The 288,358-nt window shown below is 41.9% G+C and overlaps 2 protein-coding genes across 7 annotated transcripts in view; both read right to left on the bottom strand.

Annotated features, from left to right (window-relative positions):
* Nucleotides 1–50,119: 50,119 nt before the first annotated feature.
* NFATC1 (nuclear factor of activated T cells 1) lies at nucleotides 50,120–196,947 on the bottom strand. 4 transcript variants are annotated; one of them, XM_054020262.1, is made up of 10 exons: nucleotides 196,447–196,947; nucleotides 183,454–184,555; nucleotides 169,935–170,094; nucleotides 135,191–135,393; nucleotides 132,115–132,287; nucleotides 129,585–129,725; nucleotides 110,894–110,949; nucleotides 109,286–109,418; nucleotides 86,951–87,637; nucleotides 50,120–52,620 (listed from the first exon to the last, which is right to left on the bottom strand). In XM_054020262.1, exons 1-10 carry the CDS (start codon nucleotides 196,586–196,588, stop codon nucleotides 52,553–52,555), a joined length of 2,865 nt encoding a protein of 954 aa, XP_053876237.1. In that variant the 5' UTR covers nucleotides 196,589–196,947; the 3' UTR covers nucleotides 50,120–52,552. The 4 variants fall into 4 exon arrangements, with proteins under 4 accessions (XP_053876237.1, XP_053876239.1, XP_053876240.1 ...); XM_054020264.1 differs by lacking the exon at nucleotides 196,447–196,947 and adding an exon at nucleotides 190,468–190,850; XM_054020265.1 differs by having other exon boundaries at nucleotides 52,536–52,620; nucleotides 87,258–87,637.
* A 50,149-nt stretch (nucleotides 196,948–247,096) lies between these two features.
* The window catches only part of ATP9B (ATPase phospholipid transporting 9B (putative)), a 291,535-nt gene continuing 250,273 nt past the window's right edge, over nucleotides 247,097–288,358 (bottom strand). For 2 of the 3 annotated variants that reach the window (XM_054019115.1, XM_054019116.1), the window contains exons 16-30: nucleotides 287,646–287,807; nucleotides 280,623–280,715; nucleotides 274,377–274,460; nucleotides 270,474–270,644; nucleotides 265,927–266,025; nucleotides 263,081–263,170; nucleotides 262,433–262,577; nucleotides 262,042–262,106; nucleotides 261,044–261,199; nucleotides 260,780–260,844; nucleotides 259,030–259,138; nucleotides 256,659–256,716; nucleotides 255,783–255,986; nucleotides 250,094–250,126; nucleotides 247,097–248,923 (exon numbers count right to left, since the gene is read on the bottom strand). In XM_054019115.1, the coding sequence (XP_053875090.1) occupies nucleotides 248,787–248,923; nucleotides 250,094–250,126; nucleotides 255,783–255,986; nucleotides 256,659–256,716; nucleotides 259,030–259,138; nucleotides 260,780–260,844; nucleotides 261,044–261,199; nucleotides 262,042–262,106; nucleotides 262,433–262,577; nucleotides 263,081–263,170; nucleotides 265,927–266,025; nucleotides 270,474–270,644; nucleotides 274,377–274,460; nucleotides 280,623–280,715; nucleotides 287,646–287,807 (1,671 nt within the window). In that variant the 3' untranslated portion in view covers nucleotides 247,097–248,786. The remainder of the gene's footprint in view (nucleotides 248,924–250,093; nucleotides 250,127–255,782; nucleotides 255,987–256,658; nucleotides 256,717–259,029; nucleotides 259,139–260,779; nucleotides 260,845–261,043; nucleotides 261,200–262,041; nucleotides 262,107–262,432; nucleotides 262,578–263,080; nucleotides 263,171–265,926; nucleotides 266,026–270,473; nucleotides 270,645–274,376; nucleotides 274,461–280,622; nucleotides 280,716–287,645; nucleotides 287,808–288,358) is intronic. The other variant, XM_054019117.1, reaches the window with a different exon arrangement.

Below are 288,358 nucleotides of genomic sequence, written 5' to 3'. Positions count from 1 at the left end.
AGAAAATAGTCTGCTGTAGCAAAATGATCTGGTTGTACTTACCATCCCAACATGTATATTAGTTGCCAGGATCAGATGACAATTTATATTCTATTGAATAATTCCAGAGAGATGAGGAATCCAGGGCAGGCATTTTAAAGTAATTATTGCATTTCTTTTACCCTTACATCACTACCCAAAGGGTGCAGTCATCATCCAGAGACATGCCTCATGGCCCTAGTTTCTGTTTTAGTATAGTAATTGTTACACCAGGTCTTACCAAGGCAACTCATACTAATATCCAGCTCTTACAAACAGAATCTCATCTGTTTTTTTTACAAATGTATTGCTGGCATTTTGTCAAAACAGAATTGCACAAACCACCATGTTTTGATGAGGACATAAAGATTAAAAATTGGTTTCTGTGGCTAAATGCAGAGTTGACATTCAGGAGGAGGGGGGGGAAAAAGAAGCCAAGCATATAATTGATGTAAACTAACCAACACTTTGTTTACTTATCCTCTAAGTAATCACGTGCCAACCCCTCTGCCCACAACTCTTTCTTAAAACAGTTCACAATAAAATCTCAAGGCACATTTACACCTGGCCACAGACATTTCAAGGAAGCTGGTGTTTTCCAGCTCCCAATAAGCCATTAGGGACATTTCCCGCCCACACCTCAATAGGCAGGTCAGCTCCGTTGACAGAAACAGCCAAAAGACCTGGGCTTTCTTACACAAGGTATTTACATGAGGCTTTTTTACTACAAATTTTCCACTGGCACTAACAATGATGGGTGAGCTACTGAAGACAGCATCCTAGGCAATTCCAACTCCATGTCATCTATTCCTGCTAAGAACATATTTGCGTGAGATGATTCTTAAATTGACAGCAGCTACCTGGCACCCTGTGTGCAATAACCTTTTGCCTCGCTGCTACCATGGATGAAGATACACAGGTTTTAGTAGTAATGGGAAATTTTAGAGAAATAAGGTAAGTGTAGGCCGGGCCCCAATGGTGGGGAGCTGGTAATCTTCAGTTTGTTTTGGCTCTGAACACAAGTCCAGCGCAGATTGAGATATTTGCATTCACCATAGCAATGAATACTCATGTGATTGTTCTTAGAACACAGTAGGCATGTTTTGGTATGACTGCTGCATATGATTTATGAGCAGCCAATCATACAGAGCTTTTTTGCCTGAGAACTTTTTTTTAGAACAGGTAGTTGTAAACGAGTGAGTGAAGAAGTGTTGTCTGGGAGCTCTCTCTGTCTGTGATCAGGGCAGGCTCCAGGCACCAGCTTAACAAGCAGGTGCTTGGGGCGGCCAAGGGAGAGGGGCGGCACCTGTGGCAATTCGGGGGCGGCAGGTCCCTCACTCCCTCTAGGAGCGAAGGACCTGCCGCTGAACTGCCGCCACCGATCACGTTTTTTTTCCCAATTGCCGCCGCCAATCGCGGCTTTTTTTTTGTTTGGGGCGGCAGAAAGGCTGGAGCCGGCCCTGTCTGTGATACTCTTGTTAATAGAGAATGAAAGTCTTCAAAATAGCTTATGGATCTGGCTGGACCATCTCTGGTTATATAACCAACATCAAAGCCTTGTCTACACTAGGGAATTTAAATGAATTTCCACTGTTGCTAACCCCAGTTTAGCTGCACCAGAGCCTGATGTTTGATGGGCTATTACTATATTAAATAATGTAGCAAGAGGCTGGGATCCTATTGGCCATGCGGTTCATCTGGTTTAGTGTTGGGAATGGCCTGATTTGAGGGGCCAGGCAGCACTTAACAAGTCACCTTTTCTCTGGTCTCATGCCCTTTGTTCTTGTGCCCCATGGAAGGGCTAAGGGAAGGTCAGGTTACCCCAGTTATGCTGATATGGATCTTAATAGCATCTGCACTCTGCAGCTTCTGCGCAGCTGCATCACCTTCTTCTCCCCCATCACTCCTGCAGAGCTGCTGTACAGCAGGTGTGAACATCCAGTTACTTAGGCTGAGTGTGAGGAGGATGAGGAACTGCTGAGCAGCTGCAGAATACAGGTGCCACTTATGGCTTGACCATCTGGGGATCATACACTCCCTGATCTCTACCTCTTACTGCAGAGATTGGGACAAACTGGGTAGGAGAAGAGGTGGACCAGGGGGTGGGGAAGAGATGGGGATGATGACTAGAAGGAAAGAGTAAGAAAGGAGGAATAAACAGAAGGAATGGGAAAGAAAGAGAATTGAATACAGGGCGATATTCAGCAAGGGGAATAATTATTTGGAGGGGAAAAAACATTGGAAAAGACCTAAGAAAGGAGGGAGCCCAACAGGGAGAAAAAAAGTTAGCCAAGAAAGATAAAGAGCATGAACAAAAGCAAGAGAGACAACGTTGATTTGTTTTTTATCTTATATAAAACTGCTGCCAGATAATATATTCATCAATAATGATATACACATATAAGCATATGTGCAATGTGAAGATGAATGGATATGTGCCAAAGAATTGTATGCCGTCCGTATGCCAGTTACCAGGGAAATGCACAGAATACACATCCAGCAGCTTTCCAGAGGGGAAAGGGAAGTCATTTAGGGCAAACTGGGTGGAAGCTTTGGAGTGAAATGGAAGCGAAGTCCCATGCTCATCAGGTGAATGGACTGAAGGGCGGAGTGTGCTGCTGAAAGGCTCAGTTGTCTTTGTGTGTGTGAGCGAATAGTGGGATCGAACGGCAGATCTGACTGCTGATGCTACAACAGGATAGAATCTCCAGTTCTCGAGATGTGTGGTGGGTAGGAGAAACCTAGTTTCTCATTTTGTTAGGAACATTGTTACCCTGTATAATTCAACATCATTTTAGTTTGAATTTCACCTTAATTTAGCTTTAGGAAGGCAGTGTGAGCCAGTGGCTAGAAACACTGGACTGGGATTCAGGAAACTTGGGTTTATTCCTAACTCTGCCACTAGCCTGCCAGTAGATAAGCTATTTCACTGCTCTGTGCCTCAGTTTCCCCATCTGTAAAATGGGGATAATGATATGATTCTTCTTGCAGAGTCTGAGCGATTACTCTACATCTTGTCCCTAGTCCAAAATATCCTGCCTGCAGCCCCGTGTACAGTGACATGTAGTTCTGGTGCTTTCTTGTCTTTTCCTCCCTGAGCAGTAGATAAGCTTCTATTTGTATTCACATTTAGAGCTAGGAATGTCGCTCATCCCAGGAGGTGGATATTGCTACATTAAATGAGATTTTTCCCTAATAGCTGGAGGCATTCTCAGGTTCACTTCAAATTGCAGATGGGAATAATGTGGAGAGTCTTTCAAAGAGATTAAAGCTAATCTTAAAAGACCAAAGAATATTTTTTTTTTAATTAAAAAGTTATAAATGACTTCCAGACATCCTACTGGAAGAAGTAATTATATATATTTGGCTTGATTTTCAAAGGTACCAAGAATTCACAGCTCCCACTGAAATCAATGGAAACTGTGGGTATTCAACATCTTTGAAAATCAAGCCAAAATTGTCTTTAGACTGTAAGCTCCTTAGGGCAGGGACCTGTTACTTGTTTGGCAAACCTATCCTTTTGCAGAGCACCTTTGCCCAGACAGCGCTATATGAGTAATAATCATAATAATAGAGAACAGATTTGTGCTGGAAGTTAGGAACATTTGATGTGGTTCTACAGTCTTTGTATTACACATTATTTTTTAACAAAAATAAACTTTCAATTTATAAGCAATATACAAAATGAAGCATGAACAAACTAACCTGTCTGAAAACAATTTGGAAACAGGAAGGTGTTTGCCTGCTCACATACAACTTGGACACTTTCCCATCATTCCCTATTTTAGTATCTTGAAATAATTTGAATCAAATGCTTCCAATTGGAAATCTCGGGGAACAAGCAGACTAAGAAGAGTGTGTTTGTTTGTAGTGGTTCTTGGAGCACTGAATCACAATGCTAAGTGATGGTGGGACATTCCTGATACATGCGTGTACACATGCGAGTGTGCATACCCTCACTCTGTCACAGATCCACAGGATCAGTGCTACGCCCACAGCTTTGGAACAATCTCTTGGAGGAACACCTTCAGTGTGCCAGACCCCAAGGGGACTCACTCTTCCTTCAGGGTGGACCATGCGGCTTCTCCGCTTCCTAAGACTGAACCTCTGGGGCAACCGCACTCCTACTTTATACCGTGAGCTCTGGTCAGAGAGTCCAATTGAGATAGACTCCTGACAGAGACTTGTACACTGTTCAGAGATTAATGCAACTCACCAAACATTTGCAGTGCCCCTCAAATGGTGTTGTCAAAACAGTAGGGTTATTAATCAGCTGCAACACAGCATAGGAAGTCCTTAGGTTAGCATAGAGAAACGAAGGTTAAAGCATAGTCCAAGTCCATTCTGGTTACCCCAGAACCACGGCCAAGCTGTAGTGAAGTCCATGTTCAGGCTCTATCTTTTTCTCAGGTTAACCTCCTTGGTCAGTTCCCAAGTGGGATCCCCAATTTCTTCCAGCAGCCAACTCTTAGCGCCCCCCCCACCTTCCCAGTCCTTTGCTCTTTAGCTGGAGGATTTTGCTCAGCTTCCTTGCTGAGGGGTCGGGAATTCCATCTCCCTCTAGGTCATTGGTTGCTACGTGTCAACATCCTGGTGACTAGATTTGCCATTGTCTTCTCAGATTCTCCACTGATATGGGGTTGGCCCTCAGCCATTCAAGCTGAGACAGCTAGGCAACATTCATACCTATGTCTCTTAGGGCTGGCCTACACTGAAAACTTACACTGGCATAACTACGTCTCCCAAGAGTGTGAAAAACGCACACCCCTGAGAGATGTAGCTATGCTGACCTAGCCCCCAGTGTTAGGAGGAAGAATTCTTCTGTTGCCCTAGCTATTGTCTCTCAGGGAGGTGCATTAACAACAGCAATGGGAGAACCCCTCCTGTCACTGGAGTGAGTGCATGGGCAGCCGGTGAACCCCCCCTTCAGGGAGGCTAGCCTGCTGGCCCCGCCCCTTTCACCCAAGGCCCCACACCCGAACTGCTCTTTCCTTCCACAGCTGGAGCCCCGAGCCCCCGTGGCCTGAGCTGTGCCAGCTAGCCCTATATTTGCATGGCCCAGCTGGCCTGCCCCCGCCGGCCGGCCCCAGCCACCCTGGGCTGTGCTGGCTGGCCTGATCCCCAAGCCACTGGCCTGACCCCTGGGCCGTGTTACTGTATTGGCTGAGGCCACGGCTGGAGCTGAGTCCCCACTGGCTTCAGGATGGGGCCACAGCCTCGGCCAGTGAAGGCTTAGTCTTCCCAGGCCTATGAAACCTGCTGCCCCTGAGTAAGTGTCTACACTGAAGTGCTACAGCTGTGCTGCTGTAGCAGTTTAAGTGTAGATATACCCTAAGCTTGCCCTCAGAGCAAAGAGTCCTTTTTCCCCTACTGGGTTTCCATGCAGAATATAGGGAAAACTAAGGCATACAGAGGAGGTCATAAAAATGTTACAGAAAATTCCTACTTCGTCACACACCCCCAGCAGAAGTCACAACACTCCTTCAAATACACATATAATCCCCCTGTCTTCCATGTAGTCTCCTTGGTGATGGCTGTAACTACAAAATGACTCACTTTGACTGGGAGGCACTGGAGTCCCCAGTATCAAATTCATAGGGTATCATCATCACTGCATTTCCTGGTCTAGTTTCAAGGATCCTGGATCAATACAGTAACATGGTGCCTTCAGTCAACCTAAACCATAACTCAGCATGGCATCTCATAGGTAGATTAACAAATCAACTTAATAATACACCATCTCAGCAGAATTATGTATCAAATATTACAGAAACAACATTCACGGTTTATGAACATCAGGAAAAAGGAAAGGAATCTGGATTAAATTGAGCATAAACCAGACATCTCTAGAGAACGACATACTCCTAACAAAGAGTACTTTTTAGGCAGCCCTCTTCCAGCAGCTATCATTAAAACCCTCCTGTTAAGTAATGCACCTTGGTCCAGTGGCTAATGCATCAGGTTGGGAGTCAAAAGACAGGGCTTCTATTCACAGACCTGCTGATAAATCCCTGGGTGACTTTGGCTAAGTTACTTACAGCTTGATTTTCAGAGGTGCTGAGTAAGCTCTGATGAAAGCCAAAGGGAGCTGCAAGTAGTCATTGTCCACTTCCTTCTCTGTGCCTCACTCTCCCCATCTGTTCCTCATCTGTAAAATGGGACTAATGATGCCCACTTTTGAAAGTTCTTTGAGATCTATTGATGTAAGGTGCTAGACAAGTACTAAGGATTATATTATTATAAAACTTGTGCAGTCCCACTGAATTAATACCACATGACTCCAGGTGCTGGCTATGTCATCCGATGGCAATGTGAAATCCCTTAGACTGTGTTATTTATTCAGAAGATTATAATTATGAAAAATGAAAAAAACCCTCAGCCTAATAAGTATCAGGCCCTTCAAGAATGGATATTAAACACCATTTTCCAGGTACCAGATTATAGGAATCACAATGTTAAGACACACACTTATTTTAATGATCCTGGTCAAAAGGGCTGTCTACAATGTTTATTTATTTATTAATTTTTAGTTAAGTAGACAATATAAATCTACCCTTGGCTTTCATAAAAAAGCCCTCTTGCTACATTCTATTTAGTTTAAATTGGCATGTATGTGATTCAACCTGGAAAGCCCAGCCAAATCCAATTAATGTCATTGAAACTCCAGGAGTACACAGATATGTTTTCAGTTTAAAAATGGAGTAAAAAAAAAATCCATAAGGCCTAAATTTGGATTTTTTCCTATTTTTCATTTGGAGGAGGGGACAGGAGGTAAGGGAGTAATCATAATAATAATAAAAATGTCATGGAAGTAGAAAAATCAGCCCATCAAGCCCATTTTGCTTGGCAGGTTGCTTTTCCTCTTTTGCTACAAAATACTTTATTCCCCAGATTTTTTTAGATTTCCAAAAAAAAAAAAAAAAAAAAAAAAGCCAGCTGGAATTCTAGTGGACTCAGTTGTTACTTGCAAAATTTGGGGTAACTCCCCCTCCCCTTTTATTCGCAAAACTTGATTTTCTATTTACAGGTAGAGATCCTGATGGCTTATTTGTTATATCCCCATCCTCGTCGTTGGGCCTATGCAAGTCACTAGCAGATGAATTGTAAATTAACTTCAGCTAGAAGCCAAAAGAAAACATGCCATTTCTATCTCTTGGCTCTTTCATCTATGGTAATTCCACATGTTTCTCCAAGTCACAGACTCCTCCCTGAGGGAATCACCTCTCCTTTCATTATGAATTAGGCATACTGGAACTCCAATAGTCTGGAGAGAGACTGGTGGAGGTAACTCCTCTCCATTTCTAAAATGGTTAGTTTGATAGCCACAGGCTGAAGGCAGTAAAGAACAGAGCTAATTTTGCTCACAAAAACTTTTGTAGCTTATTACAGGAAAAAAAAGAAAAGGTTCTTTAAAAATATTACTGAAATATGAGTGTTTTGCAGAGGTTGCCACAGAAACACGTAGAGCATATAATCCAAAATAGGATGTCTAGACAAACTCCTACTGTCTGACCTTTTATGTATTTCCTAATACAACCAATCTTGCCAAGCAAATTGGTGACTAAGCAGCAATTCACTTTACACTGTGTCATAAAGGCCTGACAAGGCCCAGGTCACAGTTATAAATTTCAGTCTGGCTACTTCAGCAACTCTCAGCTTCCTTTACCAATACAACTCCCGTGTGGTTTCTGAGCTGTGATGTGTACTCTGGATCATCATGAAGTAATTTTGGGGCTGTAAAATCCAAAAACCACAGCTCTGCTGAAAAACAGAGAGCACTTTCATCCAGTAGGACCCCAGAGTTTACATAAAACCGTAAAAGGAAGACTGGAGAAAACCTCTGGTGAAAACAAATAAAAGGCAGTGACGTTAAGGCCTAGAGCAGCCGTCTGTTTCTGGGGGGCTCATAGTTGGCATCCCTGTCACTAAACATATTAACTACTAACTCCAGTGGAGTTAATAGCACCAACACATGCTAATCACACCCTGATTCACAACCTTCTTTCTACTCTGGGCTCCCCTCGCCTCCTGCCAGGAAAAGTTTGTTTATTTATGTATTAGAAGTTGCCTTGTACAAAATTAGCTGTCTTAATTATTGTTTCACCACAAAATATTGAGACGCTGCAGTTAAATACTAAGCCATTCAGACTGCTCAGGTTCTTATGCAGAGAATCAGAAAAATGGCTAAAAAAAAAAAAAAAAGGACAAAACCCAACATTAGGGGCCCTGTGTTTAAAAGATAATATTCAAAGCCCATAAAGGTGACGAGATTTTACACAAAAAAATCTTCCAAAGTAGAAACAAAAGCTAATTTTTCTACTTTGTTCCACAAAGAAAAAAATTGGAGCTTAGTTTGGGGTCAGGCTAAAAGTGAACAGTGGATCATATACTCAGCTAGAACAAATATTATTGATCCCAGCTGCAGTGACATGGTTAGTAAAGGGAAATCGTGGAGAAGGCTCTCAGATAGTACAATGATTGGAGTGGGTGGAGTGGGGCACATGTAAGTTCCTAGATAGTGAGAAAGAGAGACAAAAGGAAGAGCGATATTGCAGAAGGGAAATGAAATGAAAGAGCAAGAATATGGAGGAAAAGAAAGGGAAGTAGTTAATATTTGTACAGCACTTTCAATGTGTAAAATATAACTCTGCTAAGTATTAACGACTGTTAATATCTGGCCACTCCATATGAATTTCATTTGCTATAGAGGCATATTGGATTTTATATATATTTTCTGTGAAATTTAATTTTCCATACTATATTCAGCCAGGAAATGGAGAGCTTCCCATGGGTGACGTGCTCATTAACATGCTAACAGAAACACTTCCAAGGAGGATGTGTGCTCTGAGGCACAGACGGAGGAGAGGACCCTGTGAAAGGCTCTAATGGGCTGACCTTTCATCTTTTGAGCTACTTGTTTTGTTTTTATGTACAAGATCTATTTCCCTCTTTAAAAATTCACCCCTTAGTTCAAAGAAATGGGAGGAAGATCTTCAAAATGCTCAGATATGAATTCATGCCAGTTAGAAGGAGGAAATTAAAATAGTGCATTTTAAAAAGTAGTGCACTGGACCTAATCAAACATATTGTGCCTTTGAAAGATAATTGTACTTTTAATTTGGGATTTTAGAGGTGTCTGTCACTTTTTTGGTGGTTATCAAATGAACATTATGCTCTATTTATATTAGTATGGTCTAGTGGATAGGGCATTGGACAAGGAACCAGGAGATCTGGATTCAATTCCCAACTCTGCCACCAACATGCTGTGGGACCTTAGGCACGTCACTTCACATCTCTCGGCTTCTGTTTCTCCTCCCAGCCTTTGTCTGTCGTGTCTATTTAATTTGTAAGCTCTTCAGAGGTATGCCCAGGGATATGGTTAGATAGATTTCACTGAGATGATTGTGGCATACATACAGTAACTCTCTAGGAGTAAAAGCAGCAGGGATATCATACTGATTCCAATCAGTTTCACCACCATGAAACACTTATGGTTGACCCTGAACATTCTCTAATGCTTGCCTATAGAGGTGTATGATGCTGTATTGCAATCTATCACCAATGGTCTTTCATCCGGTTAGAATGGCGGTGAGTGTTCTATCTTTTCCCTGATAGTTGTTCATAAAACAGTCCAATCAGTCAATAGTCATTTTGCAATATTCCTTTGGAAAATATATACAAGGGAGTGTTAAACTTGTGCGTATCTGATGACTCCAAACTTTACCAAGTACCATGAGGTCCAAAGAATCTGTGTCTTTGAGGCCATGCTGTTTTGATTTAATTTTGTTACAACAACAACAAAACAGAGAATACAATCAGGCTATATTCCTCCATATGTATTACTGCAGAAAGCATAAAAGGTACCAAAACTTATGTACAGAAAGGGTTTTCACATGTTAGCCTTTTAACATAATGGCTAGGCATGTGGCCAGCAGGAACTACTGACACCATTAACAAGATTAACAAATGATGTAGGTAGCCAGTCTATATAACCTTAGTTTCCTGTCACTGTTAACCTTGTCCTTCCTCTTCCACTCCCTCCACTTGGTTATCACACCAACATGTTGCATCATGTGTTAATTCTGATTACCAGCTCTTTGGAGGAGGTGTGTGTGTGTGAGTGTGTGTATTTATATGGCGGGGCCTTAATGTGATTGGGGCCTCTGATAACAAATATCTTCATGTACACAGCAAACCAAACCCGGTTCATATTCTGGGTTCATATTCCAGTTATTTACGTGGCAGATAACAGTCTCTCGCTGCTTGGATAATGCATTTTCCACATTCACAGACAGACAGCTCTTATGTCTCAGACTTCGTGGAGGACAAAAGACTCAACACACCCGTATTACTAAATTGCATTAATGCTGCTTTGGATTGTCATTCCATTGTGCAGTGATGGGTTCAATCTTGTTCAATCAGCCAACCCTAACTGCATCACAGAACTAAAAGCGAGCTCCAGATTGACTGGAACCCAGAATTCTTTTGAAGACATTAATGTTAACACAAAACAGATTAATAACCAAAACAGGGGCTGGAACTGTGCCCTCTGGAATTCCTCAGAACTATCTGAATGTGCAGCATCTCTGGTCTGTGTGCGCCCCTTGCCTGAGGGACAGCTAACTGAAGGCAGCAAGGGGGAAGTGAACTTCGAAGTGCGCACACATACAGAGTCACAGAAGAAAACCAGTCCCTCTGGCTATTACAGTTTAATGACTATGACTGTTCTGCATACTCAGGCCATTCAGAACTTCACAACTGTGGGGGTAAAGTCTAAGTCCCCTTTCTCCAAAGCACACGGCTCTGCCCTTTGAGTTAAAGGAGAATCTTTTTTTGTTTGTTTTTAAGCTGTTAGTAATATAGGGCCTATATAACTCGGTTGAAATGGTTCCAATTCTCTCCGATAGAGGGCAATAGTACGTATACACACATACACACATGTGTGCCAGTACCATGAAAAGGTACAGACCTGAGGGTTACACTGAAATTACTGAAGATGACAATCACAGAATACCCCCACTCTCTTTGAAATTTCAAACACAAACCACTTTGCTTTAAAAATGTGAAAATCCACCTCTCAAATCTAGGTGATCCTCATCTACATTCTACAGCCATTGCACTACCATACCAACAACACAATCATTATGTTTTACAAGTCAACTCCCAGGCAAGGAAATCTATTTGATCTCTGGCCTTTTAGTGTACATAAACTCAGGATGTTTATCATCACTTCATAATGACACTAATATCTCTTTAATCGATGCTTTGTCCAAAAACGTACTTATATTATTGCCATTTGTACTGATGCAGAGTTAAGGGGCCAATAGTTTAAACATTTCAGTTAAAGCAAGAAAATGGACAGATTTTAGCAACGGACAGATTTTGCACTTGGATAATTCCATCATGGCTTTGGTTTGAAAAGATAGAAAAGAAATGGCAACTTGGACTTATTTGCTCATGTTAGAATAGAGTTTAATCAATTTTGATCTTTAGAAACAATCCATAAATTAAATGATTTCATTAAGATGGTGAATCACATTTTTTTCCTATGCATTAGCTACTTTTTATGTTCATTTATGATTTATTGTTTGTAATACAGCAGCACCCAGAGATCTCAGACTTGGCTGGCGTTCTGTTGCGTTAGGTTCTGTACAGAGGTAAGGAAGAGCTGGACAAGCCTGCCTGCTGAGAAAACTGGGTGTTAAAAAGAGCTTATCCTTAAAACCTGTTAATGAATATATTATTCTGAAAAAAATCTCTCCAAATATAAATAAACTCCACGTGTCTAACATTTTGCCATATAGTTTCCCTCGGACCAACAGAAAAAGATAATCTGATTTTGTTTTCCCTTTAATGTTCAAAATAAGAGATTTTAAGGAGTTCAATAATTTACTTGTATGTAAAACTTAATAAAACATAGCTTAAACCCGCCCTCACCATGTTTATCAAGTGACGAGAACTCTTGTTGCATGGCAAAATCTGGGGAAGCAATGACAATAAGAAATCAATTAAAAAAAAAAAAAATCAGGAGTGAAATTCTCAGACCTGCTCTAGAACCCTGAACTCCTACCGGCATTGACACTGCAGAAGAGAGCCATAAGGAAGGCTGCCTGGCTTCTGAGATCCCACAGGAAGCCCTAGCATAAGATGCGCGCCAGGATGTGGATGGGGGCAGGAGTGGTGTGTTGCGGGAGGTCCACAACAATAATGCTGCAGCAATTCTGGGCATCACTGTGGCCCATAGCACAGCTTAGGGAGGCTGCTGGGATTTGGACAGCTCCCAGGGCTGTCTAACTTAGCCCTCAGAGCAGCTCAGGATCAGAAGATGCAAAGATGGCTTAAAGCCACCATACCCCACCTCCTCCCATCAGGCTCTGAGTTCCATCTCACTCCAGGTGAAAGAATCTAGAGGTGTCTGCGGTGAGCGCACAGACTGAGACTTATGTCTTGTACAGTGCTGAGCACACTGTCAGAACATCATAATCACCAGAAGGCTCAGACATGTAAAAGACATATAAGCCTCATTCGTATTTCACTTGCACCAGTTTTAGATGGATGTGACTCCCATTGATTTCCCCAGTGCAACCGGGAGCTGACTTGGGCACTACAGCTCAAGCCATGGCACACGTGCTTTGCAAAGCAACATAATCAATTTTTCCCTTTCCAGTTCCTTATTTTATATTTTAAACAAAGAAGCTGCCCTGGATCATTTTCACACCACCTTGCTTAGTCTCACAAAGTATGTTCCTCTTTATGGATGAGTAGTTGCTCAGACTCTGATTTCTGGAATCTCCCCAACATGTTATTTCAGAGCCGTCCAAAATGGTCACAGCAAAAACCTGAAACTCTGTGACACTTGCTTGGTTTCAGTTACAAAACTCAGATCATGCCCACTAAAAGGTTCGGTGAGGCTCAGGAACTGCAAAGGTAACTGGGCCTACACACAATTTGCTCAGATCTGGAACTCAAAGCAAACTTCAGGGAACAGGAAAGAGAGTGTATGCAGCCAAAATATAGAAAATGTTTGCCTGAACCACCGTTTACTAAAGCAAAATAGTTTCATGTTGATTTTGCTCTTTCTTCAGTTAGGCTGCCTTCAACATATTGTTTATTATGTGTCATTTTGTGCTGCTATAAATGATTCTACCCTTTTGCAGAGGCTTCATTCTCTCAATTACTGACCTGTCAAACTTTCCCTTTTGTACCCTTCTGACTCTCATCTCTGATCTGGTTTAAAGAGTTTATTTAGTCCCAGCTGATGTTTCACTGCCCTGTAGTTCTTTGGTTAAAGTCAAGGCACCCGATTCTGTGCTGTTTTATTCCTGTGAACCAACTCCATTGGCTTCAGTGAAGTTACTCCTGAATTACAGTCTTGTACGTAAGAGACCTAGGCCCAAGACATCAAAATAAAATAATAGAGCTCAAATTGCTTCATGAAATAGTATCCATATTTTACAGGTAAGGAAATTAAGGCATAAAGAAGTGAAGTGACTTGCTCAAGATAACACAGGGTTCAAAAATCCCCCATGTTATCAGGGATTCAGAACTGCCTCTGTTCGCATTTACTTCAACAGCACTTCTGCTCATTTCTTTGTTATGCCTCTTGCACTGGCATCAGACACCAGAGAAATTTCCCCAAAGTAACAGCTGTATAATTTTAGATTTAGCTTTGTAATTCTTTTCTCTTATTTCCCTCTAACTCACACTTTACCTCTTTCACTGCTTACTATTATTTCCTGTCTGTTCATTCTTTGCTTATTTTAGCTTCTTCCTTCCTCTTTGCTGGTTGTCTGCCCCCATATATGCCTACCCTACACGTTTATACTCTTTCCGGTTGTTGCCTGTTTTCTTTGTTAGTATATTGATTCTCATTCTTGGCCATTGTCAGATTCTCACAGAATGGCCTACATAATTGACATTTTCTCTGCATGATTCACTGTCCCTCATGGATGGACATGCCTTCCGTCATCTCTTATACTACAGTACCCCAGCTCTGCCTGAAGAAATCTCTTAGGGCCTCATTCTTCAGTTGGAAATCCTTACAATAAACACCCAATTCCCTCTCGGCACTTAAAGTCCCCCCTCTTAACATCTCATCTGTAGTCTTTAATTCTGCGTAGAGATGGGCAGGAAAATAAAACAAAACCCTGGATCCAAACATCCCTGAACATGAGACTCTATCTTTGAGGATCTGGCCCATCTCTAATTTTGAATTGAACCAAAATAAACTGAATTCTTGGGTTAATATGAACATCAGCTAAATAACTTCTTCAGTGTCTTGTTTTTTAAAAGGGTCGAATAGGAGGACCCTGGAGATTAAAGTTAATGGAGTCTAATATGGTTTCACTTGCATACCAAGGTGATGAGCAGGGATAGATTAGGTAGCAAGTGTGCTCAGTTTAGGTGACTGCTAAGTCCACTTTTGAAAGAATATTGCAGGTAGTTATACACATTTATGAAGGAAGAAATAAGCAGGCGTAAGCTTTCATTCTCCCGAATGTTCTTTAAAGCGGAAAGCCTCAGCAGCTTTGTTCTCCCTCAGTTCTTGATGGCACCTTTTCAAATTTTGGTCATTGTTTCCAGCCAGGAATCTAACTAGCAAGGTTTCACATCCCCATGTCATCCGAGTACTTTCCATAGTATCCGAGTGCCTTCTCCTCTAAGGTAGAACCACATCATGGAAACTTGCAAATCTTAAGATTCTGCTCCTTTTTTTGTTGTTGTTGCCCCTATTTCTCTTGATTCTCAGTTCCATGCAGCTGCTGAACAATATCAACAACAAAAACACAAAACTGGAAGAGAAATATAAACATAGCCAATCAGCTAGTAAACCTCTTTTCTTTCCACATAGTTTGCTGCTCTCCTTATATATAATCTAAATTAATTTATGAGATGAAAACACACACACACACACACACAGGTTGAGATTTTCAAAGCTGACTAGGGGATTTAGCCACACAATTAAAATCCAAATTAACTCCTCCTCCCAAAAAATAACCACTCTAAAGACCAACTCCTTCTTATAAAAATTAACATCCGCTGTAGCAAGAAAGGTGAAACAAACTTAAAATGTAGAGAGCACGGTGCCTGGAGCTCCCAGTTCATCCATCACCAGTAACTTCCAATTTCCTCCTTCTCGGCATCTCTCCCAGCAGCCCTTTAGTACAGCCCCAAAGAAACACAAGTTCCATAAGAACTTATTATTGTCCTTGAAGTTCCTAATGGGCCTGATTCTGATCAGTTTCATTCTGCTGTAACCCTACTGATCTCAGGGGAGTTACTCCTGATTTATACTGGTCCAAGTGACAGGAGAATCGGGCCCCAAATCTGAATTTTCCAAAGATTTGAGGCCCCTTTTCTCAAGAACCGTCTCAGTCAAGATCTCTCCCAGCACTAATGCGCTATTATTTAGGGGGTGTTTTTTAAGCTGTTGAGCATGCTGGAGACACTGGCCAGAGGAACAGCAGCGAGAGAGGTAGTTGGAGCACTTCCAACTCAGATTTGATTGATGAGCCAAAAAGCACCCACAGAACCTCTGAAAGCCGGGCTCGCAGGAGTAGCTGGGATAGTTCACTTACAGGACTCTTTCATTGCTTTTGTCTCTTTTTGAGCCAGCTCTTTGTAACTGGGTTGTAAGCTTACGGTAGTGGGGTAAATAAAAAAAGAGAGGAGACTTCACTCAGAGTAGAGCTGGTTGATAAAACACGACATTGTTTTTATAAGTTTTTTTTTCTTACATTTTTCAAAATTTCAGTGATTTTTTTTTTAAATAAAAAAATTCCAATTAGCTTGAGAGCGGATTGAAAAAATGGGAAAACTTTCTTACAGTTTTGCAGGATACCTCTCCCCACAAAAATTAATCAAAAATTCAAATAAAAAAATATGAGCAGCTCTAACTGAGATACAGCTCACACACAGCAAATTACATCCCCGCTAGGAATCCTATATAGAACCTGATGCTGCTGCACCAGGAATGTGCAGCTCCCCATGAAGCCAGTGGAAGCCATACAACCACAGTGGCTACAACAGCCAGCCCAGAAGGTGTGGCTGCCAAGGCAGCTATAATGTGGTTCTATGTTGTAGCTGTAATGATAAAAATGAAATTAGTACCCAACATGTCCACAACTTGCACATTCAAAAGAAACAAACTTTTTTTTTTTTTTTTAATTTTGTCTCAGCTTTGTGTTAAAGTTGCAAAGTGGCTTTGGAATTGAATGCAGATAGCTAGATATAAAGTGAAAAAAAACTGTTTATGCTTAGTGCACAGACAGCATTGTGGTCACTGCTGCCATTAAATACTCCGCTATTTGATGAAATATGCAAGTGAAAAGGACAATCAATCCTAGAAATCTCAGATGCACACTACACACACACTCACTTTTTGGGTATTTAAAAAAAAAAGTTGCCTTTTGCCCTCTCCCCTGGGAATCTTCCCCAAACAGACTGACATCTGCAGAATTTGGAAGAGAGACCTTCCACACACATGGAAATCTGCTGCTGCCAAGAAAAAAAAAATCTTGTAAAATCACTTTATAAGGTTTGCAATTTTTGGAGAGGTTTTTATTTCCTTCTCTCTCAGAGTTAACTTGTGGCTTTTCTCACAATCGCTGCATTTCAATGATGAAGTCTCTCTCTCTCTCACACACACACACACACACACACACACACACACACACACACACACACACTTACTTCTCTCTCACACATTCGCTTATGCTGTCCTACATGCTGGTAACCATAGCCACATGCGGCATGATTTGTTACCTCAAAAACTTCAGGTTCACTAGCCCACTTCCTCAGACATCACAATAAGCTAGTGCAAGGCTGGTTCTCTGGTAAGCATATAGAGACCTCGTGAAAATACATTCAACATTACATCATAGCTCTAAAGAAATCTGTTTACTGTGTACATTTGGGGAAATGCATGAAGAAGATCTTGCACCTCCAGTGTTCACAACTGAAGGGAAATCTCCTTCTGGAAGCAAATATTGTCACAATTGAGCAAGCAGCCTAGACTCCCAGGCTGATGGTTTCAGTTAGGAGTGCTCTGTATATGTGTAAATAGATAATTATTAGATAAGGTGCCAATAGAAGGCAATCAAGAATTTGTAGCATAGTTCCTGGTCTTTGTAGGACCAATAAAATGGTGGTGTGCACTGCACATGGCTTCCTCCGCCTTATCTTTACATCAGCTCTTAACAACTTCTACCCCCCTATGATGAGGCCAGTTTAATTTGCTGCCACCCTCTCAACCAGTGTGGTCTCCTGTATTAGTCTTATCACTCAGCTCAATAATTCTGTAAGTATATAAATACCTATAATTAGCTCAGCACCATTCTGTTCAAACTGCAATTAAAATGGCCAGGGTGCAAATACAGTGGGTTGCCCGGCTTGTGGCCACTATATTAATTCTCGTGGCCATCCGCAATCACTTGGCTAAATGCTACTGAAGCCAGAAGGGGCTGTTGCTACCCACCTCATGAAGGCTTTTCAGAACACTGTAATCCTGAAGGAGAGGGCTGGTTTCCCATTGCCATTAACAGGGTCTCTGCTGCACCTTGAAAACTCACAGCAACCAATGTAGGCGAAGGTACAACAGCATCTTTTACTCACTGGAAGGCAGATTCAGTAACTGCTGGATACCAGGGCAAAGAACTCCATCTTCAACAAGGGCGCTTACCACAGTGTTGTTATTATTAGTTAGCTTCCAGTGAGGTAACCCCATGGCTCAGCTGATAACATAGGCCTATCCCTCCCTGTGCGTTACACGTACATTCTCTTGCTGATTTTCACCTTCACTGTGGCATCCGTGGGTGCTAGCTTCCTGGTTATCCAACCTGGATGTCCATTTAGCAGCTATGGACACTTTTAATTTTCTGGTAGAGTTCATTCCAGTGAAGAACAACATGGTGACTAACTACCACTCTTGACATGTGGTACTGCTACCTAACTACTTAGATATCTATCTTAGGTACTTATACCTAAGGCCCCATTACCATAGTATCAGAGGACCTAATATTCTTTAATATATTCAACCGCATGATGCCCCTGAGAGGCAGGGAAGTGCTATTCCTCTTTCTTTATTATTATTATTTTTTATTTGTTAGGGTTTTTTTCATACACTTGGGGAATGAGGCACAGAGAAACAAAGTGGCTTCCCCAAGGTCACATAGGAAGTCAGTGGCAACACAGGGAATTGAATTTGGGTTTTCCAAGTCCCAGGCTAGTGCCATAACCACTGGCTCATCCTCCCTCTGACCCCATCAGTACAGGGCAGATGTTTCTAGATAATGAACTTCCCTTGCTAAGCCAGGGACCTGATAACTGTCTGTATCCAGAGAAAAACTTCAGACATCCTTCCAAGACCCACATCTGACCTCTCTCAGGGACCACTGACTTGCTTCTGACCTCACTTACTTTGGTCTTTATTTTCTAAATAGCCTGAAGTGCTATCCACATCTGTTGTCATCACCGAGGTTGTTATATCCCTGGTATTATTTGGTGTAATACTTATTACCACCATCACCATACAAACCAACTAAAATATGACAGGGAAGAAAATAAAAATAAAATGTAATTTTATACATTTAAAGTCTATGAAACGTGCATGGAATTTTCATGAAAATAGGAAAGGTTAATAGCTATGGAACAGTTAACCCATTACATACAAGGTTCCATGTTATTCTTTCATATCTAGAGGAAGGTTGAACATTTAGACTATAGTACACCCAGAGTGCTTGTCCCAGCTTGGAGCTTTTTTATATTCACCCTCCATGTATATAATTGTATGCTAGACAAACCAGTTTCTGTGGAATAAAAATTGGTCTAATCAAGTCCTCAAAATTGAGGCAGTCTGAGTAAGTGCACCATGTTGAGTAACTTTTGTTGTATTGTCCTTTTATACAGTAAGCAAGTTCAACGAGCTTAAGATAATTAGTTCAGGTTTCTGAGTGTCACACCTGGGTTTTGTATTAGATAGTCACAAATTTATGATAAGCTTTCCTGGTGTCCTTTAAATGTGTAGTTAACACATTTTACACCCATTGATGTTATCTTTGCTGATCCCCAATGTACATATGGCTGTAGTGAAAGTGATTAAAGTACCTGTCATTTCTATAGATGATTTTTGAGTATAGACCCCCAAATTATATATGATGTTGTGATAGGGCCCTCAGTGTCTGGGCAGCCTAGTGGCTAGATTGTTGGTTAGGGGGAATGTAGGGGGACCCCTCCTTCTCCCTCAGATAGTGGCCCAGGGTCCTGTGTTGCTCAACCCCTTAAAAAGGGGAGATGGATCTTTCTCCCAGCCATGAAGAGGGTGTTCAGGGCCTGTTTTCCTGACCTGCTCCCCATGCCAATCCTCTTAGTTTGGGGCATGGCCCCACTCGTCCATTTGTCCCGCAGTTGGGACTTCTCTGTAGGTTCCCCTTGGGCAGCAAAGATTTACTTGCCTCCAGTGGCTGCATTGGCAGGCCGGTTGCTGGTCTAAGCCTTCAGGCAGGCATACAGAGAGCTCCTGCCTCTTCGCTAGTCAGTCCTTGACTAAGCCAGACTCCCTTCTTTTCTCCCCCCTCCAGGCCTGGCATTGGCTGCAGGTGTAATAGGGTGGGGCTAGCTGAACCCACAGGTGTTCTTTAACCCCTGCTGTGCCTGGCTGCTGTCTCTCTGCTCCTTCACACATTTCCCCCCCTCCCCATGACTCTATTTGGGGTCTGCCCCTCCATCAACTGTTCTCCACCAACCTGTGAAAAGAAGTCTGCTTTCAGATGGGCTCTGTCAGTCTGAAGCTGGATGGGAAAGGAGAAGGGCTGGAGGAAAAGGTACCATCTCATGATTCGGGGATTTGTGTCCTTCATGGCACTGAGCCAGTGGCGGGGGGCATGGTCGGTAACTAGGGTGAAGTGCATGCCCAGAAAATAATAACGGAGCGAGTCCATGGCCCACTTTACCGCCACGGCTTCTTTCTCGATTACAGATTAGGTCTTCTCTCGTGGGAATAGCTTCCTGCTAATATACAGGATGGGTGTTTGTTGCCCCCTACCACCTGCGATAGAACTGCTCCTAGGCCATGTTTGAGGCATCTGTTTGTAAGAAAAACTCCTTGGCGAAGTCAGGGCTGTACAAGACGGGTTCCTGCAAGAGCTGGGCCTTCAGAGTTTGAAATGCCTCCTCCCAGGCTCTGGTCCACTGGATCCTTTTAGGACTCTCGTTCTTGAGATTGGAAAGGAGGGCTTCAATGGAGGAGAACTCTGGGATAAAGCAGTGGTAATATCCGGCTAGTCCTAGAAATTGGCATACATGCTTCTTTGAGGACGGGGTGGGGCACAGCTGGAGGGCCCGGATTTGCTAATCAAGGGTCGGATTATGCCCTTTCCCAATGTGTACCCGAGGTATGTGGTCTCATTCTTCCCAAGGTGACATTTGGTGGGGTTTGCCGTCAGGCCAGCCTCCTTGAGGGACTGCAGGACCAAGGTCACATGTTTCAAATGGTGCTGCCAATTGCGACTATAAATCACCACATCATCTAGGTACGCGGCTGCATATCTGCTATGGAGATGGAGAATTTGGTCCATCATCTGCTGAAACGTGTCCAGGGCCCCATGCAAACTGATGGGCATGGTCTGGAACATGAAAAGCCCAAAGGGGCGGGGGAGAAAGGAGTTTTTTCCCTAGACTCAGGTGTGAGGGGGATCTGCCAATAGTCCTTCGTTAAGTCTAAACTTGTGATGTATTCTGCCTTTCCCAGTTGGTCAAGCAATTCATCCACCCGTGGCATCAGGTAGGCATCTAACTTCGATACTGCATTGACCTTGTGGAAGTCAATGCAAAAGTGACTGCTTCCATCAGGCTTAGAGACCAGTACCATGGGGCTTTTCCAGTCACTTAATGACTCCTCAATCACCCCCAACGCTAACATCGAGCAGAGCTCCTCTTTCATGGTCTCTCTAAGCTTCTGAGGGTGGGGCCGGGGTTGCTCCCTGACCTTAATGCCCAGGTCCATCTGAATATGTTGAGTTATCCGGTGAGTCCTCCCTGGTCGGGTCGAGAAAATGGAAGAGAAGGCAGTGATCAGTTTTTGCACCTGCCCTCTCTGCTCTGGGGTAAGATTGTCCCTAGTTTTGACCACCCCTAGAGTTGAGGCCTCTGCGGCCTGTGGGCCTAGTTCAGGCTCTGGTGGGTAGGGCACTGTTAGTAAGCCTTCCTCGGCTCTCCATGGTTTTAACAGGTTCACATGGTAGATTTGTCGTTCCTTACATTTATCTGGTTGCTTGATTTCATAGTTCACCTGCCCCACATGCCAGATCACCTCATACAGTCCTTGCCAGAGAGCCAGGAGCTTTGACTCCGAAATGGGCAACAGTAGCAGCCCCCGGTCACCGGGCTGAAACTCCCGGAGACGCGCCCGGTTATTGTAGGCTGCTTCTTGGGTATCCTGGGCATGTAGGTAAATTAGCCTAGCCCTGGTAAATTAGCCTAGGCCCTCAAGCTTCTCCCACAGGTTTAAAACATACTGTACCAAGTTGCTGGCTCGGGACGGTTGCTCTTCCCACATTTCTTGCACGAGGTCTAAAATCCCCCAGGGTGCCTCCCATATAAAAGCTCAAACAGTGAGAAGCCAGTGGAAGACTGGGGTACTTCCTGGACTGCAAACAAGAGAGGCAGGAGCAGCTGGTCCCAGGCTGGACATCCATCACGATGAACCTTTGGAGCATTGTTTTTAGGGTTTGGTTAAAGCGCTCTACCTGGCTGTCCGTTTGGGGGTGGTATACCGATGTTCTTAAGGTCTTGATTTTGAGTAACCGGCAGTGCTGCTTGATCGTCTGGGACATAAAGTTTGTCCCTTGATCTGTCAGGATTTCCCAGGGCATCCCGACTCGGGTGAAGATGTTCATAAGTTCCTTAGCCACACCTTTGGTGTTCATGGAGCGCAGCGGCACTGCTTCAGAGTACTGGGGTCTCATAGTCCACTACAACAAAAATGAACTGGTATCCGGCAGCACTCTTCTCCAGCGGGCCAATTATGTTGACTCCAATTCATTCAAAGGGTACACTTACAAGTGGGAGGGGAATCAACGGGGCTTTCTCCTCTGGCCGAGGTGCAGTGAGGTGGCACTCTGGGCATGAGGCACAGAAGTCTGCCACATCTCAGTAGACCCCTGGCTAAAAGAACCAGGCTAAAATCTGGACTAGTGTCTTTTCCCTTCCAAGGTGCCCAGCTGCAGGTATGGCATGGGTGAGTCACGTAACTTCCCTCCGGTATGGTTGGGGCACCAAGAGCTGATGTCAGACCGGTCGGTAGGTCTCTCTCTATGTGGTACAGACGGTCCCCTTGAATCGCAAAGTGTGGGAAGTGTCCCACTTGGTGGGGTTTGACAGTCTTCCCATTCACCACAGCCACCTAGCCCGACTGAGGGTGTTGTCAGCCTGTTCCTCCTCCACAAAATCAGAGAGGCGAGTCAGGATGTCCCATTCAGGTAATGGGCGGGGAGGAGGAGTTCCTCTCCTGGCTGGGAGGGGGCCTGGTTGGCCTGGGTTGACTCTGGGGACTGGGAAATACCTTCATCAAGGTCAGCAAGCTCCCCCACCCCCGCAGGTGTTGCATCTTCAGGCCAGCAAGGGGCTAGAAGTAAGGGCCTTTGGCCACTGGACAGGTGTCACACCAGTTTGGCTAACAATTCCCCAGAATAGTTCCAGTCCCTGCCTAAAATAACTGGTAGGCCAGGGTCGGGGCCAGACCGACCATCAGGGGCTCCTCGCATCTCCCCACCATTAAAGTCACTTCCATGCGGGGGTAGGTCCTCACATCCCCAAGCACGTACTGTAACACGATGGTGCCCTGGGTTGGGCCAGGATTAGGTACTACTGTCCTTCATACCAGGGTCTCGGCAATCCTGAATAAACTAGTCCCATCACTTCTCTCCCATTTACCTGCAGTGGGATGGTCAATTTTGCTGGGTACCTAGGGCGTGCTCATTCTCATGGAGTCCAGATCTTCCCAAAGCTACATTCCATGTATGGACAGTCTCTGGTCCAGTGTCCAGAATGGCCACACGTGAAACACCGGTCCTGATCTTGGGTGGCATGTGGGGTTTCCTGCTGGGGTACCCGGGCGGTCTGGTCATGACAGGTCTCCCCAAGTTCTGGGCCGTGTATGGGCCTGGGCATGGCCTCCAGTGGACCTGTGGTCTCCCAAGCTGGAGTACGGATAAATGGCTTTGGACCTCTGGGTTGGGGACCCCTGGATCCTTGAGCCCTCCGAAGCTCTGATAGGGAGGGAAGAGGCGGATGTTCCTCATGATCCTGGGGTCTGTGGCTGGTTCCCTCCTATAGGGGCATAGGGCTCTTGGTTCCAGCTGACCCTGAAGAGGCGCCTCATCATGGGGGACTCGCCAGCTAGGTAGTTCTCCATGAGCTGGATGGCATCCGTCATGGTGTCAGGGTGATGTCGCAACACCCACTCTCTTCCCCCAGGGGGCAGGATCTGGACAAATTGCTCTAGTAGGACCCGCTCAGCGACCTGTGCCCCCGTCTTTGCTTCTGGTCTGAGCCATCTCCAGCATGAGTTGTGCAGCTTCAGGGTGAACAGTAGAGGCCAGTGCTCCTTAAAAGACATTTGTATTAAGAAATTAAGATTGTTTTAATGGAGACTTCCTTGCTGCCTGGGTGCTGAAAGTTTGGAGGTCAGGGGAGTATGATAGTAGGGATAATGTAGGAAAAGCAAATTGTCATTTGTTAGTTTCTGTAAAGCTCATAGTCTCCTAGCTAGGCTGGGCATCTGCCGAGGCAATGGCTAAAAGCATCCTTTCCACACTACTCCAGCTGACTACATAGAGACTAGTTTACATTAGATCAGGTTTTCATCTTCACAGACAGGTTTTCTGCATTCTGCATCAGGGTGAAGGCAATATTTGTCTATTTTCTCTGAGCAACTTGGAGGAAAAAAGCTGCAAATCTTCACTGACCATCTTACACACACACACACACACACAACCCCCTCCCAGCAAATGAATTCACCTGTAGTGCATCTCAGTTTCCTCAGCTGACTTCAGTGAGTCACACTGGTGATGATTTTACCCTGCCAGTATGTCTGCACTGCAGCTGGGAGCACACCTCCCAGCCTGGGTAGACAGACTCATGCTAGCTCAAGCCAGGCTAGTGCGCCAAAACTAGCACTGGACATTGTGGCACCTGCAGAAGCTTGCGCTAATAAGCTGAGTCCAAGCCCATCCAGCCCCCTGGGTCCAAGCTTTGGCGGCTAGCCCGAGTCTCCCCCCCCAGTGCCTCACTGTCCACGCTGCTATTTTCGGTGTGCCAGCTCAGCCGAGCTAGTGTACTTCTGTCTCCTCAAGCTGGGAGGCATCCTCCCAGCTATAGTACAGACATACCCTAAGGGCCTAATTCTCCTCTCCCTGCCACCATCTTCATCCTCAGCTTCAGCAGAGTGAAAAGAGAGTAAGTACTCCTAACTTACCCCAAAGTGACAGGAAAGTCAGCTCCCAAGTGTGCACTACAGATCTTCCATGTTCTTCAGGGAGGGTCTTTCTTTTAATCTTCAGAATTTTAAACCAAAAATAAAGTAGCCACTGCTCTGAGGGAGGGATGGGTGTGGGTGTATCCAGTCATGACTAACCTGGGGAGACCATAACCGTTTATAGGAGAAGGGGTGTTTGGTTTTATTTTGGTACAGAACAGTTGGCAGACACTCCCGGTTCCTCCATCCAAGTCTTTCGTTTGAAATAAGTTACCATTACTCAAGAGAGCTAGACACACAAACAAAAAAGGAACAATGCAGTATATAAAGCATTAAAAGTATATAGAGAGAGGACTTTGTTTCTCACAGGATTTGAACCATATGGGCATTCTCTCTCTCACACACACACACACAATCAATCAATCAATCTACATGGAAAAGAAACACACAATGAACTCCATTTGGCAGCTGGCTAATAATTGATAAAAAGCCAAATTGGGGGCTTAAAGATTTATGTGACAGATGTCTAACACTGGAGCTCTCCTTGTGTGTGCTTTGCCTTCTTTCAGCTACAGTAGCTCTTGCTGAGAGGGGGAGAGAGAGAAAAAAATCTAGCAGACTGGCATAGATCAGGCTTCCTGAGAGGCTGCCAAGTAGGCCTGGGAGGGCAGTTCAAATTGCCTGATTTAGCTAAATTTTATTTAAACAAAAAATTAGCTAGTGGGGTGACTCAACTGGCTAAGGAGCCAGTTGTGGATTCTGCTCCACTTGGGAGGCTATGGCTCATTTTCCAGCCCCTTTTGGTTAAGTCCGGAAATGTATATGTGATTGCAGCAAGTTACTGAATCTCCTTCAGCAGTCACCCCGGCAGCCTGGCATGGGATGGGTGGTTGGGGGGGTTTGGGGCGGGGAGAGGGACAAGCAAGATGGGGAGGAGATTGTTTTGCAGAACAGTTTCTCCATAAATACAGAATGGGAAAAGCAGCACCAGGAGAGATTTGAGAGTGTTGTTGCCCCATGGGATATTGTGCACTACGCATTCTGGGTCACAGGCCTATTTGCCTTGGGTGCCTGTGAAGAAGGGACGGGGGCGGGGGGGAAGCATGAGGAATACAAATGAGAAATAAATGCTGCTCTAAGAGCTAGGACTACTCTCTTTCCTCTTTTTGTGTGTGTTGCCTGAATTACAGCTCTCAACACTGTATCAGTGATATAAGCGTGGTCTGGAGTTTATTTTTCTATTTCTTTTTTTGGAGCATTTCCTACCACTTTCCAGACAATTACCAAACCAAGTTTAAAATATCTGCTGTGCTATCTTGTTTCCTGGTAGGACGGAACTGCGATGACTCCTTTTGTCCATATTTTTTGGATAGCTACTGTATAAGGTAAATGGGCAGGCAGTGCCAGGCATAGCCAGTGCCAGATACGGTCGAGACACACTCAGGGCTGCTTCATTGTGGGGTTACCTATTCCATCCTGTGAAAACTCCAGCCTCCAGAGACTGCCAACATAACATCAATGCCGACTGAGGATCCCAAACTCTATTGCCTTGCAGCTTGTGTGCAGTTATTTACACTAGTGCAAAGCGACTGTCAAATGACTACACATGGTGCAAGGTAACGGTGAGTTACGCCCTCAGTCTTCACAATCAAGAGGGGCGGACTTACTACGACAGCAGGGTTTCTGTCACGCTCAGTTCAGGAGGGATTGTGTTTTCAGGTCACACATCCAGGCTCTGTGCATAGATGGATTCAGACTTTGAATTTTGGATATACTGCTGCCAAACAGCCTGTTTTATATAGCATGGAGCCACGTAGTGTAACTCTTTGCAAAGGACAAAGCATCAGATTCACATGCCTGGTTTCTATTACCCTTTATGAGGCATTTGATGCACTGAGAAAAACAAGTACCATACTCAGTTTTATATGCCAGGATTAGATCACATTAAGAAGGTTGTGACATCCAGTGAGCATTGGGCAAAAACTCAGACACTCCTGAACGCTCACCCTGCTTTGTGGGGTCTTGGGCAAATAATTTAGCCTCTCTGTGCCTACCTCAACAGGTAGTATAAGGGATAATGACTTAATGTCCGAAGATGTAAAATCCTTGTGTAAATGCTAAATATTCTTATCTTTCCTTTTTAAAAAGAGTGCCATTGGCCTTGTGAATGTTAACATGTCTTGACAGATAATAATAAGGAAACGAGTCCTCTTCAGACAGCGTGGTGATGAGTGCAGTGTAAGAACTTAGGGCAAGACTCTGGCTGGCCCTTATGTAGATGCACAAGGGTGGTAGAGGGCACAATGAAACTCCCCTTCTGCTTTCATCATTCACATAAAGACTGAGCAGAATTGTATTCCTTGGGTTCAAAGCATTTGGCACCCCAAAAGGAGTGGGGAGAAGGAGGTAGGTCCATATCTCCACTCCTACACACCAGCTGGCTGGGCTGGTGGGCCACAGGGGGTAGTAAGCTGCTCCCCGTGAAGGGGTGTAGTGGAGACCGCACTGCCTTTGCTCACTTAGTGAAGCATTTTGATTCTCTAAAGCAGAAGACCTTCTCGTCCTCTCCCTGAGCAAGGCTGGAGTCACACCAACCTAAATGGCACAACTGAGGCCTTAGCTTAGATTAATTGCTCCTTACTAGGTGGCAGCGTCCTATTATTCTGTTCTCAAATGTCCCTTTTCACACAAATATTCTTTGCAGCTATAGTGAGATTATGAAAAAATAAAACTAAGCATTATACGAACCCCATACTGAACCTATTGAAATGATGTCCACATTGTTTGATGTTACCGATAGGCCACCGGTTTTCACTTGATCCCTTTCATTTGGCAATTCTATTCTCTCACTCTGAATGGCCAAATGTGCCACAGTTAGCTGCCTGGAGTACCTTGAGAGGCATGATGGGAACACATCTCATCTTGGTGACTCTCACATGCCACAGAGAACGTATGTGTCAGTGACTGCAGCTTGCCAAGTGCACTTGCCAACTGGAGGTGTTGTTGGCTCCAGAAGAAGATTCATCAGGCTTTCAGCTAACAAAATACCTGGGGCTTGTAGTGATCTCCTTTCTTTCCTTTAGTAAGGAGTCCAAGGCTCGGGGAGGTGGCTTTGTTTGTGCCGCTGGTCTCACAGAGCCCTAGGGAGAAAGGCAGAAGTGCAGTTTTGGATTTTCACCGACGGCGTCCTCCTTACTTTTCTCTGCCCTTTTGTGAATGGACTGCAGCTCACCCAAGGATGTGCCTCATTTTCTGATTCTGTTACAGCCTGAGCACAACATGCAGCCGCAGATGTATGCAGATTTAGGAGCACAGGTGTGCTGTATAGACCATGCTGAATAAATACGGGGAAAGAAAATCTGAGCTCAGAAAGAGAAAAGCAAAGCCTGAGCTCTCACCCGTGGCACTAGAGACATACAAGAGCAGCAGAAGCAAAGTGAAATGAAACACCACCCCTTACGTTCTATGAACAGATTGGAACCTAGCAGAGTAGATTAACGGAACAATCTTGGGATAGTCATATATTTAAAAAAAATCTTTTGGGTAGATTCTGCTCTCAGGATACGTCTACGAGCTTCCCAGCCTGGGTAGACAGACGTGTGCTAACGGGGCTTGCAATGGCACACTAAGGATAGCTCTGTGGATGTAGCAGCACTGGCAGAGGCTCGGGCTAGCCACCGAACCTCGGCCTGCCAGGATGAGGTAGGTCCAAGCCCACGTGGCCTCCAACATCCACCGGTGTTGCAACATCCACACCACTATTTTTAGCATGCTAGCAGGGGCTCTGCTACACAAATCTGTCTACCCAGGCTAGGAAGCTTGCTCTCAGCTGCAGCATAGACATACCCTCAGTTACACTGGTGTAAATACCAGATAACTGCATTAACTTCAGAGGTGTTACTCTGGATTTATACTGTTGTCATGGAGAGCAAAGGGTGACCCTATATCTGTATTACCATCTTGGCTTGTGCACTGTTCTGATGATGAGTTCCATGTGGGCTGATCACGGCACCTGCCCAGAGCCTCATTGTCTTCATTTGGGCTCTGCATAGACGCAGGATCAGCTTGCACAGAGCTCTTTGCCAGATCAGAGCCTTAGACTAGTAAAGAATAAAAAACAAAACTCCGCCTCCACACACACAAAAAGCCCCTCTGCTGATGAAGGAGGCACCATGAGGAATCTTGCAGTGACACTGCCTGAGATGCAGTTGTTCCGTGGCTATGCAGAACTTACCTTCCAGTGCACCTTTCACCAGTACTGGATTCCTTACTAAGTTAAAGTGTATGGTTTAAATCCAATTCAGAGTGCCCACAGAGGGGGTTTTGCTCCAGTTTACTAAGTTGGTTTTTAAATCACTTTAAATATGAATATCCACAAGGCCTTAGATAATGGGCCAGTTTCCCCAAAGATACAAACAGGACTCTAAAAGAGCCAAAAAAAAATGGTTGTAAAAGCAGAAGAGCAAGGTAATTTGCACCAATTTGGCTCTAAACACATGTGCAGTACAGTGGTTGCAATTGAAAGTACCACGTACTTACAGCTGCTGCACAGAGACAGCCGAGAGACAGAAATTATTTCCTATACTTAGATGTTGACATTTTAATGGTGACCTGCATAACTTACACTGATTTGGTATTCTGTGGCAAGGGAACACCGTGCTTGTCATCTGCTTGCATCAGGGGGCCAAATTGATCCCAAGGAGTGCTAAGAATGATGTAGTGTGAGTTAGAGCAGCTGGTGATAGCTTTAGTGTAGCTGCTTTCCTGCTACAAATGTGTTCCCCACATTTCCCAGCATGTAGGTTACACTCATTTTCGACACCTGGTGCAGTTTACACTGCTTGGCTACTTACATCAGATTTCAAATCAACTTGCACCATTGCAAAATTTGGCCCAGAAATCTTCATGGGTATTTCACCTGCATACTCCAAGCTATATTTGGCTAAATTTGGCTGTGTGTGTGTGTGTGTGTGGGGGGGGGGGGAACACCTTTTGGAGAAGTGCAGTAGTTACTGCACAGACACAGAAGCTGTTTTTCCAAATGAAATACACTATCTCATCTGTTTTAATATTGTTTTAAGTAAAGTCAATTTGGCCCATGATTTGCTCTAAATTTCATTTGCCAGATTTCATTTCTTATATTCAGATCTTGTTTTGGTATCTCTAACAGGAAGATGTTAACTTTATTTAAATCAGGGTAGGTAAAGCTATAAATGGTCTTGTGTTTTTCAGGCAGATTTCTGTGCTCCTGAAATAGATTTAGAAGAGGACAATTTGGCAACTCAGCATCAATGAGGAGTATAATATCAGGAAGGTTCTGTCATGGAGGGGAGAAGAGATGGGGCAGAGAAGAGTGGTTCCCAAGTTCACTCTTTAAGGAGGGGATATTGGTGGGCCACAGACTGGGGAGGTTAAAAAAGTGCATGTTGGAAAGGAGCCAGACAGGTGGGGCTTTATGCAGCAGTATTCAAATGACACATGCCTTGGGCTTGACCTAAAAATACTAAAACCAAAAGTCAAATGGCCAAAGCAATAGTGGAGTTGCCATATACAGATCAATGAAGAATGTCAAGTCGTACTAGCTGCAGGGCTGGCTCCAGGCACCAGCGAAGGAAGCAGGTGCCTGGGGCAGCCAATAGAATGGGGTGGCAGTCCGTCCGTCGTTGGGGCGGCACGTCCAGGTCTGCGGCGGCAATTCGGCGGCGGGTCCTTCACTCCCTCTCATCCTCTTGGGCGGCACTTCGGCGGCAGCTCAATCGGGTTTCTCTTCTTTTCTTTTTCTTTTTTTTCTTTGCTGCTTGGGGCGGCAAAAAAGCTGGAGCTGGCCCTGCTAGCTGAACTATTTGGGGCAAAATACTAAAGCCCTTAATCAGCTCTTACTCAACGGGAGTTTTGCCTGAGTAAGGGCTGAAGGCTTTGTCCCATTACACTCTGTCTCTTGATATTTATGATTAACACTTACTACATCTGTACTGCCTTCTTGACTCAGACCAGCTCCAGTGAAGGGACATTAATACAAAATTTCAGTCAATTAGGATGTTCAGGTACCCCTGTATTTTGTTATTAGACTACAAATCAGTGTATCACTTTGGGGATGGGAGAACCCTTCAGGATCTCCTGCTTCTATGACCCACACATCAGAGAGAGATCTGCTCTGGCACAGAGAGCAGGAAACAATTCCATCAGGAACCAGTGTTTACCACGGGTGTGGGATGAGTCCATTATTAAATGACAAGAAGCACTACCTCGTTAAGTTTACCAAACCCTAACTGGCATATGGTATACTTGCGAGGCATGCTGAGGGAGGACACCCCTAAACTTAGAACATCCCCATGTAGCACCGTGCATTGGAACTAGAGCGCTAAACCAGCTTAATGCAATTAATTCTTCATATATAAACACCATGACAAAAACACACCAGAAAAGACAGCCAACAGAAGAGAGGGGCTTAGGGCCTTCCAAGGAGAAGCAGTGACACACACAGGCACTTTGCAAGGCTTGTGTATTACGTTTGTGTATTGCCGACACATGAAAATTAATCCAGAATAAGGTAGGGTGTGATTTTAAAGCAGATTGCCTATTCCTGATTAAAGAGACAAGGTGGGAAAGGGAATATCTTTTATTGGACCAGCTTCTGTTGGTGAGAGAGAGAGAAGCTTTCGAGCTCCACAGAGCTCTTCAGGTCTGCCTGATTATGCCTGATTTACAGTAGAGATATGAATGCTCTTATTCCTGAATAAGAATGTCCACACATGGAGCTAATCAGGAACAGCTATTTCAGAAGAAATCCCTGCATAAACAAGCCCATATTCATGAGTCTCCAATAGACAGAAGGGGAAACTGATGTACAATGATGAAGTAGAGGAAAAGATGAAATGTGAAACTTGCACTGAGGCTAATTGGGTATAATAAATGTACCGACACACATGAGTGGTTATGGCATTTGTTCCCTTTGACCCATTTTTCAGGGCCCCCAAAACTGCAACAGTCAACTTTTTTGCTTCTCCTAGCCTTTCTTAATTATAATGTGAGAAAGCAAAAACACATGAAAACTGGGCACTTGGTAACAGAATAGCATTTCTCTCAAGTATAAAACTGCATTGCAGGATGACTAATTGTGGGATGAGTAATCCCTGTCTTTCCTCCAAAGCTCTTACTTCATAGTGGCCAAGAAAACATACCATCAAGATGCTGTTATATCGCTCCAGCTTTGCTCGCATTGAGAAAGACAGAGGCTTTTAGGGTGCTTATGTGATCACCAAGTGGTATTCTTCTTCCTAGCAAAAAAAAGGGGCCACTCAGTCTTCATAGTTCATCTTGTACAGTTGTGAGGGTGTTTAGTTTGATGGTTCAAGGGAGCTGTCTTTCAAGCAAAAAAAAATTATTGTTGTGGAAGGAGATGGATATTCAGGTTGACAGAAAATGAAAACCTGCCCTACTCTTGCTTTCATTAGTCTTCATTATGTGACCACGACAGCTTTAATTGCTGCCCTGCATACATAAGTAATAAAAATGTAAAATGTTTAAATGAACTGTGGCTCCCAAAAGCCATTATAAAAGATTAATGACAAGTACTCTTTGCTAACTTCAACCTCCTTAAGAAACACATCTGAGCAGCCCTTGTGGTTAAGATGATATTAGAACAATATTTGCCGGACCACTTGTCTCAAACCATTATGCACCAGGCTTTGATGGTTTTGATTATTCCATCTTTAGGTAGTCTGACTTCTAGACATATTTGATTCCAATTTACTCATATTTGACAACTTATCCCAGGCCTGCAATCTAAAGTGTCTTCAGGTATTCATGCTAATATTCTGTCTTCAAGAATTGCTGATGCTTGCGTAGAGGGTTTTTATTGCAGAGGCCGTTGTATGGAAGATCTATTAGCAGCACTCCAAACTTGTCCTGCTAATTAATACTACCAGTACATAGCTGAAGAGGAAAATAGTATCAGTCTCCTTTCTATTTAAACTGGAGACAGTGCACAACACCCACTTTCCTTTGTTGAAATGCAGATTTGAATCCTGATCCAAATGTAAGAACTGAGTCCTGTCTGTAACATAGGCCAAAGCAAAACCCCAGATCCCACCCCGCCAAACTTTAGGTAAGTTTGGCTCCATATCTAAGTCCTGAAGTATAGGCTCCTCTCTAGTTTAAACATTAAAACTGAGGTGAAGGGACCAAGCCTTCTTTTCTTGCAGCTAGTCAGTAAATCTTCCATTTGTGGATTACAAACTCACCTATCGTGGAAACTCTGGCTCAAGAATTCAGTGTGCGAGATTGAACCTGATCCTTGCTCAGGTGCCTGGTAAAGGGTGGGAAGAGAAAAGCTAGGGAGACTTCCTCATGCCTCTTTGCACCCACTGAATGGGGACTCAAGCACAAATGCACAACCTGAGTTCTCAAACTGCTGCTTGTTAGCATCTCCTGAGATGAATGTGACTCCCAAATAGGTTGGGGAGGAGGAGTCAGTCTGCCATATGGAAGATTGCATGACACACAAGGGTACTGTAAGAGTGACACTGTACCCGCTCTGAATGGGTGCATTGCTGTGCTTGGGGTTTCAAGAATAGAGTTATAGTAGTTAATGCTAGGAAATTTAGGAAGGGATATGCCACCACATGCTTCAGAGCATAAACCCATTTCTAACTATTAGGATGAGATTATACCACAGCAATCTACTTCTGGATTTTGTACACCTTCCTCTGAAGCATCTGGTGCTAGCCCTTCTTGGCAGCAAGATACTGGACTTGATGGACCATGGGTCTGATCCAGTAAGGCAATTCCTATGTTCCCTTCTTCTTCAGGGCCTGACTCGATACACTCAAATACAATGTTGAATTTAACCATAAGGTCTCCTTTCTTGATATTATTATTAATTATAATTATTATTAAACAAAATTTAGCCCTTCACCCTTGTATCCAGGCTCCCCAATACTTTTCTGCCCCTTCCTCAGGGCTTTACCAGGTCCCCCAGCAAGTCATGCTTCTGGGGTCCTGCCCCAGCTCCTTTTGCACAAGGAGCGCCACTGATCACTCCAGGCTCTTGGCCACTTCTCTTCCCAAGGCAGCTGTCCCTCTGTCAGCCTCTGGGGAAGGACCCAATCCACCATCATCATCACCACAGTTTGAACACTGAACCTTAAGTACAGCAGAACACAGTGCTACCACTTGAGGACTAACCATATTACCTGATAGCGGATGAAGGGTGTTATCCCAGGGAGAAGGGTGGCAGAGGTGGAAATAACGGAGGGTTTTGGGTTGCTAGTGTCATGTCCTTGGTGGTGTTCAAAGAGATCTCAACCCACCTCTCTCTTTACCCCTCCTGGGAAGTTGGGGGCTCCTGCACCATGTGGTGCCCCCAGAAGTGGGGTGTGTGTGTGGAAATGAGCTGTTGGGGTAATGTGTTAGGTCAGGGGATTAGTTGGAGGAGCCCATCCCAATGCTTTCTTTTTCTCCCGCTACACACTTTAGAAGTTGGGGGAGATACTGCCCCACGTTCCAGGTCCAGGAAGAAGTCAGAGTGATGAACCCGGCTTCCCTCCTCCCCCCGAAAAAAATCTCCCTGCTGCTACGATTGCTCTGGAAGCTCCATACTTTCCCAGTGAAGTGTATGCTGCTGCTCTGGTGGTGGCACTGGCACAGTTCAATTGTGTGTGTGAGAAAGAATGTCGGTGCACACTTTTTAATTTTGTCGGGCTCCCAATGTTTTCCTGAGGAATACCAAGTAGAGAAAGGAAAGGGTGATTTTTAACTGCCAAACTTGAATGGAATTTCATCAATCACACACACACACACACACAAAAGGCATTTCTCTAGCCCAAGGGCTTTCTCCCTGCCAGAGTACAAATGCCTGCTTCAAACTGTGGGAGGTGTTAGAGATTCTAATAAAAATAAAAAGGTTGCAAGAATCTTTTATAATGAAAGGTATTAGGCAACCTAAATAAAGGGGTCGCTACCTGCTGACCCTATAATAGAAACGGTCTGGAATTATAATACGCACTGAGGATGTATTTAGGAAGAGAGATGCCAGCAGTTGAATCTTTTTTCGCTATCTTCTTTCTGGCAGATCTCACATATTACAGTAAGGGTTGAATCCAAAGCCAATTAAAGTTAATGGGAGTCTTTCCATTCATTTCAATAGGCTTTGGATCAGGCTGTAGTGGGACAGGAGACCTGCAAAGAAAACCTAGTGTGATGTGGGAGGTGAGGTTGGAGAATCACTAGTAGTGATCTTCACGCAAGTCTCTACTGGATCAATTTTTATGAGTGTCAACAGTACACTAGATGCTACAGGATGGTGTGGGGACAGGGATTATGCTGCTGGAGGGGTCAGTTTTAAGATTATACCTAAAGCTGAAGTCCTAACCACATGTAGTCATTATTGATCCAACAGTGTTTCATGTAACAGTGCAGATATTCTGGCTAAATTTCAACTCTAGCACTTTATCAGCTTGGCAGTTTACCTGCTTAAGAGTCTCCCTGTATTTTTAATTGGAGAAGTTATTCTTCACTTCCCTTCTTTAAAACACAGTTGTGCACGGTATTTTTGGTGCACAAATACCTGCTGGGTTTCTACCCCAGAGGTGGCTGTGTTCAGTGGTAAGCTGAAGTGGATCATCACACATGTAGTCCATAAAATCCTTTGAGATCCCTTCGGGGTGAAAGGCAGCCCTGTATACACAAAGGTAAAAATGAGCTGGGATACAGACCCAGACAGAAACAGCAGAGACCTGAGGTGAGCCTGAAGCAGGTCTGCCACTGGCAATGAGGCATTAGAAATGTATTTAAACAAGCTGCCTGAGCCCTAAAATGTAGTTCCCGGCTAATGAAATTCTATTGTTTGGCAACGTCAGACGCAGCATTTCTTTGAGAGATTGCTTTAAGACCATTAAGGTAACTTCAGTCCTTCCCAATTTTCATTATTAAAGCTATCCTTATTTACTGTAGACCCAATCTTCAAACATGGGCATCTAAACAGAATAGGCATTTAAATCAACAACAGTAGATACAGAAATGCTATTTATTATATGCTTGTAAGCGCAGCTTAGAGCATTCAAATGGGAGATTTGGACGGACTATTTTGGTGCCCATGTTTGAAAATATTATTAAAATACTAAAAAAATATTTCTCGGAAAGTGCTATTAAAACAGATAAAGCTCTTGTGGTGATTCGAGTGAAACAAAACCCCTAGTGTGAATGTAACTGCTCTCTTTTTTATTACATGTTGGTTGAAAGCACAACTCCACAGCGAGCTGCATTTATCTTTGTTTCTTGCGTGGCATAAACACACCAGGCTAAATTCTGCCTTCAGTTACACCCATACAACTGCCACGATTTCACAGACATAATAGAGGGCAGACTTAGCCCCACTGTGCTCAAGGACATAGGGAGATTGAGTAGGAACAGAGACCACCAGGAAAGCTGAAGGCACTTCTCAGACTTGCAGTAATGTTTATGGACAACACTCACCCAATAGTGAGGAAGGGTTAAATCAAAACCTCAGAGGCAGCAATTTGGCAGTACACAGTGTATGCACTCAAGCAGTAAAGACTAGTTTTTCCATTTTCCTCATTTGAAACCCAAACATTGCTCTGAAACACACCTTCCTCTGTATGGCAGCATCTCCTGTTCTAAGTTCTAGGACAGTTCTCTTTGCCATTCAGAAACACAGTGAAAAGCATATACTGGCGGGACCACGGTATACCAATAGCCCCAACAGCAGGAGAGCCTACACTCTGAAACACACACACACACACACCTGCTTCAGGCATAAACTTCGACAAGCAGCACTGGTGTCCCATGACGAAAAATATACATATAGAAGTTAAGGAAAAATCTTTTCCTAAATTAAAAAACAAAACCCAGCGCAAGTGAAAAACACCAACCACATGTTTTTGGATTTATTTCTTTATATTCTTTTTCTTCCTTTGTCTTGGCTGGGTTACTCATTATCTTATATGGGAGTAAAGCTATCTTCAAGGGAATCATTCCAATTGTATCATTCTGTACTGTTGTAAAGAATCCCAGCTGTGCATGACACGGGCTGTAGAATTTAAGACTAGAAATAATTTTGGAAGAGAATGTCACAGGATAACCTGAGCTGAGGGGCTTTCTTACAAATTGTCAAAATGGTCCCCATGTCTGAAGAATCCAGAAGTGGGTAATATCAGATCACTCCTCTTCCCATTCCCCAAAGAACGACTCCTGCCTATTGCTTTTGCAGCCAAGCATTGGAGTGAAAGTGTGGCTGTAATACTCAGCACACCTGTTAGCCGTGACTGGAAGTTATGGGGCTCTGGACCAAACACTAATGCCCTTCAGGGATTAATGGAGCACAGGGATGGGAACATTTTCCCTGGCAGGAATTCACTGGTGTCTTTTTTTTTTTTTTAAACTGTGCCAAGTCATTTCACTGGTAACTGAAATAGTTGCAGCTGTTGCATCATCCAAGATGGGACACGGCTTTCAGAGAGTTAAAGACTCCAGGGGATTCATGATTGAAATACTGCCAGTACAACAAATCTAGTCCATGTAGGCAGAACTTAATAGATGGTCGCCTAGAGCAATACAAATATTACAGACAGCAAAACAACTCAATAACTGCATGGGTGACTATGTCTAAAGCAGAGATGGATATTTGCAGGTTTGCCTAGGGCAGCAGAACTCCCTAGAGTAGATCTTGTGTGTCCAAACATGGAGTATAGCATTCACAACCTTCCATGAACGAACAGAAGAAATGAATGATCAAGATTTATGGTATACAGTCCCCTGTCTATAGGAGTTTAGCTACTGACAGGGACATCCAGTGGTATCTAGGTAACTGCACCTATAGGCCTAGGAACTTGTGAAATACTGAATAAGATTATAGACAATATTATTTGTGCAAAATAAATTCAATACATCTCAAATCTTTAAAAACATTATTATTGTGTCTCATATGGAGTCTTCTCCCCTCCTCCCCATGTTCTTGACAGGCTGAGGTCTGGGCTGCATCCAAGGCCTCCTAAAGGCTAGGTTTACACACTACTGATGCTGAATTCAGTTGGTATAAACCAGTGCACAGAGCCTCCAGTAACTAAAAGTCCATTGTGTGGAAAGTCAGCTGTGATACAATCTCCCTTCCACTAGGGGGATCAGAGAGGGCCAGAACAAATGGAACAGTTTTGCCTCCATGTGACAGCCAGGGTGAATCCAGCTACTGCAGTGATCTTGTTATTACTGTAATCTTTGCCCTCCCTTTCCACTACACCTCTCAATATGTGTTGCCATCCCATATCATGTTGTTTTCACTTTGATTATAAGCTCTTCAAGGCAGGGACACTGGGCCAGGATGTCAAGTATCAGAGGGGTAGCCGTGTTAATCTGGATCTGTAAAAAGCAACAGAGAGTCCTGTGGCACCTTTAAGACTAACAGATGTATTGGAGCATAAGCTTTTTGTGCATGACATGCATCCGACGAAGTGGGTATTCACCCACGAAAGCTTATGCTCCAATACATCTGTTAGTCTTAAAGGTGCCACAGGACCCTCTGTTGCTTTGGACTAGGATGCTGACCTAACTGGCATAATTCCATAAGTTACTCCTTTGAAAGCAGTGAAGTCACATAGGTTTGAGATAAAAAAAAAAAAAATCAGGCCTATTCCCTTTTATCTGTGCAAATTTGTGGCACTGTAGGACTAACAAAATAATTGATAATATTAGCAATAGAGCTATTTGGAAAAATGAAAACCTTTTTCCTGTCAAAATGTCAACAGCAACAAAAATGACTAGTTCTGCAGCTAGTTGAAAAATAGTGTTGTGAAAAAATCCAACCTGGTTTTACATCAATATTTGAAATTGGGATGACAATTTTAATCAAAAAAATTCAAAATTTGGAAAACATCACCCAGCTCTAATTAGTATTGAAATTGTTCATAGCAGAGACTGATACCTCATCACAGCATAGAGAGGGAAATGTGATGCAGGGGCTTCTTCCAATTCTAGTTTCATTTGTTAGGAAGTAGTTACTATATGTTACTATCACCTGCCGGGCCGGCTCTAGGATTTTTGCCGCCCCAAGCAAAAACAATTTTGGCCCCCCCCCCCGTTTTTTTCTTACCCCACCCCCGGTCCCACCTCAACTCCGCCCCTTCCCCAAATCCCCAGCCCTGCCTCTTCCCCCCAGGCTCTCAAGCCTAGGAGGGAGGGAGGGAGAGGGAGAAGCAGCGCGTGCGCCATGGCCACTCGGGGTCTCCCCCTCCCTCCCAGGCTCTCAAACCTGGGAGGGAGGGGGAGATCCCGAGCGACCACGGCCCACGAAACAGCTGATTCGCGCGCCGCTGCTCCCCCTCCCTCCCAGGCTCTCAAACCCGGGAGGGAGGGGGAGATCCCGAGCGGCCACGGCCCACGAAACAGCTGATTCGCGCGCCGCTGCTCCCCCTCCCTCCCAGGCTCTCAAACCCGGGAGGGAGGGGGAGATCCCGAGCGGCCGCGGCACACGAATCAGCTGTTTCGCGGGCAGCAGCCGCCCGGAATCTCCCCCTCCCTCCTGGGTTTGAGAGCCTGGGAAGGGAGGGTGAGCAGTGGTGCGTGAGCGGCAGCAGCGGAGCTGAGTTAGGGCGGCCAGGGCACATTTTTAGGGGCGGCATGGCCCGCGCCAGAATGCCGCCCCTAAAAATGTGCCGCCCCAAGCACCAGCTTGTTTTGCTGGTGCCTAGAGCCGGCCCTGATCACCTGAATTGTGTCAAATGATTGTTCAGAGAACAGATAGGGTAAGAAATGTTGTTTTTTCTCAAGAGAAAGTGTTCGATCTAGTATAAAACCAGTTCTAATAAAATCATCCACTTGCAAGGAACGGAGAGCAAAGATTTCAGTGCACAAATGAGTGGGTTTAGCCCTCTGACAGCATGACTCCTATTCTGCTGGGAAACAGCAAAGAGCTGGAAAAGCATTCAGAGGACTGGCAAGGAAACAAGTACATTGTGAACATCATAAATCCTGGTCCATGTTAGAAAGCTACTTTTTATGGTCAGGGTCAACACCAGGTTTATTTGGGGCTTTATACAGAGAAGGGTGGGCAGGACTTCATCCAGCTCCCTCCCTACCTGTGGTGACCCCACCCACTAAACTCTATATACTCATGACAACTCCCCATCTGGCAGTGCGTGCAAAGGCTGCTAACACATATGCAAGCCAGCCAGGAGCATAGCAAGCAAAGCGAGGAGGAAAGCTGGCTTGGTGCCTTGCCAGCCTGCATCCTAGTGCCAGACCACAGACAGGGAAGGAACAGAGAAGATGAACAGGGAGAAGGGGACCCCAGGCCTCTGAAAGAGTGGGTGGTCAGTCAGTAACTCGGTTATTGGAATTACTTGCTGTTTGGTACAAAGCACCTGGATGTCTGGGGCTCTTTGCAACCACAGAGGTAGCATAGGCCTGAGGCCATCCATAGCCATGGCAGAATGAGGTATACAAACCTGGAGGCAAAGTGGGATACCCAGAGTTTTCATTAGCATGTTATCTAAAATGCTCAAACCCAGTAGTGCAGTTTTAGAAATAGCAATTGGGATCTGGTAAAACAAATGAGAGGCTTATGCATGCATTCAGCTCTTTGAAGTATACTTAAAAACACAGAAGAAGAAACTAGAATTGAGGTTTATAGATGTCCTTTGATAATCAAAATACCCCTAAGTGCTTTACGAAGTACCATTTCAGATACTGGGAGTGCCTTGATTCTGCAGGAAAATGTAGCAGCTCTCAGGCCCTCAGCAGTAAGTCTTACATACATGCAAAGACATTAGAAGGGTCTATTACATAGGGAGACAGACGTTGATCAGAATCCCGGGGTTGTCCTCTGCTCTTTTAAAAAATGCCCTGTAATTTCTGATATTCCCCTCGACAGCCACCAGAGAGACTACCAAATAATGAGTTTCTGTGCAAAACCTATGAAATCTGAGGTCAGGTTGACTCAGTGTCTTTTCTTTCAATCCAAACCGTTCAGATACATTACACTGATAAGGTGTTTGCACCGAAAGAAATGGCCTTTCTGTATTTTCTATCACCCGACAGCATCGGTGAGATTTATATCCTGCAGGATTGTATCGTAATCTCAGTGTTTCAGCGTGTCAGACAACAGCATAGGGCATGTTTATTATTCCTACATCTCATGATGCTGGGTGTGGAGAAGAGGAAGGGGAAACATTAGGGTTTTAGGTCATTCACCAGCCCACTGTGTAGCAGTGATAACCAATTTGCCATCCCTGCTGATGAGCACTAGTTTACAACCTTCAAGTGTCATGCACAGCATTATATTTACTACAAATGTTATATATTTCAGACATTAACATAATACATCCCTGAACTATGTTATATGAATTTTAAAAATACTTAATTTCCATTATTATTGCTGGGAACAAGCTCCATTTCTGAACTTTAACTTTGGTACATGTTTGTCTATTTTGGGTTGGGGATACGTAGGTGAAAGTTTATTACTATAGCTAAGCATCTATCTACAGGGAATGTGCCTCTCATGGTAGTACCTAGATATTGTGATTTATTTTACATCTCAGTGTATGGGAGTTCTAATGACCTACTGAAATGGAACAGATTTTCTGGCTGATTTGACATGGCTACTGCAGTTAATGGAAGAGCGAGATGTCTGAACTTGCCCTTGTTATGAGTCAGCCTGTGTTCCTTAGCGCAGTTCCCTTATGTTTTTATGTGGTTTTACATGACAATGCCTGTGCTGAGAGCCACATGTGCTTTCTCACTAATCCTCACCATGGCTACTATGGGAGGATTTTGCAGAACATTTTTTGTGTTTCATTGTTTACTGGTGAAAAAATCCTGCTATCAGTAGCAGCGGCATCTAGTAGTCACAGAGCCTAAATGTAGGTCTCCCCAATCCACTGGGAGTCTGTCCATGAATGTGCACATTCAATATCATTGCCAAGCCAATGAGCAATTACAACCACATATCTCTTTATCGTGTTATCTTTTTATTGTACAAAGGAAAACCCAGCTGTTAAAGTATGCCAACCAGCTCAATACGATGCTGTTCATGGGTGTCAGTGCATGGCGGGGGCTTTTCCAATGTTATTTTGTTTGTTTACATGAAGAATATTAGTGTAATTGGTTCAGTTCATTTGCGGTTTAATACACCATTTTTTAAAGAGGTGACTCCACCATGAGCCTGAGCTATAGGTAACTTATGTCCCACATTGTTGCCCCTTCTGCATAACTTCAATCTCAATGGCTAGCAGTAAGACAGAACCAACAATTTATAGCAGCTGTCAAGCCAAGACGCGTGCTGTCCAACATGGCCACACTGAACTTCTTGGAGTAAGACAGGCCTGAACACAGAACTTCCTTCAAAACCCCCGTTCTTATATACTTGAGTAAAGGAGATGCTTTGTTTGTTCTTCATTGTATGAAGCCATGTAGCTGAACAGTCCTGATTCCATCCAGGAGAGGGCAGCAGGATTTACATATACATACACACTCACTAATTTGGTCTATGCAGCAACTGCATTTATAATTAGGAGGAAATGAGCAAGGAGTTATCTTTATTTTAAGGCAATCACGCTGCAGTTTAACAGACATTCATAAAATTCCCCAATTCCTTTCCTTTTAGCTATTAGCACTGACGATATCTTAACTGTAAATTCAGAATTCCTAGATAGTTTATTTAAAGAAGACAAAGGCACGTCCATTATGAGTGTTAACATATGAAATATCTGCCTAATATTCTAGACTAAGAACTGCCGTTTTCTCATCTTGTGTATACACTTGAATTTGACTAGCTAAAATAATGCTGGTGCATTCTGTACAGAAAACAACAAATCAGAAATATCTACTTCAACCTATATTTTCAAAGAGCTACTCGGGCTGTCAGTTGCATGACAGGCACTGATGTTAAATGGAGTAATCTGATTAACTTCACATGAAACTGTCTGCGAACATACAGTACCTCACTGTGTCCACAAGCAAAAAAGAAGAAATAAAACGCTTTCATCTTTAAAGCACACTACAGCTCCAAAAAAAGGTAGCCGAAGAAATAGCACCATGGGGGTTCTATATTTATTGTCGCTCAGTGATTTACAGATCACCAGTGGCCAGTTTAAAAGTTAAAAAAATATATTACTCACATCTGTTCCTGCAAACTCTCCTTGGAATATGGACATCAAGCTGATTTTTTTCCTTCCCCATCATCATCATCATCAGTGATAAAGGATCTGCAGACCAAATTCTGCCTTTGATGGCACCTGCGCAAGCCAGATTGGAACATACCAAATAAGTCTGTTCACACATAAACTGAAACAGAATCCACTTCATTCCCTTTTAGTAGTGTTGATTCTGCTATGCTACCAGGTGTAAAAGCAATATGGACTTCAGTGAAGCTAGCAGATATGACAGCAGTAAATACACTGGGAGTATTATCACAGTTGTGTAAAAAGGTGTAATTTTTACATTTCAGAGTACACTTGCAACATCAGTGTCTAAGGGTTGTGATCACAACACTGCTGGCCAAGAAGGCTTCTTGGAAAGGACTCTTCAGAATCCATCAGTACAGTTCCTTAAGTAGCTCAATGTAGGCTCACTACTGAGCAACATAAGACCCTCCCTCCCTTATAGGAGACAGGTGCATTGGCTCTGCAACACAGAGGAAATTGACTGGGCTCTGCAATGAAACACAGGTCTTTCAGATGTCAGTTCAGGACAGAGCACAACTTATGCCACTGAGCTCCATGGACTGAGTGAAGGTTTGCTTAGATTATCATAATGTTGATGCTTCCACATGGTGGACTCCTAGTTATAATATGCCAACAACCTCTACTGCTAAGGAATAGGTTTGTTCTTTCATGCAATTCCAAACATGCATTTCCCACTCACCAGGCTAGGGCAGGGAATAACTAGCTTTATACCATGAGTCCTTTCTTTCTTTCTTTTAACTTTGGCTTTGTTCACTTACAGCTACTGTCTTTGCTTGGGCATAGTGCAGAGGACTTCATAAAACTAAAACTCTTCTTTACTCCCTTGCTTACACTTTCTTCATGTTTTGCTAGACTAAGCCACCAATTAGCAGCCAAGTGACTTTTCACCTCCTCTCACTCTGTGCTGCTTTTTTTCTATGCACAAAGTTCCTCTTCCCGTCTGCAAACACAGCTGACCCCCATACACCCTATTTAACGAGGAATTGCCTGATGGTAGCCTTCACAGAGCCACTGAGCATTTATCACAGGAAAATGCTTAATCCAATTGAAAGAAGAGATTTGTATTGCATCCCTTATTTTTCCAGGGTGTTTTGCATCATGAAACAAAGGCTCACTTCTCAATCCTTAGATCAGGGGTTTTCAAACTTTTTGTATTGGTGACCCCTTTCACACAGCAAGCCTCTGAGTGTGATCCCCCTATTATAAATTAAAAATGGGAGGGGAGTAATTTAATTTAATAGGGGCTCAGGGCTGTCAGCCCCATGGAGCTGACAGCTTGCAACCTCCATGTAACCACCTTGTGACACCCTGAGGGCTCACGACCCCCAGTTTGAGAACCTCTGCCTCAGATGTCTTAGCAGGGCCCAATCCTGCACCCGTTGAAGTCAAGGGGAATTTTGCCATTAACTTCCATGGGTGTGGGGTTGGGCTCATTTGATTATTGATGGTTAAAACATGTTGATAGAAAGAATTGTACATTTTAAGAGGCGTGGAAGACATTTTTAAGCACGTGTTTGTGTTTCTCTTTCTGAACAGTTACATTCATCAATTCTAAGTCCAGAAGGAACCACTGTGATCACCTAGGCCAGACAACATCCTTTGGGGGGTGTTCACGCTAGTCTGTCTATCTCCTCTGTCATTAGGAGGCTCTACATGGCTTTGTATGCACGATAATAACTACTGTGCCATTGCTGGATGGGTACAGATTTGTTGCAATTCATAACGAGTGACAGAGCCACCTAAAAGGGCATAGAAGTACAATTGCTTTATAGTCACAACAGGGGTTTCAACTTTTTAACTGCTATTGATCTCAGTTGCAGTTCTGGATGCTCTGAAAATCAGGCCCACAGAGCGTTTCACTGGTCTGGTCCTTGATGAGTTTCCTAATGCCAAAGCGCCTGCAGAGTCACCTTGGCTGTAGTAACCCTGGTCCCTCTGCATTCATTATAGCCAGGTGTGTCCACCTAGAAAAAGTATTCATGGGCACAAGTTTGCTGAACAGGCATTACACCACTCTGTAATGGTGGGAGGGATAGCTCAGTGGTTTGAGCATTGGCTTGCTAAACCCAGGGTTGTGAGTTCAATCCTTGAGAGGGCCACTTAGGGATCTGGGGCAAAATCAGTACATGGTCCTGCTAGTGAAGGCAGGGGGCTGGACTCGATGACCTTCCAGTTCTAGGAGATAGGATAGGATATCTCACCCTAACAATTTTTGCCTTGCCTTTGGCTGCTCTCCTCTTTCTCTGACTTAGCTCAAGTCAAACAATGTGAGCTAAGGTATGGTGTACTATAAACAACTGCATGGTCATCAAGGAAAGTCATGATTGTTACTATGTGGCCACAGCAGTAGTTAGGATGGAATTCAAAGTCTCCTGCTCCAAAAGCATAGGCCCATGGGCTAAGCACGAATCACTGGTAGCTGTTAGTAGGCACCAATGACACAAAGTGGAGCAGTTCTGATTCATCCAGGAGAGAACCATAGTCCATTCAGTTTGTTGCAGTATTTTTAAAGTCTCACTGGCTGCTCTTCCCAGAGTCACTAGTATTTGAAAAAATAAGTATTTTCTTGATTTGCTGTGAATAGTCTAAGGGATATGCCAGAAAACATCTGTGGGGAATGGTAGCTATTTGCCTAATCTACCTATAGATTAGGTTTTAATACACTGTGTGTCATCATGGTATTTGAACACTTGATGGAACACTAGGCCTTCTCTGGATTCCGTACCTATTTCCCTTGTGTGCTGTTATGAGGACGGAGTTAACGTTGATTTGCCCAGCAGGAAACTAAAGGCATGACTGAAACTCATTCAGTATTCCCCAAGGTATATTGTCATTATCTGGCTAAAGCCAATCTATTTAATAGGGCAAAACATAAAAGGAGCTTACCATAAAACAAAGTATCCCAGCAGGCTGAAAACAGTACATCAGATTTCCCCTGCTCAGACAGAAATCTTTGGAAGGGGGCCAGATAAGCAGGAAAAATACATGAGGCTGACAAAGAGTTTCCAGGAAAGCATCCAATCAATGGGTGGAGCAAAGGCTGTGGTCACATGACTCCCATGATGCACCACAGTAGGAAGGGACCTCAGCCTATAGAGAATTCAGTTTGGTTAGAAAATATGAAATGTTTAGATTTTGGTCCACCTGAGCCAAAACGAAATATTTCATTTAGATTTTACTGGTGGAAAATTGACAAACTTCAAGGTTGTAGAAATTGCATTTTCTGTTGAAAAAAGACAGGAAATTCCAGACCAGGTCTAACATATATTTTGTTAATGACATATGGGGATGAACATCACACATATAAAGGAATTGATAGAATTTCAGAAGCCTAATATGCCCTGAACCTTGGGTGAACTGGATTTGAAAGTCAACACTACAGGTGAGGCCCATGTCTTGTTGAAATACTGGGAACAAAATACAGCTGTGTGTTCAGATAGCATCCTTTTTGTAAATATTTTCAGGGCTGTGCACCAGACAATTTTAAAATGTACGGTCTGTTCTTTCAAAGTCCTTTATATGTGTAAAAAAATTACCTCACAAGACGTCTAGTTCATGTGCCTTTTGTACACAAAAACATAGAAAGTGAACTATGATGGGTAACTAATCTCACTAGATTCTTACACCAGGCAGATGCAACCCACTTCCCACTAATGCCAAGACAGAATTGCATCCAGATACCCCAACTCTGAATTTGGTACTAGGGCCCTGTTCTTTGGCCTCATTTTGACTTAAAGAGCTCTAGAAGGATTCCCTCTTCATAATGGAAATCTCTGGTGGTGTACGACTGCCGTGGGAGCTCCTATATCATCTCTCTCCTGGCTTTTAGCATAGGTGGAGTGACCAAAGGAAAGGGGATCAGGCAGGGACATCCATCTTGCACACTGCCAATTTCCAGCTTCTGGAACTGCCTCTGGTGGGGGGCTGTGGGTAGCTAACAATTTTTCCAGGGGACTGGTCTAGTACCCAGTGACCCTAGGGTGAGCAAAGGTGAAATAAAGCATTTTTCAAACCTTATCCCCAAGCTGCACCAGGTACATGACGAGGGTTTCTAACCATCAGAGGAGTGAAGTTCTGGAATAGCCTTCCAAGGGGAGTAGTGGAGGCAAAAGACATATCTGGCTTCAAGACTAAGCTTAATAAGTTTATGGAGGGAATGGTATAATGGGATAGCCTAATTGTGGCAATTAATTGGTCTTTGACTATTAGCAGTAAATATGCCCAATGGCTTGTGATGGGATGTTAGATGGGGTGGGATCTGAGTTACTACAGAGAATTCTTTCCTGGGTGTCTGGCTGGTGAGTCTTGCCCACATGCTCAGGGTTTAGCTGATCGCCATATTTGGGGTCGGGAAGGAATTTTCCTCCAGGGCAGATTGGCAGAGGCCTTGGGGGTTTTTTGCCTTCCTCTGCAGCGCAGGACATGGGTCATTTGCTGGAAGATTCTCAGCGTCTTGAAGTCTTTAAACCATGATTTGAGGACTTCAATGGCTCAGACACAGGTTTGATACAGGAGTGGGTGGGTGAGATTCTGTAGCCTGCGTTGTGCGGGAGGTCAGACTAGATGATCATAATGGTCCCTTCTGACCTTAAAGTCTATGATTCTAAAGTCTAAGTCCAGACTGGAGAATCTGCCCCAGTAGGTGTAAATTTGGTAATGAGATATTTGATGTGTGTTGCAAATATGTTCTGTAACATTATGTTATGTTCTCCCCAGAATTTGTCTATTGTTCAATGACACGGGGGCAACAAATAGGGCCAGGAGCAGCATGTGGGACTGAAAGAGTTTCTACATTTTGGGAGGGCAGAATGGATGCCATGTGAGTATTTGGAACCCCTGCCCACATATCCCCCCACCCCCTGGCTTTTTTTTTACATTGGCATCCCCTAAAATGAATAAACTGAGTTAGCAGCACATTCAAACAGTAAACTCCTAATTCACTATATTTTAGGTAGCTAAATGAGCACCGGATAAGCCGCTTTTTGGCTTAAATAGTAAAAGCCAAGGTGCACATGGTATACTATAAGCATCAGGAGTATTACCAGTGGGTTTAAATCTTGGATGCTCAGCTCTTTCCAGCTGTTAAATCTCCTCAAGTTTGCACGATCCAAAAATATAGTCTTAGCCAAAAAAAGAAGAGAAAAAAGTTGGTTTTGGAGTCCGGAATGGCTTAATAATTGAATCCAACCATACGCGAATCTGTAACTGATCTGCACTGAACATATAATTTGGCTACCTGAAAAGAGCAGAATCAAGACCTGTGTGTGTGTGAGTGTGCGTGCGTGCGCATGCGTGTGTGTGTGTGCATGTGTGAAACAGGATCAAATGAGTTAGAAAAGAATAATACTTGGTCACTGAAAAAGCAGAAAAAAGGCAGGCAAATAAAAAACGTCAAGTGGTTAATCTGTTTGTTGGAGAAATGTGCACGAGTTAGAAAAACTGGGAATGCTTTGTTCTGATGAGCAGCCCAATGAATTATCTGCACAGGATGTTGAAAAATTGGCATGTTTTAAAAATTTATAAAAACACCCATTTGACGACTGCCTAAGCACGATTTATGCTGTGGCCCTGGACTTCTCTCTCCTCAACTGTATACTTCACTAGAGTGTTTTTGTTTGCTTTGTTTTTTATTGAGACAAATTCAGTAAAATGAGAAAGATGAACACAGTAAAATTACACACATGGTAGAGGAAAGTTTAGCTTCATGGCAGTGCAGAGCTATCCAAGGAATTTAACTCCTTGAAATTTGCCATTTTCAGCTCTAGAGGGAAATCTGGAAGGCGCAGTTCCAGGAAGACTATTTAGTCAAACAGTACCAGATGCATGTGTGGGATTCACTTTATGCTTTGGTTATGAATGAATGTAGTCAGCTAGGAATTTGTTAAAGACAATTTTTTGCTTAAAGAATTATGGTCAAGATGTGGTTGATGTACTTGGCATGGCTGGGGCTGCTGTATTATGACTTGGGGGTTCGTGGCAATGGAAAGAAAGGGAAGCTTATACGAAGTCAGGTAGCACCGTGACCAAAACATGTGGCTCAAATGAATTCAGTGTGTGAGCGGACATTTTATTTTTGTATAAAATGTGGCCACAATCATAGGGTGGTAGCAAAGAATTTATAATAGGCTACTTACTATGTCCATCTTCAGAGAACTTCACAACAAGAATCCCCACATCATCTTTGTGAGGAAAGTATTATAATTTCCATTTTACAGATGGAGAAACAAGTGGAGATTTTTCCGATGCTCCCCACTGCCAGAGCCTTTCCCCATTGCCTTCCCTGCCAGAGCCTTTCACTGATATGTGTAGCTACACACCACAATGTGGCTGCAGTCAGCTTTACTCTGTGGCATGACATATCCTGCACGCCACCGCCAGGATTTGCCATCGACCTGATCATGCACTCACTGCAGTCAAATGAGGATTTTGATATTGACTTCACCAAGAACAAGAGCAAGCTGAATATCATTTCTAGAGAATGTCTCAGACTAAACTTAAAGACAAAATGCAAAGCAAAGATAGGCTGTGATTCAGGAAAGTGTTTAAACACATGCATAGGTCCACCCCTTTTCAGTGGAACACTTAAGCGAATGCTTAAGAGCTTTCCTGATTATAGATGCTTTACTGAATCAGGGTCATGGTGACTGTGGAATGGTAGTTCATTATGTATATTTCCTAATTAAACTCAAATAAACTTATATCAGTTTTTTTCCTGTGATTTGGATGTGTCAGTGTTACATAGTTACAGTGTTACATACAACTGCAGCATCTGATGAGATGACCCAGAAACTCAGAGAGTTCAGCCAAACTTTGATTATGTTCACATCCTCCTAGTTTTTTCAGAAGAAACAAAACATTCTATGGGGCGAGGTACCATACTACAAAGCTTCTATATCCTTGCTCTTGGCACGACAGACTGCCCACGGGCTCGGTGAAGTGAATTTTTCTTTATGTGTGTGCAATACACCCCCAATCCAACATAAAGACCTCATTCATATGCTGAATTAAAAACAGCAGGGCCAAATCCTGCCCGCTGCAGCTAATAGACTTCAGAATGGCTTCCAGGGGGTTACAGAACAGAAAGTGGTGCAATTAATACAATGACAATGCAAATATTTGATTGCAAGGCTAATATTGTACTGTTTGATTCATTTTCAAAATTGATCTGTCAGGGATTTTTAAAGGTGAGAATCATCCATGGAGAAAAGAAAATGTCTTGGGTTGTTTTTTAAACATACATGCAAAGGGCACTTTGTACGTTTTTACAACGGTTTTCCAGGGAAATAATTGCTCAGTTCAGAACCATTGTTTTTCAAAACAAAAAAAACCCCCAACCAAACAAAAGAAAAAAAACCCTGGTGAAAACAGTTTTTAAAAAAATAAAATTAACAACTACAACACACGTACAAATACAAGGTATCATACTCATAAGGGAAAGATTTCTGCTTGCATTTTTTTATTTTATGAATACATATACAAGAGATGCATAATCTTCCATTATCCAGGCTTAAAAGTAACAGATTTTTTTTTCAGAATAGCTTAAAGAAGAAAAATAAAAATTAAGGACAAAGGAGGTGCAACATATTCAAAACATACAGTTGATTATCTTGCTAAAGTTATTGCAGAAATGCAGACAGTGTGTGTGTGGGAGGAGGGGTTCAAAGCCTCACCAAGGATATTTCTGTAATAGGTTCCTCCACTCACACTTTATTGACATTTCTGAAGTACAGAGTGAACAGCATCTGAGAATTATATCATATATCAATTTTTATTTCTTTGGCAGTAATGTCTCTTAAAAGAAGGAAAAAAAAGTGTGATTCTGTTGTCAAAAGGCATTTACTTCTCTAATAAGGTAAGTATATTAGTAGGCTGCAGCGGGATGCAAATAGCTTCAAATAGAGGAGCGTGTGATATATATGTATATATGTATATAATGTAAAAATGCTTATTTTATATGAGAAAGGAAGATTTTTTAAGGTAACATAAAATGAACCACTCTAACACTAGCTTCCAGACTTGCTTTATTGGATCTATTTTTCTAACTACAAGTTAAGCTGACATGTGTCAAACTTTTTATTTTTTTAATGTGGCAGTCTACAAGAAATGTTTCATGCAAGTTCTACAATGCTAAACACAGGGTAAATAACTGGGATTAAACAGATTGGGAATTACAGACTACTATTAGGACCAGAAACAGCATAATATGTACATAGAGCCATATTATATTCTCATGTCTTCACAGTAATGTGCAAATGTGACATATATGGCTTTCAATATTTTAAAAAAAAAGAAAGTAAGACATAATTGTACAGAATAATATATTTAAAAAATGTTTAGGAGAATTTCACTTTTTTGTGAAATCTGTTCAATTTTTATAACATTGTGGTTAATTAGTTACGACCTCAGCACAGAGGTGTTGTTCAGGCATATTTCCAGTAGGGGTCGCTGATTCCTAAGGCACAATATTAACGTTAAACATTTTTAAATTAAACCATGCTCTCTTTTTTTTTTTTTTGGTTATATGAAATAAGAAGTCATTGCTAGTTATATAATAAGCAATTGATTGTACAAAATACAATGTTAAAGACTACGCTACAAGCCTATCTGGTGCGCCATAAACATTAGCTAATCTGAAAACATATTGTACAGCGTTGCATATTAAACATTTGTTTTTTGGTAATATTATTTTTCGTACATGTAGCAGAGAATTATAAGGCTTCCGTGAAATAATAATCTTATAATTGAACAAATATTTTACACTCTTTCATAATGGTATTTACAATTTCTTTATTTCATATTTTGCCATTTGGTAAATAATTATGTATTTTGTATGCATCTTTCTTGACTGTCTAAAGTGCTTGCTTAACTGCATGAGGAAAGAAAATGCATACCTGTCTTAGGTGTTACAAACCATCAACAAAAGTAGCTGAAACATTGTTTGGGATCTGAAATCCATTCACAGAAATGGAAATTATTGCTGAATTCAGTGCCCTCGCCAGGCAATCACCTATATTACTTGTCATATATAAATATATGCATATATACTAGAATGTATGTACATGCATACACATACATCTATCGTGTAATAGATAGATTTCAATTTTTTTGTCCATCAACCTTATTATTTTGTGCTATTCAACATACTTGTGCTATGACTGAAGCCAGATTAAAATCAAAATCTTAACATGCTATGACTAACAATCCTATGATTCACTAGCAGAGAATAAGGACAGTATATGAAAAAAAAGAAAGAGCTGAGATGACAAATCGGGAGGCTTTTGAAATGCACTGAGAATAAGGCAACAGGCTGTACATTACAGCAGAGGAAAAGCTGAAGAAATTCTGGAATTCATAAATGTCTTTGACTTTGAGTAGGGATGTCATTCCCTTTCCAACCGGCTGTCTTGTGATTTTTAAAATATCAATTGCCAGAATGCAAGCGTTATAGCTTCTGCACCTACAAATACTTTTTATGGTAGAAAATTCAAAGCCTATTAAAAATGTCCTGATGCCACAATTTGGTAAAATAAGGCACTTCCAGGGCTGAATTCCAGTGGTGCCAAAAGGCTCAATGCTGGGGACAAGCCATCAGCTTTTGTTGAATTTCCCAGTTTTATCCCATGAAATGTGCCACCTTAGAGTTTATTCCCTCCCCTTTTTTTCTCCTCTTGAGATGATTTTCTTTAAAGAAGATGTTTTGTTGGTTGAAGAGATACTTTTTTGTAGGCAAGAGGTAAATCTTCAGTTCCTAACATTCAGTAAGGCGGAAGATCAGAGTGGTACCAGGTAATGACTTCAGTTTATTCAGTTACGACAGCTCTGTGCTGTAGCTGGTATACCAGCTGAGCTAAAAGTATATGGATTTGAACTAGTCCAGTATTGCAAGCTCTGAATGGACATTGGTGCTGGAGAGGTCATTCCTGATAATTTCGTTTACTGTAAAGAAAGAACACAAGGGAAAAAAAAGAACGATTAGAATGAAACTGCTGTACAATTACTATTTCTTCTGCTGTAAAATACGTTAAATGAAGCTTGTATCACTTTCTTCATGGTTTCGCTATCGTTTAGAACACTAAGTGTAATATTAATAAGTAACTGATATAGGCTGACCTATGTGCAAAAGAGCAGGATTAACCATGGTTATTAACATGCAAAATACATCACAAAAACAGGGCATCTTGGGTCTTCTATTGCATTAAACATATTTAACATTTTTAATTAGTTACAAGTAAAAACATATCATTTAGAACAAGCTCTGAAGCTCAAAGTAACGAACCCTGGAAAGTCTTAGAATACGTTATCTACTCCATGCAAATAGCCCATAGGACTGCTTGTTAGCCCTCTTTCCACAAGAGTGGCGTGCGCAAAACGCAAAGCTGCCGGGTGCTGAACTGAGCACTTGAAGCTGCAATGCCTCTGCAGAACAGGACTACGCATGTGGGCTCTTGCAGTGTGTGGTATCATTAATAAATAATAATAATAATAATGATGATAAAAATGTGTGTGCGTGTTTCTCCATTACTGGTCGCTGTAAAATGAATAAAAATACTCTCCTTTCATGTTGATCAACAGCCATGAATGTGTGAATAAAGACTGAGAGCTGGGCAGGAGCAAGTTCAAACCCTGGCCAGAAGTTGAAGAAAAGAATAAGCAAGACACATTATCTCAGCATCAGCCAGTCAGACTGCATCTCCACTGATAAAAGCATTGTTTTCTTTACTCGTGACTCTTCTTTCATTCTCCTCACTCCCTCCCCTTCAAAGATCATCAACCCATATAGTTTCCCACACTCAACCTATGTCCATTTATCAGCTTGTGATTTTTGGCAGACGGACAGGAAATGACTGAACCTGGCAAAGGCCATCTACAGTGAACTGCACAACATCCCTTCTATTTCCACCCCACCTCCCTGCAACCACTGCGACCACCTGATTTACATGAAGATAGACAAAATGCCATCAGTGAGGCTGTCATCGCTGCTGAGTTTCCTAACATTACTGGGAGGCGGAAACACATGCCCACGTCATGGAATGACCATGGAAAAGCCCAAGTTTCCCTTCGCTCGTGGGCTGCAGTTCGCTGCCATCCAGATAACTCCATGTGTTTGTTGGCGAGAGCCAGGCCTGGCTAAAATCAACTTCCTGAAGCAATTAGTTGTTGAACATGTTTTTTCTTCAGACCTATTGCACATTTTATACCAGCAGTACACGAATCAGTCAGGATTTGAGTCCCAGAAGGTGGTCAGTGGATTGATAGATACCAATTCATAAGCAGGTCCTTCTTCAGCCATGGACTAGCAGTGGTATTGGTGATTACCTGTTCATTTAAAAAAACCTATAAGAGCAGTATGGAAATGACATGTAAAGACACAAACACTTCTTTTGATGGTGTCGTGGAGTTTATCTTTCATATTAGTAACCAGTGGAAGCCAATTTAGGCCACAGCCCCTGCACCGTGACAAGGAGGTACGTTGCATATAGCCTATTAAGGGTAATAATACCACAGACTTACAGGTTACAAGGCTCAGGACAGCTTTCAGAACTGCACCTCTCCCCGAACGCAAACACTTATGCTGTGGGAAAGATTTTCCATGACACTCTTGTCAAGGAAGTTACCTTGATAAGCATCTCTGGCAACACTGGCTACACTACAAATCATATGGCATGTAAAATGTGGCAACAAGTGCAAACTACCTGAGGGCCAGATATAGAGTTACACCTTTGCTTCAATGCTATACGTTTCTTTAACGCTGAATAATAATCAGATATTATTCATAGTACCACTTAGCCTTTATATATACTGCTTTAGAAATATTAATTTATCCTCACAACAGCTCTGGAAAGGAGGTAGATAGGTGTTATTATCAACATTTCACATATGGGGAAACCGAGGCAGTGAGATCAAGGAGCTTGCCCACATAAGTTAGTGGGAAAACCAGTAGAACTTACATCTCTTGACTCTCAGGCCAAGAGCATGTCATGTTCTGTAGTCTAGTCAAGGAAAGTGTGATTTACTTTAACTTGGAATACCTGACACAGATGGCAAGGGAAAGGTCAAAAAGCAGCAAAAACTGACTAAGGCAAACGGGAAAAAAATTCGAAAGCACCTAATTGAATTAGGAGCTAAGTTGTATATTCAAAAATGACTTCAGCACCTTTGGCTTTTTGAGCTATAGACGTTCAGTGAGACTTAGGCTCCTAAGTGCCTTAAGTCACTTTTGAACATAGGACTTTGGATCCCTCAGTCACTTAAATGCTTTTGAAAATGTTACCAATTGCTATTCAGCGACTCTCTCAAAATCAGACAGCAATTCCCTAGCGTTTGGGAATGGAATCCAGCCCCAAGTCTCCCAGCCCCAGGCTTAGTCCACTAGATCACAACTGCCATTCACTAACATCTTGTCTAACTCAAAATAATGAAACCCAATAGTATCAGGGCCAAATCTGGGAGCTCTTGAAGTCACCGGGGATCAGGGGGATGAGGGTTTGAGGATCATGCTCACCTTATATATAGTTTTCTCGCTATAGGTGGACTTCCGCTGTTTTTTAGGTGTGACAGCCACGCACAATTTTCTGTTCAACAGATGTTGAACGACAGCCACTCCACCATGTTGTAAAAATTAAGAATGGTGATACTATTCAATTTACCTGTGGTGCACAAGCACTAATTGATGAAGCAGATGCCAAGAACATCTGTTGAACAACAGCCGCTCCACCATGCCAACAGATACCCAAGAGATAGTTGAACCTTGCCTACAATGTAGCCATTGTCATTGGATAGCCACAAAATGTCCAAAACGAGGGAACTGAGATGTGATAAGGAACCAGAATAGTAGCTGGCAGCATGGTTCCACATCACTCTCATCTATTGTAACCTATAGCGAATTCAAGGATAGGTCTCCAAGTCTTTTCTGTGTGATTCTTTACTTCATTTCATTTTTTTTTACCCTGCCAATAAATGAAAAGAACGAGTCCTTTAAAGCATGTACTGGAATGAGGTTTACACTGTGGAACAAAGGATGGCTTGATGCAAAAGAATTTCTATCTTATTGCCCAGCAATAAGTATTGAAAGATCGTAAGTCTTGCAATACAGATACAAGTGGAAAATAACATGTGTCTGAGAAGATAAAAGGGGAAGGAACAGTAGAAGTATGCTAAGAGCGGGCTTTCCCTTGCTGCCCACTGAAGCACCTGAGCCTGGGAGGGAATGCCCTTCAGTGGGTGTGAGCAGGCAGAAATCATTCAGCATGTATGTGCGGTCTAGGACCAAAGTACGTGCTCTTTTATGTGATGTTTGCTGCGACTGACTAATGAAACTCTGCACTTTCTCCATCTACATGCATCTAGCACCTTTATTAAGAACCCTGCTTTTCTGTCAGTACCATATGGCTACAACCAGGCTCCACACCGCAAGTGAAATGCACTCCTACTATGCAGACCATAATGGAATGGTTCCTGCTCCCTCTTAGTTGCCTCTGGTCAAGCAAAAAATTCAACATGTTGTTCAGTGAGATTCACCTATTGCTCTCATGTATGGGCAAGCTTTGGATTGCAAATCTGTTACTGAAACGAGGTGGTATGGTGTATATGGAGTAAGTAGCACAAGGAATATTTTGGCTTATGTTGGAGTTCATTTCTAAAGCAAACTTGGTCTTTGGGTTCAAATAACACAGGGCACATGACTTCTCACTTGCCAAAACATCCCAGTAGTGGCAGTATTTTGCACTCACATAATCCATGTTAACTAATGGCTTTACACACAGCAATTAACATAACAATCATAGAACTCTGGTGCAGTATGTGTTACTATACCCATTTTACACATGGGGAAACTGAGGCATGCAGAATTAACTAAGGGCTTGTCTCCAAAGAACAGCAATGTACACTAGAGGGGTGTGATTTCTAATGTGCACCCTGCTGTGCACTAGCTGACCCATATACACCCGGCTAACATGAACGAAAAGTTCACTAGTGCACATTAAAGTAGTCCCATTTATATTAATGCACAGTAGGGCATTTTAGTTTGTGCCAGAAGGGTCTACATGGGCCAATTAGTGCACAACATGTTGATGTGCTTTAGAAATCACACCCCTCTTGCGCGCATTGCTGCTCCATGTAGATAAGCCCTGACTTGCCGGAAGTCGTACAGTAATTCAGGCTACGTCTACAATAGGGAAACTTTGTTGGTATAGATACACAGGTTTACTATACTGGGCAAATGTTGCTCGTTTGTTGTTTTGTAGCAGTATAGTAAAACGGCCCCATGAGTGAAACAAGCTATACTGATAAAGTGCAATTTTGTTGGTATGATTGCATCAGCACTAGCGACTTGTGCCAACAGAGCTGTTTCAGTCAAGGATCACACCTCTTCATACCCTTGACCGTCATAACTATGTAGGCAGAAGTCTGCAGTGTAGACTTGGCCTCAGTGGCAGATCTGGAATAGAACTAAACACTCTAACTTTCAATGCCTACAGTCTAGAACAATAGTTCCTGTAGAACAACAGATTCCTTCCTGTCAATTCAAAGAGCTGAGTATGATGATTTACAGTGCATTTGTCATCAGATTTTTTTAGTTTGTTTTTTTGGTGTTTTTTCGGGGGGGGGGGGGGACAGAGGGTTAAGGGGAAGAAAGAGGTAGGCATTGTTGCTTTGGTAGCTAACACCTACAGTTCCCCACAATGCCCTCTCTTAACAGATATTTTCCATTTTCATGTTCAGCTTTTCCACTGACATCAAGTAAAAAAAATAATAGTGCTGAGAAATGCAGGTAACATGTGACCATTGTACCTGTCAGAAGCCTGAAAGAGAAACCTTTCCTTTGCTAAACATCAGATGCCACTGCAGCAGGATGTGGTGAGCTGTTACACCACAATTTAGTTTAATAAGGAGTTTTTTCTTCTTATATTTAACTTTGCTTTAAAATGTCCTTGAAATGGAAACTTTTGTTTTACTAAATAGCAAAATCAATATCTCACGGATGCAACATGTAAAGTTCCTACTTTTTAAACAGGGTACCGGATACAGGTCTGTCACATCTTACGCGCATTTAACATGCGCAATTTCAACTTTACACGGTCGGCAAAAACAAAAAAACAAAAACAAAAAAGGAGAAAAACAACAGTTTTAATACTATACCTGTAGTGCGGGCGATTTCGCCCGCCATTGAACTCAATGGGGTTTTGGCTATACGTGGTTTTCGCTTTACGCGCTAACCGCGGAACGGAACCCCCGCATAAGATGAGACAGACCTGCATAGTTAAAGAAACATGGATTCCTTATATGGATAGGAACTTTATAGGAAATGAAATATCTTTTAAATTTTTGGTCTATAGCATGGATTCGCATCAAACATAAATAAAAGGAAAAGTTTTCTGCAAACTTCTGCTTTCCTTATATTTGACTACTGCTTTGAATAGAGATAACAATATTGCACTTTGGTTTAATAAAATATTTATTCTTCCTAGGCCAAGTTCTGCTTTCCTTGCACACTCAACATCAAGTCTGATACACCACTGTGTAGTGTCCTTCCACTCAAATCAAAGGAGTTACATAGATGTAAAATGGAAATAATGCCAATGTGAAACAGGTCCATAAACTACTGGGGTAAGGTCTTTGCTGCACAAAGAACGCTAGATCAGCCCCCCTATGGCTTTACAATATTATACTGTGTCTCAAGGGCCAAATGTTCCTAAAGAGACTCCAAAACAACAACTGACTTTAGAGCCACAGATGCCCAAAACTTAGATGTAGAAAGTTGCCTTTGTAGATTAAGAAGCCAGGAGAATGCCCCTTTAAGAATGTATCCTGATATGTATGAACTTTATTACAAATAATAGCCCCTACCTACACTTCCGAGCTTCTGTTTCATAAAGTGTTTAAGGTGCCTACCCAGGAATATTTCTGTTACCACAGAGCTACTTTGCTTAGCTGTAGGTGCAAGTGCCTACATCCTTCTCCCTGCACACTGCCTGAGTAGAACCACAGCCGAGGCCGCAGTGAAGCTGTGCGATACACTGCTGGGGGGGGGGGGGGTTAAGCTCTTTGAGAGGCCTCTTTGCTTTTGCTCTTGCCTCTGCAACAGAATTGTACTGGTCCTGCTCCATTCAGGCCCTTCTGTGGCCCTCACTTGGGCTGGGAGCTGTAGCCTGCAGCAGGTAAGAAGCTGGAGTTAACCCTTGGGTAATGCTGTAAGATAGGTAGCACTGATTTTTTAAAATATATTACAGTAAGCCTAAGTACTTCACTAGGATGTAGGGAAGAGAGAATTTGACATTAACACAACTTTCCTTGTTCACCTTCCTTCCCTGATTATGTTTCAAGTTTCTGATTGGTTGAAGCTGGCAAGTTCATCAGACAGCACTATGGGCCTGATCCAAAACCCACTGAAATAAGTGACTTTCCATTTACTTCAGCAGAGTTGGATCGGGGCCTGAGAGTTCTGTATCATCAGAATGCCGAATGAGGCTGTGGGTTATAGTTACATTCCTTTCCGATTACACACTTTACCTATAAAGAACCCAAACCACTACTGATGTCTTTTTGCTCCAGGCAAGAAGCTACCTTCAGTGAACCCTCCCCCATCCCTGGTACAAACACTAGTAATGCTACATAAATAAATGATTGCACTTTGAGATTACAAATGCAACGGTGTTGGTGTTTCTTAATTTTACAAAAGGAGACATGGCCTGCCATTATCAATATCTTTCTGTATTAAAATACAGAACAGAATGACTTCCAAGTTATTAAGGCAGAAAGGCTTGCAGCGGTATAGATGTGCACACTGTACGTCACCTGTTCCATGCGCTGCCATCTGCCTCCCCCCCATCTCCCTTCCTCCCCACACGCGTAGCTCTCTACATAAGTCACTGCAAGGCTGCAAAATAATTACAAGAGGAAGTCTGATGGAGGTTTACAGAGGAAATGCCTGAGGGCCTATATTGATCAGGAGGATTTTACTGTACTCTGTTTGTTTCTTTTTAAAGAAGTCTGATACATTTAAAACAAAGTGGCATCAAAAGGCCTTCAGTTAATCACATATATTGTGAGTCACTAACATTGTTATGCATTTTTTATGCAAATGGAGATAGCAACAGTTAAATGCTGTGAAGTCTCTTCTGATCGAGTTTTTTGTCCCATTGTTAAGAATGGTTATACAGCATGTTCAAAGGAATCTATTGCATCATATTCAGATGAGGCTTTTGTTAACAGCTGTTATGTTGTCTGTATATGCAGTGTTATACTGTGTGCATTTTGCTTAACTATGAACAGTATGGATCATCACCTTTAAGATGGAACAGAACAATAGTAGATTGCAAAGCTGGACCTGAACAAAATAACCCACCTAAACTTGAACAAAAGAAAAAAAAAAGGCACCAACTGTATTCTCAAACAATTCATTCTGTTCGTGTTATGGATGTATACAATTATGTATTGATTCTACTGTGTACTGAGTTTAGTAGCTAATCTTTCCGTGGGTTAAGTGTCCTAAATTCCCACTGACTTCAGCAGATCAGAGGTTGCAAGCTTTGTGGAGCAGGGACAGCATTTTCTTCTTGATTTTGTACAGTACTGAGCACACTGTCTGCACGTGGCAAATTAATAATAAAAATAAAAGCTATATCCAAAGAAATAGAACATTAGAGACAATGAGGTTGGCACTAATACTATGTTTTCTTTTAGTAATGTAACATATTATGGCATTTGCATTTGTTGCCTACAATGTCTGTCCTTTGATTTTTCCACTGGAGACTTCAAATCTAGATCCTTAGGGTTCCTGTACTATCATGTGACTTTATTTCAGAGGCTACAGCTATGTAGCCCAAATGCGGTACATCAACGTCATCAATGAGGAGTCTGAAGTCACAAATTAATAGGTAGGAAAATAGAAACACCACAAGGAAAATGCCTCCCCTGTTGATTTTTTTTTTTAAAGAGAAGTGGCTAAATATAAACACATAGACAGTTAGTAAATAGATTCAGCTCCTGGTGTGCACTCTTTTGAAACAGTAGAATCCTACTTTTGTTGCCAGAGAGCCTTCTTCCCCTCCCTTTTAATAAGCAGCAATTCTCTTTTATGGATAAATGTCATCACTATATATATATATATATATCAATATTATATAACAATGATCGGGGAAAAATGGTCTTGTTAGAAGTTTTAAAAGCAGGAACAATGCTATGAATAGAAAAAAATTATAATCAAAAAGTGGTGATATTAATTCCTGAGGTGCAAGTCTGCAACATGAAACCACAAATCACTTTGAAACTTACTGAATTCAAAACAAAACATAAAAAAACACCCCCAAACCCCAGTCTTGTGAAGCAATGGAAAATATAACTTCACACATTCCATGTAGAAGTCTAGATCTTGTATTACCTCAGGTGTCCTGGATGCATTTAAACCTTAAACTTATTTTTATCTGTTAATCATAATAAGCCATCACCACGGGGCATGCTATTTTTGGAAAGAGTGAATAGGACAGTGGAGCAAGTGAGTGACAACAAGTAGCAGGTTTTAATAAAACATGATCCTCAATATGAATGTAGGTTTGGCACGGATGAATAGTATTGTTAGACGTGACAGTCAGCCATTAACATGGAATAATTTTCCTACCTGCACTACCTGTTTCCTTATTTAGCCCGATAACACCAAATAATGCAAAAACTTCCACAGTGGAAGCATTGTGGAGGGTTAAACAGGGAAAAGTTCCTCACTGAAGTGTGGTGACAACATTGTGTGGCAGTAACTTGACTGGGACTTTTGACTGGGTGCCCATTCTAAATGAGTTCCAGTCCCCAGCCTCACCATATCACATCATGCAAGACGTGTTAGTTTTATGTTTTTCATCCACCACAGATGAAAGCCTGGGAGCACTTTGAGTCTCTTTTCTATTCATTTTTAGGGCCAGGCCCGCAGCTGCTGGAAACAGCACTGAAGTCAGGGGAGCTCCACTGATTTACACCAGTTTAGGATCTGGCCCTTAACCTTTCCCCCTATATTCTAAGGACAACAGTGATCAGACACTGTTTTTCTTAAAGCAGAAGTTTAAACTTGATAGGCTATAATTGGCAGCCTTCACTCAGGCAAAACTCCCCCTGAGTTCAGCAGGGATTTTGCCTGAGTAAAGGCCACAGGATTTGGACCGACATGATGCAAGCCACAGTCGACACACAAAAAGAGGTAAGGGGACAAATAAACCACATTTTAACCAAAAACATGTGTTTACGTTCCTAAGAGCACATGTAAGAGAAACAAAATAGGCACAGTTGCAAGTTTTATATGGAATTTCCATGCCACAAAAGACTCATGAGAATGTCACATAATGATTCTGAGGCTCAAGATCAGTGGTGACAGAAGCTGGGTGGGATGGAAGAGAGGGTGTGTCTTCATCCCTAGGCATACAGACTTCTTTGCTACAGAAGATGCAGCTTCACCCCCTAACATTTGGAATGAAATGACTCAGACCAGTTCTAACTGACAATGAGGACTGGTCTAAATTTGGAGGGGTGGAGGAGGGCGGTCGATCTAAGTTACGCAACTTCAGTTACGTGAATAACGTAGCTGAAGTTGACGTACTTAGACCTACTCACCGTGGTGTCTTCACTGCAGTGAGTTGACTGCTGCCACTCCCCCATCGACTCCGCCTGCACCTCTCATGACGGTGGAGTACAGGAGTTGACGGGAGAGCACTAGACTAGACGCAATAAATCGACCCCCACTGGATCAATTGCTGCCTGCCGATCCAGTGAGTAGTGTAGACATACCCTCAATGTTACCTTCCATTTTATTTCCTAGAACAGAAAAACAGCACCCCGAGGATTCAAAAATCATGACTTAAATCCCCAAAATATCATGATAATGTCTTAAAAATCATGAGATTTTTAAAATAATACATTGTGGGGCTCCTGGTTTTTGAGCATTTAGGCTTCACAAGCTTCATGTTTTCAACCTTTTCTCCCCAAGTATGACAGAATTTTTTTTTTAATGAAAGTTGAAATTTCCATGCCATCTCCTGATTCCAGTAGGTGGGGCTTTAAGAAAAACACTGAATATCACAAGACTCATGATAAAATTGTGAGCTAGCAACATTTGAAATAATTGGCCTTCCATCCAGGGATCTCGAAGCATTTTACAAACAAAAAATAACCATAAATTAAAGCCACCTGATGTTCAGAGGAACTGAGCAGCTCCCATGGAGACAAGCATCTTTGAAAATCAGGCCACTTTTATTTAAGTATTTAGACACCTATCTTTAGATTCCCACATTTGAAAAGTTTTGACCATATAATTTTTGCTGTTTTCTCAGAAATTTAATCTGACCGCATGTGACGTAGCTAACTCCTGGACCACAAGCTAAACAGCACAAAATTGCACCAGGTTGTAAAGTGTCCACATTTTATTTGACTATGTTGCAAGTCACCAGTACCAGCATTATCTCAGCAACCAACCGAACTACACAATAAGCAACTGATAAGATCCTGACTCATTTTAGTTTTGCATCGGTTTTCTGTGTGGGTGCACACTTTATACCCTATCTCAGTGAAATCTCACAGTCTTAACTCACAAGTACATCCTCCAGTGCCATATAGTGATAGAAGTGTGACAATTACAAAGAGAACTGGCCACAGAAATGCTCTACTTCCATATGCTTTGTAGCTTCATATGGGTCCTCACATAAACTAGTGATGAGAAAATATTAGTAATTAATGGTTAGCTTGTGGCTGCATTACCTATGGTTACAGGGGTACTGACTGCCATCCCAGAGAACCGGGTAGTTACATGGGAGTGAAGGACACTAACTACCCTCAGCTCCTGCCTCCTCTACAACAAACTAGTCAAAGCCTTAGAGCTGTTGCAGAGGCAACAAAGGAAGACGGTCAAGTAGCTATATGAGGTGGCACTGAAAATCATGCAGTCCTCGGTGTCTGCCTGCTTGCCTGCTCGCAGTCAAAACAATTTTCAACTCCACTGCTGGAATGGGTTATGAAACTGGTAATTTTCATGGCGTGGTGGGGATGAATAAGGGGCTAGCTCAAGTCCCAAGGTACCAAGCATGTTGCTGAAGTTTAGTATCAGGGAACTACTATCTCTGGCTTTTATTACAGCTCTGAGGGTACTATCTCCTACCCCTTACACGCACATGCATATGTATGTCTGCAGCTGGCTATCTGGAAAAATAAAACTCCAGTGTTCTGGAGATTGCCCAGATCTAATGTATGTGGGACACCATTAATCTAGCTACAGAATATGACTTGATACTCGTGCTTGACTTAAGGTGGGGAATGACAGAGGGAGGTGGTGAGGAGGAACCCATTAGAGAAAGAAAGTTCAAAGCACAGCACTATTTTTCCTTTTTTGTTTTATTTTATGTCTCCTTAGAAGTGAAATTCATCCTTGTGAAGAGGGCCAGCATGTTCCAGTTAAGTCCTTAAAACAGAGCTTAAGTACTGCACAGTTCTTATTTGGCCTTCTGCAACTGGGTAATTTCACCCTGCATATCTACTATTCTCTCCCCTTCCCAGGTAGGAGGTATTTTGGATGGTGTTGGTCAGCCGCAAGTGGTACCATATGGCAACAATACCAGATTATCCTGAGAAATATGGCGCAAACTGAAATATTCAGGGATTGCTTCAGACTTTGAGTACTTAACACTCAGCTTTAGGAGGTCCAGGCAGGTTAGACTAACTTTGGCATCTCAGTGTTACCACTACGGACATATCGGGTAGGGTACTTTAATACTTGTCCATATCATGTATCCAGAAACACACCTCAATGCTAGAAAAAGCTGGGCACACCTGGACAGTAGTATATACAGAAAAAGAACAAACATTTTTTAGAATGTGTTAGGAAGGGCTGATGAGGAATTCCTATTATAATCAAAGTAGTGGCTTAGCTTGACAAAATATCATCTCTTTCTCTCTCTCTCTCTCTCTCTCTCTCTCTCACACACACACACACACACACATACACACACACACATTGGGGTTACACAAGGGAAGCGGGGAACAAAACAGGGTCCATTGATTTCAGAGTTTAAAAAGAGCCAAAACAAGATTGAATTTCTCTATTGATTATACAATTATTAATCTTTATAGAAGCTTTTCTAACATTGCACATAATGAGCAATTCATCAAAGTATATTAGGTGCCATGGAGGTTGCATTTGATATAAAGGGGTCATTAAGTTTCTTGTAATTGCACATTACTGGAGCTTTAGTTAGTTCTAAATCAAATCAACAGGACATACATGTATGGTCTCTAATTGACTTAATGTAATAATAGGGTGGCCCCTGGTGATCATCAGGAACACTCTTCAATGAGCAGCTTTTCGTTAGTGTTTTTAAAAGAAACAGCTCAGGTGCAGCTGGGGCATATCGAATAAGCCAAAATATATATATTTAAAATGTAGTGTGAAAGAAGGTGAGTCACAGGTGAGTTTTCATCAAGTATCCTTTTCCTTTCACATCCGGGAACAAGTAAAAGACCCATTTCTGTTTCCACTGAATCAATGGCAAAATTTGGAGTGACTTCAGTGACTTCAGTGAGCGCAAGATCGGGCCTCAAAACTAGAAATGGCTTCTACAGATAACAGGACATATTCAAACCTTGTCTGAGCAGGTGCAACACTATTGACTTTATAGAAGTTGACATGTTCACACCAGGTCCACATTTGTCCCAATATGTGCAGTAAAGCCTAGACCTAGATATTTTTAAGGTTGATAAATTTACACGCACACACACTCTTGACATTTGTGTGTACAAATGGGTAGTTGCTCAGGCAAAGTTGTAATTAGGTACTACTGGCTGAAAAGGTGTTCTGAAAAGATGCTCTGTGAAGGTCCAACGTACAGCAGCCCACTATGGTTAGGATATTTGTAGTAGTCAAAAAAACAAAGGCTTGATACTGCAGCAACTGCACTGGAAGGAGTTCAGCAAGGAGATCATAAGTAAGGCTAAGATTTTGTCACGGTTATTTTAAGTAAAAGTCACGGACAGGTCACGGGCAATAAACAAAAATTCACGGAGCCAGTGACCTGTCCGTGACTTTACTAAGAATAACTGGGGGGGCGGGAGGGCTAAGTAGGGGAAGGAATGGAGTCCCATGGGTGGGGCAGTGACTGACAGGCTGAGACCCCCTGCAATGGCCACAGCTGCAGGACAGGGGCGCACAGTTCAGCTGCAGCCCTGCCAAGTCTAGGCGGCAACAGGAGGTTGGGGGGGGAGGGAAGGCGCAGGGCACTGGGAAGCCATGAGGGGGCAACACGGCACTCACTGCAGCCGCTGGGCAAGGGCACAAGGCCCCAGCTGCAGCCCACAGCAGAAGCTGTGGGGATGGAGCACAGCGGGAGGGTGCACAGCCCCCACTCTGGAGCTGGCTGCAGCTGCGGGACAAGGGTGCATAGCCCGGCTGCAGCCTCCCGCCCTTGCAAACTGCAGGGCAGGGGCTGCAGGGTCCTGGTTCCAGCCATCCAGCCCCAGTTGCAGCAGGGATGGGGCGCATAGTCCCATCTCCAGCCCTGGCTTCAGCGGCTGACAGCTGAAGTGGAAGAAGTCACGGAGGTCCGATAAAGTCATGGAATCCGTGACTGCTGTGACTAAATCGTAGCCTTAATCATAAATCTCCCAGAGACTTTATAAGCTACAGAGTCATGGAACCCTGGTAGGCTTCCTCTTTTCGTCCCAAGGCATGTCTCCCCACTATATCTCATTCTAAGGAGCTTCTTCACTTCTTTTAGTTGCAAAACCACCTTCGTTCCACACAAATTTGGCATCCCCTCACTTTTGTTCTTGAAAGTTATTTACATCAGTAATAAAGAATTATGAAAATGAGGATTTAAAGAGAGAAGAAATCAATCCAACAGTGTTTTGGTCTTCTTGAATTAATAGGGATTTTTGGTATCTCTCATCTTGGGACTCTGTCGTGCATGTGTTCCACTTTTGGGCCCTGGCAGGTTAAGGGGTAAGCCCTCAAATTCGGTTTAGTTTTAGATGCTTTTACAACAGTTACCAAAGTTATACAGAAAGAAGGCTCTCTGTCATTGGATGTTTTTAAGAACAGACTAGACAAACACTTCTCAGGGATGGTCTAGGAGGTATACTTATTTTTTCCTCATGATGGGGGCTAGACTAGATGACCTCTTAAGGTCCCTTCCAGCCCTATACTTCTATGATTCTGTGATTTCAGAGTGCCTTATGGAGGCAAGGCTGGGTGCTGATGAGTCTTCCAAACCACTGATGTATTTGTGCTGGCAAGTATGCAATGCCTGCAAACAAAATGTCACATGCACATTTTGAGTGAGGTTGTCATTGTGACCAGAAATACATGGTGAAGGCTTGATTCTGTTTGTCAACATTCAGCACATAATTTCTTCTGTCTGAAGATGAGAGGACAGCCATTGATGATTTGGTGTGTAGTCATGAACTGTCCTGTGCAAAAAGGCTAATATTGTTGAGTTGATGGTGTATCAGAGAAGCAGAAACAACTCACTTTTCAGCATGTTGGGGAAAAGCTGACAAAACCTCACACAATATTTGGTCACAGTCATTTGGTCATGAGTATGTCATTCCTATCCAGTGTTAAAAACAGAGCGAGAAGTTAAAATTGGCAATATGTACTGGCGGGAATGGCACAGACAAAGAGTCATGTGACAAATGTGGTGTGAGGTTGTCACAGAAACCAGATGTCTGTGGCGAAGTGTCTGTAGCAAGATGACGTGGCCCTTACCATAACATGAACTATACTTAATTCCATGGGATTTTGTTTTAACCACAAAAAGGTCAGTTACTAAAACCCCATGGAATTCTAAGAGACGTACATGTTCTATCTGTTAGTGGTCCTTGCACTAGCAGAATTCAGGGGCCCGATTCTGCTCTCACAGCAGTTTTACATTTAGGTAACTAAACCCGGTAAAAATCTCTACTAATATAACTCATTGCAGTCAATTTGGCCCAGAGGATTTGGCCCAAATTTTGACCTGAATGGAGTTACTCTGGATTTATATCAGTGTAAGGGAGAACAGAATAAGAACCTAGATCCTCAGACCGCCCAGGTACCTTTGTGTCGCACTCATGGTTTTAAAGCCATCAGCTAAGGATCTCCCCACTGGCATAGTCAGGATAGAGTGCGTGGGACCATAGTGTTGCTGCACACCTGTTATCCTTGGCAGCCAGGCACAAATTAGAACTGCTCCGAAGTGGCTCTTATTTTCCCTGGAGGCCAAATAGGCCTCAGAATTAGGAAATTGGGATGGTGATAAAACACCTTTGCTTTGGCCCCTCCTCCCAGCTCTCAAGTCCTGTCGCCAAACATAGCTTGTCTGGACCCAACAAATGGCCCTTAGTGTGGACTGACAAGGTTGTGTGGAGTTATTGGCATATAGTAAACACCAGATCTGGCTGCAGAAACTCAATAAGCTCCATTGACTGGTAAGAATTGAAGAACTCACCATCCTACCTTGCTAGCTTGAAGCATTACATACAGAACTCTGCTGAGTGCCCTGATATTCACAGGAGAGATTTATTCTGCCACATGATCTAATCACTGACAAACCTGCTACACGACTTCCATCTTTGAAGAGCTAGGAAAAAGGTACTTGAACAAAAGAGACATAGAATGTTCTTTTTTTAAGCACACTTAAAGAGCTGGAACATAACTCAAAACACTTCCACTGTACTTTCTAAACAATCACTTACAATCAGCCACAACAATCTGTCCTGCTATTTCTTGAGCACTTGGAAATACTCAAAAATCTCACCATGTTGGGATCTGAAAAGTTACAATGGGGTTCCCCTGGCAAGGATTATGATTCTGCAGTCCACAAAAACTTACTGGGAATTCAGCATGAACTTTGATCGACTCAGAGACAATTTAGGCAATAAAATTGCGTGAAAGAGCTTTAAAACTATATGAGTAGCCTTTTCTTTTTAAAAATCTATTTACACAATGAGTAAAACTGGCTGCATCTATCAGAATGCTAAGTCACTTGGGGTGATGGACTCAGAAGTTTAACCGGAAGGGATAACCACCTCCAATTTCTAATACAGCAGACATGGAGAATCTCCATAATGACAAACTTGGGGCCTGCTCCTGAAATGTGCCGAATGCTCCCAACTCTCCAATGGGAACTCCACATGCTCAGCACCTCTGAAAACTAGAATGCTTAGTTAAGGTGCCTAAATATAGACGTAGGTACATAGCCTTAGAGCCCAAGTGTCTAAGGTTTGGCCCTAACTTCAGAAACAACCTTGTGACAGGAAGTAAAAACAGGATCGTATCAGGTGCTGAGCATCCTCAACTCCCACAGAAGTAATTGGGAAATCAGAACATTTCAGGTTTGGGCCCTAGAAAAGTCAGAAGGTACTTTATTGGTGTAATAAAAAAAAGTTGACTGCAAAAAAGGCTGTGATCAAAGATTGTGTAGACTGATTTGTGTTTGCTCCATGCTATAGCATTCCCAGTACACCACACCTTTTGTGAAACAGTATTTAATTTAACAAATTATTATCGACAGTAGCTTCTGTCTACTCACATATCTGAAATACTTTCATTCCAAATTGTTTTGAAAGGAAATGTTATAAAGAATGGAAACCTGGCATATAATCCAGTGGAAACCTCCATTGTTTCCAGTTTACAGAATAGAAAAAAAATATAAAAGAATATCAAACGTTACTGCTAAGTATAGAGATGAAAGATGAATAGACACTAGTGATAGGGAGTTAATGCACTACATGCATTTACCTGCACTTGGATAGAGTTCTAAAGGGTGGATCAGACTCATCTTGCTGTTTTCTTTCAAAAACCACGTAGACACATAATTAAGAGCCAAGTTTCGCCAGATGAACATTTTTAACTTTTTTTTTTTGTTACTCGTGAAATAAATACCTTGAATTTTTTTTCAGAGTATGGATGAGAGGCTCTTCTGGTCAAGACACAGAACAAATATTTACAGGTGCTGGGGAGACACCACTTCCTCCCTCTAGGCTTCAACCTAGTGTCTGCCACATAATTTTATCCCTTGAACAATTTTTTTTCCCAGTGATCTGCCAAGAGGAAATAACTTTGCTGTATTGGGAGTCTGGGAATCCTAGAAAACAATCTTAAATCCATAAAATAATTGAAGTGCACTTTTACCGAGCTGTTCAGTTCGATTCTGATTTTTATTACAATGTCAACAAGAGTTTAATTTGTTTTAAAGTTTAGGTTCTTAAATCTGAGTGATATACGGTAGTTTACAGCTTGCTGGCAACAGCTACTGTGGAAAAAAAATTGAAAGTGCATATAAAGGCGGGTCTAAATTTGACATTGTGAAAGCAGGGAGCTGTGCCAAGAGCAGCAAACAGCATGGCTTTCCCAGTCCTGGCTGGCTTTAGGGACTGCTCACTATTGACATCAGTCGCTACGGGATACACTTCCCTGCTCTAACAAATCTCATCTGGAGACTGCAATTAAAAAAGAAACGTCTTAAAATGTAATTTCTCTCCCTAAAACATTTACAGATGTTAACTAGATTGCTAATGGTGTAAGATGTCTGTGGGCGGACGTCTTCCTCCTTATCTGCTGTGTCAAATATCAAGATTTCTTTATTAAAAAACCCACAGTTCTAAAGGTGACATCTTTTGGAGGACTAAGGGGTGGTTAATTTTTTTTTTTACTAGATCCCTTACTGAAGTGCAAGATTTTGGAGGGGGGTTACCCATCAACTGTCTGTTTCTTTTTTACATTCTTCTTTTTTTTTTTTTCCAGTCAGTTTTTAGAGGTAGCCTGATTCAAAAATGAATGTATTCAAAATGGCTACAAATTTCTGCAGTGAGCAGATTAAGTAGTATTCCATCCAAACTTTCAAATAACAATAACAATCGTGATGTAAGTTTTCTGCTTTAGAGACTTTGCCATGTATTTTCTGTCAGTACCCTTGGCCAGTGTGTTTTTCTAAGCGATGTTAAATGCATTTAGAGAAACACACTGGACGAACCTGTAAACGGATCCTCTTTATGTGTACATGGGACATGGGAGGGGATAGCATAAAAATGGATGAGCTTTTAGAAGTACTTGTCTCTGGGGACTCAAAAGGGGGTTTTCTCAGCTGGTTAAAGACTGTGCAAGCAGAAGTCAGTTCTGCACACGTGTCAGTTCCACCTCTACAGTGTAACTGAAGTGGAACTTTTCTCTGAGCCAAGTACTCTGTGATTTACACAGCCGTATCAAATAACTCTGGAGTACCCTGCAGAAGGTGATGGCTAAAACCTCAGTTCTGACATACACAGCCCAGACACAGTTGTCTGCTTGCGCCTTCTTTTTTTTTTTTTTTTTTAAACTGGCTTTGATTGGAGCCAGAGCCTTGGGTAAAGCAGAGGAATTTCTAGATTTTTCTGAGTGCTGTGAGCTCTTGCTGTTTTCCGGTACCTACTTCCTGCCATATCTAAAATAACAGCAGCTGCAGGGGCCTGATAGAGAAGAGTTCCAGGGGACAAATTCACACAAATGGGGTGGGAAAGGGAAAAAAAAAAGGAGAGAGAGAGAGAGACAGTTATTAGGGAGTTGATAACACACACACTACATCAGATTCATTGTTACGGTTGATAGTCTTGTATGCTGTGGGCCTTGTTAGAACAAAACAAACCCTGTAATTTGGCCATGGGAATGATAACTCTTAGCGCTCACTAGGATAACAGAGGTAGTTTTACTGCACTTGTCCTATTGTTACTGAGTATCAAGCCTTGATTAGCTAATGTCTCTGCAGGCCAGATTAGCAAGGATGAATGTTTTGAGCTAGAGGCTTTAATGTTCTCTCTTTGTCATGGCTGTAGATAGCTGCAATGCAGTTTTTGTACATATACAGCATAAGGATCTCTGCTTGCAAGAAAAACATTATAGAGCACTGAATGATCTCAAATAATCCCACATTCAATAAGAAAAAACATTAAGGTAATGTTATGGTTTCCATATTGTAGGCCATGAAAATGAATACAGAAATTCAAGAGACTTGAGAAAGGAATGAATTAGCCTTAGATACTTCTAATGCCCATACTAAGCTATGCTAATGCAAACATATGATCACTGGACCTGGTAACATTCTATAGGCTGTGGGTATAATTCTGATCTCACGAGCACTGGTGTAAAATATGTGTATGGTAACTCCACTTACTTCAGTGTAAAGAAGATCAGAATCAGGCCTGTATATCTGCCACTGAAAATATGTGTACTACTCACAATTAGAACCCTGTTGACTCTGTAGGAGTGCTGCGTGTATGTTATGGATTTTACACCAAATTTAAAAAAAAACATTTTTTTGAAGGCACAGAAAGTTAGGACAGTCAAAGTGATAGCCCCCAAAGTATCTATACATCATCCCCATTGTACACAGATCATATTTCAGATTATTGGATATACCCTTAACCTTTATATATTAATGTAATATGACTCCAGTGGGCTTTGGACAGGCCCATAATGAATACAAGCAAATATGCCAGGTGAGACTAAATACACTGTTTCTGTTACCATTGCATGTTATTTGAAATAGTTTAATATGTATAAGAGACCACCTATTGGAATAAAAGCAAGGAGGACTGGTTCTCTTCTCTTTTTACACAAGTTATGAAACACTGTAATTTCACTGACTTCAGGGGAGTTACTTCTGATTCCCATCACTGTATGTGAGAGGGAAGGATATTTAGAATAAGATAGATTTACTCTCTCCACCACTGGCAAAGAAAAAAAAATTAGAACTTGAAAAAATATTCATACATAGCTATCTTGAAGAAGAGTTCTTAAAATAATTTTAAGAATTTATGTTTTTTCTTCAATGGTGTGGCCCTCTCAATTTAAGTTTATCATTTTGTTTTTTCCTGTTTTAATTCTGTATCCTGATAACTTGCTGAGTTTAAAATTTCAGTTAATGAAAGTATGTCGGGCATATTAGGGATTGTGCTGTAAAGTAGAGTATCATCCACAATACAGAGTGAAATTAAGCCCTATTCAGAGGCCCCCACAAGCCCTACGAATCACTTACATCCTGCCTTTAAATAGAGCTTAAGTGAGGACTTAGGACTTGTGTTGGCCCTTGCTCAATGCCAAATTTAACCACAGTAAAAGCATTGTTTTATATTCAACCACCAATATGCCAGACATTGTTGGATGATCTCAAATTAGCTGATCAAAAGGCTCTCAAGAAGGTCACAAGTAACAGGAGAGGAAGTGGGTAGCCTTGTTTGAACCCTCTTCCAAACAAAAGCAGGATGATATGTTTATGTTTCTAATTCTAGCCATAGGTTTGTTATATATTGATTTAAACCATTTAAAAAATAAAAAACTAAATCAAATGTTTAGTGTTGTTAGAAGGCAATCCCACTCCACCTTATGAAAGGCCTTCTCAGCATTTAGATTCTTTCTTCTTGTTGTTTGAGTCCTTAGTAATTTTCATTATTCCAATAAATTTGGCCTTGCTACAAAGCCTGTGTGATCTGAATATACAAAGTTAGGCCCTGATTCAGCAAGCTGTCTTATACGGATACAGGGCTCCACTTGCACACAGCAACTTGCAGAAGGCGGCCTTAGTTAACACTTTCTCAAGCCTTAAAGTTTCAATTTGCAGGAATATTTTACAGTCATAGTTCAAGGATATTGTTCACATTTCATTGGCTCTCTGCTTGGTTTAAGACCGAGATACCAGTAGTACTTAAACTGAACTGTTGAGAAGAGCTTTCTTTTTCAGTTATGTAGATGAATGCCTTAGTAAGTATCAGGGTGATTTTGGTCTGGAAGCACTTACGAATTTCTGGTGCATATCATTCCTTTCAGGTGCTTTCCCTGAGTTAATATTAAAGATAGCTTTGAAAACTTAAGCAGATGTTATACTTCTTTTTTTTCAAGTTCTAATTTTTTTCTCTGCCAATGGTGGGGATGGTAAATCTATCTTATTTAAATATCTTTCTATAATGAATTCCTGGGATTCAGATGAAAATCATGTATGATAACATGTTGCAAAACTTTTATTTATTTGTTTGTGACAATTATTATTATTTCCCAGATTTGGCATATTCAGAGCCGATCAAAGTCAATGGAAAGATTTCAACAGGGTTTCGATCAGGCCCTAACTGCATTTTGAGTTTCATCTTTTTAAAGCTACTAAGTAAGGAGATTTCTTGTTTCATTCATCCAACCATATGCTCTGGTGTTAGTACATGTTAAAGCTTTCTCTGCCTTTCCAGAGGTTAACTGTCTTTATTCTCATCTAGAATTCCTTCATGTAATAAGCATCTCTAATATTTTTTTACATGTTTTCTAACTGGTGAGCCATCTAATCAATAAAAAATCTACTTTTTCTGACAGGTTTCAGAGTAGCAGCCGCATCCGAAGAAGTGGGCTGTAGTCCACGAAAGCTTATGCTCTAATAAATTTGTTAGTCTCTAAGGTGCCACAAGTACTCCTCCTCTACTTTTTCTGTTTTTCTCTTTGCTTTTTGTGTGAATACTCTATTACTGTATGTGACCCCTTAAAGCTGATTTGAGTGCTTGCCAGTAAGTGAGGTGTGACTGGACTGTATTAGTATTTGTTTGCTCAAAGAGCAATTTTCCACCATTTTATCCAATTTTGGAGTTATTTGGGCCACATTATACCCTCCTGCTGAAAAGCTGTGGGAGGGAACTTTGTACATGGATATCTCAAAAGGATATCCATGCAGAGATAACACCAAATTATCCTGCCAGGATCAGAGGAGGAGGTTTGCTCTTCTCTGCCCCATAGAAAACTTACCCAAACCACATGGATCCCCAAATATCTTCAGGAGGCCAGAATCATCTGTACAGAGGCTCTGCAACCCTGTTATGGCTCTGGCCACTGCTCGCTGGCAGTGCTGCTCCACAGACTCATGCTACCAGGGACTCTCTGGCCATTGCTGCTCCTGGCTGTATTCATTTTTCCTGTGTGACTTACATGGGACCAGAGCAGGGATGATGTGAGTCCATCCTGGACTTACCCCAAGTCCGTGACAATCAGTCACAGAACCATAGAGTTTAAGGGCAGAAAGGACCACTAAATCATCCAGTCTGACCTCCTGTATATCACAGACCACCACCACCCACGCACTAAGCCCAACAACTCTCTATAAAGGTAATTTAATGTGGCTTTTTAATTCCCATTGGTTTAGTTAAATCCTTTTATGTTCAATGCACCCCCTGTCATTCCCCCCTCCCCCCCCACACTGATGTTATCATCTCTAGATAATATTTTCCATAGCAGTTAAATCACGGGCTATTGTTATTCATTAGTGCAGACTCCGATGTATATCCATTTCCCCCGTCACACACACATTTATGCTACCCTACTCCTCCCACATCTCATGCTTCCTTGTTCATCTTTTTTAATGGAGATGTTTTATTTCCCCTTCCTCTTATTAATATTCTCTCTCACTTCCCCTAAAATTATACCAACACGCAGTTTCACCGCCAAACCAGCCATATATTCTCATTTTAAACTTTACAATGTGTATCTACATTTTACAGCATTATGGCAAAAATATTGGTACTGTAGATGAAATAGAGATATCTTTTTCCAAATAAAGTAAATATATATAAACACACAAACACACACGCTTATATCCATCACCAAATATAGGGCCTGATACTGCAGTTAGATCCTTGTCCCAGCATGGCACCCCACTTAAGTCAGGCTCCACTTGAATACAAGGGTCCCGCCACACAGATCTGATCTTACAAACATGTATAAACTTGATTACAATGGGATGACTCAGATGCATGTTTCAATGGAGCTATGCTGAACACAAGATGAAAATCTGGCCTATCACTCAATGGGTAACCAACCTGATTGCCAAAACAATAGAGGAAATGCCTTCCCATCAGCATATCTCCATTTGCTACATTGATTTATAAAAAATAATGGTCTGTTTCCCAGGCTTTTCCTTCAGCTTCCTCTGCAAAACTTAGACTTAGGTTTCAGAACTGTAACCTTTTCCCAAGTCTTCAGTTTTATCATCAAAATATTGTAAACCTTTCTGCAACACTCAAAATTCTCTGCTGGCAGAGAGAGGCTTTAAAATCTCTTCAAAGAGCTATTCTCCTCAGTCTGCCATTCTAGCAGAGGATGGGCCAGATCTTCACCTGGCCTAAATCAGCACAGTTCCACGGACATCAATAGAGCTTCGCTGATTCATGCCGATGGAGAATCTCACCCAGTGTTTCTAGTTTTGAGTCTAAAGTTGGAACAGGTTGCAGTAATTCTGGTCTGGGCTGCAGACATCTAGCATGGATTGCTGGAAGCAGCTGCTGAGTTCCTGGAAAGTCCTCCAGAGCAGCCATTGCTGGCTTGTGTATGATCATTGAGGAGTGCACATTCCTGCTGAAGTCTAAGACTTTCTGTCTTGGAATCAGTTTTCTTCTCTCCGTTTTCCGATAAGTTTTCTAGTCAATTTTACTGACATTCATGTGTGACAAAGTAATAATCCCATCACTTATTCTGGTTTAAATAGACATAAAGAGGCTGGGATTGAAGCTGGGCCTGTGGATCTGCCTCCAGAAGCCCTTTTCAAAGAGAACAGTGCTTGAGAGAAACATACCTGGCTCCAGCCAGGGCTATCAGTCTTTATCACAAAAAACAAATTCATCCCTGCCTGCGTATGAAACCCCGCCTCCCAAACTATTTACGTTACTGAAAAACACTCTGGATATTTCCACCTGATTCTGAGCACTGTGGCTGATTCTCCTGCCAAAGAAGAGACATCTGGCCTAGTTCTGAACTCCAGTTTTACACTGTTATCACTCCACTGACTTCCACAGATCTACTCCTGATTTACACCGGTGTGAGATCAGAATCAGGCACGCATAATCTTGTGCCACAGAACATTTAATGGCATGGGGAAAGGTCTGTCTGTCTATCTAAATATAAAATAAACAAAATCAACAAGCAATATAAATGAGTTATCATGAATAATAACAGTTCCCCTTGAAGTCTCTTTTGACATTAAAGTGTAACACACCCTCATTTTAGGTCAGACAAGCACATTTCACCTCACTAGTAATGCTTGTACAATGGTTCTCTATTATAAAGCGATTCAGTCTGGAGTGGTCATCAATGGATAATCCAGATGCACAGAGGTAAAAGTCTTCAAGTAATTAGTCTATGTTTAAATCTTGGAATGCTTTAGAGCTCTAATTTATTCTCATTTAAGATTGAAAACACCTAATTAATACTAGTGAAGAAATAAACTTTACAGTTGGCTTGTATTTTCCATGAAAACAGTTGATTAGTGAATACTCAAATGTCTGGAAAGCATTCAGTAATAGAGTCATCTGCATTTGAAAGTGTGGAGCCAGTTTCAGAACTGCCATCCGGTAGTTCAGTTTTGGAATAGTTTAAGGACAGCAGAAAGTCCATAGTACAGGGTATCTGCCTGGCCTCATATTTCCAATACATGTGGAGAATTTCAATAGACGTGGAGAATTTTCAACGAGCTCAGTCATGAATAGGAAAAACACCCCCCCCCCAACATACACATTCAAATCCGTGAGGGAAAGGTTTTCAATAGTATATAAATATGACTTGGGGAGAGATAGTTCAATGGCTTGAGCATTGGCCTGCTAAACCCAGGGTTGGGAGTTCAATTTTTGAGGGGGACACTTAGGGATCTGGGGCAAAAATCAGTATTTGGTCTTGCTAGTGAAGGCAGGGGGCTGGCCTCTATGACCTTTTGGGGTCCCTTTCAGTTCTAGGAGATAGGTATATCTCCATTTATTATTATTTTTATTTTAATCATTTTAGTTTTGTTTCTAATAAATCTTTTGCACTTTCATATTTCTGCAAGCCTCAGAGGTAACAACAACAATAAAAGCAAGCAGCAGCAGCATGTCCTCCCTCTCTGTCTTATACAGTCTCTAGTAGGTGTTATTTATTTGGTATCCATGAATTTCTGCTCTCAACTGGTCAAAGTGGGTCACATTCCACTATCAGTCAGGTTCAACCTCACAGACCCCAAAACGCTTACACGGGGACAGAATTTAGTCCATTGTCCAAACCCTACAATCTTTAGTCCAAGCTTCCACTGAAGTCCATATTACAGGGGAGGATTGGCTGAGTAAGAACAGAGCCTGAAATCCTGCCTCCGCCATTCCTATCTGGATATGTTATGGCCAAAATTCTGTGGAACAATCATGGTTGTGCTGCAGGGGGATGAAAAAAAGAGGTTGTGCAGGGGAACTCTGTGGCCCATTTCCTTACATTTTGCTTGGGGGCTGTGTTTTATAACCCAAGGCAAAATTGCAGGATTTGATCCACTGATTATGACCTTCTTGTAGCCTGCAGCATGTTTTTCAAGGTAGTCCGAATACTGGAACTACAAATATGGTGCTCCAGGACTCTAAAACTCAAGTGTTTGTATATTCTTTCAGCACCATCTCACTTCACCTAATACTCTTTGGTATTTTAAAAAAATATGATAAGTTTAAAAAAAAAAAAACCAAAAACCCACACCACACTAAAAGGCCTTTGCAACCTCAAAGTCTGTCTTTGTCACCTCAGCAGAGCCCCAGGGCAGGCTCTTTGGTCTGCAATTGAAATCAGCTAATTTTGTCAAAGAGATATAGGCCCATGCTTTCCCACTACATGACTTATTTGCTGATATTTACAATGTTAACACTGGGCAGTCTTTCCCAGATGCGAAGGACAAGGCGGGCCTAGGGGTGATTCTTTGTGACAAACCTCCTCTTAGCACAGTAGCTCAGGGAAAACAGCTTCCCCTTTGGTGGCAATACAATTAGAGTCCCTCAGAAAACTCTGAGACAGGAAAGAACAGGAGTTACCCTATCAAGTAGCTCACCGAAGACGACTGATGCTCAAGCTGCCATAAAGCCTTGCAAAGAAAGCAAGCACACAGCGTCTATTACTGTACCAAAGGTCTGACTGAAAAAACACAGTTGTCAAGCAGATGTAGATGAAACAATCAACTATGCTGCATAGAATTCTCCCAAAAGAGACTCCAGTCTTTGACTGTCTATCAACAACTAGATTTCAATGAATGTGGCTATTATGCATTTTAACTGCTAGCTTTGGACCTGGTCTACTCCCTGTGAAACCAAAGGGAATGTTGACTTAAGCAGGAATAGGAGCAGATCTTTTGCTTTTTAGTAATCTAATAACATTATAGCTTGCTAACTGGTAGCAAAGTTCACTGTTCTTGAAGTCAATTAGACTATTTACGGGTGTAAACTTCCTCATATGCCTAGGTGTTGGCAGGATTGGGCTCTATGTTTGTTAAATCTAACTCCTGCTAGATATAGCAGGGATCTATGTGTTACTTCTTTTATACTCAAGTCAATGGAGAAAAGGGTTCTTTCTGAAACAACTTCTCCAGATACCTTTTGTCAAGAAGGGTCAGGGCATTAGAGTACTGGGACTTTAAGTGGCTCACACGATAATAACTCCTGACCAGCTAACATTGCACAGCTCAATGGTGACACTCTTCAGAAATCTTTTAAACAAATATCATATTCCAAAAATGAGCGCTAGCATCCAAACAAAGCTTTCTCAGGAAAGTCTTTGCTTCTGCAAGCCACAAATTTTCTTTGGCACCAGGCCAGGCTTATAAGCAGACGTAATGTTACTGAAGCTGAAACGCAGCAAGTCCTTCTCCCCAGCTCACCTAAGAAAACTTTAAAAACCCCTTCCTGTTTGAAACACCAATGCCAATATCCATTACTATGGAAGTAAGAGAATGAATAAGATGTAGAAGTGAGACGTGATTTTTTTCCCCATTTAATTGCACAGGGAGTACCAGGGCTGCAGAGTGAAATTGGTATTTAGTTTGAAGAGACGCAGTATGACACAGCCTCAGCGTGCACTTAATGGCCTGGAATGTTTAATGCAAAGGCACACACAATGCAAGTGTTGTTTCCTGAACACTAAAAATACCATAGGATATCCCTACTGCAAGTTACTGCCCACTGAGACCTAGCTCTTTTTGGATGCCTGCTCACCCTTGCTGCCGCAAAATACCCTCATTCAGCAGCCCTGGATGTGAATGGGAGTTGAGGACACTCAACCAATCTCAGAAGAGATCTCAACACCTTGAAGAATTGGACTCTTAAAGACCCTGTGTTAATGTTCAAAGAATAAAATCAAAGTTCACCATTAGATTTCACAACACACAGCATCTAAAATGTTAGCACCAATAGGTTGCATGCACTGGACTGGGTGGAATCAGGAAATGACACCTGTTTTTGTCGTTTACAGTTTTGGAGGCTCTATTTTTCTGAGGCTCCAGGGAGATTCTATTCACAAAGACTGCTATGAAGAGTGAAAAGGCAATCTTGCTATCCTAACCATGCGTGGTTTAGTTTAATGGTCTACCACTCAAACTCAGACATTTACGTCCACTAAAGGTCTGACCCTAATGAATTATTTGAGTCCTTTATATTATTTCTCCTACCCATCAGATATCACCTACATCCTAAATGTTAACGACACAGCATGTTTTACCACAGTAGCATGTACACCTTCAACTATCATTAGAAACGAGAAGGGTCTTGACTCAAGCATGGGACCAGGTTTAGTAAAACTTTCCATGAGGAAAGCTTTTTGTTTTTTCCCCAGAGCTGCTAGACCAGGCCAACAGGGAGGGAGGGAAAGCTCATATCCAGACTGAAGTGTAGACAGTATTACTGGACTTTGTAGACTACCTGCATGTTGTTCTAATGACATCTGGACTACTGGAAATCAGAGAGTGAACTCAGAAGTTTTCAAAGGCATAATTGTGGCAGCACCAGACTAAACTTAATGCCTTGAGAGCCAATCACTTTAATCACAAAGCTGAAATGTATGAAAAAGGATACATTTCAGCAAAAGAATAATTCTGTCTGCTACAGTTCCTGTTCAAATAAACTATATCACCAAATCACGTGCACTTCAGAAATATACAGGAATATAAAAAATGAACATATGGTTTAGAGGCAACCGAATTTCATATATACTGTATCGGAGATATATGGACTTGTCAGACATCTAACAGTGCGACAGTATAAGCAATTCATGGGAATGACATTAGCAATAGCTCATATTACATCCACGGGTTAAACTTTTACTGCAAAAGTTATTTTTAAAAGAGCCGTGTTTAAAATGAAATGGCTGGGGAGGCTGCAGCTTTCACTAACACTTTACCGGTGGTTTTGCCACTTTTACTTATTATTGGGAGTTTAATGCTCCCAATTTACTTTTTTAGATTAAAAAAAAGAAGCTGAAAAGAGTGCATTCATGGTCAAAGAACGATAAAACTCAGCTGTACCGAGATAATTATGGGGGCAAAAGCCTACTTGTTTTAAAAAGAAGCTGATGATGTGTTTTCAGTAATTGCTGTCAGCCACATACTGAAAAATTCAGACACTTCTTTGTTTATGATGTATATATTCTCGTCACTATGCAGGGAGTTAAACATACACATCCAATAGCATCAAGATCAGAAGCCAACCCTTTATTTAAACAAACAAACAAACAAACAAACAAACAAACAAACAAACAAACGGGGGAGGGGAGGAATTAACTTTCAAAGCAGCACATGAAAGTTCTTAAAATCCATAGCATCTGGAATCAGACCCAAAGGAAAAGTGCTAGGAAACAAATTTAAAAACCAGTGGGGCCAGAATTTTACCCCAAAAGTCTGAGTCCAAACAGTCATGGGCTTTGGGCAAGTTTCGAACTTGAACTTTGTAGCTCAAGCATAACCTTTATTCAAAACATAAATATTGTTTTTGTATTAAAACGTATTTGTTATTGTCTCGGTACTTATTAAAATGAAAACTGGGAGCAAGAGTATATAATAACTGTCAAAATGTGTTGAGAAGACAGATCACAATGAAATCCCTTTCCTGTTGGTACCAATGTGTTTCCCTCTTGCTTGCAGAGATATCATTACCAATGAATGCTAAGCCATTTCTTTGATGTTTTTAATAGCAGGAAATAATTTCACAATTGAGTGTCATTCTGCTGCAGCTCAAAAAATGTATCAGCCAGTGGGGGTGCCAATCATAACCCTAACGACGTTTCTTGGCATTAAAACACCTAATTGAATTCTCTCTGTCCTTGCAATATGAAGATTTGGGCTCAATTCTTTGTTCCACCCAAGCTACACTAGGCACAGGAATGGGAAGTGAGGGCAGGGAAGGTGACCTTTGGCCACCCCTATTCTGATTTTAACCAAGGGCCTGTCCAGTCCACAGACTAAGTTCTACTGAGCTGCTTATGGCCACAAAGGGTTATTTCTAACATCTGAGTAAAGCAATCAAAAATTTGGAAACTTCTCTGAGCCATCTTGGTCAGCAAAACTGAACTGAAAATACCATCAGAATGGACTTTCTTGCGATATTTTGGCACAAGTTGTGACTCAGACCAGGAAGGAAAAGCATACAAAAGTGTAAAATAAACATTAACCAAGCATTAACATCTCAGTACATGAAATAATGTTTGGTTCCAGGGATGGGAAAAAGTTCAGGTCAGTTCTTAATTTCCCCAAAGCAAATGGGTAGTTAGTGATAATTCTGCTATGTTTTGCAAACGGCTGTATAGCTCATTTGTACTCCAGTGGCCTGGCAAGCCAATGATAGCTAATTGTTCCTGGGCCCAGTTCTCCTTCATGTGGCAGTTATCTTGAGCCCTGTGAACAATCTTCTGCCTGGCTTTGTATTGAAGACTCATTGCTGATAAATCAATGATTCTGAAAATACTTAACAGAATAGAATTTGTGTTTAGCTGTCTGTCTGTCTTGTAGGGTTTTCTATAGTTCCTATCACCCTAGTGTCTGAGCTGTTCCCAGGTTAGATCCTCGTGCAATTCATGAAATCTTCTCCTTTCCCCAGTATAGGAGCCTCTGCTTGGGACATACCTCTGTCCTTTTAATAAGGCACCTTTCATATCAAAGATACCCATTGACTTTATTGGGCTTTGGATCAGACCCCGAATTCAATACTGCTAAGGGAGAAGTCATTAGGCAATCAGCAATATCTCCCACACACAGTGTCTTGGACATGACCACTTGCATTACTGAATAAGGACTGTGGTCAGGGCATGGAGGGCATCTCCTACTCTTTTTGCAAAGAAATATGGAATTTCATGGATGACCAACAGAGACAGGGATAAAAGCTCATTTTAACTCTTTCATCTGAAGGACAACACCTTAAACAGTACCTCAGCCCTTACTACTGCAGTGTCAGCATTGGGAGTCAGTCAAAGTCTTGTTTGGGATTAAATCTCAGCATCATGTGACACAAAAGTGGTAACTGAGCCAGACACACGTCAATATTAGTAATATATTCACATATAGCTCATATGATTTTTCAAGGGGAGTTTCAAGGGTTTTATAAATGTTTTTGAGACAGATATTCATGTACTGAAACAGGCTACCAATCGAATCAGTAGCCCAGGTGGCTACTGTTGGTTTTTGTTTAAAATGAAATTGCCAAAACCAACACTTACTTGCCAAAATAGAAGCCTCCTTGGGTTTTTTCTTTATACCATGTTAGCTGAGTATCATTACACCAACACTGAAACATCATATACAGTGCATATATTTATATAAACACACTGACTGCTTTTTTACAAGGACCTCTGTGATGTAGATGGCCTAAGTCTGGACCTATTCCAGACCAAATGAATTAATATTGCTTTGATCCCACAGGCTTCAAACCTGGAAAACTTCTGTTTATTCCAGGTCCAAGATTACTTAAAATGTATTAGAATTAGGGATATATAAATCAAACCAGAAAAAGAAAAGGCAAGTTTGTGAGACTCTGAATCAAATGTCACTTTGTGTAACCAGGGTTGGATTTTTAATTTGTCCTGTGGTCACATTAGCATGCTGTCTATCTATTTTAGGGTTTTACACTGCCATCCATCACCGTGGTATCTGAGCGCCTTCCATATAAAATCAATAGCTATAAAAGTTACTATTGGGCTTAATGGAATCACTGGCATGTCTCCTTTTACAGAGTAGGGCCTTCGGTTTTGATTTCTTAGATTTTATTAAATTACTTTTAGGGAGAGGGGGAGTTGGGTGGTGTATTTTGGGTAGGAGGGAAGGAATGCTGTGCATTAAAATTAACTTATTTTTACAGATTTTGTATTGTTTATTCACACAAAGATGTAGAAACAAAGTTTAATTAGCTATAACAGTTTGAAGGAGACATGGGTGAATGAATGTTTAAATTATAAATAGAAGGTGATTTTAATCTATTAACAATAAAGATGAAATTGGCTCCTTAGTCCTTGGTCTGACTGGTGTTCTACTTTTCCACCTTCAAAATATTATTACAAAATACATACAGTCTACATAATTCTCCAAAAAAAAAACAAAAAACCCCATACTTGAAGATGCATAAAATACTAATGGGAAATAATGATGACGGTTTGATTTTAACTGCAGCCAAACAAAAGCAAACAAAAGGGTCTTTTTCCTAGTTAATCAGACCCACTTTGTGATATCTTTACTCCCAGTGGTGAGTACCTACAATTAGTGCCTACAGTTGGCTCCAATTACTTCAGTAAAACAATTCATGATGTAATGCACTATTCACTGTGAGCAAAGGTATCACAATCTCAGTGAGTAATATATAACTGGGAAACCAAGAGAGATTGCCCTTCTGAACTGTGCCTGTAGGTCAAAATTCCATCCTTCTATAATCTGTCTTTGGGTATGAGAAGGTGGCTCTTTACTGAAACAACCTCATAAAAATTATTCGCTACACTTGCAAGCAATGAGACAGTTAGGGAAGATGGGGCAACCCTAAAAGGACAGACTTCTACTACTACTTTAACTTCTGATTAACCGTAGTGGGGACTGATAGTGTTCGAGGTGGCACTGCTGAAATGTGAATTTTTTTTTTTAATGTAAAGTGTAATCCATACGTAAACCAAAACATTATTATTGGCACTAGCACATAGAACATAATAAAAATAATAAGCATCAATAAAATTGCCACTGGCAGGAAGGGAAGTAAACTGTAAATCAGTTGGAAAGAAAGAGATGAGGAGGGAAAGGAGACATAACATTATAGTTGTGAGAAAAGTTTGTCAGTTTCTCAGGTACATTTCTGGGAGTCAGATGTTGATGCAATTGGGAGAATTTCCTCTGTCCCTTAAATATGTATATATATCTATTATTTTACTACCACTGCTTTTAGAGAGTGATCCTTAATTTGTGGAAGTAGGGTAACAATAGAGTCATGTATTTTCTTTTACTATTAATAAAAGCAGGGATTGTTTCTCTGTCTCTAGTTCTGTGGCTGGTCACAGAATGGCTTTAAATAGCATGATACATACTGAAGTATGGATTCTATCACCTGGCTACAGTGATCGGAGATTGCAAAATAACTACTGTGGCAAAGTCATTTACGCTATGTCAGAGAAAATAAGCTTGGGGTGGGGAAATGAAATTCTCTTTTCCAGAACACAGAGCATCAACAGAGTAGCCCTGTGACATCTACTGCAAGCTAGGAGCTGTAGCAGATTCTGAGATTGCTGTGCGCCTCTTCACTGAGGGGGTTCTGGGTAGTGAATCTGTGCATCCCTGCATCCAATATTCCTGAGCCCCAACCATGCCCCTCCAATGGGGAGCAGCAGAGAACCCTTCTGAATGCTGAGGGGGTGTTTCTCCCAGTGGGACTGCACCAATTGCACAGCCTATCAGTGTGGCTCAGAATGAGAGAGTTCTGATATTCCTATACTTCTCTCTTCCAAAGTAATCCTTTTAATTTTTTTATTAGTCGTAAAATAAATAAATTGTATTAAACAAAAAAGGAAGAGAGGAGATGATGGGTATAATTTGTGGAGGGGTAATGTGGTGCTTTTCTAGAGGCATAGTTACATGGCGGCTACTGATATGGATTGAATCTCCAAGATTATTATATGAAGATCTTAGCTGTTAATCTTGTGATCAGTCCCACCCTGGCTAATCTTTGTTTTCTATCAATCTTTCATTTGATTAGGGCTTTTTACTTTTTGTTTATTTCATTTTGGGGGTTGCAGCAGTTTTAATCTTGTTTCTCATGGCAGTATGCATGCGGAAAAAATGGACAATGTCTATATGAAGACTAGCCTGTCCTCAGCATAGAAAGAAATGCAATGAAATTGTGTAACAGCCATGTAAAACTTTAATGAACTGTGCTCCTAATTAGGAAAATTTCTTCGATTTGTCTGTCATGTAACTGATTAGGATCTCTATTAAGGAAAGATGTTTTCTCAGAACTGAAAAGCAAAATGCTGTTATTCAAGCTCAAAAATACTAATGTTTTTATCCTAATTCAGCAAGTATCATGCAGTTTGAAATCAAATGAATAACTGTCGCCAAAATTATATTAAAAAAGTAAAATTAATTGTCTTTTGTTATAATTTCTCCCTGAAAGACAATCACATTCAGAAGCTCTTTGGTACCAATTAGTTTCAATACAGACATTTCAAAGACATTCCTTTTCCAAATATCGTAGTATATTATATAAAAATATATTGCTATTGAAAGGGAGCTCACATATTGCATTAAAGTGAAGGTTCAGAATACTACTGGGATACTTAGCGGTAAGTGCTAAATCACAGTTCAGGGAGGTCATATAATCAAATTCCAGATTACCCTCTTTATTATGTTCTGTTAATAAATCTTTGGAAACGGAAGTCTGACAAGTTCATCACAGCATTTTAACATTTGAGTGGTGCGTGTGGGTGTATATCTATAAAATCTTACAAACTAAAAAAACATTGGCTACAAATCTACAGTAGGAACTAATGAAAAAAGCCCTAACTGCAGATGGTACCAGACTGAAAAGCCATCAGCTGAAGGACATGCTTCAGTTTTTAATTTGAGTTTTCTCAGCTGAAATAGAGCCGTTTATGATGTAGTTCCAATTATCAGATTTGTGTATCTGAAGTTTCATTGCATTACGAACAGGACAATGTTAAATATGTTTTCACTGCCATTCCACAGGTCACTGGCATAGGCAGAAACCAAGACCATCTGGTTAAGATTATTGCAATGTAGCTATTGGTCATGCAGCTAGCTCTACAGTGACTAACAGCATTTAATGCTTAAAAATACACTTTCATTATTGCAAACAAAATTAAAGAACTCTTTCTCAGACAGAGAACATCAGAGCAAAATTCTGCACCATTCCACAAAGCTGTTAATTCGCACTTTCTTCCATCAGAATTGTGGAGGGGGTTAAAAGAACTCACTGATATAGCAATATGGTTGAATGCAAACCTCTACAGCTGTGGAAGACTTACCATCATCCAGGTACAACTGGTCCAATTCCTCAGGTTCTCGCTTGATCATTACAGGAATAGGGGCCAAATTATGATTACTGTCCTCATGCAACTCTGGCAATGACAGTGGTTGGTTTGTTGGAGACTCATTTCTTTGAACCTTCGGCAGTTGGTGCTGCTGTTGACCCATTATGGATGAGTGAGTTGGACTGCAGGACTGCAAATAGGTTGGCTCTTGGGTAACGGATGGAACTGGAGAAGAGGGACTGTTGGGATAGAGTGTTTGTTGGTAACCAAGGGAACAGCTACTGCTCAGATGTTGACTCACCTGCGGCTGCAGCATGATGAGAGATGATTGCTCTGGAGAACTTGGGTGCACAACTATAGACCTTGGCACTTCCTGTACGGTGGGGACACCTCCAGCGGGCTGCTGAAGTCCTAGGTGACTGTGGCCCGGGTTGGTGATGCACTTGTAAGCAGAAGATGAAAGATCATGCAGCTTGGGGCTTGAGTTGGGGGAAGATGACATCACAGTGTTTCTCTGCTGACAGGAAGTGAAGCCAGCCACAAGGCACGAACCAGGATCAGGAGGCATCATGATCTGCTGGCTGTAGTATGGTTTAGAGAGAGGATTTAATCCTTGGGTCATTGGTCCACAGGTTTGAGCAGGCTCATAGTCATCACTGGGTTCTGTTTTTATAATTGGAACTGTTAAGAGAAAAAAAGTTTTAAATAAACATGAGTTGCATATTGGTATGATCAAGTTGGCTTGTGGCTAGGATACCCTTTGCAAAACAAACAACGTCTTGAATAAGACTCTGTGTGTCTTTTGCTTAGTTCTCCCACCCTATAAAAAAAATGAATGAGTCATCAGCACAAGAAAGTCACAGCTGGTTTTAATATTGAAAAGGACTATTTTCTTTGGACTCTCCTTCAGCACTAATGTGCTATAAAAATCTATTTGCAAATAGCTGTGCTGCAGTAGAAGCCTTGGACCCAAGGGCTCCATGGATTTGTAGTAATCAAAGCAAAAATTTTAACTTGGATGTACTACTGCATTTCTACTGCTACTGATGGCCCATTTGATAAATGTCTGCACATTTGGTAAATTCAAGAATAATAAGGTGGAGATGGGGCTTTCAGAGTTCAACAGAAATAAAATTGCAAAGATAAATGACAATATTGTTATGGACAAGGAGTTTTTGATAATAAGGCACTTTTTTTTTGAAAGACCAGGAATCTCATTTATTTTTTTCTTTTACATAACTGTATTTAATCTCTGCTTCTTACTACCCAGCCAATGGGTGTAAAATATTCAACAAGTCGTAGCCAGCTCTCAGAGATCACAAGCTGGATCCAAACTACCAATGCCAACTCCTAGAGAATGTTAGTCCAGACTCTGCATACCGAGAAGAAATCTGCTCCTATTGTGGACAAATTGTTTCCTCCATCTCCTGCCCCAAAGGTGTGCTGAAGAGGCGGTACCTGTCAGTCAGGAGAGAATGCCCCTCTCTGAAACATGAAGGGTGACTGGTATGGAATTTGCAACTTCAGCAGACCTTTGACCATGAAAAATAATCTTGAGCCTCTCTCTAATAAAGGCAATTCAGAGGGGAGAGAGGACTTTGCCTTTCCTGGATATCCAGCAGCACATGCAGTTCACAGGGAAAAGACCCCCACTTCCAAGGTCAGGTGAACTATAAAATTAGAAGGGCCAGGTAGGCCTCTATGGCCCACATTTTTAAAGGTACTTAAGCATTCAGCACTGCAACACATAACTGATTTAGAAGACTAAATGTCATTTGCAGAAGGGAGTTAGGCACTTAGAGCCTAAATCCTATTGACTATCAATGGGATTTTGGCTCCAAAATGTCTTAATCCCTTTTGAAAATGAGATTTGAGCTCCTAAATCAGTTAGGCATTGCAATGCTGAGCACAGTAATACCTAACACCTTTAATAATCTGGGCCTCAATGACTTCAAGGAGTTTGAATAAACATATTTTTTCTAGCCAGACCCAAACTTAAATAAAGAGAGCAGTGATTTTGGATTCATGTGAGGGTTTATCTTCTTGCCCAAATAAAAACCTGCAGAGACTTTCATAGCTCTTAGGCACTGCTGGCAATGTATGGCACTATCACAGGATATCTGTTAGGGTATAAAAATAACTATTCTGCTAGGGTAGAGTAGATACCAATGAAATATCTCCGGGTACCGTGACCTAACAATTCACTTCCAAGTGTATGCATGTGTTTGAGGATTTTGAACCCTTAAAAGAGCTTTTAGTCCATTTAAAATGCGTGCGTACATTAGCTATAGTTAAATTCTTTTAACGCTCTCAGTTTTTACTTCTGGTGAATGCACTCTGCTACCCTTGTTTTACAACCTCCTAGTCCCTTGTTAACTTTGTTCCTTTTATATTGTTTTACACGCAGATGTTTGCAACACTTGCTTCAAGATTTCTTGGGCTACTAGTAAAAACATGCTTAAGTACATAATAGATGCACAAGTGCCATTCAAAATGCATGTATTATGGATAATGGGCTGTTGTCAGATTCCTTCTCCTCCTATTTTCACCTGCTCACATGCTGCATGCTAGTTAGCATGGTTTGGAATGTATTGGTTGCAAGGAAGGAGATTCTAGGTTCAAGGACAGCTTTATAAAACCCATATTATACCCTTTATGAAAACCCAGGACCAAAGAAACACACCTCAATAAACAGAGACGCACAGAGACTGTAAGAAAATACCTTTCACAAGATCCTCATGTGTTTTACATTAGGTTCACTGTACGAGCACAAAGCCTGGCACAGCTGGAAATACGAGGATCACTGAATACTGAATTTTCCCAATATATCAGTTAGAGAAACACCTGTGCTAAGTAATTCCAAATAAATCCACTGACAATTCAGTGCTCAATAACCCTTGCAGTATCTCATTCATTTAAAACTATGAATCTGTGAGTATGTCTACACTGCAATTAGACACCTGCAGCTGGCCCATGCCAGATGACCCGGGCTCGTGAGGCTCAGGCTAAGAGGCTGCTTAACTGCAGTGTAGACATTCTGGCTCGGACTGCAGTCCAACCTCTGGGGCCTTCCCACCTTGCAGTGTAACCACACCCTATGAATCTTATGGTGTCAATGTTGAAGTGGTGGCACATGGGGCTGGTGGGGGAAGCATTGAGAACACTGATTCTATGACAGTGCTGGGCAAACTGCAGCCCACGGGCTGCATGCGGCCCACCAGGGTAATCTGATTGCGGGCCGCGAGACATTTTGCTGATGTTGACCATCCGCAAGCATAGCCCCCTGCAGCTCTCAGTGGCTGCAGTTCGCCGTTCCCGGCCAATGGGATTACCCTGATGGGCCACATGTGGGTTTCCCACCACTGTTCTATTACCTCAGGCTGTTCTTTTTCACACCCTTTGCAGTGCACACCTTTGCTTCCTCACTTAGCAATATGTATATTTCCTTGTTTCTGTCTTCAGCACATTTATAAAGGGGCAACTCAGTCAAGGCCATATTTATTAGCAAAGTAAATGGTGGGGAAAGTTATGTATCGATAACTCTGGCTTCAGTCCTCAGCTGCACCAAACTTATCGCTGCTACAGCTGAGGAGGGTGGCTTTCCACTATTCTGATCCTGGGCCAGCCTGGGGCTGAAAAGGCCCCCAGAATAATTTAGAGCAGCCTATAGCTGTGACAATTGAAGGTTTGGCCCCAATATGCCCTCTATGCAGAAGTGTGTGTGGCAGGCTGACTATCCCAGCTTTGCACAACTTGAGGATACCCTTGTGCACGGGGGGAATCCTTGGCTGCCCTTTTCTGGCTTTCCAGCTGCTTTGCACTGTCTCAGTAGCAGAATAGAGGGAAAGGACTCAGCCCTCAATGCGAGCCTGAGTCACCACTGGTTTACTCCAGCTTTACACTGGTGTAACTCCATTGCTTGTGCTGTCAGACAACTGATGTAAAGTAGTTCTGACTCAGCCGACACTGACATGCTAACTTTGTGTTCGGTGGAGTCACACTGGTATACAACTGGAGTAATACAGAGATGGATCAGGCCCCACAATGATGAGTAGGTGTAATCTACAGGATGTGGTGTGGCAGAAGAGTGAGTTTATAGCCAGAAAAGTAACCAATGCGATGATGTAAGAAGGTGAAAAGACAAAGTCTGGGTCCTGCTTAATCTTACACCCCGTTTGTTGCTTTTCTTGCTACAACACCACCTTCTCCCCCTCCATCAGCATGCAGGCTACAGCAACTTACCCCGGCCTACCGATCTCAATTACACCAACTTTTGTGCACCTCTTAATTTATGAGGTCTCCAGGTAAATAGTGGCTATTTGGACATGTACTTGGAGGTTTCTGAACTAGTTCAGCTAAATCTTGTCTATTAAATCCCCCAAAGTGTTTTTCCAGTGTAATAGAAAGGTCCCCAGTGTTAAATACTGTTTATCTGCTAATCTCATTACTAATATAGGTATTGTACTGGGAGAGGGGAAAAAAAGCATTAAGGCTGAAATTGTTAAAGAATGTGGGCCTGATTCTCCACTGCCTTGCACCTTTTACAGTGTGTAAAATGAGAATAAAAAGTTCTACCAAATCACAACAGTAGCATTTACTCCACTTCTACAGAACTATAAATGTCTTCACCAGGTTCAAGTGTAGAGAATTAGACCCTGTGGGATCTTTGTTTTCAAGGAATTACCCAGAAGAGCTAGAATCACATTTGTAAAGATGAGTGTGTCTGCAGAAAGGAGCAGATGAAAACCATTACAGTTAGTTTTCTTATCAGACCTTAGTCTCTTTACAGGAATGGATGGCTATATTACTTGACTTGTAGTGTATTTGTGACATTCCATCCAGTATCTGCTTCTCTCCAGCATGTGTAATTCTGTCAAGTGAAATAGCAGAAGCTGGTAATATGCACCAGCTGATACTTTTCAAATGGAGTTTGGAAGAAACCATGGCTCTGACTCTCCACTACCTGACCAGTCCATTAGTGATCTGTGCAAAGCTGGTATAAAAGGCTACTGGTCAGAAAGATGGTGTTTTACATTCATTTTGCAAATGACTACACAGGGGACGATCAGGTCCCATATATTTTATGCACATCATCAAAAAATTAATTAAGGGCGTTTTTTCTCCTCTCTGGTCTGTCTCTTGTTTTATCACCATTCACTACTCGATGCTCTGTTTGTGGCATCAGTTTATTATCCTGGAAACCAGGGCATTTCTTTAGACCATAAACAAGTTACAAGTATTTGCTTTGTCACATTATAAGGCTAAGAAGGGCTTCACATATCAGCTAACGGATATCCCCATCCCTACAGTCCTTTCATGACTTTTATCTGGGTCAAGAACACAGCATAGCTCCACAGATGTCTTTGGGTATGTCTACACTGCAGCTGGGAGATGTGATTCCCAGCATGGCACTAGCTCACTTTGAGCCAGCACGCTAAAAATAGCAGTGTGGACATTGTAGCCCTGGTGGAAACCCAGGCTAGCCACCCGAGTTCAAGTCTGCCGACCCCCTGGGTTGGAGCTTAGGCAGGTCACCCAAGCCACCACCTGTGCCACTATGTTCACACTGCTATTTTTAGCAGCACACTAGCTCAAGTGGACTAGCGCAAGTCTGTCTACCGATGCTGGGAATCACACCTCCCAGCTGCAGCATAGAGTCTAGACATACCCAATGGAGCCACACCAGTTTACACCAGCAGCCTGGCCCCTTAAATATCAGCTTGCATTATTAAGACATCTTCTTCTAGCTTAGGGACCAATCCAGTGGGTTCCTTTGTCATGGCTGTGGCAGGTCATCAGCCAACAGGACAGTAATGGTAAAGCATAATGTATCTGACACCATTTACCTTTATGTCTTATGTTCATGCTAACTTCAAACCTTTAGAAATCTGAGGCCAGATACTGGGCATTAAGTCTCAAATGCACCCTTCAGAAGGCATAATTTGCCATGAAGCTAATTGCTGGGCCTCTGTCATTCAGTTTTTGGACACCTATGACTCTTAGATCGTTTTGCTCCATGTGACATAAGATTCCCCATATTATGTGTGGGGAAAAGCCATGTGATACCAAGAATATGATTAATAGCTCTGGAGTTAATATTTAACAGAAAACAGTATTAACTCAATCTCCTTTACACTATCAGGTCAAATATTTAAAATTGGCTGTCAGCTCAAATGTCTTTTTTAAATGACACCAAGCTGAACGAGACACTGCGCGATTCTAGCTACAAAACAGTGTTAAAATGACAAACAACAAAAAGCCCTGCAGCTGTTCAGAATCTATCAGCACTATTAGCATGAAGGGGACTATTTTTTAATTTAATACAGCAGTTTCAAATGTCAATAAGCAGGCTGCTTTAGGGCTGCTTTGTGGTGGTGAGATAACACTCTACACTGCAGACTCTCAGCTTATTACAATGAAAAATTAAAAACTGCATTTGCTCCACTCTGAGGCGTACCAATAACAAATTACCACAATGAGATCACAGTTTATAAAAGAGCAAATAACAAACAGGATGCCTGATCCTGCAAAGACTTGTGCATGGGAGTAATTTTACTCACTTGAGTAATCCCAAACCTTTGCAAAGATCAGGTTCTGACTGTGCAAAGGAATGATAAAAATATTTGATTTATCATTGTTAATTATTTTAAAATACTTGCTTTTATATAATGCACTAGATTGGTCTACTGATGATCTTGGACAGTCCATAATTTGAAATATTAAAATATGAAAATGTTCAAAGTTCTAAATTAATCTGATAAGCAGCTTAACTGTGTTAATTGTTTTTAAATGGCGTGGTGATATCACCTTAGGCTGCTGGACTTGTGTCATTATGTCATCTCATTTAATGTGAAGCTCTGAGAACCATGTGTTGGCAGCAGCACTGGTTATAATAAAGCAAAGCTACCTCCAATTCTTGCTCAGAAAGACTAGACTTGATATGATGTCATAAATGCACTAGGTTTAAGACAATGGCCCTCTGTGTGGGTTTGAATGTGGGAGAAATATTTCAGTGAGTGTTGCAAGCCTGGGTTTAACTGAAACGTTTTTCTGAGAAGGTAAAAAGTTAATATATCAAGCCTTGAAGAAAAATAATAAATCAGGCACATTTACGAGAAGGTTCCTAAAAGCTTTTAAAATGTACATATATGTACTCATATATATAGACAATTCTAACAAGTCTGTTTGCTTTTACATTTTAGCAATCCAGATGGGTTTTTTAAAAACCCTTTTATTTTTTGTCATTATTAACACAAATGAACAGAGAAAATATAATCATTTCAGTTATACAGATGTTTATCCTTATTAACTGTAACCTAATCAAGTCACATTTCCACACATGTATTAACAATCCAGACATTTATTGTCCTATATTTATTTTGCCCTTGGTTTGATAGAGCATATCAAACAAAATATCCACCGTTCAAGGTGCAGAATATGGTATATTCATCTGGAACCTATCTACAAATTTTGGATATTGTATTAAAAATAGCTACATCATTTTTTCATCACTTACACACACAAAATTCCTTGGGAATAAATGTCTCACCACTAGTGACAATTTAGGCTGGGATTTTCAAAGAAGCATAAAAGAGTTTAGAACGAAAGTCTCCTGCAGGTCAAATTGGCAGAGATATTAGGGTAGATTTTTTTTTTTTCCTTTTTCTGCAGTATGGGGCATGGGATGTTTGCTGGTTTGAACGAGAGTAAATGGTGGCTTCTATGTAACTTGAGGTCTTTATATCAATAATTGAGGACTTCAGTAACTCAGCCAGAGGTTATGGACATATTACAGTAGTGGATAGGTGAGGTTCTATGGCCTGCAATGTGCAGAAGGTCAGACTAGATAATCATGATGGTACCTTCTGGCCTTAAAGTTTGTGATTGAAATGGGCAGCTAAATGCTATATGTGCCTTTGAAAAGCTCTCTCATCAAGTAGTCTTGATCCAAACAGAACAACCCTGTTACAGAGAACCAGACATCCCTCCAGAAGATACCACACTTGTTATCTCATCTGCTACTGACCTAGAAGTCTCTTAATTCTCACTAATTTAGAAATGGTTATCAATTTGGCCCCACCTTTGCTTACCTTTTAAGCATATTTTTGTTACTTCAATACACCCAGGATTTCACCCCAAATTTTGATTTTTAAGCAAAAGTCAGTGCTGGTGAGAATTGACAAATTGTCCACCCTAAAGATTGAAGTCTCCTGCTTTACTACATAACAGCTGCAGAGAGAATGCAAACTACCTCACAATACTCTGTCAGGGTGTCTCAGCCCTCTCATGGAGGGACTAACAGTTCTAGCGATTAAGACGATAGCTCAGTCTACAGGCCCATTCAGTTCTTGGACTCTCTGATGAGATTCTCAACAAAGGTGTGTTTTGAGATGGTGCTTTTTGTGTGTGATGTGGACATGTTCCACTAGGAACTGTATTAATCAATTCATTCCTAATGATCACCAAACAACTATCAGATTGTAACATCTTGGTGCAGAACTGAACCAGTGCCACAGAAATGAAAGGCACCTGAGCAATCTAGAACCTTTAAGTCGTTTATGTGCAAAGCAGCACCAATACATAGTAAACCAACCTGTGCTCTTTTAATAATTGTAGGGATTATGTAAACTGTGGCTTCTTTTTGCCACTACTTAGCTGACAACTGGCATAGTGTTGTTAACAAGGGAGAACCCAAAGACATCCCATTAAAAATTCTTCTCTCAGCCAACAGCTATTCACTAAGGAAAGAGGAATGAAAATGCAGAAGCATTCTAGGAACTGAGGGAAGGAAGGGGGGAAAGGAAGAAATCGTTGAAAAAACACATAGGTCATTTAATCTATTTTTATTTTTTCATTTTGAAAAAGATGCATTTTCTGAAGGACTAAGGCTAGGTTTTAAAAACCAACAAAACAAAAAACAGATTGAGTCACCATGGGGGCACAGCACTCATGTGGCAATGTGGCCCATGTACTAAATCCATTTTCTCCTACTGCATTTGTCCTCCCCTATTTGTAAACACCAGGGCCTAGATGGCTATGGTGGTGGCAGTGGTGGGATGGGAATGACAATGCTTTATTATTTATTGGGGCTACAAAGTATGTCTTGAGTAACTTCAGTCATTGACCCAGAGTCCCTGGGATGGCTGAGCTGAGCTTGGAGAAAGACTAGAGGAGGGAGAGGGAAGGGAGAGGGAATATGAAATAAACCTAGTTTTAAACCATGTTTATTCAAGCCTGACTGGGCCAGGCTCTGGCATAAATTACTCTCAGGTATTCAGGGATCACCAGAGCACCCAAACAAGGCCCTCCCCTCCCCTGCTGTACCCTCTATGTCAGATGCATGTTGGGGTAGGAGCTACTAGAGCACCTCTATGATGCAGGGATAGAGAAAGGTTGTGTTTTTGCCAGCTTTATGGCTTCTTTACACCACAAGAACAATTTTAAGCAGACTAAACACAGACTAGGATCTGGCCCGTTGGGTCTTCTATGGAGTGATGGGATTAAACCGTCTGAAACAGTACACAGCCCCGGTGCCCAATTCTCATCTCAGGTATTATTGTGATGGCCACTAATAGAGGAACCTGAAGAGATCTGTCTTGCTTCCACCAGTGTGAATCAGGAATTGTTAATTTACAGGATTCATTTGATTGCTGCCCCCATTTAGGGGAAAGAAATCAGATACCTTTAAAGCTGATTGGTTGCTTTCCCTACTTATGAGTAGCAGTGCTAGAAACATAGGAACATAGGGCTGGAAGGGACCTCAAAAGGTCATCAAAGTCAGCCCCCTGTGCAGAGGAAAGGATCAAGTAAACCTAAGCCATACCTGACACGTGTCTGTCGAACTTGTTCTTAAAAACTTCCAGTGACAGAGATTCCACAACCTCCCTTGGAAGCCTATTCCAGTGCTTAACTATCCTTATAATTAGAAGGATTTTCCTCATATCTAACCTAAATCTCTCTTCCTGCAGATTAAGCCCATTACTTTCGTGCTACCTTAGTGGACATGGAGAATAATTGATCACAGTCCTCTTTATAACAACCTTTAACATATTTGAAGACTGTAATCGGGTCCCCCCCATCAATCTTTTCTCAAAACTAAACATGCCGAGGCTTTTTTTTTTTTAAACCTTTTATCATTTTTGTTGCTCTCCTTTGAATTTTCTCCAATTTCTCCACATCTTTCTTAAAGTGTAACACCTAGAATCGGACACAGTACTCTAACTAAGGCCTCACCAGTACCGAGTAGAGTGGGACAAGTACCTCTTGTGTCATACAGATGACATTCCTGTTAATACACTCCAGAGTGATATTAGCCTTTTTCACAGCTGCATCACATTGTTGATTCAGATTCAGTTTGTTATCCATGATAACCCTCAGATCTTTTTCAGCAGTACTGCGACCTAGCCAATTATTCCCCATTTTTCCTCCTTAACGTGCTGTACCTTGCACTTGTCTTTACTGAATTTCATCTTGTTAATTTCAAAGCAATTCTCCAATTAGTCAGCATGATTGTCCTGAACATTTCTACATGTGTGTTTTAAGGGCTCTGATGTGTGTGTATGTATCGGCATAGTATCCAAATAGACTGAAATCCTGTACCTAGATCATGTCTATAATCTCATTTTGCGTATATTCTCAGACAGCACCATTATCTGATTAGAAAGTACTTTCAGGTAATTCAATTACTAAATGCTTTTCAACTGCTGTTAAACTATTAGGTTGTTCAACACATATTCAAATGAAGACAAGATACTACATATTGTAGAGACATGTGCACTCTGTTAAACTGGAGGGATAGCCCAGGGACATCTGATTTGTGTGCTTGTTAATAATGAAGAGAGAGTATGTATTACATTTCTTTGAATACAGGGGGGAAAAGAGTTCTAAGAGACATGATTAATGTCTTATGATAGAAAATAAATCATGCAACTTTGACAAGAGTAAATCAAGTCAAAATATGGTTTTAAAAACATGTGAAACAAGTTAGAGCTTTCTTTCTATGTTTTTAAAACAAAGCTTAACTGTTGTCAGATCTTTATGGTCTCCAAATACTTTGCCTTTGCCTGTATGATCCAGTTGCAATCCAAAATAATGTGTCTTGAGCACTTGGGATGTTGTTTGAAAGTTCTGAGTTGGAACTAGATGTCTGGTTGGAATAGATTAATTTTAGGTCTGAAATGGGACTTGTTTCATTAAGATTTCTTGCGATCATCTCTTATAGCAAATGTTCCTTTTTGCTGCTTGGAGGAAGGAAGATTTAGCCTACCTAGAAAAGAAAAGCAACACCAATGTCTTTCTTTTAAGGTACTCCTACTGATGTGAAGGTTTGCTCTCCAGTTTCACAGCCTATATGCCAACTTCATTGGTGTTTTCACTGCATAATATTTAGTTGCATGCACTGATGACTAAAGGGAAGTTTGACTATGCACATAAATGTAACACTGGTAAAAGTGACCGGTTTTCATGACACGTCAGTTTGTCAATACATGTAAATATTAGGGCTGTCAAAAGATTAACAATTAATTGTGATTAATCATGAGATTAAAAAAATAATTGCAATTAATGGCAGTTTTAGTCACTCTGTTAAACAATAATGGAATACCATTTATTTAAATATTTTTGAATGTTTTCTACATTTTCAAATATATTGATATCAATTACAACAGAATACAAAGTGCTCACTTTACATTATTTTTGATTACAAATATTTGCACTGTATAAAGATAAACAAAAGAAATAGTATTTTTTAATTCACCTGATACAAGTACTGTAGTGCAATCTCTTTATTGTGAAAGTGCAGCTTACAAATGTAGAATTTTTTTTACATTACTGCACTCAAAAATAAAACAATGGTCCACTCAGTCCTGCTTCTTGTTTAGCGAATTGAGTTTGCATGGCACTGTTGTTGCCAGCATTGCAAGGTATTTACATGTCAGATATGCTAAACATTTGTACAGCCCTTCATGCTTCAATCACCATTCCAGAGGACATGGTTCCAGGCTGATGACAAGTTCTGGTCGATAAAGATCCAAAGCAGCACGGACTAACACACGTTCATTTTCATCATCTGAATCAGATGCCACCAGCAGAAGGTTGATTTTCTTTTTTGATTGTTCAGGTTCTGTAGTTTCTGCATTGGAGTGTTGCTCTTTTAAGATTTCTGAAAGTATGCTCCACACCTCATCCCTCTCAGATTTTGGAAGTCATTTCAGATTCTTAAACTTTGGGTCGACTGCTGTAGCTATCTATAGAAATCTCTCATTGATACCTTCTTTGCATTTTTTGTCAAATTTGCAATGAAAGTGTTCTTAAATCGAACAACATTTGCTGTGTCGTCACCTGAGACTGCCATAACACTAAATATATGGTAGATTGTGGGTAAAACCACAGAGCAAGAGATATACAATTCTCCCCCAAGGAGTTCAGTAAAAATTTAATGAATGCATTATTTTTTTAACAAGTGTCATCACCTGGAATGGTGGCCAAAGCATGAAAGGGCATACGAATGTTTAGCACAGTGGTGGACAACCTGCGGCCCGCATGCAGCCCATCAGGGTAATCTGATTGCGGTTCGTGAGACATTTTGCTGATGTTAAGTGTCTGCAGGCATGACCCCCCGCAGCTCCCAGCGGCCGCAATTCACCGTTCCCAGCCAATGGGAGCTGCAGGAAGTGGCGGCCAGATGCCAGCTCCCATTGGCTGGGAACAGTGAACCCGTGGCCACTGGGAGCTCGGGGGGCCATGCCTGCGGACGGTCAAGTCAGCAAAATGTCTCGCGGCCTGCAATCAGATTACCCTGATAGCCCGCATGTGGACCGCGGGCCGCAGGTTTCCCACCACTGGTTTAACATATCTGGCATGTAAATACCTTGCAAACCGGCGACAAAAGTGCCATACAAATGCCTGGCCTGTTCTCACTTTCAGGTGACGTAAATAAGAAGCGGGCAGCATTATCTCTGTAAATGTAAACAAATTTGTTTGTTTTAGCGATTGGCTGAACAAGAAATAGGACTGAATGGACTTGTAGGCTCTAAAGTTTTACATTGTTTTGTTTTTGAGTGCAGTTATATAACAAAAAAATCTACATTTGTAAATTGCACTTTCACAATAAAGAGATTGACTACAGTACTCGTATGAGGTGAATTGAAAAATACTGTTTCTTTTGTTTATCTTTTTTACAGTGCAAATATTTGTAATAAAAATAATATAAAGTGAGCACCGTGCACTTTGTATTCTGTGCTGTAATTGAAATCAATATATTTGAAAATGTAGAAAAACATCCAAAATATTTATAATAAACTTAAATTGGTATTTTATTATTGATTACCAGTGCGATTAAAACTGTGATTAATCGTGATTAATTTTTAAAATCAAGTTAATTTGTTTTGAGTTAATCACTTGAATTAACTGCAATTAATTGACAGCCCTAATAAATACACAGATGTGGGATTCCGGCACCCTCATTCTGCAATATGGTAAACTATTACATCAAGAGATTTAAAATTACTCTTGGATCCCTCTCTCTGTCTGCTTTCCCTCCAGGAGTTGTGAATATTAAAATGTAAATTGTGGGCAGAGTGCCCAAAGAGGCATTAATGGGGGAGTAGCCATAATTTATGCATCCTATTGTATATAGGCAGAATTGTACAACCAGTGTGGGATGTAATCTTCAAGGGGGTTGTTGCTTTAAAAGGAATATTTATTGATGGAAGTTGTACATTGAGATTAGAATCACAATCAAACATGCATATTTTTCATCGTGTAAACACAGGAATTATTGTTAACTAGTTCACAAGATTCACTTTCTATGCTATAAATATTTATATGCCCTGGGATTTCTGTAAGCCCCTCTCTTATTTAGGTTTTCTCTTCCTTTCTCTCTCTCCAGAGTCTGGTGGCTCTAGACAGACTAACACACAGAGTGTGCTGTAAATTGCTTTAATGAAGGTTTCTTTGGCCAATCAATGGCTACATTCTAATATACTACCAATACTTTTACTCCTACTCTACCATCAGCACCAAGCAGGCTAATCTGGCTTTACCCCAGCATGTCATTTTTCATCCCTCTTTACAGCATGTTTGGATCTTGGCTATTCTGAGCCATTTTAGCTCTTACTCAGCCTTCTCCTTCAGAGACTTAGACAGTCGTCCTCCACAGCCTACAAAATACATTTTCTCGTGTATAGTTTATCTGATGCAATCACCAGGACAGCATTCCCTTCAGCATCAACTACAGGGCTAGATTAATTATGCTGATCAGCCACTCCAGGAGAACAAAACCAAATGGTTATGTTATCTAGCCCTTACAATTTGAAACCTCATCTCCTTTATGGAAGTTTTACTTTTTGGCTTTTAAACCAGTTGGAAGAGCCTAATGGTCCAACCCAGATTACACTTACATCTTGAGTATTCACATTGGCGTCACCTGTGTAAAGGTGGCAGATGATAGCCCTTAAAATGCTAAAGTTTAGGGGAGAGCTCAGGAAGCTTCAGTGATAAGGACCACAGGCCAGATTCTGCCATCCTGACTCAGGCTGAACAGTACCTTGAAGTCAGTCGGACTATTTGCTAAGTGAGATACTGCTCAGTGAGAGTTAAGGTGCCAGAATATAGCCCTAAATTCTCAGAATTACCTTTTACACGTGACCAGTAGCACCAAGATGGAGTTTACAGGTCAACTGTAACTCTGGAGTTCAGTGTAGGAAATGACCACCCTTAACCTCAACAGAGAGGTCTCATCATGACATGTTCCTCTGTGATCTTTGCGGGAGGCCATTCAGATCAAGATGGAGTGCTGCATACTGAGACCAGTGGGGTCCATAGTCCAAATCTCTTTATTAAAAGCCAGGATGAGCGCAATCGGCAAATGAGGTGAGGCTATTTGACTCCTGGCCAGTGGCTAATCGGATTCTCATTTGGGTGAAGTATGGAAGCCCTTGCACTAGAGCTAAATATACATTGGAGGGGCAGATGGTAGGGAGGAATCCAACAGCATAATATTGGAGAAAAAAGGCTCAAAAGTGAGATTCCACTTCTCCTGCTGCTCTAGAACACACTCAGCTGCTGGAATGTAACAAAAGAGTTGATGGCCCAGTTATGATGAATTTATCCACTGTTTAAGTGGAAACAGGAGTCTGACAAAGCTTTGCCTGCTTTTTGTTGTACTGTTAAATGTCAAAAGTAACTTTCAGCCACATAGCAGCCAAAATGAAATAAATTGTAACAGCACATTGTGTAGAAATGAGCAACCATGATTCATATTTTCACCTTAAAAAAAAAAAGTAAAGAAAAATTCCCTCCAAGCCATTCCACCTTCCTTGTTATTCTGCCCTGATTAGTGCAGACTTTACTGCACACCCTTCAGGAATCTTGCTGCCTATAAAAAGAAGATGGGGGAGAATGCTTGTCAAGGCTGACAATTTCATTTCTAATATAGTTGAGAGTTTGGGCCTAACTCACAGTTATACTAAGCTCCCCTTTGCACAGCTTTGGCAGCAAAAAGTTGATTTACAGTGGACATAAATACAATTTACATCCACCTTCAGGCACATTTACACTGTTGTTTCTTTGGTTTTCTGAGTTGGCCCTGAACTAACTAAAAGTGACTTTCTATGGGGCTGAATTGTGTGGTAGCATAAGCAGCTGTGAGGGTTACTTTCTCTTTCTGCTTTGGTTTATCTGGGTTTAGCTGCCTGTCTGTCATGAGCGCAGGCTGTGTCAGTCAGCAGCTTTCCGAATGGCCTCTGCAAGCCAGGGTCTACAACTCTGCTAGTCTGTCGATCACACACATACAGCCCACGTCACTTTCACCTGTCTTATCTTGCAAATTCATTGAAGAACAGCTCCTCTTTCTAACCTTATGTTACCTGACCTGGTGCATTTTATGACCTTTTTACAACCCCACAACAGTATTTGGCCCAGGTTCCCCATGTAATCCTATGATCAGTTTGCAGACATAGCAAGGATGCATATTTTGCCAACCTCAGATATGAAAGTTCACCAGAAGTTCCAAGTTGAAATGTGTCAGGTGGCTATCAACAAAAGCTGCTTTCTATGTCACATTAAAGCTCACTGCTTTACATCTTCATTTTATTGTTTTCAGCTAATATGACTAATGTAGCATGTTAACTTAGAAAGTGAACTGCTGGCGGAAGAGGTGAGACGAAATGGAGGTGTGACTGCTAAATGTAATCACTAGAAAACTGCTGATTGTACTCCTCTGCAGCATAGTCAGGAGATAATTTTAGAACTCAGGCAGGAAGCTGAGTAGGATGCTGAAAAAAATGTGCAGTGGGCACAGATCACCATTTTCATAAACACACTAAGAACTTTCATCACTTTCATACTGCAAAGCTATGAAACATTAATAAGATATATCTAGTAACTAAGTACCAGGTTTTCAGAAGAGCGTAGCATTCAAAGCTAGCGTTAGATTTTCAAAAGAACTTAGCTCTTATTTAGGCCCCTAAATAAGTGGCCAGATTTTCAAAAGAGGTCAGCACACTGGGTGCTTGTTTAGGTGCTGAAATAGAAGCGGAGGTCTTTTGAAAATTGGCCCACATATGGTGAAGCAAACGTCTCCAAATGTATCCAATATATTAAGCTTTTAAATGAAGATCACACAGCTTATCACCTGCATTTAACTAAAAAATAAAAGTGGTAGGGATAACATTTATAAAGTAATTTATTATTTTAAAATAATTCATTAGAGTTAAAAACATGAGTGAAACAGAGAACAGGAAATATTTTACCAACAACAATGTACAAAATAATATTTTTGGTGTCATTGTAACAGGTACACCAACTTTTTCAACTTCCTATTAACTTCACCCATGGAACTCAAAAATTTTCCTAAAAAACAAACAATGTTTTTTAAATGGGGAAAATTACACTGAATACACAAAATCTTTGCTATTTGCTTAAAATCATGTGAAAAAACAGTCTCTTCCCTTTCTTTAATGTGATCAAGAGTGGTATTTCCTGTCTCAGATTATGTGATTAGACTTTCAAAATGGTAGCTTTTTGTTTGATTGATCCAGTTTTCTTTATTATGTTTAACACACCTTAAAACATCTTTTAGTGCTTTAAGATCAACCTATGATCTCAGCTGCACTGGTATAATTTCACTGAAGACAACAGATTTACTTTACACGAGTTTACACTTGTGTATCTGAGGGCATGTCTACACTGCCCCACAGCTTGGACTCCTGGGGTATGAATAGCAGTGCCACCAAAGTACTGCACCTTAACCCCCTTGTGTGGACACTGTGGGTGTGAACTAAAAGGTTCCTATTTCGCACTAATATAGTCCTATTTGAAGAGGACTACATTAATGCAAACTAGGAACCTTTTAGTTCACACCTGCAGCATCCACACGGAGGAGTTCCAGCACAGCTTTTTGGTGTGCACTGCTCTTTGCACCCTCACAGTCTGAACTGTGGGGCAATGTAGACATGCCCTGGGAGCAGAATTTGGCCTCTATTTTCAGATCTAATTTCCAGAGGCAGTTTGAAAGTCCTAGCATTCCCCCATCATAACAACCTCTCCTGGACAAATAAACTCATTGATTGTTTTCCCTGCTTTGTAAAATAACATGTACATGGCAAAATGTAATGGAAGAGAGAACTTTTGGATGAACTAAAGCAATATGTGACATCAGCACTCTGCAGACAGCACAGATATCTTAGATGGCACTAAGCCCCTCTTTGTGAGAGACAAAATCCTAAAAAGGTCTCCTTGATTTTTAATGTACCCATTCAAAAGAAATCTCAATAAGCAGACACCTAACTCTAATAGTTAATGAATTTCTTAAAATCTTCTCAACGTTTTCCAAAATTCCACACAACAGGACAACTTTAAACATCTACATCTGAGACAGGGAACTAGGGCTAGATTTTCAAAGGTATTTAGGTGTCTAACCCATTTAAAAATCTGGACCCTAATCTTATCTAGACCTTCTTAAGAGTAGCACACACATGCTGTATGGAATCTCAAATGGATTTTTAACAGTAGCATACATTTTAAGTGCTTTCCTTCTCCTATAACATCCTTCAGATTAGATACACCTCTACCCCGATATAATGTGACCCGATATAACACGAATTCGGATATAACGCGGTAAAGCAGCGCTATGGTAGGGCGGGGCTGCGTGCTCTGGCGGATCAAAGCAAGTTCTATATAACGCGGTTTTACCCATAATGTGGTAAGATTTTTTGGCTCTCAAGGACAGCGTTATATCGGGGTAGAGGTGTAATTCCCCAAACCCTACTGATTATGCCCACTAATATTCCTATTAACATAAATGATTAAACTAATCATATAACAAACTCATATAAAAAAAACATATCCAATCTTACACAAAGTAAAAAATATTTAGCACACATACTAATGGTGTTTCTAGATGAAAATACAATACAAATGCAGAGTTGGCTAATGCTTTTTCGCAAGTAACATTACATTCTATACTAATAAAGCCTATGGAGCAAATATTGAAAAAAGGCTACTATGAAGACTGCCTTTAAAGGGTGGACTGTTGAAGGGTAATTTCATCTTGATTTGCAGAGATTAACGGTCTACACCATTTAACAGTGGGGGGGAATTGGGATATTTTCTGGTATTTGGCCATGAAAAAATGAGCTGTGTGGACTCACCTACATTAAGGAAGTTACTTATATTCTGTATGACAGATATGTCCAGTGTATAATGTCAAAAGTTTAAAGCCTGTAGGCTTCAGGGTAAAGCTGATATACAGTAGCTCAGGCCCGAATAATACTGCAGCAATATTTACAAAAAAATGCCAATAGCCAAAAATCAACATCTGAGTAATTTACGTATGATAATAGGAAAGTGAGAGCTGGAATTAGTTACTTTCAGCAGAGGTGGAACCAAGAGACAAAATTCAGAACCAGAACTGGATTTTGAATCCCCCAAGGTTTGAGTCTGTCCGAGCCAGAGTTTTCATACAGACTCACCTCTTTTCAAAAACACAGCTCTACTTCTCCTCCCTCCTCACCTTTATAAAGCCTCCATTTTATGTACAAGTTTTCCCTTTATGGGATATAGTTTTGTGATGAAGAAACTCATGATCCTGCAAATAAGCTCCTGTTCTACAAATTGTTTCCATTTATATAGAGAGGGGAACATCCTGCCATGTCTCCACAGCCCAGGAAGTCCTTGACTGCAGGGAAAGCAGAGAGTTCTGCTGTACAGAGTGGTCTGCACTCTCAGCATGCCATAAAGTTGTAAGCTCTGGATGCTGTATGGGGCCATTCACAGGGCTTGCGACTGAGTGAATCCATCCCTACCTGGATCCATTGGCTGTTTGCCTCTGTAAAATGGGGAGAAACAGGACTGCGGGGAATACTTTGGCTCTAAGACTATGGTAGCAGCTGGAAAGTGACCCTATGGCATGTGAGTGTGTGTCAGTTTCTTCCCTCTAACCCCACAGAAAGTACCAGCACAAGGCTAGTACCCGGCTGGTACCATATTGTACCTTGCTCTGGGAATGTTTAGCTGAGATGTAAAGTGTAACATGTATCATGTAATTTGTAAAGGATCCTTTGGTTTTCTATAATATCTTGGCAAACTACAAGAAGCTTGTGAATTAAATTAGATAAACCAGTGCAGCTTAAAAAAAGCCTGCATTAAATATAGCATATTTGGAGATAAATGAGTTTGGTGCTAAACTATTAGTCTAATTTTTGCATGTATATACATATATGAGAATAATCAAGATGTCTCATCCTTACCAGTAAAGGACATGATGCAAACAACTACAAGCATCACCAAATAAAAAAATTATACTCTTTGAATAATTACAGGTGATTTACAAAAATATATTTGTCCTTACTACTTCTGTAGGCATAAGGGAGTTCATAAACAAATCAGCATGTTTCTTAAAATTGATATTATATATATAAAAAGAGTCTCCCAGGTCAGATTTTTCACTCTCTTACACTGGTTCTACACCTGTCAATCACAGCTGCACTGGTTTGAAGTCCTTGGAGTTACATGGGCATAAAACCAGTATCGGAGTGGCGAATCAGGCCCACAGTGTTTCAAAAAATGACATTGTCGTAAGGGCTCAACATAATAAAGTAGGAAATCATTCTCCATTGCCTGTTTCTTGGGAAGTTATTTATACCAGTGGAAAAAGATTGTAAAGTGCTACCAAATCCGAATGGTAGTGTTTTATACCCACTTTGCACTCATGTACATGACTGCATAAGGTGCAGGGCAATGGAGAATCAGGGCCAGGTAGATGAAAAACAAAGGAATATTGTTTGAAAGAAGGTGTGATAGTGCAAACAGCAGTCAGCAACGGACTTGAGATTTAAATATCTATGGAAGTTATATGGCTAGGTAAGCACTAGCTCTGCCCATCACAACAGATGTTTGTTGCTGAAGGCATCATGTAAGAGAATGATAACTCTTCTGTTTGTCATCTAGAAGAGTTACACAATCTTCGACTATACATAGACATACACACTACAGAGAAGATTGGCATAATTAGGCTAATTCAACAAAACCTGAGGCAACCATTTCAGTAGAGTCCTTCTATTACATTTAAGGAGTAATCTGCCACTGTCAAATTCCCTGTTACTTTATGATGGTTTATTCTGAATTAAAGTCATGATAAAAGTCAGGACTGGCTCAAACTAGAGTTGTGTGAAATTCAACATTTGTATCTGATGGAGTTTCATCTAGAATGTTTGCAGGGTTGTTTTTTCCAAGCCATATCATGCAACTCACATTTTACTTTGTGTAAAATTCCTACAAAATGGCTATGTGAAAAGTATGAATTTAAGCATGTTTTCCTTGCCAACCCATTTCCCTCAACAATTAGATCATTTTCACTTTAAATAAACCTTCATATCTCACCAAAAAAGGGCTCTCTGAAATTGATCCATTTTAAAGTTTATAACTAAATGTAAATAAACAGGAGTAAATTTACCTTTTTTATGATGAATATTGCGCACACCTCTCTCTTGAATGCACCTAGTATGGGTAGGTTACCATCACTTCACAGCATTTGGCAACATGAGGTTCCAAAACAGCACAGATTACCACACTTGTTGTGAAAATCCCCATACCCCAAACCTTTCATATACATAAATGATTTTATAAGACACCTTCCGATTTCCCTTCCCATTATGCTTTTCAGTAATGCTCCAGAGTAGGATTCAGCTAGAAATCAATCTTCTGATTTGAATGTTAAGAAAGTAGGGGGACAGAAGGCACTTCAAGAAAGTAGCCACACAATCCGATTTCTCTCACGGGAGATCCTGGAATAGTTCCTAAGTGGTACACTCAATACCCTCTTGCATGCAGACTTTGCAAGAGCCAACTGGAAAAGATGAGTGCAATGGGCCTTGTTTTTCTCAAGGGAAAGAAAAATGCTTCTTGAGCCAAGCTGCTCAATAGTGTGTTAGCAATGCCTGCTCCCTCTCCTTCCATTGTATGGCCTGTTCTACAGAGAGTCACTGACAGGTCCTTCTGGCCCACCAACTTGACAGACAGCAAAAGGACGCCATGGACTTCACTTCATCTCTGACCTGGGGCCAGGCACCTGTCCTGCAAATAGCATTAACTACTCCACAACCCAATCCTAGGCTAGAACTGGCCTCTCAACTCCATATTCGAGGCGCGTGTGTGTTCAGCACTCACGGTGGCCTGTAAGTAACACTGGGAGGGATTCTCACCTCACTTTGAGACTCAATTTCCAAGCCCAGAAAGGCAGGCAGGTGAAGGATGGGTGGCAGGACAAATCCCATGCCAGCTCCAGGTCAGAGCACAGCACAGTTCGTGGGGTGAGTTCGGAAGCATTGTTCGAATGATATGCTCTCTGGGGTTGGGAAGTTGTCTCTCAAGGAAGCCTGAGAGACAGCTCAGCAATCTTATTTTTTAAAGAGTCTTTCTGCTGCCCATGGGCACAGAGGACCTTCTTTCTCCTCATATGCCACAGGAGGAGATCTTCTATGTATTGAGCATGTATAGGCACAGGCACAATCCAGGGTCCCCCTGTGGCCACAGGCTTCGCAGACAATGAATAATGCTTGTTGTGATTTTGTTCCAACAAGAGAGAGCTCAGAAGTCTCTACCACCAAAAAGGAAACACTTTATTTGGAAGGTGTCTTCCTCAGACAGCAAATTAAGAGACAGCCCAATGGGGCAGCTCACATTTTTTATTTTATAGCAATAATTACAGCCCTGAATTGCTCGAGTGAGCTACAGAATTATTATCAGTTACATTCTATCTTTTTCTGTATCTTTTTAGCAAATATTCATATCTTTAGTTTCCACTACCTGAGGTTAGAAATATATTGTTACCATTAGCAGGAAGATAGGTGAATAGCTGGTACTGGCTTCTCTTTCGCTTTCCGTTGCAGACATAGAAATTGACCTGAACGGGACTGGTAATTCTCTGATTGCGGAAAGGTGGTATCTCCACCACCAATGAATTCTACAGAAACAAACATTAGAAAGTCAGTACATATCTAAGACAGTAGCTCTGCACAATAATACGGGTACATCAACTATGGGAATGTCTCTGCTGAATCCCCAAAGAGAAATATCGTCACTGCATACCAACTGGTAAGCTAGCCTTGGAGGGGCTGAAGGTTGTGCCTGCAGCAGGTTTTTTGGGTCCTTTCTGGCTAACACTTCCTGCAGCTCAGCCTAGATTTGGGTTTCTTCAGCAATGAGTTTGATTATTGGGGTCAGAAGTGTGAAGGAAGGATAACCAAAGCTGTACCACATGTAACACGTTTGTAGATGTTACTTGCCAGGGATTTATACTTTTAGAGGAGTAGTTTCCAGAATGATGAGATCAGAGTTGGGCATTACTGGGTGACATTTGTTAATAATGTTTGAGCTGCTCTGATGCCCAGTACGGGTACTATAGAAAGAACAGAAGCTTTAAATGGTGTGATTAGCACTTACTCTTGGTATCACAAAAAGATTTTCCCTTTTAATATGTCATGTTCCACAATGAAATATTTTTTATTTAACATATTTCTCCAGCCATGTCAGTTTGGGGGGTGATCTTGTCTGCTCTTCTCACCCCAGAAAGGTTAGGCCTGGTCAATGCATGGGTGGCAAATCTCAAAAGGACACCAAGTGCTACATGAAGTGGTGCTGGTGATCCCTTAGACAGCTCTCTTCCCTGAAACAATGTTCCAACAGGGTGCTAAGAACAAACTTAGCTGCTGACGGCATCAGCTTTTAGACCCAAAAGTAAAACTGTGGCTCTATTTTTGATCACCAAAGGACCCCACGGACTTTTTTGAATGAGTAAGAGTGACTGATGGTGATTAGTATCCTGGCTGGTTTCAGATTCTTTAAACAGTTTGCCCACATTTCCCCTGTAGTTTCCATTGGATAAATTATTCTTCCCTTCTCCTAATAAACTGTTGTGTAGGATTGCTGGACTGGAATAGAGGCCATGCTTCCCACCTATAAATAGCTGCATTTCAGTGATGGTTTCAGTGATCCAGTCTGTAAAGATGTATGCTTCTCAAACTGTGAAGCTGGTCTCCTAAGGAGCTTCCAAATCTTTCTGGAGAAGGCACAAGGAAGCCAGAGAAAGTGTTGTGTCTGGTGGTTTTTTTTGTTTTTTGGCAAAAGCAGAACCCAGAACTGAATTTCTTTCTTTGCTGAGCTCAAAGTGGAATTGAGCCAGCAAAAAAGAAAAGAAAGTCACAGGCTGGCCCCATCCAGATATTGAAAATATACATTCCAAATGCATTTATTTTCAGAATGGATTTCATTGAAGGCCTTTTGTCCCCACTCCCATTAAAAGAAAGGTTTCCAAGAGGGAAGGTCTGTCAGGGTTGCGAATGAGTGCCAAAGTCTTGGAAAGCCCACTCTAGAAGAAGAGTGCTAGAGAAATGAAATATATTTTTAATTGCGATGTTACAATATTTAAGGCATACTTACTGGTTTGCACATTTCTTTGTCGGTTTTGGCTTCCATTTCCCACACATGGTGACCATCTAAAAGACAAAAGAAGAAGAAAAATAAATCTAGTTCTGTGCTTTGTTTTCTCCCCTTCAGTCTGAGCCTACAGCTGTTGACACGTTATGAAAATTCTGTTGGGGTGGAAGAAGGAGGAAAATAGCTCTGTTGATGGGTTGCCCAAACTTTGCCCAACCAAGAAAGCACATAAGTAACTTGCCAGGAGCATGGGGTCCCATTTAGTTTGTTTAAAAGGGAGGGAGCATGGTCCAGTGGACAGGTTACTAGGATGGGAGTAAAGAGATTGGGATTAAAATCCACCACTAATATGAGTAACTCACTTCACTGCTCAGTTTTCCCATATGTAAAATGGGAATATTGATGCTTGCCTCCCTTTGGAAAGTGTTTTGAAATGTATGAATGATAAATACTATCAGAGCCAAAAGTTAGGATTAAAAAGTTAGGATAAACAGTGTAATGAAGGGTCTCAAATTATAGCTGTCCTCATCTTCAATAGGTCCCAGCATGCAATATTCTATTTTGATATGAGCAGCCTGACACAAGCTGTTCAAGTTTCTGCTGCTTAGATCAAGCGGGAATATTGCTGGGAAGTGGAGTGTCTGTGCGTGACACCTCCACATTAAAGATCGATGTACACCAGTGAAGGATCTGCTCCTACTATGTCTTTGGGCCACATTGTTGAATTTTGGGGCTTCATCTGGCTTGCAGGCTGTGCTTTGGCCAGTCCTGTTCTATTAGTTCAATGTGTCCACCTGAGATGAATTTTAAACCATGAGTTTTAGGTTTTCTGGTGATTTCTTTTGGGAAATATTTGTTTTTTAAAAATTCACTGATACAGGAACAAGTGGTCAGTGAGGAGATTTTTTTCTTCAGTGCTTCAAAACTCAACAGCAGGGAAATGAGAAAAATAATACAAAATGTAAGGTTTCCATTTCCCTGAGCCTAGAAAAGGAAAAATATGTACAAATGGCCACAAACAGATCGCTGTCTGAGTTCAGCAGCAGGGACACTTGTGGTTTAATGCGCATGAGATGTCATTGGAGTGAATGGGAAAATTAAACTTGATGTCATATCTTTTGTATATTTATTGCAGCATTGGGACATGCAAATGCAAATATTAGTTATTTTGAACTTCACCACACAGCTGTTCGCATGTTTTAAAAAACAGCCTCTCTGGAAGGTACCAGTGAATGCACTTTTTCTTCTCTCTTCTCTTTCATGCCAAGGATGGAGGTGATACATTTAAAACTGTCTGATTTATTACAAAATGTCTGTAAATAATATTTTTGTGTACAGCACTCCCACTGTGAAAGGAATGCTGTAGTGGAACTGGCTTTTGGTGATTGTTTTTGTATCTAAAATTATTTCTTTTTAACATAAAGAGACACACAGTGTGAACGCTACACACTTTGAGCACAGCTAATTTGGAATGTTTTCTATCAGAAATAATCAGCATATATGCCTTAGTTTCTTCCTCCATTTTAAATGCCACCAAATAAAAATTAACAAGAAAAAGAATCTCTGCAGTAGGTATTATAATAGTAGGGAGAAAGAAGAGAAGAATTAGCTATACCAGCACTCAAATCTTTCTAGTAGTGTCTTTTAGGACTGCCAGGATTAAACAGACCTCGCAGGAGTACTGGGGATAACTTCAGAATTAATCCACCAGATGCTTTTTCTAAATTGACAATAAAAAAAACCTGACCACAATCCGTCAAACTGGGACCCATCTTTTATCCGTGAAAAAAAAAAGTTAAACTGAAGTCGAAATTAACATGATTCTGAAAGTATCAGAATTTTGACAGCACTACAAACTATTCAGAGTTACAGTGTGCTTAGGAACCTCTGCTTTAGTAGTGTTTTTACCTAAAGAAGTGCAGTCTAGTAGTGAGCATGTGCTAAATTTGCCTTTGTAAGAGGATTACCAAGTTTCAGGTTTTTTTGTTATGTTTAATTTCCACCTTGCAAGATGAATGACTTGATTCAGGATTCTGTTTTTATTTCTTGCCAATATGTTTGTAAAATTCAAAATGGCTCCTTCTACAGCTAATCTTTCAGTTATCTCATCCAGTGCTGCCATTATGTGCTTATGAAATTTTTATGATGACAAAGCGTGAGTTTTTTCAGAAACATTTTAGATGATATAATCTAAACTGTTATACATAAAATAATCCCGAGCTGTGTTTATTCTTTGGCTATTATCTAGAAGCTAATAAGAGCACTAGCTTTTGCTCCAATAAGAAATTCTCTTGAGAATGTCCAGACCTTTGCTGTTTAAGGGGGTGGGGGAACAAACGACTCATTAAGAGTTAGTGACATTTCATTTAACCAAAACATAAGGAGGAGAAGTTGTTATGAAGCAGAGACAAAAAAAGTAGACAATTCTTCATGTTACGTCTGGTGAACCGAGAAGGAAATCTCAACGCCCACGGACTGGGATCAACTCCAAGAGGGAAACCTTAGACCACTACGTCAACTTCTCACAGTAAACATGTTTTGCAGGTTTATACAGTTCAGCTGAAATTAAAAAAAAAAGAAAGAAAGAAAGAAAAAAGGAAAGGAAAAAAAAAGATGGGACTGGAACAATTTGTCGGGGCTTGAAACATTAGCCTATCTCAGGGAAAAGTATTTTTCTTCCAGTGCCACATATGCCCAGTATCCTACCAAGTATGCAGGATACCGTCTCTTGTCAGAATGTGCCTGAGGAGTGAGGACCGATAAACCACAAAAGTTTCCATTGTAAGTCTGCCACATCTGCATCAGCCTGGCTGACTCACAGCCCAAGGCAACTCCCTGCTTGGCCAAGGGCCAACAAAAGTACACCAGAGCAATTTATACCTTTCCAAAATGCAAATAATTCAAATTACAGACATAACACAAAGCTGAAGCAGACACATTTCAGGCATTCCCGTTAAAGTTTACTCTCTGGAATTACTGTACCCAAATGGGCAGTTGTTATACAAAAAAGAGAGAGAGTCTTTTCCAAGCAACTTATTTTATTTATTTATTTACGTTTACAAAGTATTTTTAAAATCCACTCTCCAAATCAAATGACTCGTTTCAGTCAGAGTGTTTGTTAACATTTTGTTATGGTATATTGAAAGGATGGACGTATGGGAAATCTCTCTCCAAAGCTCACATTTTGCTTCTCTTTTGGATCAAGAGAATGCCTCAGGGTTTTAATTTTTTTGCACGGGGAAGGGAGGCACGCCACAGAGAACACAGAACAAAGCCCACTAACGTTACTGGAGATTAAATCTTGGCCCCACTCTGGGAGTCTTCTATGAGCTTTGGATCAGGCCTAGTGTGAGGAACCAGCTACACAAATAACAAAAGTGCTATGCGAGCAGGAAACCATTTGGCTCTTTCTACTCAGGATGGATCTTAGAGTCTGGAAGGCCAATATTAGTGCTGTATGTCATCATTTACAGCTGGTGATCGTGTAATTGTCAACTGAAGACACAGAGATTTGTTGGGAAGTCTGACATTTAAAGACTGATAACTGATGTGCCGTTAGTGATAGCATTTTCTGTTCTGAGTGCGCTTCATCCAGCTCCGCTTTATCACTCTTTTTCAGTCTGTGGTAAGCACCTGGAGTTACTAGTGATGAAAACACAGTCCACCTACTTCATTAATATGGTTTTTTTTAAACTTTTCAATATATAAACACCCATTTAAAATGGAATGGCTCAACAGTGAATGGTTCTTTGTAGTTCACGCCTATCAACTGCTCACTGCAGAGTTAAAGGAAACTGTGCAGATGTCCAGAAGTAAAAATATTCTAAATCATTAGGGAATTCCCTGCAGCATGAGTCACAGAAACGGCTTCCCCACCACACCCAACTAGAAGATTTCCACATAAAAAGGCATTGTAGGCCTGTTTTAACACAGCAGAAGCACTAAAAGAAGTTGAGTAAACCTCACAGTATCAGTTACTTAGATATATTGTGGTTTGTTAGGCTTCAGTATTTTTCTTCATACGGCCGTAACTTGGAGTCAAAGAGCTATAAAGGCTTTCCAAAGAATTGTTCTGCTGTCTTCTAATCCTTATTGGTGTATGTCAGAAATTATCTTTATATATCTCTAGGACTGTGTTTACTTTCTACACACCAGAAAATTGCTGTTGAATAGCTAGAGGTTTAAGAGATCACAAGAATCAAACCAGCAGTTTAGCTGGAAGATTACATTAACATGAAGATTTTATAGGCACACAAAAATTAAGAGGAGGAACAGCAAGATCAAAGAATATGCATTACCAAAACAAAAAAGAACTAGAAACCAGAAAGCCTATGACATCTGTGTCTGGTGATCACTCCTTTGCCTCCATGAAATGGACATAACAGGAGACTTTGTAGACACTTATATTGTCTTGCTTTACTTGAATAGGTTAAAAATATTCCAGCTTCCCCAATAAGCATGTACTCACTCAAAGACATAGAAAAGAACAGATATTATCTAGGATTTAATTGCCTATACTTTGCCTCCTTCCAGTCTGCAGTTAAGCCAAGCTTGGCTGCAATGGTGAATTGGGCCTGTAGTTTTTACACGGATATATTTTTCAACCAAAGGTTTGGAACTACTTTCTCCTAAAGGAGCCCATTGTTTGCTTAATTGTTGTGAGTTTGCTGTCAACACTGATTTCCTGAACAGCTCAGTTCACCTTATAATATAGGAGATCCACAGCAAACTATGCAATACTGGGGTCCAAACCCGAGACATTGTTTGAGCAGAATATGGCATGACCATATGTTCTGATTTTTTGGGTGCCCTACAGACATAGCCTACCCTACCCTTATTCAAGTTAATGTGTATTTCACTGCCATCCAAATCCTTCCGCATTACAGAGTCACAAGTTTTAGATTTATCTTCTAATCATTCATTCCTTATGAAGCATGTTCATGTTATCACTTGACATGGAGATGATTGATTTGCAGTTATATCCTGAGGGAAGGGTAGGTTTCTATGCTAGAGGAGAGGGTGCATATTAAGTTGGAGTCCTCTCATTCAGACCTGCAATCAACCAGCTTCATTGTGTTTAGATACCATCAGTTCTCACAAGCTAAGTAGGCTGGGTCAGGTGTGTACTTGGATAAGAAACCTCCAAAGGAAACCTAGTAGGGCTGTCGATTAGTCGCAGTTAACTCGTGGGATTAATTAAAAAATTTAATCACGATTAATGGCAGTTTTAATCGTACTCTTAAACAACAGAATACCAACTGAAATTTATTAAATATTTTGGATGTTTTTCTACATTTTCATATATATTCTGTGTTATTGAAATCAAAGTGTAAATTATTTTTATTACAAATATTTGCACTGTAAAAATGATAAACAAAAGAAATAATATTTTTCAATTCACCTCATTCAAGTATTGTAGTGGAATCTCTTTGTCGTGAAAGTGCAACTTACAAAAGTAGATTTTTTTGTTGCATAATTGCACTTGAAAACAAAACAAAGTAAAACTTCAGCGCCTACAAGTCCACTCAGTCCTACTTGTTGTTCAGCCAAATGCTAGGACAAACAAGTTTTTTCACATTTACAGGAGACAGTGCTGCCCTCTTCTTATTTATAATGTCACCAGAAAGTGAGAACAGGCATTTACACGGCACTTTTGTAGCCAGCAGTGCAAATATTTGTAATAAAAAATATAAAGTGAGTACTGTACACTTTGTATGCTGTGTTGTATTTGAAATCAATATATTTGAAAATGTAGCAAACAGTCAAAAATATTTAAATAAATGGTACAGTAACTCCTCATTTAATGTTGTAGTTCTGGTCCTAAAAAATGCGACTTAAAGCAAAACGATGTTAAGCGAATCCGATTTCCCCATAAGAATTAATGTAAATGGGGGTGGGGGAGGGTTAGGTTCCAGGGAAAAAATTTTTTCCAGACAAAAGGCAGGGGGAGCCTGCGCGCTGAGTCCTCGCTCCTCCCCCCTCCCTCCTGAATGCCGCGAACCAGCTGATTGCCGCAGGGTAGAAGACGGGGGAGCAGGGGGAAGGTGCTGATCCGCAGGGTCCGCTGGCAGGCAGGAGGCGCAGGGGGGGCATAGGGGAACTGATGGGGGGCTGCCAGCTGTGGACAAAGCTGGCAGCCAAACAATGTTATAGCGGAGCATTGCACAACTTTAAACGAGCATGTTCTGTAATGGAGCAGGGACGTAAGATTGAAATAACGTTAAGCGAGAGGACGTTAAGTGGGGAGTTACTGTATTCTCTTATTTTTTAACAAGGTGATTAATTGCATGATTAATTGCAATTCATTTTTTTAATCGCTTGAAAGCCCTAAAACCCAGTAACTGTAGGAGATCATGCTGAGGATTCAGAAGATGGCACTCTTCTCTCCAAGTCAGTACTGAACAAATGCTCCCCACTTACTGTCTTACACACACCGCTGAACAGTTGCTTTATCTCACACCACAAGTAGCTGTATTTCAAGGCTCAGAAATTCACAGCTTCTAAGGTCAGACGGGAACATTATGATCATCTAGTCTGACCTGATGCATGACACAGGCCACAGAACCTAACCCAGTGATTCCTCCAGTGAAGGGAATCATTCTTCCCTGTACATAAGCAAATACTGCTGGGCTCAATAACTTGTAGGTGAAGTTGATCACTCTGTACAGACTGTGTATCAGTTTATATTTGTAAAGAGCCTTATGATGGGGTGTGCGCTAGCAAATACAAAACAGAAATATTAACAGCACTGGCTAAGTAGCTGTTTGTCTCTGGAAGGGGAAACATTGTTTAGAGCAACACAGGAGAATGCCTGTTGTATATACAATAAGGGCCTTTCTTTCAACTTCCCCAACACCACTCGGCTTCTTAGATCTCCACTAATAGGGACTGAGTAGGAAGTTTGGCAAATCCCTCCCTCCCCCTACCATCTATGTAAATAAAAGGGTGTAGGGTTTGACTAGAGCCAACTTCAGAACAGCTCCATCCTCTGCATGCAATCAGCTCCTCTCCCCAGGCTGGCAGCATCTCCTGCCTGTGCCTACCTTGGTCTCTCCCTCCTCTTCCTGCTGTGGGTTCAGTCTCTGTTCTGACATTCTTATCTGCCAGTGCTTCTCTCAGCCATCATTTCAATTTTCTCCTCTGGTTATATTGTTTTCACCATTGGCTCTTCCCACTCCCTCTGTCAAAAGGGCACCCAGCTACACGCTCCCTCCTTCCACCTTTTCCTCTTCCCTGCCAGAGAAACCCCTCCAGACAGCAATTCCCTCCCATTGTCTCTTATATTTCCAGCCATTTTGCTCCCCATGACAAGAAAGAATCCTTTCATCTGCTCCATTTCCCCTTTCTGTCTGAAACTCCCCGCAACCTGTTGCCTTTTCCCAGAGAGGTCAGTGCCTATTGGGGGAGAACGGCTCTAGGAGAACAAAGAATAAGAAGGTCTTCTGAGAAGTATCTGCACTTCTGGATGCCGAATTCAAACCCATCATTACAGGTTCACCCGTAACTGGAATATATTTATTTTTATGACAATGATGGGCTTTTGGGTGTATTTGTATACACACTTTTGCAATGTAAGGCTGAGTTTTGTGTTCCTACTCCTATATATTTTTTGCAGATTTGAGCTGAGTTTTGTATTCAAACATACACACACTCTCTGATGTAAATGCTAGTTATTTTTTCTTTCAAAGTTCTGTTTAAATAAAAAAAGCTCAATTGAACAACAACAACAACAAAATGTTGTCGAGAAGCCATGTAATAAAAATCAGATAAGAGCCTGCATCTTCTATGTATCACAGCATGTGTAGGAACCCGCCATCTGAAAGTCAGACTCCATTACATTTTCTCAGATTGGGAGTTTCTCAAAGTTTCACAAACTGAGACACCCCCAAAGCAATAGCATCACATTTACCTCTGAGTACAAAGCACTTTGCAGTGTCTATAAGATGTATCTTCTTATCTAACTTTATTACATGGTTTCTAGCAAACTGCATTATTTTGGGTTCAACTAAGCCTTTGAAATTAACTATATTTTGAGACTGATCATTTAAATAAGTTTCTTTGCTAAAATTGACTGCAGAAACAGAATTTGGAGTTCTACATCTGTTGTCTCTCAATGATTCTAGATCAAATATACTCCATTTTCAAGTAAAATCATCGTTTTTTCCTCCTCTTAATTCTCAGCCCTGAAAACGCCTTCTGGAACACAAAATTCAAGCTAAGCAGTTTCGTTTCCACACATTATCAACAGTAGTAATGAATGGTTCTTCAGACCAAATTCTGCTCGTAGGTCTAGCCATGTAACGCCTCCATCTTCAAATTATACTCTCTCCCATACAATCCTGAGCCAACACCCTCAGCTTAATCCTGCGTCTCATCCTGTCTCTCAAACTTCTCTAATGCATGTTTTACAGTCAACAAACTTATCACCACCAAAACTGAACTCCAGATCTTCCCTTCCAAGAACCACTCCTTTCCTTCCACGCCTCTGTCATCGACAGCTCCACCCTCTGCTCCCTAAGCACTTGGGCCTGTAACCCAGGAGTCATCTTCGACTTCTCCTTCTCTCTTGTCTGGCGCAGCCAAGTTGAGCCCAAATCTGGCCACCTCTCATCCAGGCTCGCATCCTCTTCCATCATGACTGTTGCAACCTCCTCTCCAGCCTCCCCCACACTCACATCACTCTCGGATCTAGTCAAAATAATAAGTACATCTTCTTTGCATGTCAATCTGAGTTTGCCACTCCTCAATCCCTCCACTGGTTCCTTCTACTCCAAAAACATCCAGCTCAAGCTTAATGCCCTTGATACTCCCTCCCTCCTTAATCTGCCCTTGTCTCTTATGTCATCCTCTGCAGCACTCCTCTCCGCAAATGATGCAAGCCTTGACAGAGCCCCTTATTCTCCCTTGACTATCTTTATATTCTCTCCTTTGCTGTTCTTTATACATGGAATGCTCTCCTTGAACTGACCCACTATCCTCTCCTCCTTCTCTCTCCACTTCTACCATGCCACCTACAAGAAATTAACCTACTAATAAGAGATACAACTGCAAATGCAGGGCACAAATCTGTGTAGAAAGGAGCAAGTTTATAGTCATTTTTCAATCATGTTATCATCCTTCCTAGGCTGGTGTCCCATCACTTCTTGTCTGTTCATTAGCTCCAATCCCCCAAGGGTCAGAGTTAAATCTGTGTGCTTTGGTGGCACTCCCTCCCAGCCGATCAGGTTTGTTTGCAGAGTAGCAGGGAGTGGGGGAGAGGAGGGAAGAGGAAGGAGCCCTCTTGCCAGTAGGGTGACCAGACAGCAAATGTGAAAAATCGGGATGGGGATGGGGGGTAATAGGATCCTATATAAGAAAAAGACCCAAAAATCGGGACTGTCCCTATAAAATTGGGACATCTGGTCACCCTACTTGCCAGCTCCACACAGATGTAACCTAAAATTCACAAGAATGCTCAAACAACTGTCTGGCAACTGGACTCGTGGTCTCCGGGTCACTGTCTTATTTGAAGGAATGTTGGCAAGTCAGTCCACCCGACCATAGATACCGCCAGAGAACCTGCCCCTACTCAGTTCAGTCAACTTCTGCACATCTGAATTTGCCATTACATCCTGGTTAAACCTCATTGAAAATGTGATTGAAAATACCACACATTTTCTAAGAGGCATTTCTATAGAACCACACTCTGAGCTATTGGGATCTACAGTTCTTTAGCTCACTGGACCTTTACCTATCTCTGTGGATGGGGTGTGCATCAAATATCATCGGTAACATTAAAGTGATGCACTATATACATTAATATAGTATTTAAGGATCAGACTGTACAAAGCTGAAGTCTGAGGTCTGCACACAAATAACACCATTGCATGCACAAAACAGATGCTTTATCCCTCAAATGGCTAGGTAGCTCACTAAATTTTCATTTTCATGTGCAATTGCAGTAGCATGCAATTATAGGCATGCTTGCCTGCGTATCTTTTGCCTCCCTTTAAAAAAAATAAAATACCTGTCCTTAGTCCACAATAAATGCTTGTACTCGATCAAAGGCACTTAATGAATACTACTCTTAACTGTGACAGAGGCACCCTAATGAGGCTTGGTGATGATACCATCTCATGTGTACAGATGCTGTCCCATTTTATCTTTACCATTCCTTAGGCTAAAAAGCCAGGGAAATCTGAAACATGCTGACATTTCCTACAAGCTACGTCATAGCTACTGTATAAGCATGAAAAGATTCAGCCATCTAATTACCCCATTATTTGATGACACTATCAGCCCAAGGATATCTGTTTCTGGTCAATGGCCAGAAACTTCCTAGGCTACCAATAGATCTCTAGGAACAAGGTACAAGTGACCTTCACATGAGCTCTGTGCTCCCAACTATATGCCTCTCAAGTTTCTAGTCTATCTCACTGCACATGAGCCAGTACATAAACTCTTAGTACTAAGTGGAATGTGTGCTGACCTCTGATAAACTGGTGGACAAAGACAAAATTATGTAGCATTTGCTCATCTATAAGGGCATTATGCCACTTTCTTATTTATTATATGAGCTACAGTTTGATTACCACTATGTAACATTACCCTTTTTTTTTGGCTAGTTGCCCCCCAAACTGTGACTGCTACTGGCAATAGAAAGAGCAATGGAAAGATCTCGGAGAATGTAAGATCTTTTACCGAATGGAGCTCTGCCAAAATGCTGGTCACCAGTCTCCATGTCACATCTCGTCAAAACAGACTCAAGCCGTGAGCTTTCCAGTGCATCAGAGAAAAATGAAAAGCCCGCATGATTCCTCAGAACTGTCCATTACACGCAAAGGTGCTTCAGGAGCATATCAGTTATCAGATGTTTTGTAAACGAAATGACCTCATGCGACAACACTGCATTTAAATGCCTGCTGTATGAAAAAGCTTTTGCTTGGGCAATATTCAGCAGGCAAAGCTGAGATTTCCCAACAGTTTTCTATGCTTTTAGACAGAAGTTTTACCTTACAGCAGCAGCACATTGGTTCTATTCTTTGCTAGAGATCATGAAAATTGCAAAACAATCTGCAAGATGTTTGTTCACATTTCTAAATGAATGCGAGTTGGCTGTAGTCCCTTCCCTTTTGTGTTTGCTGTCTGTGAACATTCACTAGATCAGGTTTTACTAGCACAAAAGTTTATAATGGGTGAATTTAAGCTTGCCTGGTGAAATACTTGATGGAAGCAAATTTAAAATGTGCTTTCTCTGAGCATATGTACCTGAAACCTGATTTTCGTTAACTATCTTAAGTCTTTTCTATAGTACCTGTTACTTGAGCCGAGCAAAAATTTTTGGATGAATAGTAAATTTACCAGTAACTGCATTTTTGGGGGCATCAAAACTACTAGTGAATTTAGGTCAAATTTGGCAAACAGTTTTGGGGAAAAAATTGAAATGTCTAAATGTTTTGTTTTGACATTTTGAAATGAACTCTTTTGATATTTCATTTTAAATCAAACATTTTGTGTAGAAAATGCCATTTGAAATCAACATTCCAAGCATTTCACTTGACCCAAACAAAATTTTGTTCCATCAAGAAAAAAAAAATCTGTTTCAGTTGGAAACAAACAGAATTTTTCCCCATATTTTTTAATTCAGCACCAAACCAAATAAATAATTTTAAAAAAATCAGCTATTTGCTTGGCTCTATCCCTTACCATGGCATCTAACTGTACAGATTTTAAGAGCTATACCTGCCCTATCAAGGAAGAGAAACAAGCACAGCTAAGCAACTCAGCAAATGTTTGAAATAGCAAGTGACAGAATAAATGATATTTACAAAAAGCTTTGTTTAATAGCTTCTAATAATGACTAAATCTGAGAAAATCCTGTTCTGTTTGAGATCATTCCAGAAACAGAAAAAAAGATGACAGTCTTTGGAATCTATAATATGCTCAGACAACGATGACATTCTTTGGAGACTATAATATGCTCAAAGCTGACTGTCCTTAGATATTATGCCTATAGGCTATGAAGGAATCATAGACTTTAGGCATAATATCTAAGGACAGTCAGCTTTGTAGCTGGGTCTCAAAATATATAGGTGCTAGTAATCACTGCTGATTTGATGTTTGAGTAATTAACAACATGTTCAAAACCACTGAAGTCATCCAGAGAAACAGCAATACTACTGTCTTGTGAAATTTACTAATATCCATGACAGAAGTATGAGAAATGCTTGGGCACTTACATTTGTCATGGGAAGTACAAATGTATATCCTTTTCCATAAAGAGACATCGCTATAAATTAAAGGTAAAAAAACAGAACTTTGGTTTGAATTTATTTTAAAAAACCAGTTCTGTGATGATCTTGGTCATTGAACTCCTACCTTTCAGATTTTTAACTCTCTTACCTCCTGATCTGGTCATTAAGCATAGAACCAAATGAGTGTGTATGGGGCTTAAAATGAATTAGTGGAATTCTGCCTTACTAAAAAAGATACGGAATACACACGTAATCCCGTGAAGAACTATTTGGCATCACAGCTGAAAAGTCTGGAGAATCTGAAAAAGTCCTGCCAGTAATGAGAATTTCAGTCCCTTGAACCTAATCTGTTAGTCTCTGCTGTCCTTTGGTGCTATGGATTTTGATTCTGTTCCTGGCCGGTAACCCTATGAAACTTTTTGTGAGCTATTCTGAGGAGAAACTGTTATTTTACTGTCACAATAATTATATACTCAGTTTTGTGGGTCATCATCCATAATAATATTGCTGTAAGGTAATCAGCAGCATGGTCTCCAATATGGTGATTTCTGGGCTTGGTATAGGACTGTCTTTGTGTTTCTTTGCCTTCTACAGCTTGCAAATTAATGCTGCTACTTAAAAACTAGCTTTGAAAAACAAATTACTCAGCATCATCCCCTGTAACATTAGAACAGAACCTATGTTCTTTGGAGTCATTGTGTCAGAAAGGAAATATTTTGTCATTTCTAAGCCCAGTGTACTTCCTCAGAAAGCAAATGTGTTTCTAATTGTATCAAATTATGTAAATAAAATGCATGCCTTTTCTTCATGTGTAAATGCCTCTATACAAATATGAAGGTGTTTTGTGCTTACATGCTGCAAGTGTCTAACCAAAATTGTTGAGCCTCTAACGTCTGAAGATGATGATAAAATAAGTAAGTAAATAAACCAGGCTTTTATACTGTGTCTAATGTCCAGCAGCAAAAATTGAGACACCCAGAATCACTTGTCATTTTTGAAAATCTGGGTTTTTTCTGTTTCAAGCAGGAGGAGAAAACCAGAAACTTTAAATGGAGAGGTAAACTGAAAATGCAGAACATACGTAAGAGTAATGGGTAATGAACAAAGTCATTGTGGGACCCACTGATGTCAGGGAATTCTGAATTTAAAAGGTCAAACCTCTTAAGCATAGCTGGCATTCATATTTTTACTACTACTGTGGCTGAGTTTCTTGGATGCACATTTTATATTGACTTTCATCACTGGAAAATATGGTCTGATGTGCAAGCAATAAAGGATTGACCAAAATCCTTTGAAATAAGGACTTATTTCAGTACTTAAACTTTTTTATGATAGTATAAAAGGTCTGAGCATATTATAGTGTGCTTCTGAAGAGATGCATTATTTATCTTGTAAGAGCTGCCTTGATGCTGTGCTGTATTACAAAGAAATTCTCCTTTTAAACAAGCCCTTTGTCATACAACTAATCCCCTCAACTAACCACTTTCCTCTCCACAAGAGATGCAGCATCTTATAGGCTGTGTTAGAATTTCACATAGTTTCAAACACTTCTTTGCTGAAAAATAGTAATTAAGGGGTTAACTGAAAACACGACTTTGCTGCCTCCCCAGTTCAAGAACCGGCTTGATCATTCTTCAGGGATTCCCTTTTGTATGAGTCATTGTTAAGATAGACTCCCCACGCAAAGAGGCCAGGATAATGCCATTCCTCAGGAGATTACAACAGCTGAGGGTTAGCCCTTAAAGACAGAAAACTCAGAACTCATGCATGGGAAAACATTCAGTGGACTACAATGCACTCAGCAGACATAAAGAAATTATTCAGACAAAAATCCCATCCTGCATTAACCAATTAAACATGCAGAATATCACGATCTTATTCACATTACATCTACACCCTAGCCTAGGGATTTTGCCTGAGTAGGGAATACTGAATGGAACCCACGTAGTATAATGTAAAATTATATATAACTGCTACATTCCTTTTTTTTATTATTGTAATTTTTCACAAGGTCTATTATATTTGTAATAGCTGAAATTCTAGAGTTAACTGCTACCCAGTAGAAATGTGATTAACATTTAGATTTAACAACAACAATAACAAAAAGGTGAGTAATATATCTAGTAATCTTCACAAAGATTAGTAACCTAACTTTCTAAGTGCGGGAGGGGGGAAGGGTGTGGAAGGGGAGAGAGAGAAAGAGACTGACTACACTGGAGCTCCATTTCCTGCCCTACTTTTATTTAAAAGTATAATTGCTAGATGATTCCATCAGGAGAATGAACGGTAATTGAAATTATTGTTTTATAATTTAATCAATTTAGTGATTTTGCTGAAGAACAATTAGGAAAAACCTGTCAGTGAGACAATGGTGCATCATTCTCAGTTGTTTTAAATGTCATGTTACATTAGGTGATGCAGCAAATGAGGAACCGAGCCGAGGAAACAAGAGGAAAAATAAGTTAAGTAGACAACATATTTAGCTTCACTTTCTGAATGTAGCCATGATTTTGTCTAAGGGATTAATCATTTTACAGTGGAAGGCAGATGGTCTTCTTGCTACCTCTTATGGGATCTTGGATCTCAAAGAGGTTGTGTCACTAGGAAGGCCTGCAATATCGCTTGTAGAGACTTGGGTTCAGTCCTACGAAGTGTTGAGTGCCTCTGATTCCCGTTAACTTTTATCGGTGTTCAAGGTCCTGCTCAGTGCCTTGTAAGGTTGAACCATTTGAATGTACCAAGCAAGGCTTTCATCATACGGGTACAACAAACCTACCCAGATTACTTAAACTGGACTATGATTTCAGCCTCAGTTATACACCAGACTGGACTCTCTAGTAGAAACAGATGGAATACTTACCATTGATTGCAAAGTAGCTCCTGATTCATTAGACAATTTGGGGGCAGGGAGGGATTCTTCTGATGTTATCCACATGCAGAGGGAACTCTTAGCATATGGATCTCCCCCTACCCACAATACCATGTGCCCCAGGACTCTTCCTGTGGGTTTTTCTATGTGAGGCGGAAGAACTCTATTATTTACTTCCACTTCAGCATACACATCCACATAGCCATTATTTATATTAAATACTTTGTACTGTGCTCACCTGTACATTGTTTGATTTCTTATTACATTTTTTTTTAAATCCTAAAAAATTACATTTACAGTAGAACCTCAGAGTTACATACACCAGAGTTACAAACAGATCAGTCAATCACAGACCTCATTTGGAACCAGAAGTATGCAATCAGGCAGCAGCAGAGACAAAAAGGAAAAAAAAATACAGTACAGTACTGTGTTAAATGTAAACTACTAAAAAAAAATAAAGGGAAAGCTTAAAAAAAGGGTTGAGAAGGTAAGGAAACTGTTTCTGTGCTTGTTACATTTAAATTAAGATGGTTAAAAGCAGCATTTTAAGTCTGCACAGTAAAGTTTCAAAGCTGTACCAAGTCAATGTTCAGCTGTAAACTTTTGAAAGAACAACCATAATGTTTTGTTCAGAATTACGAACATTTCAGAGTTATGAACAACCTCCATTCCAGAGGTGTTTGTAGCTCTGAAGTTCTACTTCATGCATGATGCATCTGAAAAAGTGAACTGTAGCCCACGAAAGCTTATGCTGAAATAAATTTGTTAGTCTTTAAGGTGCCACAAGTACTCCTGTTCTTTTTGCGGATACAGACTAACCCGGCTGCTACTTTGTAACCTGAAACAAACCCCGATGCCAACTCTGTCCACATATCTATTCAAGTGACATCATCATAGGACCTAATCACATCAGCCATACCATCAGGGGCTCGTTCACCTGCACATCTACCAATGTGATATATGCCATCATGTGCCAGCAATGCCCCTCTGCCATGTACATTGGCCAAACCGGACAGTCTCTACGCAAAAGAATTAATGGACACAAATCTGACATCAGGAATCAAAATACTCAAAAACCAGTGGGAGAACACTTTAACCTGTCTGGTCATTCAGTGACAGACCTGCGGGTGGCTATATTACAACAGAAAAACTTCAAAAACAGATTCCAATGAGAGACTGCTGAGCTAGAATTGATATGCAAACTAGACACAATCAACTCCGGTTTGAATAAGGACTGGGAATGGCTGAGCCATTACAAACATTGAATCTATCTCCCCTTGTAAGTATTCTCACACTCCTTAACTGTCTGTACTGGGCTAGCTTGATTATCACTTCAAAAGTTTTTTTCTCTTAATTAATTGGCCTCTCAGAGTTGGTAAGACAACTCCCACCTGTTTATGCTCTCTGTATGTGTGTATATATATCTCCTCAATATATGTTCCATTCTATATGCATCCGAAGAAGTGGGCTGTAGTCCACGAAAGCTTATGCTCTAATAAATTTGTTAGTCTCTAAGGTGCCACAAGTACTCCTGTTCTTCTTTTTGCGGATACAGACTAACACGGCTGCTACTCTGAAATTTGTAACCTGAAGTTCTACTGTATTTTGGATCTGATCTTGCATTCCAGGAACCTTCAAAGCTCCCCTTGACTGCAACAGGATTTCTGTTTGAGTAAGAACTGTATGATTGGGCCTTTATTTGGATCCCTGTAGCTGAAAGCTGCATACTGCAAATTTTGGTTTGGGCATGTAATATTGCAAAAGGGGATAGTTTTATATACCCAGGCGATGTTACTTGCAGATGACTGGATAGCTTCATATTCAGAGGTACCCTTTAAGGATGACCTTTCAAAATTTTTTCCAATGCAGTGAGAAAGTAAAGCAGAAAAAACATGCATCAAAGAAGGCAGCCTTTAAGGCAGTTTCCTTCCTGTAATGAGTCCAATCTAGGTTTTCATTTTTGAAATGTCATCCTAACCCATTTTCATACATGGAGGACTAAACAGAAACAAAACAATCTTTTCTTCCCTCTTCCCAATTCACACAAACTCTGGAACTTATATTTTTAAGTTGTAATTCTTCCATTATCTAAAAAATGGACAGATATTTGCGTTACTGCTTAGGCACATCTGGCCAGATCCTCAGCAGGTGTGAAAACAATGTAGTTCCACTGAAGTCAAAAGTTGCCCTTTGAAGTCAATGGAGCCAATTTGCACCAACAGAGAGAATCTGAGCCATTCATGTTAATGAAGCTATTCCTAGGTATAGTTTTGATTACCTAAACTATGCCAAATCAGAACCCCATTGTGAAATTTCAGTCAGGCTCTTTGGGTTTCTTTGAGTGGGTCAAGTGCTGAAGGGACCACTCTGAAATAAACTCACATCTACTTTGATTTGTTAAGGAGATTCCCTGACTCAGCACAAACACATGCCTCTTACAGACATACCATTGACAATAGTCACACAGCAGGGAAGTGCAGTCTTACTGGAACTTAATGAATGGTGAGGGTTAAACAGACAGACTGTCAAAGCCTGCACTTGAACGGCTGTGAGATGCTAAGTGTTTGAGGAGCTCAGAAGACAGCTTACAGTTCAGGGGGTTGCAGCAGGCAGCCGTGGAATGTATGGTTTGTGCCAGCACCAGGGAAACCCTTTCCAAAACAAGAATACTCCTCCTCTGTAATTATCTCCTTTCAGAGCCTGCCTTTTACTCACAGCTCCACTCACATCATCTCATCAGAAATAAAATACCATATTTTGCATTAACATTACATGAACTACAATCCTTACAGATGCTTTAACCTGAAACTTCAAATAGGGCCTAATCCCATAAGGTACTGAGTGCCCTCAATGTCCATTGGGGGTGAGCTGGGACATTCAGGATGCTAGAATATCAGTCACAGTAACAATAAATTTGATGAATAAAAGTGTGTGTGGGAGAGAAACCTTGGTTCTTAATGGCAAAAAATAAAATTGTTCCTTTGAAATGAATGAGCCTGCACTGGACAGGCTTTTGACAATGTTAATCCTCTTAAACCAACACCTAATAAATTATCAAAGCCCTTCAAGGCTTACATTTTCTACACAACCTGACACTGAGGATTAAAGGTCAATAAAAAAATTCACCACAAAAGGAAAAAAAAACCACATCCCCTTCCCCACCAAACCTACCGCACCAAGGTGCTGTCAATGTGATCTCCCCACTAATTATACAAATGTTTAAGAAGCAGCAGTATCTTGCAGGTTTTCGCACTAAAATGTGATGAAATTCTTAGAATGCCTTTGACTAGAATAACTAAGAAAACCTGCCAGGCACAACTGTGGTTTGCTACAAAAATAAACTCCAAACTCTTATTTTCAGTGTCACAATTGTATGCCCGCAATGAAACATATTTGCAACTATAACTGCATTATATACAACCATAGCATGACATAGAGCTGAGATCACCTACACAGTTCCACCCAGTGACATGGAAAACATGTGGATGAAAATGGGTTGATAGTGTTTACATTACCACCATTCAGTAATCAAATTTCCATTGGGTTTCAAAACAAGAAAAGGACGCAGCCTGTCTATTTTTAAAGAAAATACCTGGAGCTTTCTCCACAAAGATGACTTTGGAGTCTTGTAGAAAGTTATGGCCAGACAGTATAATTTTTTTCCCTCCAATCACAGGAAAGCTGTCAGCACTTTGCTTCTCCACCAAAGGCAGTTCCTGGGCAGATCTTTGAGCTGGAAAGTTTTAAAAGGAGAAGAAAAGAAAAAACAACCACAGACACACACACACACACAAAATCAGTAAATATTGCTTAAATAAGTGGCCCAACTTTTACTTTTATTAGACAAACTGAGTTTGATATAGAAACTCAAGAAAGTTCAGGAGGTCTATAGGAAACTCAGTGTACAATTGGTTTTAAGTGCTTTAATTATAAACAATGCTTTTATTAGATAAGATACTATGGATTAAAAATAACCATACAAAGAACATTTTGTTCAATTAAAAAAGCCAGTTTGGTCTGTGTTAAAATAAACATACCGTTTTAAGTATTTATTTTTAAAGGAATTTCCCATAACATAAAGCCATATTCTATCATACTTATGCCAAATATTTATATGGCACTGTACTCATGACCTGAGTAACCCAGTTACAGACCATGGCTGGAGAGCATGGTTCCATTAAGCTCTGAGTACCAAATTGCACATGGACCATGCTAACAGTATCCTATATCCCCATGGCATATATTTTATCATTCTTGACTGAGGTATTCAGCCTGCACACCTGTGCTTCAGAGAATGACGTGAGTACTTTATCCTATTACTGGGTCCTCCTTGTCTCACATGCACCAAGGGATTATGGAGTATTCGACACTTGCTTATTTCAGATTTCTGCATTTGAAATAACATACAGTACACTTTTTTTTTGCATTTGTCATATTGCAAGAATATTTGCTTTGTTTGGAGATAATACACTGCACTGCCGCTCAGTCCATAGTATTTTACACTGCAACCCTGACTTACATGGCACACAGACATAGCCAACCTCATTTTTACTGGCTAGTTGAATTTGGCATACTAGGCATTACAGCCTGATCCTACACTCATAGATTTAATTGGGAGGTAGGATCAGGCTATTTTTGCTCTCATTTTTTGGCTTTACTTGTAGGTGCACTTCAGGCTAGAATTTGATCCTTAGCAAAATTTAGCCTTTAAGAATCCTGAAATGGGGAGGGAGGAAAAAATGTAATAAATACATATTTTTATATATAAATAGATAGATATAGATATAGTATTTAGGACACCAGCTTGTGCCATTCTAGCTCTTAGTATTAGGGAGGTTCTGCTACTCTTCATACATAGTACTGGCTTAACTTTTCTTAGGAAAAAAAGCTTGTTTCTTTAAATGAGATCGGCTTGGGAAGGAAAGGTTTTAAGTTGTAGGCAAAAGGGTTTCTGGTCTCAAGACCTGATATATACACATCAGTTTCTGGTGGTGGAATCTGGGTCTGCTCTTCTCTGATGCTTCTTCTCCAGACATACCCAAAAGGGGACTGTGCTTCCAAGAAACCCCAAATCTTACATTACACAGGGCCTCCCGGGTATGTTGTGCAGTCTGGAGCACCTCTCCTAGGAATGGCACAAAGAGCAGCAGCAGGTTCTGAACCCACCAACAGAACCTGATGCTGATGGAAGGGTCAGAGCCTCCCTCCCCCTCAAGAGAGCCGTGGCTGAGATCCTACGCCTACGGCAATTTGGGAAGGCAGACTGTCAAACTGTTCTCAGTTGTGTTGCTGCTTCCAGGGGAACAAAGGGAAGTAAAAGAGATAGGTAAAGGGTCCTCTAAAAAAGGGTTTAGTTAATTAGAATCTGAATTTGTGGCTGCTAATCTGAGTCAAAAAGAACCTCCAAAAGCTTGTGGAATTTCATCCAGCACTAGAAGCGACAGGAGTTAGAAAGAAACTTGATTTTCCCTAGCTAGACAAAAACTGTAAAGTTAAATGAAGCAAAGGGCTTTTTCTATATTTAATAGGCTCATGGAGCAAGAATGAAATGGGAGTCTTGGGGTGGGGGGGGGGGGGGGGGGAGAGAAGTCTGTGTCCAAATCTGACAGGTTTATAAAGTGATGTTTGTTCTATTAAAAAGATCCCAATACTGAAGGTCAGTTTCTAGGAATTTCCTGAAACTGCAGTAAACTAACATTAATACGGCAATTTTAAATATCTCACTAGCTCCTTGTCAAAGGGATTTTTTGGTGGGGGAGAAATGGGGCTGAATTGGAGCTCTCCAAAACTCTTAATAGCAGTTACCCTTGTGAAAGGGCCTCTCAGCATAAAGGAACTTGCCCAAGTCAATTCAAGTTCAAACACCAGCTTAACATGGCTCTTCTTGTATTGCAAAGGAACTTCCTGTAGGAGTGAATGCACAAGGGACCAGATATTGTTTTGCCAAGGAAATAGGTAATACTTTTCATGCAATGTAAAATACATTTTTGAGATGTACAGCACGTTTCAGACAATGGACAGATGCAATGAAACAACATTTAATATGCTGACAAGGACAGGCTTTATGTCAGGCAATTGGTTGTACAATACCTGGCAAGAACAAGAAGGCTATTGCTACTTACAACACTCAATAGGGTTGGACGCTACTTGTAGAGACAGAGTTCTCCCATTGGATTGTGGGATGTGAACTCGGAAGACCAGCCGCACTCGTGTATTCTTCCTTCCGATGTCTGTTTCTCCTTTTCGTAGTTCAATATCTGAATTTCTAAGTTTTAATATTCCAGCGCAGTCAATGCTGTCCAAAAGATGACACAGGACATTTCAACTAACTCTCTGCAGGTTCCAGAAAGTCACAAATACAACATTTCTACCTTCCCTCCCCTGCTTTTATTTTTTTATTTAAAACCTGAGCCCCAGCCTAACATCTTCACAGGATCTTTGTGACAGGTAGAAATTCCTAAATAGTGCCCACTAGTAAGGCTAGTCCTGCTGGACTTATTTGCATGGACATATCAAAATTAAACATTGCAGAACATTAATTCATAATGCACATACGAGATGCACTAAAAAACTAAAGTAAAACTGCAGAAACACTAAGATTCTGGACATTACTACTATATATGCATGATAATTCCTTTTGTACATGGATTTCTAGCATGTGTTTTATTACATTGAATATGCACAGTTTAATTTTATTTTGCACTTAGATAAAATAACCGGTGCACATGTAAATTCATTCAAACAGTTTCACTTCTCCCCTCCCTCCCAAGTAATGTGACCATACATCCTGTTTTGGCCATGACAGTCCCTTTTTTAAGCCCTGTCCTGGCCGTCCTGACTTTTTTGGTGAAAGTGGGCATCTGTCCTGTTTGCTCTTGCCAACTGCTGATGATCAGAAGAGGCCATAAGAGCTATGGTATATCCGTGTCAATGTCAAAATTTAGTACAATGATCTTACAATACAAAGGAGTAGATACTGCACTTCTAATGTTGTGTATGTTATCATTTTTAGCTTCTATTTAAAAACAAAGGAATTTATTTTAAATTTAAAAACACCATTAATTAAGGTTCTAATTTAAGACCCTGATACAGTGACGCACTTAAACTCACACATAACTTTAAGCATCTGAGCAGTCCCATTTGAAGCCAATAGGAATACTCATACGCTTAAAGTTAAGCATGTGCTTGACTACTTTAGTGAATGCAGATGGGATTTCTCATGTGCTTAAAGGCTTTGCTGCACTGGGGCCTAAATCCACATAATTGTAAGACTTGCACTTCATCTTTAATCCTATTGTTAAGATTTCATGAAGGGAGTGTGAGCCCTAAGCCATAGAGATATAAAGTCCTATAAATGTCAAAACATTGTGTGTGATGCTTGATGGGACTTTATTACTGCAGTTGGGTGACATTTTTTGGATGAATAGTTTATAGGCTGAAAATCGCACTTTGGGGTCGATCAAAACTATTCACCAATTTGGGTTGAACTGAGCAATAATTTTGGCCAAAAAAAAAAAAGGGGGGGGAGGGGGGTGGGGATTCTGAAAAAGCCAAAATGTTTTGTTTAAAAAAATGTGGAAAGAAATGTTTCATTTCAAAATTTAGCTAGATTTAATTTAAAAAAAACCAAAACCCTAAAACCTAAACCTTGAACTAAAACTAAACATTTTTTGTTTGTTTTTTCAGTTCAGCCACCAAATCAAAAAAATCAATTATTTGCCTAGCTCAGTTTATTACAGCCTTGCAAACTTGATATGAAAATCGATCATCTCTGGCACAAGATCTTTTCAGCCACCTTTGACATAATGATTTTGGTGACAGAAAAAATAATATATTACTTACTTGTCAAAAAATCAAATAGAAGGCCAAAGAAATACTCTGCTGGTATAAAATGGTGCAGCTCCAATAGCTTGAATGGATCTGTGTCAATTAACACCTGCAGATAATTTGGCCAAAAGTGTTGCAGAGCTATTCTACTATATTGCATAATGAAAGTCTAGAGGTCCCAACATCTTGAGCCTTCAGCAATCACTCTGATCCCCAATAGCCCCGCTGCAAGTGCCACTGTAGTTCTTGTAAAATGAATTAAACAGAGTTTTAGCCTTAATTTGCATCTTCTGAGATTTAATGGAGTTAAATCAGACATACATGTTGCAGCTTTTGTTGTTTGCATGTTGATTTTTTGTTTTTTTTTTTTGCAAAAATATATATGTAAATAAATATACAAACATATAATATTATGGGTGACATTACGGACCTATTAAAGTAAATGGGAGTTTTGCCAGTAACTTCAGTGGGGCCAGGATTTCACCCCATATATGTATACATCTAGGTGAAATTCAGAGGACCCATACAAGGTTCTCTATATCACTTGAGACCTTAATGCTGGAGCTTAAAGGATTTGGAGAGCCTCATACAAGCCCTGTGAACTGGGATGAATTTCACTCTACCAGTATTATCCTAGGATGAAATTCACCTGTGTGAAGAGGACCTACACATATCTCACTTAAGACCTAATCTGGGAATTAAAAGGTGCATAGGCCCCTCTGCATAGGAGTAAATTTCACCCTTAGAGATTGTGAGAATAATTATACCTTGCTCTAACTGAGAAATAAATGTATCTTTGCTACTTTTAGTTCTAATTGTTTTGCTTCTACTGTCAGATTTTATTTTGTCTTGACCTAAACAAATGTCGCTGGAAAAGAATAATGATACTTTATATAGTAAATAAAGATGTTCTATTTATCTTAACAAAGACTAAATTATTTGGAAATATTCTTTATGAGATTTCCCCCAGCCCAAAGATAAATTTTAACAGGACCTGTTCCTTGTAGTACTGCATACAGGAGTAAATAGGTGTCATGTGTAGAACCTAAATGCAGGAGCTGAGGTAGAAGATATTTACAGCTCTGTAACTGAGATACTCATTTTAAATGGCAAATAAGGGCATTGACTGAAACTCTAGAATGAAACTAACCAGTTGTCATTAATATTTGCAAAGTTTTTTCTGGCATTAAGCTGATTAGGGGCAATTTGTCCCAACAAATCTTTGGAAACTTGCTGGAAGCTGGATTATTTATACGATTCAGTAGAAAAAAAAAAAAAAAAAAAAAAAGCAGCAGCATACACTCAACAAAAAAAATGTGGGTAGACTGGGAGGAAACTGCTAAGCAGTCAGGTAAAGTGCCTGGGTCTTACATTGCTTTCATCTTGCTTTCTGGTAGAAGTGGAATTTCCAAGACTTTGGTGTTGGAAAGTATTGTTTCATGGCTGGTGGTGGAAACAGTCTTCCCTGTGATTCGATGAACCTGGTAGAAGGCATGAGGTCTCAGCAGGCGGTCGTCTGCAGTCCCAATGAACAGCTGTAGCGTGAGCGGCTCACTTTCTAAGTAACCGTGTAGCTGGCAAGAGAACAGAAAACTCCTACTAAGCACCATCCACATAAACTGCTGGGAATCAATTAAATTTTTATAAGCGAGAGAGTCTAATTCAAGGAGAAAACTTGTGACAGGTGCTAAGTGTTAAACCCCCTTTTTTTCTGTAACATAATATTGGTACAATAAAAAAGGTGCACTCAGAAAACATCTCATTATTCTCAGTTACCTGAGGCATTTTAGTTGGAGTTAGCCTTTAAACAGTCCTGCTGCATGCATTCAAAAAACTTCATATTACTTCTCTATAGCAGTGTTTTATGAAAAACAATGGAGTCAATGTTCCCACAGTAATACTAAGGGCAGCAAAACCAATGGACGTGAAACTGGAAGGGACCATCACAATTCATCCTTGAACTTCCTGTATTCCCCCACAATACACTAGAAGGTGTAAAATGCTGGTAAATGCTGCCTGGAATAGACTGGGGATATAGTATATGCATGAGATTATTTGTTCACCTAAGTGTCAAATTCTTGGATAATTGCACACAAATCTCATTGAAGTCAATGGGCCTCACCTATCCCATAGTAACCCTACTGATGTCAGAGTTATGTATGCTGATGTATGCTGGTGTGAGAGCAGAATCAGGCCCAGTGGATTAGAGTCTGGTCTAATTTACACTGGTGTCAACGTACAGTGACTCAGGAGTGGTGTTGCTGCACTGATGGAGTGGCATGGGTGTAGAAGAGATCTGAAATTGACCTAATGGAGTGGGACACGAGTAGCTGACCAAAAATTATCATGCTGGCTTACTGTTTGGATACTTAGTCCAATAGTTTGATAACACTAACAGCAACCCCTCTCATGATACTGACACACATTTTTAGATTTAAATGAAGCCCCAACTAAAACTTAATAAAAAATGAGCATACTGTAGATATCGTCCAGCAAAGAGTGACTTCAAGCTGAGACAATCTTAGCTCAACCCCTGCTGATTTGGCTCACCTGGTTGATCTGTCACCTTCAGATTAGGAGGGTCTCAGATCATAGTTTTGGCTGCAATAACAAACAGCACACTCAAACCAAGCAAATCCAGCCAGCAGATGGGGGTGTGTGGAGTGTGGGAGGAACTCTCCTAATTGGTTAAGTCTCCAGAAGTGTCTGACTACTAGCTGGCAGACATGGGGCCAGGAGAACTGCTGATGGCTCTCATCACTATGCCATGGCAAATGGAGCCCATTGCTGCTTGCAGAAGTGTGCACTAGTCAGACACAAAGGGCTCTATGTATCAGGGGGTAGCCGTGTTAGTCTGTATCTACAAAAACAACAAGGAGTCTGGTGGCACCTTAAAGACTGACAGATTTATTTGGGCATAAGCTTTCATGGGTAAAAACCTCACTTCTTCAGATGCATAGAGTGAAAGTTTCCTCCCATTTATGTCTTTGTCTCTAAAACAAGATACTTCACAACTAGCTATTTCCTAATATCATCATCAGATCAGACACAGAAAAATATTAACAACAAAAATTGTTTTTGAATTCTTTGGCTGCTAAGATCCATCCTGAGGTCACTGAGGATACAGCAAGGACCTGGAAGAGCACTGGGTGTGCATTTTGCCATATGTACATTGGTGGTATATAATCTTCTAGCTTTTCAATATGGTATAAGATTAGTGGCTGCTGCTAACAGTTCACACAAAATTACCCAGGTGCCATAAGTAGTCATTTTATGAATAACATTTGTAGTTGCTGTATGTGCAGATGCAACACAAACCCAAATACAGCTGAAAACAGTAATATGTGGCTAAACCCAAAGTCAAATATAATAGATACTTAAAGAAAAAATAAGCAAAACACCAGTAATAGCTCAGGAAGCCAATTGTGTGGGGTCAAAATAACAACATGAGGTCTGGTCTTCTTTTGGTATTTCTACCATACAGGAACTGAAATGCTGCTAGAAGATGAGATGTCAAGCTATTTTGGCCCAATCAAGTCCTTCCTGAGGAATTGTAAAATCCTGTAGAGCATACATATAAACATTAACCCCGCCCCCAATACATGCACATATTATAATAATGTTAATCATATCCCATACTGCAGGTTCTTAGATAATCACAACATTGGTCAGGAAATTTCCTCCCATACGCAGCATTGGCCAGGTGTACTGTGCATTTGTTCACCTTCCTTTGAAACCTCAGACATCCCTGCCTTCTGTAGTGGCCAGACTAGACTTACTGGGCCAAATGGTTTTATCTGGTCTGGCAATTTCTATTTTCCTATCTAAAGAATATACATGGAGGGAGGAAAAAAAAGAGAGTGATTCAGCTACACTGCTGTAGTATTTTATCCAATCTGCATTGCTAGGACACCACATAAATGGCTTTTGCCTGCAGTTTGAGTGGGAAGTGTTTTAAAAGCATTCTACTTTTTTTTTATATTAAGATTACCAAATATAAATCTAAATGAAGTAAAATTAGTTAGAAAGTCTGATTTTTCAATTAGCATCTTCTCTCTCTCTATTTCTTTTTAAAGACTAGCTAGACTGGCCCCTCCTATGCCCTTACATGTAGCAACAGGTGGCCTACGACCCATTTGGTTGAATGCAAGCAAGCCTGGCTTATTATGGGGGAGGTTGAACGCATTATGATTTTCATTAACTCTTCTGAACCCCCAGTACATGGCACTAAGCCAACGCTAGTACTATTATAAGATAAAAGGAGACCTAAGTCTGAGTGTTCACTTCAAACAGGTGCCATGGTCTGTATCCCTTAGTTCACTTAACCACTTCAACAGCCACTAGCACCAGGGGAAAGTATTATTTTCTTTTGAGTCAAAAACTAACATGAGCCAGGGCTTTCTAATTTGCTGCCTGAATGAGTGTAAGAAGTTCTATCTCCAAGACGTTCAGAGGGAAGTTTTAACAAAGGATATACTTTTCCAGCAGGGGTTTATGCCACCAGTTTAAGCATAACTGCAAGAAGGTTATATATCACTGTACTGTAGCAATTCTAAGTCTTTTGTTGGTTTGATTCTACATTTACCATGTTTCTATATCACTTATGGTAACTTGCTCATCAAACTAGCAGGGTCTTCAGAACATGTTATTATCCTCACTGTCTTTTCAGGTTTAAAAAGAATAGCTTTGTTTTTTTCTACTTCAGGAATCTGACTCCTGCTGTTAATCTTGCATATAGTTACTAAATTCTTCTTTAATATTATACACAGTCCAATTGTAATGCATAAAATAGTATCACACACAAAACACTTGACTCTCCCCTATGAGACAAAAAGGACTTGTTGTAAGCATATATATTTATATTGCGTATGAAAATGGGATGTTTCACCTTTAATTCCTAATGTCTCAAAAGATCCAGTCTGAACAGTTAAAGGGCAATTATAGTACAAGCTGTGACCCTGTGAAACAGGCACCTCAATGTGGATCTGCCCCTGCATGCCTTAGAGTCATAGCTGTTTACTACTGTTACCACAGTAGACTCAATATAGCCATTGCAGAGTGACCTGAAATCTATTTTGCCTCATACCTCATCAACATTTCCAATCATAGAACCTTAGCATTGATGTAAGAGGCAGAACTGGTGATGATGTAAGAGGCAGAAAGAATACAGCTGGATCTTTAGGTGCCAGGTAGAATATACAGGGTTGGCAAGAAATGTATTTTTACTTGTAATCTGAACAAATTTGATTTGGAAGTTACTGAAAGAGATGGAATATATAACTCCACAATGCTACCTTTAAAGATTCTCTTTTCTAACTCCACTCACTCACTGTGGACGACAAAACTTTGAAATAAACATACATGGATCTAGATATATTAAGGAGTGTGAGATTTAAGTTAAAATAGACTGAGTGAAGAACTGTCAAAGCCCTGACTCAGCAAAAGTAGCACACTAAGCACGTACTTAAGGCCCTACATGTTTTGCTGAATCAGGACAAAAGGACTGAAGAAATGGTAGACTCAGATCAGGCTCTGCTATCATAAGACTGTTTTGTTTTAAATCAAAGCTGACCAGTGTTGCCAACTCTCACGATTTTATCATGACTCTCACCTCAGGATATTTGGTGTTTTTCTTACAGCCACAGTTCCTGGGGTCAAGTTAATATGTGAGAATCTCAGCTTTCATTTAAAAAAGAAACCCGAGTTTCTAACCCTCTTGCTTGTGGAAAAAAGCTTGAAAATGTGACCCTGAAAGGTTCAAAAACCAGAAAACAAATAAGATCCCAAATATATTTATTTTTTAAGAGTCATGAATTATAAGCCACTCATGAATTTAAATTTAAGCCAACCCTGATTTTGGGGGGCTCAGCTCATGATTTCTGTATGCTTGGGAAAGACTGCAGCTCTTTGCCTAATAACCTCATTTGGTGATGAACTACTTGGCTGGCTTTGAAGACTTATTCCCTGTTATCTATTTAATTCCCAATCTGAAAATAGATATTATTTATGGTACTCAATGAACATGGACATTCGAGCCCCGACAAAGCATTAGATGCTAAACTGCCCACTCAGTGAAAAATATAAATAAATAATTCTGATAGGTTGCTCACTAAGCTAATCAGTACAGAGCTGACCCTGCAGTCCTTACTCAGACAAAATTTCCATTGACTTCATGTTATCCATTGCAATGGAAGTTTTGTTTGGGTAAGTGCTGCAGGGATCTAGCCACGCAGTATGAGGCACCTGATCTCAAATTTGTGTTTTCCATTAAGTTTTATCCATTGCATCATATTATTTACTTTTGCATTATGTCACATAATCCCCTATGCCAACAGAAGCAACAAAATGTAATGCAAGGATTAACATTTTAAAAGGACCTGTACAGTGCCTGCCTAATTTTAGATCAGGCAACCACTATCAATAGCTGTGACAGACCGACTTGGGCTTTTGATGAATTTTTGGCAGCTAGCAGATGTCTAGAGAATGGACTAGCTTTTGCTCTCTCTGAACTAGTCACAAGAAAGAATATCCTGCCACACTCTCTAAATATTTAAGCGTTGTCACATTCAGCAGTGTGACAAAGACCGGAGGGTGGGCAGTGAAGGCATAGCTGGAATAGAGTCACTGAACTTTTACAATTGTAAGCAGGTAAAGGAAATATATACAAGATGCCTGTAAAAGAGGAAGACGGTTGGGGGAGCGGGGGGGAAGGGGAATGAGCATTCCTATTGGTTAGGAAAAAATTTTACACACTCACACACGTGCATATTTTCCATGCATGTTCTGGAATACTGTATTTGGTTATAAAGATTTCTGTATCCTGGCTTGCAGCATGGGATGCATGCGTCAGACACCCTATTTTTATCTTTTTCCCTCTGTAACACAGTCCCAAAGCAGAAGCTCCTCTCTTAATACTCCAGTGGCTGAACATTGGCAACAAGGTTGCTCTCAGCTACATTATTCATAATAAAAATGTTGCTCTCCTATAGATCACATTTTATCTGGCATGAGTATGTCTGCACTTAAAGGGCCTGAATTTAATTTATACTAAGGCCTCTGCTGGAGCAGTGTAAAGGAGCTTTACTGCAAATGAGAATCAGACTCAAAGTAGTTTTGGTGAGGGATTTTTTTCCCCCCTTGCTGAGTAAATTTGAACATTCAGTGCAGTACATTCTCCAAGACCTTGTTTTAATATAGACTAAAAGATGCAGACAAAGATTAAGCGCACAGATAAAGATCTCTGCTTTGGTTTTGGAGTGAAAATAGGTCATCTATCTTCTATTGTCATCTTGACTAATCGTTGACTAATCTGCGCTTCTCAATTTGGAGAGATATATCAAATAGCATCAATTGATATTTGATTTCACCTGGTAATAGAGATTCTGAACTTGGTTCTGATCTCATGTACCCTAGTTTTACACTGATCTAACTGCACTGAAATCAGTGGAGTCACTCCTAATTTACACTAATGTGATTGTGATCAGAATTAAGCCTCATGTCACCGTATGTAATTTTGTGCAACAGTGAGAAACGGGATACCCTGGTTGGCAAATTTCTTTGCTCTGATAATCATGCTAATATTGCCTGAAGTAAGGTTTCTTTGGAATTCCTAAACCCTGAAGTCACTTCTTTCACAACACCTTCTCCCACTGAGATATCTTGATTTTCACTTATAAACTGCTATTCATCTTGACAGCGCCAAAAAAAATAAAAAAATCCAAACTTTTCTCCTATAGTACGTGCTGCATGCAGAATTGTATTGCTAATACTGGCACATCCAGTCCCTGAAGTGTTCTAAGAGCAAATAGATATTGCTGTAACAGCCAGAGAAGCATGGGGAAAACACCACCACCAACAAAAAACAATACCAAACAACCCCCCTTCACCAGCAAGATTTACTTAGAGAGTAAACTTTTAATCACAAGGTAGTGTTTGTGATGGAGAAGATGGGACCAAGTCAAGCCTCCAAAAATGAGCAAACTGGATCTTTGGGAAGTTCAGATCAGGATCCAAACTCTACACCTTGGGTCCATCTCTCAAATTAGCAAAATGACAGGGTTGGGAGGAGTATGATAGTATTTGAAAATTACAGGTAGGATTTGCCAATAGGTTATTTTAATGTGAATGTTTATAAATCCCCTTCAAAATCTTACCATTGACGGTTATATTTTGTAGAATGCAATGATTTGTGGATATTATCCTATCCAAATATGTCATACATAATTTCAGAAAAAGTGGCTATTTTCAATATTGGGAAGTACATTTCTATTATAAACCGTAATATTTATTTTGAGAAAGGCAGTTCAAATACTTTGCATGTTTCCTTCCAATCTCTTTATGCCTTTGGCACGTTAAAGTATGGCAAAATACTTAGAAAACCTGTTCTAACAAATAGACTTCCTAAAGCTAGCTGAAAGAATGATCCCATTCTCAAAGACACAAGAGAAAAAGATTCAGTCAGAAACGAATTAGAAAATGTATATACTTGACTGAAAGAATAACTAAAGGTAATGCTGACTGCTCTATTCTACACAGAAACTTCTTAATACATGTGTTTATTAGCTTTGCAAACAGTACCTTGCAAGGAGTAAAGTGCTATTTGGGTTTCATAATCTGGCCCTTAAGGAAGATAATCAATAAAAATACCTTGATTTAGGAAGGGATTTTTGGCCACCAAGTATATGGGGAAAAAAGAAGATATTCTAGGTAAGCATGTTTGCAGCCAGATGTTCACAAAAAGGTAAACAAGGGAATTAAATCTAAGACCTATAAAGTAAATGATGCATATGTATTTAAGTCTCAGAACGGTGAGCTATGTACAGTATTGCTGTACTGCAACCCTCTTCAGCCAGGAGGACTTTTTTACGGTATCTGCACATGATAAATTATTAAAAACCAACAAATAGGTAGGTTTTTAAAAGTTCCTTAATATTCAGCTTGACACAAACATTTCAAATTCTTCAACATAAAAGAGAATTTCAGGATCAATCTGTTTAAACTAGCTGCATACGCAGTTTTAGTACTGAACACTTAGAATCAAATCAATGTAGGCTCATCAATCTGAATTTTAGGAAAACAAATTAAATTTAGTTAACGCCTAAGAGTAATATAGAGCCTTACCCCTTTAGATCTTTAATTGGGAAGAGGGAAAGGATGCTCTTGTGGGCAATGACTATCATGTGATTAAAAGGAACAGACACAGGGGTCAGAAGACATGGGAATCTTTTCTTGTCTCTACCACAGATGTCCTTTGTAACCTTGGGTAAGTCACTGCAGAGCAGTGCTTCAGTTTCCCCATATGTGAAAAAGTATTTCAATGTCTAAAGCGTGCCTCTCCAGACCTCTAGACTGCACAATCTTTTCCTTTGTGTAGAAAGCCAGTTACTATGACTGCCTCAAACAGGACTATTAAACAACCATCATACCTATCACAATAAGCTTTTCTCTATCCAGCCATTGCATAACCTTGCTCAAACTCCACTCCCAGGGAAAGCTTGGGGAACAGATGAGTCTTAAAGGGTGCCCTGAGGGCTCTGCAGCATCAGTAGGGGATGGAAGGGAGGAGAGAGTTCCAGATGCCAAACCACTAGCCTTCTCCCATTTAAACCATGAGCCTGTTACCTTAATTACCTCTGCTAATCAGAGGCATCATTTCAGAAAAAATTATGGGGGATGGGGGAGGGCAAAGTTGTGTCAACATGCAGAACATTGTATATTGGTTAATATATAAACCAATTGGTTTAGTATATGTTATATCCCTCAAACTATTGCTGGTGAGGGACAGGGGATAGAAGAAGTAATGGAGCATATAGACCTATGAAAAGTTGGGAGGACAAACCAACATTGGAGGAGGGGGGGTGTGGCACTGACCCCCTTGCCCCTTAGCAAATGACACCCCTGTTGCTAATCACAAGTGCTGGTACATTGGTCATGAGAGATGGTCTGTAAGATAGAACCAAAAATATTTTAGACTCCATAGATCAAAAACCATATCTTAAAATTCACCTGAAAAATCAACTAGTAACCAGTGCAAATGGAGGAGCGCAGGTGCAGTGTGCTCCCTCGGGGAAATATCACTGAATAGGTGGGTAGCTGCATTCTGCAGTAGCAAATGGTCTTTAAGTGTAGGCTCATGTAGAGTACATTAAAGTAATCCAAACCCAAGGTGGCAAGAGCATGGATAAGTGTAGTGAAGCGTCCAGCTGAAAGAAACTCATGACATTATTTTGCCAGTTGCAAATGATGAAAAGCACTCCAGGCAATCTTCCACCTGCCCATTGAGTGACAGCTCCATAGAAAGCAACAAAGAGTCCTGTGGCACCTTATAGACTAACAGATGTATTGGAGCATAAGCTTTCGTCGGTGAATACCCACTTTGTCAGACCCACGAAAACTTATGCTCCAATATGTCTGTTAGTCTATAAGGTGCCACAAGACTCCATTGCTTTTTACAGATCCAGACTAACATGGCTACCCCTCTGATACTTAGTCCCATAGAATTCAATAGAATCCCAAGTTGGAGGCTTGAGTGCAATCACTGAAGGTTCTCATTGAATTTCTGTCCTTTTGCAGCTGCATCCTTCAACCTTTAACATTACTGTTCTTAGGGTGTTTAAATTACTGCTATACCATTGAGATGTCATATATTCCCTTTACTTCCCTTTGCCCAGAGCCATCTTCCTTGTGCTGGGATAGTCCACCCCTTAAGCAAAGTTAAATGAGGGTTGGCACTTCAAGGGAAGAACTCACAGAACACCTAAATTCCTGTAGGATAAGGTGTTGATGATTCTTGGGAGCCAGACTCTGCTTCTTTCTAGTGTTGTAACATGGGATTCAACATAAAACAAAGTTCTTGACCATTTGTCATCACTGACGAGGCCATGGCTCTTTTGGAAAAAGTAGAAGTGCTAGCCCTTGGATACATATCAACTCTGCTATACAATGCGTTCTTTGATGAATGTGCAAGTCAAAAGAACAGGAGTGTCTAGCTTAAAAGAGCGAAGCAGGAAGATTTGAGAGTAAAATAAAATCTGCTCTTGCAGATCTGAAGTTGTCCTCTGAACATGACAACTTAGGCTGAATTTTACTTGACTACTTGCTTGCATATTTAACTAAGAATGATTTCATGTCATCCTTTTGTGTCATAATACAAATGTTCTCTCTTCACCCACCCTCAAGTCAAAATGTAATAAAAATTCCAAGAGTTTTTGTTCTTTGTTTGCAATATTTTTTTGAAATACTAAACCAATTTTTTCTGGGTTCATTTGAACTTTGTTTTAAAATCCAGATGTATTATTCACATGTCCAAATATTAGAGTTGGTCCACAAATAAAAATAAGCTGGCTCCCATCCCCAAAGAAACAAGGATGGGCTGAGGATGAAGGGAGCCAGGGGAGGGGAGCAGAGGGAGGAGGAGAGTGAATGGAAAACAGCTGGAGTGTGTTTTATGTGCCACTTTCCTGCGCTGCCACTTGGACTTTGCTTTGACAGTGCAGCAAAAGAGCAGCTGTTCACATCATGATGAATAAAGATCCATATAAAACTTCCAGCTGCAAATATGCTGTGAGGAATTATTAATTTTAATGTAATAGAGACGCTGTGCACTCAATGACTGGCTCACTAGGCGTTTAGGTCTCCATCCAGAGGAAAACAGCCTTCGTGGCTGCTGGCTTGCAGCATATCCAGGAATCTCCTGGCTAAACAGCCACAGAAGCTGCTCCCTGTTTCTAGAAGGGACTTCCCCCCGCAGATGCAGCTGTACAATGCAACCACCCCAGCTTGCACTCTTTCCAAAGTCATTAGACTCCAGGGAATGATGCCCTAATTCAGGGGGAGTCTTCATTTGACAATTTACACATGTAAAGGGGTAGCCATTTTGAGCACTTTGCCCCAATACACACAGTACTTAAGGTTACTATCCTTGTGCTCTGCCAACAAAAGGAATCAGGAGGAAAAGGGGAGAGATTTTCCACGGTGAGACTGAGGAGAAGCTCTCCCCTGTCTCTAGTTGTATCAGCAATCTGACTGGTTTCTCCCCTTCCCTCTCCTATCGCACCTCACCCCACCCTCGCCCAGGCAAGGGGGGTTACTCCAGTCCTAGAGTTGTAGTAGTTTTCCAAAGCTGCAAGGCCTTCCTCATCAGGGATGTGGAAAGTAAAGAGACAGGCACCTGAGACGGAACTGGGGTGCACTAGAACCAGGTAGCTCATTTAAATTAACTCTTCCCATGAGCAACTCCATGATTCCTTGGTAGGTTGCAGCTGGCCCCTATGCAACATGATGACTTTTCCTCTGGATAGCTTGTCCTGCTGCACGTATACCATATGTGACCTTTGGTGGCTTTTATATCCCAGCAGGCTGTCTGTGTTTTTATCTGGACAGGATCCATAGCAGTTAGAAACTGAAGCATGAGAGACTTCCAAATTACAGTTAAATAAACTCACTTGTACAATGTAGGGAAGGGCTGTGAACGTTTCAGAGGGGGAGGAGAGGGGGAAAACCAACTATCTCCAAAAAGAACAGGAGTACTTGTGGCACCTTAGAGACTAACAAATTTATTAGAGCATAAGCTTTCGTGGACTACAGCCCACTTCTTCGGATGCATACCTCCCCTATCACTATCTCCAGTGTTTTCTTCCTAGGTCTCCAACTTAAATACCATAAGCTTGATTTTGACCAGTATAAATCAGAAGTTACTCCACTGAAGTGAACAGAGTTACATTGGTGTAAAAAAATATATGGCTCAAGCCCCACATTTTGGTGTCCTGGCTAAAAAAATTCCCCATACAGAGAGGTTCTTTCCTTTCCATTTTATCTGCCATTACGCCTTCCTACCTGGAAACTCAACTATAAATCAATCATCCACTCACACTGTTGCTTTTCTGCACTTATATGCACCTTTTAATTAGAAAGTTATATTTGTGACCATGTAACTACTAAAAGACTTTAGATGAGCAGTGCAATAGTGATTTAATATGTGTATAGACAGATACCCCACACAGACTTATAGTTGCAAACATGCTGTTAGTTATGCCACGCAGTGGCGGATTAACACACAGGGCCTGTGCCCAAGGGTCCTGGCCAATTTGGGGGACCCCACCGGAGCACAGGAACCTGGGTGGAAGTGGGGGGCCCTGTTCCTCCTCTTTCCCTGAGGCCCTGCCCCCTGGAAGCTGGGCAGTGGTAAGAGCTGCCCAGGGAGCCTGGGCTGCGGTGGGGAGCCCTGGACCCTCCACCTGCTCTGGGAGGGAGCCCAGGTGCCCAAGAGCAGTCCCCAGCCTGTGTCCCTGCCCCCCAGGGCATGTTGTTGCCAGTGGTACCCAGGGGCGGGGGCTCTGGTCTGGCCTCCTGCCCCCTCCCCGGCGCCTGCAGACACGTCTGCAGGGAGCAGAGGTCCTGCCCCAGTTGGGAGGCGGCAAGGGCCCTGGGAAGGTCACAGGCAGTGAGGAGCCAGGCAGGGCCTCCTCCATCGCATCTCTCACTGCTACTGGCCCTGTCTCAGCAACTGCCAAACTCCAGCAGGCTCGCTCAGTGCCTGCACCCCGCTCCCGCTACCAAGCTGCCCCCACCGGCTCCCTCTTGCTCCTGATGACAGGCTGCTTCACTGCCGCCTGGGCTTTGTGCCCGAGGCAGCAACCACGTGCAACACTGCTTCTCCTGTCACCTCTTGCCTGCAGCTTTCAGTTTGGGGGGGCAATGCCCCCGTTCCCCCAAATTACATCCATGCTGCCGCTGCTCCACACCTGCCTGAGGCTACTACACCCATGTTAAAAAGTGGATGGGCACGGCCCCCCCTGACCCTCCCAGTTCTGGCACCCCCGAATCCCCAAGTTGCGGAGGACCCACATGTTCTCTGTGCCCAGGGCCCCAATAAATCTTAATCCGCCTCTGGTGCCACGTGTGCAGTTTTTATATTAAGAATGTGCATATCTGTGCACAAACTGGCCCAGATCTTTGGATGAGCCTAGGAGTACGTCTACACTGCAGAAAAAGCCATAGCAGTGAGTCTCAGAGCCCAGGTCAATTAACTAAGACTTGCACCTGGGGGTGGCCTGTCCATATAGGCGAACTAGGAGGTCACCTAGGGTGCCTTGTTAAATGGGGCTCCAAATTCCAGGAAAAAAATCAAATAAAATAATAAGATGTTATTGTTTCAATTCTCGTGCGCATAAGGAGGGAATATGAATTACAATTCATTTTTCTACATTTCTGATAATTTATTAATATGTCAAATCTTTTATTTACTGCCGGAAATTCATGTAGAGCAGAGATATCATGAGTTGATAAATGTCAAACCGTCATTTTAACATACGTCACAGGTAGATGGTTAAGAATCAGGCGAATACCATGGAAAATTATGTTTCTTGGTGCCAAAGAATAGCATCTTTCAGCATTATAAATCCAAAATGTGAGTATCTTTAAGCGTTATTAAACCTTAGCGTTATTATTGGGCTGTATAATTATGAACTTTTCTTTGTTATAACTGGTTCACATGTAATAAATAAGGTCCATAAAAGAAAAGTAACAGCGTTAACGCTTAATAGACTACGAAAGTCATGACGTCACACTCCAAGCGAGTGAGGAAGGGGATTACTTTCCGAACAACCGGTGCTGGGTTAGAACATCGAAAAAGGTCATTTTGTTTCCATGTAAACGCTGTAACTAACTGTTTTAACAGGTAAGTGAGTGTATGTTACTAATCATTGAACCTTTAAGCAGTGAAAAGACGTGTTGGGATGGCGGCAATGTGGTTTAAATCACCAATCATGTGGTGGGTGTGTCAGCCATTTTTAACACTATGATGCTTGCAGTCGGAAGCACAGTACATAACAATATTCAAATGCCCCATGGAAGAAAGAGGAAAAAGAAAACCCTCAGGAGCTGTGTATCGTAAACAAAAGGCTGAGAAGGAAAAGGACCAAGCAAAACAGCAGGGATCTTTCCTGAAATATCTTCTCTTTAATCCAAATAAAGATGGAAGCAGTTCACAGCACCCAGATGAAGGAATTTTACTTGGAGAGGAGGTTAGCTCATATCCGCATGGAAGTAGTTTGGAACATCAAGATGAAGGTATATTACTTTGAGATGAGGGTAGCTCACATCCACAAAAAGGCAGTTTGGAAACTCAAGATGATGGAAACTTATTTCTAGATGAAGGCAGCTCACAGCAGCAGACTGATATGGAAGTGGAGAAAATTTATTCACCTTCAGAGACACATGCAGAAATTGAAATAAATGAAGTAGAAGGAAGAAAGGATGAGGAAGTTATAAACAAGTTACAGTATGGGGACCCAGCTTCATGGCCCAGATGTGATGACAGTGTGCGGCAAATTCTCGTGGAACATGGACCCGAACAAGTTCATGAATTTACCTTCCTTAAGGATAGACATAAAAGAAAATGTTCTGCTCAGCATTACAAGAGGAAACTTATTAATGGGGAAGAAATTCATCAAAATTGGTTACAATATTCAGTGTCAAAGGACTCTGTGTTTTGCTTTTGCTGCAAGTTGTTTAGAAATCAAGCAATTGGTACAACACTTACTGCAAATGGTTTGAAGGACTGGGAAAACATATCTTCAATTCTCTCTTCACATGAAAGTAGTACAGAACATTTGGAATGTTTTCAAAATTGGAAAGAACTTGAATTACGATTGAAAAAAGGAAAAATTATCAATGAAGAAAATGTACGTGTGATCAAGGAAGAAGAATATTGGCAACAAATATTAGAGCATCTGATTGCTTTAGTGAGAGTTCTCGGTGTGCAAAATTTAGCATTCCGCAGCCGCGGTAGAAATGAAAATGTATACACTCCAGGTAATGGAAACTTTTTAAAATTTGTTGAATACCTAGCTTTGTTTCATCCAGTCATGAAGGAGCATCTATGTAAAATAACTGATCATGAAACACAGGTTCATTACTTAGGAAAAAATATGCAGAATGAACTGATTCAAATCCTAGCAAATGCCATTAAAAAGAAAATTGTAGAAGCTGCCCATTCTGCAAAATACTTTTCAATAATACTGGACTGTACACCAGATGTGAGTCATGTTGAACAAATGACGATAATTCATTTTGTGGATATGGAAAGATGAAGATAATATTGAAGTGCTCATAAAGGAACATTTTTGGGGTTTCACACCACTAAGGAGACGACTGGAGCATTTATGACTGAAACTATTCTACAAGAGCTTGAAACAATGTCATTATCTGTTGAAAACTTACTTGGCCAAGCTATGATAATGGGAGCAATATGAAGGGTAAAGACAATGGTGTGCAAAGGAGAATGATGGAAATCAATCCTAGGGCCTTTTTCGTTCCTTGCAGTGCTCATTCTCTGAATTTGGTTGTCAATGATGTTGCTAGATGCTGTTTGGAGGCAAGCAGTTTCTTTGACCTGGTGCAACATGTTTATGTGTTTTTCTCAGGCTCAACACACTGTTGGGAGATTCTGACTCGCCATGTGAATTCTCTAACTGTGAAACCACTTAGACAAGATGGGAGAGTCGCATTGAAGCCTCCTCACTATGCACTTGGAAACATTTATGATGCCCTAATTGAAATTTCTGATTACTACCTTTACTGGATCATCTGGCAATACGACACGTTCAGATGCAGAAGCTCTTGCAAATGGCCTTTCCAAGTTCAAATTTGTGACTTCATTCATTTTGTGGTATAATATCCTTTTCGAGATTAACCTCACTAGTAAGCAGCTTCAGGAAAAGAACTTGAACATACATTCTGCTATTCAAAAACTGCAGCAAACTAAAAATATTCTGGAGGAATTCAGAAGTGATGAAGGGTTCGAAAGAACACTGGCAGATTCTCTCGAACTTGCTGAAGAAACAGACTTTCCGACAGAATTTGAACCAGAGTCAGTTCACATCTGGCAAAAAACAGCAGTTTTTGTATGAAGGATGAGACACACCCATTCGGAACCCACAACAAAAGGTTCAAAGTGAATTTCTACTTCGCAGTCCTTGATACTGCTATTCACTCGGTTGACGAAAGATTTCAACAGATGCAGCAACTAGAGTCAGTATTTGGCCTTCTATATGATATCCACAGCTTGCAAAAGAAAACAGCAAGAGAATTTTGTATAAAACTGGAGTTGGCATTGACTCATGAAAATTCAAAAGACATTGATGCTACAGATTTGTGTAGTGAGCTTCAGGCTTTTTCAAGATGACTTAAGAAACATTCCACTCCAGAAAAAGTACTGAAGTTTGTGAAAATAAACTCACAGAGAGTTTTCCAAACATTTTTATAGCTCTACGCATTCTTTTAACTTTGCCAGTTTCCGTAGCTAGTGAGGAACGTAGCTTCTCAAAGTTAAAATTGATAAAAACATATCTGCGTTCAACAATGGTGCAAGAGACTTGTTGGACTTGCCACAATGTCAATAGAGCATGAAATAGCTGGAAGACTGGATCTAAAAGAACTAGTGACTGAATTTTCAAAACGTAAAGCAAGAAAAGTCATGTTTTAAGAGCACAGAGTGTTTTTTATTCAGAGTGTTTTGTAAATACAGGTTAAAGTTCATTGAAGAGAGTTTTCTTATTTCTTTCTATATTGGATGTGGTGATAATGGCAGTTAAAGCAGGATAGTAGTGTAATGGATGATTTTGGATTTGTAATAATACAAATTATTTACATTTTTAATGCATTTTTATTTGAAATCGGACTGAAATATCATCTAGCTGTCGTGTACAAATCTATTCTGAAAATTTCATGTCTCTATTTTATCTGATCTCAGAAACACGGTTGGACAGAGGGACAGACAAACTGAATAATTAAGCTTCTGTTTAAAAAAAAAAAACATTAAAAGAAAAAAAAAGGAGCAAATAATTTTCCCAGTTTACCAAAAACCTCAGCCTAGATCTGCCCTTGGAGTTTGGGGGTGGGGGGCAGGTTAGCGATTGCCTGGTTCGCTAGGGCACCAGTTGCTGGCAGCTAGTCTAGGGCCACCCCTGCTTGCACCACAGGGCTAAAAATAGCAGCATAGAGGTTCCTGTTCAGGCTGGAGCCTAGCTTGGATACCCTCCTGCCTAAGATGCGCACATCTCAGCAGGTAACTTTAAGCCATTTTTACATTCCCCTGATTTGAGGATGGGTCTAAACCCCAGTGTCAAGCAAAACTGTGTTGCCACTGAAATTGACTTTGGGCGGGGGGGGGGGGGGGGTGGTGTCAGGATTTCAGACCATCTATCATAGACTGCCCCAACCACTCACTGCTTGAACACAACCAATATTCATCAGTTGAACAGGTGTATTCATTTCAGGCTCTTACCCTGCAAGTTCTTTCGCGTGAATGCAACAGTCTGTCCATGGGACACGTTACAGGATTAAGGCATTAGGTGTGGTTTTATTACACACAGGGATGAACAAAGATGCAGAGGTACTTGGTCCAGTATTGTTCTATACAGACTAGTTATGATTATAGACAGCAATAAGATATTAGATCACCGATGGTTAGAAAACTGTTGTGTATTGAAAATAAATATATTGCTCTCCCCCCCCCAATTATCAATTTCCCCCCCAAATGAAGCCTATTTAAACTACTACATCATTTGAAGACAGAAAATTAGGCACTATGTTCACAGGCTTTATCTCTGTAAATATTTGGAGTGCTATAAATACTGTGCAATACAGAACCACATTCAGAATATTCATATTCAGCTTACTGTTCTGTTGCCATGAAAATTAATATATTTTTAACATTTAATTTCTGGTTTCATATTAACTGATTTGCCAAGATTCCTTTTAAAAGACAACAGAATATTTGTATTTGAGACATCTTAGTCTATTAGCATTCTGCATAGAAAGCTACAGCACAGAGTAAGGCCTGAAAACTCAATGAAAAAAGCAAAGACACTAGTATTCTAGAAAGTTGTATGCCTCCAGCAGGACTTATAATAATCAGACAGGCCATAAGTCTAACTTTGATTGCTTCTTCTTTTCTTTTTTGGGGGGTGGAGGAGGGGAGGAGGAGGACAGAGGTGTGAGAGTGAAGGTCTGAATTCAGCCTTCTTACTCATCTTGTGATTCACAAAAATTCTGCTGCCTTCCAAACCTTGCAGCGCTTATCTGCTTCTTGTCCATGGCTGTATAAATAAATTCAAAGAGGGGGGTATTTTGACCCCCAAAAATGGACAGAATTGCAAAATACTGTTGAGAGAGGATGATCGTGTGATTAAGGGACTGGGACTGGAAACTGGGTGATCTGGTTTCCATTCCTAGCTCTGCCACGGACATGCTATGCCTTGGGTAAGTTAAGTTGGTCTGTTTGAAGCTGTTTCAAAAGGTTTTTAGATTTCAAACCTGCTCTGCATTTAACCAATTTGTGCCTCACATTCCTGTACAGTGGGTTATAATACTTCACTGCCATATGGTGTGTGGTGTTAATTAATGAACATAAAAGCATTTTGAGGCCCTCCCATGTAAGATGCCAATATTATTTTAGGAATACTACTATCTCATCTGAATTTGGAGTTTAATTCTAACATATAAATTATAATTGACCTTTGAAGGACTAACTTGGACTATTAAGACCCCTCACTTCTTTAGCCAGTAGGATACGATCTGTCTTCACATGTTTTTAAAAGACAAAGGGCCAAATTCTACATTCATTTACACTGGCACAATCCAAGAAGAGCTAGATGAATGCACACTCAGATGACAATATACACACACCTTTGGCATGTTAAGGCACTTATCTATGACTGGGGTCTCAGCTTGCACAAGGTATAGGTGTATTGACTGATCAATGCACAGTTGTGGCTCTATTCTCCTGCCACAGAATACAAATAATTTCCATTCATCGACTATGATTCCCATCATTTTGTAGTTTCTTCTGTGAGAATACGCCTCACAGTGTAAGCTGCTAATAGAGAATTTGGCAATAAGAGTACATCAGGTATATATTATAGCTGGGATTTCATGATTTTAACATCAAAATTCTGATTAGGCTGTGAGAAATGCAAATAGGTTGTTTTCTGTATCTTGAATTTCCATGGGTTGAGAAATGGAAAGCCCGTCCATTGGTATTGCCTGATTCACCAAAAAAGAAGTCTGTGACATTTCTCTCTTAATATAAAGGATGTGCCTGTGAATTGTATTAAAACAAGATAGCAATATGTACGCAATAGAACTGATCCTCTTATTAACAAAATGTGAATGGACAACTAGTGATTGAATAAAACACTAAGCCTCCACCCCGTCTCTGCTGCTGCCTGATTGTGTACTTCCAGTTCCAAATGTGGTGTGTGGTTGTCTAGTGAGTTTGCAACTCTGATGTTCATAACTCTGAGATTCTACTGTAATATTATTTAGCAGTCACTGTTGCCCTGGAGTTTCAGCCAAACACTAATGATTGAGTTAGTAAAATGGTCAAATACAATTTTGCATGTTTCTGTGACAGAAATTGCCAGTAAAAAATTTACATTTGTGGGCCAAATTCTTTGCTAGTGTAAATGAGTGACATGCCATTGAAGTCAATGCACCTTTATATACTGGCACACAAGTTAGCCCTTGCTCCATTGGTTGTGGGTTGCTTATGCTGTGTGTGCAACTCATCTAGATTCATTTCCTAAGATGTACATGTTTTGTGTATGTTGTATACTTTAAAATAATGTAAATATCTGAACTCAGAGGCCCCAAAATAATATCACACCCTTCCAGAGTATATCTTTCTTCCTAAAGGATCCCAAGTTACTTTACAAACTACATATATTAAGGGATCACTTAATTCAGCACTGAAATGCAGCTACCTCTAGATTGATCACAGCAGCTGTTTAACTACTCACTGAAACACTGGGTTTGTTTACAACTTCGCTCACAATCGGAGCTATGTGCAAAGCTCAGTGAGGCACAGTAATTAAAGTAATTTCACACAGACAGGGATGAAGAGCTTCCAGAACAGAAAAAAATTAAATTAATCTTTCTTTTGAAGAACACCTCACTGCACTGCTCTGAAACACTTAATGAACATTTCCAATTAAAAACATGCTGTGAAACAACTACTTTCTACCACAAAAAACAAAACAAAAAACAAAACAACAAAACAAAACATGGTAGAAATGGTGACGCTACAGCCCCAGAGCTCTTTTAATGCAGCATGCATGGTTTAAACCACACTGGGGTAGAAGTGGCGTCTCAGAGCTGGGAAATATATTGGAATTATTTCCATGGTCATCCTAAAAACAACATACTCGAAATAGTGCTAACTTTGGTGAAATATGTTCTCATCTAGAGCATGAATGTGCAGGCTTCTTCCCTCTGCTCCCAAATAAATGTTTGAAAATTAATATAAATGATATTATTTGTATTACTGTAGCACTTAGGAGATCAAGGCCCTGTTGTGCAAGGTACTGTATCAACAGAACAGAAAGATGGTCCCTGCTGCAATAACTCCTTAGTTTTCCTAAGCACTGACAGTCTTAACTTGAGCCAGAGACAGTATGGGCAAAAGCTGTGCGAGCTTTTCCACGTAGTTCTGCCTTATGCATGCTGCTCAACCCTGACCTGCAGCAATCATCCAGGTCCTGGGCCTCTTTTGTGCCAGCACTGAGGATCTTCTCCGAGTGAGTGGTTTTATCAAATGGATATGTGGGAATGGGATGAAAGTTCCAAACTTACTTTTCATTGGTTACCCTAATCAGGTTTTGAACAGCTTTCCAGAATTAAAAGGCGAGATGTGCTGTAACTCACTCTTGTTTATTTACAGGCGCTCCCGCCGATATGCTGGGCACTTCCCAAACAGAAAAGAAGTCACCGTCTCCTCACAAACGCACATAGGGTTGGCTGAAGGGGTATATATAGGGAAGCATATATGATTGTTATGTTCAATAAATATAGACAGACATGTAAATGATCCCAAACCTACTCCTCAAGGTTGACATTATCAGCAAGTTTCCCTGAGGGCATCAGTACTCTTCAGAAGGGATTTGAATGAGGAAAGGGTAGAGGCCTTGGGCATTAGTTCTGGGAGGGAATTGAATGCAGAAGAGGTAGTGTGAAAGAAAAAATGGAAGGTGTGAGAAGCCGATAAATGGGTGGATGAGGCTAGCATTATTGATGGAGTAGACTATGATGCAGAAAGAAACAAGGGTGCCACTTCCTAATTATCCAGAGTTACACATGTCTTTGAAAGTGATAACATGAATCTTAAATGGTGTGTGGAGAAGGAGAGTCTATTAGTGGGATTCAAAGGGGGCAGGGGAGAAAGGGGAGCAGGCCAAGATCAAAATAACAGGCAAGACAGATCATTTTAGAAGCAATGTTCTGTATGGATGGGAGGGGGGTGAGACAAAGTGGGTGTCATGGGGGCCAGAGAGGAGATTATAGAAAAAAAAAAATCAAGATTTGACAGCTTGAATGAGAGTTCTCACTCCAGGGATAAAAGGATGATGCATTTTAGAAGTATTGAAGAGGAAGTGGTGGCAAAATTTGGACATGGCTTAGATATGGAGGTGGGGATAGGGATAAGCTAAAAAATGGCCCACAGTTTACAGACTTAAGTGATGGAGAGCATGGTGGTGTTTCAATGGTAGTAGAGGAAGGAATAGTGGAAAGGGAAGATAAGGAGTTTGTTTTGGAGAATATTAGGCTTATCTTTGTGGCAGGATATCAAGGAAGAGATATGAGAGAAACAGGTCAAGATGTGGGATTGGATTGTTGGAGACAAGTTGGGTGTGGAGAGATATATGTGAGAGGTGTTTAAAACTGCATGAGGATGACATCACCTTTAAAAAGAAAACAGAGTAAGAAAATGAGAAGGCCAAAGGCAGAGGACTGTGGTATCCCCACAGACAGTGGGAGAGGAGGACACACCAAAAGAAATGTTGGAGACAGAGTAGGAGAACCAGGGGGGAACCATATTATGGAAGCCCAAAGTAAATGAGCTGTCAGTGGGAAGCCTTGATTGATGTTGCCAAAAGCAGCAGAGAGGTCAAGGATGAAGATAGAACAGAGATTCCACTACCTTTGCCCCCTTTTCAAACCATTTTGAGTCAGCCTGCAGTAACTGGCAGCCATTAATGTGCTCCTTGGTGTAATAGAGCGAACATGAAAGATTATGTGTACTATTCAGAAAATCCAGTTTTCTTGATATGCTGAGAGATTTTTGCATCCATTGCAGAACAGACCAAAGAACCACTATGAAATGAACAATCTCAGCAAGGAAAGAGATGCAGGATTGTATTTCTAAACATGTTGGCCAGTATCAAATATCAGTATCATAAGCAGCCTCTGAGGAGATCAAATAGTAACAGAAAACAAAATGAGTACTCCCAAGCTGTGGAAGAAGGAGGAATAAACTGTGGTCTTGAAGTAAGACTGCCATTTTGGAACAATCTTATTGACCATGTTTTTTCCCCAAAAGTACTGTTCCCTAAAACAAAATAGGTAGACAATATATATTTTGGTATATGTCTAGCTTGCAAGTGTGCAGTTCAAGATCTGTGCATGCGTAAGGGTGTGAGAGCTTTAAAAATCCACCACTGCAGCAGGGAAATGCTGTTCAGCCAAAACCCATGACATTCCCAGAAACAACACATCTGAGAATTAGGATGACAGCATAGCATTTTGGTACATCAGAGATTATAGGGACATCTTTGTGTTCCAGTGGGTGATTCCAGTCCAGAGCTGCTTTGTAATGCCAATATTCATTTGAATGACTTGCAACAGATCAGCGGGATATATAAAACAAATGCATGCTATTCATAAAAACACTACCATTTCAGATGGTATCTACATATAAAAATAAATGTAAACATTTTTACAATGTAAAGCTTAGTTCATAATGGGAAGCCTTGCAGTAATAAATAATAATTTGCATTTTAATAGCACCTTTCATCCAAGGATCATAAAGTGCTTTACAAACACCCATCTGAGGTGAGTGAAGTATTATTATCCACACTGTGCAAAGGAGGAAACTCAGGCACAGAGACGATCAGTAACTCAATATGGGTCCAATTCAGCAAAGCTGCCCCATTCAGCAGAGCATTTAAGCAAGTGCTTAACTTTAGCTTAATTTGACTGTGAAATAAGCACATGCCTAGAGTGCTCTAATGAACAGTAATAAAAAGGTCACATTGTTAAGCTTGTCTATGTTAAGATTTTTCTCTTTTGCTAGAATGATGATGTATCAATCAATGTTTCTACATGTATGGGATACAAGCATTAAGGGCCAAGTTCTTGTTCTGTTGAAGACAATTGGAACTTGGCAACTGATGTCAGTGGGACCAGGCATTGGCAATAACTCTTATCAATGCCACAAAGAGCAGAGGTCAATAAAATGTGCCTCAACATTTGGCACTGTAATGTTGTAGAATTCTTCGGAACTTAATGACATTGTGTCTTTAAGAGCTGTTTATTGCTTTGAATGGGTTTTCATTTGAAATGTACACCTTGGACTTTTAAACCCTAATGTACATATTGTCTGTGTGCAAACAAAAAGCAGAAGTTCCTTAGTTTGATTGGATAATGAAACATTAAAAACAGGTGTTTTTAAACGATTAAACCTATATTAAAAATCATATTACAGATCTCTCTGCAACCTGCATTTTTTAACCACATGCAAGTAAATTGATCACTATCCCATTCCAATTGTTACAGTGAAAATATGCAAGTCTTGCTGAATTATTTTTTCAAACACATGCATGGTGGATTAGGTTTATTTGATTTCATTGCATGGACTGTATGCAACATGTTTTACTGCTGTTTATTTATATAACAGATGTTGTGGTGGATTTTCTCTCTTCCATGGCTCATAACAAAGAAGATCTCTTAAGCTATGCTTCACGAGAAGAGAAACGATAAACCCATGATCAGAGTGAAAGCTGCAACCTACAGAGTGTGTCTGAGTAACATGACACTATATTTTCCACCTATTCCATTTTTTGTTCATTGGAACAAAGACTGATTACAAAAGGAAAATATGTATTATAATCACATACACAGATATTGTATTAATATATTTACAGATTACAATATACCTATGGGTTTGATTCTATTTTTATAACGTCTCAAAAATAATAAAAGTTATAAATCAGGAATAACTCCAATGAAGTTACATTGGTATAAAAATGGTGTGAGATCGAAATTGGGTCCCATTATATATTTCTATACAATACATGCTGTATTACACACTATATAGCCCAGGAAAATTATGTTTTATGTAATTGGTAGTAGGGAGGAGGAAAAAAATCATTTGCCCTGAGATATTACTTTAAGAATAGAGGACAGATGTCTAGTTACCAAAGCAGACTTGTAAAAAATTAATCACTTGCCTCATGCAGGTTAGCTGGTATTTTGCAGGTAGGTTAGTATGGTTCATAAAGAAGCATCTGGCTTTTGGTCGAGCTTTTTAATTTTAACTGTTTCATTTCAGCTTATGGGTGCTGGTCAACATGCAATAATCTGACAAGTCTGGAGCAGATTTATTCATTTGTAACTTTGGTGCATGATTTCTAAATTGAAATTAATAGTGCAGGCAAATAAGTCATAAATAGTTGGCCTGCATTCACAAAGCCTTGGCTCACTCGTCTAATAAACAGGACTGAAAGTGTACCTCCATTTTAATGTCATTGAGCCCAATCCTCCACTGAGACAGAACTCCAATTCACTACATACACATTAAAATAACTAAAGCCTAGATCCAGTAATCACTTAAGCATATGCTTAACTTTAAGCATGTGACTAGACCTATTGACTTCAGTGAGGCTACCTTTGTACTTAAAAGTAAGCACATACTTAGGTGCTTTGCTGGACTGAGGCTGAAGGGCTCTGTTCTCTGTGTGGGAATAATCTGCATAGGAAACCACGGAAGGGTTTGTCTACACTTACAGAGCTTCAGCGGAGCAGCTGTGCCATTGTAGCACTTAGTGAAGACGCTACCTATGCCAATGGGAGAACTTCTCCTGTCAGGATAGGTACTCCTCTTCCCCAAAGGATGATAGCTATGTCAACCGGAGAAGCCCTCCCATCAGCATAGCCTGTCTATACCAGGGGTTAGCTTGATATAACTGTCGCTCAGGGGGGGTGGATTTTCCACACCCCAGAGTGATATAGTTATACCGATATAAATTGGTAGTGTAGACCAAGCCTAAATTTCAACATAGAGAGCATCCTAGGAATTCTTCTATCAGGGGAAATGGAATGCAGAAACCTGGATTCCCACTCCCTTGATCAGAAGATCTCCAGAGATCAACACTGATCCAAGGAGATCCACAGGTACTTCCATGCAGATGCTCCTTACCTCTTTTCTGCCACTCAGGACCATCAACTCCCATGGCTACCTGGATAGTATGCTGGTGCAGTACTCTCAAGGATTCCTTTCACACTGACTGCAAAAATGGAGGAGTAAGGTTCCTTGTGCCCTACCCTTCTCTGACCAGAAGTCATGGTCCAAAGCATTTATTTGTAATTTCAAGACACATCCTGGTGTGTCCAGTACCCATGTAATGAGGCATTTATATACTGATATTACTGAGTGCTCAGGTACTTCTAATTTGTTTTTTTCCTCTCACTAAAGGATAACAGGTGCATTAAGAACTGGATCAGTAAAGACTCATTCTAGGGATCTGTGCTAGGAAATTAAAGGCAGTAAAAGCTACCCAGATTGGATTTTCTAGGATCTCCCAGCCTTCAGTCCCATGTTGCAGAATTAAGGTTTGTTTCTTTTGTAGAATCTGGCCACAAACATTTGAGGCCAATTCTCCAATGCTTACTGAGGCTGACTAACAGTAAGTGTATTCAAGCTGTGTGAAGCTTGCAGAACTGGAGCCTTCTAAATTAGCAAGTCTGATCATAAACATTTCTAACCAGGCATTTCCAACTGTAGGGTGCCTAATAGCACAGATTTATTGAAAATGCTACAGAGTAAATACTGTGTACATGCAGGGACCACTTTTCAACATTAATATCTCAGACATCTGAATAATTTTCTCAAAAGACAGAAATCTATTAGGCCATGCAATTAACTGCTTGTCAATTTTTATTTTTAAATTATAGCTGTTTTGGACTCCTATGAGTGCAAATAAATCCTCAGAGACCTGACTCGTCGTCATCTCTGTTGACTTCTCTCTTGTTTAATTTAAGATGAACTATTTCTTTTTAATACAGTTTTAAAATGTGAGAGAGAAAAAAATACCATGCTCATGGGCTATGTCTGACAGCTCTCAGCCAAGACTGAATTTATAAAACTGAATTAGCAACAACGAACTCTGTAAGAGTATCTGCAGTACAATCTGACCAGAAGCACTACAAACATCTTGCTAATCTACTGCAACTCAGGTAGCCATTTCCCTAGCACGGAGCTGTAAAGAGTCAGTTGGTCCATTTCAGTCAGACTTTATTTCTTGTAGGTCTCATTTTCTGCCATCATAACAACCAAGACAGAATTCGGTCAATCAGAACTACCCTTTCTTCGGTGTTGTGGGGTGGGCAGAGAGATTTTTTCCTATTTAAGATAAGCTTTGCTGTGAACTCAATGCTTGCGAGCAAAGAGCACATCATCTTACAGGCAACAGAAGAATATCTGTCCATAGAAACAGGCCGTAAGTCAAGGAGTGTCCTATAATGATGAGCAGATGGCTGAAAGGTAAGGAAAGGGCTGGAGTAGGGAGCTGCTACTTAATGGCACCCTCTGAGCATCAGTCAGAGCAGAGATATTTTGAACTACACTGTAAAATAATGATAGATCATCCTATCACATGGTGCTCAAAAGCCCCATTCACTCTGCACACAATACCCACAACTGAAAAGATCAGTATGAGGAACCATATGTTATACAATGTGGAATCATTATCCACTGATAGAAAGGAGCAGAAGAATTTAATTTTTGGTATTTGGTCATGGTTGTAAAAAAGTATAGTAATACTGATCTAAGTATTTGTCAGGAGAAAAAGAACGATTACCTTTTTGTTCTGCTTTTCCTTGCTTTTCTTTGTTTTATAAAGATTTCCTCTGCACTGTTTTTAGACGGTTAGGCTGTATACAGAATGCACCAAAATTGATCAGACAATAGAAGCAGACAGACCAGGTTCTGCAAATTGGTAGACATAGATTCCTTCCCTGCTTCCCTTCTACATCCAACCATGATGGAAAATATCCACTAAAATATACGTAAGTAGCGTGAAAGCAATGTTGGCACTGTCCACATCACATCTATCACCACCAAAGGACAAGTAGAAGATTATCCATAGATCATGAAGAATTCTGTGATATTCCCTGTTGAATCCCTCATCTCAAAAGTCAGCCAAAAAGGAAAACAGGGAAGGGTTGAGAAGGAGGGAAGTTGAGAGCAGATATCCCCATTAACTAGTGAACAGTATAATTTCTAGAGATAGTGAAGGTGAAACAACGGAGGACATTCTATATCTGATTGACAGCTTTTCTTCTTCCCTCCTCCCTAAAATAAATACTTTTCAGTTTACTTTGAGGGGTCTTCTAGAGTATTTGATAATGGCTGTTCCAAAACAGATTCATTCCTAACATAGGCAAAAACCAAATATAACCCCCTGGTCAGCATGTGTTACATGTCCCTTTCTATGTCCAATCCAGAGAGGATTATTATTAATAATTATTTGTATTACTGTAGAACATAAAAGTCCCAATCATGGACCAGGACTTGGTTGTGCTAGGTGCTGCTAAAACAGAACAAAAAGATGGTCCTAGCACCACATAACAGATGGACAGAAACAGACAGGGGAATGTACAGAAATGGAGCTTGGCTCTTGAGCTGAAGCTGTAGTGACTCAGGCTGATAGCTCTCGTGGTTCAATCCCTGGCGTCAGCCAAAACAGTGGCCATTAAACACCCTCCACACCCAACACCATCATCCTGCTGTAGTGTCCTTTCCTAACGGAAATAAAATGTGAATCATAGACAAGAGGTTTGTTAAATCCCTCCAGTCAGAATGGTCAGTTGATTATCTTTGCTACCAATAGCGCCTCTTTAGCAGTAGGAGTATGTGCTGCAGCGTGTCAGTTTGAGCATAGGCAAAAGACATTTTTATGAGAGAATTGAACGCATCACCAGACAACTGGCAATTGTGGTTCTCACTTGAAATGGGCTGTTGTTCCAAACTACAGAGGTCTGTCCCCAAAACCCTATTCTTAAGGTGGGGATAAAGTAGCACTTCACATTGTCAGAAAATCTAGACCGGCTGATACACGGATACAGATAATTACTTTCCTCTGGAGATGCCTTTCCAGGGAGGATAGCAGCCACTGATGTAGCTATGCTTATGTAGTAATCTTATGGGAGCAATTTTATGTGAAGTAACCAAAGAGCCCTCTTGCCACAACCCCCCCTCCCCCAAAAAAAGACCCCTATTTAATGGTGAAAAGCTTTCAACAAGTTCTCCCCCATTTGTTAGATTTATGGAAGCAATAAGCAGCCATAAAACATCTGCCAGATCATTCTACTTTTCAGTTTTGATTATCTGTCTGCTAGTTTGAGGAGAGCTTTAACTATGCAGATGCAAGAAGTGTGAAAGCCATTCAGCTTAGATTTATTCTTGAGCAGTACCGGCTGTCTAAAATGGGGCTATAAAATCTAGACTCCCTGTCTGGTTTGTTGTATGGCTTTGTGCTATTAATTGCAACCTGGCTAACAGGTGCTTGCTGTCGTCTTTACATTCTTACCATAAAAAAGGATTATATTTCTATCTGAATGAAAGGCTGGTGCTTGCTTTTAAGCAGAAGTTTAAAAAGGCACATAGATGTAGTTCATCGTTTCCCAATAAAATTGGATAAAGGGAATCACTGCTAACTAACAAAAAATGGCCTTTTCTCTTGTTTGAGAGGAAGGGAGGAAAACAATTTAACATGGTTGTTTGCATATCCCTTCCGCTTCACCAAGTGTCAGATGGTCATGAGTTAGACCCACTACAGACTTACTCCCATGGACCTCTCTAATTCCTTTGACTCATCCAGTAATGAGTCCTTTTTGTATCTTCAAACAAGCACATCAAGGTTGGGCCCCAATCCAGAAAAGTATCTAAGCACACATTTAACTTTGATTTAAATTAGACTGGTCACATGCTTAAAGTTAAGCACATGCTTAAGCACTGGGATGAATCAGAGCCTTGGTGTGAGAGCTTTGTCTGCAGCTCCTTTTCCTGGAACAACATTCGTGAAACTTGCCAGCTCATTAACTCTTCATCTCTTTTCAAATATCATCTGAAAATGTCTCTTTTTTGCCTTAGCCTATATGTCTTCATTTCTCTCTCCCTCTGACATTGTTGATTTAACTTTGCAACTCTATTCCCTAATGCTGTAAAGCATTTGAAATACAGTTGTGTGAAAAACACTCTACAAAAAAAAAATGGAGGTGTAAAAGCCTGATCCAAATACATTAGTGACTGTTCGAGTAGGCACTGCCTCATAAAGTTAAAACAATATGATGTTAGCTACTGGCTAAACGTGAGACAAAGTTCATAAGAATTCTTGAGACCCGAAGGCATCTAGACAGCCCGGCAGTCGGAGTTTGGTCCCTGAAGTCTTCGAGCCATTTAATTAATTGGTTATGTAATCCTTGAATATTTTGGATGAAAATGCTAACACTCTACAAGTGTGAAAATGGACAGCAACCAGATAAAGAAGGTCACATGGCTATATTTTCAAAAGTATTTACGTGCCTAAAGATGCAGATAGATACCTAATGGGATTTCCAAAAGTGCTTAAGCACCAATAGATTTTGATGAGAGTTAGTAGCCTCGCCTGCATAGGCACCTTTGGAAATCCCACTAGGGGCTTAAATACCTTTGGAAATCTGGCCCAAAGTGCATAGATTAGATGTAAAAGGGACCATTTAACACCCAGAATGTCCACCACAAAGCAGTACCATCCAGCTTGTGCGTGGAAAGTCTATTTGAATGGAAATCATTTTGGTTAGTGGCATAAAATAGTAGGCAAGGACATTTTATGGCTATAAAATGAGGGAGTTGAGCGAACTCAGCTACTCACAGGATTAGATGAAATTCTGCTTTGACACACACCCTGTGTAACCACGGCAATTTCAGTGGGGTTGCATGGGGAGTGGAACAGAGAAAAATATGCTTCCAATATTAATGTGTTTTCAAGTGATATACAAATTCTAACACCAAGTTTCCCTATCTTAAAAAACAAATGAAAACTACTTTTCTTCCCTGGCCATATACCTACCTCAAATTGCTGCTGATATTGCAGAAAATTCCTTACATTCTTTACATATAAGCATTCAGGTAATAAATAAGATTTTGAACGCAGATCTTAACCTATTCCATTTTGTTTGAATATTTTCTTTTACGGCTCAGTCCAGTCCATTATGGGAGTAGCTAAATGTTTTAATTAAACATTCTTGAGTATTTGGATTTTATCTCTCATAGATACACCACACCCTGGTTGTAAAAATGCCATCAGAAGCAGCCAAAATACTTTTCTTTCACTAAAGAGGAGTTATTAATTAGAATAACTATATACCGGGTACCTTGCAAATACCATACATTTATAATCTACGGCCTTTCCTCCCCATGACTATATACCTTACAAATAGCTTTCCTCTCCTCAAAGTGCTACACAAGCAGTATTCATTAGATTACTGACCTGCAGAGGAAATGCCACCACCTCCAGGTAGAATGCAGCAGCCATTTTATACAACACTAGACAATCATGTTTAGAATGAAGAATGAGAAATATCTCTAACTGGGAAAAGTTTTTAGACTCTTAGAATGTATCAGATTCATTGTTGGTGTAACCCCAGCTAGAATTTGGCCAGAACTATCTAATGAATTTGTCTTAGGGTTTTCTATAATGCCCATCACAAATTACTTCTCCAGAAACTCCAGGGTTAATACCTTAACTCTTGCAAAAAGTGAAACATTATCATTAAGAACCATGAGTATTCAGGGCCTGGATTTTGCTTCTCAAGTGGTCAGGTTCTCAATTTTCAACCCTCATCTGAAATATGGCACCTCCAGCAGCACCATATGCCCCCATCACTGGCTGGGGCATTGATTCAGTACTGACTCAGAGGGGAGAATACTACCTATTAAACACTAAAGGCAATTATGACTAGTAGCATATTTCTATGAGCCAAAGTATAAAAACCGTTGCCAACCATTACCTCATCGCCACTGACTAACCAGCACCTTTGATTTGCCAGTGTTCTGAAGCATTATTAGCTTGCTGGGTGTGTCAGCTCATCCTGCTCTCCCAACATTTAGAAATCAAGACTGATGATAGCTCCGGGCTGCCGTGGCAGCTCCACACCCAAGCAGGTAGAGAGCAAATATGCAGGAGTGGAACACTGCATTAGGAATGCTGGTAGGTGAGCATCACTATATGCAATTTTAAATGCAAAAGAAAAAATCATCATAGGTAAATGCATGGAGGAGGGTGAAGCCATCAACGTGGGGGAAATCCATTCTACCTGCAGGAATCCCTAGTAAGCAGGCTCTATGTGGATGATGCAAGAGGACTGCGAGGCGAACAACACCCTCCCGTCTGGGCGTCAGAGCCCAGGACTGCAATCCTATGGCAACTACAGCCCTTCTATACCACTTGACTGGGTGTTGGGGGATAGTGGACCAGTGTAAACATGGCTCTTGCAGCTCCTCCCCATACTGACCCATTGCTTGATAATAAAAATGGTGGTGACCATGTCCACGGCATGCAGTGGGAGGGGGGGTAAGCATCTATTGTGCAGCAGCTTTGCCTGCATTCCCATCATGTAGCCCTATTGTAAGGCTTAAATGGTGCAGCCCTCTGTAGCATGGATGAATTTCACCTGCCTCGAGGAGCCAGAGGATCCAGGAGAAAATTAGGCTTACACCCTGCAGAGCCCGTCACCTCTGTGAGGGGAGCCTGCCTTCCTTCCACGCTCTCTCCTGACAGTGAACATGTTTCCCTCAAGAGCCGTTGGCTCCCAACTGCAGCTGAGCATTTTCCTCTCCTCCAGGAGGAGTGAATACTAGGGGGAGGGAGCTAATGCGGACTGGAAAAGAGTTAAACACTGGCTGGCTAGAGAAGAGTAACCTCCATGGCAATTTGCCACAGAGTTTAACCTCCTGTATTTGAGGACCATGCCACACACAGCGGTTGCTCCCTGGCTCTACTTCCCCTGTGGCCTAACACACCCTGCAAATGTCTCCAATGTGTGGGGGAAGCATCTTTGGGTCTTTTCTAGTGCATTTTCTCCTCTGTGTTGCTGAAGGAAAGGGAAGGGGATTTTTTTTTAAAGTTTAAAATGAACCCTCCAAAAGTAACAGCAACACATAAATGCAGCTACCAGAGCAGGAAAATTGGAAGCAGAGCACACAGGGGAAGCAGTGGAGGTCCGCAGAATTTCATAATGGATTTCAGTAACATAACACAATCAAAAATGCTACACTGTATCAGAGCAAAAAGCCTGAACCAAAACCCCAGATCAAAACACCCCTGCACTCCGGTAGAGCATGGATTCAGATCTGAACTTTGCAGCTCTGGTCTGTCCTCAGCTCAGAGGGCTTTACGCAGAGGGCTTTATTGCAGAAATCAATGCTCTCACTTCTCATGCTCGGGCGTTCTACATTATCTCTCCTTTTATATAGTTTACTTTTAAAAAATTCCAAACACAGATACAAGTCTGGTCCAAGCCAGGTAAACTAAGGCTCACCATATTCCTGAGTGGATGACACTGTAAAAGTTGGGATGGATGAAGAGAGGATTAATCTGGGAAAACTCTTCTCTGTCCATGTAGCTGGGGCAGTCCACTCCTGCCTTCTATTGCCTGTGTCTCCCTGTGACATTTATTTGAGTTTCCTCCACCAATACCCTTGCAATCCTGTGTAACAGTCTATTTACAACAGCCCCCATGCTTCCAGCCCTCACCTCAGGACCTGAGAGGAGCAGAGGTCTCCCGTCCCCAAGGCTTCTGTGAGACTGTGCTCAGTTAGCTCTATTTCTTTCTCTCCCCTGGCACTGCCTTCCTGTGTCGCTCTATCAGTTTTGAGCTGATGAGCTAATTGGCTTGTTAGCCCACCGAGCTCACCAGCCTGATTAGCTAATTACCTTTAATTACCCCAATCAGCTTTCCTTGGGGAAACTAATGGGTGTCAGAATGATCAGAGTGCAGGCTCGCCTGTTAACTCCCTGCACTCTGCCACTGTCCCCTTTGGAAATGTGGGGGCTGGGGTGAGAGGGGCGTAGCACTTGATCTCCCTATTATAACAGAAGGATTGAAAAATAGACTCATCTTTATCAAACCAACAGATCAAGCTGGGTACTTACTCCTTGTTAAATTCTTTCCTCTTCCTTTCTTTGCCACTTGTCTGCCCCCTTCGTTTTCCCCTTCCTTCCTTCCTTCCTGCCGTCCTCGCTATTCAGAGGCAGCATACTTCATTCCCTGCATACTGGAGCAGGAGATTATAGGGGAAGTGCCTGGACACTTGTAACCCAATTAAATGTTGGCAACGTATTCAGTGTTTCCACTACGCGAGTTGGAAATTTTTAAATGTCAAGTTGACCACTGTGAATTGATGCTTCCCATCTACATTTCTCTGCATCAAGCAGCTAATAGAGTATGTATTCATTGTCATCAAGTGCCACAAATCTCACTTTAAGACCATTCACAAACGTTCAGCTAAAATTCTTAGTCTTTCAGCAGGTCTCTCCCATAACCCCATGTCACCAATGACTTTTGGCAGAAACAAACAAGAAATTAGGACTCTGCAGACTCTCACTCACTCTCTCCTTAGCTATCTCACTAAATATATACAGCATTCCTCCATTGAGTATCATTTCGATCTTGCATAATTCCTTCAAATAATGTGTCAGATAATAGATTTTAAAGCAGATAAACACATACTGACTTTGTGTGCACAGACTTTACATGATCTGAAGCCATCCAGCAATACAGCTGGTCTTTTGAAAGGATGTTACTCCCAGAGCAAACTTTGTAGCTTAGCAGACTTCGGTGGAACACTATCATGGGAGTAAGGGGAATAAGGTGTGAGCCTTTATAAGCAGAATTCATTACAGCTAGAATCAAAACACAAACAGAACTGCCCTGATACAGTAGAACCTCAGAGTTACGAACACCAGAGTTATGAACTGACTGATCAGCCACACACTGGAACTAGAAGTATGCAATCAGGCAGCAGTAGACAGGGTAAAAAGGACAAATACAGTACAGTACTGTGTTAAACGTAAACTACTAAAAAAGGGGGGAGGGGAGGAGTTTAAAAAATGATTTGACAAGGTAATAAACTGTTTCTGTGCTTGTTTCATTTAAATTAAGATAGTTAAAAGCAGCATTTTTCTTCTGCATAGTAAAATTTCAAAGCTGTATTAAGTCAATGTTCAGTTGTAAACCTTTGAAAGAACAACCATAACATTTTGTTCATAGTTTCGGACATTTCAGAGTTACGAACACCTCGGGAATAGAGGTTGTTCGTAACTCTGAGAATCTACTATACTTTAAAATATGTTTGGGGGCGGAGGGGGAGGGAGGGAAGGAAGGAGAATCACTTATCTGATCCTTTAAACATTTCTTACTAGAAGAAACCCTGCTCGTTGTCATTCTGTGTAGCAAAATGCACTATAATTTTAAAAATGTCTATAAAAGAGTTCTCACTGAATTAGTTCTCAGTGCAACTCAGCAAAATATTATGAGGGCTTAATCTTGCTCGTCTTGTTACTGAGAGAAGTCCCATTAAAATGAATGAGATTACTCACATGAGCAAAACAAAGAGGATTCAGTTTATGACACTATTTACTTAAATACTGAAGATTTAGAAACTAAAAAGTTTAGTAGAACCCAGAATACTAGATTCGGAGCTCAGATATATGCCACAGTGAATATTTAAGTTCTAATCAAATATTTGTTAAGCTGGGAATTAGTGCACAGATATAAGATACACATTTATTTGTATCTTCTTATTCAATATGATGCAACAGTAGAAAGGAAAGGAAGAAAACAATCATATACAGAGGCCTTGTTGTTTTTACAGCCAGTCTATGGAGTTAAAGGTATATATGATGCTGCTTGTGGTCTTTAAAGATCTCCTGGCACTTTTTATTTTGGCAAAGGAAGGGGGTGCTAGCCCCAGTGTGCCAGGATAAACAAGCATCCTTGCCATTACAAATATCAATACCTGCACAACAGGATGTCCCCCAGCAGATGCCTTCACAGCCCCTCGACTCCCCTCCGTCTCATAATGAGCTCTGTGATGGGATTTGGGCTGCTCTTCAATCCGAAGTTCATAAGGTCCTGAGTGAGATGGCAACTGCCAATCAAGGGCAGGCAGGGATGGGCTATAATGGAAGAGAAAGTGTATTAAATATTAACATCAAGTAGACTATCACAGACCACAAGAATCTGGTTCTATTACTTTAGAGACCATGTTTAGCAGTTCATCCTTCACCATCTTACATTTAAAATTTCATCAATATGGATGTCATGACATAAGTAATTTAAAAGGCAATGGTTATTTTATGAAGATTTATGAGTAAAGCATAATTGATGGGCCAGATGCTATCAGATTTGTAAACAAAATGGAAAATTTTCTAAGCATGGTTTAAAAATGCTTTAATGTATTGATCGTTGAATCAAAGGACAAAGGTGGATACAAAGGAATTTAAAGAGTGGTTCTAGTCTGAAAATGACTATTAACTTGGCATTGTGGAAGTTCTACATTTCATGTTTCTCACTGACTAGATCAAATCTGCTTCGTTTACATGAAAAAAAATATTCCCCACTGCAACTTCCAAGCCTGAAAACTCATGTTGGATTCTCAAAATTAAGCAGAGTTCTTTCTGGCGGATATTTCATCAACAATGTAGATCTTCAAGCATCTTTAAGAATGCATCATTAAGAATTACATTGATGATGATATACAAGCAAGAATAGAATCCAACTCAGTCTCCCAGTTCTATATTGACTCTGCAATTATAACAGAAGTAAAAATAGTAAAGACATATTATTGTCACTAAACAATCAGACATGACTGAATACAACAATAAGAAGCTGCAGGTTGTACAGAGCCACTTTCAGAGAACCACACTTTAAAATAATGTCAGGGGAGAGCATTACTGAAAGAAATGTACTGTTTATGTCACAAAATAAAACCATTGGTTACAACTGTCTTTGATAGGCTCTGACTTGCTGTAACTTTATTGGTCTTAAAATTAAAGCTAGCCACAGCCTTTTGATAGAAATAATAAGTTTTAGGTTTACTGCATAATCTTTCAAAACCCTGGAACTGGTAAAGTCTCTTAATAGAATGACCTTCAAACATACCTTCTATTCAAATAGTATTCAAATAGTACAACAAATTTAAAATAGACAGTTACATATTATACTTTGCATTTATATAGCGCCTTACCATATCTGGGCTCGATCATGCACCATACAAGTCAGTGGAAGTTTTTCCATTAACTTGAACAGGAACAGGAGTGGGATCAAGCCCCAGATGAGAATCTCAGTTTGATTTACAGAAGCACTTACTCCCATTGTACAGATGGGAAAGCCAAGACAGAGAGAGGCTAACTTGCCCAAGTTCATATAAGAAGGAGTGCCCTGAAGAAGAGCCATGTGTAAGCTCGAAAGCTTCTCTCTCTCACCAACAGAAGTTGGTCCAGTAAAAGATATTACCTCACCTCCCTGGTCTCTGTATGAAGGAGTGTCATTTGGAATTAGCCAGTCCCCTGCTCTGACCACTACAATGCCATTGTTGGAAGACAGGATACTGGGCTAAATGGACCTTTGGTCTGACCCAATATAGCCATTCTTAGGCTACAGCCAGGATTTGAGGAGAGTGAAATAGTGCTGTGAATGGGACAGTTCGAAGTTCTGACACTTGCATTAGATAATCCACCAGAGATACCCTCTGTCTATGGTTGGCTTATTTTACAAAAAGACACGTTGAGATGGGCATACAGCAGAGACAAGCCAATGATGAATGATCAAATGTGTACCAGTCATTTCAAATGTTATAACACATAAATAGTGTTCCATACACTCCAAGACATTATACCAGTTAACTATGAGCATCCCCTAAACGACCCTGTCAGGCTCTGCTGCTTGCTTAGTCAGCTGGAGGCCTTTGACATGAACACAGCTCCATGGCATCCAGCAAAGATGAGAACAAAATATTTTTAAAAAAATATTTCCAATACAATAACGTAAGGAATTAAAACCGTGAGGACTTTATGCTGGGGGCATGCAATGCATTTTCCTTCTTTTCAAATCACCTTCTTTCATAGAAATTAGTTGTCTTAAAGGAGGCCACAGGCACAAGAGAGGTTTCCTATTGAATGCACATAGTGTACAAGCAAGCACCTTTTCAATCTGAGGCAGAAAATTACATCTCAGAGTTCTGCTGGCTTCACAAACCAGTCAAGACTCTTATCGTTTGTGTCACCACTAAAACCTTTTGACAGACAGAAGCCCAATATCCTCCTCTCCTTGTCTGTTATTTAGGACCTGACACTTTACAGAAATACACTTGCTTACTTGAGCCACTGCAAATAGTCCCATTGACTCAACACATAAAGTTAAGACCAGTCACAAGTCTTTCCGTGATTGGGGCCTTAGTCTAGATATGTGATAAAAGCTAATTGTTTTTTAATTTTTATTCAGTATCTTTTTACCAGCACATTTAATTTGTAACTGGGAGCACATGTATGTAATTATAGGCCGGGCTGCTAGCACTGTATTGCCCAACACTTCCCATTATAAGACCTTATTTTCAGTTGGTTTCAACTTTGCCAAATGTTAACCATTTAGGCTGAGATTTTCCAGGCTGGGTGTCTCCTCAGACTGAGTTTTTTGGAAAATGTCATAATCAAAATGATTCAGCCATTTCTGAGAATTAAGCTACGGGAAAAAATGCTGGTTTGCACATGTTACACATTTTTGGTGACCTTTACTTTGAACAGCTCTAATATCACCATGCTTTGGAGCAGGCCAAGTTATAAACTTTCCAAAAAAAAAAAAAAAAATCACACTTCAGAAGAGACTTATTAGCTTAATAGCTAAAATCTCCAAAGATTCCATTGTCACTAGGTATGCTCAACATAAGAATGGCCATACTGGGTCAGACCAAAGGTCCATCTAGCCCAGTATCTGTCTTCTGACAGTGGCCAATGGCAGGTGCCCCAGAGGGAATGAACTGGTAATCATCAAGTGATCCATCTCCTGTCGCCCATTCCCAGCTTCTGACAAACAGAGGCTAGGGACACCATCCCTGCCTATCCTTGCTAATAGCCATTGATGGACCTATCCTCCATGAATTTATCTAGTTCTTTTTTGAACCCTGTTATAGTCTTATAGACCTTCCCACCCGACAGGTTCCTAGAGCCCAGGCTCCAGCCCAAGCCCAGATGTCTACACAGCAATGAAACAGCCCTGCAGCCTAAGCCCTGCAAGCCCAAGTCAGCTGGAATGGGCCAGCTTCACATTTTTCTTTCCTGTATAGACATACTCTCACATTCCCAGTGCTGACCAGAATGCATATGCCATCCCCATAGAGCAACTGAGCATACGCCATACCCTCATAGCTCCCACCTGCGTCTGGACTGTACATGCACCATCCTCACATAGTGGCTAAACGTGCTCTAGCCCTTGTCTACAGGGTCAAAGGTGGCTACAGACCCAAGAGGGGAGGGGTACAGGAACTGAGAGTAGGGAGCCCATCTCTTCTGTCCTCTCAATGACCCTCCACGCTGCCTGGGTTCCAGCATGGGGAAAAGGAAGCTGCTTGAATCAAATGCAAAGCAGACAAGAGACAGACGGGGGAAGGAAAAGGAATAGATTGGGAAAAGGAGTGGTGAAACTGGCACTGGCATGGGTGGGAGAAGACTGGGATAAGGAGCAGGGGAGGATACTGATGGGGTCAGACTGAGATCCCTGGAGGGAGATTAGGACTGGGTGGGCAAGAAGACTGGGGGAATGGAGACTGGGATTAGGCAAAGAAAATAGGACTGGGATAAGGAGCCGGGGGAAGAGGGGAGAAAAGAGATAGGACTCAGGGTACATCTACACTACAGCGGGGAGTCGATTTAAGATACGCAAATTCAGCTACGTGAATAGCGTAGCTGAATTCGACGTATTGCAGCCGATGTACCCCGTTGTGAGGACGGCGGCAAAATCGATTTCTGCGGCTTTTTGTCGGCGGCGCTTACTACCACCTCCACTGGTGGAGTTAGAGCGCCGATTCGGGGATCGATTGTCGCGTCCCAACGGGACGCGATAAATCGATCCCCGAGAGGTCGATTTCTACCCGCCGATTCAGGCGGGTAGTATAGACCAGACCTCAGACAGATTTAAGGCAGAAGGGGGAAAGCTTGTGGGAAATGGGCAGAAGAGTCTGTGCTGTTCCATTTACCTCCGTAATCCTGTCGCCCAAGAAATGAGGCCTCACGCATGTCAAGCCACGCCTACACACACGAGGGCACACACCCCTCCAGATCCTGAAATGAAACCCAAGATTCCAGAGTCTCACTAGTCCCCTGCTGTCAGCAAATATCTGTGAAATTATCTGGCAAAGTGTGTGTCTCCTCTCCTGCTAGTGCTGGTCCACAGAGGATGACAATCTACTACTATTAGTTACTCCATTAGCCCAAGTGGCAGAAATCAGTGTAGTGTATCTCAAGGTTCCAACCTGCCTGATGATGCCAATATGATGTAGATGCCAATATGATGCCACATGGTGGGCGTTTCTGTTTTTTCAATATTTGCACAGGAAACCTTAAGTCTGGCATATCCTAACTTGCATGCTTGACTTTGCAACCTTAATAATGTTCTTTAAACATCTTTTTTTGTGCAATTTATTTTATATATACATACACATACTACATACCTACAGTATTATAGTTGCCCTTATTTTCCAGTTTTCCTTAAGATACATTTCTTGTTAAATTATTTGTATTGCAGTAGCACCTAGAAGTCCCAGTCATGGGCCCGGGTTCCACGGTGCTAGGTGCTGCACAAACATGGTTATCTAGGTATCTAAGATTCTCTTGTACTTTTTTTTAATACTTACTATAGAATATATCTTGAAAACTGTAGGTACTGAAGTTATTTCTCTGCTAATACTTATGGTTGGATACTGCACCGCCGAAGCCAATGGGAAGCTTGCCACTGAATACAATGAGGGCAAAATGAAATCTTTTGGGCTCAGTAGTACCTTCAGGCACAGCCCACAGTAAGGGTTGGGTTGGAGCTACCCTGCCCTGGCAGAGCTCTGGGTGGTAGAGTTGCAGAGTGCCTACTGGAACTCCTCAGTGTGGAAGGAGAACATGCTGCTACTACACCTCTTTATGGGATGCTGGCTTACTACTCTCAACATGGCCAGCCAGCACCTCAAATGATGCAAGAGAGCAGCAGGACCATGGCCTGCCTACCACACTTAGGTGTGCTGTGTACCCCTGAAGCATTAAGGGCAAAGCAGCTCACCCAAGCACAGGGACTGCAATTCTGTCTGGTTCTTATGCAGGCAACAAAAGGGGGAAGGAGATGAAGGATGATAGGGTCTCTTACGCCCTCCCCCAGCACTGTGTATTCACACAAGCAGAACCTGGCCCTTAGTTATTGAAAGGCAGCTGGCAAGTGTTTAAGACCACCGTTGTGTACATATTGCATTCTGGATATACTTCTGCCTGAAAGATTCCTGGAAAACTTTCTGGAGAAACTCTATTTGACTGCAACAATAAATAACAAAGACCAGAGCAAAACACCTGCATATCTCCTGCTGATGATCAGCACACATATTTAAACAGATGTTTCTGGTTTTAGGTATGTTCATATTTGATGGATCTTTTATCTCTTGGATTAAGACATTTTACCACTAAATAAAAAAAGCACTAATCCAACTACCAGCACAAACCTTAGAGTCCTCAAGTGCAAAAGGAATAATAATAATTAATAATAAAAATAATAATAAAAGACATGAAACTGACTGGAAAATAACCTGATCTCCCCTGATTTTGTTTGTTGAAAACCTTTAAATTAGCACTTAAAATTGTAAAATACAAAGGAAAGTTACTGATTCTAATGTAACACTGGTCATAAAAATCTGGTTTGCTGTTAGCTTCCTATCAATCATCAAAATTCCACTATGAATCCTGACTGATAATAAATTGACAATTAATGATAGTTTTCCTGATAAAGGAAGCGGAGTGATGAATTTAACAGTTTCATGGGCTGTGGCTGTCAGAGCTATTTCCTATTTTAGGTTATCTTCATCATGCACTTAATTTCCTGCAGCATAATATGGTTAAAGGAAAAAAATCATGGAGCAAATATTTTAGTGTTAAAAAATTAATCTGAGTGCTGAAAAGATCCCTATCAATTTGGGAGAGCTCAACTCTACAAGCTGGTGAAGCCCCCATTGTAGTGGAGAAAATAACACCGGGACAGATCCTCAATTGGTGTAGCTCCATGGACTTGTTCACACCAGATTCTCATTCTCAAGAATGAAAGTTTTATCCTGTGACATGATAAATCCAGCTGTGATCCTTCTAAAAGCCATAAGCAGGCCTGCTTGTTTCAAGTCAGTTAAATTTTAAAAAAAAACTGGATCACCTTAACTCAGTAGGACATAAGTCAGGCTACAAGATTGATGAAAAGTGACTTTTTTCACTTACCCAGATAAAGCATGTGATTAAATCAATCATAGATTAGCCACTCTAACTGACCTCAGTCTTTAATAGAAAAAAATTTAGATTAGCGGACAAAGAATATATTAAGCAGTATGTTATCATGTCAGTTGAAATAAAAAAGATCTTGGGTAAAATTTTCACAGGTTTCTAAGTGATTTCTGGGCCTACGCTGCATTTTCAAAAGTGATAGGCATTTAGAAGCCTAAGTCTTACTGAAAGTCAATGGGATGCAGGTTTCTAAATGCCTACATCACTTTTCAAAAAGGAGCTTGTGCTCATAAACTTTTGCAGATTTTACCCTTTAACTGATCCTGTCATATTTAAGGGTCTCAGCACTGTGATTGATCTTACATGAGGCCTAATTCTGATCTGACTTCCAGTATAGCATTGTAAATCAAGAGTAATCCATTGAAGTCAATGGTGTTACAACAGTGTAAAAATGGTGTATTGGAGAATCAAGCCTTATGTTTGTTCTAATGCCTAAGTACAAAGACAGGGTGACTGAGAATCAGGCCCTCTTAAGCCCTTCTTTATCACTCTGGTAGTGTAATGAGGCCCTAAAGTGAGTGGAAACAACCCCTGAGAATATTCACAGTGCAAAATGTCTTCCTAACCACTGAAAAACTGGTGTGAAGTCTCTGCACTGGCCCTGCTGCCAGCCCCTGGCATAGGGGACATGGCTGGAATATATTTCACCATGACTATCCTCTGCTAGGAGACCATGGGATGTAAAGCCTAAGTTTATACCAGGCACCAGTCTTGCCCCTGGACAGCCCAGAATGTGGGAATGCTAAGGTGCCTTTTATTCATTTTTATAAGCCATCTTCCCTTCCCCTCGCTCACATCCATCCTTGCCCTAAACATCGGAAAAGTGCAACTGAGAATTAGGCCAGCTGGACAGATTTAGGGCCTGAGCTCTCAAACACTTATGCATTTGAATATATCTACTCATGCAATTACTCCCACTGAGTTCAATAAGCCTACTCCTATGAATAAAATTTCTCAAATGGGGAAGCTTCTGAAGTATGGGGTCATTAAATTGGAATGTACTGGTCTATCTTAAACCTTTGTGCTGTCCTTCTAAAAGTCTTGTATTTATTTAACTGATATTTTTAGATGCGAGTAGTTAATAATGTTTAGGAAAGATCTCTGATATCATGTCAAGAGAAAGTTTTTTCTTTCTTAATGCCAATTTCTATGGTAAGCTTTAGTTTCATGACAATTCATTTTTTTTTTTAAATAAACAGTTTACATCTCATCTTTACCCTAAGAACAACAACATTTAGTTTAAAACAGCAGTTCAGCCTTACCTATAGTTTAAAAGGAAGATCCTGACTGCTGGTGATTATTAAAGATCTCATGATACTTTTTTGCAAGAATAGGGTAGTTAGTACCAATGCCCTAGCTAGATTCCAGTGTGGTAACTAGTTATACTTGGCCTACCTATTATAATTGTTATTAGTAATATTTATATTAGAACTCAGAGATAATAATGAAGACAGAAGTTTCATAGGATAAGTCTCTGTAAAAGCACACGTGAAGACACAGTCACAGTCCTGAAGCGCTTGCAATATGAGAAATATATTTACTGTATATTCCCCCTGCAGGTTTATTTGCATAGATTTTTCTCACTTCCTATCCTACACAGTAGAGAAATGCCGCCGTGGGCTGTTAAAACAGATGCTATGTTCCACTACAGAGGTGGCTGCATTTCCTTGGTATGTGAAGCAAGTGACTCCTGTTTCTAGTTCATAAAGTACTTTGGGATTCTTCAGGATGAAAGGTGGTATATAAATATAAATTATTATTATGATGCTCAGGGGCAATCCTTATGAATTTGAGCATCCTAAAGCCTATACTTCAAAAGGTATTGGCATAGACAAAAATTTATTCTTACTGATTTTTCAGACAAGAGCATGGAAACAGCAAAGAAATATTTCATAAAAAGAGCACAGTTAAAAATTGGAGGCCTCCCTCACTGCTCTGAATTTAATATTATACTATGCTAAAACTAGCCATCAAAAAAACCAAAACAAAGGCCATTAATAAAGATCTCACAAGGGAGCTTGGACAGATTCCAAAACAATGGGAAGGAAGAGTTCAGTTTAACTAAGCCACTGCCTCAGGGTAGCCCTCAGAACCGTATTACAACAATCGAACAAGCTCAGGACCTCAGCCCCACAGGATACTATAGCAATCAACTTTATCTAAACAACAAATATAACATGTGGGTATATGAGAACTGATACCAGTCCTGAAGATGCTTTGTTATAGGGAGTAGGATACTATAGCTAGAGATACTTCAGGCACACAGAGACTGTGTGCCCACTGCTACACCCCATTGTTGGGTGTTACTTACTTAACCTCCCAGGACAGCTCTGCTGGCTCATCTTTATGGGATGGAGCCATGGCCTCCCCAACTCTGTGACCCCTTGAGGTGCAATACTTTCCGATGGAGCAGCCCATGCACTCCTCTAAGCACAGCTTCAATTCTGCCTGACTGCAAGAAGGAGAAAGGGGAAATGTAAAGAAAAAGAATCCTAAATAAATATATTGGGGGGGGGGGGGAAGAGTGCTGATTTGTGATTTTTGAACACTTGGAGTTTGCAAAACTGGAGGTTTAAGAATCTAACACCAATTCCATGAAAAAAAAGTACACATGCACAAAGACCAAATGTGTGTTTGCCACTCAGGTAGATGGGTATCCTGCCACACAATTTGTGTTTGTAAATTACAGCTTCCATGTGTGTGTGTGTGTGTGTGTGTGTGTTATATATATATGAATGTGCATTTCTGTGGGCACAAGTACTTGTATGTATATTTTTAAGGCTGAAAAATTGAGACTGCAGCTAAAAAGTTAGCTTTCAACTTTTAGAAAAAATAAGCCATACAAGAAAACATAGTAGGGAGCTTTTATAAGCCCACCTGAAACTGACATTCAGTTCCTGGAAGCTCCTTTTCATGTGGTACACCTCATACATACCATGCATGACCAGTGAATGTAGCAATACTATACTGCCCTACAATTAATGCAAACACGAATGTTACGGGCCATCACGCTTTTTGGATTCATGTGATAAAATAAGTATGATATACAAAAGGAAGCTGTTGCTTTTCAATGGACAAGTAAAGTCTCTAGGAAATTTCAAATGTTATATAGTCCAGACATACACATCTATCAGCTCAACAGACAGAAATACATATCCTACATGAGGTTTTCAGAAATCTGGAATTTTTGTGAAGTGAGATGCCAGTTGTTTTTGATACTACAAAGAGAATTTTTGGACATGCAAATAATGATTTTAAAGCCTATTTTCTTTGTTAAAAAAATCCTAAATACTGTTTGGTCACAATATTGTCTTTATCTATGCCCAAGATTAAAAGTGAAATAAAATTTAGTATTTCTAGTTTGATTTTGAACTTATCATCCTTAGTAAACATTAGCCCAAAAACATTTTGAGAAAGTATGTTAGGTACATATAGAGAGATGTAACTTATATAGAGATTGCTTGATAAATACAGAAAAATATCTGTTTCTAAAACAAATGGCTGATAAGGTGTTTCCTTTTAATTAAGTACTGCATTTAGTCTAGAAGAGGAATTACAAACGGAAGATGATCCGTTTTACAGATTGTTGAGACAGGTACAATTCAAGAGGATGCCCGAGTCACATTTTTACACTTGCTTTGTTTTATGGAGTCTACAGATAAATCACGAATGTAATAAAAGTGAGATAAGCACTAGACAGCCTAATAACAAAGATCTTGGAATAAACACTAGGAAGTGATCTTCATAATATTCTATCTTCCTTCCTTTCTTCTTTACCCTCCATATAATAATTTACCTTTAGAGTAGAGTATTTTCCTACATAGATGGAGAATTTTAGATAGCAGATACTCCTTTTTGCTTGCAGCAAAAAGGTTCACATTGCTATCACTCAGCTTATATCACTGAACATGTATCTTGTAAATATCTGTTTCCCTTATAAACATGTTCTGCATCCTAAAGCTCAGCATACAAGTTTAAAGGCTAAGGTCCTGATCCTGCAGAGAGCGCCATGGGGGCAGACTCAATTCATCGACATCTTCTAATGCCACGTGCCTTGAATGGAACTCTATGTAGATACATACAGTTCTGCATTGGAATCCACAACACCCATGCAGAGTTCCAGGGACTTCATTGGGTCTCTCTGTGAGCATAAGGGTTCATGCTAGCAGACCCCAGTGTAGGACTGGGATCTAAGCATCCAACCAATCCTGCTCCCATTGAAGTCAATGGGAGTTTTGCCATTAAACTCAGAATAGGGATCAGAGTCTAAATTGGCCCAATCCTGCAATCCTTATGCATGCTTTGAACTCATACTGAAATTAATGTACACAAGGACCATAGAATCAGGCAAGTCTCGGTTGAGGTAGGAATTATTCTGCCCAGTTATCTATTCCTTCTTTCTCGCTCTCCTCCCTTCCTTCCCCCTGTAAACTCTAAAATTATTGGACTAGTTTTAAATACAGTAAGTGCAAAAAGGTCACCAATTTTAGAAACAATTTTAAAAAAATAGTTTCCTTTATTGTCTAAGGACCGTGTAGATAAATCTAAAGGGATGTGGCCCTTAGCACTGGCAGAGGGTCTGGTTGAAGAAAACTAATAAATTAGGGGTTAAGAAAAGTAAAGAAAGAAATTCAGTGATTTTCCAAATCACCCTTTCTTTTTATTAAAATTATAATACATATTCAGGAAGAGATACAGGAGGTCATTAAATATGGTTATCTAAAAATCCTTATGACAGAGTGGATTTTGGAATGTGTGCTGTTTGTTGGAACCTAACCCTACAATTCCAGCATTTGAAATAGAACAGATGTGTAAAATAACAGGAAAAAAATCCAGACCTGTTGTGACAAATTCTTATCCAGTCTTTTTGGAAAGATTTAAAATAACAATTTCTATTGCGTAGTCTGTGATCCTGTTGACGTCTGTGTTCAATTGCCCAGCACTCTTTCATATACATAAAACGAGAGGTATTTTTTGTGGAAGGAAGCTTGGTCAGTGTATTTGATTGGTGAAATAACTTAAAATCTCATTTCTACGGTAGCTTCCAGCTGCCCTGGAGCACAAGTTAATGAGATCACATGGAAACATATTGCAAACCAGGAAACATATTTTACACAAGACCAAAACAGTGGAAAAAATGTTAAATACACAGCATACGGATGCTTAGTTTTGTACATTTCACCTTTTTTGTTTGTATTAGCACATAGGAATGTTGTGTGCATTCTGAGTGTATATAATAAAACGTGAAGAGAGGCTCTCTGTAACTGAAAGATATTTTTTGTCAAATTGTCATATTATTTCCCTGGAAATTTTAAACAAAAAGAAGCAAGCCTCTTTCAATGAATTTAGACTAGTTTATACCTTTGGAGGGAGAACACAAAAGCCTTTTTAAATATGTAAGAAGGCCCCAAGGGATTTGTCCGGTGCTATACAAACCAAGGGCCCAATCCTGGAAGGCACTGAGCATTCACTACCCAGCAACTTCATTGGAACTGAGGCTAGGTCTACACTACCCGCCTGAATCGGCGGGTAGAAATTGATCTCTCGGGGATCGAATTATCGCGTCTCGTCGGAACGCGACAATCGATCACCGAATCGACGCTCTTACTCCACCAGCAGAGGTGGGAGTAAGCGCCGTCGACGGGGAGTCGCGGAGGTCGATTTTGCCACCGTCCTCACAGCGAGGTAAGTTGGCTCCGATAGGTCAAATTCAGCTACGCTATTCGTGTAGCTGAATTTGAGTATATTAAATCGACCCCCCCCCGTAGTGAAGACCTGCCCTGAGAGTGCTTAGCCCCTCCCAGGATTGATCAGCACTGTACAGGATCAGGCTGCTAAAGAGAACTCAAACAGATGCTTGAGACCATTCTACCTACAAAGGAGGAGGAGGAGGAGGACTGGGTTTGAGGCTGAAGAGGCACAGTACTGTTTGTTGTGATACAAGGTGCCACAATTTGTTTAGTTGACTTTTGAAAACAGGAAGATGATAGGAAGATGCCACTGATAGGAAGATGCCGCATTGATTAAAGTGTGAAGTGGGGAGAGAAGAGGGTGGTGGGCATAGGTGTTTTCCCTACATAGCCACCTTTTCTCTTCACTTTTAAAAACACGGTTTAAGTTTAACTTTCATCAAAGTACATAGCTTGTTGTGCCTGAAAATTCACTGACTTTTATGATCAGAATTATAGGTCTTAGACTAGCATTTGAATTATTTGAAAACAAAACTTATCTTTTTCTTTGCTGACAATACAGTGTTACTGTTGTGATAAATAAATGGGACAGGATCTATTTGTGTTACTAGTTCCAATGAAGTTTTTTTTAATAATTGAAAGAACAATGTCAGAAAAATCCTTTGTCCTTCCACGCAAAGAAAGGCAGATGTAGCTTTCAGATGAAGGGAGCATAGTGTATAAGGGTATTGTACTGCATAAAATAACCAAGTCATGTTGTGTTTTTGTGCCCTGAATAAAAAGTCAACATGGAAAGAGCCCTGGAAGACCCCCATTAGCAGGCATACCTGTGGGGCATGTCATTATTTTATGAGGGGAAAAAATGAAATGTTGAACTAATTAAATAAATCCAATGGTGTAGCAGCACCATGTTGTCCTACTGACTGACAGAGCCATGGTTCTGACTGTACCTGTATTCCTTGTCTCTAGACTGCCAGGAATGGGGTTCTAGTCTCCTGGGAAAAGAATACTGTCTTACCAGTTTAACCCCCAGATGAGTGACTCTTAGAACTGCATTTTTTACCACTCAGTGTTTTCATGAGGGTCACTCCACACTCCAAAGATGCAATATTATGAAATGGCAAAATAGAGCAGTTAAATATTTGCAGTTAAATATTTGCAGGCGGAGAAGTGGGAGGAACTGTGTTTGGGAAAGGATAGTTGAACAGGAAAAGGAGAAAAAGTACATATAAAAATGTTGTTAGAATTTCTTCATAGATTCAGGAAACCTTACCTCATGTATGATGTAGGACACAGAGACTTTGGTTTGGCCCATTGGTATGGATGCTGTGGCACGGAAAGGTACTGATCACAGAAGTTTCCTTTCCTGATGTGCTGAAACCCAGAAAACTCTTCTGGTGATAAATCAGCAGTTGGTGATATGGTCCCATGATCTTCACCACTTGGTTCAGTCTTGAGAGTCATGGATGGAGTATGATCTATTGCAGTCTTCCTAGATTTAATAGGAATCCCATCATTCATGTCTATTGTGCTGTCAGTGGTAAGGGCATTGATAGCTGCAACTATAGCAGAACTGGTATACTGGTTAGTGTTTCCCAGCCATGTATCATCAGTTACACTAACCCGAGGAGAACTCTGAGGAGAAGGTGTCGGAGAGTGGTGTGGTGAGTAAGAGGTCTGCCTACCATTTAGGCTGTATTTTCTTTTGTTACAGGGAGAAGATGGTCTTGAGTTGCGAGCACTTAGCCAGTTTTCCTCTGTAATGCTTGTTCTGGGAGACGTAGATGGAGAATGTCTTGGTGAATTAAGCAAAGTACAGGCCACCATACTGCGTTGATATCCTTCCTCAGTGTCAGTGGTCTTAGGAGACACACATGGGGACTGCCATGGAGATGTCTGGGGCGAAGTATAAGGATAAGAATAATTGGATTCATAGGAGGAAGCTTCAGAATTGCAACTTCTGGAAGACAAACTACTTGCTGGACTCAAGCAAGATGGGTCTCTGTAAGCCTCAATGTTTGGTAAATTCAAAGTGGCAGTAGAAGGTGATCGCTTGGCATTTGGGATAGCTTCCTCAACCTCAGCATCATGGAAAAACTGGTTGTTATTATGATGCAGTCCCGGATACGAGGTTATCTCAATTCTGGGGCTTTCTAATGCTGGAGCTCCATTAGGTCTGACATTTGGAGACAGATAATATCCAGAGGCCCCACCATCAATGTGTCCTCCATATCCAGAAGGATGATTTGTTGATGGGACAATTGAAATGACAGGATTGGATGTCTGAAGGCCATGACATGCAGTTGACAATGAGGAATGTGCCACATTTAGAGGCAAACCGGCATTTATATTTGAAGATGCATAATTATAGTGTTCTGAAAAAAAAAAATGAATGACATGAGGTGTGTTGCACATATATACTAACCTACTAGCCTACTGAGTCTTAGTGGAGCATGATGCTATAATCACATGAAAACACTGGCATTCCTGGGCAATCTATAACACAGACATGCAAAGTAGTTCAAATACTGGAGGCTGGTACTTTTGAAAATATTGGTATTTTGGTGGCACAACAAGGCAAATCATCTCTGGGGAAATTGAGTTTCTGTATCTCCAAGGCACTCTTCTGAACTGTCTTGGATACAAACCTTAAAAGCAGAATTCTGCCTTCAAACCACAGAGCTGAAAGACTGCAGTGATATTGCAGACAGAAACTTGCACTTGGTGTAAGTGAGCCATGGTCCCCAAAGAGAAAATAAATAATAGTTAAAAAACCAGGGTGGAGAGAATATAATATGAACAACATGATCAAATACATTGCACTGAAATCACATACAACTAGAAGTTCCACTATGGTACGCTTCCAACTGGTTCCAGTTAACTCGATTTTGGAATAGAACAAGTCTATTGGCCTACACTGGTTTCTGGGACAAGGCAGCAGAGACCAGGTAAAGGATTCACACCGTGATGAAATACACTAGAATTCCATTAATAAATAATATCCAATAATCCTCTTATCATTTGAGCACTGACTGTGTTCTCTCTCTTCACCTGTATTTTATCAATTTCATAACATTAATTACAATACACATTTTGAAGTGCTGGCACAGTTACACAGTTGGTGCAGAAATCTAGGAGAGTCAGAGATCATCAAACAATTCAATTTGAATCAATACCATTTGGCTTACTGAATGACCATTAGTGAGTCACATGAACTTCATATGCCTTAGGTCCCAATTTTTAAAGGTATTTAGGCATTGTGGCACTCAACATTACCACACTTAACTGATTTAGGAGCTAAATGTAATTTACAAGAGGAATTTTGGGATTTACTAGCCAAGACCCCATTGACTAGGCTATCCCAAATGCTTAAATGACATTTAGACTCTTAAATCAGTTAGGTGTTGCAATGTTGAGCAACATAATGCCTAAATGCCTTTAAAAATCAGGGGCCTCTGTCTATTGGACTATAAAGGGCTACATTGTACTTGCTCTCACATGGTGCACTTTTGATTGGGGCTTGGAGGAAGGAAATGAGGTAAGGTTGCACACAGCCTCTCTCTCACCCACAATATCTCTGTGCAGGAGCCAGGGATACCTGCCATACTGCTCCATGCTAGTGCCCTTCTGGGGCTGCAGCCGTAGCCTTCCCCTTCACACAAGACAGCAAAGCTAGCTGGCCACCAAAGGCAAGGCATCCTCCACCCCATTAAGAGACGATGCTGTGGGCACAACTCACCGGTGTCTTTCCGAGCTCCTTTTGAAGTTGAGACAGCTCTGGATCACCCCTCCTGCAGGCCAGTACCCTTACACACTATCTAGCCCCATATTGGGAAAAGAAAACAAAGCCTTCCTAAAATAGCCCCTGCAGTTTGAGTTCAGATGATCCTTTGCTTTCAGTTTAATTCCCTGAATTAAAACTACAACTAGCTCTAATGTTCACCAGCCTTTTAAGGATTTTGTTATGGAAGAGGTACCGTCTTCATTCCTGAATGATAGTAATATTGGAAGTAAGGCTTCCCTACAATAGAAGCCCTTTCACACACACTGTTTGTTTCCTTCCCTCTCCAGAGGCAAACACCCCAGGCAGTGATCATGCCTTACCTTGCATGCTGAGATCCAGAAAAGCTTTGTTAATTTCCACAGCTGTTATTCCCAACATGACCCAATCCTCAGTAGCACTGAATATGCAAATGAGCTTCTGAGCTTGTTGCACCAGTGCAGGAGCTTACTCCGTTCCTTTTGTTTATCAACCCTACTCAATTTGATGCCATTATCCAGCTAAACAGTGTTCAGATTTCTTAATGTGAATGATTCAAAGAAAGACTATATTTACATAAAATTAATATATTTTAGCTATTTGATAGTAACTCTGAGATGTTTATACTGATTTATATCATGTCAGGCACCATTAATGTGTTCAACACCTATTTGAATCACTTTCTACTTAGCCTTAGGAAACTAGCTATTTACCAAGAGAGGTTCATTACATTACCCTAGAACATGTTACAGATGAAACAAGACTATTCAGAATATATTCTAGTTTGACACTTTAACCAAACACCATGAAGGGAGGAGATACCTTAAGAAAAATGCTATTAAAAAAAAAACCTGGCCAGTGTCACCGTTCACAAGGGTATGTAATTTTGTCATCCTCTTCTTTCTTCCTAGCAGCATGCAATTGATAAGGCTCTAATCTTTCCTCTGTATTAATAAATCTTGTTAACCTGCATTATTTAAAATAACCCTTATTTCATGCCTAAGAATAGGTTATTTCGTACTACGCCAACCCATAATCTGAATGGCAGGGAGTGATTTGTAAATAGATTTGGAGCTAATGAAAGGCAGCATGGTCCAGTGCTGGCAGGCAATGGACTGAGACTCAGGACACCTATTTTATAGTCCCCGCTCTGCCACTGACCTGCTGTGCAACCTTGGGCAAATCACTTTGCCATTCTGTGCCTCTGTTTCCCCTCCCATCTTTATCTGTCTTATCTAGTTAGAGTGTAAGTTATTTGGGAAAGTACCATCTTACTCTGCATTTGTACAGCACCTAGCAAAATGAGGCCTTGATCTCAGTTGGGTCCCCTAGGCAGTACTGTATTAATTATTAATAAATAAATTATAGCCATGGAATCATTTCCTTCTGTGGTCAGAAAACATTCTCATCAATTAGTTAAAAGACTCCTCCCATAATGCAACAAAAAGGGCATATATAATAATAATACCACCTAGCTAGTAAGCCTTGGTGAAATGCATCTACAAGGAGACTTTTGAGAAACATACCTTTTAAGCACCACAAGTTAATTGTCACATGTCCATCATGTAGAACCCAAGCAGATTTTTTAAAGAATTTAATTGTCACTGTTTTGTTAAGGTAAAGTAGCAAACTGGTGGCATCTTAATAAGACATATTAATTATTATGATCACCATAGGTGACATTCATGCCAATATAATTAAGGACTTGTCTTGGATTCCATAATAAACCTGATTTATTTAGCAATCTGGCCACCAGAATTCCCTGGGAGGTGAAGCTTGGTGCATAAAGTTCTAACAGTCACAAACAACTTAGGTATTTTGAAAAGAAAAATTTGAAACAACAAAGCAAATCAAGGCATTACATTTCTGAGTGGCTACCGAGCATGCGTAGTACATGTCCAACAAAAAATTCATCTGGATTTTGACACGTGGCGTGAGCTTTGATGGTGCCATTTTGGAAATTAGCTCAATAGTCTGCACCCAATGCGATGACATGCAATGGACAATTATGGCACTGCACAATATTGGGCCTTGTATTGTGTTATCACACAGTAGAATAACAAATATTGGAACTGAACCCCTTGTTTTGTGACAACTCCTAAGCATACTACTTTTCACTATATGGTGACCTAGAACTACCCTTCTCTCCTCCCCCCAATGAAACTTCTATGTTATAATTTAAATCCTTCTACAGCCTTAGGGGCCTGATCTTGCAAAGTGCTGTTTGCCTCTGGAAAAGTGTTGAACACATACACGGGTTTTTTTGTTTTGTTTTTGTTTTAAGGGTGACAAAAACTGGCACCTCACATGGACTTCAAGGGGAGCTAAAGTTGTTCAACACCTTTTCACAGACTTGACAGAGTTTAAGACCAGAAGGGACCATTTGCTCATTTTGCACATCACAGGCCATCAAATTTAACTCAAGCACTTTTTTAAGCCCAGTGACTTTTGTTAGACTAAAGCATTTTAGTCCTCAGGAGTCCACAGGCACAAAACAGGAGAGACCAAGGGGCCACCAATGCCTGAGTCTCCTGCAATGGCAGGGAATTGATTAGGTTGGATATGCCCTGACAAGCCCTAGGAAATGATCCATTCCCTCTCTCATTTTGATGGTAAGCTCCTATAGACAGCAGGCCTCTATATTTGTACAGTCTCTAGCACACTGTCTGAATTCAATTCACAAAGAGAAAGGAGCTCACTCCCCCTCTTCCCCCCCTCAGGTCCCTGCCATTCTGATCTGGGAGAAAATTCCTTCCCGATTGCAAATTTGGTGATCAGTTAGACCCTGAGCATGAAAGCAAGAGACACTGGCCAGGCATCTAAGAAAGAGGATTTTTGAAGATCAGACTATTTCTATTTAGTTGCTTAAGTCCATATTTTCAAGATGCCTAAGGGAATTCAATGGGCACCTGACTCCCTTGGGTCCCTTTGCAAATCTCAGCCCTAGGTGCCTAACTTGTGGCATCCAGATTTGCAAAACATTGTGACATTATTAATTAATGCATTTGGACATCATGCACGTCCCAGAGGAGAGGGCAATAGATGGTCACTGTGTAAGTAACACAAATGCAGCACATTAAACCTGCACACTGAAGAGCTGCAATACTATACTTGGAGTGTTGCTTTGACTGAAAGTCAAAACTTTGGAATGTAGCTCTAGTGATGCTCAGGGAGGTGGAGGATGGGTGTCTCCAAGATTCCATTACAGGGTCCAGTTGCGTGTGACTGGGAGCAACTCCAGCACTGAAAAAGTGGCAAGTGACATCTCCTCGGGATGCAGTGACAACACTCTTCTCTCCACATGCCAATTTCAGTGCTAAACAGTAGGTTTCGCCCCAAGGATGAAAAAAATGCCATTGGACTCTCACACTGTGTCTCATGGAGTCTGAACTGTACCGTCTAACTCAACATCAACTAAAGACAAGCCTGAAGCAAAATTCTAGATCAAAACACACCTGGCCCCCGAAGCGGGTGGGGGGAGGTTTGAAATCCAAACTCAGCTCCGGATTTCATCACTAGCTCTTCTTTTTAACAGGTTGGAACCAAAACACCAGATGCAAACATCCCCAACTCTACAATATTTTCATAGATTCATAGATTCTAGGACTGGAAGGGACCTCGAGAGGTCATTGAGTCCAGTCCCCTGCCCGCATGGCAGGACCAAATACTGTCTAGACCATCCCTGATAGACATTTATCTAACCTACTCTTAAATATCTCCAGAGATGGAGATTCCACAACCTCCCTAGGCAATTTATTCCAGTGTTTAACCACTCTGACAGTTAGGAACTTTTTCCTAATGTCCAACCTAGACCTCCCTTGCTGCAGTTTAAACCCATTGCTTCTGGTTCTATCCTTAGAGGCTAAGGTGAACAAGTTTTCTCCCTCCTCGTTATGACACCCTTTTAGATACCTGAAAACTGCTATCATAAAATTCAGACGTGGATCCTAATATTACAGGCTTCTCTCTCATTTGGATGGTAAACTCCTATAGACAACCATCCTCTGTGTTTGTACCGAGGATTGTTCAATAGATTGCACACTCAGTAAATAACATTTTTCTTTCTGGACTAAGTACACCTCAAAAGTCGAATGTTTTCTCCATCCCCACCCCAGCTCCCAAACCAAGAAATGCAAAAGGGCTCCCTTCCCTGCAAACATTATAGCCTGTATCTGCCCCGCTCCTCCTCCTCCCAACACCGCTGAGGATCCAGGGGGCCGCAGGATCTGGCAAAAGCAGCACTGGGGTGCCTCCACCTCCTGTTGTTAGGAGCAGTACTGTTCTTAGGACAAAGAGAGAGAGAACCATACAAACCCCCTTCCGCCTCCGCCTGGCCCCCCAAGCACGCCACTACTTTTCCTATTCCTTCCCAGGGAGCAGCCCCGCGTTGTGGTCACTCCTACGTGCCCCCATATAGCATCTCAGCACCACGCCACCTGCAACATGGAGCACGTCGTCAGAGCTCTACAACTAGGGAAGCCCTGAGCCCCGGCAAAGGGGTGCTGCTGCTGCCTAGTCTGTACCAACCTTTGCCACCGGTGCAATCATCGCCCTGGTTAAACTCGAAAAGAAAATCAAAATCAAACTCTTGGTCTTCCTGCAGGCCAGTCATGTCTCAGGAGGCGGCCGCGGCGCCCAAGCCGCCAACCCCACCAGCTGGGCGGCAAGGCGCAACTTTTCTCAGGCTCTGCCTGTTGTGTCTCGGAGCTGGGATACCGGGGGATGGGCTAGAGCCGATGGGCTGCGGCTCGCTCCAGGCTGTGGGTTAACTGCCGCCGGGGCTGTGAGCAGTGGGAGAAGCAGGCTCTGGTCTCCTCTGTGATTTCTGTGTAATTCAATCAGCCGGAGCTGCTTGCTGCAGGTACAATCACCCGGCTGCTGCAGGCGGCTTCTGGGCTGTAATGTGACCCTCCCCGCTGTCTGTGTCTCCCTGTCTGTGTCTCTGATCCTCCCTCTCTCGTTGTTGATGTTTCCGGGTTTATATAAACAATCGAGTTGCTCTGCCTGCCTCTCGCTAGTTCCTTGTTTTAAAATTAACTCGCGCCGGGGGGGTAAGAGACCGCTCAGGATTCCCCGCTGCCCCGCTCCCCACCAGAGAGGCGCTTGGACAGGTGGGCTGATTAGTCAGAGAGGGTCAAGCTGAGTGATGGTCCTCGCTAAACTCCCGATTGCCGCGGGCAGTTTTGCTGCCCTTGCTGATGTCTCTTTTCTGTCCCCTTTTTTTGCTAACGTGAACCGTAAAACTGAAACCCACGCTCCCTTCCCTCCCCCTCCTACGGACACGTGTCTGCGCGCTTCTGACAGCGCTTTGCTCCGCCGCTTTATGTGGTTACTAATACCGCCAGGATGAACACTCTCTCTCTCTCTAGCCCTCTCCCCCGCCCTCCATTTTTGCAATGTTCCTGAACTTCCTTTAAAAAAAAATCTCTCTCTCAAGAAAGTATGAACAAAGCGAAAAGACTGCAGAGGCTCTCACAAGCCACAGCTGCGAGCTGGAGGGTGGTTGTACTGCGGGATGGGGGAGCTGCCATGGAGTAGGAACCTGGGAAATGAAGGGGTTTCTGTTCCACTCCACCACATTGGCAGACACATTTTAATTGCCACCGGTTTCAAGTTTCCCGGACCGCACTGATTACAAAACGGGGAGGGGGGGGGAGAGTTCTCTCTTCTTGGCTAACTGACAAACCTTAATAATGGGCCCTCATGATGAGGAGTTCAGCTTGCCAGTCTGTGTGGGTTGGGGACTTCAGGTTGCAGTGCAAAGCTGTGCTACATGCTAAATGTCGTTTTCTGGTCACAGCAGTGCCCCTGGGTTGCCTTTCTCTCTCTTTCTCTCTTTTTTTTTTTTTTTTTTTTTTTTTTTGGCTAGCCATAATATTTTGCATTTAGTTGCAGCACCCACTAGTGCCAACTGCCATAAAAACACATTACAACGGGACTTTTAATATTATCTATTGTATTGTACACGTACGGTGGGGGAAAGGAGAAATTCCCTTGGCCAAGTCTTCAAGTTCATACTGAGGGGAATTTGCAGATTGTTTGACAATCTAAAAGAGAAGCACAATGCTCCCCCCCCCCTCCCCGAATTAGCGGTTCACATAAACGTCGTTGTTTCCCCCTCCTTTAAAGCTGACAAGAAAAGTTGCAGTGCTCTTTGAATGGTGTCTGCTGTATTTTGCCCTGTTTTGTTTTAAAAGTGATACTTTATAAGAATGTTGTTCTTCTCTATTTGGGAATATATTTATTTCGGATTATACGAGCCAGTTTTAAAGACTACAAAATGCAAATGACCTCACCGCCCCAGGAGCCAGGACTGAGATGAAACTGTTGAGCTCCCAGAATTTTTAAGGCTGGATTTCAAAGGAATATTTTTAAAGCAGTTATGGAAACGACATTCCCTTATAAACTCAGGGAATACCATTTTCCGGGCTAATGGCTGAAAACTCCATTACAAAGTGCCAAGAAAATACAATTTTTTTTGCATCAGAATTCATTCTGTTTTTTTCTTTCCATCACAAAGTGTTGTGCTGCAGTTACAAATTATCTCTCATGATTTACACAGCGCTGGCCAACATCTGTCCTCAGGCAATTTACTAAACTGATGTTGAACTTGTGGTGGTCTCTGACTTATTGTCTGATTGTTACAGATATTGCTAACGACTGAAATGTCCCTAGTCTTCACCTACAACTCCAGAATTGGGAGGCTGAGTGGGGATTGGTTTTGGAGCGAACCAGACTGTAGTGGCTGTGGATAGCACATCTGTGCAGTCGATTGGCAGGACAGACTGCTAATACATTGTGTAATGCTTGTGTACCAACCTTCTTTGCTTTTGCAGGGTTTCCATTATTTCTTTGCCCCCAGCTGTTTGTTCTAAGCTGCAAGGCTGAATCACCAGAGTATGTAAAAGGCCTTGGCATCAACTTAAAACAACCCTCTGGAATAGCAGGATCACTAAGGTGCCTGGCTTAAAGGTTTTGAGGGAGCAGAAGAAAATGGTGGGAGAATGGAATGCCTTCTCAACCAAGGCTAATAAATGTACTCTCTTTCTTTGTCCTCTACAGCCCAGCACTATCAACCTAAATCCATATTCAGACATCTCAGACCGTGGTCTGATTTTCAAAGAGGCCGAAGAGCCATGGCTGCTATTGACTTCAGTGGGAATGCTCAGCACGAGCCTGAAAATCAGGCCAGGTATTGCTGCCTAAATATGGATTTGGTGCCTAACTTTAGGAGTTGAAAATGCTGGGCTTTGTGGCCGCTGGTTTTCTAGGCGTTGCTACTTTTCGCTCAAACCGGTAACCTATGCAGAACTTCTCCTTGAGCCTACATATTGCGAGTTTCATTTTCTTTTTACCCAGCTACACTTCGCTTTGGTTTGCCCTGTTTTAGAAATAGTTCTCAAGCAAATGTTTATATTTTGTAGCCTTTGGGTTCTGAATTATCGCTAAAAGCGCAGGTAAACTAGAAGTGCACTTCCTGACCAAAAAACCCAACAAAACCCCCAAGTGCTCATAGTCACTCATTAGGTTATTACTGCTGATCCAAGGGAAGACATTCTATAAAGTCAGTATCATTCCTACAAATGATTAGTTTTCCATCACTTCAGACCGGTTCACCTTCCCTTAACATATGAAATAGTAATAAAATATTTGTGATTAGCAGGACATATTTGTTCTCCATCTGAGTCCCTGCCAATGATACACGAGGAGGAAGGGAGACTCATTACAAAATATCCGCTACATTTATTATTGAATCGTTTTCATTTTTGTTTCTACACACTGGTACCTTCGATATTGATCGATGGTTCGGAGCTATTTAGTCACAGACAGTTTGATTTGCCAATCCAACAAATATTAGTATCGCCGGTGAAATGTTGAGATTGGCACATCGCCTCTGAAGAACTGTGTAGGAATACAGAACTCAAGTGATGGAATGCGTTAAGATTGAGTGAATGTGTCCTGTCTGTTAACAACCTGGATTAAAACAATGCTATTAACCTAGGGAGACCCTCATTTCTTAAGGGAAAACCTGTTCTATTTCTATGAAGAAAAACTCTGTGAATGGTTGCAAGGTTACATCGACACTCTTTCCGCCCCCCCAAATGACTTTGAGGCAGATCCTCAGCTGGTGCAAATTGTCATAATCCCATTGACTTCAATGGAGCAATAACAATTAATACTAGCTGAGGCTCTCGCCCCAGTTGTGTTCACCACAGTCTGAAAGACAGTTTCAGCTTTAAATAACAGTAATGTTTGATTAGTTTTAACGCACAGCCCTCCACACTTTGGTAGATTCCAAAGCATCATTGTACTGCTCCATAAGGCTGTACATAGTAACTTCCTCCCCCCCCCCCCCCCCGAGTGATGCGATAGTTTCTTCACAGTTAAAGTTTAAAATAACATATTTGATTGTTGCCACTTGGCAGTGGTAAGCCTTAATTTGCAGAGAGTCAATCTTTACTTGTAGAGTTCCCCTATGTATTTACTGCATTAGATCATTCTTTCTGTTGGCCTAATTTCTAAGCCCCTTGAAAAATATATCAACAATAAAGTGAATTATTGCAGATAGCTTGTGACATTTTAGCACAGGAATCAGAAAAGTTATTTAATTAAGCAGGAAACCATAGAAATAAAGAGGAATCTCTCTTTTTTTAACCCCCCCCCCCCAATTTATGTTTTTGCTTTTTTGTCTTCGGGATTATTTTTTGAAGCTAGAACATTAACTGTCTTTGAAGTTAAACATTTTGGAAGTCCTCTGCATGCAGCATTTGAAAGTTCAAGAAGGCAAAAGCCATGAAATCTCTACTAATATTGCAATACGTAACTTTCATCTAAAGAGGCGTTTGAATGATTTCAGTATCAGAGTCCAATAATCCAGTAGCATATGTAGTTATTGCACGGGAAGGATTCTTTCAATTGAAATCTAGTGAAACCAGCTGTGCAGAAAAGGTAGACACTGAAAAAGTAGCCTAGCATGCTTGTGCAAACTCAGAAAATAAGCAGCATGTTCTATACTTCAGAACTGCTCGAATAAACACTATTGACTAATTTCACTATCAGCTTTTTAATCACCATGTCCTTTTAAGATGGTTTTAATTACACTGAAGAGCGGTATATCAAACGCCCTCCCACATTTTGAAGATTGAAGGCTTGAGTCTACACTGAACCCGGTAACTGTACTGATTCCAAAACAGAAAGCTGAAACGTACATGACACCTGCCAAGAGAGGAAAGTGACTTATCTGTGCTACAGTCTGTCATTCATAACAAAAAGAATGGTGATTCCACCAAAAGGCTTTGATTGTAATACTATTCTGTAAAACAATAGTTTTATTATTGTAGAGAGTGCCACGGGTTCCCGATGCCTTAGGGAAGAAAATGTCCTGGGACTAGAACTCCCATTTAAGTCACTGGATCAGGCCCTTGGTTTAAAAAAACAACAACTAGGGGTCAGAGGTTACCTTATTTGCAACCCTAAACATGTGCTAACAGTAAAATATTTCAAAAGACCTGCACCCATGATATTTTCCCATTAACTTGGCTAATGTATTTTCCCATTTAGAACATTTTGGGACTATGGGTACCGAAAGAGCATTAAAAAAAAAAAAAAAAGGAAATGCGTTGTCGTGAATAGCATAATGTGTACTGTAATTGCATGTTATGAATTAGGGTACAGTAGATGTGAGAAAATATTCCCCCTCGTGTACATGAAAGAATAACGTAGTAGGACCTTTGGAGCTTTTGTTTGTTTGTTTTGATACCCTGGAGGAGGGATCATCATTATTAGGTTTCAGATTACCCTGAGACTTTTTGTTTTTACAAGGTTTTCTAGTTTTTCGAAAGGTTACACATGGTTTTAGTTATAGGGTGTATTCTAGCTGAAAACCATATAGCACTTAATCATAATACTGTCGTTTCAAATGTGCTATTTGCATGTCAGGAGTTAGTGGTTAAAAATGATTCAACAAGCTAACTTCGCTCTGCGCACTATAACTCCGCGAAACATTAACACACAGCCATTCTTTAACTCCACAGTATCCTGGGATGCCTTCAGCTGGACAGAGAACTGTTCCACCCTGAGCCTGCATTAATCAAACTACAAAATACGTTTAAAAATGGCTCTGTTGGGGTTAAATCTAAACAGACCCTGCCTGTGATTCTGACAGGTCCACCAAAAAAGCACTCCATTGTATTTTATTGTGCCGCCTGCAGCTCAAGGATCCAGAAGCCAAGGCCAAGTTCATGCAGCGCAAGAGGAAAAGGAGACACCTATTGGCAAAAAGTCGCATTCAAACCTCAAGGCTGCTTTGGGGAAACACCAGGGGGACACCGCTTCCCAATCACTGCAGCCAGCGCCAGCAGCGGCCGGTCCTCTTCCTCCCCGACACGAGTTGCCCCGGGCACTGTCCCGGCCACACTCTTCCACCCTCCTCCCTAAAATGCAAATCCCAAGCAGGAGCAAACAACGGGGCATGCAAAAACCCTTCTGAAAACCCCAGGTCTTTACCTTCCTCTGCTGATTTCATGCTGCTGCTGCTGCTGAAGGGGCAGGAAGAGCGCTGCAAAGCCACCAAAGTTTCTCTCCCTCTAGCTGGATCCGGAGGTCCGGCTAGAAAGTGCTTGGAAGTGGGAAGGCCAGGGCTTGGCATCCACTCGGCAAGGAGGGGGTGAAAGTGGGGTGGAGAGGAGGGGGATCCCTCTCGCTGCCTCTCGCTTCTTTCGCCCCGCTTCCGCGCTCTCTGGCTTGCTTGGAAACCGAGGTGCGCTGTGTGTCACCCCCCTCCCCTCCCACAGTGGAAGCCAAACCCTAAAGGGAAACGTTAGATGGCAGCAGCTGTCCCCAGGGCAATGTCACTGAGAGGAGAGGGCGAGCGAGTGGGCATAACCCAGGCAGTAGCGCTGCGGCGAGCCCTGCTAGGGAGCCCCTGGGAAGTTCGTCTCTCTCCCTCCCTCCCGTCTCCCGGGGTCTTATGCAGGGGGGTGTATTTTGATCAGTGAGCATGAAGAATCTGTAAGTCTCTCTCTGACGCAGGGCTGCGCGGAGACGGCTGCCTTTTTAAAGCTGGAAAACACCCCCCCACCCCCAGCGCCTTCCCGTCCCAGCCCCTCTCCCCGCCCAGCGTCCCGTGATGTCACGGGGCCTGCCAGCTCCTCTCAGCTGCACGCGCGAGGAGCCAGCAGGAGGCTTCAAGCTTCAGTGCCAGGGAGAAAAGTCCAAGCGGAGCCCCCTTGCTCTCCTACCTCTGATTCTGCTGAAGAAGCAGCTCCTGCTGCTGCTGTTGCACAAAGACTTGGTTTAATCGGAGCACACACGCACACACACACACCTCCCCACCCACAGAATCTGGCACCCCCCCAAAACTCATTAGATTTCTAAAAGTTTGTGAGTGTCTGTTTCAAATGAGTAAGCAACACATTTAGTTCATGAAATAAAAGGAGGGAAGGGAGGGAGCGGGGGGAAAAAAGCCCTGCATGCTGAAATCATTATGTAAAAAAATCGCAGGCTTCCCTCGCTGTGGAAATTTGGAAAAGAGCATCCACTGGCAGGCAAGAGAAAGGAAAATCCCATTCTGCTAAATTACTTACAGACTCGACGGATTTGATTTCAGCCACTCAGATTTATTATTAGTTTATTTATTTATTATTCTGTAACTATCAGAGCAACACAACCTCGTTACATCGCTTAAGAGCTGTGGAAAAGGGACCAGCGGAGGGGTCCATCCACAGCCCGCAAATAGCATCTCACAGGACCTGTCCTCAGTTCAAATAGGACACAGTGTCAAAGCTTGCAGTAACTGGGAGCGACAGGCTTTAAAAGAGTGCGCGCCGGGGGTGGGGGGATATTAGTTAAATCTTCTTTTAATTCAGTCCATTTTCCCTTTCAGCTCCTACCCTCTCCCTCTGCCCTCGCAGCTGGCAAAAAGGGCCATACTTTCTTGTTGGAGTTGGACAGCAGCAAAGGGAGAGTTAGGGCGGTTAAAATATCTGGTGTATGAAAAAAAATCATAAATCTGTTGCATGACACCCAGATGTGGTTTAAAATAAACCCAATATAAACGAAATCCTGTCTGCTTCTGGGGAACAGGAGGCCATAGAAGATTCTTTGAGGCAAATTATTGTACTAAGGCATTACTGAAAATGTTCCACCTCAAACAATGAGCCCCGAGAAAAATATTTCCCCCCAAATGAGGAACTGTCCATTCAGATACAAAGACGAAGACATGTCTTTCAAGGCAGACTTTTCAAAAACTTTTTTTCAATCATCTAAAAGGGATTTTGTTAATCTATAAATATGAAATTCAAGTGAGCTCAATGTTTGCTTACTCTAGCCAACTTCAGTAACTTATTCCTACAAGAAATGGAACCAAATTACTAATTATGAGAAAGCAAAGATCTAATTGTTTCAGTTATCTATTGTTACGTCAGAGGCTTCCAGATAGGAAGTGTGTGTTATACGATTTAGATATTTGTATACGTGTAGGGAGGGAGGGTTGGAATACAGTTATTTCTTGTATTCTCAAGTGTCACTTTCCCACATATTACAGATGCCTTCAGAAAAGTGAAAAAAATATTTAAGAGTCCAAGTAGAATCCTGTCTAATCTATCTAGGTTTTTATATTTTTATCACTATGGTAACTGAATGCGTGGGCGATGGATGGAATCGGTCCTGAATAGTAGCCAATTTCTTTTTGAAAAGTTGGGAGTTTTGGAAGATTTCCTCCCTAGTCGGTCACCTCTCATTAGTTGCAGAAAAAAAAATACTATTAAACCACATCACTGCTTATTGATGCAACAATTACAACAGCAGGGGACACTGACACTTCAAGTGAAGGGGTAATCATAAACAATCTGCTAGGGTGCACTGTATTTTTACTCCAGCCATCTTCACTTCGGAACGGCCTTTGATTTTGAGCTTGTTTTCCTTCTGTGGGACTTTGTGCTTTTCAATGTCAGATACTAGGGACTTGGGCTCGGCACATAAGAGGTGTTTTCTTCTGGGGGGGGGGGGGGAAGCAGCGGGACAAATGAGCCACAAGACAAGTGCGGATGACAAATCGCAGCTATTATTTTAGTCTCTCTCTCTTTGCCAAAGGAGTTTTTGGAGCTACCTTTCCAGATGGGAAGCGCCAGCCCTGTGCGCTCTGGAAAGAGGCTTGGGGAGGTGTAAGGTCAACTAAAGTGCTTGTTTTCTGACCTCTTAACGTGTCCGCTGTACATTTTAATGGCACATCGATTTTTGGGAGCTACTTGCTTGGCGGTGAGAGGAGCAGGGAGACCCTTTCCCAGGAATGCGGAGAAAACCCAGACGCCCAGCGAGTGAGTCACTCTGCTGAACGAACACACACACACACACACACACACACACGTTGCTCCCGGCAGTAGTCGCTGCAATGTAATGCGCACACATCCAGAGAGAGTCCCGACAAACCTCCAGCGGCTCCCCCTCCCGTACATAACAGAGCCCTAAGGTGAGGCTGCTGGTGCCCGGCCCCTAACGCTGTGCTTAGGGGGCAGCTCGGGGAAGAGAGTGGAGGGCGAAAGCTGCTCTCTCGTTCTTTGCCTCTCTTTTCCTGTCTGCTTTCAGTGCTTTCCTTTCCCCCCTTCTCCACTGAAATGACGGAATCCCCAGTCTGTTTCCTCCTGTTTAATGCCGTTGCCTGGACCACCGTGGCTTTGCTCCAAGTCCCAGGGAGTTTTCGAAGGCGGCAGCAGCAGCAATCTCCGCAGCCAGCTAACCGTGGCCGCCTGGTCCAGAGCCCAGAGAGCCGCTCGCAGCTGGCCCCAGCTCCAGATGTTCCTGACCGTGAGCTGGGCCCAGCCGGCCTCGAGTTCAGGCTGCTGCTGAGGCTGCGGCTGCCACCCCAAAAAGGAATTGCTCCTGCTCCACCCCACGCTGCTGCTGCTACTCATCTTCCCTTTTCCCTTCTCCTCCCTCCTCCTGAAGTTTGTTTACAGCCGCTACTAGGAGCGACTGTTACATGGGTTTTATTTTAGGAGTGGGTGATGACTAACAAAGAGCTCAGTACAGAAAACAACCCTATTTTTAGACGGCTGTTGTTTCAGTGGATTATTGTAGCAAATACACCCTCCCGATTTCTAAAGCCACTTCCAGATGCCAAATCCTTTCTTCTGCACTGTTGCTGAAACACACAGGCCTGTCCAACTCCTGCAGCTGGCCTGGACTCCTGGGTTTGGTTGCTGTTGGTTTTCTTTTAATTTTCCCAGATCAAATAGCTAAATCCTACACATAATTGCTATGGATACAATGGGTTTTAATTAATTTGGTGTTTCCAATACCCCACCCTACAGCTCTTTCCACAGAGAATGGGCCAACCAGGGAATGTTCAGAGCAATTCTGGTGAACTTGGGTCATCCGGAGGAGTGGGGCGCTCTCTCTTGCCCTGCAATGCTTAGACCTTCTGTAGGACTTTCATCTACATAGTGTGTTACAGTGTGGGCTGTCTCCTATTTTAGCTTTGACTCAAGAGTTCTGTGCTTCCTCAAGTTGCAGCCAAAGACTTGAGAAAGACTTGCAGAGTTCTGTAGAGAGACCTGGATGTCCTTACTCTGCACTCTCAGTCTTATCCATCTCCCCCTTCCTTCCCTTCAGTCTTAATGATGGTGTGGGAATGCTACATACCTACAAACTGCTGGCTTGGTAATGGATTTTAAGGAGTTTAATGGAAGAGACCATTTCAATCACCTAGTTTGACCTCCTGCATAATACAGGCCTGAGAACTTTACCTAGTAATTCCTGCCTGAATCCTAATCACTTGTGGTTAAACTATAGACCCGGCGCCAGCACTCCCTGCTCTAGTGGGTACTGAAGACCAAGCAGAGAAATGAATGCCTACCAGGGGACTCCTCACATGTAAGAGCAAGAAATGCTCCCTTGTTTGGTGCATTTTAGTCAGTCTCTCCCTCTACCTCTCTCCCTTCAGAGCAGGGAGCTTCTTGGTGGTCTGGGGAGTGGCCCTTTCTCTGTTTATCAGCTGAGAGCTCCCCTGATTAGCCTTTGGGCCCCATTCTATGTAGGTATTTGTATGATCTCCATCACTAAGCACCATTCCAGCCACGTGTCCCAGGAATGAGGAACAGGGAGAGGAACAAATGAAGGCCCTGTCTACATTGGGAACACAAGGTTTGTTGGTTAACCTATGCTAAAGAACACTGCTTAGCACTTCGATAAAGATACTAGTGTTTTAAAACATGTTAGCTGCCTGTGGTCAACCTGAGGGTGATGGCTGATACATGTGGAAAGGGGAAACAGAGCCACAGTGGCACCATTCCCCAACTCTTGAGATCCCATTAGCCCTTTTCTGTGAAGACAACATGATTGAGCCTGATCAGATTTAGGGCTATGTCATGGTAGAGAAGATGGCAGAACTGTAACAACCACGCTGTGGCATGGCCCTCTATGAACCCCTCAGACTTTCTGTCAGTATAGGTCATGGAATTTAGTGCTGCTTGGTGGGAGCACATTAATTTCTGCTCAGCAAGCCACATTAGAAGGATTGCAAAGCAAAGGCATAGTAGTGAGTTTAACAGAGGAGTTTCCACTTTGCATGGATGCCCTGAGAGCCACAGGTCTGATGCTGGCTTTCCCTACAGATCCTTTTGCTTTGCACAGGTTAGATGCCACAGTCGTATTCCCTCCAGAATAGTACTAACGCTGCATCGGAAAGATAGGAAGTATGGCAGGAGACCACTCTGGGTTAACCAGAAGATCTTCAGTGATCTGAAACTCAAAAGAGTCCTACAAAAAGTAGAAAGTAGGTCAAATTATAAAGGATAGATAAAAGCAAATAACACAAGTATGTAGGGACAAAATTAGAAAGCTCAATGCAGAAAACGAGATTAAGCTAGCTACAGACATAAAGGGTAACAAGAAAACATTCTACAAATACATTAGAAGCAAGAGGAAAACCAAGGACAGGATAAGCCCATTACTCAACGAGGGGGAAAAACCCAACAGAAAATATAGAAATGGCAGAAGTGTTAAATCACTTTTTTGTTTCAGTTTTCATCAAAAAGATTAGTGATTGGACATCTAACATGCCAGTGAATGACAGTGAAAATGAGGTAGGATTAAAGGCTAAAATAGGGAAAGAACAAGTTAAAAATTACTTAGACAAGTTAGATGTCTTCAAGGCACCAGGGCCTGATGAAATACATCCTAGAACATGGGCTCTCAAACTGAGGGTCGGGACCCCTCAGGGGGTCACGAGATTATTACATGGGGGGGGGGAGAGGGTGAGCTGTCAGCCTCCACACCAAACCCCACTTTGCCTCCAGCATTTATAATGGTGTTAAATATATTAAAAAAGTGTTTTCAATTTGTAAGGGTGGGGGTCACACTCAGGGGCTTGCTATGTGAAAAGGGTCACCAGTACAAAAGTTTGAGAACCACTGTCCTAGAATACTCAAGGAGCTGACTGAGGAGGCATCTGAGCTATTAGTGATTATCTTTGGAAAAAATCATGGAAGATGGGAGAGATTCCAGAGGGCTGGAAAAGGGCATGTACAGTGCCAATATATAAAAAGGGAAATAAAGACAACCCGGGAATTACAGACCAGTCAGATTAACTTCAGTACCCAGAAAGATAATAGAGCAAATAATTAAGCAATCAATTTGCAAACACCTAGAAGATAATAAGATGATAAATAACAGTCAGTATGGATTTGTCAAGAACAAATCATGTCAAACCAATCTAATAGCTTCTTTGACAAGGTAACAAGCCTTGTGGTTGGGGGAAACCAGTAGATGTGGTATATCTTGACTTTAGTAAAGTTTTTGATATTGTCTCATATGACCATCTCATAAACAAACTAGGCAAATACAATCTAGATGGAGCTACTATAAAGTGGGTGCATAACTGGTTGAAAAAAAACATTCCCAGAGAGTAGTTATCAGTGGTTCACAGTCAAGTGGAAGGGCATATTGAGTGGGATCCCACAGGGATCAGTTCTGGATCCAGTTCTGTTCAATATCTTCAACAGTGATTTAGATAATGACACAGCGAGTACACTTACAAAGTTTGTGGACAATAGCAAGCTGGGAGGGGTTGCAAGTGCTTTGGAGGATAGGATTAAATTCAAAATGATCTGGACAAACTGGAGAAATGGTTTGAAGAAAATAAGATGAAATTCAATAAGGGACAAATGCGAAGTACTCCACTTAGGAAGAAACAATTAATTGCACACGTACAAAATGGGAAATGACTGCCTAGCAAGGAATATTGCAGAAAGGGATCTGTGGGGTCATAGTGGATCACAAGCTAAATATGAGTCAACAATGTAATACTGTTGCAAAAAAAGCAAACATAATTCTGGGAAGTAATAGCAGGAGTGTTGTAAGCAAGACACAAGAAGTAATTCTTCTGATCTACTCTACACTGAGTAGGCCTAAACTGGAGTATTGTGTCCAGTTCTGGGTGCTACATTTCAGGAAAGATGTAGACAAATTGGAGAAAGTCCAGAGAAAAGCAACAAAAATGATTAAAAGTCTAGAAAACATGACCTATGAGGGAAGATTGGAAAAACTGGGTTTATTTAGTCTGAAGAAAAGACTGAGAGGGGACATGATAACAGTTTTCAAGTAAAGGAAAGGTTGTTACAAGGGGAGGGAGAAAAATTGTTCTTCCTAACCTCTGAGGATAGGACAAGAAGCAATGGGCTTAAATTGCCGAAAGGGTGGTTTAGGTTGGACATTAGGAAAAATTTCCTAACTGCCAGGGTGGTAAAGCATGGCAATAAATTACCTAGGGAGGTTGTGGAATCTCCATCATTAGAGATTTTTAAGAGCAGGTTAGAAAAACACCTGTCAGGGATGATCTAGATCAGACTTTCTCAAACTTCATTGCATCACAACCCCCTTCTGACAAGACCCCAGGAAGGGGGGGGGGGGGACTGAAACCTGAGCCTGGACCGGGGCCCAAAGCCAAAGCCCAAAGGCTTTAGCCTCGGGCAAGGGGGCTGTTACTTGAGCCCCACCGTCCAGGGATGAAGCCGAAGCCTGAGCCCTGCCATCTCAGAAGTGGGGCTTTGGCTTTATCCCTGGGCCCCAACAAGTTTAACACCAGCCCTGACAACCCCATTTAAATGGGGTCATGACCCACTTTGGGGTCCTGACCCATTGTTTGAGAACCACTGGTCTAGGTAATACTTAGACCTGCCATGAGTGCAGGGGACTGGACTAGATGACCTCTCGAGGTCCATTGCAGTCCTATGTTTCCATGATTCTATGATTCTCCCACTGAAGGAAGAATGAGTTAGAAACTCCACAAGTTTAAATTTGCAGAGCTTTTGACTGGCTTACCCCCTTTGCAGGTAAGGGAGTACATTGGCCCTTTACTCTCAATCCTCATGCAAATTTAAAGTTATCCCATTTTTATTACTGCCACGTATTTACGTAAGAACAGCCAAATCATGAAACTGAGGTTATAGAGAAATATTGTTCATGCTAAAGAAATTTCTCACATTATTTTAAGTCTTTTTACTCTTATTTTTGTGTGCGCACACGCACGCTCAGGTATCTCCCTCTTTTTTATTTTTGCCCAAGACTGTGTTCCTGATTGAGGTCTTGGCAGGTTGAGAAGTATGTCTGGTCCCTCAAGTACAAAATAACTACAGTATTTCTCAGGCAAGCTTAGAAGCTTTTACCCTTTCAATTGCATCTCTTCATGAGAGACCTTATTTTAGAAGCATAGTCCAGTGAATCATGCACTGGATTGTGTTTTATTCCTGGCTCAGTCACTGGCCTACTGTGTGACCTGGGACAAATCATTTCACCTCAGTTTCCCCATCTGTAAAATGGGAATATTGATACTTATCTTCCTTTGTAAAATGTTCTAAAATCTATGGGTTCAAATGCTATATAAGTGCTAAGTATTCGATTCAAGTTTACCTCCCTCATTCTGTCTCACATGTATTTACTTGGGATATGCTAAATCATGTAACCAAAGCTACAGATCAGGAAATGTTACTTATGCTACAGACATGAATTATTACACTTTACTTGAGAGATCTTGGCCTATTACATTTTAGGTGGCCACCCTATTTGGGTCTTTGCTCCCTCCTTTGGAACTCTGACAGCTTCTGAGACATGAGCATCTGTTCATAATTTCATACATTGAAACAAAAATGTACAAGTCTCAAACCTCCCCACTTAAACCCCTGATTAAAGTCTTTCTAATCCCCTGCTTTGAAAATTGTCACAGGATTTACTGGAAATTGAGAGTTTGCAGCTGATTTTTGTAGCTGATACAACATCATTTAGGAAACACATCAATGCACATTTCAAACAATTGCTAACTACATATTGGCCTTGCAATGTCACAAAAGTAAGGAAACTGTGAAAACCGACAGGCTCAGTGCAGCCTGCCATCCCCCCAGACACAGCCTCTTTCAGAGGCTGCCAGAAAACATTTGACCACTTTGAAGGTGCATTACACTTACCAGGACAAGTGCCAGAGGAGGAATTTTGTGTGCTTGAATAATGTTGTAATTTACCTTATAACTGGTCTCATTACGACTCAGAGTGCTCCGTTGATTTACCTGGCTTTTGATTTAGTGGGCTTTTTAAAAAATGACTGTTTAGGAACACAGCCAGGCACTGCAGGCAAAAGACCATAAACCCTTCTGGAGTTATAGTCGCTCATTCAGACACTGACTTTTTAAATAAAGACAGACATCAGACAACCACACCAAGTCCATATCCAGGAAAAGGGAGAATGCATTAGACAAAGATGGTAGTTCACAGAAATAATTTCATAATCATATAATATGGTCACTTTTTCCTGAATCCTAGGCATGTGAGGGTGCTAAGGGGGTATTTATCTCGGTTTCTAGAAGAAATTTCTCTTTGGTTGAGTGTTCTGACAATATAACATGCTATATTTCTCACTGCAGATCACACTCATGCTCTGAGTAAGGCAGTGGTTCTCAGTCTTTTCCATGTTAGCTCCCCCTTTTTCACACTGGACTCCCACTCCAGTGGCTGCCTCCCATCCAGCTAAGATTTAGCCAGGGTCACCTCTCATTAACAATATAGGAAGAACAGGGAGGTTGCATGTCCCTGACACCAGTTCATAATCCCCAGGTTGAGAACCCATGTAATAGGGTGTACGTTTTGTTGGCTTCAGGGATCAGGGCTACAGACATAACAAGCTTAAAGTAATAAGCAGATCATTAGTAAAAAATCCAGAGTTTTCTTTCTTGTGACATTTTGATTAACTACAACTGGGGAGGCAGTTTGGTTCTGGTGGATAGAGCACTGGACAGGAAGTAAGGAAATCTAGGTTAAATTTCTAGCTCCGCCACTGACCTGCTGTGTGACCTTGGGCCTTCACCCCTTTCAAGAGATTGCCACTGCTCTGTGACTCAGTTTCCCTGTCTGTAAAATGAAACAATTGTACAATGTTAAATATTGATACTTAACCCTCCTTTTCAGAGTGCTTGGAGATCTCTGGATGAAAAATGCTATATAAAAGGGAAGTATTAATTATTATCATGACTTTTTCTTAATAGTTCATATGACAAAGCAAAAATAAGAAGCGTTTGTAACACTAGTGCCAGGATAGTTCCATTTGTTACTGATTTCTCCATTTTCTAGTGAAGTGAAGTGAATGGTATGAATATTTTTTCCTTAGCTTAAGTTGTTCAATTAAGTGAAGTCATGGTGCTTTTTTATGTAGAGCTCCAAGCTGGCAGCAGAACAAATCCCTGGGGAGGAGGAGGAGATTTCTGATGCCCGAGAGAGACTGAGACCTAAAGTACATATTGGTTCTTACCCATTGTGAGACTTACACCTAATTCACCTCTGAGGCATGTGAATTGGACCTTCATTTTCACTCTATGCAAGTCAGTTTTTCCAGAGTCCTGTGATTCAGTTTTATGAGTCAGGCTATGATTCAGAACTTTCTGCTAGCACTGAATGCAAGGAGGACAAAATGTGATAGGAGAGACTTCTTAGCTCTGATAAACTCCCAGCCTCCAGAAGTGCAGAGGCTGAGTGGCTAAGGCTCTTGACAAGAATTTTGAACTAATCAGTTCGAGTCTCATTCAATCTCATACTGAAAGGCCATTTCCAATTCACCCAGCTGCAAAATGGGTCAGGGCAGTCAAATGTCGTTGGATGTGATGCTGGCCACATCACTCTCTTATATACTGTTGGCAATGAAAATGATGTGCCTTAACTGCATCAGCCATACAAAAAATTGGCGTGGGGGAATTTTGAATGCAACATTATTGCTTGACAGTGTAACACTGTTGAAAAAGGAACAGGAGTACTTGTGGCACCTTAGAGACTAACAAATTTATTAGAGCATAAGCTTTCATGGACTACAGCCCACTTCTTCGGATGCATACAGAGTGGAATAAATATTGAGGAGATATATATACACACATACAGAGAGCATAAGCAGGTGGGAGTTGTCTTACCAACTCTGAGAGGCCAATTAAGTAAGAGAAAAAAAACTGTTGAAAAAAAAGCAAACATCATTCTGGGATGTATTAGCAGGAGTATTGTAAGCAAGACATGAGAAGTAATTCTTCTGCTCTACTCTGTGCTGATTAGGCCTCAAATGGACTATTGTGTCCAGTTCTGGGTGCCACATTTCAGTAAAGATGTGGACAAACTGGAGAAAGTTCAGAGAAGAGCAACAAAAATGATCAAAGGTCTAAAAAAACATGACCTATGAGGGTAGATTGAAAAAGATTGGGTTTGTTTAGTCTAGAGAAGAGAAGACTGAGGGGGAACATGATAACAGTTTTCAAGTACATTAAAGACTGTTACAAGGTAGAGGGAGAAAAATTGTTCTCCTTAACATCTGAGGATAGGACAAGAAGCAATGGGCTTAAACTGCAGCAAGGGTGGTTTAGGTTGGTGTAGTGAGTCGGTGTGGCTCCCCTCCTGTCCAGAAGAGGGAGCCCACGTGCCGGCACCAGAGTGGGTGGGACCACCACCGCCTGTCCCCGCCCCCCGGAAGTCAAGGGGCGGGACAGGAAGTATAAAGGCCGGCCGCCAGAGCTCAGTTGGAGCCCAGCCACCGCAGGGAGCAGACGTGCGGCCGGGAGCTCCTGCCCAGGAGACCGTTGAAGACCGGGGCTTGGACCCTGGCTGGCCTGAGCTACCCCGGGCCCGCTACGAAGAGGAGCCGCCGGAGCCCGCTCACGCCCGCCACTGGGAGAACCCCTGGGAACCGGACCCCACTAACCCTGAGGGTGAGACTGGACCCGAACCCCTCCGCCCCTGCTGCTACCCAGAGGAGCCGCCTGGGGACCGTTGGCCTGACTTCCCGGCAGAGCTACCGGACCTGCCACCGAGCCCCGGCCCAGAGGAGCCCATGCAGGTGGATTGGCCTGAGCCCGGCGCGACGAGCGAGGTAGGATCTGAGGGGGATCACGGAAGTGGCCCGGGGATAGCCGACCCCGGTCTGGCTGCAACTGAATGTGAGCCTATGTCAGTGTGTTGCGGTCTGGATACCCCACTGACCAGCAGCGGCAGCAACCGCTGTTAGGGCCCCGGGCTGGAACGCAGTGGAGTGGGTGGGCCTGCGTTCCCCCCTGCCACCCCCACTCACGGGTGGCAGGCATCCCCCTCACCCGACACTCGGCTACAGCAAGCCTAGGCGTGCCTTGCGTGGGCTCTGAACTATTTGCTCGCTCAGCCCCTGCAAACAAGGGCCTGAGCTTACCTGTGTTGGCCCGCCCTGATCCAGGGCCTGGCCTCTGAACTGTTTACTCGCTCAGCCCCTGCAAACAAGGGCCTGAGCTTACCTGTGTTGGCCCGCCCTGATCCAGGGCCTGGCCTCTGAACTATTTGCTCGCTCAGCCCCTGCAAACAAGGGCCTGAGCTTACCTGTGTTGGCCCGCCCTGATCCAGGGCCTGGCCTCTGAACTGTTTACTCGCTCAGCCCCTGCCAACAAGGGCCTGAGCTTAACTGTGTTGGCCCCGCCCTGATCCAGGGCCGGGGCTTTGAACTGTTTCCTCGCTCAGCCCCTGCAAACCCGGGCCTGAGCCAACCGTGTTCGCCCCGCCCTGATCCAGGGCCTGGGCTTTGAACTCTTTGCTCGCTCAGCCCCTGCAGTCAAGGGCCTGAGCTTTAACTGTGGCTGCTCCGACTCTGCACTAAAGAGCCGGAGTTCCGGGACTAACTGACTACTTGTTCCCACAGCAGTGAGTCGGTGTGGCTCCCCTCCTGTCCAGAAGGGTCGAGCCCCGGCTAGGACCTACTACATTTGGCGCCCAACGTGGGGCCCGAGCCCCTGCCCCTGTGAGAAGGGGCTAGAGGGGGAGTGGCAGTTGCCCCCCCCGTTCTAAGGAATGGATATGGAGCGGCTGTTTCAGCTGCTCACGGAGAGCCAGGAGCGGCAGCAGACGGCCCAGCTGCAGCAGCAACAGCAACAGCAGGCCGCTCAGCTCGCACAGCAACAACAGCGAGATGCCGCCCAACTCCAGTTGCAGCAGGAGCAGCACACAGCCCAGCTCGAGCAGCAGCAACAGCTGGTGCGGCAGTTGGGAGTCCAGCTGCAGCAGCTGCTGGTCACGCTCCCCCGCCCCGCGGCGGGGCCGGCGGGGGAGGCTGCGGAGATGCCACGGTTAGCTGCCCCCCTTCGCTTGACAAAGATGAGCCCAGACGACGACCCGGAGGCATTCCTGGTCACGTTCGAGCGGGTAGCCCTCGTCGCCGGGTGGCCCAGGGACCAGTGGGCTACCCTCTTAGCCCCCTACCTGACGGGGGCGGCCCAGGTGGCCTATCGTGGATTGGCGGCTGAGGAAGCACGGGACTACGACCTGGTGAAGGCCGCGATATTGGACGCCCTCGACGTCAGTCCCGAGACTTTCCGACAAAGGTTTCGGGGCCAGACTCACCCCACCGGGGCCCGACCGCGGGTGGTGGCCCAAACCCTGAAAGAAGCTTGCCGACGGTGGCTACAGCCCGGCACCCGGACGGCGGAGGAGGTAACCGAGCAGGTGGTGATGGAACAGTTCGTGCACACCCTACCCTCCCGAGGGCGCGCCTGGGTGCTTCGCCACCGGCCGACGACGCTGGCCCAGGCAGTGTCACTAATGGAGGACTTCCTAGCCGCCGAAGATGCAGTAGGGCCCACCTTCCGCCGCCCCGGGCCCGAACCAGCCCGCGGCGAAAAGAAAGGGGAAACCCCGAGCGGACCACGACACCCCGCACCGAGGCCCGACCCCCGCCGCGAGATCCGGACCCGGCACGCAGACCCGGCGCCTCGGACCGGACCAGTGGCCCCGGGCCAGGGGCCCCCAAGGGCTCGGCGAAGCCCCCCCCGGAGCCCAAGCCGAGAAGGCCCCCGGAGCAGACGACCGGAACTCGGACCCTGCTTCAGTTGTGGGAAGATGGGGCACCTCCGGCGAGACTGTCCGGAGATGGACTGCAGCTATGGGCAAGTGTGGGCGGGCCACACTCGAGCCAGGCCGGCCATGAACCCCAAGCTGACCATCCCGGCGGCCGTCGGAGGACGGACGACGCGGGCCTTGATCGACTCAGGGTGTGGTCAGACGTTGGTCCGTAAGGACCTGGTACCGCCGGGTGAGACCCGCCTAGGATCTATTCATCTACAATGTATCCATGGGGATGTCCGACCATACCCCAGCGCCCGGGTCCCCCTAACCATCGCGGGGATCACCCGACACCTGGTGGTTGGGGTAGCTCCCCATCTTGCATATCCTGTGATCCTCGGTCGGGACTGGCCGGCCTTTGAGGAAGTCCTACGGTCCACGCCGGTCCTGGGGGCTGATCGGTTGGGGCCCTCCTCAGAGGACCCCGAGCAGGGTCCGGCGACCGAGATAGACGACACGGACGCAGCGGGACCGCCACCAGAGCCGGCCCCTCAGCCCCGCTTCGATACCGATTTCTGTCGGGACCAGCGAGAGGATCCCACCCTTAGCCGCTTCTACGAGCAGCTCGCGGCAGTAGATGGGAGTGTTGTGGACCCCCAGCGGGCCACCCTGTGGCCCCATTTTGAGCTACGCCGGGACCGGCTCTACCGCCTGGACCGTGACCCCCGCACCCAGGAGCCGCAAACCCAACTGTTAGTGCCCCTGTGTCACCGGCGGGCGGTAATGAAGTTGGCCCACGATGTGCCAGCCGCCGGGCACCTGGGGCGAGAGAAGACCCTCGCTCGAATCCTGGCGCGCTTCTTTTGGCCAGGAATCTCTCAGGAGGTGAAAGAATATTGCGCCTCCTGCCCAGAGTGTCAGCGGGTCGCCCCGCCCGGGATCCCCAAGGCGCCCCTGGTCCCCATGCCAGTGATGGAGACACCCTTTGAACGGGTCGCCATGGACCTCGTGGGCCCCCTCCCGAAGAGTGCCGCGGGGTTTCAATACATCCTGGTCTTGGTGGACTATGCCTCTCGGTTCCCCGAAGCTATCCCCCTACGAAGCATTACCGCCCGGTCTATCGCGGGGGAATTGCTGAAAATCTTCGCCCGAGTAGGACTGCCTAGAGAAATACTGACCGACCAAGGAACGAACTTCACGTCCCAATTGTTGCGACAGGTATGTGCCCTCTTAGGCATCAAACAACTCCGGACGTCCGTGTACCACCCGCAGACGGACGGGTTGGTGGAGCGGTTTAACCGCACTTTGAAAAGCATGTTGCGGAAATTCCCCGCAGAGGACCTCCGCCACTGGGACCAATTCCTTCCACCCTTATTGCTAGCCATCCGAGAAGTCCCGCAGACCTCAACAAAATTCTCCCCTTTCGAGCTGCTGTATGGACGCAGACCGCGGGGCCTCCTAGACCTGATGAGGGAGACCTGGGAACAGTCAGCGTCCCCAGCCCAGGGCCTCCTGAAATATGTCATCCAGTTACAGGAGTACCTTGCCCAGGCCGGAGCCCTGGCCCGCGAAAATTTAAAGACAGCGCAGGAACGGCAGAAACGGACCTACGATCAGGGAGCCCAAGTCCGGGAGTTCCAACCAGGAGACCGTGTCCTACTCCTCCTCCCGTCTAGTGAGTCAAAATTGTTAGCCCGGTGGCAGGGACCTTACGAAGTTGTGCGTAAGGTCGGTCCCGTCACCTACGAGGTGCGGCAACCGGACAAGCGGAAGGAAACCCAGCGGTACCACGTCAACTTGCTGAAACGGTGGCAGGACCGGGAGGGCCTCTTAATCAACCCATGCCCGCCCGAGCCGGAATTGGGACCCCAGGTACCCTCGACGGATGACCCCCCGGCACCCCAATTGGGACAATCGCTCACGGAAGAGCAATGTAAACAGACTAACTGCCTGCTGAAAACCTTCAAGCGAACCTTCACGGCCGTACCGGGCCATACGTCCCTGGTCAAACACTCCATCCAGACCGAGCCGGGAAAGGTGGTTCGAGAAACGACCCGGCCCCTGCCCTATCGGATGCGGGGTGCGGTCGAGGAGGAAGTAAGAGCCATGCTGGCTCTGGGCGTCATCGAACCGTCGCAGAGCGAGTGGCGTAGTCCGGTGGTCCTGGTGCCCAAACCGGACGGTACCCGCCGCTTCTGCATTGACTTTCGGAGGGTAAACGCCATCTCGCGCTTCGACGCCTACCCGATGCCCCGTGTAGACGAGTTACTGGGCCGCCTGGGGGAGGCCCAGTATATCACCACTTTGGATCTTAGCAAAGGCTACTGGCAGATCCCCCTCGAGGAGACCTCAAAAGAGAAGACCGCCTTTGCCACTCCAACGGGGCTGTACCAATTCACACGGATGCCATTCGGTCTCCATGGAGCCCCAGCCACCTTCCAGCGGCTGATGGACAAACTTCTGCAGCCCCATCAGGACTATGCGGCGGCGTACATAGACGACGTGGTCATCTATAGCCGCGGCTGGGAGGATCATCTGCCCCGGGTTGCGGCGGTCCTAAGGTCCCTAAGACAGGCGGGCCTGACCGCCAACCCCAAAAAGTGCCGGATTGCCTGGCAAGAGACCAACTATCTCGGCTATACCGTCGGGGGCGGACGGGTCAAGCCCCTTGTCGGGAAAGTCCAGGCCCTCCTGGACTGTCCCACCCCATCGACCAAACGGCACGTTCGGCAGTTCCTGGGCCTCGTCGGGTATTACAGACGGTTCATCCCCCAGTTCGCGACCATCGCAGCACCCTTAACTGGGCTTCTGACGAAGGACAGCCCCCGGCAGGTACGATGGTCCCCCGAGTGTGAAGCGGCCTTCCGGACACTGCAGAAGTGCCTCTGCCAGGAACCGGTTCTCTATAGCCCAGACTTTAAACGCCCATTCATCCTGCAGACGGACGCCTCTGGCGTAGGATTAGGGGCAGTCCTGTCCCAAGAAGTGGAGGGAAAGGACCACCCCGTAGTATATCTCAGCCGGAAGCTGTTCCCCCGTGAGAGGAATTACGCCGTGGTGGAAAAAGAGGCCCTCGCGGTGAAGTGGGCCTGCGATGCCCTGCGCTTCTACCTCCTCGGGGCCCCGTTCACCCTCGTCACAGACCACGCCCCCCTCCGGTGGCTAATGCGGATGAAAGATAATAATGCCCGCATTATGCGGTGGTACCTCGCTTTACAACCCTACGCATTTACGGTCCAGCATCGAGCTGGTAAGGACCATACGAATGCGGACTTCCTATCCCGCATAGGGGAGATGGGAGGACCTGGCCCCGACAGGCGGGAGCCAGTCTTAAGGGGGGGGGTGTGTAGTGAGTCGGTGTGGCTCCCCTCCTGTCCAGAAGAGGGAGCCCACGTGCCGGCACCAGAGTGGGTGGGACCACCACCGCCTGTCCCCGCCCCCCGGAAGTCAAGGGGCGGGACAGGAAGTATAAAGGCCGGCCGCCAGAGCTCAGTTGGAGCCCAGCCACCGCAGGGAGCAGACGTGCGGCCGGGAGCTCCTGCCCAGGAGACCGTTGAAGACCGGGGCTTGGACCCTGGCTGGCCTGAGCTACCCCGGGCCCGCTACGAAGAGGAGCCGCCGGAGCCCGCTCACGCCCGCCACTGGGAGAACCCCTGGGAACCGGACCCCACTAACCCTGAGGGTGAGACTGGACCCGAACCCCTCCGCCCCTGCTGCTACCCAGAGGAGCCGCCTGGGGACCGTTGGCCTGACTTCCCGGCAGAGCTACCGGACCTGCCACCGAGCCCCGGCCCAGAGGAGCCCATGCAGGTGGATTGGCCTGAGCCCGGCGCGACGAGCGAGGTAGGATCTGAGGGGGATCACGGAAGTGGCCCGGGGATAGCCGACCCCGGTCTGGCTGCAACTGAATGTGAGCCTATGTCAGTGTGTTGCGGTCTGGATACCCCACTGACCAGCAGCGGCAGCAACCGCTGTTAGGGCCCCGGGCTGGAACGCAGTGGAGTGGGTGGGCCTGCGTTCCCCCCTGCCACCCCCACTCACGGGTGGCAGGCATCCCCCTCACCCGACACTCGGCTACAGCAAGCCTAGGCGTGCCTTGCGTGGGCTCTGAACTATTTGCTCGCTCAGCCCCTGCAAACAAGGGCCTGAGCTTACCTGTGTTGGCCCGCCCTGATCCAGGGCCTGGCCTCTGAACTGTTTACTCGCTCAGCCCCTGCAAACAAGGGCCTGAGCTTACCTGTGTTGGCCCGCCCTGATCCAGGGCCTGGCCTCTGAACTATTTGCTCGCTCAGCCCCTGCAAACAAGGGCCTGAGCTTACCTGTGTTGGCCCGCCCTGATCCAGGGCCTGGCCTCTGAACTGTTTACTCGCTCAGCCCCTGCCAACAAGGGCCTGAGCTTAACTGTGTTGGCCCCGCCCTGATCCAGGGCCGGGGCTTTGAACTGTTTCCTCGCTCAGCCCCTGCAAACCCGGGCCTGAGCCAACCGTGTTCGCCCCGCCCTGATCCAGGGCCTGGGCTTTGAACTCTTTGCTCGCTCAGCCCCTGCAGTCAAGGGCCTGAGCTTTAACTGTGGCTGCTCCGACTCTGCACTAAAGAGCCGGAGTTCCGGGACTAACTGACTACTTGTTCCCACAGCAGTGAGTCGGTGTGGCTCCCCTCCTGTCCAGAAGGGTCGAGCCCCGGCTAGGACCTACTACAGTTGGACATTAGGAAAAACTTCCTAATTATCAGGGTGGATAAGCACTGGAATAAATTGACTAGGGAGGTTGTAGAATCTCCATCATTGGAGATTGTTAAAAGCAGGTTAGACAAACACCTGTCAGGTACAGTATTGGATAATACCTAGTCCTGCCATGAGTGCGGGGGCCTGGACTAGATGACCTCTTGAGGTCCCTTCCAGTCCTATGATTAACAACATTTTTATTTCAAGTGAATTAAAACCAAAGTAAGTTTGATTTAAAAAAACAAAAATGGAGAAAAGTGGCAAGTAAATTCAACCCATCACCCTACCAGTTGCCCAGATAGTCCTGTCTCCCCAACTCTAGAGACAAACATCAAACCTGGCCCTCCTTAATATGATCAGGGGAGGGAGTTGTTGAGGGGAAGAAATTGCAACACAAACTGCAGGAGAAGGTTCCACAGGAGTTGAAATTGTCACTGCAGTTTGATAAGCCAAGCCAGACGTGTTTCACCACCTTTTTTCTCTTTGCAAGGTTTCCAGAGACATAACATCCAATCCATGGCCACAGTTGCTCTGTTTATGAAGTCAGACATTTTGATCGGCTAGGATGGCGTAAGTGCAGGGAGTGGTTTTATTAGCTGTATTCACTGAAGCACAAGATAATGGGAGAGGAATGAAACCCATGTTTCCTACATACTCTTTCTCCCACATACTGTCAAATAAAGACCATTCCCACTAGGCCACCAGGAAAAAATAACTATATGCATTGTTCGAAATAAAATCTTATCAAAATGTATATCCACTTTTATTAAATCATTTGCCTGGTGCCATACATTTACACCATTCTTTAGAAATGTAGCAAGATATTTTCCCCATCCCAATCATCTAAGACAGGCAAGACACTGAGCTATACTTCGGAACAGGCAAGCTGTGATGGGATTACAGAGGAGGAGGAAAAGGAGGGAAGGATTTCTAGAATAAGGTGTGGATATTAAGGTGGTATATGGAGGATGAGAGAGAGTGAGATGGGGCGTGGGGGCTGTTCTAGGTGTAGGGGACAGCAAGATAGATGACAAACAAGTAGGGGGAAAATCACAAGTGTTAGTCATCACTGAGAAGCAAGAAATCTAGCACATCAGGTATTTTCAAGTGAAAATTCATCCCCGTACTCATCAGGTGAGTATGGGGATGATGGTATTCACTCAAGAGTTCTGAAGAAAAAGTGAAATTGCAGGACTACTAACTGTCATCTGTGACCTATCATTTAAATCAGCTTCTGTACCAAAATGACTGGAGGATAGCTAATGTGACGCCAATTTTTAAAAAGGGCTCCAGAGGTGACCCTGGCAACTACAGGCCAGTAAGCCTCACTTCAGTACCAGGCAAGAACAAAATTGTCAGACACATAGATGAACATAAATTGTTGGGAAATAGTCAATGCGTTTTTTGTAAAGGGAAATCATGCTTCACCAATCTACTAGAATTCTTTGAGGAGGTCAACTAGCATGCAGACAAAGGAGATCCAGTGTATATAGATTTTCAAAAAGCCTTTGACAAGGTCCCTCACCAAAGGCTCTTAAGCAAAATAAGCAGTCATGGGATAAGAGGGAAGGTTCTCTCATGGATTGGTAACTGGTTAAAAGATAGAAAACAAAGGGTAGGAATAAATGGTCAGTTTTCAGAATGGAGAGAGGTAAATAGTGGTGTCCCCCATGGATCTGTACTGGGCCCAGTCCTATTTAAAATATTCATGAACGATTTGGAAAAAGGGGTAAACAGTGAGGTGGCCAAATTTGTAGATACAAAATTACTCAAGATAGTTAAGTCCCAAGCAGACTGCAAAGAGCTACAAAAGAATCTCACAAAACTGGGTGACTGGGCAACAAAATGGCAGATGAAATTTAATGTTGATAAAAGCAAAGTAATGCACATTGGAAAACATAATCCTAACTATACATATACAATGATGGGGTCTAAATTAGCTGTTACCACTCCAGAAAGAGATCTTGGAGTCATTGTGGATAGTTCTCTGAAAACATCCACTCAATGTGCAGCAGCAGTCAAAAAAGCAAACAGAATGTTGGGAGTCATCAAGAAAGGGATAGATAATAAAACAGAAAATATATTGCCTCTATATAAATCCATGGTACGCCCACACCTGGAATACTGTGTGCAGATGTGGTTGCCCCATCTCAAAAAAGATATATTGGAATTGGAAAAGGTTCAGAAAAGGGCAACAAAAATGATTAGGGGTATCGAACCGTTTCCGTATGAGGAGAGATTAATAAGACTGGGACTTTTCAGCTTGGAAAAGAGGCGACTAAGGGGGGATATGATAGAGGTCTATAAAATCATGAGTGGTATAGAGAAAATAAATAAGGAAGTGTTATTTACTCCTTCTAAAATACAACAAGGGGTCACCAACTGAAATTAATAGGTAGCAAGTTTAAAACAAACACAAGAAAGTATTTTTTCACGCAACGCACTGTCAACCTCTGGAACTCCTTGCCAGAGGGTGTTGTGAAGGCCAAATACTATAACGGGGTTCAAAAAAGAGCTGGATAGATTCATGGAAGATAGCCATTGATGAACCTATTAGCCAGGATGAGCAGGAATGGTGTCCCTAGCCTCTGTTTGCCAGAAGCTGGGATTGGGTGACGGGGCATGGATCACTTGATGATAACCTGTCCATTCATTCCCTTTGGGGCACCTGCCATTGGCCACTGACAGAGGACAGGATACTGGGCTTGATGGACCTTTGGTCTGACCCAGTATGGTCGTTCTTATGTTCTTAGGTGCAAATCTTCTGAAGGCCCTTATGAGTTTGAGGAGCATTTGGGACTGTGGGAGAAAGAAGAATTGAGTGGAGGGTCCTTGGGCCATTTTGTATGTGTACAGCAGATGATTCATGAGTCTGGAATTGGGAGGATACTGTGCCCTGAAGTGTTCTTTAGTGCTGGTCCCAAAAGCAGCCCTCTGGGTTCTTCCAGGCCATGCTGCCAATGTAAGGGCAGCAGGGTTAGGGGGCCTGGAGTCTTGGTCATGTTTCTATGCCAGATGACCAAATCCTTAGGGACCACAGACACTGCTGGCTGCATTAGCTGCTCCCATTCCCCCATCAAGAAAGCACTAGCAATTCAGACGATCTGTTTTCAAGCAACCACTCGCAACTTCTTCAGCTGCAACTTAGCCTCTCTCTTGTAATTTATGTATATCAGCATACACTTCTAGATATGCCAAAACAAAGAAGGATGTTGATCTGTGCTCAAGGGTAAGTGGTCAAGGGAGTACAGTATTTGATCATGTGATATTATAACCAGCAGATAAGACTATATGAAAGATGACTTAGTTTGAACAAAGCCCCCTACTATTGTAGACCATCTTAGAGAGAGAAGGATGGTGTGGTGGTTAAGATGCTAACTTGGGAGACATGGATTCAATTCTTGCTTCATCACTGACTTCCTGTGTGACCTTGGGCTAATCTGTCTCTCTGGGCCTCAGTTTCCCCATCTTCAAAATGGGTATAATAGCACTTCCTTACCTCAGAGGGGCGTTGTGAGGATAAACACATTGACAGTTGTGAGGCACTCAGATAATATGATAACAGGGGCCATGTAAGTTCCTAAAATAGATAGATAAGGTTCTGATCGCTTAATGGAACAACTCACATCCATAAAGTTAATCATTAGTTGTATGTGGACTGTACAAAATGTGCAGCACCCTTCTAACAGTAAGGAGAACCACCTGCGGGAACCATCGGAGTAGATGAACCTTAATAGGTTAAAGAATTCAAGGTACTTAAATGCTAACTTTCTCCTTTCTAAACAAAATATTCTCAGGTCACATGTACTTGTCTTCATCAAGAACTTACTTTATGACAAGTTCACACTTATTAAGGCATGGCATTTTAAAGCTATGAAAAAAGTGACAATTCTTAAAATCCAGACATGTACATTTTTCCACAGGTGCAAAATTCAAAAATGTCTCACCTGATTTTGCAACAAACTTTCCAGAACAATCCATCTCTGGGCTGAGTCGAAACATGAGAAATTTCAAGCTACAGGGATTATTTCTTGAGAGTTTAACTTGCATCTGAAGAAGTGAGGTTCTTACCCACGAAAGCTTATGCTCCCAGTACTTCTGTTAGTCTCTAAGGTGCCACAGGACCCTCTGTTGCTTTCTAAGAGAATGTACATGTACAACAGAAGTCACACTGGAGTAGCTTTTGCATTAAGATACTATTCAGAAGTGTTGGGCTCCTACAACTCCAGCTTAAGACTATGGGAGCTGTGAGTGCTCAGAAGGTCTAAGAATCAAACTCTGGAAATATGATGATTCCCTAAACAGCAATACTTAGCACTTCCATCATTCTTTTTATCTGTAGATCCCAAAGTTCTTTCCAATGTTGGTTACGTTTTACTATCTCTACCTCACAATGGGGAAAACAAGGCACAGGAAGGTTAAATGATTTATTCACGGTCACACAGCAAGTCAGTCACAGGTGCAAGCAGAATCCATATCTCCTTCATAGAGTCTCTCACTCTTAATTTCTTTTGTGGTGAATTCCTGACAGTGGATTTTAACCATCTATGTTCGGATGTCGACTCATCTAACCCTAGTTTCTTTTGCTCTGATATTTCTTTTGACAATGGCTTTCTACATGCTAGTCACTGGATCAGATCCACAAAGGTACTTAGGGACCTAAGTGTGTGGTTTAGGAGCCTAATCCCAATTTTAGGCTCCACTAAAATCCACAAAACTCCCACCTAATGCCTAAACACTTGGTGCCTAAGGTTTCAGAGTAAAACTTCCCTAGGTGTCTATGTTCCTACATCTGCAATGCACACAACTGCCTCATTCTAGGCACCCAGATGCCTGCCTCCTGTCTAAGCCCCAGACTGATCCACGAACCAGGGGAAGACTGGAGTTCACCTGCCTGTTGATTGGGTCCCATTCAAAATCCAGCAGGAGGCGGCGGCACCTCCTAGTTGATTACTTTTAGATCAGTGGTCAGAAGAATTGCCTGGGAGATGGGAGACCCAAGTTCAAATCCCCCCTCTTTGCCTGAGTGGGAGAAAAGATCTGAAGAGGGGTCTCCTGCATGTCAGGAGGGGATGCTAACCACTGAGCTGTGAGGGAGTCTGATGTAGGATTCCGTCAGTCTGTCCTGATGAAGACATTCCACTATGGTTAAATAATGAAAGCATCATTGGGCCAGAGAAAGAGAAAGATTATGTCTCTGTAGTCCAGTGGTTAGGACCCCCCACCAGGAAGGCCCTCGGTCAGTGCTTGGGCACCTGCAAACATTTTATGTCATGGCCTGCAAAGCACCTAGGGCTAGCCCTGCTGCCCACCTTACTGCACAGGTAGTCCCACAGGAAGTCAGGGGGACTATTGATGGAGAAAGATGCTATTCAATGCAATGAGACTGGCTGAATCCAGCTTTCTGTTTGCAAAATCCTGCTTCTGATACCTACTTTCCTTAATGCCTTAATCTGTGCTCTTATCCTTTTTGATCCTGTACAGTGAAGAAATTAGCCACATAGCCTTCTGTGTCTCTTTTAGGCACATAGTAAGATTGCTGTTTAGCTACCTCCTTTCAGTGCTGAGCATGTTATAACCTCCAAGCCCTTTCTCAGGAGACAGACCCGGTCATCCTTAAACTAGACTCATTACCCTCCTGTGCAATTTTTCCAACCTGTGACCGTCCTGTTTTGAACTCTGAGTTTGATACTGGGAGCACCAGGATTCCACATGAGAAGGGCCAGATGCAGTGGAGTCATCATCTCCGTTGCTGCAGAATTAGTTCCTCTCTTCGTACATTTTTATTTGCTTTTTCTTGCAGCTGCTATCACTTGCCCCCCTGCACCTTCCTACCATCACTCACCACTACCCCAGCTCGCTTTCTTCATTAGTTCACGTCAGCTCTGTTTTGTTAAGCTTTTATTTAAATGTGCTGTCGGTTCTCCCTAACTGCAGAACCTTCCATTGTGTAATATTGAATTCCATTGTATTAGCCCATTTCCCCAGTGTCTCCAAATCCTCCTGTAGTCTGGTGCATTCCTGAAACTTATCAACAGCCTCCTTCCTATCATGATGTCATCTGTGTCTGGACACCCAGCAACCCGATCCAACCTCAGGCTCATTTATGTAAGTTTTAAAGAGAACAAGTCTAGGCACTGAGCCCTGAGGGATCCCACTTGCTCGCTCTTTCCATGTGTATGCTCCTACTTACTGTACCTCTCTCGTCTCTGCTCATGTTTTTTTTACACCCAATGCTGCTACGTTAACTTGAATATTCTTTATTAACCTTGTTGGTGATACAGAATCAGAAAGCTGTTAAACTCCAGTAAAAGCAGGGCAGAGCCGGCGCTAGGCATAAGCAGATTAAGCAATTGTTTAGGGCCCCAAGCAGCTCAAGGGGCCCCCTATTAATTAGGGGCGTGGGGGAGGGTATTCCTGCTTCGGGACCCCAATGGGCTAGCACTGGCACTGATGCAAGGCCACCATTTTATATTTCCTCTCTTTTCTTTCGCCACCGTCGTGAAACTTATGCTTATTAATTAGCTGGATGACTGTAGAACCTAGAGGCTTCAACTGAGCTCAGGCCTCATTGTACTAGGTGCTGCATAGACATGTAGTAAGAGACAGTTCCTGCTGCCCTGCAGAAAGTACAGTATAGACAGACAAGACCGACAAGGGAAGTGAGTGAGAATGGGGGAGGAAGGAAATATTGTTATCGCCATGTTAGAGATGGAGAAATGAAGCACAGAGAAAAAAAGTGACATGTAGTCAGATTTATCCAACTAGATCTATGGGGTGGGGGGGGGAGGAGAGTAACTACTGAAATATGGTGACGCACATGGGTAACATTTCGTTTCCATTAGAAATTGCATTTCAAATTTGGTAACAATGACTGATAATTCTCTAATGGGGAAAAGCATATTTTCTCCCATTCTCCTTGTTCTTAAAAAAAAAAAAAAAAAAAAAAAAATCTACTGAACTGCTCAGACATCCAAAAAAAAATATTTTTTTTTGCCTCAGGCCTGGAACCTTTCAGTCTTATGGATGAAAGTTACAGCAAGTTGTGAGACACTGAAAGCAGGGTTTTTTGGAAATGCTCAGGCAGACTTAACTCAGTGGCTCCCCAAGAACATGTTAATCTACCAGTGATGGAAATTATTAGACTGAGGTAGGGTGACCAGACAGCAAGTGTGAAAAATCAGGACGGGGGTGGGGGGTAATAGGATCCTATATAAGAAAAAGACCCAAACATTGGGACTGTCCCTATAAAATCAGGACATCTGGTCACCCTAGACTGAGGTGTCCTGATCCTATGCTGTGTCAACTGTACTCGGTACAGCTCAAAGTGGTTTACAGCCACTCCTATGGCTTTTGATCTGGGTCTGGCTGGCTGCTTATCCAGTCCCTGGTATAAAGTAGAGCAGCCTCAGGGCTGCTGCAGTTCATATTGGCTGTCCATGGCCCCTAAGGGCAGTTCTCGGGGATAACAGGGGGAAAAGGGATCTCCTCTTTTCACAGAAATGCTCTTTATGAGGTGGTGTTTCATAGGATCCACTTCAGCAGCTCTACTGCATCAGAAGGTTCCCTCTATGCAGGGGGACTCCTTAAAGAGTTGGATCAATTGGTACCTTTCAGTCTAATAGGAACATGGGACTGGAAGGGACCTCTTGGGTCACCAAGTCCAGTCCTCTACTAACACTAACGCAGGCAACCCCATCATATAATCTACCACTTCACTTCCACACATCTAAAACATCATCTCCCGCTCCTTTTCACTCCAATTTTCAATTGGAAAAGGGCTGTTTCTCTGTAGGGAATATTTGTTGGGGGGGGCTCTCAGGCTGCTCCCCTCAAAGTTAATGGCAAAACACCCATTGTCTGGAATGGGAGTCAGTTGAGGCCCTAAATGTGGTGTTGGTTTGCAATAGCTTGTATGTGATACAGTAGAAAGAACAGCTAGGCACAAAGCGTTTGTTATATTACTGACTGACAGAATTCAGGTTTTGTGGCATTTTTATGGAGCAAGAATAAAGAAAATAAAAAAAAGTCTCTCCCTTAGCAGCCTGCATGGCTGAAATCTAGCTTAGTCAATTTTTGATGGGTGCCCGTAAAGAGAATACAAAGTAGAAACATAGGCAATTAAAATGCATTAAATGATCTCCAAAGGGAGCATGCAGATCTGGAAGGTCTCATAATGACCTGTCCTCTCTTAGGTCACATCCGATACCGTATCTGAAAATCAGAATCCACACGCAGTTAGGACAGAGAACATTCTTAAATGTTATCAGGCCCTAACTTAGAGCTAGGACTCTTTAACTGAGGTGCTGAAAAACTAGTGTGGGTTTTGCTGAGTGTTGTGTGTGAAGCAGAAGTTTTTCACAATGCTCACAGATGTTTTGCAGGATCAGCTCACCCAGCCTAGAGTGAGGATCCCCAGAGTTCTGGACACAGAGCTCTCAATTTTGCACAGCCAGAGAGATGACCTTGCAGAGCATCAGAAGGTACCCATGGGAAACTCCTGGACATTTTGTCGTGAGGTTTCCATCATGAATTGCGTTGTAGTGACAGGCTAGCACGTATTGAGACTGCATGATGCTCAGTTTTCCCCAGCATCTGATTGCTGCTTTGCGCTCTCTCTCTCTCTCACACACAATTTTTCTTTTTGAACTAATGCCCAATAAACAGCTCTGGAGCAGGTGTCTGAGATGTCCCCTAGAATGTACAAATATGCAAGTTCCTATCCTCTGCCCGAAGAGGTTGTTCTTCTCCCCGTCCCTCCCAACCAATGTAGTTTATCTTTGTTTTGTGAAAAAAAAAAAAAAAAAGTAACGTGAGTTGTAAGCTGCTGTACAAAGGAACAAGCATTTCCAAATATACTGTACAGGCAAGATGCTCCCTGTAAGTATTGGTGTATATTGATAAAAAGGCAAAACAAACACACATAAAAACACAGCCCCGGGCAGTTAAACCTTCTGGTTAGCCACAGAACAGGTACAACAAAGGCAGAGCAATCTCCCACACAGTGTCTAGCGGTTGCCTTTATAGGCCCACAAAGCCCACGGTACAGGCCTCCCTGATTTCAAGGAAACTAGAAGTGTAAAGGAGAATCTTAGCCTTTATTTAAATAGAAAAAAAAAGAAAAGCTTATCACCCTTTCTCTGGGGAAGGCAGCCTTGAAAATACAAACCAGTCACTAGGAATGAAAGCTTGTTCCTGATTTTCTCTGAAGATCAGAGGTTACTCTCAAATCCCTAGCAGCCAACCAGAGCTGGGCTCTGAAATCTATAGCGATATGTTGAGGATGATCCCCATTAAGTAGTGGGCAGCGCCATCCAGCCTATCGTTTATGGTCTGAGGGCCTCAGCAAATGTTCTACTGACCAGCTCCTTTCCTTTAGCAGCTGGCATGAGCTCTGCCACACAGAGGAGCTGCTCAGGAATATGAAAGGCAACATTGACAAAGAAACGAGAGCAAGAGACAAATTCCGCCTCTGATGCTACCTCCCTCTGTGGCCTAGGTCATGTCACATGAGTCAAACATTTGCAAGGTTGGGTGTGTAGGGGTAGGCACTGAAATCAGGGTGCTGAGCACCCTTCTATTGGCTGCACCGCTAAAAAAAAACAATCTGCATTTATTAATGTGCCTAACTTTATGTACCCAAGCTTGGAAGTGTCCTTAATCTTGCTGTGCCTCAAGTGCCCACATCTGCAAACTGTGGATACCCACACTTACCCACCCACAGAGAGGCAGCAACAGTTACATAGTTAATGATTGCAAAGGGCTATGTATAAACCTTAACATTCATCAGAAGGCACCTCCAGTGACTGGGGACCAAGCAAGCCCCAGAACCCCAGAGCATTTGGACACCTGTCCCTGGCAAATCTTTTCTACATGCTGGCAGCTATGTGCAGACTCACCCAGAACACAAGTCACTGGGCTCCGCTTCTCCTGCAGGAGGAGGCAGACAAAATCCAGTAAATGCACACACATCTTTACATACTACAGACACATTATCATTGTAGAGTGCAGTATACTAGGTGCTGTCCAAACCTATGGCAAGCCCCTGCCTTGAATTCACAACTCAAGACAAACAACAAATGAAAGGGGGGGGGGCGAGGACGAGGAGGGACAAAGCATACATATCAGTGTACGTTTTCTAACAATATCAACTACCCCCAACTGGCCCTCGATTTAGCAGTTACTAGTTGACTTTGCTAATCTCCTGTTGGCATCATTCAAAATGAGTCTTGATGGGAGATTTGAGGGAGGACAGTGTAGAGGCTTCATAGTTCAGTTTGGGGAGGGAATTCCAAGTGTCATGAGGACAGACAGATAAAGACAGATGTTGGTGAAGCAGCCAAGCATAGGATTAAGGTTAGTATCACTAATTTTAGGCAACATGATAAGAAACCAGAGTGGATAAGTAGGGAGAGAGAGAATTGTGAAGTTCCAGTTAAGTTTGGGACGTGTGCCAAAGGATCATCTGACCCACCCTTGCCTAAATCTCCATGATGATTTTGAGGTGCGTTAGAGAGCTGATCCTAAGACTAGGAATCCTTTATAGTTGTGGGGCTGGCAGAAAATTGTTACCCAGGCCCACCCAAGGTGCTAAATCTGGCAAAACAATTAGTGACTGACTCTTATGATCAAGAACTGACAAAAGGAGATACAGAGTCTTGTTGAAATGCGACAGATGACTCTTCCATCACCACTAGAAAGTCTTCATTTGATTGTGAAGCGTAGACTGCAGCCGATATAAGCCATGCACAAAGATTCAAACCACATTGTAGCACATTTCTTGACTGCTTATTACTGTTTTGTGAATGGGGGAAAGTGTTAAAACCAGCCCCTGACACTGCCCCTTCAATACACCTCAGTCCTGACCCTGAGGGTCTACCAGTCTCCAAGCCCACTGGAACATTGACTGCTCTGCCCATGGGCTTGCCAGCAAGGGTTTCATGGTGAGGACATTCTTTCATTAAAAGATAGACTGAGGACACAAATTCATTTCATACATAGGCTCTGAACAGCGAAAGACTTTTGGTCACTGTCTACCTGGGCTGGTGCCAAACCATTGACAAAATAACCTTCATCTCCCATTACGCATCTCCTGGGATATTTTAAAATAGATTACGAAGTGTAGAATATGTCTGAGTTTCATTCCAGTACAAAGAAGATATTGTTTGATAATTACATTTTTAATAGTCCTTTTTGGAGCAACGATTGCTGTTTGAGCAAACCTCAGTAATATACAGATGGAAGAGAGAGGTATCAAGAGAACTGTTACCTACAAAGTGACTGAAATATGATTTCATAAAATAGTTCTCGCATATCTTGAAACAAGTAGATTTTTTTTTGTTTGCTATCATTACTTCCATTGGTTTTATTTCTAGTCTATTTCTTAGTTTGTATTGCCCCCTTCTGGACTATGCTAGGATTGCATTCTTAGCAAGGAAACTGCTCTTTGAATTGCTATTAAGTGTCATTATAAAGGAGAGAGATAAGGTAGGCGAGGTAATATCTTTTATTGGACCAACTTCTTATATTACCTCACCCACTTTGTCTCTCTCACATCCTGGGACTAACACGGCTACAACAACACTTCAAATAATATTAGTAAGAAGACACAATTATAAGTAAGGTACACAGCAGGCCAAGGCTAAAGTAAAATATATTTAGTGATCTTCATTCAGACCCAAGTAAACAACTTATATAAAGAAGACCACCAGTAATTCAAATGCTACCCTCTTCTGGAGAACTCCAATGTTATGTTAGAGTGTATGTGCATTGCATTTAGAGAGTTTCTTTGGGATTAGATTAAAAGTAATTATAGCATAGGGTCAGATGTACTGTTTGCAACACACAGGTTTGTGTTGTGGATCTGTAAAGGCCTTCGCTCTCCAGCAGTGTTATACTGGTGAGCTTCTGCATTCAGTGTGTCATGTTAGGGCATTCTCTCTTTGTAGCTATTGTGACAAAGTTTCTCCTCTATCTTGGTGGGTCCTGCGCTTATTGGCGGATTTTCTTGCCTCAGAGATTCACCATGTGGGTTGGGGAACAGTCCAGAGACCTTCCCCTCTGGAAGAAACCACTGTCCAGGTCAATTGGGAGGTTTGGGGGGAACCCGGGCCCAACCTCTACTCCGGGTTCCAGCCCAGGGTCCTGTGGACTGCAGCTGTCTATGGTGCCTCCTGTAACAGCTGCAGGACAGCTATAACTCCCTGGGCTACTTCCCCATGGCCTCCTCCAAACACCTTCCTTATTCTCACCACAGGACCTTGCTCCTGGTGTCTGATAACGCTTGTGCTCCTCAGTCCTCCAGCAGCACACCCTCTCAGCTCTTTACACCTCTTGCTCCCAGCTCCTCACACTCACACCACAAACTGAAGTGAGCTCCTTTTTAAAACCCAGTCACCCTGATTAGCCTGCCTTAATTGATTCTAACAGCTTCTTCTTAATTGGCTCCAGGTGTCCCAATTAGCCTGCCTGCCTTAACTGGTTCTAGCAGATTCCTGATTACTCTAGTGCAGCTCCTGCTCTGGTCACTCAGGGAACAGAAAACTACTTATCCAGTGACCAGTATATTTGCCCTCTACCAGACTCTTGTACCCAACTGGTCTGGGTCTGTCACACTATGCTCTCTGTATCATTGTGCATGTGCTAAAAATCAAAACCTCTCTCAAAGCAGAATGTCCCTAATACTCTCTAATGCCTGCAGCAAATATGATTCAAAATTCTTCAAGTACAAATCATTATCTGTGTCTTGAATTTACTCTGCCTTCCCATTCCCAAATGCCAGGAAACGCCATAAAGAAGCAAACTGGTCACCATAAGCCTAGGGAAGAGAATGGCATGACACTGGATGCTGCGGGAGTAACAACAGTGTGTGATTTGAGCTCTGTTACTAGTTTACAGGCAGCATTTTGGCAGGAGATGTGAAATTTGTTTTGCATACTGTAAAACATGAAACCAGTTAATTTAATTAACTTTGCTGTCTTCTTTACCTTGGGCTAATTAGAACCAATTAAATTCCATATTCAAGCAGCACAACCATAGTTTCCACTGCTAGGATTAAAAACATATTTTCATACAACTCATGCAATGCAAAAAGGATGGGGCAAAGTTTGAGTAACCAGGCTCCGTGTGGCTTGGGGGAATGGAACTGACTTCCCAAACCACAGGTAGGCCATGCAGCTTCAGGGCAGCCACTTTCTAGCAGTGCCCTTAAATATACGCCCCATACAAATATTCCGCCGGCTTGCACTCATGACCTCTGCAGAGCCAGCTGTTTGGAGCTGGTGTTGAGCACTCATCCACCACACAACAGAGGGATTAAGTGTCACTCAGGTGCAATTTTATAATACAGTTAAGGTATTTCCTCTCCTGTATTTTATAATAGACCTATGATATTTCCTATAGTGTATGAATTAAATTTGAAGGAGCCTTATTGATTACTCCTGAGTTCAAAATAAAAACACCATTCACCACAAAAATGTATTTGCCTATGATGTATACTTGGAAGCTTTAGCTTCCCCACTCCAATCCCTCTCCACCATGCACCAGGGCCATACTGCCCATGGACTCTGCGGTTCTGCTGAAATCACTGGTGAACTTGGGGCAAACCACGGACACTGAGCAGTGTGTGCAGGAGGCTGGCAGTAGTCAATTAGTTAAGAAAAAAAAAGTGGTGGCAACTCTGTGTATTATGCTAATGTAAATAATGATTGATTTTCAAGAAACTGCATACGATTCAGTCAAAAAGTTAAAGCAGCCCTAGGCCCAAAGCCCAGAGAAACCAGCCAGCCCAACAAACAGCCAGGCAAAGAAATTACTGATTAAATGAGCAAAAAACCCTGTGAATAATACTGTGAAGATAAATGTCAAACAAAGCACAAAAGGACACTGTGGGTCTAAAATTAACAGGTTTACAATTTTAAAGATAACCGTTTGTTTCCTTGCAAGCCAAATGAAGGCACAATTTCCTTCCTCCACTTAATTCAAAATGCAGCTTCTAGGATCATCTTCCTTGGCTGTTGTTCTGACTACCTCAGTCTCCTTGGTGAATCCAGTTTAACACCATCACATTCAATCATCTTGTCTTCATCTTCAAGGGTAGGATGTCCTTACCTTTATTTGTCCCCTCCCATGTGACCCTCCACCCTACTTCCTTCACCCATGTCCCTCTATTTAGCATCTTCTCCCATTATTTTCTCCCTACTGTGCCTTTGAATTCCTCAGATAATGCCTAAGGCCACACTCTGAATTACTCTTTTTCAGAATTAATCTGTAAAGCTACAACCTGCCCTGAGCCCTCTTCTTCCTCATGTCCCTCCTCAAGCCCCCCTCCATTGTGACACCTACAACAAACATTGTTTTTGTTACCTTTGTCCTCTCTTTTGTTTGCCTCTTTCCATTCATTGCACTCACTTGTTGCATCTTGTCCCAATTTACATGAAACTCTTCAGAGCAGTGACTGTCACTACGTGTTTGTACAGCATCCAGAACAGTGGGTCCCAAATCTTGTTTGATACTTCTAGATCCTACCACAGTCCATACATAATGATGGCCAAGGTTTGGGATGCCCAACTTGAGACACCGTGTAAGGCCCGATTGTTTAGAGGGTGGGTGGCTTTGCATTTTCTGAAAATCAGCCCCCACGTCTCCAAGTTAGGCACCCAAAACTGAAGGTACCAAAATCACTGGTCACCTTTGAAAAACTTAACCGATAATAAAGTTAACAGGATTGGAGCAGATAACCAATTACGGAAGCTATTACTCTCTCCCCACTCTACCTGTCCTGTGCACAAGAAAGGCACCACATTTTCAAGTATTGTTTCTGTCTTTAAAAATTGCCTGGGACCTTTTCTCTCTCTGCACCACCTGGGACTCTCCAATCTCCTCTATTTTGGATTCTGAAAAGCTCTCCCATCTCCTGGGACTTGGAGAACTGCTGAAGTAGAAAAGGAAGAAGGGATCTCAAGTACCCAAAGCAGCAGTGAGAGGAGGTGCCTGAAATGCAAAAAAAAAAAAAAAAAAAAAAAAAGACAAAGGTGGATAACAGGAGAGGGCTGCAGGAAGTTCTTTGCCTTGCCTGTGTTTATCTTTATCCACATAATTGTCAGAGTGCACCTTATTTGGCATTTCCCTCCAAAATTTCTGCCTAAACTAAAGCAGCAGAATGTGTGTTGAGTTCAGTTTGCCAAAACAAGAGACGAGAGCAGCTCAGGCCACAAGTGTTTGCTCACTCACCCTCATCACACACTTGCCAGATGATTATGCCTCTTATGGAATTACTTGCTGTTCCTTCTTTTGTTTAAAATCAGCCAGTGCACTATGATAGTCACCGACACTGAGCCACCCGCAGACGTGACTGTGTTTGAGTCAACAGCTACGAGATCAGCACGCTACAATTTCAAGGAGCTTACGGGCATCCAGATTACTTACAGGACAGAGCTACTCAGAACATAGCCCCAGACGCAGGAACAACTGGAAGATGCTAAGGGGGGTCCTGCGGCAGCTGTGAGGTCTACAGCAGACTTCCCAAAGGCCTGGGGCGTGATGGACACCACACTGGTGGAAATCCCCCAAGTGGTCTGCTATGATCATCCCACACATCTATTCACTCGTTTGAGGACAATACATTCTGCATAAAGTAATAACTCCCCTATGTCCAATTATGGACCGTGCTATCGCTGACAAAGAATGTGGAGTGGGCCCTTTTTAAGCAGGTGAGAGAGGTGGACTCTGGCTTTCTCCTTCTCCTAGAGATCTGTGGGCTGGGGGGAAGGGGTTGGTCACATCTTCCTGATAAATACGCATGATAGGGAAGTAGCGAGGGTAGCTGATGGGTCATCAGGGTAGGAAGTAACCCAGGAAGAAGGCAGGGCCTGTGACACTTCCTGGGGGAACCCAGGGCTGAGAGGCACCTCACAACCACCTGTCTTTAGTGTGAGGAAACCTCGTCTGTGCCTGCAAGATATCCACTCCCTGATTCCACCAGGCACAGGCAACACAAGCTCTCCCCTCTTAGGCTCTGCTGTCCCTTTGCAGTTTAGCAATAGCTATGCTCCAACTCCCAGAGCCCTCCGACCTTCTCCCTGGGGTGTCCAGCCCTGGTCCACTGGACAATCACAGCACTCACAGAGCCGCTGCTTCCCAAAGAAGGAGTACCCTCAGCTTACCAGTTACACCTTAGATCATAGCTCCGCTTAACACACAGCACTTAGATAGGTTTATAGTGAAAACAAGTACAAGTTAATTTAACAGAGAAATTCAAGAAGTACCAGGTATTGTTTTAAAAAAAAAAAGTTACATGTAAAATTGAATCATAACATGCACTAGACTTAATTAGTGATATGTTCCTGTCTAATGAAGTTTAGCTCACCCCAAGGCTTTGCAGCATTTTCCAGCCAGCCTGGCTGTGACCCTCCTTTCTTAAGAGGGAACACATTGACAGGTGGTATCCTCGGTGAAGAATCCAGCGTGTACCTCAGTTATACCCCCAAATCCATTCTTTTTGCTTGAAAACAGAATCCTCCCCCCCCTCCGGTTTTGTTTTTTTCCGGCTGTTTTGCTCTCCTGTGATTTTGCAAGCTCTTCATTAGCATCAGGCTCAGTAATGCAAACAGGCCTCCATTGTGAAGCAGACAATACTCACATTACCAGCTAGAAAGAGATAAGAGTCTCTTCCCTCCTACCTGACAGGATCATGTGTGCCACCTTCTGGTGACCTGCCTTAACTCACGTACCTTAAGAATATAATTTGCAGCACAGATACATAATGCCTTTAACAAATAATCATACGTACCTTTTGCAGTGATTATAACAACCAGTGGGCTCTTGGTAGAGACCTCACCTCCCTCACATTTGGTGAATTATTATGGTGAATTATTCCCCCTAAGCCAGGGGATCCCTGTAAAACTCTATGCATCTCCTGAGCCCTCTGTCAATTGGCATCAAGAAGTCCCTTGGTCACAGGGCCTGTGACCTTCAAATACCAGGCTCCCTTCCTTTCATAATGGCAGAGGTGGAGCAGGAAGTAGCAGAGAGTTACTCTGGACTATAGTTAGTGCAAGATTTATGTTTTTCTCTGCACTTTGATTTTGTGTTAGTTTTGTTTACAGAACTAAATAGATTTAGCAGCACTTGTTTTGTGCACCACTCTTTCATCCTTCGCATGTTTCCTGTGGTCGGCCAGAGTCTTCCTGGAACTGCGCCTGCAATGTCTCACAGCACATCTCCCATATCCTGAGGTAGCTGCCAGCATGACAGACTTTCCTTTAAGAAACCTTCCTTCCATTCCCTACCAGTGAACTCCACTACTCATTTTGTTCATCTGTTTTCAATGGCAGAATGAGTTACTTCTGTGTCAAGAAAAGAGACTCACAGACCACTGAGTACTAGATCAGTGACTATGGCTGGCTCTGCATTACAGCTGAGGTATAACCTCTTTCTGCCTGGCTCACCTGCCATTTCCAAGTAATTGCTTTTGGACAGATGGTAGGCTAGTGGTGTGGTTGTGTGACTAGCTATTTGGCTCTTCTCCCACTCTCTGACAAAAGAAATCTGCTTCTGGCCAAACATGGATAGCTTATTTTTCTCTGCCCTTCTTCCATTCCAGCATCACAACCCAGTTTATATAGGACTTGATTATCAGTTTAGCAATAGAAGTTCTTCAACTAGGGCCTACTTGCATCCATGTCTATTGATCCAATGATGTTTACTGCACATAACAAGCATTTAGGACAAATTTGTACAATTACTATTCTACAGGTAAAATGGAAACACACATGGAATAACATTCTACCACAGGGGAGAATTTGTAGGGTTTCTGTTCGACATTGCTGCTTTATGGTTAGGTCAGCGTGTACCTTGTCCGTGATCTTGGAGTATGATAGAGGCAGTCTCTGCTTGCATAGGGCTCATCACTTCAGTAGGGAAAAGCTTGTTACTAGAGTGGGCTGAAAAAATAAGCCTATTTACACACACACACACACACTTCAAAGTTGTTTTTGTGTCTGTGATTGAAACACTCATTTTAAATGTTGGTGGGTTTTTTCAGTATTTCTGTTTCTCTAACTTTAAGAGAATATGTTTAGCCTTAAAATTACAAATTCAATCTACTTTTTAAATGAATGTATTTTTAAAAAATGTCTTCTTCCTTGCCAAGATCTCAGTTCTAGGTTTTATGTCCCTTTTGTTAGAGTTGGTGGCACCACAAACACACATAAGGTATTAGCAGCAGAAGGAACAGGGCGTTGACTTAAAGTCCTGGCAGCTCAGTGAGGAAATGATTTTCAATTATTATTTCCAAATGTATTTCTTTTACTTGGGATAGGCTTAACCATTTCACTTGGTGACTGGCAGATCTTTAATAGAGATGGGCCAGGCCCAAACTGGACCCTGGGATCCATACACCTGCACTTCGGAGCCATTTCTATAATGCCCAATACTCTCATCTTCCCTACAGATGGATGGGAAGTTCTGATCCATATACAAATCCCCAATTCACGTCAGGCCCTGCATTCAATCGTCATACAAAAAATTATACAAAGGAGCCTAGCAGGACTGTAACCAGCCATGCCCACATGGGGATCCACTATTAAGATCTGGTGTGTCCTCTGCCAGCATATTTTTAAACACCGTTCCCGGTATTTTAGAAGTCTTTAAAACATTTCAATGTAAAACGTTTATGCCAGAAAGAATCAGTCCTCTCCTGGTCCAGTCCTGAGCTGGAATTTTGGAGGAGGGGGACGAGAACCTGCAAGTAGTAGCTTAGGTTCGGGTACAATGGCAATAAATGTGCACTATTCCAGACCTGCAAGTGTCACGCATCTCACATGACACAAAGGGTATGTCTACACTACAGGATTAATCCGAATTTATATAATTCGAATGTTGGAAACAGATTGTATAAAGTCGAATGTATGCGGCCACACTAAGCACATTAATTCGGCGGTGTGCGTCCTTGTACCGGGGCTAGCGTCGATATCCGGAGCGCTGCACTGTGGGTGGTTATCCCATAGCTATCCCATAGTTCCCGCAGTCTCCCCTGTGGGGGCTGCTGTGATGCAAGTAGCCAAAGCAATCACTGAGGTGCTGCTACAAAAGGTAGTGACTCTGGGAAATGTGCAGGTCATAATGGATGGCTTTGCTGCAATGGGATTCCCTAACTGTGGTGGGGCGATAGATGGAACCCATATCCCTATCTTGGCACCGGAGCACCAGGGTACCCAGTACATAAACTGCAAGGGGTACTTTTCAAGGGTGCTGCAAGCACTTGTGGCTCACAAGGGACGTTTCACCAACATCAACGTGGGCTGGCCGGGAAGGGTTCATGACGCTCGCGTCTTCAGGAACACTAATCTGTTTAAATGGTTGCAGCAAGTGACTTACTTCCCGGACCAGAAAATAACCGTTGGGGATGTTGAAATGCCAATAGTTATTCTTGGGGACCCAGCCTACCCGCTAATGCCCTGGCTCATGAAGCCATACACAGGCAGCCTGGACAGGAGTCAGGAGCTGTTCAACTACAGGCTGAACAAGTGCAGAATGGTGGTAGAATGTGCATTTGGCCATTTAAAAGGTCACTGGTGATCCTTACTGACTCGCTCAGACCTCAGCCAAACCAATATCCCCATTGTTATTGCTGCTTGCTGTGTGCTCCACAATCTCTGTGAAAGTAAAGGGGAGACCTTTATGGTGGGGTGGGAGGCTGAGGCAAATCGCCTGGCTGCTGATTACGCACAGCCAGACACCAGGATGATTAGAAGAGCACACCAGGAAGTGCTGTGCATCAGAGAAGTTTTGAAAACCAGTTTCATGACTGGCCAGGCTACAGTGTGAAATTTCTGTTTGTTTCTCCTTCATGAAAACCTGCCCCCTTTATTGACTCATTCTCTGTAAGGAACCCACCCTCCCCCTTCCCCCAGCTTGCTTTCAAAGGAAATAAAGTCACTATCGTTTAAAAATCATTTATTCTTTATTAATTGATTATAAAAAGAGAGAGAGAATCCTGGTTTGGGGTTTGGGAGGAGGCTCGGCGGGAAGGAAAAGGCCACTAAAAAAAGGTTAAAAAAATGACAGCCTTTTGCTTGGGCTGTCCACTGGGGTGGAATGAGAGGGTGTACGGAGCGTTCTTACACGTCTGGGTGAGGAGGCTATGGAACATGGTGAGGGGGGAAGGGGAGTTATACAGGGGCTGTAGCAGCACTCTGTTATCCTGCTGCCATTCCTGAAGCTCCACCAGACTCCGGAGCATGTCTGTTTGCTCACGCAGCAGCCCCAGCGTTGCATCCTGCCTCCTCTGATCTTCCTGCCGCCACCTCTCATCTCGAGCATCTCTCCTCTCCTCACGTTGGTCCCTCATGTCCTCACGTTCACTGGCTTCTTTCCTATACTTTGAAACTGTGTCCTTCCAAACATTCAGATGAGCTCTTTTACTGTGGGTGGATTCCATGATTTCCGCGAACATCTCATCTCGCGTCTTCTTTTTCCAACGCCTTATCTGAGATAGCCTTCGGGACGGAGGAGGGGAGGCTTGAAAAATTTGCAGCTGCTGGAGGGAGGGGAAAAAAAGGAGAGAATTTTTTAAAAAGATACATTTTGCAAAACAATGCTTATACTCTTTCACGGTGACCAACACTATTCACATTACATAGCACATGTGATTTCAGTGCAAGGTCGCATTTTGCCTCTTAATATTGAGTGCCTGTGGCTTTGCTGCTAGAGATCACAGATGCAGGTCTGGGCAACAGAATTCGGCTTGCATGCGGCCATGGTAAGCCATTGTCTTTCGGCTTCTGCGCCCTCCTTTCCCACATACCAAGCAAAACCTGTTGAATGCTGCGGTTTTCCTGTTAACCTTCAGCAGCAGAAAACAAACTAACCCCCCCATCCAATTCTCTGGATGATCTCTTTATCCCTCCCCCCACCGCGTGGCTGGTATCAGGGAAGATCCCTGCTAGCCAAACACGAAAAGCTCAGGGCCAATTCCCCCCCTCCCCCTGCGCTTGGCTAACTGCAGGGAAGGATTTATTTTCAGCCACAGGCAAACAGCCCAGTAGGAACGGCCACCTCTGTCTCCTTAATTAAATTCCCGTATTTCAACCAGGTTACCATGAGCGATATCACTCTCCTGAGGATTACACAGCGCGATAAAGAATGGATGTTGCTTGAATGCCAGCAAACACCGGGACCATACGCTGCCAGGCTTTGTCATGCAATGATACCAGATTACTTGCTGCAAGCATGGCGTGGTCAAGTGTCCTACCATGGAGGACGGAATAAGGCTGCACTGCCCAGAAACCTTGTGGCAAGGCTTTTGGAGTACCTCCATGAGAGCTTCATGGAGATGTCCCTGGAGGATTTCCGCTCCATCCCCAGACACGTTAACAGATTTTTCCAGTAGCTGTACTGGCCGTGAATGCATCCCAAGTCCTCAGGACAAAGTAATCATTAAAAAACGCTTGCTTTTAAAACCCGTTTTATATTTTAAAAGGGAAACTCACCTGAGGTCCCTTCCATGGGGTCATGGTCTTGGATACTGGCTTGGGAGGGTACTTCAGTCAGGCTGAGAAAAAGATCCTGGCTGTTGGGGAGAACGGAGTGCTGGGTGCTCTCCACAAGCTCGTCCTCCTCCTTCTCCTCCTCCTCCTCCCCGTCCGCAGAATCCTCAGGTGTAGCTGATGAGATTACCCCCGCCTTGGAATCCACAGTCAGAGGTGGGATAGTGGTGGCGGCCCCCCCTAGAACTACATGCAGCTCGGCGTAGAAGCGGCATGTCCGCGGCTCTGACCCGGAGCAACCGTTTGCCTCCTTTGTTTTTTGATAGGCTTGTCTGAGCTCCTTGACTTTCACGCGGCACTGATCTGAGTCCCTATTGTGGCCTCTCTCCATCATGCCCTTAAAGATTTTTTCAAAAGTTTTGGCATTTCGTCTTTTCGAACGAAGTTCTGCTAGCACTGAATCCTCTCCCCATATAGCGATCAGACCCAGTACCTCCTGTACGGTCCATGCTGGTGCTATTTTTCGATTATCGGCCTGCATGGTTACCTGTGCTGATGAGCTATTTGTGGTCACCTGTGCTCTCCACGCTGGGCAAACAGGAAATAAAATTCAAATGTTCGCAGGGCTTTTCCTGTCTACCTGGCCAGTGCATACGAGTTCAGATTGCTGTCCAGAGCGGTCACAATGGTGCACTGTGGGATAGCTCCAGGAGGCCAATACCATCGAATTGCGGCCACACTAACCCTAATTCAAAATGACAATATCAATTTTGGCGCTACTCCGCTCTTCGGGGTGGAGTACAGAAATTGATTTTAAGAGCCCTTTATTTCGAAATAAATGGCTTCGTTGTGTGGACGGGTGCAGGGTTAATTCGATTTAACGCTGCTAAATCTGAATTAAAAAGTCATAGTGTAGACCAGGCCTCACACATGCCGGACTCGTATCCCACAGCTGAGGCTAAACCCATGCAGTCATCTGGGCTCCAGGCAAGCAGGAGGATTCAGTCTGCCAGTTAGCTAGGCTGCTCCCACCAGACACTGTGACACATACTTAGCAGGCACCTGGGTAGCCTCTCTACCTCCCCACTCCCTGCTCCTCCCAACCACATGGGACCCAGCAGAGAGAACAGGTGGCTGCTGCGGCAGGATCAGTGCCCCAGCACTGAGGGAGGTGAGGGACTAGTGGGAGGACAGGGAGGTAGGGAACAATCAGCTGTGGGGAGAGGAGTGGGAGAAGCAGGAGCTATAGAAAAGAAAAGGGATCTGTTGATCAGCTGCTGGGGGAGGAGGGGCAAAATAGGAGATTGTGGAGAAAAGGGGAGAGGCTACTTGGGAAAGTTTAGGACAGGATTTACCCAGGGGAGCAGGAGCGGCTGTGGGGAGCTGGCACTAGTTAGGAAAACCATTTGTTGGGTTTTGAACCAGACCGTCCTCTTTTTGGTGGTTTGTCCCCCAGCTGGTACTGAGACAAATCCAGCCGTGGTTCTGGCTGGTGTCGGTTGGGGGATGCAGTTTTTAAGAGCGCCCTGCCTTATCCCTGCTGGCATAACCTGTGCATGAGAGGTCACGCTGTTGGGACACTCTTAAAAATGGTGCTCTCCTGAGCTGCGTGACCTCACAGACAAGGTCATGCCGGCAGGGACATAGTCATGCCATTGGGGGTGGCCCGCACCATTCCTGGAAGTACCAGAATGTCAGGTATCCCAAGAATGAGTGAGTGCCCAACCTAGCACTAATGGGGGAACAGAACAGGGGTAACAGGAGTTAATAATACCCAAGTCTTATATAGCACTTATGAGCTAATAGGGGCTAAAGCCTCTCTGTAGGCTCCCTTCAGGTCCCCTGGTAACTCAACAACACTTCCCCTGGCTTCCCACAAGCTCATACCCCAGTCCCATCTCTCCATACTTGCTTTCACTGCCTGGGAGAAGCCCTGTCAGTGAAATGTAGTCTCCATCCAATGCCTTTCTTCAATACTAAATCCACACAGCATTTTCAAAACCTATGCTTATGGCAGTGTTCAAAATACATGTAAATATGCAAATCAATTAATTTGCCTCAATAGGATACATGGAGCTGCACAAAATTTGGCAGCTATGGCAATATTCAGCTCCACCCCAGATGTATCCTTGCACCTCTCCCATCAAGTGCCCATAGGAACTCTATGGAGAAAAATATTCAAAATGCCAAAATCAGCACATAGGGAACAATGGGCTCCCTGTCCACCTCCCCTCTGTCCCCCCCTCCAGCGAGATGACTCTGTAGGCATCTAATTGGGGCTTCACTGCAGTGTTAACTGGAATTATCCCCTCTTGAGTTAGTGTAGCTCATGTGAGAGTGGCCACATTGCAAAACAGCACTCAAGCTGCATGGACAGCATAACTGCAGCAGAGTACCTGAGTCCCCACTGCATTGCTAGCTTGGTACAGTATAAGCTTTAACCCACACCCCTGGAGAAGTGTCTATACTGCAGCTGGAACATGCCTCCCAGCCTGGGTAGACATGCTAGATCCCTTTGAGCTAGTGCACTAGAATTAGCAGTATGGACCCAGGGTTTCCGGTGGGCTTGTACTCAGGTGGCTTGCCACAACCTTGCCACAACATCCACGCTGCTATTGTTAGCGTGGTAGCTTGAGCAGAGCTAGCATGTCTGTCTGTCTGTCTACCATCACTGACCATTCCCTCTGCCTGGGTCTCTTTCCCCTCCTCCCCTTCATTCTGTGACCTTTCTATCCTCCTCCCTCTCACAGCACCTCTATCCTGGAGTCTTCCTTCCCTCCCTAGGCATCCCCATCTTCTTTATCTTCTCTAGTTATGCCCTTAGCTTTCTTCCTCATTTCTCCTTTTAGGGCCCATTTCCTCATCCCCTGGCTTCTTTTCTCTCTCTTCCTTTCCCATATCTGCTGTCTCTTTCTTCCTGCCTTAAACCCCTGAGTCATCCTTCCCCCAGCCATGTATCTGTATTATGATTATTTGCATTATTGTAGTGACTAGGGAGTCCAGGTCATGGACCAGGGCCCCATTATGCTAGGTGCTGTGCTAACACAGAATCAAAAGATGGTCCCTGCTCGCAAGAGCTTACAAACTCTCTTTCTCCCCCTTCTTTCCCTTACCAGTGGGAATCTCCCCTTCTGTGGCTCTGTTCCCACTTCTTGGGGTCGGTCTCTCTCTCTCTCTCTTTCTCCCCTCCTCCCACTTCTCAGTTTTTCCTCTTGAAAAACAATCCTCAAACAGCAGTCCCAGAGCACACCAACTCCCCCAAGAGCCTCCAGCTCCTATGTGCCCCACAGTACATTCAGAAACTCAGCTAAACCAGTCAGCTCCCTTAACTACTCAGAATCAACCATTCCCTCAGACATTTAAGCGCTCAGCTCTTCCTGTCAGTTAGCTCCGCCATTCAGCTTTCCAGACCCTTTCCAGCTTCCACAGCCTTTCAGCGCCTCCCCCACAACATTGCCATCCTTAGACATTCAAACAGCCCAAGGCAGGCTCCCCAAATCACAGGATTTTAAAAGATAAATGTGATTGCACCTTGTCTCAAGTTTTGACCCATTAAGCCTTTTTAAAGCTTTTCTCTGCATCATAAGGGCTAGAAACTTACTTTAAAAAAAATTAAAGTTGTTCTCTTGTAATCACATGACTCTAGGAGCTGGGACTTAAAGAAAAATACCAAATCTTATACCAGTTGACAATCCTGTGACCCCCCTTCTCCCACCTCTCATATATGCATCCCTCATACAGTGAGATGGGCTGACGAGGCAGTTCACAAGGACACAGAGCGGCAGCTGCTGTGGGTGACTGTATGTAGGAGAAGAGAGTAGCTCAGCTTCCCCTGCTGACCTGAGATAGGTAGCACAGTCTCTCAGGGATGAGCATCTGTAACAGTGTGGTCAAATAACCTCCTGGTTTTCCCTCCAAATAGGAAATGGGTGACTGCCACTGCTATGTCCCACATGAATTCCCCTCCTGCCTCATGTTGGAAAGCACAGTCAGGGAATATCACAAATTCCCAACCCAAATTATGAGGAAAAATTAACAATTTGCAACAGACTTGTGATGCAATTCCCTGTTATTTGCCTATCATCCAGGGCTTGCTTTGTAAGAGCAAGGGGATGCTTAGGAGCAAAATGCAAAAAGACAATGGCAAAACTCAAGTGTGTGCTACAGAGAAACAATGGAAAATGGTTCGGCATGCAGGATTTACAATGCCGCTTTAATTGTTCGCTTAAAGTTACTGAAACATCATGACCAGAGCCTCCTCTAGTGTTTCTTTCAGGTGCAACAGTGATAATAAATACAGTAGCTGCTTACTCCAGGAAGAACAAAAGGGCACAAATATTTGTTATGCTCAGCAATTTAAAAGAACCACCACCTCTTTTTGGTGTGGTGACATTTCCATTATTTGTATTGGAGTAGTGCCTAAAGCTCCCATATTCCCAAGCACCAGTCGCTTCCTAGAAAAATGAAGCAGTTTAGTGCCACAGATTGTGTCCTGGGACTGCAGGAGGGATGCAGGGAGTAGGGGCATCTCCAGGCACCAGTGCAGCAAGCGCGTGCCTGGGGTGGCGTGCCGGTCGCCGTGAGGGTGGCATTCAGGCAGCCTTCAGTGGCATGCCTGCGGGAGGTCCGCCGGTCCCATGGCTTTGGCGGCAGGTACGCTGAAGGCGCGGGACTGGCAGATCGGCGGCAGGTACGCTGCCGGATCCGCGTGACCAGCGGACGGCCTGCAGGCGTGCCGCCGAAGGCCGCCTGACTGCCGTGCTTGGGGTGGCAAAAAACAGAGCAGTCCCTGGCAGGGAGGGAGAAGGGGGAAGTGGAATTTGAACTAGGTGAATGCTTAGCTGCAATTTTATCTCAGCTTTGTCAAGATTGGAAGACTATGCAGAAATGGAGACTACGTATCATTGCAGAGCTTTCCTTCCTTATTCCGTTCAAGGCATCAGTCTGTGTTGCCTTGCTGTAGAATATTTTGATTGAAATTATGTTTTTGGTTGATGGAGTGGCAAATAGGTATTTGAGTGTGATTCCCTATTTAAGGAAGATTTCATTAGCAATGGGCTGAGCAAATTCCCACTCACAATAACAGCTGTGAACCCTGCTGAGGGCATCTGTTGGGTAGTTAATATTTATAGGGAAGTATTTTGTTTTGAGTGTGTTTTGTTTACAAAAGAAACTCCTATGCTATTTAACACCATGTTAAAGATACTGTGCCTTCTGTTTGTTTACATATTATGTTTGATATGGACGGTCTGTGTTCATTCATACTGATTTTCTTCCTTAAAGGGGGGGGGGGAGAGATTGAAGGGCAGAGGGACAGAGATACCATCACTAGTCGCCCGGCAGAATCAGCCGGGGCAGCATGAGGCCAAGGGAACGAGGTGACATTGGCCTACTGGGAGGATTTGCAAACTGGCACTGGCCCCAAGGTAAATTGAGTTTGAAACCCCTGCCCTACAGTAATTGTGGTTCTTCAAGCTGTGTTGTCGACACAGATTCCACTCTTGGGCAGGGTGGATTTGATTTAAATCACTAGTCAGGAAGACTCAATTTAATCATGGATTTCTACATAAACATGCATTTGTGTTGGTTGTTATACCCTTACTACATATTCTTCACAGCTCAGATGTAGGTTTCATTTTTAGAAGGAACACACTATACATGTTTAAAGTGATTTATTTTGAAAACTTTTCAGATTAGTTTTACAGCTATATCAGAAAATGTATGATTGTTTGGTTATTTTATTTACCAAAGATAGTTGAAGCAGATATTTATGAAGTCAGTGGGAGGTGAACTATCTTCAATTCAACAGGCTAATCATTAATATTTGGAGGATTTTCTTGCCAGGCTGTATTAGGAGGAGATCATCACCAGACAGACATTTAAATTCTTTTATTTAACTAAAACAACAACATTATGTATTCTGGATTTTTTTCTTCAACAGCAAACATATAATATTTTAACAAAACAAGCATATGAATTTTTGAATTTAAACATTCAAGTTTTTTAAAATCAGGTTTGTTTTTGTTAAAATTGTTTTTAGCTAAAGTAGTTAAATGGAAGATTAAAAAAATAGACTGTCAGCCAGGTCAACCCTTTGAAACTTAAAATATTGGCTTCTGGAGCTAACTCAGTCATCTTCACCTTCATTTTCCTGTTTGCTCATAATCTGGAAAAGAAAAACAAGCTTTCCTGCTTTTTCAGGTCCCAAACGATTTCTCAATTTGGAATGAATTAGTCCAAAGGAAGGAAATATTCTTTCTACACCAGCAGAAGATGCTACTGCTGTTAAAAGTGATTTTATCACTTCAACTATCTCTGAATCCAAGTGCTTAAGTGACTTCCACCAGTTCACTGGTGTGACTTTCTTTAAAACATCATCAGCAAACATATATTTCTAATTCCCAACCTGGGTCTCTTTTACAGCCTACTGCCATTATAGGTTTTACCTTCTAGTGAGAGAATGGCTTGGTAGATCTCAAATCAATGAGAAAGACCTCAAGACTTCTGGAATGTGCTGCTCAGTTTCACTTTTGTTTCTACTGCCTGTCCCTCCCTTCTTACATTTTTCTCCAGACTTCTCCTTGTCCAGATCTATTCCACCCTCAACAATCTTCTAGTCATTGAACTTTCTGGAACTTTGCATCTTTAGAGAGATGTAAGGGATTGACTCTGTGTACACAAATTTGCAGAGGGACAATAGGGTTGAGGTTATTTCTCACCTCTCTATTATTTATTTATTTAAAACATTTTTGCTGTTAACAAGCACGTTATCTCTGGAGACACAAATCCACAGTTTGAAAACTGCAAAACTAAGCATCTCTGATGGTATCTTCTAGACTGAGCACTCAGTCCCATTGGGTAGATAAAAAGATTAACCTTAATAATTTATACAGAAGCCCACGGAACCCCATAAGATTGGGTCCCTAATCCATGAACTATTGGAACTCATTTACAAAACTTTTCTTAAAACATTACATGAATATATTGTCTCATACTATAGAATTAGAATTTATAATCCCTATTCCATGATGAGATATCTTTGAGCTATAATGTATCTTAATTAAAACTCTTTAGATAGATTTTTCCTCAAAAAGCATTTTATCAAAAAAAAAATCCGATTTTTGATTTTTAAAAAAAATCATTGATTTTTATCCACCCTGGTCTGGGGAACAACAAGTAGTTGTCTAATTACTTGAAGGCGGGTAGTAGGAGTCCTTATTAAATAATGACTACAGACGAGCCCTGCCAAAACTGACATCCAATAAGGAAGCCTCTAGTAAGGAACAGTCTCTTGTAAATGCATGGACTGAACTGCACATAGCTGCTCTACACATTTTGGACATAGAGATATTCCTCAAAGAGGCAGTCTAAGACAATACATTCATGTAATGTTTAAAAAAAGTTTTGTAAATGAGTTCCAATAGTTCATGGATTAGGGACCCAATCTTATAGGGTTCCGGGGGCTTCTGTATAAATTATTTAGGTTAATCTTTCTATCTACCCAATGGGACTGAGTGCTCAGTCTAGAAGATACCAACAGAGATGCTTAGTTTTGCAGTTAGCTCTAGTGGAATGAGCTCTAATATGGCTAGGTAGATCTTACCTGGCTAACTCACACCACATTCTTATTCAGCTGGAAAAAACTCTTAGGTAACCTCCATGAGAATATAGATTTCCCTGTTAACTCTACTAGCAAGGCCACAAATAATCTGGGTGTGTTCCAGAACGATTTGGTTTGAAGAAAAAGACAGCACCCTTACTAGAGCAAGCATATGAAGTCTAGATTTCCCCAGAGTTTAGTGAGACTTGGGAAGAGAACCAAGGAGGTGAATGGATTGATTTATATGGCAACCTTGGGCAGAAACTTGGCATGAGGTCTAAGAGTGACCCTGGCCTTATGATACAATGTATATGTCATGAGCTAAATCTCCCCTATCTTTCAAGCTGTGGTAACTAAATACCAGAAAGACAGATTTCATTGAAAGGTAGTAGAGTACCGGTTTCTACAGGCTCAAGCAGGGTACCCAGCAACTCCCTCAGCACTATATTGAGGTCCCAAGAGGGCGGGGCTCACAAATTGAGGGAAATAGATGCATGAGGCTCTTCAGGGATCTTGCCATTGTAGGATGGGAGAATACAGTACAGCCCTGGCTTGAGAGGTGATGTGCACACACTGCTGCTGGATGGATCTTGTGGAACTGAAATAAAGGCAAAATTATTTCAGTGCTAGAAAATCGTTCAATAGCCAAGGCTAAGGACAATTGCATAGTGCGCAGAGTAAACTGACACTGCGGGGGCTCAATCTTGCTGCCAATGGTGGTAAGAAGAAACTGAGGAATGACTGGGCCCAGTCCACTCTTTATGCTTTGGGTGAGGGTGCGCAGAGGCATAGGCATGGCTCCCATGGACATGGCAACTAAAAGAATCTGATTTCACACATCAGGAGTGCAGTCCATGTAGACAATCACTTGAAGAAGAACAGTGACTTTGAAGGAAACAGGAAGTAACAAATAGAAGTGAAACAGTTTCTGCAGCACCTGTGCTTTTCTTTGAGCTCTCCCATCCAAATACAGAGCAGACTCAGCCAGGTTTGATTTACAAGATTTGTCGTAATTACTGGGCAAATAGGAGTGCACAATTTTTGTTACTAGCTCCATCCTGGTCTCGTTTCGCCCAGCTGTGCCTCTTACCCCACCTCCTGATTTCTTAAAAGTATGTTCAAAAGTATATCACTAATTACTTTCAAAATTACACATTTAGTGTCTACATCAAATATGATAAAATAAGCATTTACTTTACACTGATGGTCCCTCTAATGTGCCTAGGAGGATAAAATTTACAGATTCAGGGCCCAGCTCTGATTTTACATACACTGGTGTAAGTCAATTAACTTGTTCCTAATGTATATTGATGTAAACTGAGAGCAGACTCAGATTCTCAGGAAATATTTTATTCAATCACATACTGAATGTGTTACCATTCATTCTGCTTTCAGATCCTTGCTTGAGAGACAGCTTTAATTTTCAGCTTTTAATCTGAAAAATTGTTTGCAGTCAATTGTTTGCCATTTTATTCACTTTGCACTAAATTCCACAGTATACTAACACTTTCTTTTAAGCATTGTAACATGGTGTTTTCTGAGCTTTGTGCAATACTGCTACCTGTATACCACTGTTAATGGAGTGTGCCTGAGGAACATAAATGAGCACAAAATGCCCTTTATCTTCTTCTATTGCTCCAACAGGGCCTTGAGGAAAGCAGGCCTGAATTTGACAAGTTCCATGCAGCTGTTAGAGTCAAGTGCTTTTGGAAACTATTTATTCAAGGAATTATTCAAGGGCGGGATAGCTCAGTGGTTTGAGCATTGGCCTGCTAAACCCGGGGTTGTGAGCTCAATCAGGGTTCTGGGGCAAAATCAATACTTGGTCCTGCTAGTGAAGGCAGGGGGCTGGACTTGATGACCTTTCGGGGTCCCTTCCAGTTCCATGAGATAGGTATATCTCCATATATTTATTTATTGAGCCTTTGCTCCATCTAGACTATGCCTGAGAAATAGTGTAGCCCAGAGATACCTTTTCTTCTTTTGATGTGGACCTCAGAGTAGAACAGCCCCAAGGAAACTGAGGTTAAGTTAGGATAAGTAAGTTCTGACAGAGAGGGCAATTTGATATGCATGAAAATATCTACTACATTGGAGAAGAAATTAGGCTGTGCCTTAAGTGTTTGATGGTTAGTGTTTTCTCCTGTAACCAGTGGATGATTTAAAAAATAAATAGCATTTGTAATCCCTTACTCTGGAGTGAAACAATTTTGTATCTAATGAACTCCTTGTGTTGGACAGCCTTTCACAGAACATTGAAGTGTTCAAACCTTTCACTTTCCATATAATGCATTTCAGTTTGTCTGCATTTGGTCTAGTAAACTTATCTACAAGAAATGATTTGTCTGTATGTATGATCTCTCTATATAGCTACTCTCATACTAACCTCGCAGTTTTAACGTTCAAGATTTTGAATATATACACAATACATTCAAATGATAATTTAGCTCTCGTACATAGCTGCATTAAGGTAATACTATTCCTTACATGTAACCAGTTAGATTTAGGATTTTATTTAATTTTCTACCCCACATCAAAGTTGTGTGCACATATATTATATATAACAGAGAGAAACAAGGTGGTCAACAATGTATAAGCTTTTGCTTATCTATTCGATTTTACTTTAATGATGACTTTTATTGTGAGCAATCACGTATAGTTTAACAATGGTTGTATACTGCAGACTACTCTTTGCTAATCATTTGTGGATTAATTCATATTGTTTATATGCACCCAATGGTCCAAAATAATCTCATGCTTCATTGGCGGAAAGGTGAAATTAAAGCAAATCAGCAACAAAATAAGGCCATATTTAACTAACTTAAATATGACCATTTAAACTAAACTAAACAGAATAGTTTGGCAACCTTGACATAAAATGAGAAAAGGTTTCAGCTAGTACAAAAACAGTGACATCTTGTGGAGATATACAGAAATGATTTTTCATAAGGGCACAGCAAACTATTTTGATGACTCTAATGCTTATGTACTTAAAAGAAACACTACTACAAAGCTTAATACATATATCAATAATATTTGGTAGAAATTAGGCTTTATTGCTTTTATAATGAAGAATGCAAATTTTAAAAAATAAAAAGCAGATAATAGCTATTATGAAAAAAAAAAAAACCATCAAAAAACAAACCAAATGGAGTGAAGGGCAGTCCAAATAGCTCTGCAACAGTCTCGTTTTCTGGAAGTGGTTAGGTTATTTATCATCTCAAAAGTTTCACTCGCACAATATAATAATTATGACTTAAGGGGCACATTATCAGACACTAAAGGATTTGTGTAGAAAAGACATAGTCAAACAAAACATCTATGATAAGATGAGATCAATATAAGGTATTTTAAAAAAATGTACAAATAAATCTCATTAACAGAGAAGCCTGGATTACCTATGATTTTTCCTTCAGTGGTGAAAGACTATGCCAAATAATCTGTTACACATTTCTTGAAAAAGCAAACTTATACACAACAGGAAATAAAAACAACATATACGCAGTATCCCAATACAGTACATAAAATGTAGACCCCTCAGATTGTATCATCTTAGAGAATATCACTTTCTGGGGCAGACCCTCAGCAGATGTGAAGTGCCACAGCTCTGCTGAAGTTGATGGGACTATTTAAATTTACAGCAGCTGAGAATCTGCACCTCTGTTTTTTTACAAGTTTTGTATCCAACAATCTGGTTCATAAAACACATAAAAGATGCCTGCTGGAAGATGATGGATTTTCCTACTCTAACATTAAATTGTTAATCTTGTTTCTTTTTACCTGAGTAACTTAAGTAAACAGATTACAAGGCAATTTAAACATATTAGCTAATACAATGTTTACTGGACTTTTGATACATAGAAATGTACCTTGACACAATCTATTTGCAATTTTACATATACAAACTGGATAGTATATGTCCAGTATATACTAGACTTTTATGTTTACTGAACAGCAATGTCTGATGTTCTGTACAAATCAGTAGGTGCAATGGAATTATGTACAGAATTTTTTTTTTTTACAGATTTTGTGCAACTTGGCTTCCATGTGCATTTAAAGAACAGCTGTCAATGTAACGGAATTCACATATCTGTTAATATTTACTGATGCTAGCAATGGAGAGTACAGAAAAGAGGACAACAGCTCCTAAAGTAATACTGTGCTATCCAGACATCTGTACATCATTCAAATAGTGCATATTATCAATGTTTGAGGATGAGTAATATATAGCAGCAAATACGGACAATGGCATTTACATTATCTAGGTTTTTTTATACTGTATGTAAATGGGAATGAATATTCCTATAGAAAAGCAACAAGGAAATAATTTGAATCTTTTAGGAAATTATTTACTATTAAATAAGCTTTTAGTTCAACTTGCAAGAGAACAGTGCAGTAGGAAAAACATCCTTTACAGTAGCAATCAAATCATTCAGAAGCATTGTCAACTCAAAGGTAAATTCAGTTTATTTTCTACTTGTAGCAATTGAAAAAAAGTAAAAAAATCAACGTGAAGAAAATGAAGTTTATTTTACTTTTGATATTATCAGTAAAGTGTAGTTCTCTATGTTACCTCAGATGTTCCCGCCTCCTTTTTGTGCTGTTTACTCAATTTTGTTTTAGTTTTTCTTTCTTTAGCCCAACCCAAATATGTTGTCACTTGAAGCACAGTTTGTGACCTTAAGTAATTCTCAGAGTGGCATGGGTGAAAAAACTGTCACTTTTACGAGGTAAGCTTGGAGTAACTCGGAGGAGAAAATTTACGCTTCAAGTACTTGAGAATGTAAAGTGGAAGACAGCTTACAACAGTGATAGCTGACACTTTCCACAGGAAGGTCACAGTCGTGATAAAGGCAACATCTGTAGAAATAAAAAAGAGAAAATAAGTTATAAGAGGTGGTAGTGTAGATGCTTGGACTTCCACTAATGTGAAAAGACATTAAATAGTTATACATTGTTTTCATATGCTATTATCCAAGACCTATAATTAACACTGACTAAATTAGAAATACACTTGTAAGTTCTAAGTGTTCCCCTTTATCTTTATTATTTGTTAATGCTATCTAATCAATTTGGGCCATATATAGGAGTTTTAGGGCCCCTTTATGCCGCTCCATCCTTTTACTCAGAGTAAAGTGGCTGGAGGGAGGGTGAAGCTTTCCTAAGAATCGGACTATTTACAAAGTATGAAGTGGTAGACTCTTGCATGACTTGCTTCTCTGGTACAGAAAAGTTTGCTATTGATCCCTACTTGACATTTCCGTCAGTTTTGCTTGGGTTTAGAACAAATTCTCACTAGGAAAATAAATCAAACTCACGAATCCATTTAAGGGTTAGAATCATTTTTTCATTTTCACGTGGTTTCTCTTGTTCTTACAATGTCTTCCCCAAGATAGAATTCAAATTCACATTCAGATATTTTAATATTAAAACATATTTTGCACCCCACCTTCCATTTTTCGATTCATTTTCTGTGAACTAGACAGTTAGACCCAACATTCCTTATACCACAGATGTGAAAATTAGCCAAAAAATAGAAAGAATATTCACAGGAGAAAACATGTAATGACATCACCATTTGTATAAATAGCAGCAAGTTGAGGCATATTTTCTGTGCGTCATCAACAGAGATGTTGGTTGTAGAAATGAAGATCAAGTCAGGAGAATTAAATTACTTTGGTCCCTTACCCTTGTGCCTCAATTATTGGAAGAGATAGGGTTTACATTATTCCTATTAATTCAGCAATGCTAGACATCTCACTTCTAGTCTTTTGTGACATTTTGAAACTGTTAGAGAAATCCTAGTCATATTTGTAAAATTCAGATTATATTCTAATCATATGCAAAGGCCACAAAGCCAGATATCTTGAAAAACACATTGTTAGCTTACCTATAATTTATAATGGTCTTCTAAAAGAAGCCAGTTTATTCACCCATGAAAACTAGAAACAGCAATGTCTTTTTTAAGTGAGTTTGGCTTTGTTTCTCTACTGTATTTTTTATCTTTGAGGAAATTGTAACTCTACCTACCTAAGAAAGCTCCAAAAGACACTCTGCCTATACCTGTTACAAAGAAAGGAAATAAGAAAGGGACAGATTTATAGAAAAACAAGGAAATTAGAAAAGATTAGCTATACAAAATGAAATAGGTAAGAAAATCAGAAAGATATAAGTGGTGTTAATCAGAATAATCTGAATAATTTCATGCTATGCAATATAGTTGAAACAATATGGCATTTTGAAAAGTTGAATATATTTTAAAATTAAGCATGTTTTAAAAATACAAGTAGCCAGACAGTTCCCTCCAAGTTATATCACCTGAAGAGACTCAAAAGTATAAGTTATTACATCAACAGTCAAATGAAGCTTACAAGTTTAAAACTGAGTTCAAATTCACTTTAGAAAGATGCAGCATGAGAAATGTTAATGCTCTGGTAAGTATACTTATTATTAGTCAAACTATGTCCCTTGCAAAATATACAGGATTTAGTTTCAAGTCTGTCTAAATACACTATAAGTCTGTATACTGTATGTCATCGAGATGTGCATAATGAGCCCAATTCTACACTCATCATTAATGAGTAACTTGCCTAAGTTAGAACGGCAGGAAAGGGTCAAATATTTTTAGTTTTTATCTTTCCAATGTTTGTATGTCACCAAATGTGTGATTTTTATTACTTTTAGGAGTTAAACATGCTCATTCAAAAGAAATATATTAAAAAACCCTTTATTAATTTAGTTAAAAGTTCTTATTCATATAAAAATAGAGGGGGACATGGCTTATCTGAATGTGTTATCCAAAAACTTAATTTTCTGACTGAGTATAGGCAGGGAATTGTGCAGCCTGGAAAAATCCTGGTCAGGAGAGAAAGACACATGGGTCTCCAGCCAAGAGAGGTGATAGCTGAGGAGACAGGAGCCTAACGTAGGTGCCCTCAAGGGATCATAGAAGGGGAATACAGGTGCAGTTGCCCTGAACTGTGACAGAAATAAATGCTTTCCTGGAGTTGAATAAAGCTATGGCCATTTGACCAAAAGTTCCAGATGTGTGTCTGTTCTCACTGGCCCCTTGCCATGTGCAGTCCTTCTGTGGAACTTCAGTAGCCAACCCACTTACCTCCCATTTAAAGCCTCTGTCCACAAAGAGAAAACCCAGCAAGGGAAGATCCAGAAGGATGCAGAGTAGAAATGTCAAATTCAATAGGTTCATGGTGGCATAATTAAAATTCACCTCTCCTGACATCTAGGAAGTAACAGGAGTACCCAAAAGCAGGAGGTGGAGCTTTTTCAAAGGATATTGGTAGAAAGTATTATTGCTACAATATTTGCACAATATCTAGAGGCTAATGTGTGGGGATTTGAGAGACAGAAAGAACATAGTTTTATAAGACCCAGAATCAACTAGTTAATACTTAAAGTAAGATTTTACTTTGAAAAGTAAAAAATGGCAGCTTCTTACTAAATAGATCTGTTTCCTGTGCGTATTCAGTTTTAGCTACAAAAAACCTTAGGATAGACAGATATTGGCTGACTTATGACGAAAGTAAGTTTTTAGTGACATTTACTCCTGTTAGCACTTCAGAGCCAATGTAGTTAAGAGAGAAGGCGCAGGGTTCTATTCTAAATTCCTGTCCATTACACCTGTGAAATCACACTGAAGGCTAACCGAATTATACAGGTGTCACTGAGGGAATAATGTAACCTGCACAATCTTTTTTGTTTTAAATCATAGTAAGAAGGAAAAGACAGACTCTAGGATCCTAGGTGAGGTTTTCAGGATTTGCAATTCAACTTTGCCCACCCTCTAGCCCTCTTTGTCCTGTAAACTGAGCACACCTGACACACAGTTGTATTTTAGAAAACAGCACTTCAATAATGAGTGTGCATTTTCACATCAAAGTATGCCTTATATAGCAGGAGGAATCTACTGGGCATTTTCCTAGATTACTCCTTGAATTCCTGTCCCCCGCAGATTTCTTTGCTTCCTCACAGAAAAATGACATTCTGACAAGGAACCAAAGAGAAGCCACAAGAGCGGTCACGTGCCCAGCAGTGCAGGCATGTCATTTTGGGTGCCTGGAGCAGCTGGCAGAGAGGTAAATCACTGCAGAGGAGAGGTGGCAGGGGCTGGGGACGCCACAGATGGCGGCTCCTACCCTGTGCTAGGCTCACCTGCTAGTCCCAGCTGGGCTGGGGAGTAAGGGACTTGCTCTTCCCCTGCAAGGAATGGCTGGGTCTGGGGAGGATCCACCCTCAGAAACCTTCTCTAGGTGCAGGAAGCTCTGCATTCCCATGCTTCCCATCCCCATCTCTCCTCAGCCGCGGAGGAAGGGGTCACTGTATGGGGAGCTGCACCCCATCAGTCCAACCCCCATGCATCTGGACCGGCCCATACCCAGACCATCCCCATTGAGCTTCACTCTCCTGCACTGAGAACCCCCCAAAATCCCACCTGCTGAGCCTCACCCCCTGCATCCGAAGCTTCCCTGTACCCAGACCCTCCCCTGCATCTGGAGCCCTCTCCACCCAGACCCCCGTGCCGAGCCTCACCCACCCTGCATTCAGACCCCTCCCCTCTGCACCCAGAACCCCCAAGGAGCTTCTGTGCATCCAGATCCCCCTGGAGCCCCCACCAAGCCGCCCACATCCAGACTGCCTCATACAGAATCCTCTGACCCCATACCTGGATCCCCTCACACTAAGCGCCTCCACACTTGGATCCTGCCAGGATGAGCCTGCTTACCCCACACCTGGATCAGGGGTCAGGGCTGGGCATGTGCGTGAGACTGTCCCTCTTGCTTGCTATCTTGGTGTGCCTGGTATGGAGGGGCAGGGCCCCAGGGTGTTTCTAGGGCAGGCCTGGCCCTGGCGCTGTGTCAGGGGTCAGGTGCAGCCTCACTGTTGAGTCTGTGTGGTGGGGGGAGGAAGGCTGCTGCATGATCTCCCACCTCTGTGCAGCCAGTGGCCTGTGCTCCCCACTGCCATGCTGGAGCCTCCACATTTATTTACTGACAAGTAAAATATGCAGAATTTTAAAATATTGTGCGCAGAAAAAATTTTTTGGCACAAAATTCTCTCAGGAGTACTAGATGGACAAGGGACCATGAGACAAGGGTATGGTATATTGTAATTTAATTTAAGAAAAATAAATCTTGGCCTGACTTTCCTTTGAAATTGGCAATTAAGGATTTTCTTACAAAGTCTCCTGTTTCACACTGTAATTCCTTCTAATTTAGTGATACACAAATTCTTTTATGCTCTTCGATCGGATCTAAGGAGACTCACTTGGACTGGTGTCTTCCAGGAACCAACAGAATAAAGCCTTCAGCTCTATGCAAAGTCCCAGAACCTGAATACCTGCCACACACATGGTCAGAATGTCTCCTTATTATACTAGTCTGACCTTCATATCTGGTTTAGGTCTCAAATGATATAATTTATACTGTTTTAGTCATTAGTGGGTATTTGATTGCAAAGGCTTTAGGGGAGGGACTCTCAGGTTTGGAAAGTGCCTAACATATTAGGTGTTGCTGTAATCCAGGCAACAGCAATGCCCATTACAACATATTGAAATTAAGAGAAGTCCATTGTAGGTCGTATCTAAATTGCACAGGGAGAAGATGCATGGAGAACACTGAATACTGCCGGCCTTCACTGTACCAGGCTTTGGCCAGTAGTAATATTTTTCTGGACATTTCCCTACTCAAATATTTTTATTCAATATATGAAAAATGATTATTTAAAGTGGGAATGTCTTTTTGGACTGTTTTTGCCACCTTATCAAATAGACTTGAATATTACTTACATAACATTAAAATGTATTTTATCTACTATCTAGAGATTTAAAATCAACAAATTAATAACATTTCATTTATATTTCTGGAAATCTTTTTATATTATGGGAGTAAAATATTCATATGTCATCATGGTTTCTCTCACTAAAACACTCCACTGACCTGCAGAGGCCTGAGACATTGATGTACCTGGGTCCCTCCTGTCGTCTGCCTGTGGCGCACAATAGTTTTCTGAGAACTGTATTACTTTGGCCTAATTCTGGAGCTTGGGCGGGGGAAATGGGGGGTGGGCTGGGTGGTGTGGGGGCCTGTAACATACATGAGGTCAGACTAGACGATCTGGTGGTGCCTTCTATCTTCCACACTAACCCCCCACTTCAAACTAAGATACGCAACTTCAGCTACGTTATTCATGTAGCTGAAGTCGAACTATCTCAGTTCGAACTTACCATAGGTCCACAGGCGGCAGGCAGGCTCCCCCGTCAACTCCGCGTACTCCTCTCGCCGAGCAGGAGTACCGGCGTCGACGGTGAGCACTTCCGGGATTGATCCCAGAAGATCGATTGCTTACCGCTGGACCCGGAGGTAAGTATAGACGTACCCTAAGACTTGGTCTAAACTACAGAGTTAGGTGAAAGCAAGGCAGCTTACGACAACCTAGCTATAAGTGTCTACACTAAAATTTAGCTCCTTCTGATGTAACTCGCCCACTACACCAACTTAATAATTCCACCTCCACCAGAGGCAGAGTCAGCGTTGATGTAGTTAGGTTGACACAGTGTCAGTGCACACACTGCATTGCTTACATTGCTGTTGTAAGCTTTCAGACTGTTGCTGGCTTTCAGAAGCCATCCCACAATGCTCCACACTGACAGGTGAGGACGTACGCCGCCAACACAAGGAGCAAAGTGTTGACATACACAAGCGATGCAATTACTGTGGCGGCTATATGCTGACATAGTTAGGTAGACTTAATTTTGTAGTGTAGATATGCTGTAAGGCCAGGTCTACACTACAAACATACATCGGTATAACTATGTCGCTCTGGGTTGTGAAAAATCCACCCCCCTCGAGCGATGTAGTTATACTGACCTAACCCCCAGTATAAACAGCACTATGTCGATGGAAGGACTTCTCCCATCGACATAGCAACCAACGATTAACTACGTCAATGGGAACTCTCCTGTTGGTGTAGTAGTGTCTTTACTGAAGTGCTCTAGTGGTGCAGCTGCGCCGTTGCAGCTTTTTAAGTGTAGACCTGCACTAAGGGTATGTCCATACTGCAATAAAAAACCCATGGGATCAAGCCTTAGAGCTCAGATCAGCTGGCTCAGGCTGCAGGGCTATAAAATTGCAGTGTAGACATTTGGGTCCGGGTCTGGGCTCTAGCCCAAACCCAAAACTCTACTCTGTGATTTTATATCCTTGCAGCCCAAGCCCCATGAGCCCGGATCAGCTGACCCAGACTAGCCATCGGTCTTTTATTGCAGTGTAGACCTACCCTAAAAGTTTTGAAAGCTGGTTCTTTAGTATGTTTTTTCATTAAATTACACCCAATTTCAGTACTGTATGTCTAATAACTACTCAAAGCTGATTCAAGATGAAAAGCAGTTTGAATTTTTGTCACTGAAACGAAGCACATTGCATAAAAAGCTTGTGTCTTGAATACAATTTTTTCCACATAAACTATATAAAAATCTGTTACAAATCCTAAAGAGAAATAAATGATAGAGCATTTTAGAGTTCGTCATGAAAAGTGTCTTTACATACACGTTGAAGTCATATTCTACTGGATGAAGCTGTTTCACAAAGTATATTACTCAGATCTGCATGAGTAACATGCAATTACCATGAGAAAAAGATTACAAAGAATTGTATGTTAGAAAGTGTACTTTTTCAGGCAAAGATTTTCTACAGCTACTCACCAAAATATTCATTTAGAAATGCAAGAGAGGCCACATAGCAGCCAAGACTGAAGAATTCAGCCACCACCATTAACCAGTGCCACGTTCGTATGGTCAGTGCAACCATCAAGAGTTCAGTCAAGATTAGGGCAGTAAAAGAAATTGCAACAACATGTACAAACTCAGATTCAAAAAGGAGAAGGGCTCCATACATCAGAATGCCACCTAGAAAAGGAACACAACATGTTACACAGTCAATCTGTAACTATATTTTGGGTCATTCATCTTTACAAATGCATGTTGAAAATGTATCAGTTATCATGAAAACTTTCTCCAGTAATTTCTTATGTCAGAACACCACTAACTTTTATTTTACATTGTGTGTGTAAAACAAAAGAATAAAAATAAGATGGTCAAAAATTAAAATAGGACTATTAGAACATTAAATACATTTCAGCGTAATGTACTTGATCAACCATTAATTGCATTTTCAACAATCTCTCATTTATTTGTAGCAGTAGACAAAACGAGGTTCATTACTCTTCACTGATTACATAATTCAGATTTCTTAAACAGTACTTCTGTCATTCAATGAAAGAAAACTACTGTGGAGTGTATGCAATATGATAAGCACTTGTTAAAATTTTTTTGGATTAGCATTTAATTAAAAAAGGTCAGTTTTTAGGCAACATACATCAATAAAAATACCAATCCACACAGTGTCCTGAATAGGTCTGGCACACTGCTAGAATATCGATTTACGAGATAAACAGAAAGCAATATATATAACTGTGGATGAAATTTTAAGCTTTGGGAATTTAACCTGGAGCTGAAAAACAATATTGTTAATAGTAGACAAAAAATCTTTAGTCCAGTAAAATTAGGGTTCTCTCCTACCTTGGTATATACTGATTAAAACCCAGATGAGGAAGGTTTTAAACGACAAAGATCTTCCCTAGAGGAAACAAGTAAGACAGGTTAGTTTTAAGCACAGTAGAAAAATCTACTTGATTTGTAGATTTTCAGACTAGCTAGATGTTCATCAGAGTTACTCTTTCAAAGGCAAATGTTAATTTTACAACTACACAGAGAAAATTTTACATGTGACATGGCTGCAAAGTTTTTGTTGGATATGAATCTCCAGGATTAGTTTAGAATTTGTGTGGAAAACTCATAATTTTGGCCAAAACTCAGGAAACTATTGTAGAATACAAATAGCAAACCTGCATTTTACATGTAACTGTTATTGGTTCTTTTAGAAAGCCTATAGTTATACTAAAATTGTTACTTGGTTTGCTTTTAAATTTTTTGGGGAGGATTTATATTCGTAAATTCTGATGTATGCATGTGGGAACTGCAATCCTAAATCTCAAAGATACCAAACAAGACCATAGTTAATCTAGTCTAGTATACGCTAACCATCCCTTTAAATAGACAACATGGGTGAAGTAGTATCTTTTATTGGACCAACTTCCGTTGGTGGGAGAGACAAGCTTTCCAGCAACACAGACTGCTCTTCTTCAGGTCTGAGAACCTTTCCCAGTCCTGAAGAGGAGCTCTGTTTTGCTTGAAAGCTTGTCTCTCCCACCAATAGAAGTTGGTCCAATCAATGAAAGATATTACCTCACGCACTTTGTCTCTAATATTCTGGCACTGACAGGGTTACAACACTGCATATTCCTTTAAATGTCAAATAGCCATTTGTTAAGACACAGTGCCCATTTTTACTCATTAAAACACTGAGCGCTTACTACTTTAAAAGTTTCTATAGATTACGTCCTTACCCAATAATTTTTGTCTTCCTGTGGCAGTAAACAAATCATGGTCCCAATCAAAATTAATTGGCTTACACATGTATAAATCAAAGAACACATAATTTTGTTTGCATGTGTATATGCACATGTTTCATGTATCCTATGAATGGATTTATGAAACTCGTTAGGGCTTTGAAGAAAGTGCAAGCACTGAAAATATAAGCAGGCATAAGAAAACATCTGTTTCTGCCCATGAAAGAGCTGATCACACCCACACAGATGTGAATCTGCACTCAGCAAAGAAATGGATTTCAAAATAGCATGGCCACAGACAGTGATGGTTAACCCATTCTGTTGAGTTAGACTGAGACTAAAAACATTATCCTGGCCTGATACAGCTTAGGACTGATAGTAAAAAGTGTACTCCTTATCCCTGTAAGTTGCCTAGAATACTGATACCAAATGAGGCAAACAGACAAAACAGTTAGAGTATGTGCAAGAGTGCACTGAACACAATTATCCAAATGATTTCATAGCCAGCACAAAATACACATCCAAGAGTTTGTGCCAATGAATGCTGCTACGTGGCCAGCCGTCACATGGTTGCCAAAGGTTTGTAGGCACAGCAAGATTGCCAGTGATGGACAATCTGACTATTCAGTCACACCATCTTAAGGACCCAGCTAGAGATTGATCTGGGTAGTGTTTGATTTGCAAGGAGATTATGATTCTTTGGGAGTTGCCACGATGATCTCCTTTCGCCTAAGGAATAGAAGTCCTGAAACGATTTCTAAACATGGATGGCCTGTACAACAGCTCAAAGAGCAAGCTTAGAAGGATCTTATTTCAGCAACCAGTTTTGCTCTTTTTAAATATTATGCTAAAGTTTTGTGTAACAAAGCAGTATGGCTTATCACCAGATGAAACCACTGAGAGTACAGCTAGTTCAGTACATTCGATAAGTGTTTTTTCAAATCATTTGGTTTTAAGAGCTCTTTTGTGCCTGAGATATTTGGAATGGGTCTTGTTTACCAGAACAGTTGAGAATAATTATGATGCACAATTGCACACTAAATAAAGCAGGGTATGAAAACTATACACAAACAGAAGCTGGGTTATGAATAAAGAATCTGTTAATGGAGTGAATACTGAAAAAACAGACCACCATAGATCTTTAAAAATGCCTGGGCTGTTTGCTATACCAATTAGATTATCCAGTTCTACCTAAAATGATCAAAAAAGCCTAACTTCTCCTTAAAATTGTATTTCTAAAATTAAAACATAATTTTAAACTTAGAAAACCTCCCATACGTTATATTGTATTGTATTATTTCACCTAATCAATAACAACAACAACAACAACAACAAAGAACACCTGGAAATCAGATGGCCTAGTTATGAGTTTGTCCTACCTGGAACATCTCCATTGGGTGAGTATAATAACCTGCAAAGATTTTTGGGCATACTAGAGTCAAAATGAATCTAATTTATATCAACACTTTGTATATTCATACCTTGGTGAGGTCCTTATAAAGTTCTGGATACAGCAATGCCACTTCTGGCTTCACATCCTGATCCAACACTAAAGAGAAGACTGGAAACATAGTGTATATGGTTGCATACCTTAGAAAAAGCATATAAATAGCCTCTATGTAAAAATCATTCAGTTGTACACTTTATAAGCAACCTATTAACATCAAATAATCCTTTCAGTGTGATTTTTCAAGTTTGAGTAAATCTGGTTGAGTGAATGTTGTACTGGTGAGCTCTGGGCAACTTACCCATATAAGTTTAACAATTCTAATTTACATGGTCCTGGGCTTCTTCTGAGAGCTGCCAAATGTGTAAAATGGTAGACCATGACTACATTAACAAAAATGTATACAAACCAACCACCTAACTTATTTCCAGTCACCAACCTCAATAATCCACTTTTGTAACCAGGTCTTTAAAAGGAGAAAGACAAGACAACGAATCCACTGTTGCATCTATTATTCTTAGCATCTTTGTAATGTAAATGCAATATGAAAACAAACATGGAAATATGGAATTTGGAAATAAGTGTTGTCATGTCCCTGACAAGATGATGCAAAGGATCTCATCAGCCCAACCAGTAGGTTGGATTTTTGATAAACACATGCTGTCTTAGGACCAGTGGACCTTGGACCACAAATCATTTTTTTTATATGGTTTTCTAGAGGATTTGTAAATTCTTCAAGGACTTTTACTATATGCCTAGGACCCTGACTTGATTGGGGCCTCTAGGTGCCACTGATGTCAACAGACAAATAGAGAGAGAGTTTTCTAATTTATGAGAGCACTGTTTGAGAAACACCTAGATTAGTAATTAAATATGCACGCATCATCATGATGTCATATGCGACTTAAAAGGACTTGTTTCGGCAACACTTTGAGGACTCCTGCCTTACAACTGCACAGGATCCAGTCATGCCTGACTCTGAGCTGTGACTTGAGCACATGATCTCTTCCACTCCAAACTACAGTCTCATAAGGATAATGGCTTCTTGATTGTTATGCAGATTCAAAGCCAGGGCCAAAATTCCTTAATACTTGTAAAGAGTTTTGAAGTCTTCAGATGCTCCATAAGTAAAAAATATTATAAGACAATGATGCTGGTCTGTTAACAAGGCACAGTATTTTCACCCCACCTATGCTTGCAACCATGGCTATTTCAAACGTGTGGAGCAGACTAGAGTACATACATTCTAGCCTCAGAAAGGAAAGACATTTTAGGGTGGAAAAGGGGTGGAATTGGAAACTGATAATGGATAAAGGTCCATACTCATGAATAAAATATGTTACGTTGAGTTAAAATCGAACTGCTTCACTAAGCAGGATATGCTCAGTTCACTTGCTTTTGCAGTTGCCATAATGCAGGTATTTGGACCACGGGCTTTGATGTTGAAATGCAACATCAACTTAGCTTTTTGCCTTTTACCCATACACCTCAGTATTTGGGATTTTTTCCTTAGAGGATTAGCTTTATTTCTACAAGGCCATGCCAATGGGATGCTTGGTATCTTGTGCTGCTTTTGAGAGGTTCAGCACTGAGGATTGGTAAAGGAGGTTGGGTTGCTTTGTGAACCTCTGCTACATGGATGCTGTTTTGCTCATACCAGCACCTGTTAGTTCATCAACCACAAATGCATGAGGAATGGGACAGAAACCAATATTTTCTTAAAAAAAAAAAAATTATTCTGAAATAAATGTTACCTGGTATTGTAACTATTGATTTTAACTTACCCTACCATTAGGAATCCCTGGTACAAAGGGATAGAAGCAAAATAGAAGACTGAAGAAAATACAGCCTTGAAAAAAAGAACACACATTTTAAAACTATGTATTAGTCAATTACCTTTCTTTTTTTTTTTTTTACTATCCCTCTCCATGCAGTGCAATGCACCACAATAAATCAAATGAAATTATTAATTTTAAAACTTTCACAATAAATATTTTTAAGCGTAATGACATTTTGTGGGCATTATAGAAACATAAAAGTTAAAATACCTGCATAGTTGAAATAATAAGGCCCCTGTGCATGACAAATTGACCAAGTGCTGCTGATCTTTTGTAACTGTTTCGACCATGAACCATCAGCAGCCTGCCTATGTGTTTAAATTGTGTGATAGAAAAGTCAGCTGCCAGGGAAGCTTGTTTTCCCTCCTAAAGCAAAAACAAAATACAACATTTTAAAAACGTTACATTATATGCAGAAAAGGATATTGGAAAGCACAGTGTCTTAAGAGATTAATAATAAACAAAATGTTCAGATTTCAAAATTCTAATAAGCAACAATTTGTAACCGCAAAATTCACTCCTGTTTCATAATAGATAAGATTAAGATTCTGTCGTCGGTATTTTTAGTAGAAGTCAAGGACAGGTTGCAGAGCTGGCTGTCGTCTGCGACTCTGGTGGCCCCGGGAGTGGCCACTGCTCCTGCAGCAAGGGCTGACCTAAACCTCCCACCCCTGGCTGCTTCAGCCCTGGGGCCGCTGCTCTGATGCTGACAGCTGCTCAAGCCCTGCCACTGTGGAAGTTGTGGAGGTCCCGGAAAGTCACTGAATCCGTGACAGAATCATACCCTTAATAACAGAGTTTTATCAACATTGCAATGTATTCAATGTAAAATGCAAACTGTTGTATATTGAGTATACTGAACAGTCTGTGATGACTGCTACAAATAAGTACTATCACCCAAGCCTGTCTCTTTCAGTGCAACATATGTATTTTATACAAAATAAACTACAGGGATTGTGTTTTTCTTGATTGTTTCTATACACAAGGTAAGAAAAAAAGACTAAAGCTGAGAAAATATTAATACACAGATTTTATGACTTTTAAAAAATACCTAAACACTATTTACATTGTACTGAAAAGCGTGAACTGTACCAATGTCTTCACTATAAGGCTGCTGCATAATTAATTACAATTTAAAAAGAAAGCTGCTAGTACAATATTGTTGAAATGACATGTAGGATAATTTACATGAAATTAGATAAGGTTACCTTGCCTTCGATTCCAATTCCACAGTCTGCTGCTTGGATCATGCTGACATCATTTCCTCCATCACCTGGAAATGCCATGGCACTATGCAGTTATTTATACTTTTTTCCTCTCTTTAGATCTCCTTTCTAGTTATGTAGTGTGTATTATTAAATTCTTGGAAATCGTGTATAGGTTAAAACAAATGCAACTTCAATGATCAAGATATTTTTGCTTATACATTTAAAAAAACCTTTTCTCAATGGATCATCTTTTACTGTAAAGAAGTTGTATTATTTGGAAGTGAAATGCCTTGAAATGTTGACCTGTAGCCATTTGGGTTCACTGTTGCCACCTACTCACCAAATTTATCAAATTCTTGTTACTATGAATGAAACTAGGTCTGGCACTCACCTATTGCACAAGTGCGTTTTCCAGTGTGGTGTTGTAACAGTTTCACAATATGAGCTTTCTGGGTGGGTGAACATCGGCAACAAACTACAGCAGGGCACTGACATGCCAGCTCTACAAATTCATGCTCATAGTACTTCAGACAAACCTATGGAAAAGAACATATTTTATCCTATTTGACGTTCTGTTCTTAATCATGAGAGGCACCATAGTACAGGCTCATTTCACGAATAGAAAACACTTTATGGAAAAGGAAATCCCTCTTTCTGCTATAGAGTTTTGCTTGAGTGACATCAACAAAACAATTTTACTCGCATTCTCTGGACCTTGGCTTTTTACTGTAAACTAGCACTCTTATAGCTGTTTCATTGGTTCCAATAGAAGAGACAAAATTTCAAATATTCACAGTACCAAATCATATTGCATACACCTTTCATTAATCTAAATCTGTCTTAAGCAACCAAAGAACTAATACAATTGGGGTGTCTAGTAAAGGTGTTCTTGATTTATGGCACCGGCAACCCTGAGATGCTTTAAAGCACAAGGGGAATTTTGAAAACCTTTTTTTAAATAAATGAGAATATGAACACCCTTTCCTTTTCATATACAATAGTGCAAGTAAATTTCTTTTGACAGAAGCCCAGGTCTTACCTCTAGAGAGTCCCCAGATATCACCAAGGCACAGTCATGCTTCCTTCTAAAAGCATTAAGTTCTAAGTGAGCTTCTCCTCGACTGATTACCTTCAATAAAAGTACATACTCAAAATGAAAAGATTTAATTGTTAAACAAGTTTGAACTGAAATACCAGAAACCAGAGAAACCAAACCCAGAAAGCACTAGTTAAGCCCTAGTGTTGTACCCCAGTGTGTGTAACACCCAGGAAGTAGCTCTGCATGTGTCTTTCCCATCTTGTATGAAAGAACTGAGATGTGAAAGCAATCTTCAAACAGGAGGCAAATCTGTGCAGACAGCACATTCAGTGCCTCACCAAAGTGGATCAGGCTGCAAAACCATGTATATAAAATCTCGTAAGAACTTTATGTGGGATTGAGTCATTCAGGTTTGGTAACTCTAGATAAACCCTCTAACTCAGAAAAATGACATTGCTTAATAATGAGTAATATGTATCTGGAACAATGTGATGTGGCCACATTAGTGGTTCCATTAGTTTGGATGAAGAAAAGTAAAACCCTAAATAGTTCAAGAGGTAGAGGAATACAATTACAGGTATTAGTCCTTTTTGGAACATGCAGCTGAAAATGTTTGCCTAAGCAGGCAATATGAAGACTAGTTTGGGTATGAATAAGTACCATGGAGTCATATAAAACACACTAATCATAACGAACCTCCTGGGGGTCAGAGATTATCATTATACGGTATTTTTATTCACATAATGTATCATAGTATGGAATCAAATTTGTGAAATGCAATATGGGTTCAAAGTGTACACAATATACTTTTGTAAGGACCAAATTAAAACATAGAACTTGCAAAATTTACAATATAACCAGATTAAAATGTACTAATATAATTTTAAATACAAAATGTTGATTTTCAATTAGACTTTTTCTGAACTATCATATACAAGATACAGTTGTTAGTCTAGAACAAAATTTCTAAACTGCTTTCACATGTGATTTTGGCCCTGTCAACACTGGCTGTCCAAAGCAAATTTAAAATGGGTGAGCTTGAACAAGTTTTTAAACTGATTTGGGATAACACTGTTCTTGGCCTACCACACAGAATCAGAGGCTGAATGTCTTGAACCTGTCTGTCTCCAACAGTAGGAACTCCAGGTCTGGTTCCCATTAGCACACAACTATTTGTGTTGGATTAACTGCACACAAAGATCTGCAGGGCCATTATGATGCAACTCAACAACAAAATGCTCCAAAAATAACAAATATGGCATTCTCTCTCCTTCCCTTCTAAATTAAATGTGTGTTGGGGGAGGCTGAAGAGGGAGGAGAAACCAACTCCTATTCTGTCTACCACCAGGGACTGGGGCCCACTACTGTGTCTAGCATAGCAGGAATCGAGAGGTGTCTTCACTCAGAACTCACTACTCAGCATGACACTCTCTCTCTATAGTGCCACCTGCCAGCTAACAAAGAGAAAGAAAGTTTTTATGTCTGCGACATATCCATTTGTTTCACCATAGAAACAAACAACATCTAAAAGCCTTAAGAATAAATTAAAAGGAGCATTCACAACCCCAAAAAAATCTAACTTTTTTTTAATAGAGTCGAAGTGGCAAACACTTTTTTTGTTAACTAATATTTGGAATATCAGAGAAGACATTTTAGCAATGACTATCAATCTAGTACAGTGACTTCTAGTAATTATTTCTTTACTGCACATATAATATTATAAAATAAGCCATGGACCTACCATATTTTTGTGATTTTTTCAGGTTCCCTCCAAATTGATCATGTTCAATTAAATATTTATTTCAATTGTCAGTCAGATTTAAATACAGTAACGTGCTAAAACATTTTTTCTTAAAATTGGTTGTAAAATGCAGGCATAGACAAGCCAGAATTCTATATAAATGCATTTTCTAACTAATTTAGAACTTCGTGTATTCTAAATTAACAGTGCCAAGCTGATCTCTTATTACTAATCTAGTTAATGAAAATAAAAATCTAACAAACTAAATAGATTTTGTTCAGGAAGACTTAATTTGTAGTGTTACAATATGGAAAGGTCAACAAAAATTGATCTGAAGTTTTATCAGAAGCATTAATAGTTTAATTGCAAATAGGAGTCTGCAGGGCCTAATTTGCCATTCTGATGCTTCAGAAGAAACTAAATTTACATGTAAATTATATTGAAATAATTATTTCTGTAGGTGCAAGTGGTTCATTTAGAACAAACAGACATTATGTCTGATCGCATATCATCAATCAAGGCCTAGGGAATCTTTATTTTTGTTTGAATCCAATATAGTTGATGTTATTAAAATATAACAAAAATGTATATAAATACAGATATTCAGTTTGCATTTCTATTAATTTTCTTAAAGGGACAAATGGGAAAATACAAGTATTTTAATTGAAGACTAATAGATTAACAATTCTGGTTTTCTGCTTTTGATCTGAACCCTTGTTCTGCAGAAGTAATGTGTTTGGACTCTCAGTTACATCAGTGTAATTCAGGAGTAACTCAGTGGAAGTCAAAGGAGTTATACTTGTGTAAAACTGGTGCATTAGGACAATAAGTCCTTTATGAAACATCTGGAAGAAGTATCAATAAGTTCATATTTAATGCTTTATAATCTTCAGTCTTTAAATAGTCACCAACTTGAAGTACAATTGCTATGGAATTGTAATACGAAGCCCACAATAATAGCACATCAACTCTTTATAAATTAATCCTATTACCATCAATATCAAATTAATGATTAACAGCTGGCCACTTATTAAGCAATATTTATTTTACTCTAACACTTATTTGATGAGGCCAATCTTAAAATATTATCTGGAACTATACTTACAGGTCTGAAAATATGAATATCTTGAGTTCTAGATACTAAGTGGGAACTTTTTGCAATACAAGTAGCTGTCTCCAGTTTATCTCCTGTTAACATCCATATCTGCAAAAGAATTTTATAGAGTTAATTCAGCTGACCATTAAGATCTATTCTCAAAAGCTGAATGATATTTGTATTGTCTTCAAATCTTCTCCTACTACTCTGCTGAACCTGACAACCAGGAAGGATGCACATATTTAAACCAAATAAATTAATAGGCTAATTTTTTTTTACTATAATTGCACACAAAGGGTGAGATTACATACTGTCCCTTTTAGGCACAGCACAGATTATGCAGATCAGGGGGAAAAGGAGGTGAGTGGGTTATGGAGGATTTAAACTACTTTTGCATCCTCCCAATCCTGGGCTGTTCCAAGAACTGAAGAGGCTCCTGTGTCCTAAGTTACAGCAGTCTCTTGGGGCTGCCCTATGGGCTAGAGCATCACTCCGAATCTCTGGCTAACAGCATACTGTGGCCCTGCCCTCAACACACCCCTCCTGCCCTCGCCCCTTCTATTGGTGCTTGCAAGGAGGCTTGGAAGGTAGCCTTATGTCTGTCATCCACAATTCCTGTGCAGGAAGACTGCTCCCTCCCCTCCAGATGTAAGCTGTTCCGGTCCTCTTGGTCTAAAGGGGCTGGAACCAGCATGAGGATTTCATCCAAAACACACTGGGCACTATACAGTTATATGGGAAGACAGTTTCTGACCCAAGGAGCTTACAGTTTTAAAGGCCAAAGTTAAAAAGTTGGGGAAAGGACAAGTTAAATGGATAGGTTTAGGATTGGCACGTATTTTGTTGGTTTTCTTTTGTTTATGTATACAATCTATCCCCCACTGCTCCTCTACTTAGCCATGGTCAGTTATTCTTAAAATGTAAACCATCCCTCTAACCATTAAGGGGAAAGAAGGGAAGATGGAGAGACAAAAGAGGAAAAGTTGGCATGGTGAGTGAGTCAGAGAGACTGTGATGCAGAAAGGAGGGAGAAGACTGAAGCAAACAATCAGCAGATTGTTTATAAATTGTTTTATTTCTGGCACCTAGGGGAAGGAAGTCAGTCTCTGGTGTGAAGGAGGGACTACTGTGGCCTGTGGACCCCTCATGGGTATAGAGAGGAAGAGATGCCCCCTACTAGGACATGTTGGATTTGTGTGGTGACAAGGAGCCCTGCCCACACCTTGGGCCCTGTCCTGCTACTGCTCCAAGCTATCTGGCCATAAGGTGTCTATAAGTCTGGCCTGCCTCCAGGAGGTGCTGCTCTTCCTTCAGACCATATTCCAATATCTGATGGAAAAAAGTGAGAATGTGGATTAAAGATGTTTGCTGTGGTCAGGGCCGGCGCAACCCATTAGGCGACCTAGGCCTAGGGCGCTAACATTTGGGGGGCAGCAACCACGGCGGCGGGATCTTCGGCCGCCCCAATCGTCGGCGGTATTTCGGGGGCGGGACCTTCCGCTGCCTCTGTCAGGGGCGGCATTTCGGGGGCGGAAACTTTCCGCCGCCTAGGGCGGCAATAAAGCTGGTGGCGCTCCTGGCTGTGGTCATTGACTTCACAAAGGCATTTGATTTGGTTTGGAGGGAAGCATTGTGGAAAGTACTAAAATCATATGGAATTCCAGATAGGATAATTGCAATTATAGAAGTTATGTATGAAGATTCCTGTAGTGCTGTAAGAGCAGATAGAAAATTGAGCAACTGGTTCAAGTTGAAGTCTGATGTAAAACAAGGGGGCATGGCATTACTGTCACTTTTCATCATGTTTTTAAACTGGACATTAAGAATGTTACATGAGTTGGAGGGCTTGACAGTGGATGATCAAGAATTAAGCTCCTTAACTTATGCAGATGACACTGTACAACTGGATGATATGTTTGAATGAATGATGATACTCTTTGCTACTTTGAAAAAAATTGGTGTAGTCAACTTGGACTTACAATAAATGTCAAGATGATGAAGTGGTTGCATCTTGGAAAAGGGAGAATAAAAATACAGCAGCGGTGAAGGCAAGAACAAGTAAAATCTTATGTGTGGTTAGGAAGCTTGATCAGTGCTAATGGTGCCAAGGTTAAAAGGAGATGTGCTTTACCAACAAGTGCTGCATAGAAGTTAATGAACTTATGAACTTATAAACTTTGCATTTGGTACCAAAGCGAAAATGTATTAAACCAGCATACTAACAGTATTACTCTATAGACTGGAAGCAGACATCAGGGGTATGCCTATACAGTATTTTGGAGTGAGTACAAGCAAGCCTTCCAGTCCACATACTTTTGCTAGCACTCTAAAAACAGCTGTATAGACAGCACTTTGAAATGCGGCTCAGGTTGGAGTTTGGATTTTGAAGCCTACCCTCTTCCCTAGGCTTCAGACACCAAACTACAGCCTGAACCACAACTTCAAAGTGCTATTTTCAAAGCGCTAGCCCGAGCCTTGCTAGCCCAAGTCTGTTGACCCAGGCTGGGAGGCTCCCTCCTGCTCCCTCCCAGAAGGCTGGAGACAGAGATGAGAGTTCTCCAGAAGATGAACATGTAAAGCATAATGATTTTAAGACAAACAAAGAAGTTAGGAAAGTAGGAGGTAAAATCAGGATACAGGATTGGCTGCAATCGAAAAGATTATGAGGGTGGGGACTCCGTAGAACACAAATAGATGATCAGCTACCAAAGAAAATAATGCAAACACAACTAAGGTCAGTCCAATGTAGACGCTGACCAGTTACTAGATGGTGGGACATTGTAGGCAGGGGCATAACCAGGCTTAACAGAGGAATACGCCATGGACAGGAATGAATGGTGACATTGTACTGCTCCCCTAGTCTGTAAAAATGACTTGGGATGAGAAAAAGTAGTAGTAATACAAAGGAGAAAAACTATAATTGGAACACATTATTTCTATACATCTATTTCTCAGCATGCAGGACACTTCAATGCTAACTAAGGTTATTGCAGACACGTATTATTAATTCATCTGAGGTTTTTTTTTAACAAACAAAAATAAAACTGGCAATGCATCTGATTCAGTTTAACCAAGGCTGACTCTACATATTTCTTTCTGTACAAAATTTCTTGGTACTCTTCTTCAATAAGAGATATTATGACAAAGTCAGGATGGACAGCTGCAAGAGTGTGGTGAAAGGCAGGTATGGTAGCTTCAGATAAAGATCCTTTCCCCTATGAGAAGGGGTTACCTCAGGTCAACTAGGGACACCTGAGTCCAATTATGGGCTGCCGGGGACCTTTAAAAACCCCTCCTCTGGTGACAGAGGCAGGAGAGACAAGCTACTGCAGGGCTAGTAGTAGCAGTGAGATCGGTTTCTCCAGGATGAGAGGCTGCGCTCATCTTCACAGAGGAACAACTAAACTGAATGCCTGTTAGGGGAAGGAATGGCACCCTATGGCCAATAATAGAGCAAACCCCCGCATCCCCCAGAGAAGGGGAGGAAAAAAGTATACCCCTTTATTTTGTGTTTGCGAATTGGTTTCATTTGTTTGGTGGAGGAGCACTCCTTGGGCCTGCCCCAAGGCCTATTTATCAATATTTTCACGGTAAACACAGAATGGGAAGACAAAACACTGTCTACAGTAGGACTGATTTACTCTGGGCCAGACGGGAAAGTGCTAAGCCCGGTGAGATGGAGGAGGTGCCTTGTCACAATATATAACCTAAAAAAGTTTAAATTTTTTTTAGAAACCCGTCTGGTCTTGAGATTAAACTTTCTTTCTCAAGTAAACTGAGTCCTTTTCAAACTTGCCAGATTGATAGTTCTGTAACATTCTCTGTCTAATAAAACAGACACAGCAAAACTTCGGCAACGTCCCTTAAACCTTAGCTGAAGGAACTACCTTTAGGGAAGTGGACAGTTCCCTCTCCCGGCCTATTTGTCCTTTGCCTCTTTGTTGAGGCTTCATATGAATACAAATAAGTGCCAATTCTGACAGTGGTTTTATGATGTGCACACCTAAGTAAGATCACTAACTCTTTTAGTACACATTCCAAACAGGACAGTTTTATTGTAAAGACTGATAAGCATCAATGACAAAATAGTATTAGATAAATTCCTCTCTTTGCACAGGCTGCTGAAGAGGTGGATGCTTAAGGGGCATCAAATTTGTGGAGGGAAAGGGAGTTTGTGTGTTCTGCTTGCTGTTCATTGATACACCTCTACCTCGATATGACGCTGTCCTCGGGAGCCAAAAAATCTTGCCGCGTTATAGGTGAAACCGCGTTATATCGAACTTGCTTTGATCCACCAGAGTGCGTAGCCCTGTCCCCCGGGAGCACTGCTTTACTGCATTATATCCGAATTCGTGTTATATCGTGTCGCATTATATCAGGGTAGAGGTGTATTTGTTTTTGTAATTTAAGCCAGGGACACCTGAACCTTGGGTAGGTGCCCTTTTTTATTCTGTATAAATCTAAATAAATAAAGACAATACTAAATAAATCAGTTTTGAAAAAATACACAATTAGAACATTGTGTTAACTGCCGTTTGGTAGTATGCATTTAGTACCTTTATTCCAGCATTTCTTAGCATCTCCAGAGTTGGTCTAACATCAGCTTGTAGTTGATCCTCGACACCAGTGAGGCACAGCAATTCCATTTCTCTCTCCAAACTCTCCACAACAGCAGCCACCTTGAGGGCTCTATCATGTATGCTTAACTTTGCTTGGTTATAGCGATTCTGTTTGCACAAACACAAAATCCCCAAACCCTTATTTTAGAGAGCGCTTGCTATCACTCGTAAAGAGAAAATAAATCTTCAGTTTGTCAGCATTAGTTGACAATGACTAATGATGTAACATGTTTAAATTTATCTAAATATCTTAAATCCAAGAACTAACAATTCTGAAAAGTAAAATCCACTGTTTAATCAACACATTTTGGGTATGACTACACTACGAAATTAGGTCCATTTTATAGAAGTCGATTTTTAGAAATTATTTTATACAGTCGATTGCATATGTCCACACTAAGCGCATTAAGTCGGTGGAGTGTCCTCACTACCGTGGCAAGCATCGACTTATGGAGCGGTGCACTGTGGGTAGCTATCCCACAGTTCCAGCAGTCTCCGCCACCCACTGGAATTCTGGGTTAAGCTCCCAATGCCTGATGGGGCAAAAACATTGTCACGGGTGGTTTTGGGTACCTGTCGTCAGTCGCCCCTCCCTCCGTGAAAGCAATGGCAGACAATTGTTTCACACCTTTTTTCCTGGGTTACCTGTGCAGATGCCATACCTTGGCAAGCGTGGAGCCCGCTCAGCTCACCGTCACTGCTGCTGTTGTGGGCAAGTCTACTGTGGGGGCTGCTGTGATCCAAGTGGCCAGTGCAATCATTGATGTTCTCTTATCAAGGGTAGTGATTCTGGGAAATGTGTGGGTCTTTTTAGATTTTAGGTGCATCATATTCCTGTCCTTTGTCACTGGTGAAGAAATCTTGCAGCCGTACATTCCAGTCCAGTCGGCGCTGTAACATCCCATAGCACTTCTGTGGTTGACACATGTAACAGCTCCAGGGCTCTTGCTCTTTTGTTTTGGCCAAGGTACCTTGCCCTACCCGGATCTCCAAGCATTTGACACTGAAGCACCTGCAGCAGCTGGCATTGCTACACAGCAGCAGCTCCTTGCCTTCGCAGCAGATGGTGCAGTAGGACTGCTAACCGTCCTCGTCGGACATGTAGCTTGGCTGGGGGTTCTGGGAACATCTTCCCTGCCCGACCCCTAGCAACCTCCAGGGCATGGTGTACGGCTCCACCGCTTCCGCTGCAACTCTGCTCTCCTGCTCCCCAGCGACGAGCTCGGGGGATCCGTTCTGGTCCTCCTGGGAGCTGCTAGCAGCAGACGGTGCAGTAGGGCTGCTAACCATCCTCGTCCACTGCTTCCACTGCAACTCTGCTCTCCTGCTTGGGGGATCCGTTCATGAAGCCTGGACAGTAGTAAGGAGCTGTTCAACTATAGGCGGAGCAAGTGCAGAATGGTGGTACAATGTGCTTTTGGAAGTTTAAAAGCTCGCTGGAGCTGTTGGTCAGACCTCAGTGCAACTAACATTCCCATTGTTATTGCTGCTTGCTGTGTGCTCCATAACAACTGAGAGAGTAAGGGGGAGACATTTATGGTGGGGTGGGAGGTTGAGGCAAATCGCCTGGCATCCAGTTTTGAGAAGCCAGACACCAGGGCGATTAGAAGAGCACAGCAAGGCACGCTGCGCATCAGAGAGGCTTTGAAAACCAGTTTCATGACTGGCCAGGCTTTGGTGTGACAGTTGTGTGTGTTTCTCCTTGATGCAAACCCGCCCCCTTTGTTGATTTTAATTCTCTGTAAGCCAACCACCCTCCCCCCTTTGAAATAAAATAACTATTGTTTTGAAACCATGCATTCTTTATTAATTAAAAAAAAAAAAAGAGATAACGGACAAGGTAGCCAGGTGGGGTGGGGGAGGAGGGAAGGACAAGGCCACATTGATTTTAGTGTGGCTACAATAAGCAAACTGAATGACAACCTTCTGTTGCTTGGGCCATCCTCTGGAGTGGAGTGGCTGGATGCCCGGAGCCTCCCCCCACACATGTTCTTGGGCATCTGGGTGAGGAGGCTATGGAACATGGGGAGGAGGGTAGGCGGTTATACAGTGGATGCAGCCAGGGCCGCCCAGAGGATTCAGGGGGCCTGGGGCAAAACAATTTCAGGGGCCACTTACATTAAAAAAAAAAGTTGCAATACTATAGTAACATGTATTTGGAAATGTAAAAAATAACCAGTGAAATACATTCAAAAATTAATTTTTAATAATTTGAAAATACACGAATACGTTATTTAAAAATATTAAATGCTTTAATGGTATGTATACATTTGCAATTACATAATGGGCTGTCGCTGGGTGATGGTGATGGTTGGTGCCAATGGGCTGTCACTGCCTGGGGATGGCGCTACTGTTGCCCAGGGATGGGTGGGGAGCTGGGCTCTGGGTCTCTCCCGGAGCCTCAGTGCGCCGCATCCAGAAGTGGACCTGGACAACGCTGCAGCGGCATGGCTCCACGGGACCTGAGCTCCCGCCGCTCGGCTCAGAGCCCCGCCCACTTACCACGCGGCTCTGAACGGGAGGAGCTCAGGCCATGCGGCTGCAGTGCTGTCCAGGGCCGCTCCTGGACGTGGCGTGCTGAGGCGCCGGGGGATGGGGGAAGGCGGAGGTAGGGTGGAGCCTCCAACATTTTCATGGGGGCCCCTGCGGGGTACGGGGCAAATTGCCCCACTTGCCCCCCCCCCCCCGGGCAGCCATGGATGCAGCAAGGGTCTGTGCTCTTGTTGGCTTTCCTGCGGCTCCAACAAACGCTTCATCAAGTCCGTTTGCTTCCCCAACAGACGCTTCATCATGTCCGTTTGCTCCCTCATTAGCCTCAGCATCGCGTCCTGCCTCTGCTCTTCGCGCTCACTTAATTCTTTCCTGGCCTCTGCCACTGAATGCCTCCATGCATTAATCTGTGCCCTATCAGTGCGGGAGGACTGCATGAGCTCAGAAAACACGTCATCGCGAGTGCGTTTTCCCCCTTCTAATCTCCGATAACCTCAGGGACGGAGATGATAGGGGGAGCGTAGAAACATTCTACGCTCTACGATTCTGGGGGGACTGCATGGTCACCTGTGCTGCTGAGTTCACCACACTGACAAAACAGGAAATGAAATTCAAAAGTTCCCGGGACTTTTCCTGTGCACTTGGCTAGTGCATTGGAGTTCAAAGTGCTGTCCTGAGCGGTCGCATTGGAGTAATCTGGGATAGCTCCTGAGGCCAATACCGGCGATTTGTGCCTGCATTACCCCAAATTCGACCCAGCAAAGTCTATTTTAGCGCTACTCCCCTCGCCGGAGATGAGTACAGAAGTCGATTTTAAGAGTCCTTTAGGTTGACAGAATGGGGTTGGTTGTGTGGACGCAGTCATTTTTACATCGACCTAATGCGGCTAAATTTGACCTAACCCCGTAGTGTAGACCAGGCCTTTATGTCTTTGCACGACCCTTAAAGTGAATCACGAGATGACTTTATAAAAAGCAGGCCTCATGCCACCTAAGTAGTGATTGTCCTCGTCTTTCAGAAGTAGTAGAATTTTGTGCTATACTGAGACTCTAAAATTAATTTAAATTAGGAACTTTGATGTTGTATAGCAATAATCTAATAGTATAATAAACAAAACTAAACAATATCCTGTGAAAGATTTTGTAATAGTTGCTAAGGAATGTCAAAAACTGTGATAGAATATCACAACATTTCTGTTTAAACACATCAGTTATTACAAATATTTTAATCAAAATTTGATCATCAAGTCATCTTAATAGAATACAAATAATAGTATTCCTTATAAAGTGCTTTGCATTATTTGAGCACAAGAGCTATGCCCAGAATACAGATTCCTCTCTATTTTCATACCTCAAAATCTTGGTACTGCTCTTCTGTTAATGACTTCTTGGCAACCACCAGAGTGCGCAATCCTTCTCGTGCCATGTTGCCGCACTGAATAGACAAAGTACAAAAGAATAACGTAGGTAAAATAGCATGCTGTTCTGTACTACAGACCAACAATAGGGCATGTGGTACCTATCTTTACAGACAGGAATTATAGACTAACCAGCATTACAGCAATACTTGGAAATGTATTGGAACAAATCATTATAACAATCAGTTTGTAAGCTCCTAGAGGATAATAGGGTGATAAGTAATAGCCACATGGATTTGTCAAGAAAAAAAAAATCATGCCAAACTAGCCTTCTTTGACTAGGTTACTGGCTTAGGGGATCAGGAGAAGCAATAGACATGATATATCTTGATTTTAGTAAGTCTTCTGACACAGTCCAACATGGCACTCTCAAACTAGTTAATGTGGTCTAGATGAAATTACTATACAGAGGGTGCACAACAGGTTGAAAAATCATACTCAAAGAATAGTTATCAGTGGTTCGCGGTCCAACTGGAAGGTATATCTAAGAGTTACATAGAGGAGTTTTGTCACAGGTCAGATACTATTCATAATTTTCATTAATGACTTTGATAATGGAGTGGAGAGTATGGTTATAAAATTTGTGGATGACACCAAGCTGGAAAGGATTGCAAGCATTTTGGAGGACAGGATTAGAATTCAAAAAGCACATTGATTAGTTGGAGAAGTGGTCTGAAATTAACAAAATGAAATTCAAAAAAGGCAAGTGCAAAGTACTAAACTTAGGAAGGAAAAAGCAAAAGCACAAATACAAAATTAGGGAATAACTGGCGAGGCAATAGTATTGCTGAAAAGGATCTGGGGATTATAGTGGATCACAAACTGAGCCACCAATGTGATACAGTTGCAAAAAAGGTTAATATGATTCTGGGGTATGTTAACAGGAGGTACGTATTCCACTCTATTTGGCATTGGTGAGGCCTCAGTTGGAATACTGTGTTCAGTTTTTTTGCACCACACTAAGTAAGATGTAGACAAATTGGAGAGTATCCAGAGAAAGCAACAAAAATGATAAAAAGTTTAGAAAAGTTGATCTATGAGGAAAGGTAAAAACTGGGTATGTTTAACGTTAAGAAGAAAAGATGGAGGAGGAGCTTGATGATAATCTTCAAATATATTAAGGGCTATTATAAAGAGGATTGTGATCAACTGTTTTACATATCCATCAATGGTAGGACAAGGAGTAATTGGTTTAATCTGCAACCAAGGAGACTTAGGTTAGATAATAGGAAAACAATTCTGACTATAAGAAGAGTTAAGTACTGGAACAGATTACCAAGGGAGGTTGTGGAATCCCAGTCTGGGGTTGACAAACTGTCAAATATACTTGACCCTGCCTCAGTGTGGGAGGCTGGAATTGTTGACCTTTCGAGGTCCCTTCCAGCCCTACATTTCTATGATTTCCGTAACAGCTAATTTGGTTTTTAGTCCCTGCTAGATTAGTCTGACACTAGGTAAAATGATGTCCAACTAGTATATGGTGTCATAAATAAAGATAAAGGAATCACCAATCTTCCCTTTACTGCACATAAGACATCCATCTACATGCTAAGAGAACTAAAGTTCAGACTAGTAAAATAGTGAGATTGGTTTCTTTTGTGCATACAGCATAGTGGTTTTAACCCAGTCTGAACTCCTTTATCTCAAACATACCTTTTCCTTAACCAAGCTGAGACAAAATAAGTAATTTGGATCCTTGTGGAGCACCCCATATTGAGAATAGCATTTGATACTATGGCTCATGAAATCTTAGTTGAAAAGATCATTCAAATCGGCTTTGATAAAAATGCTAACTGAAAATTGGCTAAGAGGCTGTGATCTAAGTGGTAAAGTACTGAATTGGAGGAAGGTGCCTAGCGAGTTGTGCATAAATCTGTGTTAGAATAAGTACTATTTCACATTTATATTCATGATTTATTAAGGAATAAACAGCAAACAGATAATAAACAGATGAGTTGTAAAATAGAAAAAAATTCTGAAATAATACAAATATATCCAGAAATCTTAGAAACAGCAGAACTTAATAAAATGTACTAGTCTGTGAAAAATACAAGCTAATGGACAAATAGAGAAAAATCATCCACAATGCAGATATTCAGTGGTAATGAGTAACATGGGAAGTAGTAATTCAGAAAGAGACTAAGGAGTAAAAATGGACAGCAAATTATATATGAGTTTGCAATTGCATGACAGCAAACTAGGCTAATGTAAAGGGCTAAAAATGTACACTTGGATAGATCAATATTAGAGGGTAGGTGGGGGACAATAACAGTTGTGAAGCATACAAACACCAAGTAGGGAGAGATTACTTCATGTGGTATGCAGGGATATAACTAGAAGTAATAGGATTCATTTTTTTAAAATGTAGTCTGAATATAAGGAAAATCTTCCTGACAGCATGGTATTTTAGGCTAGTTTTTCCCATTCTTTTGATAGTTAAGTCCCCCTTCAGGAAACTGAAACCAGTCATGGTTCATTCAACTCTCATATGTTGCTAAAGACCTACCTAAAATGGGCAATTAATCAGAGTAGATTGTGTAGATCTTTAATATATTTTCTATTTTCTTACATGCTTTGATGATCAATGAAACAGTTAACAATGTTGACATTTTAAAGTATCATGATTTGCATTTGAGTTAGAATGCATGGGACAATTTACAACTCAGAGCTTTTGTTTCAGATCCTCTGCAAGCTAAGACTACCATTTGTCATCCACAACAGTTGGGATACTTTCACAAGGTTTTCTTCATAACATAACAGCTAGAGATGCTGGAGGACAATTGAGACACCTGTCCACACCCACCCTGGCTAGTCTTGGGCTATGGAATAATCTCTCAAGGTCTGGGACAGAATCTGCATCATTTCGCATTTCTATTATAGACTGGACAAAGCAATAAAATATATACTTCTACCTTAAAGGCCATTTCCCTGGGACAGTTCTGCAATGGCCCCAAGGAGACTGATTATAGAGGACCTGAATCTGGTTGTCCAAAATCACAGACCCACAACTAGGAGAACTCCAGGAGCCTCACTTTTGTGATGTAAGGCTACCATGTTCCTCTACTCTTTCAGGCAGAGAAAACAATGGCTGCACACACAATCTATATGCAATCCCAGGGGTAAGAGAACCTGTATGAAAATCTTCTTAGATAAGGGTCTGACCCATCTAGCTGTTAAGATTCAAATGGGAGGCCCACAAATAGGGAACATAAGCTCACGGGGTATTCCCTCTGCCTGTCCTGGTGGTGGACATACCTTGATGATGGACTACCCTCTTGCAGATGACTATGGTTGCAGCAGGGTAAAGAAAAAAAATGAAAATTGCTCCTCAGCTAGACAGATTGCAGCACAGATTTTAAAATGATAAAATTAAAATTCAGGTTAAACAAAATATTAGCTCAAAACTTTGCTCAGCACCACAGAGGTGTTTCCCCTTATTTTACACAAGAACAGGGCTGGATTTCTCTGGAGCTAATGATCTTGCTACAGTTATAAGTGATAGAAACTGAAATGAATTTTCCTTACTCCATCTATTGGTAGAAGATCATAGTACACAGACAGAGAGAATCTAGGGGAAGGTAAATTTATGGTTCAGATGGAATTTTCACCGATTTATAGCTTTACCCCCAAAATGTAACTATGAGCTGAAAATGTATATGCTTTTCTTTCCTCAGCCCAGCCACCAACTTTCTTCTTTCTTCTCTTAATTCCACTCATGAGTCACCAAATTACAGGTGGAAAGCACTAGATGGGATTCATTGGAACCAGGGCCGGCCTTTGATATGTGTGAACGGGGAAAAAGCGCACACAGTCTCTCTCTCTCACGCACACACACTGAGTCTTTTTCACACTCACCCCTCAACACATATTTGTATTATTATTGTTATTATTGTTGTTTCTTCTTGGTAATTCCTGCAATGCACATATATTCTCTGTAATTTTATTCTTTCAAGGTGCTGTTATTTTAGTTTTTTGACAGGTCTGTGCATTTCATAATTTTATCTCTCTCTTATGTTTAAATTTAATTCTTTGAGTAGCGAGTTCTAAAAGGCCTAACCTGTCCTGGCTGGAGTAATTATCATTATTACTTTTATCATCATATTGTGCTTTGTCAGGCATTATTTAAAGTGGTACAATCAAATAATAGTATCCTTTTAGAATGCAACTTTTGTGTGTACTAACTTTAGCAGTGCCAGTTTAAAAAACATTAGCTAAACACATAACTTTTGACACTAGGCAGATGAAGGTCGCTTATTTTCAAATTGTATTTTTAGTTATATCTGTAAAATAACTTAAAATTTCCATGAAAATAAATGCAGTTCCAACTATGATGCCAATAGCAATGATGGAGTCAAATGTCAGTGAGTCACCTGCTGCTATTGAGCCATATGAAGAGCTGAATGCTCTGAGAGTACTGCAGACATAGGTGCGCCTACTCCCTGGGTGCTCTGGGGCTGGAGCACCCACAGGGAAAAAATGGTGGGTGTTGAACACCCATTGGCAGCCCCTCATCTGCTCTCCCCCACACCACTTCTGCCCGCTGGCGGGCCCTGTGGATTAGTGCCTCCCCCTCCCTCCCCGCGCCTCCCGCCCGCCACGATCAGCTGTTTTGCGGTGTGCAGCAGGCTGTGGCACGCTCAGGAGAGGGGGCAGAACTGGGTGGGAAGAGGCAGGGTAGGAGTGGTGCAGGGGCAGGAAGAGGCGGGGTGGGGCCTTGGGGGAAGGGGTGGAGTGGGGGGCAGGGCCTGGAGCAAAGCTGGGGGTCAAGCACCCCTTGGCACTTCGGAAAGTCGGCACCTGTGACTGCAGAGACATGTGAAACTGGATAGAACAAAGTACTTAAGAATATATTGTAAAGAACAATCTTGCTCTAGCAAGATATACTACAGTAAATATACACATAGTTTCCCCCCCATCTTTAATGGTCATGAATTTGTTCCCGTAGTTACTTATCTGGAATAGCTAGAGACTGAATCAGAAAAAAACCTTCACTTTGGTTCTCCTACAGGATAACACAGTATGCTATTGTTAGTTAGGTCACTTGGATTCCTCCTGCTAATCTTTTTAATAAGGAGACTTCCTTTTGACTGAAGTTTTAGAATTGGTTATACTAATCTTTTAGATGGTTAAAGCATATACGATGGAGCCAAGCAATGACTGTCAAGAAAATATGACTTCTTTGTAGCAAATGCATTTCTTGCTGATCAAAAGACTACACCCTAAAAGTAGTCTTAAAAAAACAAACAAATGAAAAAAAAAACACAGCATAAAACAATGGTCTTAATGAAAAACAAGCCTGATGCTGCCTGTCTGGTGCAAAACACTTATTGACTTGACCTCATAATGTTAAATAAATTAAACAAGTATTTTACAATTAATTGTGTATCATTATCGCCAAAAGTAATTTTTATGACATTTTGTTAGGTCTTGAGGGAGTTTAATTTATTCATGTCCCTGATTAAATCAAACCGCCCTGAAGCAGATATTGATTCATATTGCCAATACCATTATGAACATACATGGTGTGATCATTGTATTACCATAATGTCTGTATGCAGGGTCAGATTAGGATGGTTACTGGTGCCTAGTACAGCAACACAGTGGAAAATATTTAAGCAGTTTTGAAATGTCTGTGCAAATAAATATATATATGGAGCTTATATTACTATAAAAATTACGTTTATACACACACGGTTAAGTAAATTTATTTAATTTTGGCTACATCCATGAAGATATTTCAGGATTCCCAGCCAATTGTAACAGTAAAGAGACTAATAGGTGCTATATACAGAATACTTCTCAAAAGTATTTGGGTTTTATGTGTACATTTGTTTTGGAAGGGACATTCAACATAACAAATATATCCCTAGTCTTAGGTCGCTATGTTGTTCAGTAAAACTGTTACCTCTGCTTTCCTTTCTGGGTTATACAAAATTTGAAAACAATTACAATTCCTTAAAACCTATTCATGATACACTTAATTGCATTTCACAATCCATTACTGCTTTGATTTAATATTTCCATTTCTGAACCTATTCCAATATCTGTGGTAAAGACGACATTGTGGTTTCTCCTTCTGTTCTTTGCAAATTTCAGCTATAAATTATTTCCCCATGACAAAAAGTACACAGTCTCTTCTATTTAATTTTCTGCTTGGTTCTACCCATGCTATTTCTTACCTCTTCTTCTAACCAGTCATTGTACTGTACAATGGTGGACATTGCGACATCTGCACCTTTCATATAAAAGGTAATTTCTCCAGTAGATTCATCCTGCAATTTTAGAAAAACAGTAGAAGAAATATTTTGTCCGTATTGTTTAGTGAGGGACCGTCCGCCGAATTGCCGCTGAATACCTGGACGTGCCGCCCCTCTCTGGAGCAGCCGCCCCAAGCACCTGCTTGCCAGGCTGGTGCCTGGAGCCGGCCCTGCTATTGGGACATATTCACAACTAAAATCCACAAACTGATAGAGTAAACTGACTGCACCACATTTTATACATCAAGGGAAACTGAGAAAGAGAGGCAATGTCCCAAATTTTCAAAAAGTGATTTATAATTTTGGGGGTCTCAGTTTTTGGGTGCCCAACTTTACATATCTAAGGTCTGATTTACAGAGGTGCTGAACACTTACAATTCCAAATTAAGTTAATGCAAGATACAGGTGCTCAGCATTTTTGAAAATCAATCCTTAAATAGCTAAAAGTTGGTTGCTCTAAAAATGGAGGCAAAATTACAGGGGTCACTTTTGAATAGTGGGCCTAAATGATTTGCCCAAGAACACAAAGTGCATTAGTGGCAGAATTAAGAAATCGAGGATTTATTTTCAACTTCTAGGCCCTGTTGTTCTAACTACTGGAAGGTTCTGCCTCCTTTGTGGTATACTGTACAAATACATTTCTGTATTAAGGCTGCCACCTTTCCCTCAGATACATAAGTCTTCACATTGAGATCATAAGTGGGGCTGCTGATTTTAGGTTTTAACTGATAACACTGACAAAACACTCCCAATTAAAAAATAACATAAAAAATAAAATTGGTGTTTATCCAATAAACACTGGAAATGGTTATTTGTATCTAAAGGCCTATCTGCATGGAGCAGTAACATGGACCCAGTAACAGGGGTGTGATTTATAAAACATACAAACATGTTGCACATTGACTGACCTGTGTTGACCCTGCTAGTGTGCACTAAAGGTTCCCTTGTGTGCTTAAATGTATTACCGTTTGAAACAGTACTATGTTAAAGTGCACTAGGGAACATTACAAAGAGATACTCACTAGAGTATACTACCGTTACAAGTAATGTATGAAACATACATTACTCAACACTTTTTCATACTATGAAAAAGCTCTGAATTTTGGACACCTAAATAAAACTCAAAACCTGCTAAAAATAAAAGAAGCCCTAAAGAAAAAAAAAAGAAAAAAAAAAAAAAAAGAAAAACCAGAAGCCCTAATTATACATTGTTATTTGTATACTATAAAATGTTGGCTAGGTGCTTTGAAAATGGAAAGAGGACAATATTCCCACCAGAAGTGCTTACAATCCAGTTAGACAATAGAAAGAGGAAAGCTGGAGATATCATATCCTTCTTTAAGAAGTTGTATTGTATTTTAATGAAAAATAATTTGATACAATGATACAGTAATACAAAGTTACATAATATCTCTCAAATTGTTATTCCACAATTTATAAATCACTTTCTTAATAAAGTCTAAAGATATTTTTGTGCAGATGCACTTCCCCAAAAGTGACTGGTAATATAATTACCAATTAAACTTTTTGACCACAAATCATTGCTAAACTTTTTGTAAAATACACGTTATTTTACAACCAGGTTCTAAAAATCAAAAATAGACAACAGAATTGCCAGTTTCTGAGGACAGTCCTTTTGTTATCAAAATATTTCCAACTACGTTTTACAAAAACAATCCTAATTCAATTTATTCTTCCTTGTATTATTATGGAGTATTTTTGGTTGCTGTGGTTAAGGTTGTGTCAACATTTCCCTTAGGAACCACTATTTCTAGCACTTTGGCCAGGATCCATAAAAGGACTTGGGTATTGCAATGCTGAGACACCTTTTAGGTGTCTAGAAAATCACAGGAACAACACTGCAATCCACAACACCTGAAAATGGAACAGCTTCAATGGGAGAGATTGAGGGAGTCCTACATCAGAATATCCCATAGCTCACCTGTTAGACCATTCTCCTGAAGAGTAGGAGTCCCCTGTTCACATCATTTCTTCCCCCTCAGGCAGAGGGGGAACGGAAACTGAGTCTCACATATCCCAGGCAATTGCTCTAACCACTGGGCTATAAGTTATAAGGTAGGCACCACCACTACCACCGGCCAGATTTTGAATAAGACCTATTCTAGTAGGTGGCCTTTGAACAGGCCTATCTGATTGGACCCTGTACATGAGATAGGCGGGTGAATGCCCATCTTCCCCTGGTTTGTGGACCACTCTGGGGCATAGGAAATAGATAAATACCTAGAGGGGGGGCAGCAGTGCGCATGCCCAGATGTAAAAATCTTAGGTGCTTAGAGATTTTTTACCCTGAAAACTTAAGCGCCTACAGTGTTAGGAGTTATGAGGATCATAGTGAAGACTAAAACGAGGACATGTGTCTCTAAACTTCAGACTTAGGGAATGTTTACACTGCAATTAGGCACATGGCTGGCCTGTGCCAGCTGACTCGGGCTCGTGGCCTGCGTTGCATACGAGAAAATGATTTCCTGGATAGACGTCAGGATATGCTTCTATGGGTACAACGTTCTGAAGAATCAGAGCAGGCTGTGCAAAGGGCACTGAGGGACGATGAAGAAATTTGGCAGCATGTGACCTCCAGAAGAAGAAAGAGGAGCATCCATGTACCAGCAATGGAGATACAGGTGAGCAACTGTTTTCATGTTCTCTCCACGGGTACTAATGCGGAGAGTGGACTAGATACATCTGAGGGAAGGGAGCAGAAGGAGACTCCACCAATTGGAAGGCATGAGATGCACTGTCCTAGGGATGGGGGTTCCATGACCACCGCTCCCAAGAGAAGGAGGAGGGTGGTGGTGGTCAGGGACTCCCTCCTCAGGGGGACTGAGTCATCTATCTGCCGCCCTAACCGAGAAAACCGAGAGGTCTGCTGCTTGCTAGGAGCTAGGATTCACGATGTGATGGAGAGACTACTGAGACTCATCAAGCCCTCGGATCACTACCCCTTCCTGCTTCTCCGCGTGGGCACCAATGATACTGCCAAGAATGACCTTGAGCGGATCACTGCAGACTACGTGGCTCTGGGAAGAAGGATAAAGGAGTTTGAGGGGCAAGTGGTGTTCTCGTCCATCCTCCCTGTGCAGGGAAAAGGCCTGGGTAGAGGCCAATTGTGGAAGTCAATGAATGGCTACGCAGGTGGTGTTGGAGAGAAGGCTTTGGATTCTTCGAGCATGGGATGGTGTTCCAAGAAAGAGGAGTACTAGGCAGAGATGGGCTCCACCTAACGAAGAGAGGGAAGAGTATGTTCGCAAGCAGGCTGGCTAACCTAGTGAGGAGGGCTTTAAACTAGGTTCGCCGGGGGAAGGAGACCAAAGCCCTGAGGTAAGTGGGGAAATGGGATACTGGGAGGAAGCACGAGCAGGAGAGTGCAAGAGGGGAGGACTCCTGTCTCAGACTGAGAAAGCGGGACAGTCAGCGAGTTATTTTAAGTGCCTATACACAAATACAAGAAACCTGGGAAACAAGCAGGGAGAACTGGAAGTCCTGGCACAGTCAAGGAACTATGATGTGATTGGAATAACAGAGACTTGGTGGGATAACTCACACGACTGGAGTACTGTCATGGATGGATATAAACTGTTCAGGATGGACAGGCAGGGCAGAAAAGGTGGGGGAGTTGCATTGTATGTAAGAGAGGAGTATGACTGCTCAGAGCTCTGGTATGAAACTGCAGAAAAACCTGAGAGCTTCTGGATTAAGTTTAGAAGTGTGAGCAACAAGGGTGATGTTGTGGTGGGAGTCTGCTATAAACCACCAGACCAGGGGGATGAGGTGGACGAGGCTTTCTTCCGGCAACTAGCAGAAGTTACTAGATCACAGGCCCTGGTTCTCATGGGAGACTTTAATCACCCTGATATCTGCTGGGAGAGCAATACAGCGGTGCACAGATAATCCAGAAAGATTTTGGAAAGTGTAGGGGACAATTTCCTGGTGCAAGTGCTGGAGGAACCAACTAGGGGCAGAGCTCTTCTTGACCTGCTGCTCACAAACCGGGAAGAATTAGTAGGGGAAGCAAAAGTGCATGGGAACCTGGGAGGCAGTGACTATGAGATGGTCGAGTTCAGGATCTGGCCCCAAGAAGAAAGGAGAGCAACGGAATACGGACCCTGGACTTCAGAAAAGCAGACTTTGACTTCCTCAGGGAACTGATAGGCAGGATCTCCTGGGAAAATAACATGAGGGGGAAAGGAGTCCAGGAGAGCTGGCTGTATTTTAAAGAATCCTTATTGAGGTTGCAGGAAAAAAACATCCTGATGTGTAGAAAGAACAGTAAATACGGCAGGCGACCAGCTTGGCTTAACAGTGAAATCCTTGCTGACCTTAAAAGCAAAAAAGAAGCTTACAAGAAGTGGAAGATTGGACATGTGACCAGGGATGAGTATAAAAATATTGCTCAGGCATGCAGGAGTGAAATCAGGAAGGCCAAATCACACTTGGAGTTGCAGCTAGCAAGAGATGTTAAGAGTAACAAGAAGGGTTTCTTCAGGTATGTTAGCAACAAGAAGAAAGTCAAGGAAAGTGTGGGCCCCGTACTGAATGAGGGAGGCAACCTAGTGACAGAGGATGTGGAAAAAGCTAATGTACTCAATGCTTTTTTTTGTCTCTGTCTTCACAAACTAGGTCAGCTCCCAGACTGCTGCACTGGGCAGCACAGTATGGGGAGAAGGTGACCAGCCCTCTGTGGAGAAAAGTGGTACAGGACTATTTAGAAAAACTGGACGAGCACAAGTCCATGGGGCCGGATGCGCTGCATCCGAGGGTGCTAAAGGAGTTGGCGGATGTGATTGCAGAGTCATTGGCCATTATCTTTGAAAACTCATGGCGATTGGGGGAAGTCCCGGACGACTGGAAAAAGGCTAATGTAGTGCCCATCTTTAAAAAAGGGAAGGAGGAGGATCCAGGGAACTACAGGCCAGTCAGCCTCACCTCAGTCCCTGGAAAAATCATGGAGCAGGTCCTCAAGGAATCAGTTCTGAAGCACTTAGAGGAGAGGAAAGTGATGAGGAACAGTCCGCATGGATGCACGAAGGGAAAGTCATGCCTGACTAACCTAATTGCTTTCTATGAGGAGATAACTGGGTCTGTGGATGAGGGGAAACCAACGGATGTGTTATTCCTTGACTTTAGCAAAGCTTTTGATACAGTCACCCACAGTATTCTTGTCCACAAATTAAAGTAGTATGGGCTGGATGAATGGACTATAAGGTGGATAGAAAGCTGGCTTGATCGTCGGGCTCAATGGGTAGTGATCAACGGCTCCATGTCTAGTTGGCAGCCGGTTTCAAGCGGAGTGCCCCAAGGGTCGGTCCTGGGGCCAGTTTTGTTCAATATCTAATGATCTGGAGGATGGTGTGGACTGCACTCTCAGCAAGTTTGCAGATGACATTAAACTGGGAGGAGTGGTAGATACGCTGGAGGTTAGGGATAGGATACAGAGGGACCTAGAAAAATTAGAGGATTGGGCCAAAAGAAACCTGATGAGGTTCAACAAGGACAAGTGCAGAGTCCTGCACTTAGGACGGAAGAATTCCATTCACTGTTACAGACTAGGGACCGAATGGCTAGGAAGCAGTTCTGCAGAAAAGGGCCTAGGGGTTACAGTGGACGAGAAGCTGGATATGAGTCAACAGTGTGCCCTTGTTGCCAAGAAGGCTAACAGCATTTTGGGCTGTATAAGTAGGGGCATTGCCAGCAGATCGAGGGACGTGATCATTCCCCTCTATTCAACATTGGTGCGGCCTCATCTGGAGTACTGTGTCCAGTTTTGGGCCCCACACTACAAGAAGGATGTGGAAAAATTGGAAAGAGTCCAGCGGAGGGTAACAAAAATGATTAGGGGGCTGGAGCACATGACTTATGAGGAGAGGCTGAGGGAACTGGGATTGTTAAGTCTGCAAAAGAGAAGAATGAGGGGGGATTTGATAGCTGCTTTCAACTACCTGAAACAGGGTTCCAAAGAGGATGGATCTAGACTGTTCTCAGTGGTACCTGATGACAGAACAAGGAGTAATGGTCTCAAGTTGCAGTGGGGGAGGTTTAGGTTGGATATTAGGAAAAACTTTTTCACTAAGAGGATGGTGAAGCACTGGAAGGGGTTACCTAGGAAGGTGGTGGAATCTCCTTCCTTAGAAGTTTTTAAGGTCAGGCTTGACAAAGCCCTGGCTGGGATGATTTAGTTGGGAATTGGTCCTGCTTTGAGCAGGGGGTTGGACTAGATGACCTCCCGAGATCCCTTCCAACCCTGATATGCTATGATTCTAAGCTAAGGGGCCTGTTTAACTGCAGTGTAGACTTCTGGGCTTGGAATGAAGTCCAGGCTCTGGGACCCTGTGAGATGGGAGGGTCTGAGCTTGGGCTGCAGCCCGAGCCCGGAAGTCTACATTGCAATTGAAGAACCCCTGCAGCCTGAACCCTGGGAGCCTGAGTCAGCCCTGGGTTTTTAATTGCAGTGTAGACATATCCTTAGGCACCTAAGTACCTTTGTGGATCTGGGCCCTTGTGGCTCAGTCACTGTCAGTCATTGACTTGCCCCTGTATATTAAACTACATTTGGTACTTGAATATTACTCTGAAATCTTGGAACGTTAACAGAACTATAATAGGTACAATGGGGAAATTAAAACTGGAGTTTTAGGCTGTGATTGTGGAAGCTGCTCTATGCATGAAGTATTGAAGTCAATGTGGCCCCATGTTGTGGGTGAGTTCTGCCAGAGACCTTGGCTTAATTTTCTAAAGTAAATTATTGAATATTTTGTTGACAAACGAGTGTTATTTACAAACCTTCCAAGTTTTATATTTGAAAAGTTTACAAAATATATAAACTATGCATACTTTGAAATGTCCACATTTATACTGAGTAAACAGGCACACTGTAAAAAAAATTCTTAGTAAAGTAAAAACAATTTAAGGAATATTCAAAACATTTACCCGGACTATGATTCCCATGCGTTTGCTTTCAGATGTGAAGGGGAAAACTTGCAGAATATAATACGTCAGAATTTGTCCTCCTGGACTCTTCAGCTGCATTGAGGTCAGATCTCTGTTAACCAGAGTAAGACCAACACTCTCTGTCCATTGTACCAGAGCTACCTAAAGAAAAGCACGTTGAAGTGTTAAAGGTCAATTATACCCTTGTGTAAACTACACTAAAGCCAAACAACTGACTTCAGGTTAAGGGTCAAGACTTTTCCTAAGACACTAAGAAAAACAAATCTCATGTACAGTGGTACAGAATTTAAGCACGGAAATATTTTTGTATAAGATGACAAGATAACAAAACGGCATGTGTATTATTATAAACTCACTATAAAGCAAATAAACAGGTTTATTTGAGTTTATTTCTCATACACAAAGTTATTCACTGAAAAGAGGTTGTACCATCATTAGAGTGTACTGTGCAGAAATATTTTTCTTTAACAGTTCTCATACTAAAATGGGTTGGTTTTACTAAAGGAATGTGTTCATTTAGAGTTAACAGAAGATATACCAAAGGGTGTATGCAAAACATAATACAATAAATAAATCTGTTTTCTACAATGTTCATAAAAACATTAATAAAAAACAATGAATACAAAGTAATGGGAGTAATTCAGTGTTAAACATTTTTTGTAACTGTGGTTTCATAGATGTTTACTTATTAC

Source organism: Malaclemys terrapin, chromosome 2, assembly GCF_027887155.1.
Source record: "Malaclemys terrapin pileata isolate rMalTer1 chromosome 2, rMalTer1.hap1, whole genome shotgun sequence".
Lineage (NCBI taxonomy): Eukaryota > Metazoa > Chordata > Testudines > Emydidae > Malaclemys > Malaclemys terrapin.
This window is presented reverse-complemented; position numbering and strand designations above follow the sequence as displayed.

What these genes read in the sequence shown, in the direction of transcription:
- NFATC1 (XM_054020262.1), bottom strand. Translation starts at nt 196,588, where the DNA reads ATGCCAAGCCCTGGCCTTCCCACTTCCAAGCACTTTCTAGCCGGACCT. An exon ending in GGGGACATCCTGTTGTGCAG is followed by an intron (nt 135,394 to 169,934) that starts GTATTGATATTT and finishes TTCTCTTGCCAG; the next exon opens with CTACACGGTTACTTAGAAAG. An exon ending in GTCCAACCCTATTGAGTGTT is followed by an intron (nt 129,726 to 132,114) that starts GTAAGTAGCAAT and finishes AAAACTTTCCAG; the next exon opens with CTCAAAGATCTGCCCAGGAA.